The sequence below is a fragment of the Phyllobates terribilis genome, unplaced genomic scaffold (assembly GCF_046119375.1).
Source record: "Phyllobates terribilis strain yellow unplaced genomic scaffold, ASM4611937v1 Scaffold_5__5_contigs__length_657084704, whole genome shotgun sequence".
In the NCBI taxonomy this organism is placed as follows: domain Eukaryota; kingdom Metazoa; phylum Chordata; class Amphibia; order Anura; family Dendrobatidae; genus Phyllobates; species Phyllobates terribilis.
Window position 1 is genome coordinate 20,128,926 of NW_027362765.1, and position 288,358 is coordinate 20,417,283.

The 288,358-nt window shown below is 46.5% G+C and overlaps 2 protein-coding genes across 5 annotated transcripts; both read right to left on the bottom strand.

Annotated features, from left to right (window-relative positions):
- Nucleotides 1-32,734: 32,734 nt before the first annotated feature.
- LOC141270503 (uncharacterized) lies at nucleotides 32,735-154,458 on the bottom strand. Of its 2 annotated transcripts, XM_073680510.1 has the most exons (12): nucleotides 154,384-154,458; nucleotides 146,401-146,550; nucleotides 146,092-146,271; nucleotides 145,886-146,009; nucleotides 145,708-145,802; nucleotides 145,419-145,509; nucleotides 85,248-85,405; nucleotides 84,939-85,118; nucleotides 84,741-84,864; nucleotides 84,560-84,657; nucleotides 82,082-82,172; nucleotides 32,746-40,464 (listed from the first exon to the last, which is right to left on the bottom strand). In XM_073680510.1, exons 2-12 carry the CDS (start codon nucleotides 146,476-146,478, stop codon nucleotides 39,290-39,292), a joined length of 2,394 nt encoding a protein of 797 aa, XP_073536611.1. In that variant the 5' UTR covers nucleotides 146,479-146,550; nucleotides 154,384-154,458; the 3' UTR covers nucleotides 32,746-39,289. The 2 variants fall into 2 exon arrangements, with proteins under 2 accessions (XP_073536613.1, XP_073536611.1); XM_073680512.1 differs by lacking the exons at nucleotides 145,419-145,509; nucleotides 145,708-145,802; nucleotides 145,886-146,009; ... (1 more) ...; nucleotides 146,401-146,550; nucleotides 154,384-154,458 and adding an exon at nucleotides 89,602-89,909 and having other exon boundaries at nucleotides 32,735-40,464.
- A 48,218-nt stretch (nucleotides 154,459-202,676) lies between these two features.
- On the bottom strand, nucleotides 202,677-261,622 carry LOC141270530 (uncharacterized). Of its 3 annotated transcripts, XM_073680568.1 has the most exons (8): nucleotides 254,629-254,695; nucleotides 253,617-253,738; nucleotides 247,529-247,677; nucleotides 247,220-247,399; nucleotides 247,014-247,137; nucleotides 246,833-246,930; nucleotides 246,545-246,635; nucleotides 202,677-206,278 (listed from the first exon to the last, which is right to left on the bottom strand). In XM_073680568.1, the coding sequence occupies exons 3-8, from the start codon at nucleotides 247,604-247,606 to the stop codon at nucleotides 205,050-205,052; spliced, it is 1,800 nt and encodes a 599-aa protein (XP_073536669.1). In that variant the 5' UTR covers nucleotides 247,607-247,677; nucleotides 253,617-253,738; nucleotides 254,629-254,695; the 3' UTR covers nucleotides 202,677-205,049. The 3 variants fall into 3 exon arrangements, with proteins under 3 accessions (XP_073536669.1, XP_073536671.1, XP_073536670.1); XM_073680570.1 differs by lacking the exons at nucleotides 253,617-253,738; nucleotides 254,629-254,695 and adding an exon at nucleotides 261,547-261,622; XM_073680569.1 differs by lacking the exon at nucleotides 253,617-253,738 and having other exon boundaries at nucleotides 254,629-254,703.
- Between the last annotated feature and the right edge of the window lie 26,736 nt (nucleotides 261,623-288,358).

Here is a 288,358-nt window from a genome sequence, read left to right on the forward strand (position 1 = left end):
TCCGTTTGCCCCACTATTCATGTGACCCCCTGATATCTGGCACCGTGCACTTTATACCCCCTGTGATGTGATTTTTGTATATGTCATTATGTAATCTTTATTGAATAAATTCATGCTTTTTATGCCGCAATACTCATTTCTTCTCCTTTTTCTAAATATTTATCATATGAGTAGGCAACAATCGGCCCAGGGTCTGGCATTCCTGACCAAATACCGTGGTCCGTTCAGCATTATAAGGTGGGCTACTGTTTGTTCAACAACTGTTAAGAGGAAACCACTGCTAAGGACAGGCAACAAGCAGAAGAGACTTGTTTGGGCTAAAGAACACAAGGAATGGACATTAGACCAGTGGAAATCTGTGCTTTGGTCTGATGAGTCCAAATTTGAGATCTTTGGTCCCAACCACCGTGTCTTTGTGCGACGCAGAAAAGGTGAATGGATGTACTCTACATGCCTGGTTCCCACCGTGAAGCATGGAGGAGGAGGTGTGATGGTGTGGGGGTGCTTTGCTGGTGACACTATTCGGGATTTATCCAAAATTGAAGGCATACTGAACCAGCATGGCTCCCACAGCATCTTGCAGCAGCATGCTATTCCATCTGGTTTGCGTTTAGTTGGACCATCATTTATTTTTCAACAGGACGATGACCCCAAACACACCTCCAGGCTGTGTAAGGGCTATTTGACCAAGAGGTAGAGTGATGAGGTGCTACGCCAGATGACCTGGCCTCCACAGTCACCAGACCTGAACCCAATCGAGATGGTTTGGGGTGAGCTGGACCGCAGAGTGAAGGCAAAAGGGCCAACAAGTGCTAAGCATCTCTGGGAACTCGTTCAAGATTGTTGGAAGACCATTTCCGGTGACTACCTCTTGAAGCTCATCAAGAGAATGCCAAGAGTGTGCAAAGAAGTCATCAAAGCAAAAGGTGGCTACTTTGAAGAACCTAGAATATAAGACATATTTTCAGTTGTTTCACACTTTTTTGTTAAGTATATAATTCCACATGTGTTAATTCATAGTTTTGATGCCTTCAGTGTGAATGTACAATTTTCAAAGTCATGAAAATACAGAAAAATCTTTAAATGAGAAGGTGTGTCCAAACTTTTGGTCTGTACTGTATCAGACGAACGCCTACCATGGAAACCTTCAAAAGGAATCTGAAGACCTACCTGTTCCGACAAGCCTACAACCTACAGTAACCACCACTCCACCATACCACTGCGCGACCAGCTCTGCCCCCACCTACTGTATCCTCACACATCCCTTGTAGATTGTGAGCCGTCGCGGGCAGGGTCCTCTCTCCTCCTGTACCAGTCAGCGACTTCTATTGTCTAAGATTATTGTACTTTTTTTTATCATGTATACCCCTTTTCACATGTAAAGCGCCATTGAATAGATGGCGCTATAATAATAAATAATAATAATAATACACTGGCAAATGTTGCAATCCCTGCAGGGGAAGGAGCCTTTAAGTGTTCTGCTCCGTTGTAGCCTGTGGGTTAGTCTTGTGAAATGGCTTCTTGCAAGATGGTCCACAGGTCTATCGCCAAGTTTCAGGAGTGGAGATGGTCGCACGCAGTGCGTTTGCGTATGCCAGCATGTTTTTAGGATGGTGGGAAGCAACTGTGGTCCATTCTCTTCAAGCCTACCAAAAGAAAATCTTGCAGTGGTATAGATATATAGATGATATCTTCTTCATCTGGACAGGCACCGAGGAAGATTGTGAATTTTTTTTCTTCTCTGAATCAGAATGCCTATCACATTTTTCTTAAGCATGATGTATCCTCCACTTTCATTCCATTCCTGAATCTGGAGATTTTCATCCATGATAACACATTATGTACAAAATTATATCGTAAACCAACAGCGACAAATAGCTTGCTATAATATTAAAGCTTCTATCCTTTACATACCAGGAGAGGTGTCTTGACTAGTTAATTTTTACATACCAAACGAAACTGTACCTGAGAGGAGGATTTTGTGAAGCAAGCAAGACAGTTGACAAATCGGTTTGAACAACGGGGATATCCCAAGAAGGTTGTATCTACTGCCTTCCAACACGCCAGAAGCTATACACAGCATTCCCTGTTATCATCAAGGGTTTGGAATCAGGATACGAGCCTCTGGTATATTACCGACTACAATAATCAGTGGAATGAGGTAAGGGGCGTGCTCACCAACCATTGGGATATACGAACAATAAATTCCCACACTAAGGCATTTGTGGAAGATCGCCTCCTACTCACCTGCGACGTGGAGTCCTTGTACTCAAACAGCATATGCAAGGATGGTATGAGGGCTATGTCATATTTCTTAGATCTCCAACAACAATCGGATAGAATGCACAACTCTTTCCCCATTGACCTCCTCGACTTTACCTGACAGCACAATTATTTTGTGTTCGACAGGCAGGAGGAACTGCCGTATCGTTCAAGAGATGGATGATATGAGTTGTGTTCTTCACATGAGATGGCAGTTGCTTTACAATAGGCTGCAAAAAGTAAGCAATATAAGTACTCGCTTTTTGGTATATACTACCTATACTAGTCACTATGGGTCGGATAGGTGGTTTCTCCATAATTTTGTGCACTTTAGGCAGCATATAAAAAGTCAGTATTATAGGATGCTCTACCCAGAGAAAGTTATTTTCTTTAGCTAAGATAATATCATAACTGCATACCCTATCTAATAGTGAAAGTAGTTTACTGGAGAAAACACCCGTAGGGTCTGTTGATATTTGGTGGTAAAACTGAGTGCTCAGAGTTGCCGATGAGCTTCTTAAAGCTACATAGGTACATAGATGTAGGCCACAAAACCACACTGCCCCCTTTATCTGCCTCTTTAATCAGAAACAGATAATTTTCCTTGAGTTTATGTAAGGCTTTGTGTCTCCTGCTTGTTTAGATTTTGACCCTGGTATCCTTTAATAGGTAATCTGCACCAAGTTAAGCACATCGCTAAATCAGACACAGGAAGATTCAGATAGAATTTCAGCTCTCTATAACCTACCATTTTCAAGATAATCACAAAAAAACTCACCACAAAAGCCAATATTAATTTATGGTGAAATGACTGGACCATTCAGCCCAAGTTTGCCAACTATACAAATCGGAAGGCACTTTGGAAGATTTTAGACTGGGATTCAGATCTCTAGGATTTACCATTCTCCACATATTCCAACCATAAAAGAACACAAAAGGAAATATAAATTTACAGGCCAACATTTGGACCAATCTGGACCAAATTTGCCACATTGGTAAATCACTTTGGAAGGTTTTCAACTGGGTTTCAGTTGATGTAATACAAAAGCAAATCTTTAAATCTCTTCAGGACACCACTACAGAGACATAAAAGTTCAGGGCATAACTCAGAGCGTAAAATTTCTGCACATAACTCAGGTATGTTAGCTTCATACCAGTTGTAAACTTTTTTAACCACACACTCAAACAAGTTTAGTTCATAATTTGGTATAGTTTAAGAGGGAGTTACCAGAGATTTGTCTCTGGGGGCATATACTTCTTCCACTGCATGAGGTTGACCAATCATAAGCAGGCAACACAAAGGGGAAGAAAAAGAACAAGCCCTCCTGTCCTCCCTGATCTCTTCAGCTATTGTGTAGAGACACAGCGCAGCTAAATTATGCATCTGTTATACACCTGTCCAGAGTCTGCTTTGCTCTCATCGGCACTGTCCACTTAACTCTGTTGTGCTCCGTGTTGGCTTTACAAGTGGCCTGGCGTGCTGCTATGTGATCATCTGCCTAGGCCTATATTGGTCCACTAATACACATACCTGTGTTTTGGTATTAGTACTCTTAGTTCTCCTGTGTCCTGTCTGCCTGCAGCCCCAATGCTTCCAACATCTGCTCCATGTCAGATTCCCGATATCCTGTCCACCTGAGTTCTCCAGTGCTTTCAGTACCTTTTTCCGGAGTGCCTTACTTGCCTGCTGCATTGACGCCTGTGGCCCATGTGTCCACCCGGACCTAGGGCTTGGAGGATCCACCTCATCAGGTGAGATAAAATAGAATACCAAGATCATGGATCCCAAAGGCGCAGCAAAAATAACTCCATTGCTGTGGAATACGGATGACTTTCCGAAACTTGCAGTGCAGCTAGCTCTTAGCCAGCGTGAACCTGTCCAGGCTGTGCAAAACCTCTCAGGACTTAAGAATACACTGCCTCAATCTCCTGTAATCTTACCACCAGCTCATCAACACCTGCTATACCTTAATGTGCAACACTCTGCTTGGGAAACAGCTACACATTTGCCTATACCTGTAGGTTTTAATGGTGATCATAAAGGCTATTGAGGTTTTGTGAATCAATGCACTGTACACTTTGAATTGTGTCCTCTGCATTTTTTTTCTGATAGATCTAAAGTGCCATACATTTTTCTTTATTGTTTGGTGATGCCTTGGTTTAGCCTGCACCATTGTGGGAATAGGATGACCTTATAATGCATTCTTTACCCTCCTTTCTGACTGCATTTCGTGGAGTGTTTTATGAAACAGGTTCACTCAGCTGATGATTCCATACTATGGCTAACACAAGGGATTAATTCAGTGGGACATTATGCCATCCAGTTCCATACCCTTTCTGCTAAATTGGCCTGGAACAAGGAAGCACTCCTAACTGTCTTCTAAGCCAGCCTGTCTAGTCATGTCAAAGATGAACTTGCGGGTAGATATTTGGCTTCTTCATTTGACTATTTAATTTCTCTCACTACTATTGTGTACTTACGTTTTAAAGAACGATCTAGGGAAAAACTCTGGATTCTTGCGTCTCTCCTGCAAGAGAGTCTTCAAAGGCCCCTCCCAGATCGGCCTCACCAGAACTTATGCAAATCGGTCGGAAGAGATTGTCAGCAGCTGAAAAATTCCCGTCTTCTTTAACAAGGACTGTTTATATTGTGGTTAATGGGATCACTTTTGCACTAACTGTTCCAAACTAAAGACCAAACAGGTAGACTTCAACTCCCTATGCGAGGAGGGAAGTATAGCCATGGAAATAATTCTATCCTTCATGATAAATTTTTTGTACCTATGTCTGTTTCCTTTGGTTCCTGTGATGGTGAGTCACTTCTCACGGACAAGCAGTGAGTCGGGATAGTCAAGGAGTCCAAGGTCAAAAGCCAGGAGAGTACGTCATAAACAGAAGGAAGAAACAAGTAGTCAGGTAACGGTCCAAGGTCAAAATACCAGGAAGACAGTGGATCAGAATAAAGGGGTTAAACAGATGGAGGGTCAGAATGAGGTTCAAGGTCAGGCAATGAAAAGACAACAAACAGAACACAAGGCACAGAGAGACAAACCACACCAAAGCTGAAAGTACATCTGGCAGAAGTCTAGTACTAACAGCCCAGTTAAGTAGCCGGGCAATCACCTGGGACAATAAACACCTGGAGATGCCAGTACCTCCCAGTCTCAGTTAGGATGGTCGAGCTGTCAAACAACACACTGACAGCTCAGCACGCCCCTGCAACAGACTGGACACTGAACTGTCAATCAAAGAACTGACAGCTTCAGCATGCCCCTGTGCCAGATTGGACGGCTGAGCCGTCAGTAACTGCATCCCAAACACACTGAGGCTATGTGCCCACGATACAGAAATGCTGCATATTTTTTATGCTTCTCCCTGGCAGGAAAAACGGATGCGTTTTTTACATGCGTTTTTCCTGCCAGGTAGAAGCGTTTGTCAAGCGTTTTTGCATGCATTTCTGCATGCGGATTATCAAGCGCTTTTCTAAGCGATTTTAGCATCACTTGGAAAGTGCTTGACAACTTGTTAACACTATATAAATCCATGCAACCAGCATGGATTTATATAGTGTGACCAAGTAATAGTTAAAAAAAAAAGAATAAGAATGGTAAAAAATAAAGATTATACTTACCTTCCGATGTCCTCCCGGTGTTATCTCTGCCGCGTCCGGTGTCTTGCACTGCTCGCGGTGGTGTGAAGGACCTGCGGTGATGTCATTGAGTCATGTGACAGGTCACATGACTCAATGACGTCATGGCAGGTCCTTCACAACAGCTCGAGCAGTGCAAGACACCAGACGGCGTGGACAAATCACCGGGAGGACACTGGAAGGTAAGTATAATTTTTACTTTTTATTTTAAATTCTTTTTTTTACAGTTTCTATGGTACCTAGGTCTGGATGAGAGTCTCCTCTCCTCCAGACTTGGGTACCATCCGCACATAGAAACGGATATTATCCGTGTGTGCAAATGTGCTGACACGGATAATATGCGTTTCAATGCAAGTCAATGGCGGCGATTACGCTGCGTGTTCGCAAAATTAATGGACATGCTGCGGATTTTTGAGCGCAGCATAAACGCTGCAGAAAAATCCGCAGCATGGGCATTGACATTGCGGCTTGTCATTGGGGACCATGGGGGGCGGATTACCAAGCGTTTCCCAAGCGTTTATGCTGCGGAAATTCCGCAGCATAAACGCTTGGAAAATGCATAGTGGGCACACAGCCTGAGGGGTGGAATAGTGACAGTTCCTCTGTGTTTACAGGACAAGCATTAATTTATGCTGGAGCAGCAGAGAATTTTACGTACTTCTCTTTGGCCAAAAGGCTGAAAATTCCTTTTGCTTCTTTGCAGACGCATCTAAAGATAATCTCCGCAAATGGCTCTGTAATTCCTGGTGGTGGTATCTAACAAAGAAAGGAAACTCTTCAGATTGGTGCACTAGACGTTAAGGACATTTTTTTTTTTCATTTTGCCACTCTCTGATGTATTTTTTCACAGGAGTGGGAGACAAAACCAGGAGTGGGTGATAAATGAAGAGTTGGTGCACTTGTTTCTATTATACCTTTTCTCTGATTGCTCCTCACCTGGTTTTGGCTCCCACTCCTGAGAAAAAATACTGACCGAATACTGACCAAATACTGATAGTTGGGTCGTGGCCTAAGAAAGAGACTGGGCGAAAATGGCATGCATGGCAGAGTTCCAAGATTAAAACCACTGCTGAGCAAAAAAGAACATAAAGGCTCGTCTCGGATTTGACAGAAAACATCTTGATGATCGTCAAGACTTTTGGGAGAATACAGTGTGGACTGACGAGACAAAAGTTTAACTTTTTGGAAGGTGTATGTTACATTACATCTGGCATTGAAGTAACACAGCAATTCAGAAAAGGAAGATCATACCAACAGTAAAATATGGTGATGGTAGTATGATGGTCTAGTGCTGTTTTGCTGCTTCAGGGCCTGGAAACCTTGCTGTCGTAAACGGAACTATGAATTCTGGTGTTTACCAACAAATCCTGAAGGACAATGTCTGGCCCATCTGTTTGTGACCTCAACCAGGGTTATTCAGCAGGACAAAGATCCAAAACACACCAGCAAGTCCACATCTGAATGGCTCAAGAAAAACAAAATTAAAACTTTGGAGTGGCCTAGTCCAAGTCCTGATCTTAATCCAATTAAGATGCTGTGGAATGACCTTAAAAAGGCAGTTCATGCTCGGAAACCCACAAATGTGGCTGAATTACAACAAATTCTGCAAAGATGAGTGGGCCAAAATTCTTCCAGAGCCTTGAAAAAGACTCATTGCCAGTTATTGCAAATGCTTGATAGTAGTTGTTGCTGCTAAATGTGGTCCAACCAGTTCTTAGGTTTAGGGGGCAATCACTTCTTTTACACAGGGCCCTGTAGGTTTGGATTTCTTTTTCCCTTAATAAAGACCTTTATTTCAAAACAGCATTTTTTGTTTACTTGTGTTACCTCTGTCTAATATTTACATTTGTTTTTTGATCTGAAACATTTAAGTTTGAGAATCAAGCAAAAGAATAAGAAATCAGGAAGGGGCAAACACTTTTTCACACCACTGTATAGTTAGGAAACCAGTCCCAAATCAATAATTGTGTATACTATAAGTAAGAAGGAAACCAATCATTATGTGAAAACAAACTAAGTAAAAGTGGAGGACAAGATGAGTAATAAAAAGAAATGGTAAGAAGAGAAGAAAAGGAAGAAGGTGGAAAGAAAGGGAACAGAGGTAAGTTAGGGAATAGGGGGGTATGATAAGACCTCTTATGTAGCATTAAATATTTGGTCGAATTCTGGGGAGTCCAGGAACATAATCCAAGGGCTCCAAATTTGCAAAAACTTTTCGATAGAGCCACTAATCTCAGCCGTTAGGTTTTCCATCTCATGAAGACGGGTCATCTTTGCTTAAACCACTCAGCCAAAGATGGAGGTTGAGTGGATTTCCAGTGTCTCGGAATAACTGAACGTGCTGCAGATAAGCAAAATCTCAATAGCCCCTTTTTCAGATATTTAATAGAACCCGGGAGGATAGACAGTAGGGCCATTTGGGGGGATTTGTCTACTCTATTTTTGTCGACTGATTGTGTGGCGCCCCTGCGGGTTCAGTCGCCACAGAGGTACTGCATCTCACCCAGAGGTGTGGTATCCCACTCTCAGGTAAGGATGGAGTACTGCCCGCGATCCACACACTCGCATCCAACACACTCCACTTCAGTAGGGAAGGGTGAGATTGGTCCTAAGGGAGAGCACAGTCCCTGGTCCCTAGCTGGAGGGTGGAACCATGCAGTGGGTGTGGGTGGAGGAAGTAGTTTAGAGGAGCACTGCAGTGGGAGTATAAAAAGGGAACCATCTTGTAGGAGACAGAGCAGTCAGAGCTCAGTGTTGTGAGCTGGAGCTCCGTAGAAGCTCTGCTCAGAGGAGCGGGCCCAGTCTGAGAAGCCCAGGAGGAAGGACTGAGAGAGAGGACGGGAGCAGAGGGAAGGCTCCAGAGACAGAGGGGATCCCAGGGGCACAGTGAGTGCAGGAAGCCACCCGTGTGCCCGAATCTACACGGACGTGGAGGGATCAGACCGCAAAGGGGACTGGCCCCTAAACTAGTGGAGAATAATCAGGCTCAGTTAGATAACCGGAGGCTACTGTACTTGCAGGGTGCAGCTGCCAATCACCACAATTACATCGCCGAAAAGGTGGCCACAGAGGGTCCAGGGAACTGCACGTCGCCCGACAAGATCCGAGGCTACGTGCTTGGGACACTGATTGTGAGGCGCAGGGCAAAAGGGTGACAGCCAGCGCAGGAAGACGACCGAGAAAGGAACATAGAACGGGGTCCCATTTAAGTACTCCTGAAATACTTGAGAGCTGCTGAACCCTTCCTTGGTGAACACAGGACGACGTGGGTGGTTATAATCCGGAAAGTGTAACCTGAGGAACTTAACAAACTGTGAGTAAACCTTGATGACTGCACCCCACTGTGTCCTGGAATTATTATCTGCGCCATCCCCGGCACAACACTGCACAGCAACATCTACCTCATAACATCATCTTACACTGCCCTGGAGCTAAGTTCTGCCTGTGGAGAGCTGAACCAACTCTGCATGCGTCACCATCAGCTCTAGAGGATCTGCACCGCAGCGGCAGCCCCACATAGCCGCATACCACAGGTGGCGTCACGAACATTAAACTATATTCCCCTTTTTATTGACCGCCCTGGGTCACGGACCGGGTCACCGCCACTGTGACATCCCCCAGCACCGACCGGCCCGGCTGCTGAGTACCCCACGGCCCAGGGGGCGCGTTATACTTGGCGTCACAAACAGGATATGAACCAACCCGTTATAACCGGGTACTGTGCGCCTAGAGACTGTGTTGTATACTGAATGTGGCGCCTGCCCCAGAAGAACGGGCGCCATTATGTGGTTTATCAAGGACGACAAGAAACCACCCATCGTGAGCTGGGCTCCAGAATAGCGGCAAAAGCGGAGCCAGCCCAATGCACCTGTGGCCATATACCTAGACGTGTCAATCAGTCTGAGGAAACCGCCCCTAGGTGTGGCCGACAGCAAGCAGCCATGGAACCGCCCCAGAAAGGGGAGAGGAGAAGAAAAACCTTGGAGACAGGGCGGCGTCTCCAGCAGTGCAGACTGCACCTGGCAGGCATGATGGAGGGAGACCAACCTGTGGCTCCAGCTCGTGGCCTGCAGCCTGCAGCTGCACCCCTCAACCTGGAAGGGGTATTGTCTCAGTTGTCCCTGGAGTATATGAGTTTCCTCTGCGATGAGGTACAGGAGTGGGGTCGGCAGATGGAGGAGGCCCAGCAGGCTGTCGTTACCATCTGGAGAGCCGAACTGATGGACAAGTTGCTGATCCGGCAGAAGTCAGCGCTGCATGCCCCCAGCAGCACCCCAGCCCCGGCGGAGCCTCTCTTGGACCAGGAGATACCAAGCGGTGCTGGAGAAGCGGCAGCAAAAGGTAAAGACGGTGCCCCTGCCCCAGGTGCTGGCAGCGCTGACCTGCTCTTGGGCCCGTTTCCGGTACCCCCTTCCCACAGGCGCTTACTACGCCAACTGGCTCCTGGGCCCTTTTCCGGAACCTCCTTCCCCGGGCGCTTACCACGCCAATCTGCTCCTGGGCCCTGTACAGGAACCCCCTGCCCCGGGCGCCTGCAGCGATAACCAGCTCCTGGGCCCTCTACCGGAGCCTCCTCTTTCTGCACCCGCATGGGTGTACGGGCGCCCTGTGTGGGACTGGTCAGCCAAGTTTGGGGACCAGCAGAGAGCCCCACTAGTGCCCACGCCCGCGGTTGCCTGCCAAGAAGGAGAAGGCTACCGGTGGAACAATCCAGAGGGTAATCTCATGGGGTTCCTGAGGGAGACGGAGACCGAGGCCCTCAGGAGAGAGGAACACTGCAGGCGGGAACTCCTTCAGCTAGAGGCGGAGCGGCGGACTGTTGTGAAGTTCGACCTGGACGCCGGGTGGGGCTTCATCAGAGAACCACAGGACGTAAAGGATCTCTGTCAATAGGAGGGACGTGGAGTCCCACCCTCCAGCAAGGACATCCCGACAGAGATCTGTATCCTGGTGACCATGTCACCTATACCCGGCATAAGGGAGAGCGCGGGTGGTATGCCCTCCATGTACACAGGGTAGTGGAGGAGGAAGAGGACATGCCCCTGCAGTCTGAGGCTGACGACCCGGCTGGGGCAGCCTATGCAGGACAGGTGTTTCCCAGGAGCGAGCACCACTATTGAACTCTCTGGTTGAAAGCTGAACTGTAAATAAATTACCTGGAAGGGTATTGAACCAGTTAGTGTGTTTGAAGAATTTATGTTTACTTATTGTGTGCTTACCTAGTTACCCGGTAAGGGTATAAGAACTGTCAGGCTGAGGACTGTGAGCAGACAGAACTTTTATGTGTATATAGTTTGCACTTCTTAAAGCGCTTCTTTTTGGTTTTATACAGACCACAGAACAAAAACCCGTTTGGCATGGCCGAAGATGTGGTCCAACAGCTGTATCACCTATGCCCTGCAGCCACGCCTAGGGCCTACGTTGAGGGTTTTCGGACGGATCCCTCAAATTGCACCTTCTTCAGTGAGATGGACACCCGGTTATAGATCTCACTGTAGTTTACTGAAAAATGTTTGATATGGAAAAATGTTTTATATATATGAAGAAAGTTTTATTGAAGAAAGTTTTATAATGTCTTGATAAAGAAACATGTAACGTTTAAGAAAATGTGCCTCCCATAAAGGGAAGAAAAGTTGTGTATTATTCTTCTATGTGATGCATCTAAAAATTTTGTATGTCTAAAATACCTTGTTTTACTCTGTTCCAGCCCGCGGACGTGCTGTGTTTTACCAGGGGGGTATGTGGCGCCCCTGCGTGTTCAGTTGCCACAGAGGTACTGCATCTCACCCAGAGGTGTAGTATCCCACTCTCAGGTAAAGATGGAGTACTGCCAGGGACCCACACACTCGCATCCAACACACTCCACTTCAGTAGGGAAGGGCGAGATTGCTCCTAAGGGAGAGCACAGTCCCTGGTCCCTAGCTAGAGGGTGGAACCATGTAGTGGGTGTGGGTGGAGGAAGTAGTTTAGGGGAGCACTTCAGTGGGAGTATAAAAAGGGAACCATCTTGAAGGAGACAGAGCAGTCAGAGGAGAGAGTGTTGGGAGCAGGAGCTCTGCTAAGAGGAGCAGGCCCAGCCTGAGAGGCCCAGGAGGAAGGACTGAGAGAGAGGACGGGAGCAGAGGGAAGGCTACAGAGACAGAGGGGATGCCAGGGGCACGATGAGAGCAGGAAGCCACCCGTGCGCCCGAATCTACACGGACGTGGAAGGATCAGGCAGCAAAGGGGACCGGCCCCTAAACTAGTGGAGAATAATCAGGCTCAGCTAGATAACCGGAGGCTACTGTACTTGCAGGGTGCAGCTGCAAATCACCACAATTACATTGCCGAAAAGGTGGCCACAGAGGGTCCAGGGGACTGCACGTCGCCCGACAAGATCCGAGGCTACCTGCTTGGGACACTGATTGTGAGGCACAGGGCAGAAGGGTGAGAGCCAGCGCAGGAAGACGACCGAGAAAGGAACATAGAACGGGGTCCCGTTTAAGTACTCCAGAAATACTTGAGAGCTGCTGAACCCCTTCCTTGGTGAACACAGGACAACGTGGGTGGTTATAATCCGGAAAGTGTAACCTGAGGAACTTAAACTGTGAGTAAACCTTGATGACTGCACCCCACTGTGTCCTGAATTATTATCTGCGCCATCCCCTGCACTACAATGCACAGCAACATCTACCTCATAACATCATCTTACACTGCCCTGGGGCGAAGCAAAGCCTGTGGAGAGCTGAACCAACTCTGCTGCGTCACCATCAGCTCCAGAGGATCTGCACCGCAGCGGTGGCCCCACATAGCCGCATACCACAGGTGGCGTCACGAATATTAAACTATGAAAACTATAATCCCCTTTTTATTGACCGCCCTCTGTCACGGACCGGGTCACCGCCACTGTGACATCTCCCAGCACCAACCGGCCTGGCTGCTGAGTACCCCACGGCCTAGGGGGCGCGTCAATTGATAAACAGAGAAGATTGGGTCCCAGAATGGCCGTATGTCACTACAGCTCCAACAGATACTGTATATAGCATAGTGCCCATATCTTTACCACAGTGCCAACATCTATCGGACGCTGAGGGGAAAAAGGCATGTAGGTTAGCTGGGCACCGGTACCAGTGTCTCAAGATTTTGTAGTTTTTTTTCCTGAGCTGAGCATTCCATAGAGAATTTATGTGAGAATAGAAAAGCCATTCTCCACTCAGCCTTTGAGATGTCAATCCCCAACTCCTCAATTCACCTCTCCATATATTTTGGTCTGTCCAATTTCTCATTTTGGTTCAGGAAAGCATATAAAAGAAATAGCATGGGCAGGTGGCGACTTTAATAAAAAATAGTATTTCAAATTGGGTAGGGTAGAAATAAGCAACAATTCTCTACCAGAGCAGAGGAAGAAAGATTTCAACTGATAGTATTCCAGCCAGGAGGTATTGCCTTCAAATAACTGGACGGAAGAGAGAGGGGGCAAAGCGGCTCCCTTAAGGATGTGATAAAAGCGGGGGTGGTATGATGCCTTCCAACACATAAAATGTATAGTATTCAAACCCGGAGGAAATTCCGAATTAGAAAAGAGAGGTGTAAGTGGTCAACTGCTGAGAGAGAGAGCCCTTTTTAGTTGTGGGGTACCAAGATCTTAAGGCTATTTTCAAAAAGTCAGCTTCTTGTTCAATTTGACCTCTATTTTTTGGACTAATCCTAGGGAGGTTCCGCAATGGTAAACTTGAGCTATCCTATTTGATATTCACCCATTGTTTATGTGTACAGTGAAACTGTCAGTCAATCAGTCTCGTCAAAAGGGCTGCCCTGTACAATGGCCCTGGAGGAAAGGGTTAATGAAACAGAGGACACTTTAATCCCTATGAAGAAAGATGTGTATCAACAGGGAAAGCTCCTGGAAGCACTAAAACTCAAACAAGACGATATGGAGAAGGGCTTCCGCAGAAATAATATACGTAGTGTGGGGGTCCCAGAAAAAAACTGAAGGAGCTAAAGTTACGAAATTTTTTGAAGCCTGGCTGCTAAAAGTGTATGGAAAAGAGATCCTGAGCCCCCTTTTTGAATATGAAAGGGCGCACATGATATGGTAATTGCTAAATAAGTTGGAAAAGTTGGTGGGGACGCTTTGTCCTCCTCCCCCCCCCCCACTGCAACCATTTGGTGCGGTTGTGGCCCATTATTATACCCTAGTCCCTACGGGAGGAAATATTGGGGTACGGTCGCAGTGACCCAATTGTTAAAGGTTAATTTAAGAATATGTTTAGAGTTAATTAGGTTAACTCCAAAGTTCAATAGAAACAGCTCAATGTTTATTACAATACCTTTACAGTTTATTACCGCTGATAGAAAATGGTTAGGAAATGTAACATAGTATCATGGAATGTTAGAGGAATGAATGACCCTAGTAAGAGGAAAGCAGTGTTTGATGATGTCAAAAAGCGCCAGCCCTCAATAATATGCCTCCAAGAAACCCATGCAACAACACAAACCACAAAATTGTTAACCCCCTCTTGGATAGGATCAAGTTACCACTCAGTGTTCTCTAGATACTCTAGAGGGGTGAGTATTTTGTTCCATTGTTCCACTCCTTTTCACTGCACTGATAAAGATATAGACAAAGAAGGGAGATACATATGCTTATTTGGGAAACTATTTAATACTCTGGTTATTATAACTACGATTTATGTCCCTCCACCGTATATGGGATCGGTTCTCCAAAACATCCTAACATTTTCTAGTAAATACCCCGGTTGCCCTTTAATGATTGTGGGTGACTTTAACAATACAGCACACTACATGCTGGATAGACTCTCGGGGGGTGCAGCTGGATCACGTGATGGGAAAACCCCGTTCGGAAGAGTATTAGAAGAAGTGGCGCTGGTAGACGTATGGAGGGTGAGACACCCGGATGATAAAATATTTTCCTGCTACTCAGCCATGTATAGTTCACTGTCACGAATAGATCTTATAATATGTAATGCCTCTGCTATAGGAATGATTGGTAAAATTGAATATTTGCCCTGAGGGCTTTCGGATCATTCACCACTTGTGGTGGAACTGATCTCCTCTGATTATGGAAACTTACCCAATCAGTCCCGGAGGTTTAATCCTTTCTGGCTGGGGGTCATACCACCCGACAATGATATCCCTAAACTAATGACAGAATTCTTGGAGGTCAACAAGGGGACGGCCTCTGTATTGACAATTTTGGGAGGCCCTAAAGGCATTCTTAAGGGAACTGTTGATCAAAGAGGTTAATGGTTTAAAGCATCCTTCAGAGCACTAGAGAAGAACCTATCGGAGGAGGTGCAAAGGGCAGAAATTCAGCATGTGCAGAACCCTTCCACTTTAACAAATAAAAATTTACAAGACTCTCAGGGTCAACTAAAACAACACTTAATTACAAAAGCGACTAATAAGAAGTTCTTTATGAAACAGGCATTTTACGAAGAGCGGTAGGGGGTGGGGCACATGCTAGCTATGGTTGTCAAGGCACAACAAAAATCATCATATATTGGGGCTATCAAAGATTCGTCAGGAGAAGAGCTTTGCTCTCGTCCGGACATACTCGGAGTGTTTAGAGAGGTTTATGCTTCACTATACACCTCGAAGGTACAACCCACGACGGAAGACCTGCAGGGCTTCCTTTCCCCTCTCTCTCTTCCTACACTGACAAGTACAGAATCCCAACTACTAGACGAACCACTCTCACTTGGGGAATTAGAAGAAGCCTTGAGCTCCTAATCAAATAATAAGTCACCTGGAGAGGATGGTATCCGGTAGAGGTCTACAAAAAATCTAGCAAATATATTCTCCCACAACTGCTGGAGGTTTTCAATGAGGCATTACAGAGTGGGAGGCTTCCACTGTGCATCAACAAGGCTATAATCGTGGTGATTCCAAAGGAGGGAAGGGATTTGCTGCTCCCAGAATCTTACCGTCTTATTTTGTTACTTACTGTAGATAGTAAGATTCTGGCTAAGCTGCTAGCCAATAGGCTTAATAAAGTAATGACATCCATAATTCATCAAGACCAGGCAGGCTTTATGCCAAACATGTCAACAGTGGTTAATATACATAGACTGTACCTGAACATTCAGCTTCCCAACAACCCTAGGTCCTCTCCCAATCATAATAATAGTTACAGAGTCATAGAATCCTTGGATGCAGCTAAAGCCTTTGACAGTATAGAGTGGGCCTTTCTGTTGAGTACACTGTCACATATGGGATTTGGGAACAAATTTACCTCCTGGATTAAGCTTCTTTATTCTCTCCCCCAAACCCAAATTCAGGTTAACAACCTTAAATCTGGTGTGTTTTCCTTGCAAAGGAGCATGAGGTAGGGATGCCCACTTTCTCCATTGTTGTTCGCCATAGCTATAGAGCATGTATTGGGAGTGAGCAACCTAGTGGAGGCTTTGGAAGGAAGAAGATTAAAGAATTATGAGCTAGTGGGAGGAACAATCAGAGGGATACGCAAAATATGGTTTAAAGTTAAAAAGGTGATGGGCATGGTGGGGTACTCACAATACTCACCCATATGGAATAATTCTAAAAAAAACAGAATTTGATAGACTGGAGGGGTTCGGACAGTGGCAAAGATTGGAACTCTCTAAGATTGTACAATTAGTCAAGGACAATGGGTTCAAATCTTTCCAAGAGTTCCAAAATGCGTTTGGGGTCTCAAGTAAGGGATTTTATAAGTACTTGCAGTTAAGGCATGCCCCTAGGATACAAAATTGTCAGGAGCCTATTATCCAAAGCAGAGGAACAGCTTTCTTGAACACAGTGGTGGGGAAGGGGTCGACGAGAGGGGTAATCTCGCTCCACTATAAATGTCTAATGGAACAGGTCCTTAAAAAAAGAGGTCGCAATCTTAAAATTAAATGGGAACAAACCTGGGCCCAATAGAGGAAGATACATGGGAAGATATTCTACAGTCCATACCACTAGTGTCGACAAGTGAGGGGCAAAAGCTTTCGCAATACTATTTGATCCATACAGTATATAACACCCCTTTGCGCCTATATAACTTTGGTTACAAAAATGACTCAAACTGTTATAGGTGTGGCAATCCTGACGCAAACCTATGTCACGTAATGTGGAACTGCCCTAAACTTGGGGGATTTTGGAGAGAGGTTTTGGACTTTGTTTCCAAGGTGTTTGACTGTGAGATTCCCCAAGATCCTATAGTGTGTCTACTGGGATATGTAAATGGTTTACCAACTGAAGAGGCCCATCAGACAGCTATCCTCCAGCTATTATACCAGGCCAGGAAGATAATAGTCTTTCACTGGAAAGATAATGAACCTCCAAATATGAAAGAATATATCCCTAAAATTAATAATATGCTTGGACTAGAGAGATATGTGTTCCAGAGAAGAGGGAACCCTCTTAAATTTGAAAAATTGTGGGCACCATGGCTGGACTCTCCGGGCCTGGCTCCTATGACATTAAATTGGTCAAGAATGCTAGCGACTGCACTGGTTAGATAAATCAGATTTGAATGTAATATAAGTGTAATGACTCGTCAATTGATAATCAGCAGATGGATCTGCTGAATATGTTAATAAATAAAGGAGAGATCGAAAGTGACCAACACATCTGATATGTATTAAAGTAAATCCTTTTATTGCATAAGAAATAAGCTGTTGGGACGGGGGGGGGGGGGGGGGAAGGAAACAGACATTGAAAAGAAGTAACAACATACGCCATAAAGGTCATATGGGCACAATGTGAAAGATCTGGCAATATCTATATACTGTTTCTCTCTTTTGAGGACTGAAGCGCTCGGCGGGAAAGGGTGGGAAGTGGTGGGTGTTGGGGGGAAAAATTCAAATGTGTGATTGTAAACCTACCAGTTCACGTTTTAAAATGTTTTAATAAAAATTATTTGATTTAAAAAAAAAAAAGAGCTGCCCTGTGGTACAAGTTGAAGTTATGAAGACGCACCCCTCCTGCATTTTCATGTCTATATAGGGTGTTAATGCCTATTCTTGGTCTATGGCCTCCCCAAACAAATTTCAAAATGACCGAATTGAGTCTAGAGAAGAAAATATGAGGGAGAACTATGGGAACTGTCTAAAATAAATAAAAAAATCGGGGTAGGACATCCATTTTAAAGGCGTTAATATGTCCAAACCACGAGAGCCTCCTTTTATCATATATAAGTCTTCTGCAGTTCTATCTAAGAGAGATTGATAGTTTAAAGAGTACATTTTAGAAAAGTCTGAAGGAACCGCTAACCCCAGATATTTTAAAGCCATATTCTGCCATTTAAATGGGAAATTTTTTGTTATATGTTTTACTTCATCATTTGGCAGCGTAATATTACGCCCCTCTGACTTAGAATAATTGACCTTGAAGTTGCTAAGGTGGCCAAAGACTTCAAAATCTTTAATTAATGAGAAGATGATCCGAGGCTGTGAGATGAACAAAAGAAGATCAAAAGGAAATAAAGATAATTTACATTGTCCATTTCTTACCAGGATGCCATGAATATTAGGGTTATTTCTGATAGCTACTGCCAGATGCTGTATTATTATTATATAGAGCAGAGGGTACAAGGGGCAACCCTGTCGGGTACCATTGTGCATAGGGATTGGGGAGGATAAGAACTAGTTTACCTTAACTCTGGCCAATGGGCTCCTGTAGAGTGAAGAGACCTTCTCAATAAATTTGTTGCCCAGTCCCAGCTGACATAGAGAGGACAACATGAAACTCCAATTGACCCGGTCAAAGGCCTTCTCTGCGTCTTTAGAGAGCAGGCACATTGGAAAATCTTTGGCCCTAGCCCGGGCCATGAGGAGAAACAGTTTATTAGTTTTGCCTTTGGCCTCACGACCAATAACAAACCCCACTTTGGACCTGGACTCGTCTCTGCTGGGGAATTCTTAATTATGGATATAATCTCTTCCTCTGAGAAGTCTTCATTCACTCTGTCTGCCAACCACGCAGCAATGACTGGAAAAGCAGTCTGTTTTAGATATTCATTAATCTTATAGTTAAAGGACTAAGAAGGCATATAATTAAACTGACCCTTGATATTATATAAGTCCCTATAGTATTTATAGAACGCTCTTGTGATTTGGTTTGGGTCTTGAGTAGAGGAACCCTAGGTTTTCTGATTATGGGGATGTAACTAGGATAATTTCTGGGATGTAGAACCCTGGCTAATGGTCTCCCACACTTGTTCTCATGTTCGTATAGAAATCTACGTAGTCTAGTTTTATGACAAAGGAATTTCTGATCCAAAAGATTTTTAAGGTCTTCCCTAGCTTTGACAAGGTCAATAGAAACAGAAGAGTATAATGCCTTTTTGTGAAATTTTTCAAGGCTGTTTATCTTTTATAATAAAAAGACAACGCCGGCTGCTCTCTCTCTTAAGCTTTGCATCATGTTTGATTAAAAGGCCCCTTATCACACACTTAAGCGCCTCCCACTGCTTCGGGAGAGATGCAAGGTCCTTAGGATGTATTTCCAAAAATTCAGTGACAACTTTTACTGTAACTTTTCATGTACACTTCATCAATAAAATAATTTTCTAAATATGAAATGGTTAATTCCCAGTATAATTTTTCTGACGTGTAAGATAATATAATTTATTTGTTAAACATTTTCCACTTATCTGATTAGATATAGTTGAGGCGCTGGAAAGTTAACTATTAGTCCTGCAGCAAATAAACAACTGCCACAAGTTGTAAAGGGATGAATCTAAATAATAATTCAATTATTTGCGCTGGGTTGATGTGTAAAGTAGGGATATAAAACACAGTAATTCAACATAATTAAAAATATTTTATTTATATATACTAGTACTAAAATGGAGAGGAATTATTGCTAATGTTGGTCCATATAGCCAGATGGACTTGTTAAGTCCTACATAAAATGGACACTTCCAAATCTTGAGGCATAGGTGGCCTGTTATTAATAGTTGATCAGTTAATTTGGCATCTTATAAGGTCATCCCCTATTGTAAAAGAAAGAGGATCAGCTACCTAATAGGGGAGTGTGATGGTGGCTCATAGTACAAGATAATGTGAGGGTACTTGTAATTTCAACAATAAATTTTTATTGAAAGATTTGTCAATTAAGTCAACAAAATACAATTAAAACTTTAAAACCAACTTATATTTAAGTGGCATACAACAAAGAAGACATACATATACAATGCAAGGGGGCAAAGGGAAACAAATGAGAGAGGAGGAGGAGGGTGAAGCCCGAGAAAAGGGGGTATGATGAATTTAATTACGGACTGTCGATACAGGGTGAGTCAGGGGAGTCAGGAGCATGTAAAAGGAAAGAAGGAGTAGCGAAGGGGGTGTGGTTGGCATATTCCGCCCAGGGGAGCCAATTTTTTTTTTAAATTTTTAACTTTGTCCATGAGTATAGCAGATAGCTTTTCATTAGTCATATACCAGGTAAGGCGCCTCTTAACTTCCGATATATCCAATCTAGACTTTTTCCACACTAATGCTATCGTTTGCTTAGCAGCTAGAAATATGAAAAAAATCAGGGCCTGGATGTGTTTAGGAGTGTTAGGGATTATTTTGTTAAGAAGGACCTCCCAGAGGTTTTTCTTAAGACTAATATTTAGAACTGAGAAAATGAGTTGATACACTCTAATCCAGAATCTGTGCACAATAGCAAATAACTACCAAATATGGTACATGTCTCCTGAGGATCTGCAACCCCTGAAGCAATTGAGAGAATAGTTAGGAACCCCCTTGGCTATTCTGGCTGGAGTCAGATACCATCTAGTTAGTACTTTATAATTAGTTTACAGCATTAAAGTATTCAGTAGGCCACCTGTCGAAGAGGACCAAATTTGAGACCAATCAAGGTCAGATTGGCTCTGCTCTATGTCGGATTCCTATGAGAAGTGTAGGTTAAATTACATCTATGTGAGGCATAATTAATGTGAGAGTAAAGGAGGTAGATTGTTCCCGAGGCATGTGGATTTTGACGGCACCTTTGTTCAAAAGGAGTAAAGGTATATGGTTGTAGAATTTCTCAGAAACGACAGAACAAAACCCTTAAGTTGTAGATAACGAAATAATTCTTTTGACTGAAGCTTAGAATTGTCTTGAAGGACCTGGAATGGGATGATACCATCTACATTAAATAAGTGGTGGATTCTTGCAATTCCGGCTATAATACATAGATAAAAATGTGAGAGAGACACGTTACCTGGAGGAAACTGTGGGTTACCCCAAAGTGGGGCTAGAGGCAAGAAGGGAGAAATTAAATTAGAGGAATATTTTACTGAATCTAAAATTTTAAGTGAGTGTGATAGTATTGGGTTTGTGATATGTTTACGATAAGTTGGGAGGAAACATAGTAATGTATCTAAGGTTAGTGGATAACATTCCGGGACCTCCTGAGTGAGCAACAACGTGGGCTCTGAGTAGGCCTGATACAAGGTTAATTGAGCCAGTTGAGCAGCTTGATAATATTTAGACAGGTTAGGGACACATAGACCACCTTTCAGACGGTGCCGGTAAAGGGTAGTTCTGTTAACCCTGGGAAGGCCTCCCCTCCAAATGAAGGAATTCACTAGCCGCTGCATTTGCTTGAGGTAATGAGATGGTACGTGAATAGGCAGGGTACGGAAAAAGAAGTATCTTAGGGAGGAAGGTCATTTTAAGCGCTCGAATACGACCTAGCCAGGAGAGGTGTAGTTTCTCCCAAGTTTGAAGAAGCAAGCGGAGCTTTTGGAATATTTGAGGGTAATTTGCTTAAAAGAGAGAGTCTAAATTGGAAGTCAGTTTCACTCATAAATAGTCAAGATGATTACGGCGCCCATTGAAAGGGGAAATCTTGGTTAAGTTGGGAGATAGTGGCAGCAGGAAGGGAAATATTCATGGCGTATGATTTTGATTGCAGAAATTTCACCAAATTTATTGAAGGAATGAAGTAAGGCAGGTAAAGAGGAAAGAAGGGTGGTTAGAAGTAGCAAAATGTCGTCTGCGAACATAAAGAGTTTATGAGATATCGACGCTATTTCTATTCCTTGTATATCTGGGTGGGAACGGAGATAGATAGCTAATGGTTCTAGAGTTTAGATGTTGGGATAGTATTTTAGCTAAGAGTTTAAGGTCTATATTTATTAAAGAAATTGGCCTGTAATTGGACCACAGAGTGTGGTCTGAGTTTAGTTTAGGAATCATGGAGATTTCTGCTAACAGAGAAGATGCTCCTGGCCTGTGTCCATCTCTTATAGAACTGAAATAATTAGGGTAAATAATTGGGGGATTAGGGTAGGGACATACTTCTTATAATAAAGGCCTGTGAATCCATCTGGACCATGTTTTTTGTTAATCTTTAACTGCTGAATTGCTTTTTCTACTTCAGAAAGGGTAATAGCTTGGTTAAGAAGTTTAATCAAATTAGAGCTAAGGGATGGGAGAGAGATAGAATTTAAGAAAGTTTCTATTTTATTTTCATTATTAGGAGAGGTGTCATTAAATAACTGTTCTAGTTTATGTTGGAATAAGTCAGTAATGCGTTGTGGGTTGGTCGTAAGGACCGAGGGAGTTCGTAAACGCATAGGGGTGCGAGGTATGAGAAGGATTTTTAATAGTCGGGCCAGGTTAGAATTATTTTTGTTATTAAGGGTGTAGAAATGTTGTTGGGACCAACGAATAGCCTGATCTGCATTTTCGGAGAGACAGAGATCCATGGGAGGGTAAGCTTTTCATTTGAGACTCTAAATCTGACACCCTCTTGTTGAGAGTAGCTATCTTAGAGCATCTATCTCTCTTTATTTGGGAAGCTTCTTGAATACAGATACCCCTTAGTACTACTTTATGAGCCTCCCAAAGGGAGACAGGTGAAGAGGCTAAATGGGCGTTGATAGAAAAATATTCATCCAGTTGGCTTTTCAGTCTCTGGGCAATCTCAGGATAAGAAAGTAAGGAGTGGTTTAGAGTCCAATTGAAAGAGCGGGGACGTGGATATAAGGTAGAGCAGGAGAGTATAACTGGGGAGTGGTCAAACCAGGGAGTGGATAGAAAGGAGACGTTTGTGACATTGGGTGTGTACGATGGATGGATAAATATATGATCTATTCTAGAATGTGTTAGATGACGTGGAGAGAAGTAAAATCTTTAACTGAGGGGTGTTGTTCTCTCCATGAGTCCACCCAGTTGTTCTGCAAAAGGAGTTTGTTGAGAGCAACCAAATCTGTTGAGAGAGAGGGTGACGAGGAAGCTGAGAGATGTGGGTTTGAAGATTTATCAAGAGCAATGTTTAGTATACAATTTGAGTCTCCGCAGAGTAATGTAGTGCCTTGAGCGTGCTCGGTGACCAGGCCTAAAAGATTAGAGAAGAAAGTGGATCGATGGGAATTAGGGGCATAATAAGAAGCTATTCTGATCGTCTCATCTGCAATTGAGCCTGTTACTATTAAGTATCTACCCTCCCTGTCAGCCACCAAAGATTTAAAAATAAAAGGGACCGACTTCTTAAAACAAATAGTGACCCCTTTAGTTTTGTTTGAGGCTTTAGCTGTCTAAAAAAGCAGTTAAGTTGGGGACAGAAACTTCGGGCTTGATGTGGTAGAGAAATGCATCTCTTGGAGACAAGCCAGGTTAGCTTGTTGTGATTTGTAGTAGCAGAAAGATTTAGTTTGTTTGTGTGGGGAGTTAAGGCCACGCACATTGTGGGATAAGACCTTTAATGGCATGATGTAATAGGTAATAGGGATGCATGTGAAAACACCACACTAGACCTGTAGATATTTAGGAGGGTGTCACAATGGAAATAGTAAAGAAAAACATTAGTTCTTGGGCAGATAAAATAAATAGGGGTTGAAGTGGGCAAAGATAATAGCAATACATGGGAAGACTGAGGGGAGTTGAGAGGAGGGGGGGCGTGATGAGTGGTGAGATTGGCTACGCACATTGTGCAGAGCAGCAGTGTATAACAACACTAAAGGAACATAAAGGGAGCGGGAGCAACGAGTATAATATACAATACTAAACAGTATTACGTAGTCAAAAAGAGGAGGAAGCAAAGGTGAGCTGGAGGTAATTAACAGGTAAGAAATAAAACAATAGAATCCATAAACAAGTTAGTGTATAATATACAGATGGACCTTAGCATCAGGGGTCCATCAAGTAATTAAAACTATAAGAGGCAAGACTTCCTGTTCCTGCCCTGGCTGCTGCAGTGGTGTAGGAAATCAGCTCCCGCAAACCCTGCCACTAAAGTGACTAATCCAGAGCCGCCGAGCCTGCCCGAGGTCCAGAATACCCACAGGAGCAGAGGGGGAAGTGACCGGCATGGACAGGTACTTGCTGCGGAGTGCGGGGACTGGAGATGGCCCCGGGAACCGTGGAGATGAATCGCTCCATCAGGAGAGTGTCATGGTGCCTGTGGAGAAGACTCCCCGCCCCCCTAGGAGAGATGCTGAGGGAGAACAGAGAGGAGCATGGCAGGAAGGGGGAGAGGCAGACAGCAGGCAAGAGAGACAGAGAGGAGATGAAAAGAAAGTCCTGGATGCAACACAGGAGGCTTATATAACAGCAGGAGACTGCCTAACAGAGGGCACCATGGAAGACTATGAGGGAGATAACAATGTGGCCTTTAGTGCAGAGTGGGGGGAGGAGCAAACTCCTCATGCAGAGAATGCCTGGCAGGGAGAACACAGCCAGAGCACTACTGATTCAGCCTTATCAGCCTGGGCTGAAGGAGGTACAGAGCATAGAATGACCAGCTCTGAGCCCAAAGGGAAACGCAGAGGCACTAGCCACAAGGCCAATATTGGGAACAAACCCCATGAGTGCATCATAGACTATGACAAAATGGCCAGCGAAGTCGCATCATGTATATCACAGGACATTAAACAGGTCATAACCTCAGCAATACAAGCCTCCCTGTCTAAGACGGAGGCAAGATTTGAGATGCAGGACAATAGGATGCAAGAGGCTGAACAGCGAATAGCAGACTCAGAGGATGTAATAACGTCCATGTCAAATCAAATAAGGGCCCTGACTAACCTAACAGACACGCTCAGAACCAAGTTGGATGACCTGGAAAACCGCTCCAGGAGGAGCAACTTAAGAATTGTGGGCCTCCTAGAATCAGTAACGGCATGGCAGCTAGACAACATTTTTGAGGTCGAGCTACCCCATGCACTAGGTATCAAACATAACTGTCGAGTAGAGAGAGCACACCGTGTGGGCCCCCTGAGAGATCAAGAGGGAATAAGAGGCAATATCAACTCTGATAAGAGACAAGTATCACATCCAAGACCCAGACATTGTCAAGTACCTGGATTATAAGCACAAGGAAGAGATTCTAAGAGCATTCAGAGAAAGGCGCCGCACACTACAAATCAATGGACACAAGATTTTGGTCTTTGGAGACTAATCGGCAGAGGTGACGAAGAAGAGAAAGGCATTTAGCAAGGTGTGCACGGCCCTATACCATAAAAAGATACCTTTTCAGCTTCTATATCCCGCTACTCTGAAGATGAAGAGTCCAGATGGTACCTTCAAGTTCTACAAGGACCACATGGAAGCAGAAAGATTATACCTATCAGAGAGAGAGAAAACCGGGGAAACACCGAGAAGAGAGAATGACGTCAGCCCAAGAGAGTCAAGGAACAGATCACAGGCCAAGAGAGGTGCAGACGGAGACAGGCCTGGGGAACAAAGATCACCAGTCGGAGCTCGCAAGATATCAAATAAAGGTCCCTGAAAAAGACTCGGGAAAGATAAAGAAATTGCTACGTGTTGACTAAGCTTCAACAGCAGGAAGAGATCTGGACGAAATATATATATATATATATATATATATATATATATATATATACCGTATATTCCGGCGTATAAGACGACCTGGTGTATAAGACGACCCCCCTACTTTCCTGTTAAAATATAGAGTTTAGGATATATTCACCGTATAAGACTACCCCTTTTCCAACGCATACCAAACACCGGTAAAAATTAAAAAAAAAACAGATTTGAATTTAACATGGTCCTTTTTTAATTTAAATTCTTATGACATGCAGGTATATAGCAGGAAAACTGTCACTCATAAACATATTAAAATAGGGGGGACCCCACGTCATTTTTTGGGGGGGTCCCCCATTCTAATAGCTAGTAAAGGCTAGGTATTCAGCTGGGGGCTGATATTAGTAGCCTGGGAAGCTCCGTGGGTATTACCCCCTTCCCAGACTTCAAACATCTGCCCCAGCCGTCTGCTTAACCTCCGCTAGAGACTATAATGATGGTGGATCCCACGCCAATTTTCTTTTTAAAAAATCCTTTATTTTAACACTAAATGACAATTGAGGGGTTAATAAAGATGCAGTCCCTAAATTATTATTAATTTTGTAATTAATTTTTCCCAAAAATGTTGACGTGGGCTTCGCCATATTTTTGTGTCCAGCCAGGTACAGCAGGCAGGAACGGGCTGCCCCCAACCACCAGCTGCCTATTTGTACCTGGCCGGACACAACAATATAGGGAAGCCCTTTTTTTTTTAATTATTTCATGAAATAATAAAAAAAAAAAGACGTGGGGCTTCGCCCTATTTTTGTGTCCAGCCAGGTACAACTAGGCAGCTGGGGGCTGGAATCTGCAGCGCAGGGAGACCCAAGCTTTCTGGGCCCCCCCCCCGCTGCAAATTGCAGTCCGCAGCCACCCCGGAAAATGGCGCGTTCATAGAAGCGCCATCTTCTGGCGCTGTACCCAACTCATCCAGGGCCCTGGTGCGGTGGCTCACTGGGTAATAAAGGGGTTAGGGCCAGCTTGGCATTATCAGCTGGCCCTAAGCCCGAAATTCATGGGGTCACGCCAATATTAGACATGACCACCATGAATTTCTAGTAAAGTAATTAAAAAAAACACAACACCCAGAATAAAGTCCTTTAATTGAAATAAAGACACAATTTTTTAATGTTCTAAATTAAACCATACTTACCGTCACGCCCATTCCAGCTGAAGCCAACGATCTCCTGCAATAAAAGTAAAATAATAAAGCAACCTCATCCTTACCTTTCCATGGTTCCCAGGACCGGTCCAGCTCTGCTACATTCACATGACAGGCTGCACCGCAGCAGAACGCTGCCGTTCAGCTTGCCATGCGGCAGACACTGAGAAGCGCAGGCATGCTTGTGCTCCTCAGTGTCTGACTGTGACGGCATCCAGATGAGCCGAGATCATGTCCAATGAACTCGGCTCACCTCATGCACGTCACTGACAGCGTGGGAAAATTCTCCTGCTCCCCGCATGCGCAGTAGAAGTTTCCCACGCTGTCAGTGACGGACGTCCAGGAGGTGAGCTGAGTTCATTGTCGGCTCATCTGGATGCCGTCACAGCCAGACACTGCAGAGCGCAAGCATGCCTGCGCTTCTCAGTGTCTGCGGGATGACAGGCTGGATGGCGGCGTTCTGCTGCGGTCCAGCCTGTCATCTCGATGTAGCAGAGCTGAAGCTGTCGTGGGAACCATGGAAAGGTAAGGATGATGTTGGTTTATTATTTTTCTTTTATTGCAGGAGATCGTTGGCTTCAGCTGGAATGGGCGTGATGGTAAGTATGGTTTAATTTAGAACAATAAAGAATTGTGTCTTTATTTCAATTAAAGGACTTTATTCTGGGTGTTTGTGTTTTTTTTAACTTTTACTATGGGGTTAGTAATGGGGGTGTCTTATAGACGCCTCTCCATTACTAACCTGGGCTTGATGTCAGCTGGCATTATAAGCTGACATCAACCCCAACCCTATTACCCCCTGCCACCGCACCAGGGCAGCGTGGAAGAGCGAGGCTAAGTGCCAGAATTGGCGCATCCTATGGATGCGCCATTTCTGGGGCGGCTGACGGCTGGTGTTTCTAGCCTGGGAGGGGGCCAATATTCATGGCTCCCTTCCTGGGCTATTAATATCAGCCCCCAGCTGTCTGCCTAGCCTTTGCTAGCTATTAAATTAGGGGGGACCCCACGTCATTTTTTTTGGGGGGTCCCCCATTTTAATAGCTAGTAAAGGCTAGGTATTCAGCTGGGGGCTGATATTAGTAGCCTGGGAAGCTCCGTGGGTATTATCCCCTTCCCAGGCTTCAAACATCTGCCCCAGCTGTCTGCTTAACCTCCGCTAGAGACTAAAATTAAGGGGAACCCCACGCCAATTTTTTTTTAAATAAATCCTTTATTTTAACACTAGATGACAAGTACAGTAACCAACACCATCACTGTACTTCATATATATGTGACTGACATGTTTCTATCTATCTAATCTATGTGTGAAGCTCTATTCTGTCTGTTATAAATTGTCGGGTACCGCTGCTGAATTGCCGGCCGGCTTTTTTAAAGAGACGGTGCATGAAAACACTATTATTTGTTTTAATAAATCCTTTACACTAAATGACAAGTACAGTAAGCAATACTGTCACTGTACTTCATATATATGTGACTGACATGTTTCTATCTATCTAATCTATGTGTGAAGCTCTATTCTTTCTATTCTAAATTGTCGGGTGCCGGCTTATGCCGCTGCTGAATTGCCGGCTTTTCATATATTGTCACAGAAGCGATGCGAACTTCCCTGCTCCGGACACAGCGCAGCGCTTCTGTGACAAGTGAAAGCTGTCGGCACAGAAGCCCTGCGCTGTGTCCGGAGCTGGGAATACGCAGCGATGTGTCCGTTTCAGCACAGAAGTGCTGACTGTCTGGACCTACCGCCGCCGTATTTTAACTCCCTCCACCTTATATTAACTCCGACATGGCAGGGATACGGCCACGGCAGCTTATTAACACCCCCAGAGTATCCCCACATGTCAATTTCTGAAAGTTCAAAAGCATTACCGGTGTATAAGACGACCCCAGACTAGACAGAAGATTTTTCAGTCTTCAAAAGTCGTCTTATACGCCGGAATATACGGTATATATATTTCTCTTCTCCACCTTTTTTTAATTTTTTTTTATTTTAATTTTTATTTCCTACTATTATTTAACATGATATGTTGCTCTTCGCTGGACAAATCTCGAGAAAGGTCGTATTACCTTTTCTTTCTGAAATTAAAATTTAAGAGATTGGGAGGGGGAGGAAGAGGAGGGGGCTGAAAAGGGTGGAGCTCGGGGAAAGACACAAGAATAAGAATGAAGGGGTTATGGGATGCAAGTAGTGTGGCCAGAATGATGGAAGTCACAAAAAGATATGTAAAATATTATAGATATGTTTATGGGGAAGTTTTTGATATATTTGAGGGAGGGGAAGGAGGGATAAATTGCAGCTCTATCACCAACCAAAGATCAGACATTAGGTTTGTAAAACTCTCGCAGAAATTTCAGGATAAGAACATACCACAAGACTATCGTTAAGATCGTATCATGGAACGTTAAAGGACTCAAGTCCCCGGGAAAGAGAGCAATGGTCCTGAGACACTTGAAGAAACTAAAGACGGACATAGCCTTACTGCAGGAATCACACTTGGGGAGAGGAGACTTTTTCAGGATGCAGAAAACATGGGTGGGTCCGATATATGGATCTCCGGCACAAGGAAGGAAAGCCGGCACATTGATACTTATGAGCAAACACTTTAATCATTCTCTTATTCTACAAGAAGATGACTCGGAGGGAAGGTGGCAACATTTAGTGATAACAGGGCCATCGGGTACTCTGAGCATACATAACGTATATGCACCTAACACAAAACAAGAGGAATTTTTTAGACAATTAGAAACAAACATTGCTAAAGATAATGAAACACACATAATAGTCGGAGGGGACTTTAATGGGGTTCCTAACCACATGGAAGACAGGAAACAAAAACCAGGAAAGACTTTAATGATAGGGGAGAATGACGGACATAAGGACATGCCATGGGAGGGTTGGGGTCTAAAAGACGTATGGAGGTTACAACATCCAAGTGAGCGGGAATTTACCCACTACTCACATCCACATGAGAGTTGGTCGCGTATCGACCAAATCTGGTTGAGTGACCCCCTGATTCATAGAGCATATGAAAGTGTGATTGAAGACCTTGTGATATCTGACCACAGTCCAATCAGCGTTAAGATACAGGATAGATGTCAAAGAGGGACAGACATCTTGTGGCGGTCTCCGACGTTTTTACTTAGAGAGGAGAATTTTCACAGGATACTGAAGGAATGGTAGGTGGAGTTTGCAGAAACTAACAGAGAATATGAATTAAATGTCCAACTATACTGGGAAACAGCTAAAGCAGTTTTGAGAGGGTGCCTAGTGGGATATGCGTCCACGTTCAAAAGAAGAACAACTGAGCAATATACTAAGACCAGCGGACTTTTGAGGGAAGCATACACAGCATTTTTGGCGGACCACTCCACCCTGACAAAAGAAAGATGGACAACAGCAAAAAAAGAATTTGAGCTTTGGGAGGAGAGAAAAGAACAAATGACACGAGCACAACAAGAGGTAGATCTAAATAGGTTCGGTGGCAAGGCAGGGAAAATGCTAATCTGGCAAGGGGACATAGACCCCTGACATTAATCCCTAGCCTGAATAAGAGAACAGGAGGCACCACCTCGGATCCTGGGGAAATAAACAAGATTCTGGGCGATTACTATAGAAATCTATATGATACAAAACAAGAGAAAGGGGGAGGGGGAGGGGAATGGTTAAAGAAGACTCACAGGCAAAGTTTTACTGAACAGGAACTAGAATGCAGAGATCTCGGTGGAAGAGGTTAAGACGGTGATTGGGGGATTGAGAAATGGCAAGGCCCCGGGACCTGACTGGTTTGTAGGAGAGTTTTATAAGGCCCTAGGAGAACAAGCATCGCCGGTGCTGACGGCTTGGTTTAATGCAATAGTGGGAGGAGAGGCGTTACCTCAGTATGCCAATTTGGCCTACATCAAATTACTGCCAAAAAATGCCAAAGACTTAGGTGATCCCTCCAATTACCGACCGATATCGCTTATTAACCAAGACCTAAAAATGCTGTCAAAGATCATGGCTGATCGGTTAGCAGTGGTTTTGCCTAGAATAATTATGCCCCACCAAATCGGCTTCATGAAGGGACGGTCCGCCATAACGAATATTAGGAAGGCCATGTTGATTATGGATATGGTGAGAGGGGGACAGATAGGGGGTCTTCCAGCCATGGTCACACTAGATGCTGAAAAAGCATTTGACAACATACAGTGGCCATGGCTGGAACAGGTACTGGATGGAATAGGTTTGAGAGGTGCAATGCGCACCTTCATTCAGGGTCTCTACTCCAACCCCCAGGCGAGAATATATACACTGGGGTTTCTATCGGCCATCTTCCCTCTGAAGAAAGGGACACGTCAGGGATGCCCGCTATCGCCTCTGCTATTCAACCTGGCTATAGAACCGCTATCGAGAGTTCTAAATGGTGGGGACAGTTTTGAAGGTATACCGATAGGGGGTAGGGAGATAAAGTCGGCACTGTTTGCCGACGATATTATCTTATTCATAAAAGATCCAAGAAAAGATCTAGGGAATACGCTATCTTTGATAGAGAAATTTGGAGATTTTGCAGGTTTTAAAATTAATAAAAAGAAATGTGAAATTCTACTAGTTAATGATGAAGGGAAAAAGAAGAGGCGAGCCGACATGTGTGGGATCCCAATAGCGAAAACATCCATTAAATATCTAGGGGTTCATCTGGGCCGCACAGCAGATACATTATACAACCTAAACTATTCGCCTCTAATATCCAAAATGGAGAAGCAATTGCAGGGCTGGAGTGGTCTGCCACTACCCTTGTTAGCAAGAAATCACTTAATTAAAATGATGTGCTTTCTAAGATTGCTATACCCCTTACAGACAATTCCTTTACTGCTTAAACGCAAAGATATTCGTAGATTACATAAAGCATTCTCATCTTTCTTGTGGAAGGGAAAAAAAGTTAGGATTAGTTTGAACACTCTAATGCAAGCTCCTGAGCGGGGAGGACTAAACACTCCTAATGTCAGAGCATACAATTTAGCTTGCCTCACCAGACACGTAAAAGATTGGCTTAGGGGATCGGAGAGACATTCGGATATTAAACTAGAGGGCGAATTTTGTAGTCCTTGGGCCTGGCCTCGCCGCTACATTCCCCTATGTCATGTATTAGCCCGAAAATTAGAAACTCCATAATATGTCGCGACACGCTGTTAACTTGGAAAGCGGTACGGAAAAAGCTGGGGCTTTCGTGGAAAGTGTCTAAATACTTGGAACATTGGGCATATCCAAATTTTAAGCTGGGAAAGGAAAATAAACTCTTTAAGGAATGGAAGGAAAAAGGGGTGAGACGGATGAAAGATATCATGCATGTGACAGAAAAGAGATGGATGACTGAGAAGGAAGTGGTGGAACGATTTAACCTCAGTCCCTTTCAAAGTATACAATACTCACAGCTTAAAGGCTGGATTATGAAAGATTTGTGTTCGATTGAGAGGGAGTTATGTAAAAATGTTATAGACAAATTACTAGAGGGTGATCTGTATGCTCTGAATGTATCAAGAATCTACGGTGCGTTGAGAGAAACTCTATCCCCGACAGGTGAGCAAACAATTTTCAAGGGCTGGGCGAAACAGCTTAATGACTCGGACATAGCTGATAAGATCCTACAAGGATGGGCAACAATGAAAAAAAACGTGATTAATGAGGCATGGAGAGATACCCAATTTAGGATTATTCATAGGGCCATTTATGGGTTCAATGTCCCGATTCGGGGGGAGGGTGGAATCCGACGGAGGCCCTGCCCGAAATGTCAAGAAGATAATGACATGTTTCACGGGTTATGGAGTTGTAAAACAATTAAAATTTTTTGGAAGAGTATTAGGAGTCTGGTTAAGAGGATCTGGGGGGGGGGAATTGGGCATTAGATCCATACTTCTGGATTTTTCACTACAGAGGCGAAGGGTTTGAAGGGGAGGATATAGGTCAACGGGGATGCAGACACACCCTAATACACAGTATCATGATCTTGGAAAAAAAATGCATTCTATGAAATTGGATATCGGAGAAGGCTCCCTCCGTGAAGGAAGTGGTGTCCAACCTAAAACAGCTGATGCTTTTAGAAAAATTGGAGGCAGAAAGGCATAAGACCAAACTGACCGGGAAATTCTTTGAAAAGTGGAGACAATTCCTAGAAAGGAAATGCTCACAAGAAGAAATCGTGGGAGTGGTTCAGCCATTTGCTCATTCCGAGTGGTACTTATTAAACGACATTCAAGGCACTTTGGGGATCTTGAAGGTCTAGTCAGGTGGTTCCGGGACACTTGTAACCATGTAACATGGACAATAGGGCGGACAAAAATTAAAATGAAACAGAGTTGCTTGGTTAGATGAGAGTTTTATTTCAGGTATGGAGGACGTTATACATTACATAAATTGCTGCATTTTGGGAGGGGAGAAGGGTAGGGGGGATTTTCTATCTTTGAGTATTCATGTAAAGCTTTGATGTGAAATGTTTGTACTCATGCTTTATCCAAATGTTAAAACCTTTAATAAAAATGATTGTTCAAAAAAAAAAAAAAAAACTATAAGAGGCTGTACGGACATTGGGTCTGGGTAAGAGGAGAGTGCGGACTTAACAAGAAAAGTTATATATAACAACTTGAGAACCCAAAAAAATCAGAATGTTGACCAACGAGCATTAAATGCATAAACAAGAACTTAAGGAGCATGTCAGAGCGAAACAGTAAGCAGTTTGTAAAGCATTAGAGTTCTATACAAGGTACTGAATGAAGAACCGCAAAGTCTTAATTGAGTAGTATAGTTGTGAAAAGTCACTTATCGTTCTCCAGTGTAGGACGAGAATGTGAAGAGTAAGGTTGCAAAACTGAGAAGAGCAGATTAGTCGTCCATGGTGTATGAAGTTTAGACCAAAATATTAGAAGAACTTCTGGAAATGAGGCAAAGCTGCATAACAGTGTTCCAGAATCTGAAGAGATAAAACAACTTCTGAAAACTGAAGAGTAATTCAGCTAAGTTAAACAGGTTACATTGACAAACTAACGGTAATCAAAGTGTAGTTTGAGGACCATTAAATGAATCCATAGTTTTAATGGAATATATTAATGAGCTGTTGACATCTGAGATAAGTAAGCAAAGAAACAATGAACGGACGTGAGGGCCATCGTGAAAGTAAATAAGTATTCACTAGGAGCAGGACCCAATATTCACAGAGGAGTAGAAGGGTCTCGTGACCTAGAATGATGTTCTTTGGCCTGCTGAAGAGAAGCGGTTGAAGGTGAAAGTTCTTGATCCAGGAGCCGCAGTTTAGTGAGGCAGCGCTTTGCCCCCTCAAGACAGAGGACTGTGTGAACCATGTTGAGGTGGGTGAAAGAAAGCTTGAAGGGGTACCCCCAGCGGTATCTGATGTTTTTGGCGCGCAGAACTTCTAGGTATAGTTTCATGGCTCTTCTTTAAGAAATTGTGGAAGGAGCCAGATCAAGGAAAAGTTCATAGGCATGACCCTGAAATTTCAGGGGTGAAGAGTTTCTGGTAGCTTGTAAGATTTGCTCCTTCGTTTTGTAGAAGTGCATTTTGAGAATAATATCCCAAGGTGGGCCATTAGGTCTGCTTTTAGTAAGGGCTCTGTGTATGCAGTCCATCTCCAAGCGCTCTAAAGATATTCCAGGAAGGAGTTCTTGAAAGAGGGCTGTAGCAGTGGATTGAAGATCTTTGATAGTCTCAGGCAGGCCTCTAATACGTATGCTACTTCTATGGGCGCGGTCTTCCAATCTGTTATTTAGAGAATGAATTTCTTAATGGAGTATTTCAAGTTCTTTCTCGTGAGCAGCGAGACCTGCAGAGTTGGAGCCCATTCTATCCTTCAGGTCCGAGGTTCTAGAGCCCAGCTCTCTAATTTCCTTGGAAAGTTTCCTTGTCAGTTTTTCAGACATTTTAGAGAGTTCTGAATGGAGGATTAATTAGAATTGAGAGAGAAGGGCTGTTTGATATGCAGAAGCGCACATTGCTCTGGTAGTGGAAGCTGGTAATGATTCTGCGTCAGCGCCATCTGGTGAGGAGGAGCAATGTGATTCAGCCGGAGATTGTGGACCAGAGGACATATTGTCATCTAGGTCCGTTAAAGATGGGTTCTTTTGGATGGAACGCGCTGAGATAGTTCTACTTGTCCTCATCATAAGAACGTTGGAAATATGTGAGGCAACCTGGTATGATATATCCAGCTATAGAAAAATTGAGTTAGGGGGGAGGCATATTACGCGTTGAACACCGCGGGGTATGGATAGGCGGTAGTTAAATCATCATGGAAGTCCAAGTGTGTAATAATTAGTGCAATTAGGCAGCCTTAATAACAACTCGGGATAACATATAGAATTATGTAGGCATAAAGCAGTATGAATTGAAGCAAAATCCCTTGTGTTCGCATACAGTTCACTGGGTAACCTCTAGATATCAGTAGGGTGCAAATGTCTCTGAAGGTGAAAATAGTCAATGCCTTTAGGGCTTTATGAAGTTGTTAGGGGGCCTCCTGATTTAATACTGTGGGGGGGGGCCGAGGGGCTGTGGGACCCCTCCACTACAGTGGTTCAACAGTTTTTAATAAAGAGACCTGGGCTTAAGGTGGGAGCCTCACCGTTAGCCAAGCCCACAGCATGTGAAATGGGGAGTGTGCAGGGGGAACCCCTCCAGGTCAAGCGGAGCCGAGGCAGGTATCGATCCCTGAGCGGAAAAGTGAGAGGGGGCGCCGCTGCTGCTTGCGCACATGTCGCCGCATACTTCGGCTCAGGCCCACACACACTCGTGCGAACGATCAACCCTTCGCACTGTGAGGGCCAGGGAGACCCCACTGGTGGCTAAACCTCACCTCTGCGTCCCTAGCCGAGATCCCGAGCCCCACTGACGACGACGCCACCGTTGCTGGCCGAGGGGCAGGCTGCTGACAGTCAGGGGTGACCGTGGCCACGTGCAGGCGCAGGCACTCATGTGGATTCCTCAGGATCCGAAGGCACGCGCCACGAGCGAGGACAAGAACTCCACGAGGGCCCCATTCGTCTCGGCGTCTCGTGCCGCGGTCTCAAGTTCGCCTGCCGATGGGGCGAACCGGTGTCTGCTGGAAAATGCCCTCTGGAAAGGCCGCGGTCTTGGGGCAGCAGCAAGCCTCAAGCCTGATCTTCACCTAGGTAAGGCCAATACGGTCCAAAAAGGTTTGAGGTGGGAGTTTGTAACTAGGAGAGGAGCAAGCGGGGGTCTTGGATGGCTATAAATACGTGAGGATTGCTTTAGATGAAATATCTGGAGCACAGAGCTTGGACAAACAAGTCTCGTCTCCTAGACTTCCGGTCACGCCCCTCTAGGGTACCTGTAATTTCAAGGTATAGATGGTAGCAGTGGAGCGGATTATGGTCAATAATATTCGACCAGCGTGGTTCAATAGTTATAAGGCAAGGCTGGCTCAATAGCACTATAATTGAGGGATACATGACTTTACTAACTCTCCCCTTCCACTCTCTGACCATAATCTTCTTTCATTCTCTGTCAAGAACTGTGACTCTACTCAAGACACTCCCACCGTCCACACTTATAGAAATTTACGCGCCATTAACACCCAGAAATTTATAAAAAGGTTGCAATCATCATTGGCCCCAATCTCCTCCCTCTCATGTCCCGAATCTGCATTGAAGCATTATAACAAAATAATGCTATGTGCCCTGGATGAAGCCGCACCTCCTACACAAAGAACAATTCGGCATAGACGGCGACAACCCTGGCACACGCCTCAAACACGTCTTCTCCAGAGGTACTCCAGGTGCGCTGAACGGCTGTGGAGAAAATCAAATCTGCCCGAAGATTTCCTCCACTATAAATTTATGCTGAAAACATATAACTCTGCCCTTCACCTCTCCAAACAAACCTACTTTAACAACCTCATCATCTCACTTTCCAATAATCCTAAACGACTCTTTGACACGTTTCATTCTCTCCTCAATCAAACAGCACAGGCCCCGACCACCGACCTCAGCGCTGACGATCTGGCTAACTATTTCAAAGAAAAAATTGACCATATCCGACAGGAAATTTTCTCCCAATCCCCAAATGTTATGCATGCTCCCCCCCGCCACATTGTATCTTGCTCATTTTCTGACTTCGAACCAGTCACGGAAGATGAAGTGATCAGGCTCCTTGCATCTTCTCGCCCTACCACCTGCACCAGCGACCCTATTCCCTCACATCTCCTCCAGTCCCTTGCTCCAGCTGTCACCTCTCACCTAACTAAAATTTTCAACCTTTCCCTCTCATCTGGTATCTTTCCCTCTTCTTTTAAACACGCCAGCATACAACCATTACTTAAAAAACCATCCCTCGACCAGAACTGCACGGCCAACTACAGACCTGTTTCCAATCTTCCCTTTATCTCTAAACTCCTGGAACGCCTGGTCCACTCCCGTCTAATCCGCTATCTCTCAGACAACTCTCTTCTTGACCCTTTACAATCTGGTTTCCGCTCTTTACATTCTACTGAAACTGTCCTCACTAAAGTCTCTAATGATCTACTAACAGCTAAATCTAATGGTCACTACTCCCTGCTGATTCTCCTGGATCTCTCTGCAGCATTTGACACTGTGGATCACCAGCTCCTCCTCACTATGCTCCGCACTATTGGCCTCAAGGACATGGTTCTCTCCTGGTTCTCCTCTTATCTCTCTGACCGCTCCTTCTCTGTGTCTTTTGCCGGCTCCTCCTCCTCCCTACTTCCTCTTACTGTCGGGGTTCCTCAAGGATCAGTCCTAGGCCCCCTTCTTTTCTCCTTATACACCGCTCCTATTGGACAAACAATCAGTAGATTCGGTTTTCAGTACCATCTCTATGCTGATGACACCCAATTATACACCTCTGCTCCGGACATCACCCCTGCATTACTACAAAAGACCAGTGATTGTCTTTCTGCTGTGTCTAACATTATGTCCTCCCTCTACCTAAAACTGAATCTGTCAAAAACTGAACTACTCGTCTTTCCTCCCTCCATTAATCTACCTGTGCCCGATATTGCCATCTCCGTTTGTGCCTCAACCATTACTCCCCAGCTACAAGCCCGCTGTCTTGGGGTCATTTTTGATTCAGATCTTTCTTTCACTCCTCACATCAAATCACTCGCTCGTTCATGTCATCTACACCTCAAAAACATCTCAAGAATCAGGACTTTTCTCACCTTGGACTCGGCAAAAACTCTTACTGTCGCTCTTATTCATTCTCGTCTTGACTATTGCAACGCTCTACTAATCGGTCTCCCTCTTACTAAACTCTCCCCTCTCCAATCCGTCCTGAACGCAGCAGCCAGGATCATATTCCTCGCCAACCGCTACTCAGATGCCTCTTCCCTGTGCCAGTCATTGCATTGGTTGCCCATCCAATATAGAGTTCGTTTTAAACTTATCACGCTTACCCACAAAGCGCTCCATGCTTCAGTACCCCCCTACATCTCCTCCCTTGTCTCAGTCTACCACCCTACACGTGCCCTCCGTTCTGCAAATGACTTGAAACTAAAATCCTCCATAATCCGAACTTCCCACTCCCGTCTCCAAGATTTCTCGCGTGCTGCGCCAATTCTCTGGAATGCACTACCCAGGACAGTTCGATTAATTCCCAATACCCACAGTTTCAAGCGAACCCTAAAAACACATTTCTTTAGACTGGCGTATCACCTAAACACACTCTGTCCATCCCAGCTTTCCCCCATATTAAAATCTTCTTCAACTTCGGGTTCAAACCAACCATGCACATAAAAGCCTCTGTCAGGACTGCACACATACTGGCTGGCGACCAGTCCATGTATTATTATTTATCCTATTCAGTATATCAAGGCTGCATTATACAATATATGTACTTTTTACCTTTTGTGTCTCCCCCACTTCCTCATAGACTGTAAGCTCGCGAGCAGGGCCCTCACTCCGTTCGATATGAGATATGCTTATTCTGTATTGTCTGTATAAGTCCCCCCTAAAATTTGTAAAGTGCTGCGGAATATGTTGGCGCTATAAAAATAAACTATTATTATTATATATTATTATGATGAACAAAATGATAAAAATAATTAATATAGAGATTAATGGACAGGCACCTAAAAAAGGAGGGTATAGGTGGCACCTGATAGTAGGTGCTACAGAGGTACCTGTAGCTCTACACATTAGCCCAGCACAAATAATTGATTATCTAGATTTTCCAATTCTCAATATGAAAAAGGCTTCTCTGTGTGTATTCTTTGATTCATAACAATAGTCGATTTACAGGAACATCAATTCCCACATTCCGAACATGAAAATGGCTTCTCCCCTGAGTGAGTTCTCTGATGTACAGTAAGACTTTCTTTCCTGGTAAAAAAAATTCCTACATTCTGAACATGAAAATGGCTTCTCTCCTGTGTGCATGCTTTTATGTTTAACAAGATCTCCTTTGGAAGTAAAACATTTCCCACATTCTGAACATCAAAATGGATTCTCGCCCACGTGAGTGCTTTTATGTTTAACAAGATCTCCTTTGGATGTAAAACATTTCCTACATTCATGACATGAAAATGGCTTCTCTCCTGTGTGAATTCTCTGATGTATAGTAAGATTTTCTTTCTTGGTAAAACATTTCCCACATTCTGCACATGAAAATGGCTTCTCCCCTGTGTGAGTTCTTAAATGTTTAACAAGATCTCCTTTTGAAGAAAAACATTTCCTACATTCATGACATGAAAATGGCTTCTCTCCTGTGTGAATTCTCTGATGTACAGTAAGATTTTCTTTCATGGTAAAACATTTCCCACATTCTGAACATGAAAATGGTTTCTCCCCGGTGTGACTTCTCTTATGTCTAACAAGATTTGTTTTATAGGTAAAACATTTCCCACATTCTGGACATGAAAATGCCTTCTCTCCTGTGTGAGTTCTCTGATGTCTAACAAGATTTGTTTTAACGGTAAAACATTTCCCACATTCTGAACAAGAAAACGGCTTCTCCCCTGTGTGAATTTTCTGATGTTTAACAAGATGTGTTTTGGTAGTAAAATTTTTCCCACATTCTGCACATGAAAATGGCTTCACCCCCGTGTGACTTCTCTGATGTACAGTAAGACATGATTTCTTGGTAAAACATTTTCCACATTCTGAACATGAAAATGGATTCTCCCCTGTGTGAGTGGTTTTATGTTTAACAAGATCTCCTTTCCAAGTAAAACATTTCCCACATAATGGACATGAAAATGGCTTCTCTCCAGTGTGACTTCTCTGATGTACATTAAGACTTGATTTCCAGGTAAAACATTTCCCACATTCGTAACATGAAAATGGTTTCTCCCCTGTGTGAATTCTCTCATGTACGCTAAGCCTTGTTTTGTTGGTAAAACATTTCCCACATTCTGAACATGAAAATGGCTTCTCCCCTGTATGAGCTTTTTGATGTTCAGCATCCCGTTTGTTATTGTCATTTTGCTTAATAGTCTGTAATGAATTAGAAGATGGAACCTGTTGATAAGTAATAGATGACAGTTCTTTGCTGTGAAGGGCTGGCGGTATATCTGGAATAATGTCATGCTCTTCATATATATATGGTGTGATACCATAATCAGCTGCTTCAAAATCAGTAATAGGCAGATGTCCATCTGACGCACAGTTATCTGCCAAGAAAAAAAATATTTATTTTTTCATAACTACGTCGTTTGGAAGAAAATTGTATTACAATTCAATTACTAGCTGACAAAGACAGGGGTACAAACTGTAGACTTGCAAGGACTAATAGATTATGATATTAAGCCAAAAGGTTGTACAATTTTTAATTTCTATTCTAATGCTAGATTTTTTTTATAGCTTTATGTTTCACTGTGCTTGTCACCAAATTTTTCTAATGAAATGTTCAGTAGAGAATCATAAAGAGTAAATCCTATAAAAAGAAGCAAATACCAAGGAAATCAACACAATAAATATACCCAGAATACCTAACAAAACCAGAATAAAACAAATGAAAAGGTATAATAAGGGACCACAAAGGTAATGATTGTGAAAAATAATTCAATATATTTTATTAACTTAATCCATTAAAAACAACAACAGACAAGGACAATTTAATTTATGAGAAGGTTCTATTATGTATGTATATTTTCCTGGGGGCATACCTTTCCCCCTCCTGATATGTTTAGTTTTTAATGTTTTTAAAATTGTCCCTGTCTATTGTTGTTTTTAGTGGATTAAGTTAATAAAATATATTGAATTATTTTTAACAAACATTACCTTTGTGTTCCCTTATTATACCTTTTCGTTGGTTTTATTCGAGAATCATAAAGAGGCCTGTAAGTCAGTGCTATTAGGTGGTGTCTGTCTCATACACTCCCTGACAGCTACATGAACTATAGCACAGAACAAGGCAAAAGGGAGGAGTAGGATGGTCGTGTACAAAGAAGCCATGACTTTAGAGCAGGTGTAAGGTTGGAGTAATACGGGTATTTTTGTATGTATTTTCATTAGCAATAATTAAGGTGCAAAGAGAAATAAAAGGAGGAAAAGTGAAATATTGGCTTATACACATACAGTTGAAACCAGAAATTTACATACACTATATAAAAAGACACGTATACATGTTTTTCTCAATATCTGATGTAGCATCGGCGTCTCTGCCCCCTGACAGGCAGAGACGCTGTCCCCCTTACCGCCGCGCTCCAGCCCCGGCGTCTTCCTGCTCTCCTGCTGCCGGCGCGCACAGCTTCCTGGGCACTGTGCTTAGGGCACGCGCGCGCTCCCCCTCTTAAAGGGGCCACACGCGCCATCCTAAGTAGTCCCCGGCCAATGGCCGGAGGACCTCTCATATAAAAGACACCTCCTCCAAAATGGAGGGGCCCGTGCAAGGTTGTTGCTCTGTGTACCAAACTCCGCTTCAGCCCTCAGGTCCCGCTACCAGTCCTGCCCGTCAGTCTGACTACCAGTCCAGTCCGCCAGCCTGACTACCAGTCCAGCCCGACAGTCTGCTTGCTGCCCAGTCCGCCAGTCTGTCTATGGGCTTGGCCTGTCCGCCTATCCGGAGCTTCTACCTACCACCTATCTGTCTCCGCCAGCCAGTATACTCTCCAGCCCGACGGTCTGCCTACGGTACAACCCGCCAGTCTGTCTATGGGCTAGGCCAAATCTGCCTACCCCGAGAACTTACCTGTAACCTGCCTGTTACCTGCCGTGTTTAACAGCCTACCTACCTGGAGGCTCCTGCCTGTTACCTGCCAGCTACCCGTGGTGTCTGCCAGTCCGTCTAGTCGGATCACCCGTCAGCCTGCCTGCCGTGCTCATCTGCTGTACCGGTCAGTCCCTGCCATCTGACCCGTGGGAGTCACCTGCTCTCATACAAGGTCGGTCCCAGAGTGACACCTGGTCCCTCTGCTCGGTCCCTCCCTGGTTCACGGAGTCGATTGAGCCGCCGTGAAACCTTGGTCGGTCCGAGTTGATACTTAGTTACGCCCCTCTGGCCCCTCCTTGCATCGTAGCACAGAGGTTCCACCACCTGGATCCGTAACAGTTTGCACGGGCCATGGAACCCGGTGGCCCCCAGGCTCCTTCGCTTGCTGACGTGTACCAGGAGGTTTCTCGTCAGAGATCCCAACAGGAAACCATCCTGACCTACCTGCGAAATGTCAACTCCCGCCTGGACACGCTGTCCATCCCACCTGTGTCCGACTCGAGCCGAGCGGCACCTGCTCCGGCGGCGCCTCAGCCTACCAGTGCCATGGCAACCAGCTCTGGACCACGGCTCTCTGCTCCTCCTCGTTTTGGGGGTGACTCTGTCTTATGTCGGGGTTTTCTGAACCAGTGCATTCTGCACTTTGAACTCCTGGAACATCAGTTTCCCTCCGACCGGGCCAAGGTGGCGTTCATCATGTCTCACCTCACCGGGGAAGCATTGGCATGGCTAAACCCTCTATGGGAGAGAGGGGATCCCCTGGTGTCCGACCTTCCGGCTTTCCTCACTGCCTTCCGGAAAGTCTTCGATGAGCCCGGATGAAGGACTTCTACTGCCTCCTCACTGCTCCGTCTCAGCCAAGGGAGTCTCACCGTGGGCCAGTATGCCATACAGTTCCGTACTCTCGCCTCTGAGCTTGCCTGGAACGAGGCCCTGGCGTCCACCTTCTGAGAGGGTCTTTCCGGACGGATCAAGGACGAATAAGCCGGCCGGGACATTCCTACCACCCAGGATGACCTGGTGTCACTAGCTACCCGGATTGATATCCGTTTCTTGGAACGAGCTAAAGAGACTACCCGGTAGAGAAGATTTCCCCGTCTTGCTCCTGTTTTCCAGAAACCTGCCTCCCAACCGGCAACTCCCCGCGCACGCTCGCTCGAACCCATGCAGATTGACAAGACCAAGATGGTCAAGTCTTGCCAAGAGACACGCCGAGCCGAGGGGAGCTGTTTCTACTATGGTAGTAAGGAGTAACTGATCCGCTCCTGTCCGGTGAAGCCGGGAAACTCCAGGGTCTAGGACCGCTTGGAGGGGTCGTCCTAGACAAGAGTAAAACCTCTCCGTCATTGACTCTATCTGTTTGCATTTCCAGTGGCAAGACACGCGTCTTTGAGACAGCCGTCCTGGATTCTGGATCTGCCGGGAATCTCATCTCACAGGCGGTAGTGGAGCAGTATCAGATTCCTACTACACGTCTGGCTGAACCGTTGTCGGTCACCTCTGTGGACGGGAGACTTCTTCCAGTAAACATCCTGCTCGTCACAGAGCCTGTAACCCTTCAGGTGGGAATGCTGCACTCGGAGAAGATCTCCTTTCACGTGCTGTCCAGTCTCTCTCACGCTCTTCTCCTTGGTCTGCCCTGGCTTCAGAAACATGGGCTCGTCCTGAATTGGAGATTCGGTGAAGTGCTTCGTTGGGGTCAGAAATGCCATGAGTCCTGCTTTGTTCCTCCGTCTAACCCCGGCTAATCTACCTGGTCTACCGGCACCTTACTGGTCCTATGCAGACGTCTTCGACAAGAAGGAAGCAGAGACACTGCCACCTCATAGACCATATGATTGCCCTATCGACCTGGTACCCGGTGCCTCTCCACCCCGTGGGCGTATCTACCCTTTGTCGCTGGCCGAAACTCGGGCCATGTCGGAGTACATCGAAGAAAATCTTGCTAGAGGATTCATCTAGAAATCTACCTACCCGGCTGGAGTAGGATTTTTCTTCGTAAAGAAAAACGATGGATCACTGCGTCATTGTATCGATTATAGGGGACTCAACCAGATTACCATCAAAAATAAGTACCCCCTGCCGCTCATCTCTGAACTGTTCGACCACCTTAAAGGCACGAAGATCTTCACCAACCTCGATCTTCGCGGGGCGTACAACTTCGTTCGGATCCGCCAGGGAGACGAGTGGAAGACGGCATTCAATACCCGGGACGGCCACTACGAATACTGTGTGATGCCCTTCGGTCTCTGTAACGCTCCAGCCATCTTCCAAGAGCTAGTTAATGACATCTTCCGTGATCTCTTATACTCATGCGTGGTGGTATACCTGGACGACATCTTGGTCTTCTCTCCAGACCTACTCACACACCGGAGGGATGTTTGTCAGGTTCTGCTTAGGCTCAGGCAGAACCACTTACATGCAAAATTTGAGAAATGCCTCTTCGAGCAAACCTCTCTTCAGGTCCTGGGTTATATTATCTCTAAGACTGGTCTACGGATGGACCCCGAGAAGGTCTCTGCCGTCTTGAAGTGGCCCCGACCGGAGGGGTTGAAGGCGATTCAGCGATTCCTGGGCTTCGTTAACTATTACCGCCTCTTCATCCCACATTTCTCTTCCCGGACTGCTCCCATGTCTGCGCTCACCCGTAAGGGAGCAAATCCTAAGGAATGGACGTCCGAAGCGGAGGAGGCCTTCCTCTCCTTCAAACAAGCCTTCTCTTCTGCCCTAGTGCTGCACTGTCCGGATTGCAACAAACAGCTCTTTCTGGAGGTTGATGCTTCCTCTTCCGGAGCCGGAGCGGTGCTCACCCAGAAGTCTCTGTCCGGGAGAATGGTAACCTGCGGCTTCTTCTCCAAGCTCTTCTCTTGGTCCGAGCGCAACTACTCCATAGGAGACCAAGTACTGCTGGCCATCAAATTGGCGCTGAAGGAGTGGCGTTACCTGCTAGAGGGGGCTCTGCACCCGGAGGTCATCTACACGGACCACAAAAACCTGGTATATCTACAAAATGCCCAAAAGACTAAATCCGCGTCAGGCCCGGTGGTCTTTGTTCTTCGCCTGTTTCAACTTCACTCTACATTATCGCCCTGTGGACAAGAACATTAAAGCCGACGCTTTGTCCCCATCCTTCCTGTCCTCCGACCAAGAGGAGGAGCATATGCATATCATCGATCCCTCCAAAGAGATGAATGTGGCTCCGTTGGACCTGTCTCGTCTCCCACCAGGTAAGACATTTGTAGCGGTTCCAGGTCGTAAGAAGGTTCTTCACTGGGGTCATTCATCTAAACTAACCAGCCACTTTGGCCAGAGGAAGACCTTCCTGCTCATTACCCGGCATTACTGGCGGCCTTCCCTACGCAAGGATGTTGTAGACTTCGTCACGGCCTGTTCATCCAGTGCCCCCCAACAAGGTTCCCAGACATCTTCCAGCCGGCCGTCTCCTGCCTCTGCCTGTACCTGCTGCCCCGTGGCAACACATTGCTATGGACTTTACTACTGATCTCCCTGTTTCTGCTGGTTGTACTGTCATTTGGGTGGTCGCTGACTGCTTCTCTAAAATGGCCCACTTTATCCCTCTGCCTAGTCTCCCGTCTGCATCTGTGCTGGCTAAGGAATTCATCCATCACATCTTTCGTCTCCACGACCTACCCCTCCACATTGTGTCTGATCGAGGGGTCCAGTTCACTACGCACTTCTGGAGAGCTACGTGTAAGCTGCTGGATGCCTCCCTGGATTTCTCCTCCGCTTATCATCCTCATCCTGCCGCGGAGTCTCTGGTCAGCGAATTTTCCACCATCTGGAAGGACACTAGATCTGTACTTCTTCAATCCTCCGAGCGGATGAAGAAACATGCCGATAAGAGACGTCTGGATCCGCCTCAATTCCGCTCGGGAGACAGGGTCTGGCTCTCCTCCAAACATGTTCGTCTCAAAATACTCTCCTATAAGTTGGGTCCACGGTTCATCGGCCCATTTGAAGTCCTCAAGCAAATCAATCCAGTGGCCTACAAGTTAAAACTCCCGGCCTCCTTACGGATTCCCAACTCCTTCCACGTATCTCTCCTCAAACCTGTTGTTCTTAATTCTTTTTCTGACGATCCAGGTACCACCCCTGCTCCGGTTTCCGCTGAGGACGTCTATGAGGTAGAGAACATTCTGGCCACCAAAAGGGTAAGAGGAAAAACCTTTTTTCTGGTGGATTGGAAGGGGTTTGGCCAAGGCAGAACATCCACACCCCGCTTCTTCTTAAAAAATTTCTTACAGGCCTAAAAGAGAGGGGGCGTAAAGGGGGGGGTACTGTAGCATCGGCGTCTCTGCCTCCTGACAGGCAGAGACGCTGTCCCCCTTACCGTCGCGCTCCAGCCCTGGCATCTTTCTGTTCTCGTGCTGCCGGCGCGCACAGATTTCCAGTCACTGTACTTAGGGCGCGCGCTCCCCCCCTCTTAAAGGGGCCGCGCGCGCAGTCCTAAGGAGTCCACGGCCAATGGCCGGAGGACCTCTCATATAAAAGGCACCTCCTCCAAAATGGAGGTGCCCATGCAAGGTTGTTGCTCTGTGTACCAAACTCCGCTTCTGCCCTCAGGTCACGCTACCAGTCCAGTCCGCCGGCCTGACTACCAGTCCAGTCCGCCAGCCTGACTACCAGTCCAGCCCGCCAGCCTGACTACCAGTCCAGTCCACCAGTCTCCTTGCTGCCCAGTCCGCCAGTCTGTCTATGGGCTTGGCCTGTCCGCCTATCTGGAGATTCTACCTGCTACCTGTCTCTGCCAGCCAGTATACTCTCCAGCCCGACGGTCTGCCTACGTTCCAACCCGCCAGTCTGTCTATGGGCTAGGCCAAATCTGCCTACCCGGAGAACTTACCTGTAACCTGCCTGTTACCTGCCGTGTTTACCAGCCAACCTACCTGGAGGCTCCTGCCTGTTACCTGCCAGCTACCTGTGGTGTCTGCCAGTCCGTCTACCCGGATCACCCGTCAGCCTGCCTGCCGTGCTCATCTGCTGTACCGGTCAGTCCCTGCCATCTGACCCGTGGGAGTCACCTGCTCTCATACAAGGTCGGTCCCAGAGTGACACCTGGTCCCTCTGCTCGAGCCCTCCCTGGTTCACGGAGTCGATTGAGCTGCCGTGCGACCTTGGTCGGTTCGAGTTGATACTTAGTTACGCCTCTCTGGCCCCTCCTTGCACCGTAGCACAGAGGTTCCACCACCCGGATCCGTAACATCTGACATGAAATCAAAATAAACCTTTCTTGTTTTAGGTCAATTAGGATTACCATCATTTTTCATATTTGTCAAATGTCAGAATAATGAGAGACAGAGAATGTTTTAAGGCATTTTTATTACTTGCTACAAAGTCAAAAGTTTACATACACTAGGCCTCAATCCCCCGATGACGCCAGTATAGCTGGTGAAACATGTTGGGGAGGCTTACGGTTGTTGTTTTAAATGCGTCAGTCAGTAAAATATGGTGATACATATATAGGATAGTGTACGTAGCGGCCGCACCGAACAATCCTAACACCACAGTATAAAGTGCTATTGGGACAAGTAATGAAATGATGGAATAATGTGATAGGATAAAAGAGGCGATATAGGTTGGTTGTACCAATATATGAATGGATTCACGCCAATTTTAATTTTATTTTGTTCTTTAATAATCAATGAAAAGTTACATTTTAAAAGGTCTTTAGTTAGGGATGATTTGCCTTTGGCAATTTGCAATCAAACCCACCTCCGTCACAGTGACATCCGTGAGAATTAGTGTGTTAGAAGAAGAAAATAGATTTTAAGCGATTTTCCAGGGTCAACATGAATTTTTGCAGTCACTGTGTCAGGATATGCCTATTTCCATCTCAAGTAGGCGACAATTTGTCATTGGAATTTACATTGTGCTTAAAAGTGCACCCTTGGTTTACAGCTATGGTGATGATGATAAACCACAACAATGAGGCCAGGTGATAGTGATATCTCCATGGTTGGGCATGTCTGTTTCTAACAGGCAGCACTTATCTTTTCCACATGCAGTCGCTCACAATTTCTCTGCGTGGCACAAATCATGGATTTCGTGGTGCAACTTTTTTTTTATTTTTTTTTTAACTCCTTGGCATCACAGCCAGTTTTCAACTTTATGACTGAATATTTTGTCTTTTTTTACTTTCCTGTTATCACGTTCTAGGAGCTTTAACTATTTTAAGTGACAGTCACATGAAGGCCCCTTTTTCAAGATGAGTTGTTTGTATCAGTGGCATAATTTTTGTGTAAGAATAACTTATTAACACACTTTATATTAACTCTAAGATGCAGAATATTTTGTTATGCCAATTTTCTGATATTTATTTAAAGGAAACTTACCAACAACTCAAATAACTAAAACACGTCTAAACACTATTGTGAATTAAAATAAACAGTTACATAAATTGTGATGCAAAATCTGGTTCTCATTCAGTGACAACGCTTTTTTGCTTGTCTCTTGTACTCCTGCATCAGATCATCTCTTACAATTGTCCAACAGTAATCTGCAAGCATTGATGGATTCTACTTTCCTTGATACCTTTTCTCCATAGTCGCAAAATCTTTCACCGTGCTCGTCGCTCACTGCTACGCAGTTTGGCGGAAAAGAGTCTAGATATGAATGTGAGAAATTAATCTTTAAGGACATGTTTGGAGGAGATTTTCCACCAACAATTCATAGTTGTCTATTCTTGAGTTTCCCAAAAATCAGTTACCAAAAATGTGAATGCTACCCATGCAGCCTTTTCCTTGCCCTGCGACACATGGAAAAACTCCTCATCTTGAAGAAGCTTACGAATCTGAGGTCCAGTAAAGACTACTTCCTTTATATTTGCTTCACTCAACCCTGGAAATTCATCAATGAGATACTTGAATGATTTTGCATTTTTATCTATTGTCTTTACAAAGTTCTTCATTAGGCCCAACTTCATATACAATGGTGGTAACAAAATCTTATGTGGGTCAACAAGTGCTGGATTCAGGACATTTTTATTCTTTCCAGGCTGATGTGAGTGTCGGAGAGGTCAGTCTCTTTTACTGTAGGGATATTCTCTTGCATGACTATTCCACTCATACAGAAAGTAGCAGTATTATTATTTATTATTATAGCGCCATTAATTCCATGGCGCTTTACATGTGAAAAAGGGGTATACGTAGCAGTAGTTTGAACAAAAACAAGTCACCGACTGGTACAAGAGGAGAGAGGACCCTGCCCGCGAGGGCTCACAATCTAGAAGGGGGGGTGAGTACTTTGTGTATCCACCCTGGAGACCAAGTAAGAGGGCAACCAACTTTAAGTCACCACAGAGAGGACACAAATGTTGGTCACAGTTTAGGCACATCAACAGCTTTTTCATGTTGTCAAAGGTTTCATTCATGTGGACTGCATAACCATCTGGAACTGAAAGTAATGCATTGCCATTATGCAGCAAGACAGCCTTTAGGCTTGTTTTGAACGAATCGATGAAGAGCCACCACTCCTTTGGACTATAACTTATCTTCAGAGCTTCCATTAAACTGTTGTTACATGCCATGAAGAAGTATTGGACAAGATATTTATCACTATTGCGGAACAAAGAAATCTGTACATTGGTTGCTAAGAGATTCCACTGCTGTAGCCTGGAACCTAAGAGATGAGCCTTACTCTTGGCAGATCCAAATCTCTAACAAGATCATTCAGTTCACTTTGTTTTATAAGGTGTGGTTCAGTCGAGGTTGCTGACAAAGTCTGGGCCATGAGAGGAAAATGCTTCCTGACAATAAGCGCCCTCTTCTTACTCACTTGACTCAACTGAAAATGTTTCTGGTCCTTTTGGAACCAGCAGTTCTTCTGTATGTGGTACTGGGCGTATTGCAGATGGAATGTTTGGATACTGTGAAGTTCATTTCTTCCTTTCGGGGGGGCACCATGCAGAAAAAGCAATTGGTAGTGTGACCGGTCAGCTCTCTCCAGATTATTGGGACTGCAAAAGGCATAGATTGCCTCTTCCCATGCAACCACTGGGTAAGATGTGATGCACATATATTGCAGCATATAAGTGAAGGCCAACTCTTGTCCCGATCTCCTATTCTGCAGGAAAAATATAGGTTGTAGACTTTCCTTATCATGGTAGTCAAGTTTCGCCTTTGAGACGCAAAAGTGACTTCTCCGCATATGTAGCAAAAGCTATCCGCTTTGCTAATGCAAGAACGAGGTATATCTGACAAAACATATTGAGAGATGTAAATGTTTTTGCGTGGCTTGCCTCCGAGTTCTCCAGCTTGCTCCCGTACTCCAAAGGACATGCTGGTAGTAAATTTAGATTGTGCGCCCCAATGGGGACAATGCCAACAATGTCTGTAAAGTGCAGTGGAATTAATGGCACTATACAAGTAAAATAATAAAAAATAAATATGCTAAGAAATTGTAAAACTGTATACCTTACACAGAGAGCATTTATAAAAGTAGGTGATGCAACTGTAATTAGAATTACATCATCAGAGCTGACTTGGTGTTTTTTTTTGGTCACCCTAAGATGATCGAATACTGAAGGCTCAATAGACTAAATAGAAAAAGTAATGAACTAGCTACTAACAATGCAATAATGATGATGAAATAATAAAGACGCAATTTTCTATAAACCTGCATGAAAGGTGTGAAAATTAATTACAACCAGGGATGTGGAGTCGGTAAGCCAAACCTCCGACTCCTCAATTTCCATGACACCGACTCCGACTCCCTCATACATGGCTCATGTTTAAGTGATAAATTTACTGTAGCACAGATTCATCTCAGCTAAAAGTCTAGACCCTTAGATCAGGAATAGGACAAACATTTATAGGACATTTCATAACTTTCCCAAATTCTTATGAAAAAATATTCCCCCCAAACTGCATTGAATTACTGAAACCAATTTTAGGAGAAAGAGCATTTCAGGAGTATAACGATCTAAATAAGAAATGTAAAAAAGAAATCAAGCTAGCAAAATTATCTACAGAGAAACAAAATTGCCAGCGACATTAAAATAAATGCCAACATTTTTTATAAATACATCAATGCCAAAAAGAAAAAAACAGATGGTATCGGCCCCTTAAAAGACAATAATATCAAGATAATTATAGAGGACAAAGAAAAGGCTGAGATATTAAACAGGCACTTTTTTGGGGATGGGATTGAGAGTAAAGTGTCAGTCTTTGCTGATGACACCAAACTATGTTGGATATTAAAATCTGATCTTCATTAGTGTTGAGCCACCCCCGTAGTGTTCGGCTTCGGTTCGTCGAACATCGGCATGTTCGCCGAACGGTTCGTCGAACACCGTTAAAACCAATGGCAGGCAAACAAAAACACAAAGAAACACATAGAAAATACCTTCAAAGGTGTCCAAAAGCTGACAAACTGCTCAGAAGACACAACTAACACATGGAAAAGTGACAAGTACATATAGTCATGCGAAAAGAAAAGAGGTGGAGGAGTAAAATGAGGAGGAGACACAGATATAGGCATGTCATGCCCTTCTAAAATCAAGAAAGGTTGGAGTAAAAATCTAAAATCAGCCTACCAGACGTCGTGACAAGAAAATTAAAAAAAGAAATATCTTTAGATAGAATGGCGGTTCCATTCAGAACACTTTCCTTACAAGACGTAGTGGTATCCCCGTTGGGAGTCATGCCAAAAACGTAACCCAATACATTCGGACTAATCCACCATTTGTCATATCCAAGGGGCAGGTCAGTAAACGACAACATCGACGCAGAACCAAGTACAGTAGTACAGTATATACTGTACCTCCTTTGACAAGGTAATCAGGCGGGTCAAGAAGTTGGGAAGGGGCACCCTAATGGCCAAAACAGATATTGAGGGGGTGTTCCGGTTACTTACTACCTATGCCTCCGAATAGTCTTCGCCTATTGGGCTGCTTCTGGGAAGGATCATACTATATAGATCGCTGTTTGCCCATGGGGTGCTCCATATACTGCTCACTATTTCAGGCGTTTAGTCGTTTCCTCGAATGGGTCGTCATGGACGTTTCTAAGGGAGCACATATTATCCATTACCTCGATGACTTCTTATGCCTGGGCCCAAAAGATTCGCCACAGTGTGAATACACGCGGTAGTCCACCTGTGAAAAGGAGAGAGCTGGAGGGAGAGCGGACACCACAGAGCCGAGGGGTTAGATGGATAACGGAAGAAGGAAAGAGGGCGTGGGAGGTAAGGGAGTACGGTGGAAGGCCGACCTGAGCTCCCCCACGTTCCTGCTGGGCGGGGAACAGCCCTGGGAAGAAAAGCAGCTTGCGCATCCCTTTGAGGTTACGGGCGCGAGCGGGCAGAGGGACTACGCTGGAGTGCGAAGCCGACACGGCCAGGCTGTTTCCTGCCCATGTGACCTCCGTGTCGCCGGGTTTGTGCCAGAGCCGTGGTGGACCCTGACGGCCAGCCCCCCTCTCCCAATACTGGTGCCTGTCCGCTGGTGGGTAGAGACCCCCCGCGGTGGAGGCAGGTCTAAGCTCTGTAATTTAAATTGACTCTGTAATTTGAATGAGTACACTTTAAATCCTTTTACAAGGATCTATTGGATGGCAAGTCTGCTGCCAGCAGCCATGGTAGCAGGGAGAGGCGGAGCCTGCCGTGTGCTGCTGTGTTTGGGGTGTGGAGAGAGCTCCTGGGAAGGGAGGTTTGTTTTTCCATCTGGGACTTTTTGTCTGCCCCCTTCCCAGGAAAGCAGGCTTGCTCTTGGATTGGCCTCCGGGGCTGGGCCCCTGGCTCCTGCCCCCCGGTCCAAGCCGGCAGGGGGCGGGAGGAATACCATCCCGGCTACCATCCCGACCGGGACCAGGTCCGGAAAAGGCAAGGGGTCGAGCATGAAGACCAGAGGGACCCCCGAGGCCACAGCCGCGGCGGCTCCTCCCCCCGGAGGTAGGTCGAGTACGAGCAGGGGTGCTGCAGCGGTGCCCCTTGATTGGGGCACCAAGGTGGCGAAGGAGTCCACGGTCAGCTATGGCTCCCGCATCCATGCGCACCACTGCGAGTATGAGGACGCCTCTAGAAAGCTAAAATCCCTCTGGGGGGAGTTGAGGGTAGCTCAGGAGAGGTCCGAAAGGGCCTCTAGCAGCAAAAAGCCTGAGCTATCCGCCGTGGTCAGGAAGATCAAGGAAATCATTCAGGAGGTGAAGAGCCGGCGGTGTACCATTCTGGCCGGCAGCGGGCCATTCCGGGAAAAACTTGAGAATGATGACCGGTTTAGAGCAATGGCCGGTGGATCTCTGGAGGGGTCACGGAGCTCCAGCCAGGTGGCGGTGGTGGAGGATGAGGAGGAGGAAGAGGACTGTGAGGAGGAGGTCACGCCCTACCCGCCATCTGGTGGCCAGGCATCGCATAGCGGGATAGCCCCTGAGCAGATGGATCTCCCGTCTGATTCTGGTCCTTCAAAGGGCAGCGGGAGCGAAGGGGAGGATGAGGAGGGCGGTAGTAGCAGCAGTCATGAAGCCTCGTCATGAAGCAGATCAGGCAGATCGAGTCCCCGGTACGTTTTAACCAGCTGATGTTCGGGGACGAGATCTGCGAGGACGAGGCAACCGGGAGGGGGACGAAGAGGAAGAAAGTAAAGAAAAAGCAAAAAACATCTGTGGCACATAAGTTTGTGTATGTCCCCCTCTCTGGGGCCGCCCGGTCCCGTTGTGCGGCACCCGCTACCCACCCCGGCTCGGGCTCTGTTGTGGGTCCGCAGCGAGGGAGCGGGGAGAATGTAGGCCATGGCACGCAGAGCGCCACCTCTGTTTGTAGTAATGAAGGTGGTGTGTCGGATGTGTCTGACATGAAGCATGGCACGGAGGGCGGCCCGGCGGCGGGCAAAACCTGTGGTGGTGCTCGGGCTGGGTCCCATGTGAGGGAGGGGACTGGCCTGGCACCTGGTGTGCCTGCTGGCGTGCGGGGGGCAGCGAGCGTAACTGCCGCTGCCACCTGCACTGCTGGCGGCACACCAGCAGCCGGGGCCGCATCTCCGGCGGCGTGTGCTGGGAAGGTGTCTGGGCCCCCAACTCACAGATCCGTTAAAAAAACTGGATCACCTTTGGGAACCCAGGCACCCGGTAAGGCATCTGGCAAGGCAAAAGGTGCGGGGCCGGTGACGCAGGCAGAGCAGGCTCATAAAAAGAAGGTGGTGGGGCCTGCTCCCCTGGCGGGGTCCGTGGCAAATTCGGGGCCCCGTAATGGGTCGGCGCCGGTGGACGCCGAAAGGGAGTGGCCTAGCCTAGGGCCGGCCGCCGGAGTTGCTGTGGCCAAGCTCTTTGTGGCCAAGGGAGTGATGGTGGGGGGGTGCTGTGCCTCCGGGAACTGGTGCCGCTGGACCGGGGACCCCTGAGAGTAAACCCAGCTCCGGGTCGGCTTTGGGGGTCCCGTCGCGGCCGTTTTTTGGGGGCGTGGCCTCCCCCGCCCATGTAGGAGTGGCCTCAGAGGGCCGCACTGTGCTGCCAGGTGCAGGGGGCGTGACTTTGCGGGCGGGGCCCGCCCATGAAGGAAAAGCTCAAGAGAGCTGTGCTGCCGGGCGCTGGGGGCGTGGCTTCCCGTCCAGGTCCGCCCATGTGGGCGTGGCCACGCCCGGGGCGGTGCTTAGCGACAGCCGCTCCGGGAGCCATACGGACCACAGCTGCGGTCAGCACCAATGTGGGGGCTGCTGCTGGTGCCTGTGTGTCGGGGTCCCCTGTGTCTGGGGGCTTACCTGGGGCAGGGACTCCAGCAGTGCAGGTGTCCAGGAAAGCTGCAGCAGGGCTGGAAGGTGCAGGGGGAGGAGCTACGCCTGGCTCTCTTCCTGCCAGTAAAGCAGCAAGCTCCAGGAATACTGAGAGCAGTGGTGCTGCACTGCTTAAGGCATGCAGTGTGGTCCTTAAAGGGCCAACAGCACACTGTGTACAGAACCCCCCCGGCAGGGAAGACGCCACGTGCAGGTGGCAATACCAACAACACTGGTAACGTGGAAGGTGGAAATAAAGCAGTGCATAGTAAGTGTGCCCAGAAAACAAAACACATCGACCCCAGTGTGCATTGTAGTGGGAGCGGCGCGAGTGGGGTGATTGTGTATGCAAATGGGGATAGTGTGGGTATGGACGTGCTGGTGGCTGAGGATGCAAATGGGGGTGTGTCTACGGTAGGGTGTGTGAATGGTGTGTCTGTTGGTAGCGGGGAGCACGGGGATGGGACTGGTCCATCTGCCCCCCCCACCGGCCGCAGGCCCCCCGGAGTTTTGCGGGGGTAGTGGCCGGGGCCTCGGGGTCCTCTCGGGGGGGTTTCCTCGCCTCTGGACCTCAGGGACGGTGATTTGCGATGCCGTTTTCTGGAGGCCCTCAAGAAGGGAGAACGGACGATCACGGTAGAGGGAAGAGAGGTGGACCTGGCCTTTTGGCTGGACAGGCACGGCCAGGCCGCCTTCCAATATAAAAGGGAGGGGGAAACAGTGTGGTCCCTCCCGACAGCTGGGCAGGGGGTGGACAGGAGGAATGTGGTCCATCTTCGGTGGAGGGGCAGTGAAGCGTGCCCGCCTAGAGCGAAGGATGTGGAGCTCCTCCTGAAGATGGACTTCAGGGCGATTGACATCTTTCCCCTGATCCATCCTTTTGGTACCTCCATCTTTGACATCAGTTTTGTTCGGCCAGAGGGCTTAGAGCTTTTCTGGTCGAAATTTGAACTGGTGAAGGGGGAGCCCGGCTGGCGAGACTTTGCCGTACAGGCGGTGTCTCACCAAAATGGCGTAAAGAGGGTGACCGTTCTAACAAATAACGAGTCACTCTCTGGGATTGATATTATGACGTGGCTTTCTCGCTATGGGGAAGTCACGGAGGTCCCAAAAAAGAAAAGGACGAGTTTGGCATTTGGTCAGGGGGCTGGACCTTCATGATGAAGTTGAAGGTTTCAGGTGGTACTGTCACCCACATCCCCTCCTCGGCATTCCTGGGGAGGGACAGGATCCTGATCTTCTACCAGAGGCAACCGAAGGTCTGCCACAGGTGCGGTGACCCCTGCCACTTCAGCGCGGGCTGCAAGGTGCAGAAATGTGCCTTGTGTGACGGAGTAGGTCATCTGGCCGCGGCCTGTGGTGACATTAGGTGTCACCTGTGTGGTGATCTAGGTCACCCATATAGCCGCTGCCCCCGTTCCTTTTCCAACACCATCTCTGGTCAGGCGGGGGAGAGCCGTGGGGGGGTCCCCAGTGGTTCATCCTCTGCTGGAACTGGAGGTGGGGGCGGGAGGGGAGCTGAGGGCTCAGTGAGGAAAGGCGAGGCGAATACATCTGCCCGCCAGTGGCAACAGGTAGGGTGCCGAAGGGACAGGGGGCAGGATAAGCCTCAGGCGACTGGGGTGATGACTGTCCCCTACCTTGAGGCTGCAGCCGGTGCCTCTGAGGCCCTGGGGGAGAAGGCGGTGAGCGAGGAGATCAGGAGGATGGAGAGGGAGGAGGCGGCTGCTTTCGATAACTCTACCCAGTATGAAAGTCTGGATGAGGAGGTGGTGGATCAGGTCGGGTGACAAAAGTACCAGTAGCCGGAGGAAAAAGAACAGGAAAAGGGTAAAAAAAATGTAAAGCCCCCCCCTGACCGCTACGGTGCCTACGGAAGGGCTTACCGGCTCCCCTTTGATCCCCCTCTCCAATCGGTTCCAAGCCCTCGATGACTCTGCTGTGTCGGAGGTCGGGGGTAAGGAGCCGGAGACAACATCTGAGGTGCCTTCAGAGGGCGGCTGGTGGGAGGACTGTCCCGGGGGCCAGAGGCGAGGAAACCTGTGCTGGGAATGAGGTGTACGATGCTGGAGGGGCGGGCATGGACACCTCGGTATCCCTAAAGAGGAGGGGTGACTCGGGCTCCTCCTCAGACAGCGAGAGGAAGAAGGGGAGTACGGTGAAAAAGAAGGCCATCTAACTCAATCACCCATGATGGCGGAACCTACCCCGTTGACTCTGGCATCGATTAATGTCGCCAGTATAAAGTCAGATGCGGCCTTTGATTTTTTCACCCGAGTTGAGGCTGATATTTTATTTTTGCAGGAGACCAGACTAACGGACATGGGGGCCATTTATAAAGCAAAGAGGAAGTGGAGGTGTGGGCCCTCATACTGGTCTCTTGCGGCCGAGCCGTATAGCGGGGTAGCGGTCCTTTTTAAGGCCGCTTCGGTGGAATGTAGACGGGTGTTTGAGGTAGAAATGGGGAGGTGCTTGGTTCTTGACATCTTCATGAGGGGACAGGAGGTCCGGCTCATTGATATCTACGGCCCGCAGTCTAAGGGGGACCGTAAATGTCTCTTCCTGAAGGTCAAGCCCTATCTTTTTACGAGCCGGCAGGTGGTCTTCGGTGGGAATTTTAACACTATAACTAGATCCCGTGATAGGGGAGGCCCCGGAGACTGGCTGGCTTATGATAGCATAGCCCTGAATAGCATAGCAAGTGAAGCTCGCCTGGTGGATGTCCACATCCGGCACACCCCAGGTCACGGGGGTTTCACCTTTCATAGGGGTAGCAGTAGGTCTAGGATAGATAGGTTTTTTTTAAAGGAGGAGGCCGTCTCTTCTGCAGTGTTCGCTGTTGAGGTGGAATTCTCCGACCACTGTTTTATTTTCTTTTCCTTGAATGTTACAGAGACCCCCCGGATGGGGAGAGGCCTATGGAAGCTGAATTCGTCCCTGTTGGAAGAAGCGGATGTAAGACAATCCTTTGAGGAATTTCTTCAGAGCCAGGTACCTCTCTTGGGTCTCTGTAGTACTAAGTCTGAGTGGTGGGAGATCTTCAAAAGAAGGGTTGCAAGGTTCTTCCGTCAGCTCTCGAGCCTCAGGGGCCTGAATAGGTACCGCCTGTATCGGGATCTGGGGAAGAAACTCGAGCAGCTCGTCTCGACTGGAGGGGACCGCGAGGAGATCTCCAGGGTGAAGACCTTGCTCAAGGGGTGCCAGTATGATAGCCACACATCCTTGGTTTTTGAGAGGGATTTCGGGAGGTACCGCTCGCCCGACCCTTACAGGAACTGCAGGATGTCAGTGAGTTGTAAGGTGGTAACAGGACTGATCGACAGTACGGGGTCCCTGAACAGATCCAAATCAGGGATCCTGGAGGTGGTCAAATCCTTCTACTCGCACCTCTTGGGGAGGAGGGAACCTGATCGGGATGAGATGTCGGCTTTCCTGGCTGAAACCATCCCTGAGCCAGGGGATGACCCCTCTCTTCATGTTTTGGCAGAAGCAATCAGGGAAGAGGAAGTTAGACGGGCGATTGATGGGCTTCGGCCCAAAAAGTCGCCTGGTCCGGATGGCTTAACATCCGAGTTTTCCAAGACCTTTAGGGACTCTTTGGTCCCCCTCTTGACTGAGGTGTTTAATGAGTGTCTCTCCTCGGACATCAGTTCAATGAGGAAGTCAGCCTTGATTATTCTGTCAAAGGGTAAAGACTCGTCCCGTATTGAGAATTGGCGTCCCATAGCGCTTCTCAATACGGACCGAAAGGTTCTGGCAAAGGTGCTTTTTAATCGGTTGGTGAAATTTGCACCCCGACTCCTTTCGGGGGCCCAGCACTGCTCTGTTCCAGGCCACAGTACATTTAGTGCTGTGCTCGGTGTCCGGGAGGCAGTGGAGCAGAGCAGGGCAGGTCACTGGAAGGGGTACTTGCTGTCCTTAGACCAGGCGAAAGCCTTTGACCGGGTTAACCATGAATACCTCTGGTCCGTCCTTCTGAGGTACGGTCTGCCTGGGAGGTTTGTTGATTGGTTGAGAGTGTTATACAATGGGGCAGAGACTTTTCCGCTCGTGAACGGTTGGGTCGGGGACCCTTTTGAGGTGAATTCTGGTGTCCGCCAGGGCTGTCCTCTGAGCCCACTGTTATACGTGTTCGCGATCGACCTCCTTCTAAGGAGGGTGGAGCGTGGACCGTTGGTGGGAGTCAGGATGGACCAGGCGGAGCCAGAGGCCACCTTGAGGGTAGTGGCATATGCAGACGATGTTTCCCTTTTTGTATCCACGAGAGGGGAGGCAGATTGGGTCATGTCTGAGGTTGAGCGCTACTCGGTGGTATCCGGGTCCATGATCAACCGGGATAAGTGTGAGAGTCTCTGGCTGGGAGGGGGAGATCCTAGTTTTGATCTCCCGGACACCCTTCCAGGGCATCAGGCCACAGCAAAATTTTTAGGCATCAGTTTCGGCCCGGGGGACTAACCCCAGCAAAACTGGGAGGGCAGACTTAAGATCGCCGCCCAGAAGGTGGATGAGTGGAAGGGTTGGTCCTTGACCCTGAGGGAAAGAGTTAGCTTGGCCAAAGGTTATTTGCTCTCTTTATGAATATACCTGGGCAGCGTCTGCATCTTGCCAGAGCCTCTTTGGACACGGGTCTACAGCCTGTTCTTCCAACTATTATGGGGGAATAGGCTGAACCTAATCAAGAGGGAGGTCACGTACCGCACGAGGAGACTAGGAGGGTTGGGTATGGTCAACCCAGTGGTGTTCCTTGTAAACACCTTTATTAAGGCAAACATCGCCAACCTCTGGTTAGAGAGGGCTCCTCTGTGGGTATTCTCCTGTAGGGGGTGGTTTCGGCCTTTCTTCCAGGAATGGGAGACAGGAAGGCAGGTGAAGCACCTTCGAACGCCTCATGGGCATCTTCCGGCTTATGCTACCCCGGTTTTGAAGGTGATCCGCCGGTGGGGTCTGGGAGTGTGGGAAATCAGGACCTTGTCAAGGAGGTTACTTGACAATAGGGTCCTGTTGATCCACTTCAGAAGCCCCTGGCGCTCAAGGATTGCCCAAGCTGGGATCTGGAGGTAGGACTTGGGTTATTGAACTCTAAGCGGATCCCCTTGAAGTTTTGGGACTTGGCTTGGCGCTGCTTCCATGGGAGACTGTATGTGAGGGACAACCTGAAGTACAGGAACTCTGATGACCGGGATTGTTCCCGCGAGGAGTATGGCGGCATGCTTGAAAGCATGGAGCACTTCCTGCTTCGGTGTCCCTTTAATACAGAGGTCTACAGTAGGGTGGGTGCTTCCATTGGCTGGCCCAGGCTGGCAGGTCTTTCCTATGCGGAGTGGGCCTATGGGGCATTCAGGTCCCTTGGTGGCCGAGATCGGGGCACTGTTTTCTTAGTTAGCTTAGTGACTAGGTTCTACACGTGGAACGCACGGTGTTTAGTGTCCACCCAGCAGAAAGCCCTACTCCAGGAAGAAGTGATTAGGAACATCCTGGGTGACCTGGCAAAAGTGCGCTCGCTGGAGTATGAGAGGCTGGGGGCAGGGAGGGCTTCACTTCTATGGAGGGGGTTCTCATTTACTGTGCCCTAGGGAGAGTTAGGTTACGTGTGTCTGTGATAGGGAGGGTTTAGTCTCTTTCTATATTTTATATTTATTTGTAGGGTCAGATAGGTGTGTAGGGTCAGGGATGGACAGGCAGGGACAGTCTTCAGGGATAGGTAGTTAGTATTAGGTTGCTAGTGAGGGTCAGTGAGGGACAGGTAGGGAAAGATTGGTAGGGCGGTAGGGACAGATTTTTATTTTTCTTTAATAGGGAGGGACAGGGTGTTGTGTGTTAGATTAGGGTGAGAGCCTACGTGGGGGGGTTTAGTGTAGGTTGGGTGGGAGGTTTCAGGGGGAAGGGGGGAGGGGTTTTGAGAATATGGACTTCCTACGGGATGCGGGAAAAAGGACCCTTTGTGTGTGGAAAAAGGCCACAAACCTTCGTGGGACCTTGAAAAGCATGTTGAGGCCACAGACTATTGTGGGACCTTGGTTGTTCAAAAAATAGTGGTGGGGAATTTTTTTTTTTTTTTTCGTGTGCATAGTAATATAAGTATTAAGTTTTTGGCCAGGTGTCCTATCTTTATTTGTTTGTGCGATGGGCCAGTCTTTTGGTTTTCTTAGGGGGTCAGGTGTGAATGTGCAGGTATGAATGTGGCGAATAGTAGAGGTTGTTGTAAAGAGAGGCAAGTTAAGATCTTCCCTAGCCGGGGGGTCTCCTGGAGAGTGAGAGTCTTTTCCATGTTATATGTTATTTTAACTGGACTCTGGGCTTTAGGATTTGGGCTATGTCTTGTTGGGGTTTTTTGTTTTTCTGTATGATGTTTGTATCGGCGGTTATATTTGTGTTTTGTATTTTTCTAAATAAAAAAAAGAGTTCCAGCTCCAGTAGCATCCACTAAAGCTCCTGCAGTTAAAAAGCTTTTATAAGGATCGAGCTTGGCGGTCCGCCGCAAGGCGTGCTACCGCCAGTCCCAGCCCCTTTGCCTTGGGGCGCCTCCCCGATGCTCTTGACTGAGTGTCCCGGGGGCCCAAAGCGTTTCCTTTGAAAAAATTAAGTGTCCAAAGCACAGGTGGTGTAGCTTGCTTAACAGCTGGGCTACTCCGCTGACTAGCAGACACTGTTACTAGGCCCAAAGTATTGCCTGGGCTAGATGCAGTTAAAAATTTGTAATTAGATCTACAGGCGGTGTAGCTTGCTTAACAGCTGGGCTACTCCGCTGACTAGCAGACACTCCTACTAGGCCCAAAGTATTGCCTGGGCTAGATACAGTTAAAAATTTGTAATTAGATCTACAGGCGGTGTAGCTTGCAAAACAGCTGGGCTACTCCGCTGACTAGCAGACACTGCTATTAGGCCCAAAGTATTGCCTAGGCTAGATGCAGTTAAAAATAGTTATTAGATACAAAGACGGTGTAGCTTGCTTCAGATGGGTTACTCCGCTGACTACGAGACACTGCTACTAGCCCAAAAGGATTTCCTGGGTTAGATGCAGTAAAAAATTGTTATTAGATACACAGGAGGTGTAGCTTGCTTCACAGCTGGGCTACTACGCTGATTAGCAGACACTAAAGCTTTGGAGCAGACCTCTGATTCCCAGGCTATAGTATGAGTAAACAGCTCTTCAGACTCAACCATCTGTGTTACCCCAAGCCATAGTGTATGTAGCTTCCTACGGTTAAAAGGGGGGGGAGCGACCCGACCCACCTGGAATTGACGATGCCAACGTCATGTAAAACACATCAAGGGGACTCCAAAAAGAGTCTCCATTTTTCCAAAAATTGTGGCACAGACACCACTTAAGTGGCATCAATTGCCCCAGAGTTGCTTAAAATGGTTGGTGAGGTGATTTTCCAAAATCCTCAAGCTTTTAGTCTCCCCAGGATGACACAGGGGTAGAAAAGTCCTTGCGGATCCATGATTTGTTCATCTTTATGAACGTGAGTCTGTCTACATTCTCAGTGGACAGCCGCGTGCGCTTATCTGTCTGCACACCACCAGAAGCACTGAACACACGTTCAGAGAGAACGCTGGCTGCGATGCACGACAAGATCTCCAAGGCGTGAGTGGCGAGCTCAGGCCATTTTTCCAGACTGGAAGCCCAAAATGAGCAAGGGTCCAGTGACACAGTCATGGCTTCGATGTTCACTTGGAGATACTCCTGTACCATCCTCTCTAGGCATTGACTATGTGTCAGACTTCTTGTCTCCTGTGGCCTTGCAAAGGATGGTCTAAAAAATTGGTGAAACGATTCCACAAAATTGCTGTTACCAGCAGATACGGTGTTACTGTTACGGTTTGAGTGATGAAGACTCGACAGTCCCACGGTTGGCAAGTTAGAACTGTGAGATTCACTACGTGCACCACTGGTGTTTTGTGGAAAAGCAGATGTAAGGATCTGTAACAGCCTCTGCTGATACTCCTACATGCGTGAATCCCTTTCTATGGTAGGAATTATTTCGGCAAATTTACTTTTGTACCGGGGATCTAAGAGTGTGGCAACCCAGTAGTCGAGATTACTTTGCATTCTGACAATCCGAGGGTCATGTTGCAGGTAGTTCAGCAAGAAGGCACTCATGTGTCTTGCGCATCCAGGAGGACCAAGTCCTTGTTGTGTTGGTTGCGAGGTAAGAATCATGCTTCCTTCCTCTGCCCTCTCCCCCCAACCTCGCACAACAGAAATGTGATCAAGGTCTCCCTCATCTGATGAGTCTTCCATGCCCATCGCCAGTTCGTCCTCCACTTCTTCCTCGGCTCCTGCACCTTTCTCAACAGTTTGGCTGCTGCCATGCGCCCTCGTTAATCCCTCTCCCCCACCATCCCATGCCTGCCGCCTTGGAGATGTTATCCATTCCGCATACGACTCCTCCTGTACTTCCTCCCCCTCCTCTTGTCCCACCACCTGACTCCGAATACCGTTTAAAGTGTGCTCCAGCATGTAAATGACCGGAATAGTCATGCTGATAATGGCATCGTTGGCACTAAACATCTTAGTCGGCATTTCAAAACTGTGCAGAAGGGTGCATAGGTCCCTGATCTGAGACCACTCCTGCAGCATGATTTGCCCCACCACTGGATCTCGTTGGCCCAGGCTATACGTCATAACGTATTGCACCAGGGCTCGTCGGTGCAACCACAGTCGCTGCAACATGTGCAGAGTTGAATTCCATCGTGTCGGCACATCGCATTTCAGCCGGTGAACTGGCAGGCCCAACGACTTCTGTAGAGATGTAAGTCGCTGAGCTGTGGGATGCGAACGGCGGTAGTGAGCACACAGCGACCGTACCCTCTGCAGAAGGCCATCTAGTCCGGGATAGTGGGCTAAAAATTACTGGACAACCAGGTTCAACACGTGAGCCATACAAGGCACGTGTGTGACATTGCCCTGGCGAAGGGCCGCACCAAGGTTTGCAGCATTGTCGCACACGGCCTTCCCTGGCTGCAGGTTCAGTGGAGACAACCATTCATGAAACTAGGTCTCCAGAGCTGACCACAACTCCTCAGCTGCGTGACTCACATTTCCCAGACATTCCAAAGTAAACACCACCTGATGCCGTTGAGCCCTGCGGCCAGCATAGTAAGGAGGTGTGCAGGATTCCTTCTGCGCAGTTAGAACGCGGGTGGCATTTTCAGACAGGCTTTGGGGGCAGGTGGAGGACCGAGAGGAGGTTGAGGCGGCAGAAGCAATGGAGGAACTTTTAGATAAAGAGGATTGACGCACAACTCGTGGAGACGGCAAGACTTGGACAGCAGCCCCTTGTCCTGCTGTCACCATAGTTACCCAGTGCCCAGTCAGCGACATGTAACGCCCCTGTCCATGCCTACTCGTCCAAGTGTCTGTGGTGAAATGCATCCTGTCACACACAGAGTTTCTCAAGGAAGCAGAGATGTTGTGTGCGACATGCTGGTGTAGCGCAGGCACAGCTTTCTTTGAGAAGTAGTGGTGACTGGCCATCTGGTACTGGGGCACTGCGACAGGCATAAGGTCTCGAAAATCCTCTGTGTCCACAAGGTGGAAAGGCAGCATTTCTGTAGCTAACAGCTTGCAGATGGTGAAATTCAACCTCTTAGCTTTGTCATGGCTAGGAGGAAATGGTCTTTTACTTGTCCACATCTGAGGGACCGAGGGCTGGCTGTTGTGCTTAGACGGGGTTGAGTAGGGTGTCCCCGGCAAACTGCCGGTCTGTGAGGAAGATGCAGGCGGACATGTTATGTTGCCTTGATCCAAAGGTGGTGCTCTCGATGTCGGAGAGCGCTCAACACCAGCAGGTGTTTCCACTTCCAAATGAACTGACGACCTGCCAATCACACTGGCTGTTGCGGGTAAAGAGGTGGCTGGTCTGCGTCCAAAAACATGTGTGACTGCTGTCCCCCCAGTCACAGAGGATGAAGAGGCCGCGGATGCACAAGATGGGGCAGACGGTGGTTGGCCCGGCCCGCTAGGCTGCATTGTAACACAGTGAGCTTCCCACTGCAACTTATGCTTCATATCCATGTGACGGCTCATGCATGAAGTACTCAAACTATGGATTTTTTGGACTCTACTTAGCTTTTGGTGACAAATGTTACAGATAAAATGAGTTGGGTCATCCTTTGCGATCTCAAAAAATGCCCAGGCTATGCAAGGCTTAGAGCCCATGCGACCTGAAGAGCCACCATGACTTGTGGTCAGAGGCAGAGTTGTGGTTAAGGATGCAGTTGTTGACATGCTTCCAGTACTCCGTCTCTGTCCAGGAAGGCGCAACCTAACCTCGTCATCACTAGCATCCTCCTCCACCTCCTCTGCTGACCTCATCGACTGGCTGATTGTGGGTTGACAGTGAGTGGGATCTCCAACCTCGTCATCATCACCCTGTGTGTTCTCACACCCATTGTCCTCAGAGCCAACCTCTTCCTGCCCTGACTGAAAAGTCAAGTTGTCGCTCCAATCAGGTATCTGAGTCTCATCATCGTCTTCCTCATTGTCTCCACCAACAGGAGTTACAGTTTGGGAACGAGGGTCTAAATTATGCTCAGAACCTTCTTCATCTGGGCCTGGATCTGACTCAAACATTCTGGGCATCAGTGCAGATCATTTCCTCGTCTGGATTCACAGAAGCTCTGGAGCAGACCTCTGATTCCCAGGCTATAGTATGAGTAAACAGCTCTGCAGACTCAACCATCTGTGTTACCCCATACTCAGACAGGCAGCTGGAGACTTGGGTGCTGTGAGGAAGCAAGTGCGATTGGGGTGACACCTCTGAGGACTGGAGTATTTGTGATGTTGAAGTTGAGGTGGAGGAGAGCCCACTTGAAGGAGCACTTGATATCCGTTGAAGCACCTGCTGTTTTTGTGCCTCATCTGGAATTTGTAGGGATGGGCGTGTCCATAAGGAAGGGATCATATCACATTGTCCACGAAAAGAAGTAGACATCTTAGTTTGGCTGGAAGATGGTCTTTCTTCTGCAGATGTTACTGTTGCTTTACCACCTACCCCATGGACACAACCTTTTTTTCCCTTTCCAACACGCCTATTCCCCTTTCCACAAGCAGCAGGCCTTTTGCCATTCATATTGGTGGTTAACTAATTGGCAACTCTGTAGTTGTTTGCACAAAAAACGATGGATGGAAACTGAGCAGAGCTGAGTGGCCAAACTGTGGTACTAGCCCAAAAGGATTGGCTGGGTTAGATGCAGTAAAACAATTTAATTAGATACACAGGCAGTGTAGCTTGCTTCACAGCTGGGCTACTCCAATGACTATGAGACACTGCTACTAGGCCCAAAAGGATTTCCTGGGTTAGATGCAGTAAAAAATTTGAATTAGATACACAGGTGGTGTAGCTTCCTTCACAGGTGGGGTACTCCGCTGACTACCAGACACTGCTACTAGGCCCAAAAAAGATTTCCTGGGTTAGATGCAGAAAAAAAGTAGAATTAGATACACAGGCAGTGTAGCTTCCTTCACAGGTAGGCTACTCCGCTGACTACGAGACACTGCTACTATGCCCAAAAGGATTTACTGGGTTAGATGCAGTGAAAAATTGTTATTAGACACAAAAGTGGTGTAGCTTGCTTCAGATGGGCTACTCCACTGACTACCAGACACTGCTACTAGGCCCAAAAGGATTTCCTGGGTTAGATGCAGTAAAAAATTAGAATTAGATACACAGGCGGTGTAGCTTCCTTCACAGGTGGGCTACTCCGCTGACTACAAGACACTGCTACTAGGCCCAAAAAGATTTCCTGGGTTAGATGCAGTAAAAAGACGGATTTTGGTAAGACCTTACCTGTAAAATCCTTTTCAGCGAAGGAAGGAAGGGAGACACAGAATCATTACTAGTGGGTAGGCGGAGCCCCACAGGATAGTTCACCTCAGATTTATAAAAAGTGACGAGCAGCCCCTCCAGCCTAGGCTCCTCCTACTCCCAAGATTCTCCAGTCCGTACAGAAGCTAAGGAAGAGCAGATAACACCAGCGGAGCAACACAACCTCTTCTGAAAACTCAGAAAAAACGAGAGAACAGGTTATGCATATAACAGAAGAAACCACACAGTCCCAGGTACTACTCACTGGACCTGACAACTGCAATGAGCTGGCAATGCTGGAACAGAGCCTTTGCGCGCCAACCCCAACCCAGATAACCGCCATCAGAGAGGGGTCGCGCCGCATCTGAAAACAATAATAAACTTCTGCCATGGGAGGGTGCTGTGTCTCCCTTCCTTCCTTCGCTGAAAAGGATTTTACAGGTAAGGTCTTACCAAAATCCGTCTTTCAGCAGCAGAAGGGAAGGAAGGGAGACACAGAATCATTACTAGTGGGACGTCCCAAAGCAGTCCAGAATTTAAGGGTGGGAAACAGTGGCAGAATCGCCAACACCCCAACAACTTAGATAAACGCGCAACCAGCGCTAAACTCAAGTTAAAGAGATAACCTAAACCACCGCAGCCTGCAGGACCCAACGTCCTAGGGCCGCATCAGCGGAAGCACTGACGTCCACCTTATAAAATTTTGTAAAAGTGTGAACGGAACTCCAGGTAGCTGCCGAGGCCCCTTGGTGAAAGGCCCACGACGACCCCACAGCTCTAGTGGAGTGAGCTTGAACCTTAATAGGGCAAGGCTCGCCTCTGAGCCGGTAAGCCTCTAGGATAGCCGACCGTATCCACCGAGCTATAGTGTCTTTGGACGCCAACGACTAGCAGGAATCACAAAAAGAGAGTCCGACTTCCGAAACCCTTGCGTGATTGAAAGATAAAACTTCAAAGCCCGCACTAAATCCAACGAGTGCAAGGCCCGCTCCTTTGAATTCCTCGGTTCTGGACAGAGTGAGGGCAACACGATGTCCTGATTAACATGGAAACGTGACACCACTTTAGGCAGAAAGTCACAACGGGTGCGAAGCACCACACGATCCGAGTGGAATTCCAGAAAAGGGGGCGAGCAAGAAAGTGCCGCCAATTCAGAAACCCTTCTCAAAGAGGTGACCGCCACCAGAAAGGCCACCTTCCAAGAAAGCAAAAAAAGCGTAGCAGAATCCATAGGCTCAAAAGGTCTGTGTTGAAGAGCCTCCAAGACTAGATTAAGCCGCCAAGGAGCCACAAATTTCTTCCGAGGCGGAAACGGACGTGTTACCCCGCGAAAAAAGGAAAGCACATCCCTGCGCGAGGCAATAGCTTTCCGAAAAAGCAAGGATAGAGCAGATACCTGACCCCGCAAGGTACTGACTGACCCTTGTCCAATCCATATTGCAGGAAAGCCAATAAGTTGGTCATGGAAAAAACCCTCGGGTTTCTTGAAGATCCAGAACACCACGAAAAGAAGGCCTCCCAAGTTTTGTGATAAACCCTAGTCGTAGCAGGCCCTCTGGCCGCTCGCAGAGTGGCAATGACCTCAGCTGAAAACCCTTGACGGGTCAAGATTTCGGTCTCAAGAGCCACGCCGTCAAACGAAGAGACTTCAGGTCCGGATGACGAATGGGTCCCTGGGTTAACAAGTCCGGGCGAAGAGGTAGTGGAAACGGAGGTGCTGCCAGAAGCGACACCAGCGTTGAAAACCACGCCCTCCTCGGCCAATCTGGCGCCACCAAAATTGCCGAGATTCGCTCGAGTTTGATCCGTCTGATCACCAGAGGTAGTAAAGATACCGGTGGAAATACGTAGATCAGCTCGAACTGGTCCCACGGGGCTACTAGAGCATCCACCGCCACGACCTCTGGGTCCTTGTACCTGGACATGAACGTCGGAATCCTGGCGTTCAGCCTGGATGCCATCAAATCCACTTGGGGAGTTCCCCAACGGGAGCACAGCAGTGCAAACACTTCCGGATGAAGACTCCATTCTCCCGGATCCACTTGCTCGCGACTGAGAAAATCCGCTGTGATATTCCGCACTCTTGGAATGTGAATCGCGGAGATGACTGGAACCCTGGACTCGGCCCATAACATGATCCGAGAGACCTCCATCATGAGTCTGGAACTCCTCGTTCCGCCTTGATGGTTGATATATGTGACCGCTGTCGCATAGTCCGTCTGAACTCGGACTGGCAGACCGCTCAAAGGGACCGTCCAATGGCGGAGGCAGAGAAAAATCGCCCTCAACTTCAGGATATTGATCGGCAGAGAAGACTCTTCTGACGATCAGACTCCCTGAATCCAGAGATCGTTCCGTCAGGCTGGCATCGGTGGTTATGACCGACCACCGTGGAAGGAGGAAAGATTTCCCCAGGGATAACACCTCCGGACGTAACCACCATCCGAGAGACTCTCGCACCCTGCGGGAGATAATGACACTGCGATCCAGCGAAGCCGGCGATCGATCCCAACGGGTCAGAATGAGATCTTGTAGACCCCTGGAATGAAATTGAGCAAAAGGTACCGCCTCCATTGTCGCCACCATCAGACCCAGAAGGCGGATACACCTTCGAATGGAGATTGCCGTCGTCGACCTCATGGCTTGAACCTGGTGACGAAGGTTCGCTTGTTTGTCCGGAGGCAGGGACACCACTGCCCGTACCGTGTCGAAATGCATTCCCAGGAACAGGATTGACTGTGACGGCTCCAGAGATGACTTCTTCCAATTGACCAGCCACCCGAAGTCTTCCAGGTGCTGAAGGGATAGATCGCGAGCTGTCACCGCCTCCTACGCTGTGGATGACACTATCAACAGGTCGTCCAGGTAGGGAAGAATTGTAACCCCTTGTCTTCGGAGAATCGCCATAAGTGGCGCCAGAATTTTTGTAAAAACCCTGGGCGCCGAGGCCAACCCGAACGGCAGGGCCACAAACTGATAATGGGCCTGACCTATGGCAAAACGCAGGAAGCGCTGGTGGGCCCTTCCAATGGGGACATGCAAATAGGCGTCGCGGATGTCGATTGACACCAAAAAATCGCACTGTGACAGGGCCGCCACAACAGAGCGAAGAGATTCCATGCGGAACTTCCGGGTCCGGACATGAAGATTCAACTCTTTGAGATCCAGAATGGGGCGAAACTTGTCCTCCTTTTTGGGAACCACAAAGAGGTTGGAGTAAAACCCCCTTCCCCGGTCCTCCGGTGGAACCGTAACCACTACGCCGTTCTGCAGAAGAGAATCGACCTCCCGCAGCAGAGCAGCTGCCAGCTTGGGCTCGGACGGGATGCGAGACTGGCAAAACCTGTCTGGGGGTCGAGAGTGAAACTCTATGAAATAGCCTGCCGACATAACCCGCGTCACCCAGGCGTCCGATACGTGGGATGCCCAAGTCGACTTGAATTGGAGCAGACGACCCCCCACCCGGGAACCCTCGGGTGAGCACCTGGCGTCAGTCCGCCTTAGCGGGCTTTTTGTCAGCTTCCCGTTTGTCTTGACGGAAATTCTGTTTCCAGGGAGTACGGGATTTTTGAGAGGTCTTCTTTCCGGAAGACGAGGGACGACCCGACCCCCAAGAGGGCTGACCGAACCGTCCCCTGGGCCGAAAGGACCGACGACCACCACCGACACTAGACTTGCCAGACGTAGACGCCGCTGCTCTCCGCTGCGGCAAAGCCGTATCCTTTGCTTTGGCCTTCGCAATCAGCTCCGTGAGGTCAGAACCAAAAAGCTGACCGCCCTTGTACGCCAGACTCAGCAAACCTTGCTTGGATACAGCGTCTCCAGTCCACTGCTTAAGCCACAGCACTCTTCTGACTGTGACGGCCGAGGATTGCGCTCTGGACAGAACCGAAGGAGTATCCAGAACTGCGTCTCTGCCATATCGGGCTGCCTCTTCCAACAACTGGATGAGCCTTTCTACCTCAGATAACGGGGTCCCATCTTGCCACGCCGTCCGTAGCTGATCCAACCACCTTAGAGACGCCTCACCAGCACACATGGCTCCTAAGGACGCTCGGAATCCATGACCCGCGGCCTCGTAGATGGATTTCGCCGCTAACTCTGTCTTTCTGTCTAGCGGATCCTGCAGACTCGCCTTCCCTTTAACAGGAAGCAGAGAAGATTTGCTCAGCTGAGATAAAGGAACGTCCACCTCAGGAGAGGGAACCCAATTAGCGACCGTCTCCGTGGAACAGGGGTACAGAGCATCAAAAATCCGTGTCCCCTGAAAACGCTTATCCGGACACAGGCGTTCTTTCTCCACCGCCTCGCTAAGCTCATCGAGCGATGGCAGAGTCGACCGAGTCCGACGCGACTCCTGAAACAGCCGGGCCGACTTACCAGGGTGTCTCGATACCTCATCAGGCAACTGTAACGCCTCTCTCATAGCCACCATAAAGGCATCCACGCGGCCCACAAGCGAAGCAGAGCGACCCTGCCGATCCTCTTCGTCAGAATCGGAGATCTCCCCAGCAGAGCTTGTCGGAGTTTCTGAGGCCTCCGTCTCGCTGTGCGGAGAGGACAGTACCGGCCTGTGGCGCTTCTTGCCATGGGAAGTCTGTTGGGATTTAGCTGATACCCAATGACCTAGAAGGCCAGACAGGCTATCAATGGAGCGAGTGAGCGCCTCCACTTTAACATCACTGAGCCCCCCGACCAGCGTTAAACTTGACGCCGTCGAGGACTCCTGCGTATCAGATACGCGAGACAGATCCTGAAGCGGACCTGGGAGGCAGTCCGCGCCTTCTGGACCCTGATCCGACATGCCCTCACACAGAATTTTGTAAGGCCGAATAACCCCTTAAAGGTGTGGTCAGTAACTAGGACAGAGTGATCCCGTACCACAGCCTGTTCTTCCCAGGGGGAATCAAACGCTGAAGGGTTACAGCTCCTCTAGGAGAGAAAGCTACCCCAGCAGCCCGACAGAGCAGGATTTAAGGGTTAACTGCCTTTGAGGGGTTAATGCTGCAGACTGCGGACAACCTCTGCTTTTTTTTAAAAGAGGTGTGCGAGCCCCAGAAAAACCTCAGCTGAGAGGTAACAACGGCAGGTACAGCACAGTCTGACTACCTTAACAGGGTTGCAGAGAGGTGCCCCGCGCTGCGGAGGTGAGAGAGGAACCTTCTGCCTTAAAGACAGAAGCGACTCACCCAGCTGGCCGCTGTGACTGCTCTTCCCGGTCTTTTTTTGAAGTGGACCGTCCGGAATGATGAGAGACGAGAGACGAGCTAGGAGCAGGAGGACACCGCTTGGTATGGCCACCGCGCATGAAGAAGCCGGAAGAGGAAGGGGCGGGAACCGCTCCGGCGCGCGCTTAGAGCTCTTCCTGCCCGCGAAAGACAGGCAGCCGAGGGGAAGCGAGGCCACGCCCCCCGCCGCCGTTCAAAAAAGCGCGCGGCTTCTCCGTCCTCCGCTCCCGCTCGTCTGACACATCACTGCAGGGATTCCACCTGCGGATAAAAAAAAAAACAGCAGTCACCGCATTGATTAAAGTAACAGCGGCTGCCGCAGCAGCCGCTAAAGAACTCATACATACTGAGTACTCACCCAGCTGAGCACCACAGGGACCCCCAGGGATGTGTGGCGCCGTGGCCCTTAGCTTCCCCCACAGCGGAGCGCGCAGGGACCCCCCAGGCGCGGTTTGCGTCTCCGCCAGGAAGCGCCCTGTATCCCCCGGGACCGGTAAGGTTCTGCGGGGACCACCTTAGGGGTACGCAGATCCGCCAGGGGAGGGGTGGGGGTCTCAGCAGCGCTGAGACCCCATGAGACCTCTAGACCACGGGGGGGGCCAGGTCTCCGGGACAAAAAATAAAAAAATCTTCTGAGGAGCTGCAAAGGCAGCGACTATCCTCAGCGACCTCAAATTTTAGACTGGAGAATCATGGGAGTAGGAGGAGCCTAGGCTGGAGGGGCCGGTCGTCACTTTTTATAAATCTGAGGTGAACTATCCTGTGGGGCTCCGCCTACCCACTAGTAATGATTCTGTGTCTCCCTTCCTTCCCTTCTGCTGCTGAAAAATTAGAATTAGATACACAGGCGGTGTAGCTTCCTTCACAGGTGGGCTACTCTGCTGACTACCAGACACTGCTACTAGGTCCAAAAAGATTTCCTGGGTTAGACGCAGTAAAAAATTAGAATTAGATACACAGGCGGTGTAGCTTCCCTCACAGGTGGGCTACTCCGCTGACTACCAGACACTGCTACTAGGCCCAAAAAGATTTCTTGGGTTAGATGCAGTAAAAAATTAGAATTAGATACACAGGCGGTGTAGCTTCCTTCACAGGTGGGCTACTCCGCTGACTACAAGACACTGCTACTATGCCCAAAAGGATTTACTGGGTTAGATGCAGTAAAAAATTGTTATTAGATACACAGGTGGTGTAGCTTGCTTCAGATGGGCTACTCCACTGACTACCAGACACTGCTACAGGCCCAAAAGGATTGGCTGGCTTAGATGCAGTAAAAAATTGGTATTAGATACACAGGTGGTGTAGCTTGCAACACAGATAGGCTACTCCAAAGACTAACAGACCAATTTCTTCGACCTCCCTTGCGTTTATTTTTTTAAAAATAAAAGTGAGAAAGGATTCGCACGGACTATATGCTGTGCTCAGAAGGAAAGGATATAATATGTGAAATATATACCTTCGGCACAATAAGAGAAAAATTATTTGATACCAAAATTTTTTTATTAAGAGCGACCCAAAGGAACAAGAATTTCCAAAGTTTTAGTTAGTGCCTTTATCAAGGTTATATTTAGATAACCTTGATAGAGGCACTAGAAGAAACGTTGGAAATTCTTGTTCCTTTGGGTCCCTCTTAACAAAAATATTTTTGGCATCAAATAATTTTTCTCTTATTGTGCCGAAGGTATATATTTCACTTTTTTTTAAAAAAAAAAAAAGAAGAAAATTTGGCAAATTTCGCAATTTTCAAACTTTGAATTTTCATACCCTTAAATCAGAGAGATATGTCACACAAAATAGTTAATAAATAACATTGCCTACATGTCTACTTTACATCAGCACAGTTTTGGAACCAAAATTTTTTTTTTCGTTAGTAACATAGTAACATAGTTTTTAAGGTTGAAGGAAGACTAAGTCCATCTAGTCCAACCCATAGCCTAACTTGTTGATCCAGAGGAAGGCAAAAAAAAACCATGTGGCAAACACTAAGCTCCACATTGGGGAAAAAAATTCCTTCCCGACTCCATACGACAATCAGACTAGTTCCCTGGATCAACGCCCTATCAAGGAATCTAGTATTTATAACCTGTAATATTATACTTTTCAAGAAAGGCATCCATGCCCTTCTTAAATTTTAACAGTGAATCACTCATTACAACATCATGCGGCAGAGAGTTCCATAGTCTCACTGCTCTTACAGTAAAGAATCCCCGTCTGTGATTATGTTTAAACCTTCTTTCCTCCAGACGTAGAAGATGCCCCCTTGTCCCAGTCTCAGGCCTCAGAGTAAAAAGATCAGTAGAAAGGTCTTTGTACTGTCCCCTCATATACTTGTTCATAGTAATAAGATCACCCCTAAGCCTTCTTTTTCCACAGTAAATAACCCCAAGTGTAATAACCTGTCTTGGTATTGCAGACCCCCCAGTCCTCTAATAACCTTGGTCGCTCTTCTCTGCACCCTCTCTAGTTCAGCTATGTCTTTCTTATACACCGGAGACCAGAACTGTACACAGTATTCTAAGTGTGGTCGCACTAGTGACTTGTATAGAGGTAAAATTATGTTCTCCTCATGAGCATCTATGCCTCTTTTAATGCATCCCATTATTTTATTTGCCTTTGCAGCAGCAGCCTGAAACTGGCCACTAAACGTGAGCTTGTCGTCCACCAATACACCCAGGTCTTTTTCAGTGACAGTTTTGCCCAGTGTTTTACAATTAAGCATATAATTATACATTTTATTTTCTCTGCCCAAGTGCATTACCTTACATTTATCCCCATTAAAGCTCATTTGCCATTTATCAGCCCAAGTTTCTAGTTTACATAGATCCTTCTGTAATATAAAATTGTCCTCCTCTGTATTGATTACCCTGCAGAGTTTAGTGTCATCTGCAAATATTGAAATATTACTCTGTATGCCCCCTACAAGGTCATTAATAAATATGTTAAAAAGAAGGGGGCCCAATACTGACCCCTGTGGTACCCCACTGTTAACTGAGACCCAGTCTGAGTCTTTTCCATTAATAACCACCCTTTGTTTCCTATCACTGAGCCAATTCTTAACCCACATACATATATTTTACCCTATCCCCATTGTTCTCATTTTATGTATCAACCTTTTGTGTGGAACCGTATCAAAAGCTTTTGAAAAGTCCATATACACAACATCCACTGCATTTCCTTGGTCGAGTCCAGAACTTGCCTCCTCATAAAAACTGATCAGATTAGTTTGACAGGAACGGTCCCTCGTAAACCCATGTTGATATTGGGTCATGAGGTTATTCTTCTTCAGATACTCTAGTATAGCATCTCTTAGGAAACCCTCCAGGATTTTACCCACAGTAGAGGTTAAGCTTACCAGCCTATAATTTCCAAGTTCAGTTTTTGTCCCCTTTTTGAATATTGGCACCACATTTGCTATACGCCAGTCCTGTGGTACAGACCCAGTTATTATGGAATCTTTAAAGATTAAAAATAATGGTCTATCTATGACGTTACTTAATTCCTGCAGTACTCGCGGGTGTATCCCATCCGGGCCCGGGGATTTGTCAACTTTAGTGATTTTTAGACGCCGCCGTACTTCCTGCTGGGTTAAGCAAGTGACATTTACTGGAGAATTTTTATCACTAATCATGTTTACTGTCATGCGATTTTCTTGTGTAAATACGGTTGAAAAAAAATCATTGAGCATATTGGCTTTTTCCTCATCCTCATCCACCATTTCACCCAGACTATTTTTAAGGGGGCCAACACTATCATTTTTTACTTTCTCTGGCAATGATTCTCTCTGCCTCAATCTTTGCTGCCTTGATTTGGTTTTTACATAATTTATTTAATTTTCTATATTTATTTAATGCCTCATCACTACCTACTTGCTTTAGTTCTCTAAATGCTTTCTTTTTGTCACTTATTGCACCCCTTACAGCTCTATTTAGCCATAGTGGTTTCCTCCTATTTCTAGCATGTTTATTCCCATAGGGTATATATTGTACACAGGTCCTATTCAGGATGTTAATAAATGTCTCCCATTTGCTTTGTGTAGTTTTATGTCTCAGGATATCGTCCCAGTTTATTGCACTAAGATCCTCTCTTAACCGTTGGAAATTTGCCTTCCTGAAGTTTAGTGTCCTTGTAACCCCTCTACTACACATCTTATTAAAGGTTACATGAAAACGTATTATTTTGTGATCACTATTACCCAAGTGACCCCCAACTCGTATATTTGATATGCGGTCTGGCCTATTGGTTAATATTAGGTCTAGCAGTGCCCCCCTTCTTGTTGGGTCCTGAACCAGTTGTGAAAGGTAATTGTCTCTCATAGTAGCCAAAAACCTATTTCCTTTGCTTGAACTACATGTTTCTGTCCCCCAATGTATTTCAGGGTAGTTGAAGTCTCCCATAATAATGACTTCTCCTTGAGTCGCTGCTTCATCTATTTGCTTTACGAGGATATTCTCCGCTACTTCCATTATTTTTGGAGACTTATAACAAACTCCTATCAGTATTTTATTATTTTTTCCCCCTCCCCTTATCTCCACCCACAGGGACTCTACATTTTCATTAGATTCACATATATCCTCCCGCAAGACAGGTTTTAAGGATGATTTTACATATAAACACACACCCCCCCTCGCTTGTTTGTACAGTCATTTCTGAACAGACTATAGCCCTGTAAATTAACTGCCCAGTCATGGCTCTCGCCCAGCCACGTCTCAGATATCCCTACCATGTCATAATTATTTTCCAACAAAATTAATTCTAATTCCTCCATTTTGTTGGTGAGGCTTCTGGCATTAGTGTACATGCATTTTATGTATCTCTCTGTACCTCTATTCCTTCTTACTTTATTGACTGTTCTAACCCCATCCCCAATTTCTTTATTTATGCCCAGGTCACTATCTGCACTATCTTCACCACCTATAAAATGAATACCCTCCCCCCAATCCCTAGTTTAAACACTCCTCCAACCTTCTAGCCATTTTCTCCCCAAGCACAGCTGCACCCACCCCATTAAGGTGCAGCCGGTCCCTAGCGTAGAGTCTGTAGCCAACTGAGAAGTCGGCCCAGTTCTCCAGGAACCCAAATCCCTCCTTCCTACACCAGTTCTTGAGCCACTTATTTATCTCCCTAATCTCCCGTTGCCTCTCTGGCGTGGCACGTGGTACCGGTAGTATTTCAGAGAATACCACCTTGGAGGTCCTTGCTTTCAGCTTGCAGCCTAATTCCCTGAAATCATCTGTAAGGACCTTCCACCTACCTCTAACTTTGTCATTTGTGCCAATGTGCACAATGACCGCTGGGTCCTCACCAGCCCCTCCCAGTAATCTGTCAACCCGATCAGCGATGTTGCGGACTCGAGCGCCAGGTAGGCAGCACACTGTTCGACGATCCCTGTCTTTGTGACAGATTGCCCTATCTGTTCCTCTAATAATTGAGTCCCCCACTACCAGCACCTGCCTGGCCTGCCCTACTCTCCTATTTCCCTCTTTACTGGAGCTGACACTCCTCCGGCTTTCAGGGGACATGCCTTGCTGCAGTAGTGCTACCCCTGTACCGTCACTCTCCTCATCTCCCAACTTTGCAAACTTATTGGGGTGTGCCAGATCAGGACTAGCCTCCCTGGCACTCTTCCCTCTACCACCCCTTCTAACTGTCACCCAACTAGCGACCTCACTGTCCTGCAGCTCCCGACTACCACCCTCCCCCACATCTACCCCAGTGAGCTGCTGCTCAGTGAGCAGCAGACTCCTTTCCATGTTGTCAATGGATCTCAGTATTGCCAGCTGCTCATTTAGATCCAGTATCTGGGCTTCCAAACGCACAAAGTGCACACATCTCGCGCAGCAGTAAGCAACCTCGACCGGCTGTTCAAGGAATACATACATGTGGCAAGATGTACACTGGATAGCATTGTCAATAATGGAGCTCATTTCCTAATGGGGATTGCAATATACAGAATGTTAAGTAAAAAGTAAAGTAAAAAATTAATGAAATACAGTCAGCAATTCAGTCCAAAGTCCTCCCTTCCAAACTCCCTGAATACAAAGTCACTGAAAAACAAGTCACACACTTACTTTCGTTCGCACTTACGCTCCGGACACACGCAGCTCGTTCACACTCGCAAACTAAGAGATTTAAAGAGTTTTTTTTGTTGTTTTTTTTTTCCCTTTTCCAGCAATGCACCCTTCACCTCAATGCACTTCCAAAGGGAGCTATAAGGGTTAAAAATTGACCAGCGATTTCTCATTTTTACAACAAAATTTACAAAACCATTTTTTTTAGAGACCACATCACATTTGAAGTGACTTTGAGGCTATGTGCCCACGATGCAGAAATGAAGCAGAAAATTTCTGCAGCATTTCAGCATCTCCCTGGCAGATAAAAACGCATGCGGATTGTACATGCGTTTTTCCTGCGGATTCACATGTGTTTCCGCATGCGGGTTGACAAGCGCTTTCAAAGCGATTTTAGCATCACTTGAAAGTGATTGACAACTAGGTCACACTAAATAAATCCATGCAAACGGCATGGATTTATATAGTGTGACCATTAGAATGGTTAAAAATAAAAAAAATAAACCTTAATACTTACCTTCTGATGGCCCGGGGTGTGCTGCTGCGCTCCTTCCTGGCTGCCGGGATATCGCGATGCCCTGTACTGAAGGACCTACCGTCACATGACTGTGACGTCACCGCAGGTCCTACAGTCCAATGCGATGTGCCGGCAAAGGAGAAGGAGCGCAGCGCGGGCCGCCAGAAGGTGAATATAATCTTTATTTTTTATTTGATTCTTTTTTTTTACAGTTTCTATGGTACCTGGGTGTGGAGGACCGCACATTAGAATGCGCCAATTACGCAAGTACAGATGCAGTCTTGCGGAATTGGCGCGTTCTAATGCAAGTCAATGGCGGCGAAAACGCAGCGCTTCCGCAAAATTAATGGACATGCTGCGGATTTTTGAGCGCAGCATAAACGCTGCGGAAAAATCCGCAGCATGGGCATTGAAAGTGCGGAATTGCATAGGGGACCATGGCAGAAGGCTTACCATGCGTTTATGCTGCGGAAATTTCCGCACCAAATACGCATGAAATACGCATCATGGGCACACAGCCTGAGGGGCCTTTATGACAGAAAATACCCCAAAGTGACACCATTCTAAAAACTGCACCCCTCAAGGTGCTCAAAACCGCATTCAAGAAGTTTATTAACCCTTCAGGTGCTTCAAAGGAAATTTTGGAATGTGGAAGAAAAAAATGAACATTTATTTTTTTTCACAAAAATGTTACTTTAGACCCCAATTTTTTTTTATTTTTGCAAGGGCATCATTATAAAATTAACCCCCAAATTTGTTGTGCAATTCCTCCTGAGCACGCTGATACCCCATATGTGGGGGAAAACCACTGTTTGGGCGCACAGCAGGGTTGGGAATGGAAGGAACGCCATTTTACTTTTTGAATGTAAAAGTTGCTTGAATAATTAGCGGATGCCATGTTGCGTTTGGGGAGCCCCTGATGTGCCTAAACAGTGGAAACTTCCCACAAGTGACCCCATTTTGGAAACTAGACCCCCCAGGGAACTTATATAGGTGTGTTGTGAGCACCTTGCACCCCCAGGTGCTTCACAGAAGTTTATAACATTGAGCCGTAAAAATAGAATTTTCACATTTTTCCAACAAAAATGTTTTTCAGCCTCCAATTTTGCATTTTCATAAGGGTAACAGGAGAAATTGCACCATTCAATTTGCTGTGCAATTTCTCCTGAGTAAGCTGATACCCCATGTGTGAGGGAAAACCACTGTTTGGGTGCACGGCTGCGTTCGGAAGGGAAGGAGCACCATTTGACTTTTTGAATGTAAAATTTGCTTGAATAATTAGCGGACGCCATGTTGCGTTTGAGGAGTCCCTTATGTGTCTAAACAGTGGACTCCCCCACCCCCCAAGGATTTTATCAAGGGGTATAGTGAACATTTTGAACCCAGAGGTACGACACAGAATTTGATAACATTAGGTCATCATATTGAATAAGTTGTTATTAGTCTTGAGTGCAAGTGCTCGCTACTTGAGTTTGCATCAGGTACTCGGTTATGCACCAAGTATCGCGGGTGCTCAAGTGACGTGCTCGAGTCCCCGCCCGCATGTTTCACGGTTATTAGACACCCAAAAAAATCATGCGGGGATCGCTCGTGCATGGCAGGCAATCCCCGTGAGGTTTTTTGGCTGTGTTACAGCTGCAAAACATTTGGGGCGGAGACTCGAGCAGGTCACTTGAGCACCCGCTATACTTGGTGCATACCCGAGCACCCAATGCAAACTCAAGTCGCGATCACTTGCGCTCAACACTAGTCGCTATTTCGTCATCATTTTTTTTCTTTACTTCTGAAAAAATCCCAACCCCAACACAAGCCTAACCCAAACTCTAATACAACTCCAACCCTAACCTTAGCCCAAACTTAACCCTAGCAAAACCCTAACCCTAGCACAACCCTAACCCTAGCTCAACCCTAACCCTAGCACAACCCTAACCCTAGCACAACCCTAACCCTAGCACAACCCTAGCACAACCCCAACCCTAGCTCAACCCTAACCCTAGCTCAACCCTACCACTAGTCCAACCCTAACCCTAGCACAACCCTACCTCAACCCTAACCCTAGGTCAACCCTACCCCTAGTCCAACCCTAACCCTAGCACAATCCTAACCCTAACCCTAGCACAACCCTAACCCTAGCACAACCCTAACCCTAGCACAACCCTAACCCTAACACAACCCTAACCCTAACACAACCCTAACCCTAACACAACCCTAACCCTAGAGTTTATTTTTTACACCGTTCCTCGTGCGGTATAAGTGATTAGACGACTTTATTCTTCGGGTCCGTGCAATTACAGCGATACTAGATTCATATTGGGTTTTTATGATTGACAGCTGTCACACACTAAAAAAAAACTTTTTTTTGTTGCAATGACTAGTTTTTGCATCGCCATATTTTGAGAGCTATAATTTTTACATATTTCGGCTTGTTTTTTGAAGGACAAGTTGACGTTTTTATTGGTACCATTTTCGGGCACGTTACATTTTTCAGGAACTGTTTTTTTTTTTTTTTTTTTTTTATGCCGTTCTGCGTGTGGTAAAATTGATAAGGCAGCTTTATTCTTCGGGTTAGTACGTTTACAGCAGTACCACATTTATATTGTTTTTGTTATGTTTTGCTGCTTTTACACAATAAAAACTATTTTATAGAAAAAAGCATTGTTTTTGCATCGCTTTATTCTGAAAGCTATAACTTTTTTATTTTTCGGCCGTTGGAGCTGTATGGTGGCATGTTTTTTGTGGGACAAGATTACATTTTCAGCGGTACCATTTTTATTTACATTCGTTTTTTTTATCGCGTTTTATTCCATTTTATTTTTGGCGGTATGATGATAAAGCATCGTGTTAGGTTTCGTTTTTTGTTTTTTTTACCGTGTTCACTAAAGGGGTTAACTAGTGGGACAGTTTTATAGGTCAGGTCGTTCCGGACACGGCGATACCAAATATGTGTACTTTTATTGGTTTATTTACTTTTTTTTTCATAAAATTATTTATTTATGGGTACAATATATATCTTTTTTCTTTTTTGATTATCATTATTATTTTTTATAATTATTATTTTTTTTTTCACTTTCTGACATTTTTATCACTTTTGCACATTGTCCCACTATGGGACTTTCACTTTTTGCAGCCTGATCGCCTGCATGGCATAGAGAACAGCAGCTCCCTATGCCATGCAGCCTGTCAGTGCTGCACAGGGAGAAGTTACTTTGGTCGTGCACTGCGCATGACCAAAGTAACTTTCTGCCTCCTGGTGACCCGGATGTTGTCATGATGACATCGGGTCACCATGACAACATCCGGGACCGGACTCAGAGGCTGCGGTATGCCGGCAGAGAAGGTAAGTATCGCGCTTACCTCCTCTTGCCACCGGAATGCTGCGATCGATTTTGATCACAGCATTTCGGGGGTTAATGTGCAGGGAGCGCTGTGACAATCAGCTGACCCCTGGCGGCGATGTCGCCCGCACCGCTTGTGTGCGGGCAAAATCGCCAAGGCGTACTAATACGTATCTGGCCCATAAGGCGCAGGGCACAGATACGTAGTACGCCTTGGGCTGGAAAGGGGTTACACAGATGCCCCCAAAACATTCATTTCTCTCAGCTAAAATTAGGCAATGCATTTAATTTGGATTTGGCATACATAGCGGTAGAGTACATAGCACAAATTAAAAAAAAACCCACAAATTTGTACCAACCAGTGAATAAACAAAATATAGGAGCCAATACTCACCTGCGCTGTCAACTGAAAGAATCTCCTCTTTACACCGCTCATCACCCCTTACATCTGTCTCTGTAGTATTAATATGGGTCAGATCTTCACCCTGAAACAAATATTGTAAAAGTCACAGACAGATGGAGAAGTCACATCTATGATCAGCTCTAATCCAGTCATTTCCACTGTTCTCATTACACAAGTATCTATAATATAACCGGGGATTCGTGCCTCTGTCTGAAGCCTTGATAGACTGCGCATGCATGACGCGCAGTCTGGCTCCAGACAGAATCACGCATCCAGCCGTTACAGGTAAGAGGAGGTGTATGGCGCCATACATACATACTTACCTGACTGGGAGGAGCATTGCTGCGGCGCCTCTCTTCGCCGGAGACCGGGGCAGGAGCGAGGTGTCGGATCGGCGCGTGCGCATAGCGCTATCCGGCGCCATTTTACTGAAGACACATTTACAGTGTGTCTTCAGCAAAATGGCGCCAGACAGCGCGGTGCTCTGGCGCCGCACTCCTCCCCCGGCCTCCGGCAGAAAAGGACGCAGCAGCGCTGGAGTACAAAGAAGAAAGGTGAGTATAACTGTTTATTTTTTAGTATGTGTGTACAGTGTGAAAGGGATGAGGGGGCCACACATACCAGGGTTGGGGGGTGAGGGGACCATGCATATACCAGGATTGTGGGGTGAGGGGTACCACACATATCAGGATTGTGGGGTGAGGGGTACCACACATACCAGGACTGTGGGGTGAGGGGACCATGCATATATCAGGATTGTGGGGTGAGGGGTACCACGCATACCAGGATTGGGGGGTGAGGGGTACCACACATACCAGAATTGGGGGGTGAATGGTACCACACATACCAGGATTGGGGGGTGAGGGGTACCACACATATCAGGATTGGGGGGTGAGGGGTACCACACATACCAGGATTGGGGGGTGAGGGGTACCACGCATACCAGAATTGGGGGGTGAAGGGTACCACACATACCAGGACTGGGGGGTGAGGGGTACCACACATACCAGGATTGGGAGGTGAGGGGTACCACGCATACCAAGATTGGGAGGTGAGGGGACCACGCATACCAAGATTGGGGGGTGAGGGGTACCAAGCATACCAGGATTGGGGGGTGAGGGGTACCACGCATACCAGGATTGGGGAGTGAGGGGTACCACGCACACCAGGATTGGTGGGTGAGGGGACCATGCATACAAGGATTGGGGGGTGAGGGGACCATGCATACCAGGATTGGGGGTGAGGGGACAATGCATACCAGGATTGGGGGGTGAGGGGACCATGCATACCAGGATTGGGGGGTGAGGGGACCATGCATACCAGGACTGGGGGGTGAGGGGACCATGCATACCAGGATTGGGGGGTGAGGGGACCATGCATACCAGGATAGGAATGCGGGGCACCATGAATACCAGGATGAGGGATGGGATGCCATGCATACCAGAATGAGGGGCATCATGCATAATGCATACCAGGATAGGATGAGGGGAGCCATGTATACTAGGATGAGGGATTGGGTGCCATGCATACTAGGATGAGGGATTGGGTGCCATGCATACCAGGTTTCTGGGATGAGGAAGCCATACATACCAGAATTGGGATGAGGGGTGCCATACATACCAGGATAGGGATGAGGAGTGCCATACATACCAGGATAGGGGTGAGGAAGCCATGCATATCAGGATTGGGGATGAGGTGTGCCATGCATACCAGGATTGGGGATGAGGGGTGCCATGCATACCTGGATTGGCGATGAGGGGTGCCATGCATACCGGGATTGGAGATGAGGGGTGCCATGCATACCGGGATTGGCGATGAGGGGTGCCATGCATACCGGGATTGGGGATGAGGGGTGCCATGCATATCGGGATTGGGGATGAGGGGTGCCATGCATACCGGGATTGGGGATGAGGGGTGCCATGCATACCGGGATTGGGGATGAGGGGTGCCATGCATACCAGGATGAGGGATACCATACATACATACAGGATAGGGATGAGGGATGGGGTACCATGCATATCAGGATTGGGGGTGAGGGGTGCCACGCATACCAGGATTGGGGGTGAGGGGTGCCACGCATACCAGGATTGGGGGTGAGGGGTGCCACGCATACCAGGATTGGGGGTGAGGGGTGCCACGCATACCAGGATTGGGGGTGAGGGGTGCCACGCATACCAGGATTGGGGATGAAGGGTGCCATGCATACCAGGATTGGGGATGAGGGGTGCCATGCATACCAGGATAGGATGGTGGGGACAGGATGGGGGCAGCACAAATACCAGGAGGGGGGCAGCACATACCAGCATGGGAGACCATATAACAATAAAAATGCTCACCACCCGGGCGTAGAACGGGTTCAATAGCTAGTAAAACATATAATACTGGCGGATAAAACAAGACTGAGCACAAGACCTTCACAGCCGTCTACACATCATAAGGGAGATCTCATGACACCTTCTCTCCATCTACCTGATGATCCTGAGGAACATTGGGATCTTCTTGCTTACAGTCCTGTGGAAGAAGAGGATGGGGACATCTCTCTGGTGTTGTCCTCTTACTGGATAGATCTGGAGGAAACACATACAAGGACTGAATTCATTCTTTACATACAGATAATTATAGGCCGTGTGTATTTAGTCCTGTCTATTACCTGGTGATGTGAGGGTCTGGGGAACCTCCATCATGACATCCTTGTGCAGATCTTTGTGTCCTTCTAAATACTCCCACTCCTCCATCGAGAAATAGACGGCGACATCCTGACACCTTATAGGAACCTGACACATACAATGATACAGTCATCCCCCCGATCCCTTTATAGCATTACTGAATAATGTCCCAGCAGTGTCACCTCTCCAGTCAGCAGCTCAATGATCTTGTAGGTGAGTTCTAGGATCTTCTGGTCATTGATGTCCTCATGTATCAGGGGGTGAGGTGGAGGCCCCGTGATTGGGCTCAGGGGTCTTCCCCATCCCTCAGACACAGGGGCCTGACAGAGCTCTCTAGAGGTCTTCTTCACTACTGTGTAATCCTGGTTATGGAGAGACACATTAATAAATCTCACTACAGACATTTCCAGAGTCCTCACCTCTCCAGTTCTGTCCATCTGTTATCCCCATAGATAAGAATGATGTAATGTGACGTCATCAGAATCTCTCACCTCTCCAGTAAGCCGGAAGAGGATCTCTAGGGTGAGGTGTAATAGCTTCTCCGCCATCTTGTCTTTGTCCATATCCATTCTTGATTGGTCAATCAGTAATATTCTCTGATATAGAAGATCTCCATTGAAAGGATATAATATTATAATATTGTGGATACCTGAATGGGAAAACGATATGCTGATAAGTAACATCATAAAGAATTCCTTGTAATAACACAATTACTGGAGACTTTATATTCAATCACTGGCAGCAAAAATTATGCTGATATGTATGGCATCCAAGTCCAAGAGTTACCCTCAGGCCCATAGCAATCTAGTTATGCTCTGTTCACATTAAAAAGAGTAAGAAATGTTCTACACTAGGTCAGATTGCAGACCAAACTCGGTCATTCAAATAAATGGATTTGACCCAAAAATTTTTTTAAAGCACCTCTGTGTTTTTATCCCCTTGGCAATATATAAGGCAGTTCTACATACAGGGCCTTGAAAAATAATTCGTACCCAGTGAAATTTTTCATATTTTTTCATGTTACACCAACAAACTTAAATGGATTTTATGTGATACCTACACAAAGTAGCAAGTATTTGTGAAGTGTAAAGGAAATGTTTTTTTATTATTTTAAGAGTATAAATTTAAAAATTGTGACATGCATTTATCTTCAGCCCTCCCCCGTAGTCTGATACTCCTAAACAAAATCCTGATTGACTAATTGCCTCCAGAAGTCACATAATTAATAAATTAGTAAATTAAGTCCACTTCTGTGTAATTTCTTTCAAGTATAACTACATCTGTTCTATGAAGGCCTCGGAGATTTGTTTGAGAACTTTAGGGATCAAACAGCATCATAAAAACCAAGGAACACACCAGACAGGTCAGGAATAAAGTTGGAGAAGAGTAAACCAGAGTTAGAAGAGATCCAAGATGGCCGCCGAAGAAACCATACACATGTGAGGGAGCTCATGGTTGACTGTATTTAATCTGAGCCATCCTGCTACATTGAAGCTCCATTCATAGTCCTAAGCCATCCCAGCAACTTTAATGTGTCTAGAAGACCAGCTACATCCAACTCTGGTCATACCCGTTGGCACTGCTGGAGTGGACACCTCCCCCTGCTATGCACCAGAGTCAAAGTAAGGACTGCAGGGTGAAGATAGCTGGGCTCTGCGCAATCCTTGGCTTAATCTGGAGCAGGTGTCCCCATCAGAACTAGAGGCCCTAGACTGTGGCACAACCAAATGCCATCTTGCAAACAGGAGAGGACTCCCTCCCTATGCTATGGACCCGACAGCTGACATGAGACTCCACTGTTTTAGGCTATGTTCACACATCATGGTTTTTTCAGTGTTCATTTTCTGCAGAAAAACATGATCTCTTGCCAGGAGGTTGTTCAAGACTTTTGTTGTTTTTTTTTTTGGTGCATTTTTTCAGCGTTTTTCTCACTGTCCTTTTGTCTCTGTTATGCATGTACATAAAATTCAGTGGAAAAAAAAAATCTCATTCTGGTTTAGGCACAAAAACCGATGAAAAAACATGATGTGTGAACATAGCCAAAGTTAAGCTTTGCTTCCACCACAGAAGCATGAACACGGGTCACCAATGTAAGACATATGTGAAACCATATTAACCAGAATTTCAAATGTACAGTGGGGGGAGGTGAATTGTTCAGGAATAGTTTACCTAAGACAATGGCAGTGCATTGAGTTTGTGTGACACTATTTACCTTCACACTATGGGGTCTGCCATTGAGTTGCTCAGGGCATTGTTCAATTTCACACCTACCTGGGCCACAGGTATTGTTCAATCTGACATGCAGCTCAGCCATTGTTTATATTGTACACATCACTAATTTTTTTTTTTTCAAAATTAAATTTTTATTGAAAGGCTACATAATTTTCAATTACAAAAATACAAAAAAAAGAACAAACAGGACAATATCAGCATCCATAGATCATAGAATATATATAGTATAACGTCCAATAAAACATCAAGTTATAGGAAGAAAAAGGAGGGAAGGGAACATTTTAAGCCATCAGTATTACAATTATTGTAGCATCGGCGTCTCTGCCTTCTTCCAGGCAGAGACGCCGTCCCTCTCACCTCCTCGCTCCCTGCTCTCCTTCCCAGCCTGCTGTCGGCGCGCGCAGCCCTGTAGCTTCGGCGTCTCTGCCTCCTGCCGGGCAGAGACGCCGTCCCTCTCACCACGCTGCCCGCTCTCCTTCTCAGCCTGCTGTCTGCGTGTGCAGTCCCCCGGGCACTGTGCTTAGGGTGCACACGCGTCCCCCCCTCTTAAAGGGGCCGCGCGGCCATCCTAAGGAGTCCCTGGCCAATAGCCGAGGGTCCTCCCATATATAGGGCACCTCCTCCAAAATGGATGTGCCCGAGCAAAGTTGTTGCACAGTTTCTGATCTCTGCTTCAGCCCTCAGGTCCCGCTGCTAGCCTGACTCCTCGTCCTGCCTGCCAGCCTGTTATCTGCCCGTTACCTGCCGAGCCTGCCAGCCTGCTCTCCTGGAGCGCTCACCTTTTACCTGCCTGTTACCTGCCCTGTCTGTCTGTTCGCTCACCTGGGAGCATCCGTCTGTTACCTGCAGAGTCCGTCTGCCCGCTCACCTGGGAGCGCTCACTTGTTACCTGCTGTGTCTGTCATACCGCTCACCTGGGAGCACCCGCCTGTTACCTGCTGTGTCCGTCAGCCCGCTCACCTGGGAGCGCCCACCTGTTACCTGCCTTGTCGGTCTGCCCGCTCACCTGGGAGCGCCCGCCTGTTTCCTGCCAGCCTGCCTGGAGGCTCTGCCGTCACTTGCTGTGACCACCTGCCTGGTAAACCTAGAGACTACTACCTGCTCTGCTGTCACGTACCGTGACCACCTGTCAGCTACCAGAGACTTCTGCCTGCTTGCCGTGTCCATCCGTCATACCGGTCAGTCCCAGCCATCTGACCAGTGGGAGCCACCTGCTCTCTTACAAGGTCGTTCCCAGAGTAGCACCAGGTCCCTCAGCCCGGATCCTCCCTGGTCACGGTGTCGTTTGCCGCCGTCCGACCAGGGTCGGTTCGGGTTGATACTTAGTCACGCCCCTCTGGGTCCCTCCTTGCACCTCGGCACAGAGGTTCCACCACCCGGACCCGTAACAATTATGAAGATACTAAAATCTAATGGAAACCATACTTAGTGCAGCCAGGCGCGAACCAACATAATCAGTACAGAGAAGAAAAGCACTGGAGAAAAAGGTGGGTGACATCAGTCTGATGAAAGAAAGTAGGCATCGGATTCCATTCAATTCAATCCAGTCTCTCCAAGTCTCACAGTATCTATCACAGTCAGTGGGGGATTGGGCAATCAAATGTTCCATCCTATTTAGAAGGGCTATTTCACAGAACCACTCCTCTAGAGTAGGTGGAGAAGTACTTTTCCAGTGACGAGGAATGATATTCTTAGCAGCCTGTATAAGGTAGCTTATTAAAGATCTTTTGTATCTGGTGAAACTAGTTGGGATCATAAAGAGCAAAAGAGATTCAGGAGAGTCGGGCACAGAGAGACTATCATTTTTTGAATAGTCTGAATTACCCGAGTTCAGAAACCTCTTATTATGGGACAACTCCACCAAATGTGTCATCGTTCCCTGTTCCACACCACATCTCCAGCATCTATCTGATACTGCGGGAAACCACTTATGAAGTAATACAGGAACCCGGTACCATCTGGAGATTATCTTAAAGGAGGTCTTTTGAGCTTTGGTTGCAATTGAAGTTTTGTGAGCAAATTGAAAACATTTAGCCCATTGTGAGTCTTCAAAAGATTTGCCCAGTTCTCTTTCCCATGCAGCGCAATAGGGTGGTCTGACAGTTGTAGTATGGGCCATTAGGTGTTTATAGAGCAATGAGATGGAGTGCGAGGGTGGAGACGATGAAAGGCACAGTTTTTCAAAATTTGTAAGATCCCTATTGAGCCGTCTATCTTTTCCAACATGGAAATAGAAATGTTGCAATTGTCTATAGTCATAGTCGGCTCTGGAGGGATAAAGCAGTCTTGAAATATCTAATTGAGGGGTATTAAAGATGCGTTAGATAGTACATGAGCAAAGTGAAGAGGGCGATTTTTACTTCTTGCCAGAAATCGATTGGAAGATAGTCCCGGTAAAAAGGTGGAATTGTCTGAGATTGAGTATAATGGGCACTGTGGATTGTTGAGAGGGTTTAAGAACTGAGGGATGTGGGTTCCAAGGGAGTGTAGTTAATGCCCTTGGACATATAGTTGTACACTTCACTAATTTAATTACACTGTACTAATACAAACTACCATCTCAGTGACCAAGACAAGATGGTAAAATCACAAAAATAAATGAGTTTCACATACTGCTTGTGGTAGGACGACTCGCTCGGCCACTTCCGGAAGTAGACTCAGGAACCCGGGTTTTCTTTGCAGGCTTTATTAACAGCATAAAGCTCTGCATTCCAGCAAAATAATCACAGCCTTACTTGGCTAAACAACAAAACAAAAGATAAACTATAGCACAGTCCATACATGTGAGTGCGGGTCGCTCACACAGGTTATGTCCAGCCTTCAGCTCCCTCCTGAGCTATGGCTGTCCAGTCTGGAGACCTTGCCTCTCCAAACACAACACAGAGAAAAAAAAACATGACTGAACACCCTGAGGTGGAGGTATGGGGAATGACGTCCCTCCCATCTCAATGTCATTCCCCTAAAACCACGCCCTTTAAGTGAGTTAACCCACCAACATATAACATGCTGGCAGCAAGTCCATCGGTTTCAGTTCACACAGGCTAGCAACCTCCCCTCATAAATCATACCAGTGACTTTGTCACATGCTGTGCTTGCTTATTTTCACTAAAAATGCAGCAAAAGCTGATAGCTGTGCTTACACTAGGCGTTTTTTCACTACCCATTACTTCCAATGGGTAAAAAATGCTGAAAAAATGCCGAAAAAGTGACATGCTCTATTGTGCAAAAAACCATATAAGCACAAAATCCTGATAAAAAAAAACAAGATGTGTGCATGAGATTTCTGCAAATTTGCATAAAAAAAATGCTACGCATCAAAAAACACTGAAAAAACCAAGATGTGTGAACATAGCCTAGTGTACTCTCCCCATTAATTTCAACACACCTGCCGAACAGCAGCCTGCTACGTGTTGGTGGGGTGGGGGTGGAAGAGAGAACATAGAGACCCGCGCTACAATTCTCCCTTGTCCAGGCACATACATCAGGATCCTCAGCTGCTACATCGGGAGCAAACGCTTCACCCCAGCTGTGCATGAGTGACAGATCTGCCTGCAGTAAAGAGTCCAGAGGAAGGGGGAGGGGAGAACCCCTGGATGAGACAGCAGAGGAATCTCTTCTTCTATCGTGCATGCAGAAACGCAGACACACAAGCTTTGAGAGGACAATGTACAAGGCTTTAAGCTCGGCTGCTCATAACTCCAGCACTGAAAACCAGCCTCCTCCTCATACCTAATAAAGAGAAACCCCTGCTGGATCCCAAATAGTTACACGTTTAGGGTCTACAGAAACTAACCATCTCCCTGCTGGTAAACCTAAAATAAAATAATAAATTCTTAACCCTCCGTCACATACAATAGGCCTGACAGGCACATCTCTTTTACTTTCATTTCTCCTTCCTCACCAGATTGTGAGGAAATCCCCTCCCTCCAGGTAGTCTCCGGTCTCTAGCAGCTCTGTGAAACCTCATACCACAGTTGGATTGCAGAGCTTCAGGAGGACAGATATAACTGCGCTAATCTCTCAGGCCCATTTTATGTGAACACGTCACACTCAATAAAGTTGGTATTTTATGTTTTTATTCATCACAATTGTTTATTTAGCTTATTTTATGAATGTATAGCACAAAGTGTGAGGATATTTCATAGAAATAAGGCAGATTAAAAAAGAAAGTGTGCTGCTCAGGCATATACAGTAGTTCCCTAACACATATTCCTTCTCTTGCTTCAGATTATCTGCTGAAATGGAGAGGCAAATGTACAATTTATCAAAAAACCTTGATGTTGAGGAAGTAACAAACATGCTGTTAGATGATGCAGACCCCACACTGAATGAGGATTTAGGAGAGGAAAGGGAGATTGATTCTCATGATGAGGTGGAAGTATGTGAAGTGGATTCTGAAACAGAGCAAGATGGTGACAGTGATGAGGATGAAGATGTAGAATCTTATTATATGGGAAAAGATACAAAAAAAACAATGGAACAAGAAGCCACTCCAGAAAAAACGTAGGGAACCTCAAAACATTATTACTCATCTTCCTGCAGTTATAGGAACTGCAAGTAATGCAAAAACTGCAGTTGAATGCTGGAATAGTTTATTCACAGATGACATTCTGTACTCTATTGTCACATATACCAACCAATATATAGACATTATAAAGGACAAGTTCATCTGCAACAGAACCATCAAGGCCACAGATGAAATAGAACTGCGTGCTTTTTTTGGATTATTATACCTTGCAGGAGCTTATAGGGCAAATAGACAAAGTTTGGAGGAACTTTGGAGTAAAGATGGGGATGGAGTTGAAAAATTTGGCCTGGTTATGTCCATAAACAGATTCAAGCTTCTAATTCGTTGCCTTCGTTTTGACGACAGAACTACCCGAACCGAACGTAAAACACATGACCGACTTGCTCCAATTCGTGATATATTCCAAAAATTTGTTGAAAAGAATTCTATTGACGAAATGCTCCCTGGTTTTCGTGGTAAATGTGCCTTTCGTCAATATATTCCATCAAAGCCTAACAAATATGGAATAAAAATGTAAGCCCTTGTTGATGCCAGTAAGACCTACACTTACAACCTGGAAGTTTATGCAGGAAAACAACCAGAAGGTCCTTACTGTGTCAGCAACAAACCCAGTGATGTTGTAAAAAGACTGGCTGAGCCCTTATTTGGATCGGGTCGCAATATAACAGCTGACAATTGGTTTTCAAATTGTGATCTGATTATCTGAAAATGCAGAAGCTTTCATATGTTGGAACTGTAAGAAAAAATAAAAAAGAATTGCCTACACAGTTTGTAAGTGTGAAAGGGAGACAACAGTACAGCAGTATGTTTGCATTCCATAATGGAAAGGTTTTGGTTTCCTATGTACCACAAGCAAAAAAAATTGTACTTCTTCTATCAACACTTCATGATGATGATGCCATCGATCCTGGGACTGAGGCACAAAAAATACCGGAGATAATTACATTTTATAATGCAACCAAAGGGGGTGTTGATACAGCTGATCAGATGTGCTCAACTTTCAACGTCAGCAGAAACACCAAACGCTGGCCAATGGTCATATTTTTTGCTATGTTGAATTTGGGTGGTATAAATTCACAAGTCATTTACCTTGAAAACAAGCTTGAACCACTCCGTAGACAATTCTATCTGAAAAAATTGGCCCATGAACTAGTGCTTGGAGAGCTACGCAGGAGAAGTATGAAAAACAATCGGTATCCCCTCTCGCCTTCAAGTTCAGCTCAAAAGATTCCGCCCAGAAGATGATAGTGAAAATTCACCACCTGCACCACCTCCCAAAAGAAGGAGATGCACCACCTGCACCACGGAAAGCGGAATCAGAAGGCTTTCTAATTATGAATGTCACAAATGTCATAATGCAATCTGCCTGACACATGCAAAAATGATGTGTAATTCTTGCTCTTTGCTCTGCAAGTGTAATTTTTCTGGGGAAACCTCAGGATCTAATTCTGATTGAATATGTGTTTAATAGTACTTAAGGTACCTTAAAATTAAGTTTGTTTCCATAAATTTTCTTTGTAGAGTTTTTTGACAGAGTCGAACTGGGGACTATTTGGCGGGAGTTTTGAAATGTTTGTATTTCAGAGTTATTAGTTTTATGTTAAGTAAATGGTTTTTTTTTTGCACCTGATTATGTGTAGTCTCTTTTATTACATCCCTATGAAAGTCACTGATCACTTTTAGAGCACTGAAATTGCAAACATTAGATATTATAGGCATTTTTCTAGCCTGCGCCTGACAGTCACATTGTATGTGAACTCGTTAGAACCGATATTGTATGTGACGGAGGGTTAATGATACTACAACACTGAGAGGGTCAATCTCATCAGGCTTACCACAAACTTAACTTTATTATACTCTACTACCATCTAGTGGCCATCTAACAAACGATAGCGATCATAACAAACTGCTGGCCCTCTCTAAACATAATGTCATATTAATGGGCCGCATTGAAGATCTTGAAAATCGGTATTGTAGGAGCAACTTAACCTTTGTGGGTCTTCCAGAAACTATTCAACAGAGAGATTTAAAAGCTCTATGTGAGAATGACCTTCCTAAAATTCTGAATTTACCAGATGGCAAAAAAGTAAAGAGAGTCCACAGAGTAGGGCCCCCCCATGACAGCCTCTGATAAACATGATACACGACGGCCACGTCAAGTCATCATGAAATATCTGGACTTCAATGACAAGCCTGACATTATACAGGCACACCAGAAACAGAGCCAACCTCTGGTGCTATGTGGCCACAAAATCCTTCTTTTCGAAGATTTCTCTGCAGGGGTGACCAAGAAGCGTAAGGCCTTCAGCCCCATCTGTACCAAGCTGTACAAAGGCACTGTCCACTTGCAACTGAAATATCCTGCCATTCTGACTATAAAAGAAACCAATGGCTCATTTCACACCTTCACATCACAGGAAAAGGTGGACACCTTAGTGAACAATCTCCTACACCAGAGGGAAACAGGTAACAAATTAAACCCCTCTCAGGAAAACCTTGTCCACCACTGCTTACGCAGTCCAACGGATCTATCAAGTCGAGGATCCCCAAAAGAGTGAAGGCCAGCTACTCACCAAAAAAAGGGTCTTCAGTGACTTATACTTTCATATTCTCATGTATTTAGGTTTAGTTAACTTACTCAATGTAAATCTACAGTTTAAAATCCTCACGGTTTCTTAATTTACTGAGCTACATCTTCCTTAGTTAAGGTCGAGAGGTAAGAGGAACTTTCTCTCGCAGAACAGGTAAAGGTGAAACCCATAATATTTTTTCCCCGAGAGTCAGAGGCTTCAACTCCTGCTAAATGATTTATTACCGATTGTTACTCTTAAGCTCTTTTTTTTCTTTTAATAGCCATCTCGCTTCCAGTCATATGATGCCATTCAAATCATATTGTCTCTCGTCAGCCTCATATGTCAAAACGGGCAATTAGAGCTCCTCTCTCAATACTTGATTATGATTACTGTTTCATGGAATGTTAAGGGGTTGAGCTCCCCCCAAAATCAATAAAAATCCTAAAGACACTTGAAACGTTTTAGGCCGGACATTGGCCTTTTACAAGGGACTCATCTTCTCGAGGCTGATTTTGTCTCTTAGGCTTCTGGCTCTTAGGAGGGAAGGCGTTATAATCCTAATTAGTAAACATCAATCAGACAGTGAAGGCAGGTTGATACAACTAACTATCTACACCGAGCAGAGATATTTCTTTATACAATGTGTACACCCCCAATGTGGGTAACAAGTCTTTTTTTAAGCAACTAGAAACTACTAGAGACTACTTCTTGACCCTACCCCTAAAAAGATAGTGGGAGAGGATTTTAATTCTGTGGTTTCTGTCCCTGAGGATAGAAAAGGCTTATCAGCCCATACTCAATTGGTCAAGGCGCATGAGAAGGTCCTTCCCCCTTTACTGTCCTCATGTGGTCTGACTGACTACTGGAGATTTCTTCATCCAAGTGATAGAGATTATACGTGCTACACACACGGTAATAACTCCTCGAATTATATAGATTGCATGTTAATTTCCCCGTCTATGCTCCCCAAACTAATAAACACTAGTATAGACAGTATTGTTAGCTCAGATCACTCCTCAATAACAATGGAAATAGGTAACTTGCATCCTAAGGGCCTCGGATTTTCTCTGGAATTTTCCTAACTATTTTTGAAAAGATGATTCATTTACATTTTCTCTTAAATTATGGTGACAGGAATTTATAACGGATAATGAAATGCACCAGGACAACCCCTCTCTATTGTGGGAAACAGCTAAAGCAGTTCTCCGTGGGAAAATTATGGCACATGTTTTTTTTCCACAAGAATAATGCCCTGAAAAGGAAAAACGAGTTGTTTGGTGTACTCAAGCAGGCCTATAACAATTTCCTGCTTGATCCTTCGCCTATGAATAAAGAAACCTGGGTTCTCAAGCAGTCCGAATTGAACCTCTATGCCAATAGACGAGATAAATTTCTTTCATGTCTAAGAATGAAGTATATTTTTAAAGATGTGGAAATAAGGAGGGGCGGATGATGGCCAATCTGTCCAAGCTTATGAGAAAACCACACGCCATTTTTAAATTAGGAAACTCAAACGAGGATGTTCATACAAATCCTCAGACAATTAATAACATTCTAGGAGCATTTTATAGGGACTTCTATAAAGATCCAAATAAATCCACCACTCCTACCACTACCCTCCTAGATAAAGTCCACATGCCCATTTTTTCAGAATAAAAAACCTTCTTAACCCCTTAGTGACGGAGTCAGTTAAGTCCTTAATGACCAAGCCAAATTTTACAATTCTGACCACTGTCACTTTATGAGGTAATAACTAGAACGCTTCAAGGGATCCCACTAATTCTGAGATTGTTTTTTGTGACATATTGTACTTAATGATAGTGGTAAAATTTCTTCGATATGACTTGCATTTATTTGTAAAAAAAATGGAAATTTGGGAAAAATTTTGCAATCTTCAAACTTTGAATTTTTATGCCCTTAAATCAGAGAGATATGTCACACAAAATAGTTAATAAATAACATTTCCCACATGTCTACTTTACATCAGCACAATTTCTGCAACAATTTTTTTTTTTTTGTTATAAGGGTTAAAAGTTGACCAGCGATTTCTAATTTTTCCAACATAATTTACAAAACCATTTTTTTAGGGACCATATTACATTTGAAGTGACTTTGAGGGGTCTATATGACAGAAAATCCCCAAAAGTGACACCGTTATAAAAACTGAACACCTCAAGGTGCTCAAAACCACATGCAAGAAGTTTATTAACCCTTCATGTGCGTCACAGGAACTGAAGCAACGTGGAAAGAAAAAATAAACGTATAACTTTTTTCGCACAATTTTTACTTCAGACCCCAATTTTTTTTTCCAGCAAAGGTAACAAGAGAAAATGGACCACAAAATTTGTTGTGCAATCTCTCCTGAGTAAGCTAATACCAAATATGTGAGGGAAAACCATGGTTTGGGCACACGGCAGGGCTCGGAAAGGAAGGAGCGCCATTTGACTTTTTGAACGCAAAATTGGCTGGAATCTGGAGTGGACGTCACGTCGCGTTTGGAGAGCCCCTGATGTGCCTAAACAGTGGAAACCCCCCCAAAAGTGAACCCATTTCGGAAACTTCACCCCTCAAGGATTTTATCAAAGGGTATAGTGAGCATTTTTAACCCAGAGGTAAGACACGGAATTTGATAACATTAGGTCGTCATATTGAATATCTTGTCATTAGTGTTGAGCACAAGTGCCCGCTGCTTGGGTATGCACTGAGTATCGCGGGTGCTCGAGTGAGATGCTCGAGTCCCCGCCCCACATGTTTCGCAGCTGTTAGACACCCAATAAAAACATGCGGGGATTGCCGTGTATGGTAGGCAATCCCTGCATTTTTTATTTTTTGCTGTATAACAGCCGTGAAACATGTGCGGCAGAGACTCAAGCATGTCACTTGAGCACCCGCAATACTCGGCGCATACCCAAGCACCCGATGCAAACTCAAGTAGCGAGCTAACCCTAATCTAACCCTAACCATAATCCTAATACAATCCTAACCCTAACACAACCCTAATCCTAACACAACCCTAATCCTAACACAACCCTGATCCTAACACAACCCTGATCTTAACACAACCCTAATCCTAACACAACCCTAATCCTAACACAACCCTAATCCTAACACAACCCTAATCCTAACACAACCCTAATCCTAACACAACCCTAATCCTAACTGCAAAGAATGGAAAAAAATATTTATTTTATCATTTTTATCTAACTAAGGGGGGGGTAAAGGGGGATTTTATTTATTTACTTTTTTTGATCACTGTGATAGGATTTATCACAGTGATTAAAAAGAACCAATAGGGAAAATGCCTTATTGGTGCTGGGCACCAGCCGGCCATTTTTATTTTTTACAGAAAGATGACGGAGGGCCGGGGGACGGATCAGGAGAAAGAGGGGACAGCGGAGGTACCGGGTGGGCTTCATTTCTCTCTCCTCTGACATGTATATCATGTCAGATGAGAGAGAAAAGATTGCAACGACACTTTTCTTTTTGTGATCCCCGCTATTCACTGAATAGCAGTGATCACATGATCGGGGACCGGAAAAACTGTCCCTGATCGTATTCTCCAGGGTCTCACCTACCCCCGGTAGCTTTGACCCCAGAGAATTTCCTACTCTGGGGGTCGCTACAGCCTTATTCTCCAGTGACGCATTTTCACGGCGCTGAGAAATAAGTAGCCTTAACTGCTGCCGTAAAAATGTGTTACGGAGGTCGTTAAGGGGTTAAATAGGCACATATCTAGTGAAGAGATTACAAAAACAATCAAAAATTGAATGTCATGTAAGGCCACGGACCCTGACGGCTTCACCAACCAATTTTTCAAAATACTCGTGTCCGAAATTTCCCGTTTGCTGGACTCACTATTTAACAAAGTCTTACTTGGTGAGCCGCTTTTCCCATCAGCCAACATGGCTTACATAAGGCTAATACCGAAACTTGTAAAAGATCCTTTATCTCCTAGCTCTTACAGGCCAATTTCCCTAATTAATTCTGATGTCAAAATTATTTCTAAAACTAGCTGTACCCGGCCACGCATTACTGTGGCTCAGTGTGGTTAAATGGAAAAGAAAGAAAAGAGAAAGCGTACGTTTCTAAAATATTTAATTTTATAATGCTTGTGGGTATACAATATTTTTTGTTATTCCATTGTCTGTGTAGCGTCGGCGTCCCTGCCTCCTGCTAGGCAGGGACGCTGTTCTCCTCACCTCTCCGCTCCGTGCCCGGCGTCCTCCTCCCGCTCTGCTGGCAGCGCGCGCTGCTTCCCGGCCACTGTGCTTAGGGCGCGCGCGCGCTCCCCCTCTCTTAAAGGGGCCGCGCGCGCCGTCCTAAGGAGTCCCCGGCCAATGGCCGGAGGACCTCACCATATATAAGGCACCTCCTCCAAAATGGAGGTGCCCGAGCAATGTTGTTGCATAGCCTATCACTCTGCTTCAGCCCTCAGGTCCCGTTACCAGATACCTGCCAGTTACCTGCCAGATTCCTGCTTGATACCTGCCTGATACTTGTCTATCTACTTGCATTCCTGCGGTCCGACAGTCTGCCTACCAGCCCTGCCAGTCTGTGTCTATGGATCTGATTGCCCGCTCACCTGGGAGCGCTCATCTGCTACCTGCCTGCTAGCCTACCTGGAGGCCCTGCCGTCACGTGCTGTGACCACCTCCCTGTCCAGAGACTCTTACCCGCTCACCTGGGAGCGATCATCTGCTACCTGCCTGCTAGCCTAGCTGGAGGCTCTGTCGTCACGTGCTGTGACCACCTGCCTGTCCAGAGACTCTTACCCGCTCACCTGGGAGCGTCCGCCTGCTACCTGCCTGCTAGCCTACCTGGAGGCTCTGCCGTCACGTGCTGTGACCACCTGCCTGTCCAGAGACTCTTACCCGCTCACCTGGGAGCGTCCGCCTGCTACCTGCCTGCTAGCCTACCTGGAGGCTCTGCCGTCACGTGCTGTGACCACCTGCCTGTCCAGAGACTCTTACCCGCTCACCTGGGAGGGTCCGCCTGCTACCTGCCTGCTAGCCTACCTGGAGGCTCTGCCGTCACCTGCTGTGACCACCTGCCTGTCCAGTGACTCTTGCCCGCTCACCTGGGAGCGTCCACCTGCTACCTGCCTGCTAGCCTACCTGGAGGCTTAGCCATCACTTGCTGTGACCACCTGCCTGTCCAGAGACTCTTGCCCGCTCACCTGGGAGCGTCCACCTGCTACCCGCCTGCTAGCCTATCTGGAGGCTTAGCCCTCACTTGCCGTGACCACCCGCCTGTCAAGAGACTGTTCCCGTCACTTGCCGTGACCTCCTGCCCTTCTACCCAGAGACTGTCCCCGTCACTTGCCGTGACCTCCTGCCCTTCTACCCAGAGACTGTCCCCGTCACTTGACGTGACCTCCTGCCCTTCTACCCAGAGACTGTCCCCGTCACTTGCCGTGACTACCTGCCCGCCTACCCTGGGAGCCACCCGCTTCCTTACAAGGACTGCCCCTTTGTATCGTTGCTCAGAGGTTCCACCTCCCAGACCCGTTACAGTTTGCTCGGGCCATGGAACCCGGTGGCACCCAAGCTCCCCCGCTCTCGGACCTATGTCATGAACTGTCCCGTCAGAGGTCCCAACAGGAGTCCATCCTGAGTCATCTGCGGAATGTCAACTCTCGCCTGGACACTCTGACTGCTCCATCAGCAACCACCGCTAGTGTCATAGCTCGCAGCCCGCCAGCGCCGCTGCCCACCAGTACCATGGCATCCTGCCCCGGACCCCGGCAATCTGCACCTCCTCGCTTCGGAGGCGACCCCGCTCAAGCTCGGGGCTTCATAAACCAGTGCACCCTGCACTTTGAACTCCTGTCCCACCAGTTTATCTCCGACCGGGCCAAAGTAGCCTTCATCATGTCCCATCTCACGGGGGAGGCACTGGCTTGGCTAAATCCTCTATGGCAGAGAGGAGACCCCCTGGTGTCCAACCTGCCAGCCTTTCCCATGGCTTTCCGGAAAGTCTTCGACGAACCCGGACGGAAGACCTCATCCGCATCATCTCTGCTACGCCTCCATCAAGGAAATCTCACCGTGGGCCAATATGCCATACGGTTCCGTACCCTTGCTTCGGAGCTGGCCTGGGATAATGATGCCCTGGTGTCTGTCTTTTGGGAGAGTCTATCCGGCCGTATTAAAGATGAACTCGCCGGTCGGGACATTCCTACCACTCTCGACGACTTAATAACTCTTGCCACCCGGATTGACATCCGGTTCCAGGAACGCACCAAAGAGGTCACCCATGAGAGGAGGTTTCTACGTCTAGCCCCTACCTTTCAGAAACCCGTCACTTCTCCCGCTACTCCCCAGGCGCACTCACCCGAGCCTATGCAGGTCGAGCAGACCAAGATGGTCAAGACCCGTCAAGAGTTACGCCGAGCCGAGGGGAGCTGCTTCTACTGTGGCAGTAAGGAGCACCGGATCCGTTCCTGCCCGGAGAGGTCGGGAAACGCCTGTGTCTAGGATTGCTCAGAGAGGTCGTCCTAGACAAGAGTAAACCCTCTCCATCTCTGTTGCTGTCGGTCTCTATCATCTGCGGGGAGAACCGTTATTTTGAACTAGCCCAACTTGACTCTGGAGCTGCCGGAAATCTCATTTCTCAGTCCCTGGCAGAGAAATACAGCATTCCCACCAAACCTCTGGCTGTACCCTTATCTGTCGCTGCCGTGGATGGGGGCCTCTTACCACATCCCATCCAACTCATCACCGAATCCATAACCCTGCAGGTGGGAATGCTGCACTCAGAGAGCATCTTTTTTCATGTTCTGCCTGGACTCTCTCACGCCCTCTTGCTAGGCCTACCTTGGCTTCAGAAACATTCACCCGTGCTTGATTGGCAGACCGGAGAAGTCCTTCGCTGGGGACAGGACTGCCATAAGACTTGTTTAGTTCCCGTCCATCCTTCTCCTACCCCAGTCAATATACCTGGTCTTCCGGTTCCCTATTGGTCTTATGCGGACGTCTTTAATAAAAAGGAGGCAGAGACATTACCCCCTCATAGACCATACGACTGCCCAATCGACCTGATGCCCGGCGCTACTCCTCCCCGTGGGCGTATTTACCCTTTGTCCGCTGCTGAGACCCGGTCCATGTCTGAATATATTGAGGAGAATCTGGCCCGGGGATTTATCCGGAAATCGACCTCCCCGGCGGGAGCAGGCTTCTTCTTCGTCAAAAAGAAGGACGGCTCACTCCATCCCTGCATAGACTATAGAGGCCTTAACCAGATCACGGTGAAGAATAAATACCCCCTTCCGCTCATTCCGGAATTATTTGACCATCTGAGGGGGGCTAGAATCTTCACCAAGCTGGACCTCCGTGGGGCGTATAACCTGGTCCGTATCCGTCAGGGGGATGAATGGAAGACGGCATTCAACACCCGGGACAGCCACTATGAATATCTGGTAATGCCCTTCGGTCTCTGTAACGCTCCCGCCGTCTTTCAAGAGTTGGTCAATGACATCTTCCGGGACCTTCTCTACTCCTGCGTAGTGGTGTACCTAGACGACATCTTGGTCTTCTCTCCGGATCTTCTCACTCACTGGAGGGATGTTCGTCAGGTCCTGCTCAGGCTCAGGCAGAACCACCTCTACGCTAAATATGAGAAGTGCCTCTTTGAGCAGACCTCGCTTCCGTTCTTGGGCTACATAATCTCTCAGACCGGCCTACGAATGGATCCTGAGAAACTGTCTGCCATCCAGAAGTGGCCCCGACCAGAGGGGTTGAAGGCTATTCAGCGGTTCCTGGGCTTCGCCAACTACTACCGCCTCTTCATACCGCACTTCTCTTCCCGGACTGCCCCAATCTCTGCGCTCACCCGTAAGGGCACTAATCCCAGAGAATGGCCGCCCGAAGCAGAGGAAGCCTTTCTTTCCTTAAAACAGGCTTTCTCTTCCGCCCCGGTGTTGCATCGTCCGGACAGCAACAAACAATTCTTCCTGGAAGTGGACGCCTCCTCCTCTGGAGCCGGAGCTGTACTTACCCAAAAGTCGTCTTCCGGAAGAATGGTAACTTGCGGCTTCTTCTCCAAACTCTTCTCCCCTTCTGAACGCAATTATTCTATAGAAGACCGAGAGTTATTGGCTATTAAGCTGGCACTGGAGGAGTGGCGTTACCTGCTCGAGGGGACTCTTCACCCGGTAATTATTTACACGGACCACAAGAACTTGGCTTACCTCCAGAGCGCCCAGAGACTTAACCCGCGCCAAGCCCGGTGGTCCTTGTTTTTTGCCCGCTTTGATTTCGTTCTTCATTTTCGCCTGGCAGACAAAAACATCAAAGCTGACGCCTTGTCCCGATCCTTCCTGGTGTCTGATCTAGAGGAGGAGCCTAAGCACATCATTGATCCCGCCAGAGTAATGCAGGTGGTCCCCGTGAATCTAAATCGTCTCCCTCCCGGTAAGACGTTCGCAACAGTACCTGATCGGAAGAAGATCCTACACTAGGGTCACTCGTCTAAGCTAGCTGGCCACGCCGGTCAGAAAAAGACCCTCCAGCTTATTACCCGGCATTACTGGTGGCCTACCCTGCACAAGGACGTAATACACTTTGTTTCAGCCTGTGTGTCCTGCGCCCGCAACAAGGTTCCGAGACATCTGCCAGCCGGTCGCCTCCTTCCTCTTCCAGTACCTGCTGCCCCGTGGCAGCATATAGCTATGGACTTTATAACGGATCTCCCTGTCTCTGCCGGTTGTATGGTCATTTGGGTGGTCGCTGACCGCTTTTCCAAGATGGCTCACTTCATTCCCCTGCCGGGCCTCCCGTCTGCACCCGAGCTGGCTTAAGACTTTATCCGCCACATCTTCCGTCTCCATGGCCTGCCCCTCCACATCGTGTCGGATCGTGGGGTTCAGTTCACCTCACGCTTCTGGAGAGCCACATGTAAGCTGCTGGACGTCACCCTGGACTTCTCCTCCGCTTACCACCCACAGTCCAATGGTCAAGTGGAGCGGATCAATCAGATCCTGACCAGTTACCTCCGGCACTTCGTTAATGCCCACCATTCGGACTGGGTGGATCTCCTACCATGGGCCGAGTTCTCTTACAATAATCACGAGAGCGAATCTTCCGCCAAATCCCCGTTTTTTGTATTCTTCGGTCAGCATCCTCGGATTCCATTTCCCGTCTCCACCTCGGTGGACAATCCGGCTGCGGAATCTCTCGTTAGCGAATTCTCCTCCATTTGGGAGAGTACCCGATCCGCACTCCTTCAGTCGTCCGAGCGGATGAAAAGACACGCTGACAAAAAACGCCTGGATCCTCCACAATTCCATCCTGGAGATAAAGTCTGGCTCTCGTCCAAGTATGTCCGGCTCAAGATTCCTTCCTACAAGTTAGGGCCTCGGTTCATCGGCCCACTGGAAGTTATCAAACAAATCAACCCAGTGGCCTATAAATTGAAACTCCTGGCCAATTTGCGGATTTCTAACTCCTTTCATGTATCTCTACTCAAACCCGTGGTACTTAACTCTTTTTCCAAGTCTACAGGTACGCCTCCTGCTCCGGTTTCCGCTGAAAACGAGTTTGAGGTAGAGAACATTCTGGCCACCAAAAGGGTAAGAGGAAAGACCTTTTTTCTAGTGGATTGGAAGGGGTTTGGTCCTGAGGAGAGAACATGGGAGCCCGAGAGAACATCCATGCCCCTCTCATCCTTGATAAATTTCTGTCTGGCCTAAAAAAGGGGGGGCCTAAAGGGGGGGGTACTGTAGAATCGGCGTCCCTGCCTCCTGCTAGGCAGGGACGCTGTTCCCCTCACCTCTCCGCTCCGTGCCCGGCGTCCTCCTCCCGCTCTGCTGGCAGCGCGCACTGCTTCCCGGCCACTGTGCTTAGGGCGCGTGCGCTCCCCCTCTCTTAAAGGGGCCGCGCGCGCCGTCCTAAGGAGTCCCCGGCCAATGGCCGGAGGACCTCACCATATATAAGGCACCTCCTCCAAAATGGAGGTGCCCGAGCAATGTTGTTGCATAGCCTATCACTCTGCTTCAGCCCTCAGGTCCCGTTACCAGATACCTGCCAGATTCCTGCAAGATTCCTGCTTGATACCTGCCTGATACTTGTCTATCTACTTGCATTCCTGTGGTCCGACAGTCTGCCTACCAGCCCTGCCAGTCTGTCTATGGATCTGATTGCCCGCTCACCTGGGAGCGCTCATCTGCTACCTGCCTGCTAGCCTACTTGGAGGCTCTGCCGTCACGTGCTGTGACCACCTGCCTGTCCAGAGACTCTTACCCGCTCACCTGGGAGCGCTCATCTGCTACCTGCCTGCTAGCCTACCTGGAGGCTCTGCCGTCACGTGCTGTGACCATCTACCTGTCCAGAGACTCTTACCCGCTCACCTGGGAGAGTCCGCCTGCTACCTGCCTGCTAGCCTACCTGGAGGCTCTGCCGTCACGTGCTGTGACCACCTGCCTGTCCAGAGACTCTTACCCGCTCACCTGGGAGCGTCCGCCCGCTACCTGCCTGCTAGCCTACCAGGAGGCTCTGCCGTCACCTGCTGTGACCACCTGCCTGTCCAGAGACTCTTGCCCGCTCACCTGGGAGCGTCCACGTGCTACCTGCCTGCTAGCCTACCTGGAGGCTTAGCCGTCACTTGCTGTGACCACCTGCCTGTCCAGAGACTCTTGCCTGCTCACCTGGGAGCGTCCACCTGCTACCCGCCTGCTAGCCTATCTGGAGGCTTAGCCGTCACTTGCCGTGACCACCCGCCTGTCAAGAGACTGTTCCCGTCTCTTGCCGTGACCTCCTGCCCTTCTACCCAGAGACTGTCCCCGTCACTTGCCGTGACCTCCTGCCCTTCTACCCAGAGACTGTCCCCGTCACTTGCCGTGACCTCCTGCCCTTCTACCCAGAGACTGTCCCCGTCACTTGCCGTGACTACCTGCCCGCCTACCCTGGGAGCCACCCGCTTCCTTACAAGGACTGCCCCTTTGTATCGTTGCTCAGAGGTTCCACCTCCCAGACCCGTTACAGTCTGTGTAGATATAGAGATTGTCTGGTTTGCCGACTGTAGAACACGCAACATATAATTGTCCATGTGAGAAGCAATCCGTGTCTAGATTTCAACCGCACAATTCTAAAAATTGGCCCTGAGCTTTGTTGATGGTGATTGCAAACGCCAATCGGATTGGGAAGTTCAATCTCTTAAATTGAAATGGCATATTTGTTGGAATCATAGGAATGCGAGGAATGTGGACATCTTCACCTTTGAAAGGTCCTGTCAAGATTGTTGGTTCAACGACGTTACTTATTCATTGTTTTACTGCAAGCCGCGTGCCGTTGCAAAGCTTTGGCTGGTTGATATTTCGCAATATGATAATTGGCACGCCGAATCTAATTAGGAAGGTTTAACCAGTTCCTCCTGGCGCATCCAAGAAGAAGAAGTCTCCAACTCAGTTATTGATAGTCTGCATTATTTGATCATAAATGCCTTTTTGCTCAAGCGGTAGCTTAGGAATATTTGATTGCACATACGACAAAAGATCACCCATGTTGTAATTTTGTTCACGATGCAATTCTACATCGAACGAAGCAGCAGATCGATTTGGTGATGCCATTCCAAATTGATTGAGAACTTTGTTTGCGATTTCTAAGCACAAATCTTCAATCATTATCAATGCTTCATTGTAGATTTCTGCTGTAAAATCCATGTTCATATTTGAATTTTCCTTGCACACTCTACGGAAAATATCTTCAGTCATGTACGATTTATATTTCTCCTATAACTCTGTTGGAGATGAAGGAAAGCAGGAGGTCAATATGATTGGAAACAATGCACGAATTTGATTTGGATGTGACGTATTGCACGCGTCATTAATGCATACATCCCAGAGTCAGTCGTTCTCCAATAAATTCAGAGCTTGACATGCACTGTGGAAAGTGGCATGTGTAACACTGTTGACAATTCTCAATTGCTGGAAAGAGGTTGGACTGGCCACATTTACCAACAGCATGCGAAGAAAGAAGCATTTTTGCTTTTACGTCCAACAGCTGGTATATAAAAACATAGTAGGTACAGTATATAAAAACATGGGTGTATCCGAATGCAACGTTGTGTCAAAATTTCAAAGCAATCTGTGAAGTAACTTTCAGAGATTTAAGATTTTGAACAAACGAACAGTTACATTTTTATTTATAGAGATAATGGCTGACAGAGTGGCCTGTGTCCTCCCTAACCTTATCTGACCTTCGCAGGCAGGATTTATTAAAGGCCGATCAGCGACTCTTAATATTAGGAAAGTATTGCTAGTATTAGACCAAATATAGTCTTCTAAAGATAAGAGTAGTAATAAAGAGGTAACAGCTATAGTAACTATTGATGTAGAAAAAAACTTTGACGATATTAATTGGGATGATTGGATATATACGATACTCTATCTAACATGACTTTGTTGGGCCACTTCTTCAATTATTTACACAACTTATATTCCTCCCCAAAGATGCAAATGTATACCTCAGGCTTCTTGTCAAAGACGTTCCCTTTGGAAAAGGGAATGAGACAAGGTTGTTGTTATCTCATCTTCTCTTTAACCTAGCCATAGAACTACTATCCTATCTATCAAACCCAAACACTTTTTCAGGTATCAAGATTAACCCCTTTACAGCCCATGACGTATTAATACGCGTCAGTGCCCTGGGCTTTAAGAGCCTGACCCGTATTAGTACGTCATCGCGATCGCGCGCGCACACAGGCTGTGCGGGCGCGATCGCCGCCGGGTGTCAGCTGATTGTCACAGCTGACACCCGGTACTATGTCCTGCACCGCTCCCAGCACATTAACCCCCGCAATGCTGTGATCGAAGTCGATCGCAGCATTGCGGTGGCAAGGGGAGGTGATCGGTATACTCACCTCCTCTTCCGGCCTCCAGCGCTGTCTGCCGCGGCTTCCCGGGTGTTGCCGGGTCACCAGACAGCAGTAAGATTGTTTGGACATGCGCAGTGCATCTCCAAACTATCTTCTCCCTGTCCAGCGCTGACTGCCTGCATGGCACAGGGATGGTGCTGCATTCCTGTGCCATGCAGGCGATCAGAATAAAAAAAGTGAAAGTCCCATAGTGAGACAAAGTAAAAAAGTAAAAAAACTCCCAGAAAGTGAAAAAAAAAAAAAAATTGTAAAAATATAAAAAAAAAATAAAAATAATAATCCACTAAAAATAAAAATATAATGTACCCATCAATAAATATTATTAAGGAAAAAAAAACAAACAAACAATAAAAGTACACATATTTGGTATCGCCGCGTCCATAACGACCTGGCCTATAAAACTGTTCTACTAGTTAACCCCTTCAGTGAACACGGTAAAAAATAAAAATAAAAAACAAAGCAAAAAACAATGCTTTATCATCATACAGCCAAACAAAAAATGAAATAACACGCGATCAAAAAGACGAACATAAATAAAAATGGTATCGCTGAAAACGTCATCTCATCCCGCAAAAAACAAGCCGTCATACAGCTCCATCATCCGAAAAATCAAAAAGTTACAGCTCTCAGAATAAAGCGATGCAAAAAAATTTTTTTTTCTATAAAATAGCTTTTATTGTGTAAAAGCGCCAAAACATAAAAAACTTAATTAATGTGGTACCACTGTAAAGGTACTGACCCGAAGAATAAAGCTACCTTATCAATTTTACCACACCCGGAGCAGAATAAAAATGTAAAAAAAACACAATTCCTGAATTGTTGGTTTTTGTTTATTCTGCCTCCCAAAAGCTGGAATAGAAAGCGATCAAAAAATGTCACATGCCTGAAAATGGCACCAATAAAAACGTCAACTCATCCCGCAAAAAACAAGCCATCACATGACTCTGTCGGCCAAAATATGGCGATGCAAAAACAAGATTTTACAAAATATGTGTCTTTTAGTGTGTGACAGCTGTAAATCATAAAAACCCGATATGATTCTGGTATCGCTGTAATCGCACCGACCCGAAGAATAAAGTAATCTCATCACTTATACCGCACGAGGAACGGTGTAAAAAATAAACGCTAGGGCTGGGGTTGGGGTTGTGCTAATGTTAGGGATGGGGTTGTTTTTTTTTCAAAAGTAAAAAAAAAAAAAAAAAAAAAGATGACGATATGGCAACTAGTGTTGAATGCAAGTGCTCGCTACTTGAGTTTGCATCGGGTGCTCGGGTATGCACTGAGTATCGCGGGTGCTCGAGTCTCCGCCCCATATGCTTCGCGGCCAAAAAAACCTTGCGGGGATTGCCTGCCATGCACGAGCGATCCCCGCATGTTTTTTTTGGGGTATCTAATAACCGTGAAACATGCGGGCGGGGACTCGAGCATTTCACTTGAGCACCCGTGATACATGGTGAATACCTGAGTACCCGATGCAAACTCAAGTAGCGAGCACTTGCGCTCAAGACTAATGACAGCTTATTCAATATGATGACCTAATGTTATCAATTCTGTGTCGTACCTCCGGGTTCAAAATGTTCACTATACCCCTTAATAAAATCCTTGAGGGGTATAGTTTTCAAAATGGGGTCACTTGTGGGGGAGCTCCACTGTTTAGGCACATCAGAGGCTCTCCAAACGCGACATGGTGTCCACTAACAAATTGAACGGAAAATCGGCTCAAATTGTTAGCGGACACCATGTTGCGTTTGGAGAGCCCCTGTGTGCCTAAACATTGGAGCTCCCCCACAAGTGACCCCATTTTGGAAACTAGACCCCCCAAGGCACCTATCTAGATGCATAGTGAGCACTTGGAACCCCCAGGTGCTTCACAAATTGATTTGTAAAAATGAAAAAGTGGAAAAAAAAAACACTTTTTCATTTTTACGAATCAATTTGTGAAGCACCTAGGGGTTCCAAGTTCTCACTATGCATCTAGATAGGTGCCTTGGGTGGTCTAGTTTCCAAAATGGGGTCACTTGTGGGGGGTTTCCACTGTTTAGGCACATCAGTGGCTCTCCAAACGCAACATGGCGTCCGCTAATTATTCAAGAAAATTTTCCAATCAAAAAGTCAAATGGCACTCCTTCCCTTCCGAGCCCTGCCGTGCGCCCAAACAGTGGTTTTTCCCCACATATGGGGTATCCGCGTGCCCAGGGGAAATTGCACAACAAATTTTGGGGTCCATTTTTTCTTGTTACCCCTGCGAAAATAAAAAAAAAATTGGGTCTAAAGTAACATTTTTGTGAATAAAGTTAAATGTTCATTTTTTTCTTCCACATTCCAAAAATTCCTGTGAAGCACCTGAAGGGTTAATAAAGTTCTTGAATGTGGTTTTGAGCACCTTGAGGGGTGCAGTTTTTAGAATGGTGTCACTTTTGGGTATTTTCTGTCATAAAGACCTCTCAAAGTTACTTCAAATGTGATGTGGTCCCTAAAAAAATGGTTTTGTAAATTTTGTTGGAAAAATGAGAAATCGCTGGTCAACTTTTAACCCTTATAGCTCCATAACAAAAAAAAATTTTGGTTCCAAAATTGTGCTGATGTAAAGTAGACATATGGGAAATGTTATTTATTAACTATTTTGTGTGACATATCTCTCTGATTTAAGGGCATAAAAATTCAAATTTTGAAAATTGCAAAATTTTCTAAATTTTTGCCAAATTTCCGTTTTTTTTTACAAATAAACGCAAGTGATATCGAAGAAATTTTACCAAAATCATGAAGTACAATATGTCACGAAAAAACAATCTCAGAATCAGGGGGATCCGTTGAAGCGTTCCAGAGTAATTACCTCATAAAGTGACAGTGGTCAGAATTGTAAAAATTGGCCTGGTCATTAACGTGCAAACCACCCTCGGGGGTAAAGGGGTTAATAAGAAGATGATACAAGCAGCTTTCTTTGCAGATGATATCATTCTGTTTCTAGCTAAAGCCCAATTACCAATACTTATCAGCCTTCTCAAGGACTTTAGCTCATATTCAGGATTTAAAATTAAATGTTGGTAAGTGTGAACTACTCTCCTTAACTGAAAGAGGGAAAACTATCCTCCAAAATACTCTTTTCGAGGGCATTGCCCTTGTTCAGTAATAGATAGATACCTGCGGATTAGAATTGGACGACTGTCATCATCATTATATTCTCTCAATTACCCTCCCCTACTAAATAAAATTATTGCTCAACTAAAATCCTGGCAAGACATTCTGTGGTCATTTATGGGAAGAGTCCACCTTATTAAAATGATAACCATGGCCAAGTTGATGTACCAACTGCAAACCCTTCCATTGCTACTCAAACACACTGATATTAATTCACTCAATAAAGCCTTTAGACACTTCCTTTGGAGGGGGAAACATCTCATAATTAGTCTGCCTAAACTTATGGCTTCTTGGGATGATGGGTGTATAAATCTTCCTAGCGCTAGAAATTACAATTTAGCCTGTCTTACATGGTATATAGTGGATTAGATTCACAACACACACACTTACTCTGACTCTACCCTAGAATCAGATTTCACCTACCCCCTTAATCTTAGAGCAATTCTCTAGTCACAGCTTGCCGCCCTATCCTCAGCAATAAAACACTCAGTAATTTCCAGGGATACGATATCAGCCAGGAAGACAGTCCGAAAAAAAAAGTACAACCTTTCCTTTGGGATATCAAAAAATCTCCCTTTGTTGAACAATCCAGAATCTCCCCAGGGCATGGACATTAAGCTCTATTCCACGTGGCATAAGGCAGGTATCTTTAGGCTATGTTCACACTAGGCGTTTTTTCAGCTTTCTTTCTGCAGCAAAACCTGATCTCTTGTCAGGAAAAAAGCTGCGCCAAAAAAGCAGGTTTTGGTGTGGTTTTTCGTGCTTTTTTCAGGATCCCAAAGTTCAGCTTTGCTTCCACCACAGAAGCATGAACACAGGTCACTAATGCACGAAATACACACATGGTCAAAATTGTTGGTACCCCTTGTTTAATGAAAGAAAAACGCACAATGGTAACAGAAATAAGTTGAATCTGACAAAAGTAGTAATGAATTAAAAATCTATGGAAATGAACAAATGAAAGTCAGACATTGCTTTTCAGCCCTGCTTCCACTGAATTTTTAAAAAAAATTTAACTCATGAAATAGGCCTGGACAGAAATGATGGTACCCCTGAAAATAATGTGACAAAAGGGACATGTTAAATCAAGTTGTGTCCACTAATTAGCATCACAGGTGTCTACAATCTTGTAATCAGTCAGTGGGCCTATATATAGGGCTACAGATACTCACTGTGCTGTTTGGTGACATGGTGTGTACCACACTCAACATGGATCAGAGAAAGCAAAGGATAGAGTTGTCTCAGGAGATTAGAAAGAAAATTATAGACAAGCATGTTAAAGATAAAGGTTATAAGACCATCTCCAAGCAGCTTGATGTTCCTGAGACTACAGTTGCACATATTATTCAGAAATTTAAGATCCATGGGACTGTAGCCAACCTCCCTGGATATGGAAGCAGGAGGAAAGTTGATGACAAATCAAAGAGACGGGTAATACGAATGGTAGCAAAAGAGCCCAGGAAAACTTCTAGAGAGATTAAAGGTGAACGTCAAGCTTAAGGAACATCAGTGTCAGATCGCACCATCAATCGTTGTTTGATCCAAAGTGGACTTCAAGGGAGATGACCAAGGAGAACACCATTGTTGAAAAAAAAAATCATAAAAAAAGCCAGACTGGAATTTGCCAAACTACATGTTGACAAGCCACAAAGCTTCTGGGAGAATGTCCTACGGACAGATGAGACAAACATGGACGTTTTTGGCAAGGCACATCAGCTCTATGTTCACAGACGGAAAAATTAAGCATATCAAGAAAAAAACACTGTCCCTACTGTGAAACATGGAGGAGGCTCTGTTATGTTCTGGGACTGCTTTGCTGCATCTGGCACAAGGTGTCTTGAATCTGTGCAGGGTACAATGAAATCTCAAGACTATTAAGGGATTCTAGAGAGAAATGTGCTGCCCAGTGTCAGAAAGCTTGGTCTCAGTCACAGGTCATGGGTATTGCAACAGGATAATGACCTAAAACACACAGCTAAAACATCCAAGAATGGCTAAGAGGAAAACATTGGACTATTCTTAAGTGGCCTTCTATGAGCCCTGACCTAAATCCTATTGAGCATCTTTGTAAACAGCTGAAAGATGCCATCTGGAAAAGGCAACCTTCAAACACGAGACAACTGGAGCAGTTTGCTCATGACGAGTGGGCCAAAATACCTGTCGAGAGGTGCAGAAGTCTCACTGACAGTTACAGGAATCGTTTGATTGCAGTGATTTCCTCAAAAGGTTGTTCAACAAAATATTAAGAGTACCATCATTTCTGTCCAGGCCTATTTCATGAGTTTAATTTTTTTTTAAATTCTGTGGAAGCAGGGTTGAAAAGCAATGTCTGACTTTCATTTGTTCATTTTCAAAGATTTTTAATTTATTATTACTTTTGTTAGATTCAAGCTATTTCTGTGACCATTGTGGGTTTTCTTTCATTAAACAAGGGGTACCAACAATTTTGACCACGTGTGTATTTGAAACCATATTAACCAGAATTACAAATGTAACAGTTGGGGGAGGTGAATTGTTCAGTAATAGTTTTTCTAAGACATTGGCAGTGCATTGAGTTTGTAGGACACTAGTTATTTTCATACTTTGGTCTGCTATTGAGTTACTCAGAGATTGTTCACACTTCCGTAGGCCACAGGTATTGTTCAGTCTCACACCTAGGTGAGCCAATGTTTACACTTTACATATAACTAATTTAATTAAACTCCCAATCCAAACTACCATCTCAGGTAACAAAGACAAGATGGTAAAATCACAAAAATAAATGAGTTTCACATACTGCTGTACTTGCTTTTTTCACTAAAAACGCAGCAAAACTTGATATCTATATTCACACTATGCGTTTTTTCACCACCAACTACTTTCAATGGGTGAAAAACGCTGAAAGAAGTGACATGCTCTATTGTGCAAAAAAAGATGTAAAGCACAAAATACTAATGACACAAAAACCAATGTGTGTGCATGAGATTTCTGAAAGCTCATAGGCTTTGTTGGTACTGTAAAATTTGCATAAAAACGCTGAAAAAAAGCCCAGTGTGAACATAGCATTAATGTTTCTCATCTTCTCCACAAAACGGAATGTAGATTGCTGACAAACGTAATGTGCCTTGAAAAATACAACCTCCTTCCCTCCCATTGCTTTAAGTATGAACAAGTTAGACTGTCAATTATGTCCAATTTACGTGATGTTACTTTTGAATCGAAACAAAATGACCTTGATAAACATTCTTCCTTACCCAATGGATACCCCATCAATATCACTATTCTATTCCATGATGAAACCTAATCTACTGGGAGTTCATCCCGACGTCTACTATAAATACTGGAAGCTACAACTGAACGATGTTGATATCCCAGCTTAAATTATAGCGTGGTGGTCTGCATTCCGAAAGAACATTATCAATTAAACTTGGAGGGAAACTCAATTCAAGCTTATGCATGGGGCTATTGTTGCGTTCAATATTCCTAAAACGCACGCAACAGCAGATAGGTTAACTGCTTGCCCCAAATGCCAACTGCCTAATTCTGATCTTTATCATGGCATTTGGCAGTGCCCTGATACTGCTTCTTTCTGGAAATTAGTCTCAACTTTAGCAAGCACACTTTATAGCTCATTACACCCCCTATCTCCTCAAATAGCACTCCTACACTACTGGGAGGACTCAGTTATACAATAGTGTCTGCAAAGGTTCTCCAAAACGTTTACATACCATAGTATAAGGCTATGTTCACATATCATGTTTTTTTTTGCGTCACAAATCTGCACCAAAACTTTATCTTCAGGGGCATTTTGTTCAGTATTTTTCTTGCAGTTTTGGCGCTTTTTTATGCGTTTCTGGTGTGTTTTTTAATGTTTTTTCACTGTCCTTCTTTCTTTATGCATGTACATAAAGTTCTGTGAAAAAAAAGAACCCAATTCTATTTTGCCGTCAAAAACGCTGATGCAAATTTTGGTGCGTTTTTTTCACCACTCCTTCCTATGGGTGAAAAAAAGCTGAAAAAAACGCTGAAAGAAGTGTCATGCTCTATTTTAAAAAGAAACATGCAAGGCACAAAATACGCAACAACAAAAAAACCATGATGTGTGAACAGAGAATTCTGGTTTCTCATAGACTTTGCTGGTACTGCAAAAGGCAGCTGAAAATTTGCATAAAAATCTGCAGCAAAAAACGATGAAAAAACCATGATGTGTGAACCTAGCATTACTATCTAAGAAATGAATTATTAAACACTGGTTCAAACCCTCCTCCCCCTCTATACCTGAGCTAATAAGCCAACCTAAGCATTATATGGAGATTGAACAGGGAGAAGCCATTACAAATGAATCACAAGCAGGTAAATTTCTACTAAAATGGAAACAGTTTATTGGAAATTACTGCAATAAGGAGAAAAAGAAAATTACAGAACCTTTTGTATCGACTGCGTGGTATATTCTGGAAGATCTGAAAAACAATTTGGGCCTGCCCTAAATTGATAGCCGACTGAGAATGTGAGAAACTATGGAAGATGACAATTGATGGAATTAATATTACTATTCCTCTTTTTAAAGATGGCTTTTATCATGATTTATTTAGTTGTTTAACCCTTTTTTACTTCTATTTATGTTTTCCTTATGTTCTTCCAACTAAGACTTTTGGTACCAATGGACTGAATGATTTATCATAAGTATCCCGAAATAATGCCCTACACCAAACTCTTGTTTACCCAGTCTGCGTACTGGACGAAAGTGTTATCATTCTAATATGTTGGATTTGTTGAAGTTATTGTTATAAAAGTTTGTAATAAAAATTATATATTTAAAAAAAGCAGGTTAGATTTTAAAAACAAAATAGCCCAAACTCTGAACATCTCACACAACACTCTTCAATCCATCATCCAAAAATGACCTGCAGAGTTATATCGCAGAGAATAATATAATAAATGATAATCAGCAAGGATTTATGAAAAATAGGTCGTGTCTAACCAACATGTTGGGGTTCTATGAGGAGGTAAGTGCAAATCTGGATGTTGGTAATGCAGCTGATGGTTTTCAACCAAGTACTAGAAATTAACATTTTATTTACAATTATTTAATCTGTCCAATTACTTTTGGTCCCTTTAAAAACAGGGTAGCACATGTTAAGGAGCTGAAACTCCTAAACCCTTCATCCAATTTTAATGTGGATACCCTCAAATGAAAGCTGAAAGTCTGAACTTCAACTGCATCTGAATTGTTTTGTTTAAAATTCATTCTGGTAATGTCTAGAACCAAAATTAGAAAAATGTTGTCTCTGTCCAATATATGGACCTAACTGTACATTAAATGGGAGTATACTCGGGACAACAGAACAGAAGAAGGATTTGGGTATTCTAGTTACAAGTAAGCTGAGCATCAGTACTCAATGTCAAGCAGCAGCCGCAAAAGCAAACAAGATTTTGGATGTATAGAAAGAGAAATAGAATCCTGCGATCCCAACGTACTATTACTCCTTTATAAATCACTTGTGAGGCCACATCTAGAATATGGAATCCAGTTTTGGGCTCCACATTATAAAAAGGATATTCAAAAGTTAGAATCAGTTCAAAGGCAGGCAACTAGAATATTACAAGGGATGGAAGGCCTCTCATATGATGAGAGGTTGAAAAAGTTGAGCTTGTTTAGCTTAGAAAAACGACACCTCAGAGGGGATCTCATTTACAAGTATAAATATATGTGTGGTCAGTATAAAGGACTGGCACATGACTTATTCCTTCCAAAGACAATACTAAGGACCAGGGGGACACTCATTATTGGTGGAAGAAAGTCAGAGCTGTCAGACTGTGGAATGCCTTACCACAAGAGGTAGTAACGGCAGACACTATAACAGCTTTCAAAAAAGGGCTGGATGATTTCCTTGATACACATAACATTGTGGGTTACAGTTAAATTAGACAAAAAGTACAATAGGGGAGGAAGGTTGAACTTGATGGACCTAGGTCTTTATTTAACTTACAATACTATGTCTTGTGGACAGATTAGACTAAGATAGAGCTTTTTGGTAAAGAACATCATTCTTTGAGGCCTACAAAGAAAAAACACAGTACCTACAGTCAAATATGGTGGAGGTTCAAAGATGTTTTGGGGTTGTACTGGCGCCTCTGGCACTGGGTACCTTGACTGTGTACAAGGCATGAAATCTGAAAATTATCAAAGGATTTTGGGTCGCAATGTAGTGCCCAGTGTCATAAAGCTGGGTTTGTGATCTTAGGTCATGGGTCTCCAAGAAGGACAATGACCCCAAACATACTTCAAAAAGCACCCAGAAATGGATGGAAACAAAGTGCTGGAGAGCTCTGAAGTGGCCAACAATGAGTCCAGATCTATATCCCATTGAAAACCTTTGGAGAGATCTTAAAATTGCAGCTGGGAGAAGGCACCCTTCAAATATGAGAGACCTAGAGCAGTTTGCAAAAGAAGAGTGGTCAAAAATTCCAGACAAGAAGTGCAAGAAGCGAATGATTGCAGTCATTTATTCCAAAGGCTGTGCAACCAAATATTGAGTTGAGGACGCCAACTATTTTGTCCGGCATATTTTGGGGGTTTTGTGTGAAATTTTGCCAAATTTGCTTTTTTTTCTCTGTTTTATTTTGTGTTATTCCAATAGACACAAAGGAAATAAACATGTGTATAACAAAATCTAATTGCAATAATTTTCTGGAAGAATTACTTAATTTTCTGGAACAATTTCAAGGGTGCCAACACTTTCAGTCATGACTGTATTTAATTAATACCATATGACTAGAAAACCCTGATAAAAGGTCATTTGTAATAATATTAATGTATACCCTATCCATTGTATAGAGAATAATGTCTTCTCCATTCACTGTGTATGGGACTGACAGAGAAAGCCGAGTAGAGGGCTCATATAATTCCTGCCGTCCCATAGACAATGAATAATTCCCAAGCCAGAGACTTACCCATCTACTGTGCCCCAGCTAGGAAATGCCTCAACATACTGTGACCTATCAATACTGTTCCCACATACAGTGCCCTCTGTGCATTATCTGTACTCTAAGAGTTATCACTGTGTTATCTGTGATGTTACATAGGACTACAGGTGACATCTACTACATTATCTGTACTAGGAGTGTTATCTATGGTGTTACATAGGACTGCAGGTGACATCGACTACATTATCTGAACTAGGTGAGTTATCACAGTGTTATCGGTGGTGTTACATAAGACTGCAGGTGACATCTACTACATTATCTGTACTAGGAGTGTTATCTATGGTGTTACATAGGACTGCAGGTGACATTGACTACATTATCTGAACTAGGAGAGTTATCACAGTGTTATCGGTGGTGTTACATAAGACTGCATGTAACATCTACTACATTATCAGTACTAGAAGTGTTATCTATGGTGTTACATAGGACTGCAGGTGACATTGACTACATTATCTGTACTAGGAGTCTTATCTGTGGTGTTACATAGGACTGCAGGTGACATCGACTACATTATCTGAACTAGGAGAGTTATCACAGTGTTATCTGTGATGTTACATAAGGCTGCATGTAACATCTACTACATTATCTGTACTAGGAGTGCTATCTATGGTGTTACATGGGACTGCAGGTGACATCTAGTACATTATCTGTACTTACAAAGTTATCACTGTATTATCTGTGTTGTTACATGGGACTGCATGTGACATCTACTACATTATCTGTACTCACACAGTTATCACAGTGTTATCTGTGGTGTTGCATAGGACTGCAGGTAACATCTACTACATTATCTGTACTAGGAGTGTTATCTATGGTTTTACATAGGACTTCAGGTGACACTGACTACATTATCTGAACTAGGAGAGTTATCACAGTGTTATCGGTGGTGTTACATAAGACTGCAGGTGACATCTACTACATTATCTGTACTAGGAGTGTTATCTATGGTGTTACATAGGACTGCAGGTGACAACGACTACATTATCTGAACTAGGAGAGTTATCACAGTGTTATCTGTGATGTTACATAAGACTACATGTAACATCTACTACATTATCTGTACTAGGAGTGCTATCTATGGTGTTACATAGGACGGCAGGTGACATCTAGTACATTATCTGTACTTACAGAGTTATCACTGTATTATCTGTGTTGTTACATGGGACTGCAGGTGACATCTACTACATTATCTGTACTCACACAGTTATCACAGTGTTATCTGTGGTGTTGCATAGGACTGCAGGTGACATCTACTACATTATCTGTACTCTGAGACTTACCATCGTTAGCAGAACACATACATAAACGATGTGTCATCACACTGTGATTAATAAATACATTAACTCCATTATTACTACAAACATTAAAATCAGGGCTGTGGAGTCGGAGCCCATTTTGGTGGAGTCGGTGTAAAATGGACCGACTCCTAAAATATGTAATAAATTGGCTACAGTAATTCAATGCAGTTTGTGGGGAATATTTTTTCATAAGAATTTGGGAAAGTTATGAAATGTCCTATGAAGAAAGCTTCACTTCCGCATGTACCTGGCAGGAAAACGCATGTACAATCCGCATGCGTTTTTTTCTGCCAGGGACATGCAGAAACGCTCAGGAAAAATCCACAGCATTTCTGCATCGTGAGCACATAGCCTAAATGTCCGTCCTATTCCTGATCTAAAGGCCCCGTCACACATAACGAGATCGCTAACGAGATCGCTATTGAAGCCAAGCCCTCCCTCCCTGAAGAGCAATGATAGCAGATAATTGGTAGATGTCCTATAAATGAATTAAAAATGGAAACTCATTTGAGACCCCAAACAATACCTACTCCGCTAAAGATGTCTGATTTGTTCAAAGTGGAGTCACAGCCGGAGAACGCTGGTGGGATCTGAAAAAACAAGGACGCAGTAGCGACCACCAATCGGGACGATGAACGCAGAAAAGTCCAATTTATGCACCTCAATGTGTCTCAGTTCTGAATCGCTTGCGAGGTCGTTGACAAGGTGTCAAATACAGCGATGCACACTGCCCAGCGGGAGCGCAACGACCCAGGAATGGTCCAGGAAGCTTTGTAACGGTCAGCGATCTCACAGCAGGGGCCTGATCGTTGCTACCTGTCAGACATAACGAGATCGCTAGCGAGATCGCTATTGCGTCACCAAACCGTGACTCATCAGCGATCTCGCTAGCGATCTCATTATGTGTGACGGGGCCTTAAGGGTCTAGACTTTTAGCTGAGATTAATCTGTGCTACAGTAAATTTATCATTTAAACATGAGCCATGTGTGAGGGAGTCGGAGTCATGGAAATTGAGGAGTCGGAGGTGGAGGTTTGGCTTACCGACTCCACAGCCCTGATTAAAAATGTAAGGTATTTAACTAGTATTGTTTGATGCAGCATTTTTGTACTGAAAAAAGTGACATGCTGCATTTTGCAAAATCGCAACAGTTTGCTAAATCAGTCAGGAAAAAAACTCAATGTGTGTGCATGAGATTTCTGTAACGTCATAGCCTTTGCTGATACTGTAAAACGCAGCTTAAAATTTGCATAAAAAAAGCAGCAAAAATGCAACATGTGAACATAGCTTTACACAGTACATAGCAGCAGCTCATTCACAAGATTATCTCAGCACAGGAACATTTTATTTAAACATCCAATTATGGAAGTTATCGTTATTCCAAGATCTATTGATTAAAATCATCTTTGTTTGTGGGAAAATCCCTTTAATATTTCCAGCAATATTCATGTCGTCATTAGTTGCAGTGTGCTGTGTAGTGGAGGGAGCAGCAACATATAAGTCTCCTGGACACAGGTCAGACCCCAGCGACCAGCAACTGGGGGAGGGGAGGACGGGTTTATTCAGGGAGGAAACAGGGAAAATGATGGAAAACTAAACATCACAAAGACGATAAAGGACATTTATTATATAGTGAGGAAAATGGCCGAGTGTGAATAACGGCTAATCCTGATAGAGAATAACGGGGTCTCCACATACCTCCACCTGCAGAGCCGCCACCACATATATGGCTGCTCTGTGCGCACAGGACCTGTGATGAGGTCACAGGAGGGGAGGAGTCAGGGGTCACATGATCAGGGGCCTCAGTGGATGCAGGACTCTGCTGTGCTGGTTGTCATGGTGCTGGATGAGGTGAAGTTTATGTGTGGGGTCAGGAGGGGTTTACAGTGTGGATGTAGCAGAGCCGCGTGTGTACGAGGTGTACGGAGCAGAGCCGCGTGTGTACGAGGTGTACGGAGCGGAGCCGTGTGTACGAGGCGTACGGAGCGGAGCCGCGCGTGTACGAGGTGTACGGAGCGGAGCCGCGTGTGTACGAGGTGTACGGAGCGGAGCCGCGCGTGTACGAGGCGTACGGAGCAGAGCCGCGTGTGTACGAGGTGTACGGAGCGGAGCCGCGTGTGTACGAGGTGTACGGAGCGGAGCCGTGTGTACGAGGAGTACGGAGCCGTGTGTGTACGAGGTGTACGGAGCAGAGCCGCGTGTACGAGGTGTACGGAGCGGAGCTGTGTGTGTACGAGGTGTACGGAGCGGAGCCGCGCGTGTACGAGGTGTACGGAGCGGAGCCGTGTGTGTACGAGGTGTACGGAGCGGAGCCGCGTGTGTACGAGGCGTACGGAGCAGAGCCGCGCGTGTACGAGGCGTACGGAGCGGAGCCGCGTGTGTACGAGGCGTACGGAGCGGAGCCACGTGTGTACGAGGCGTACGGAGCGGAGCCGCGTTTGTACGAGGCGTACGGAGCGGAGCCGCGTGTGTACGAGGCGTACGGAGCGGAGCCGCGTGTGTACGAGGCGTACGGAGCGGAGCCGCGTGTGTACGAGGCGTACGGAGCGGAGCCGCGTGTGTACGAGGCGTACGGAGCGGAGCCGCGTGTGTACGAGGCGTACGGAGCGGAGCCGCGTGTGTACGAGGCGTACGGAGCGGAGCCGCGTGTGTACGAGGCGTACGGAGCGGAGCCGCGTGTGTACGAGGCGTACGGAGCGGAGCCGCGTGTGTACGAGGCGTACGGAGCGGAGCCGCGTGTGTACGAGGCGTACGGAGCGGAGCCGCGTGTGTACGAGGTGTACGGAGCGGAGCCGCGTGTGTACGAGGTGTACGGAGCGGAGCCACGTGTGTACGAGGTGTACGGAGCGGAGCCGCGCGTGTACGAGGCGTACGGAGCGGAGCCATGTGTACGAGGTGTACGGAGCAGAGCCGCTCGTGTACGAGGTGTACGGAGCAGAGCCGCGTGTGTACGAGGTGTACGGAGCAGAGCCGCGTGTGTACGAGGTGTACGGAGCAGAGCCGCGTGTGTACGAGGTGTACGGAGCAGAGCCGCGTGTGTACGAGGTGTACGGAGCAGAGCCGCGTGTGTACGAGGTGTACGGAGCAGAGCCGCGTGTGTACGAGGTGTACGGAGCAGAGCCGCGTGTGTACGAGGTGTACGGAGCAGAGCCGCGCGTGTACGAGGTGTACGGAGCAGAGCCGCGCGTGTACGGAGCAGAGCCCCGTGTGTACGAGGTGTATAGATCATATAAGGAATAAATGCGCATACAGAACTAATAAAAAGATATACGAATTTTATTGATAACATCAACAATAAAAACACTAGAAACAATGGTTTAAAATAGGTGGGCAGGTAACTGGTGGCAATAAGCCAAAAGGTGGCACCAGAGAACAGCCAGGTATACAAAAAGGCTATACCGCATGCAATACAATTAATATAGAGGCTGAAGTATAGCATAAATTCATTAAGTACTTAGCATAATAGTGTGAACAACATTCATAAATAATTAGCCATATAATGACATAATACAATATAGGAAGCTGCTACAATCATCATGATGTCCAGTCCAAACACACATGCCCATGTGACTGGTCAAAAGATAAATAATTATAAATATATAAAAACGCTGTAGCAAGGTGCCCAGGCTCTAACCCAAGCACGCTGACTTAGAGGATAGCTAAATGATGCATGCACACAAAGGGTGATCAAATAACCTTGTATCTGGCTGAAACAGAGGTGCCACTTCCCCTACGCGCGTTTCGGCTGTCATGCCTTCTTCTGGTGATTTGGTTGCTTTTACCGCTATGGGTACGCAAATCCTTCTTAACTGTCTGCTGCCAAAATAGTTATAAAATGTATGGGCATGCACAGAGAATAACAGACACTCGAGTCTAGCTAGACTAAATGAAAAAGTTCTTCTAATTTATTGAGGAAGTACATAACATTTATAGCAAATCTCTTGGAGTATTTCCAAGGGTGTGCAATCTGTAATAGAATTGGTTACCTGCAATTAATGCCTTCTATGATCAGAAGCAGAATATAAAGTAAGTTCCTTAAAAGTCACATAGCATAGGTGTGGTGCTGGAAGCCAGCGCCATTTTGGATATCTCTATATAATATTGATATCCATAATACTTCTTCCCTCAGAAATATACAGTACAGACCAAAAGTTTGGACACACCTCATTTAAAGATTTTTCTGTATTTTCATAACTATGAAAATTGTACATTCACACTGAAGGCATCAAAACTATGAATTAACACATGTGGAATTATATGCATAACAAAAAAGTGTGAAACAACTGAAAATATGTCTTATATTCTAGGTTCTTCAAATTAGCCACCTTTTGCTTTGATGACTGCTTTTCACACTCTTGGTATTCTCTTGATGAGCTTCAAGAGGTAGTCACCGTAAATGGTTTTCACTTCACAGGTGTGCCCTGTCAGGTTTAATAAGTGGGATTTCTTGCCTTATAAATGGGGTTGGGACCATCCGTTGTGTTGTGCAGAAGTCTGGTGGATACACAGCTGATACTCCTACTGAATAGACTGTTAGAATTTGTATTATGGCAAGAAAAAAGCAGCTAAGTAAAGAAAAAGGAGTGCCAATCATTACTTTAAGAAATAAAGGTCAGTCAGTCCGAAAAATTGGGCAAACTTTGAAAGTGTCCCCAAGTGCAGTTGCAAAAACCATCAAGCGCTACAAAGAAACTGGCTCACATGAGGACCGCCCCAGGAAAGGAAGACCAAGAGTCCCCTCTGCTTCTGAGGATAAGTTTATCCGAGTCACCAGCCTCAGAAATCGTAGGTTAACAGCAGCTCAGCTTAGAGACCAGGTCAATGCCACACAGAGTTCTAGCAGCAGACACATCTCTGCAACAACTGTTAAGAGGAGACTTTGTGCAGCAGGCCTTCATGGTAAAATAGCTGCTAGGAAACCACTCCTAAGGACAGGCAACAAGCAGAAGAGACTTGTTTGGGCTAAAGAACACAAGGAATGGACATTAGACCAGTGGAAATCTGTGCTTTGGTCTGATGAGTCCAAATTTGAGATCCTTGGTTCCAACCACCGTGTCTTTGTGCGACGCAGAAAAGGTGAACGGATGGACTCTACATGCCTGGTTCCCACCGTGAAGCATGGAGGAGGAGGTGTGATGGTGTGGGGGTGCTTTGCTGGTGACACTGTTGGGGATTTATTCAAAATTGAAGGCATACTGAACCAGCATGGCTACCACAGCATCTTGCAGAGGCATGCTATTCCATCCGGTTTGCGTTTAGTTGGACCATCATTTATTTTTCAACAGGACAATGACCCCAAACACACCTCCAGGCTGTGTAAGGGCTATCTGACCAAGAAGGAGAGTGATGGGGTGCTACGCCAGATGACCTGGCCTCCACAGTCACCAGACCTGAACCGAATCGAGATGGTTTGCGGTGAGCTGGACCGCAGAGTGAAGGCAAAAGGGCCCACAAGTGCTAAGCATCTCTGGGAACTCCTTCAAGATTGTTGGAAGACCATTTCCGGTGACTACCTCTTGAAGCTCATCAAGAGAATGCCAAGAGTGTGCAAAACAGTCATCAAAGCAAAAGGTGGCTACTTTGTTTTCCAATAATTTTATTAATTTTAAACAATTTTATACAAAGGGAGGAAAGGGAGAACTAGGGAAAATTAAGGGAAACAAGGGAAGGAAAGAAAAGGAATGAGGGGGAGGAGAATAGAGGTACTCAATAATATTATGCAATACAACCAAATGTAGCATATGGACAAAAAGATTAAATAGGGTAACCAACAATATATATTACAGTAAAATTACATTAAAAAAAAGAAAAATATTATGATAAATCAATTGGAACTTGAATTGAACTAATAACCAGAAATATAATTCACCTGAGTTGTGGTTGAATTTATTAGGGAAACAATTCAGACCATTTTAGCCATTTTTTAGAAAATTTATGAAATTGATTATTTGAAATGGCAAATTTATGTTCATAGATTTTATGGAGTTTGATTCTTTCAATTAGGTCTGGAAAGGTAGGGGGATCAGCTTTCTTCCAATGAAACGCAATGGCATTTTTTATAACAAGGAATATATGTATAATAATAGATCTGATTGAATCATTGATATTTTCCATGCCAATCGATAATAATGCCATTTGAGGGGTTATATTCATTTTACTTTTAGAAATGTTATAAATGAGTTCAAAAGTTTGTGACCATAAAGGCTTAATCTTTGGACAATTCCAAAAAATATTAAATAAATCCCCCCTGGAGCCACAATTCCTCCAACATAGCGGTTGGATATTAGGATCTATAAATGATAATTTTGTAGGAGTATAGTACCACCTAGTAAGTACTTTATAATGTGCCTCATGGAGGGGCATAGAAATATTTGATGAATAAGAAAAGCTTAGAGCATTTTCCCAATTTCCTGGAAGAGTGGAAAAATTTAGAATTGATTCCCACTTAAATATATAGGAATTCTTAACCAATTTGGTGTCTTTATTGAACCAACTATAAATATTTTTAAGGTTCCAAAAAATTTTATGATTAAAATTATTAAACAAGGTTGAAGTGGCTTCAGAACATAAAGGTTTGTTACTAATACATTTTTGAATAAGATCTTTTGCTATTAAGTAGTGAAAGAAATCTGTTGAGGGTAGATTAAATTTATTTTTGAAGTAAAAAAAAAAGAGAGAAAATTATCTCCCTCATAAAAATCTTTTAATTTTTTTATTCCAGAGTCTGCCCAACAAGAGGGAATATAAGAGTCATCCAAAGAAGCAATGCATGTTAGTGGAAGGAGTTTTACATATTGGAGTTTATCAGAACCTCTTATTGGTTTAGATAATTGTTGCCAAGCATATATGATAGCTTGAAAAATAGGATGGGATGGGAGACTAGAAGGTTTTATGAATAGGTGTTTAAAAAATAAAACACGGGGATGTGTGTTGTTATTTAGAGTGATTTCCAAGTCTAGCCAAGCCAGGGCAACTAAATTTTGTAGCCAACATGAGCTTTGCTTGATTAAACATGCAAGATAATATGGCGTAACATTTGGAAGACCAAGTCCCCCGTGTAGTTTTGTTCTGTAAAGGATATCTTTAGCAATTCTGGCTTTTTTATTTCCCCAAATAAATGAGTTAAGAAGGGATTGGAGGGTAGTTAAATATGTTGTTGATATTTTCAATGGAAGTGATCTAAAAATATAGAGTATTTTTGGGAGAATAAAGGTTTTTATTGTTAAATTCTTACCTATCCAGGATAAATCTTGGTTACGATATATTGCCAAGTCTTTTGATATTGTATTAATTAGTTGGTCGATGTTAGAAGATATTGTAGACTTGACATCTTTTGTTATTATAATGCCTAAATAAATAAGTTTCTTTTCCGCCCAACCAAAAGAAGAGAGCTTTTTGATGTTATTAATTAATTCACTTTTTAAATTAAAGGAGAGTATTTTTGATTTGTCATTATTTATTTTAAAATAGGATATCTCTGAAAATATTTTAAGGAGATCAATTAACTCTTTTATTGAATTTAATGGATTTGAAAGGGTTAAAAGAATATCATCTGCATATAAACTAATCTTAAAGTGGCCCAAAGGAGTATGTATGCCAACTATATTTTGGTTTTCTCTAATCTTTTGAGCCAGCGGCTCCATGGCAATTGCGAACAACAAAGGGGAGAGGGGACATCCTTGCCTGGAGCCGTTAGAAATTAAAAAGGAATTAGAAAGGTGGTTATTAACATATATTTTTGCACTCGGATTTGAATATAATGCTATGACATTGGTCAAGAATTGGCTATCAAAGCCGAATTTCAATAAGGTATGTTTCAAAAAATTCCAGTTCAGTCTGTCAAACGCTTTTTCAGCGTCCAAAGCTATTAAAACAGATGGGATTTTAGAGGAATTAATTAATTTAATGGTGTTAATTAGTCTTCTTGTGCCATCTATAGATTGCCTACCTTTAATAAATCCTATTTGGTCATTATTAATTAAATTGGGCGATATCTCATTTAATCTATTTGCTAAAATTTTTGAATATATTTTAATATCTACATTTATTAAAGAAATAGGCCTATAATTTTTGACTTCCTCTAAATCACTATTTGGTTTCGGGATTAAAACGATTGTTGCTTCCAACATCTCAGACGGAAAGGAACCTTGAGAAGATGCTACGTTAAACATTTGGATTAGGTGTGGAGTTAAAATTTCACTAAAATTTTTTAAATATTCACCACAAAAAACATCCGGACGGGGGGATTTAGCGTTTTTAAGATTGTGAATTACTTCAGCTGTTTCTTTAAGAGTGAAAGGGGCATTTAATAGGGCTAATTCATTACTATTAAGTTTAGGTAATTCAATAGAAGAGAGGAATGTTTCAATACTACTTTCCTTTGGTTGTAGGGTATGAGACTGGAGGTTAATATTATATGAATTTTGATAAAAGTTGGCAAATAATTCTGCAATATCTTTGGGATGTGATCTAAAGGAGCCATCAACCGATTTAATTCTGTTGATTCTGTTATGAATTCTTCTTTGTTTAATGCGATTCATCATGAATCTAGTTGGTTTATTAACAGACGAGTAAGATTTGAATTTTAATGTTTTTATCATGGATTCATATGAAGAAAAAATTTCTGCCTTTAATTCCTGTCTAAGGTCAAGAATTTCACTTTGCAGTACAGAAGAGGGAGATGAAAGATTAATTTGTTGAAATCCTTTATCTCTAATTTTGGATTGGAGTTTCGAAATTTTGGCTCTATTGTTTTTTTTATGTCTCGAAGAAATTTGCATTAAAATTCCTCTTATGAAAGCTTTATGGGCATTCCATCTTACAATAGGGTTTATAGAGTCTGAATTATTGTCAATAAAAAAAAATTTTAATGGCTAATTCTATTTCAGATTTATAGTTAGGGTGTGTGATAAGATATGAATTGCACTTCCACAAAAACTCATTTTTTATTGGAGTACCCAAATTAATTGTTCCAATAACAGGGGAATGGTCTGATATAGACTTTGCATTAATAGTGATTTTTTTAAACTTGGAAAGAGCAAAGATCTCAGTGACGATTAAATCTATACGCGAGGCAGACTGATGGGCATCTGAAAAATGTGTATATTCTTTGGAAGAAGTATTTATACATCTAAAAACGTCGAATAATTCGTTCTTGAATAACCAACTATTGAGAGTAGAAGAAAGGTGACGTGTTGGTGAAGAAGAATCCATAAAACCATCCGGTACGATATTAAAATCACCTAACATAAGCAAATTTCCTTTTTTTATTAATGATATTTTTTCCAATAACTTGTTAAGGAAATCAATTTGACCTTTGTTGGGGGCATATAAGTTGACAATGGTGCAAGGTTGGTCATTAAGGCAACATACTAGAATATGAAATCTACCTTTGCTATCTTTATATTCTTCAATAAATTTGAAAGGGGTAGAATTTTTAATTATGGTAATTACGCCTGCTTTTTTCTTAATATTTAGAGATTCGAAAATGTGTGTGAAATTTTTGTGGTAAAAACTTGGATGACTATTAATTGAGAATTTTGCTTCTTGGATACAAATTATATCCGCTTGAAGTTTAGAAATTTCTTTCCAGAAAGAAAACCTTTTATTAGGACTATTCAATCCCCTAACATTATATGTCAGGAGATTGAAACTCATCCTAGGGAGTCACAAGATACAATAAAGGGTTATTATGTATTTATTGACCCAAAGACAAGACTCCAAAGATATTCAGGTAAAATATGTATATAACAATTCAAGTTCAAATTGTAACAACAACAGGAAAAAAAAAAAAAGAAAACAGAAAAACTTAAAACTTCAAAACAGAGTCCTCTTGAAGGAATCCAACTTCCTGATGGATTCTGCTTCTTATTTCTGGGACAGTTCGTGAAGAGCCCGTAGAAACTATTCCAGTTTGATAGAGGAAATTACAAAAATTCAATAGATCATCTAAGGATACTTTGAAGAAGTAAAATCAGAATGTAAAATACACCACCAAACCCCTCAATGGGTATCTTTTAGCGGAGATCTAGACTTAGCGGGAGAGTTATTTTTAATTTTGTCTATAAAATTCCTATCTTCTAGCGGGGAATAGATAGGTACAGATTTCCCTTTGTAAAAGACGATTAGTTTTAAAGGAAAACCCCATTTATATTGAATTCCTTTGTCCCGAAGATAAGTCATTGTATCATTGAAGCTTTTCCTGCCATCCATTGTGGCTTTTGATAGGTCTGAAAAAAATTTAAGCTGATTAAATGGGGCTGGAAAATACTTTTTTTCTTTGATAAAACCAAAAATTCTCTCTTTTGTATTATAGTAATGAATTCGGAGCAATACATCTCTGGGTATGTCTGATGAAATGAAACTGGGACGAGGAAGCCTATGGATTCTGTCAATGATCAAGTCCATATTGGACAATGAGGGAACAGCCTTTTTGAAAACTGATTGAACAAATTCGGATAACTCTCCTGAAGGAACATTTTCCGAAATCCCTCTTATTTTAATATTATTCATTCTATTCCTATCTTCAATATCTGCCACTTTTATTTTAAGTTTTCCGATTTCTTGAACTAGATTTTGATTAGTTTTAGTAAGTTGAATGTTTTTTTCCTCAACATCTGTTATTCTTTTTTCTTGTTCTTCCAACCTTTTATTGAAAAGATCAAATGTCGACTGGAATATCCCCGCTTGCTTTTCAAAGGCAGTCTTCATATTAAGATTAAATTTTTCTGCCAGGTTCGTCATAAATAATTCTATTTCATTTCTCATAGGTAAGGATAGATCATCTTTATTAGCGGGAATTTTACCCATACTGTTTGGGGAAGAAGAATCCGGGTATTTCTTAAAATGGATTCTTTCCGGACTTAAACTAGGGGAAGTATCATCAGGATCATTTTCTAGATTCTCATGTGAGGATCTATAGCCCCAACTACCAGGACCCTTCCTTTTTGATGATATTGAAAGATCCATATTGTCTATTGGTGCTGAGTCAGGATTCAAAAGTATAGGATTGTCTTTTCCCAATATTTTCCCTGACGGATCTTTAGGTTTTGTCAAATTCTTATTATTCCCCTCATGTCTAACAGCTTTAATGTACGATAAAGATGTATTAGATTTGTTTGGTTCAATTTTATCCATAACCCTTTTTAATGGGGACCTGGATTTAGTGGGACTTAGAAGATTAGGAGTAACAACTGCAGGGTCAATACAAGAATGGAGCTGTTTGGGTAAACCTTTTTTGGGGGACTCCTTAGAAGTCGGGACATTAGATTTGGGGATAGCCCCTAATTTACTCATTTTCTATAAGGGGATCGGACTAATTAGTTTAATTTATAAGAAATCCAATAAGTCACTACTTATAATTTAAATAGATGTAATAACGTTATAGAATAATCCTATATTGGAGCTAGAGAAAATAATAAAATTTCAAAGAAAACAATGGTGTTTAAAAAAAAAAATTAGAAAAAACAATGTTTTACAAGACAATATTCATCAGAATAAACTGTTTTCTTTTGACATCAGTATTTCAATGGGTTAAATAACAAATCCTTACAGATATAAGTTATATCATATCCAGAATTAAACCATAAAATGAAATCTTGCTTAATAGGGTTCTAGCATATAGGAATGGATTCATTTCGTTATCACTATAAATTCAATCAATAACTGAACCCAGAGTTGTATATATAAAAGCAATATCTATAACTTTAAAAGGGAGGATCTTCTTGTAAGGATCAATTGGAACCTAAAATATGCAAGAACCAATAAGACCCAGCTTTGTAAAATACATAAATTCCTTTTAACAGATGAGCTGTGCTGGGAATTCCTCCCAGATCACAAATGCCGGTATTCTGCTGTACCGCCGGCTTTCTTCTTTAATATATCGGCTGTGCCACTTTTAAAATTAAAGTTTAGGATATCCAAAAGTTCAGGAGGGTCCACTGGATCTATTCCTCAATGAAACTTGACTGACCACAGCTTTATATTGTAAAGGACAGTAATTTAACGATGTCCAGCGTCAGATTAAACAGAGCATCACTTTCATTTATGAAGAATGACACCGCTGGCTTTCTTCTTCTGTTTTTCCTTTGTATCCTTTAAATGGTTATATATGAAGGTGTACAGACAGTCAGGAGGGACCATTAAGTTTAATAAATAATTAGTTGATCGAAACCACAGTTAAGGATTAATAAAAGTGACAGCAGATCAAGATATGTCCTTTAGATTGCAAAAAGCCGGTATTTGCGGTACCACCGGCTTTCTTCTTTTATATAGCTGTTGTGCCACTTTTAAAATTGAAACTAAGGATGTCCAAGTGTTCAGGAGGGTCCTCTGGATCTTTCCTTTAGTAAAACTTAACTGACCACAGCTTTATATTGCTAAGGACAGTAAATTAATGATGACCAGCGCTAGATTGAACAAAGAGTCACTTTTACTTATGAAGAATGACACCACTGGCTTTCTTCTATTTCTCCTTTGTGTCTTTTTTAAGGAAATATTTGGAGATGGACAAATAGTCAGGAGGGGCCACCAAGTTTAATAAAAGGTTGATTTACCAGAACCAGTGTCAGGGACTCTAACAGACACCAGCTAATCAAATTATGTTCTTTAGATTGCAAAAAGCCGGTATTTGCGATATCGCTAGCCTTCTCTTTATATATCACTGGTGTGCCACTTCAAAAACTTGAATTCAAGGTGTAGAATCAATCAATGGGGTCCACTCAACCCCTTCTTCAACTAATTATAACTGACCCAGGACCAGAAGAGGTGTAAATTACTATAATTCAGTGATACTACAGATGGAGAAGCGCTGACATTGAACAGCTGAATATAAGCGCACCTGTAAGCTGAGGGGATGAGAGACATCAGCTATGCTGGCAATCACAGACAGCTAAGATTTTATCTTTATCTTAGGATATCTTCTTTTAATGGTCTCAATGGTCCAACAAATTCAGCCCTCCACCTTATCTAGATCGCAACTATTAACTCTGACTTGGGGCCAGAGTCAGGAGAATATAAGGTGCCAGCACCATTTGCTATTAATGACAGATTTCTCCCTTGAATCAGCTGTGAGACTCTGAGATCGCCACGCTGAAGGAACAGCTGATCACGCCTCTAATGAAAACACTGGAGGGATGACGAGCGCCCAGACTGAGGAGGCTCCAGCGCATTGAACAGCGCTATTCAGCTCTAAGTACCAATGTGAAGAAGGACAATGGCATAGAAGTATATGTAAAAAAATAAAATCTAATATAATATATAGTCCCTTTATCCAGTATTCCTCAATATCTTTGGTGTATGAGGTATTTAATAAGGAAATTTCTGATGAACCATTTTCCTCAGACTGAGGAGATGCGCTGAGGTAAATTCACCTGCTCACTGACCAGACAGATAAAGTCTCGTGCCGATAACCGTTACCCCGCCAATTATAGGGACATATATCTCCGGGAATATAACTCAGAAAAACCTGATTAATGTCTTAAATTGATCCCATATATAATCAGATGATGATCAATAGGGTTATAAAGGCAGTGATCTTCTTGATTTATCTGTACGTTGAAAAAGGCAGATGGAGTCACGCGCCCGCAGCCGTTAACCCCGCCAAGTATAGGGGCAGATAACTCCGGGAATATAGTACATAAAAACCTGGTTGATGTCTTAAAATGATCCCACATAAGTCCAGAAGATGATCTTTATGATTAAAAGAATGTTAATCCTCTAATTGTCGCTGTCATGTTGATTTAGTTGGTAGTTACCACGGAGCTCCAGACTCCAGCTACCTACATCGCCGACGTCCAAGCCACGCCCCCAAGGTGGCTACTTTGAAGAACCTAGAATATAAGACCTATTTTCAGTTGTTTCACACTTTTTTGTATATAATTCCACATGTGTTAATTCATAGCTTTGATGCCTTCAGTGTGAATGTACAATTTTCATAGTCATGAAAATACAGAAAAATCTTTAAATGAGAAGGTGTGTACTGTACATATAAATGTACATATATAAATATTTTTCAGCCCTTGCATTTTGTGCATAGGCTTTAACAGTCTTGGCGTCTCACTCCATAAAAATGGGGAAAAAAAATGTTTTCTGAGGCCCTCTTCTACATGTCTTCCAGTCCCTCCTTCTAATTTTTGACAGCCCTTGCACTTATCGATCGAGCTGCTTGAAGGAAATCGCCAAACCAGGAATTGAAGCTTGATTAAGCGCTGGGCATCATGTATCATTGCACCGCATCACAGCCCCGAGACCGCAAGTGCCGACACCGCTAAAAAGGAGCCGGCACGGGAGGGGAGTATAGGTTTGTTTATTTTATTGGGTCAGAACATTTAGTTTATGAAGGGGTTGTCCTGGTAGTGGACAACCCCTTTAATGAGATCTTTTGTGATGTCCTGCATCTATGTGTCTTAGTCTATCTGTACAACATCCTAATCTTCTCCAGAGACTTTGACTCTCGTCGTCTTCATGTTCTTTCCATCCTAATGAGACTACGACAAAACCTCCTCCATGCCAAGTTAAAGAAATGTCTGAGAGACAATAATTGCCATTCCTCGGTTACATCATCTATTTTGGTGGTCTTCAAATTAACCCAGAGAAAGTTTCTGTCATACTGGATTGGCCAAAGCCAGTCAATCTCAAGGCTTCGCAAAGATTCCTTGACTTTGCTAATTATTACCGCCAGTTTATTGCTAATTATTACTGCCAGTTTATTAAAAACTAACCCTAATTGGTTGCACCGCTGACTATCCTAACTTGGAAGGGCACTAATTCTCGGAACTGGTAGGAATCTGTTCAAGCCTTTCTAAAACTCAAGACTGGCTTCTCAACTGGTTCTGTGCTGTGCAAACCTGATGTGGACAGACCTTTCTTCCTTGAAGTGGATGCCTCTGCTATTGGGGTAGGAGCAGTTCTCTCGCAAAATACTTTTAGAAAAAGAAATCAGACCTGTGGATTCTTCTCCAGGAAATTTTCACCAGTAGAACAGAATTATTCCATTGGTGACCTCTTAGTTATAAAATTGGGCACAGAGAATTGACGACATCTTCTTGAAGGAGCTAAGTTTCCAGTGACTATCTATATTGACCACAAAAACCTGGTGTATCTTCAGTATGATAGTAGGCTGAATCCCCATCAAACTCGATGGTGCCTTTTTCTCTCACAATTTGATTTCATCATCTTTCGGCTGTTATAGACTGATTTGTTAGGAGCCAAAAAGGGGGGGGGGGGGTCGGGTACTGTTACACACCTGTCTTGGGTCCGGAATCTGCTCCTTTCACCCTGGTTTGCTCAACACTGTTGTGCATCGTGTCAGGCTTTGCAAGTGGCCCGACATGCTCCCATGTGATCATCTGCTTAGTCCTATATAAAGGCCACCAAGACTCACACCTGTGTCTTGTATTAAGACTCTTAGTTCTCCTATGTCCTCCAGTGCTTCCAGTATCTGCTCCATTTCTCCATTTTCTGATTCCCGATGTATTGTCTGCTTCCAGTGCTTCCGGCATCCAGTCTGCCTGCAGTCTCTAGTGCTTCCAGTATCTGTTTCCCTCATGCCTTACATACCTGCTGCACCGATGCCTGTGTGCTCAATCGGTCTTAGGGCTTGGAGGATCCACCTCACCACGTGAGACGACTCAGTATCATTACAAACGCTTCCAGATCTCACATTGCTCTCAGTTCTGATCCTCCCTCCACACTAACTGCCATTCGATGATTTCTGGTAGGGTTTGTATAGCTGCAGACATCAATGATGGAATGAGAGTGTATTCTTTTTTTCCCCTGCATAATGCTGCCTACTTATAATTGTCAACCCCATTCAGGGGAAGAAGTACATGCCCCCAGAGACAAATCTCTGGTAACACCCAGTCTTTTCTGCCTGCGGTCTCCAGTGCTTCCAGTATCTGTTACCTGCATGCCTTACATGCCTGCTGCACCGACACCCGTGTGCTCACCCGGTCCTAGGGTTTGGAAGATCCACCTCACCATGTCAGGTCTGGTAGGGTTTGTAATGATACATAGCTCTGCGGCATCTCTATAAAGTAACTGAAGACATCACTGATGAAAGGAGGTTGTACTCTTTCTTTCCTCTGCATGATGTTGCTTGCTTATGATTGTCAACCCCATTCAAGGAAAGAAGGACATGCCCCAAGAGACAAATCTCTAGTAACACCCTGTTGAACTATAACATAAATAATAGCCTAAACTTTACAAGCTAATATCTCTGCAACGGAGAAGAAAAATGATAAAATAAAAGCCAAGTTTTACTCAGCCCTGCAACCACTATTTCATGATGTGGCCAGTTAAAAATCTTCAAACTGGTGAAAAGTCCTCTGAAAATCTTATAGAGCAATGCAAAGCTGGGTTAATTTAAAAGTCTCCTATAAAAGGACAATTTCAAAAACTGAAAAGTGTCTTAACAAACCTGAGATCCTTAATGTAATTCTTCCTTCAATATTTCTATACAAACCATGCCAGCTCTCCCTCAACTACACAGGTCCTACGGCAATATCTTAACATATAGAAAAATATAGAAAATACAAACAATATATACAAATAGTTGGATATTAGTATTAAAGTTGTTTATTAATCCTTAGTTACAAATTGTAAAGGGGTGGCCTCGCCTCTCTTCTATGTGGTCTGGTATTAGGTGCTGGTAGATGCTGTTGAACGTGACTAGGACGGTGGAAAAGGGAACCATCCAGTCCACAGTTGGTCTCATCTGATTACTAAGACACCATAATTATTAGATGCGACATGTTTGGTGTCTGACGTTTGCCTTAGCAACTGTCCCGATCATGTATACCAGAGAAGGGCTGGTCAACCCCTTTAAGATGCAGTTATAGTGTTCACATAACGGTAAAGTATTCTATATATATGGTGAAATATTTAGGATTGTTATTTGCATTCCACTTGCTGATATTTATTGGTCATTGCATACAGTACATTTCCTAATCATTGTCATTTAGTATTCTAAATTGCTTTCCCTTTTAGACTGACTTAAATTTTACTGTAGCTTTTCTTGTATAATTCATGAATAAAAAAAATATGAAATGAAATGACTACTTCTCCCTGTCAATTCTCTGATGTGTAAGAAAATATAATTTCTTTTGTTAAACATTTTCCAATTCTCAATATGAAAATGGCTTCTCCTCAGTGTGTATTCTTTGATTCATAAAAAGAGCGGATTCACAGGAACAATTACCACATTCTGGACATGAAAATGGCTTCTCTCCTGTGTGAATTCTAAGATGTGCAGCAAGAATTGATTTATTGATAAAACATTTCCCACATTATGAACATGAAAATGGCTTCTCCCCTGTGTGGCTTCTGCTATGTCTAACAAGATTTGTTTTGTCAGTAAAACATTTCCCACATTCTGAACATGAAAATGGCTTCTCCCCTGTGTGAGTTCTCTGATGTGCAGAAAAATTAGCTTTCTTGTTAAAACATTTCCCACATTCCGAACAAGAAAACGGCTTCTCCCCTGTGTGAATTTTGTTATGTGCAACAAGATTTGGTTTGGTGTTAAAATATTTCCCACATTCTGCACATGAAAATGGCTTCTCCCCTGTGTGAATTCTCTGATGTACAGTAATACTTGCTTTCTTGGTAAAACATTTCCCACATTCTGGACATGAAAATGGCTTCTCCCCTGTGTGAATGCTTTTATGTTTAATGAGATCCCCTTTGCAAGTAAAACATTTCCCACATTCTTGACATAAAAATGGCTTCTCCCCTGTGTGAATTCTCTGATGTACAGTAAGACTTGATTTCTTGGTAAAATATTTTCCACATTCTGCACATGAAAATGGTTTTTCGCCAGTGTGAATTCTTTGATGTGCAGTAAGACTTTCTTTCCTGTTAAAACATTTCCCACATAATGAACATGAAAATGGCTTTTCCCCTGTGTGAATTATCTCATGTACAGTAAGCCTTGTTTTCTTCGTAAAACATTTCCCACATTCTGAACATGAAAATTGCTTCTTCCCAGTGTGAGTTCTTTTATGTTTACTGAGATCTCCTATGGTAGTAAAACATTTCCCACATTCTTGACATGAAAATGGCTTCTCCCCTGTGTGAGCTTTTTGATGTTCAGCATCCCTATTGTTATTTTTATTTTGCTTAACAGTCTGTAATGAATCAGAAGATAGGACCTGTTGATAAGGAATAGATGATAGATTTTGGCTGTGAAGGGCTGGCGGTATATCTGGAATAATGTCATGCTCTTCATACTTATATGGGGTGATACCATAATTAGCAGCTTCAAAATCAGTAACTGTCAGATGTCCCTCTGACACACAGTCATCTGCCAAGAAAAAAAAATGTTTTTTCATAAATGCTGCCTTCGGAAATTGTATTAAAATTCAAGTACCATCTTACAGACAGGGGAAAAGCTGTAAATTTCAATGCAAGGACTATTAGATTATGATATTAAGCCAACAGGTTGTACAATTTTTAATTTACCTTCTAATCTTACCTTTTTTAAAGCTATATGTTTCATTGTACTTGTCACCAGATTTTTCTAATTAAATGTTCAGTGAAAAATCATAGAAGCCTGTAAGTCAGTGCTATTAGGTGGTGTCTGTCTCATACACTCCCTGACAGCTACATGAACTATAGCACAGAACAAAACAAAAAGGGAGGAGCAGGATGGTCGTGTACATAGAAACCATGACTTTAGAGCAGGTGTAAGATTGGTGTAGTACGTGTATTTTTATATGTATTTTCATTGGCAAAATTAAGGAGCAAAGAGAAAGAAATAAAATGAGGACAAGTGAAACATTGTCTTATAGACGTATATAGGAGCACTGGGACACCTAAAAATGTATTTGAAGCAGTGTCGTTAGCTGTCATGGTTGCCAGTCTCTGGTCCCTTGGTGATCACTCAGCTTATGCTACATAAAATGTTTTTGTATATTCCTTATGAAAAAGTTTGACCATTTCTGCATCAATACAAGTTCAGTTTCTTTTTCTTAAGTACTGAAGCTTATTCAAAATATATTAACCCCTTCACCCTGAGCCTGTTTTCACCTTCCTGACCAAGCCATATTTTATAATTCTGACCAGTGTCACTTTATGAGGTTATAACTCTGGTGCTTCAGTGGATCATAGTAATTCTGAGATTGTTTTTTTGCGACACGTTGTACTTTATGTTAATGATAAATTTAGGTCGATATTTTTTGCATTTATTTGTGAAAATATATGAATTTTGGCTAAATATTTTCAAAATTTCACTATTTTAAACTTTTAATTTTTATGCCCTGTGACAAAGTCACTGGCAGTGTGTTGGAAGAGCGATATGTTTCATTGAGCCTGTTAGCCTCAGTAATGTGAAACATGGAAGTTTCTCCTGCAAATTACAAGGTTTACAAGGGCATGTTTTTAGTGGATGATGAAGTGCAGGGCGGGACGTCATCCACCATATCTTCAAGTTCAGGGAGTGGTCTGGGCTTTAACCCTTTCTCAACCTTGGGATTTTTCATTTTTTGCATTTTCGTTTTTTGCTCCCCTTGTTCCCAGAGCCATAGCGTTTTTATTTTTTGGTCAATATGGCCATGTGAGGGCTTATTTTTTGCGGGATGAGTTGTACTTTTCAACGCCATTACTAGTTTTACCATATCGTGTACGCGAAAAAAAATTCCAAGTGCGGTGAAATTGCAAAAAAAGTGCAATACCACAGTTGTTTTTTATTTGTATTTTTTACCACGTTCACTGAATGCTAAAACTGACCTGCCATTCTTATTCTCCAGGTCATTACGAGTTTGTAGACATGTATAGGTTATTTTTTACTTATTTAAGTGGTGAAAAAAAAAATCCAAAATTTGGTAAAAAAAAAAAAAAAAATAGCGTCATTTTCTAAGACCCGTAGCGTCTCCATTTTTCGGGATCTGGGGCTAGGTGAGCTCTTATTTTTTGCGCACCGGGCTGACGTTTATATTGATAACATTTTGGGGTAGATCCGATGTTTTGATCGCCCGTTATTGCATTTTATTGCAATTTTGCAGCGACCAAAAAACGTAATTCTGGCGTTTAGAATTTTTTTCTCGTTACGCCGTTTACCGATCGGATTAATTATTTTTTTATATTGATAGATCGGGCGATTCTGAACGCGGCGATACCAAATATGTCTATGTAGTTTTTTTTTTTATCATTTTATTTTGAATGGGGCGAAAGGGGGGTGATTTAAACTTTTATATTTTTTTTATATTTTTAAAAACTTTTTTTTTCACTTTTTGCATGCTTCTATAGTCTCCATAGGCGACTAGAAGCAGCAACTGTCCGATTGCCTCTGCTACATACAGGGGATCAGCAGATCCGCTGTATGCAGCGATACCACCCGCGGCTGTTGCGGGCACATGTCAGCTGTAATAATCAGCTGACATGTGCTCGGTTCAGTGCGGGCTCACCGCCGGATCCCTCACTGAACCGGGGGATTACTGCCTGTGCGTACTAATACGTCACAGGCTGTAAAGGGGTTAAATAGCCAGCCTTTACACTCAGGTGTGTTCAGTATCTGGGGAAACCTGCTACAGAAAGGAGCTAGCACGTGCTGTGCTGAACCGTGTGTGCCTAATCCTGAGTGGCCAGACCTTGGCCGATGTACAGACTGTGCTGCAATTTTGTATTTTGTTTTGCCACTTTAGCCGAACAGGATGTTTTTCTTTATGGACTCCGAGGTAGTTTATGACGCTGAATAAACTAACCCGAAATTTAAAGAGACAGTGTCCTGTGTCTACCTCCACATACAGCTGAGCTTGTTGCTTTACCACAGCCCTTAAACCAGAGAGTTATGTCACACAAAAAAAGATAATAAATAACTATTCCCACATGTCTACTTTACATCAGCATAATTTTTTAAACATAATATTTTTTTTGTTAGGAAGTTAGAAGGGTTAAAAGTTGATCAGCAATTTCTCAATTTTCCAACAAAATTTACAAAACCAAATTTTGTAAAGACCACATCACATTTGAAATCAATTTGAGAGGCCTATATGTCAGAAAATACCAAAATATGACACCATTTTAGAAACTGCACCCCTCAAAGCGCTCAAAACCACATTCAATAAGTTTATTAACCCTTTAAGGGCTTCACAGAAATTAAAGCAATGTGGAAGGAAAAAATGTTTTTAATTTTTCCCTAAAAAATGTTGATTTAGACCAAAATATTGCATTTTTAGAAGCATAACAGGAGAAAATGGACCATACAATTTGTTGTGCAAATTTTCCTGAGTTCACAGATACTCTATATGTGGTAGAAAACTATAGTGCTCGGAAGGGAAGGAGCGGCATTTGAATTTTAGAGTGCAAAATTAGCTAGGATAGATAGCGGACGCTATGTCGCATTTACAGAGCCTCTGATGTGCCTAAACAGTGGAAAACCCCCACAAGTGACCCATTTTGGAAAATACTCCCCATGGAACTTATCTAGAGGTGTGGTGAGCACCATAATCCCACAGGTGCGTCACAGAATTTTATCATCTTGAGCCGTGAAAATGAAAAAAAATATTTTTCCAGCAAAAATGTTGGTATTACCCCACATTTTTCTTTTTCACAAGGGTGACAGGAAAAAATGGACCCTACAATTTGTTATGCAATTTCTCTGAAGTATGCAGATACCCCATATGTGGTGGAAAACTACTGTTTGAGTGCATGGCAGGGCCGGAAGGGAAGGAGCACCAACTGAATTCTGTAGCTCAATTTTGGTTAAAATAGAGTGCAAATGCCATGTCACATTTGAAGATTCCTTGACATGCCAAAATAGCAGAAATCACCACAAATGACTCCATTTTGGAAACTTGAGGCATTCATCTAGCGTGTAGTGAACATTTTTAGCCTTCAGGCGATTCACAGAGTTGTAAAACATTAGGCCATTAGGCTGAGGAAATGGAAAATTACCATCTTTTTCCACTAAAATGTTGCTTTGGCCCCAAGTTTTTAATTATCAAAAGGGATAATAGAAGAAAATGAACAGTACAATTTGTTACGCAGTTCCGCCTCAGTACACTTATACCACCTGTTATGCCAGCCCTGACCTCGTAATTTCTGACAGCGTATCTGTATTCATCTTATGTGCTTCATTTTGTGCCTTTCACCCATAAGTTAGCTTCTGCAGATCTAGGCACTGCCCCGGAGTCGCAAATAATGACCCAAGGTTATTTTTATCATCAGAGGCTCTAACGAAGACCAGATAGTCACTAGTGTGACTATCACAATTAGTGTATGAGAAGTAGACAGCAGATTTTAAGAAATTTTCAAGGATTAACATAAATTTCTACAGTCACTCTATAACAAGATATGCATATTTCCATCTTGTGTAGGTGATAATTTGTCATCGTCATTAGAATTTACATTGTGCAGAACAGTGCTCCCTTGAATTACACCCATTGGTCAGTGACGAAGATAAACCACAATGAGGCCAGATGATAATGAAATCGCCACGGTTGGACAGGTGTGGTCCTAACAGGCAGCCCTTCTCCACATTCAGTCTATCACAATTTCTCTGCGTGGCACATATCATGGATTTCGTGGTGCAATTTTTTTTTTAACTCTTTGGCATCACAGTCAGTTTTGACCATTATAACTGATTATTTCTTCTTTTTTACCTTCCTTTTATCATGTTCTAGGAGATATAACTATTTTAAGTGACAGTGACAGGAGGGCCATTTTTTCAGGATGAAAAATCATTCATCAAACAGGTGGATTTGGATGCTGACATTGAGTTGTCCCAGGCTCATGCAGATGATGTGGCTAACGCTCATTGTGAATTTGATAATGGTAAGAATGAAGACACTGACTAGGATGACCAAATGTAGTATACTGGGGAGGTGAGTGAATTCACATGGTCTTTAGTCACACAGGTGACCATAGCAAGCTGACTTCTTTGTTGCTTGCAGGCTGACAGGAGTAACTTTAGCATCAAGAAGAGTGAGGACTATTGGTTAGCCATGCTTTTAGACCCTCACTATAAAAGCAAAATGTGAGAATTTTTAGTGGTTTTGAAATTAAAGCAATACAAAGTATTACCAGGATAAGCTCTATACTGAGTCTGCGGTAGCTTTCGCCTAGCAGATACCCGTTCTCTTTATGTCTGACCTGAAGGTCCCTCTCCACTTCTCACAAAGTCAATGCGCCACCACTTCGGCCAGAGACACAGGTAGCCAAAGCAGCAGAAGCGAAGATAATTTATAGGACATGATACACCAGATATCTTATTATCAGCTGAGCCAACCTGACACATATTAGTAAAAGCAAATGCACGACCTCAACAACGAGGATCAGTCATACCTGGACTGTGTCCTTTCTTGAGAAGATATCCTGAGTTCTGACCCAATGAACTACTATGTAAAAAAATTGGAACAGTAGCAGGATTTGGCCCAGTTTGCCATTAGTCTACTTACTGCCCTGTCCAGCCTCAGAGAGGGTAATAAGTGAAGCAGACGGCAATGTCACATTGAAGCGGACTAGATTGTCCTCCATAGGTGTGGAAAATCTTACATTCATTAAACTGAATCGAGCATACTGTATGTAGATCTATGTTCACACACCTTGTTCCACTCACTTACTGAGGAGGATTCATGAAGTTGCAGGTTAAGGTGGGCAAACAGACCAAAGGTGTTGGCGCAGTCGACTGGAAGGCACAGGGTAGCCAACAGGGCCAGAACAGAGGGAAATGACTAGTCCAAACTAGCACACAGGGAGGCAGAAAAACCACCAGCATTTTGCAAGGATAAATGCACAATATGAACAATGACAGTTCATATGCTTAATGCAACCAATGCATTAATCCAGGTGGCCTGTACAGTGTTAACTGTCAGGACTGAGAGGCTGTAGGAATCGCAGTAGAGTTGAAAAATAACTACACAATCTGAACAGTCCAATAACACTTTATTATTCTTACTGCAACCAATGCGTTGGTCCAGAAACTGGGTAGCAGAGAATTAACCAACAGGACTGAGGGGTCTGCAGGAAGGAGGTGTAGGAGAACGTATAGGAGACAAAGTGTTGCAAAGCCTTGCGGCCTCCAGACTTGAACAAAACCCTGCAGAACTATTCCCAAGAAGAAGAGTTGCAGAGGGTAAAGAATTAGGCAGGACCCCAGATCAGGTGACAGTGACAAAACCAGCCTTTGATATAAAAGGGCAGCGCGCCAGAACGGGAAGGATTTTGGTGCCAAGAGAGGTGACAGACATTCTCACTCCAGCTCCAGCAGCCAAGATAGCAGGCCACAGCCACGGGTACCAGCCAGGCCTGGACCTAGACGATGACAATCAAGCACCAAAGACCAGAGCTACGCCGGTCGCAGTCTAGAGTAATAAATTGTTATTTTCATTTGGTCCCTCCGCGGGCAGCGGTCATATAAGTAGACAAGCCTGGCCAAAACAGGTGCTTAACACAGCAATCTTCAATTATTAGATTTACCAGAGGGGACAGGGGAAACTGGTTCTTTTTCAACAACGCAATGATACAACTGCCACTGCCTGCCTATTCATCATGATCCAACTTGTACTGAATAAGCAGCAAGTGCTAAAGACATCTCCTGCCTGTCCATTATGTTTCAAACTGTACTAGAGTTGATGCTAATGTCCTTAAACAGCCAGAAATCATTTGTCTGTCTATTATGTTCCATACTATGCTGCCCCCGAGATGGAACTTTGCCCTGCATAGGATACATCTAACAAAAAACTCCCAAAAGGGATAATTTTTGGACAATTAAAAGGAGTCAATGCTTCACAGCTCCCAAATGTCCTTCTGTTGGAAGGGATGTCTACCCAGCACAGAATAAACATTTAGCAAGACATTAAACAGATGCCCCCAAAAATGTAATTTCTCATAACTAAAATTAGACATTGCTTTTCATTTCACATACATAGCGTTGCAGAACATAGTACGAATTCAACAGAATCAAACACATACACCATTCACAAAAAGTTAGGGATATTTGGCTTTCGGTAGAAATTTATGGAAAACTTAAAAAGTGCACTCTATATTGATATTTTATTATGAAAGTATGGCATTTAAGTAATAGCATTCAATGGTGATTTCCTCATCTCAAACAATTTATTGAAACAAAAGCCAACAACAGTGGTGGGTATACCCCAACAAAAAATGGCAATGCCTCAATAATTTGTTATGTGGCCTTGAGCATCAATTACAGCTTGACAACAACGTCTCATGCTGTTCAAAAGTAGAGTTATTGTCTGCTGAGGCATGGCATCCCATTCTTCTTGAAGGGCGGCCCTCAGGTTATTTAGGTTCTGGGGAACAAGCCTCTCCATGGAAACCTGGCTGATACCATAGGTTTGCTATGGGATTCAGGAGTGAGCAAAGTGCAGGCCACCCCATTTGAAGTACCCCAGCCTCCAGCAGCCGTTCCCTAATGATGTGTCCTCGATGAGCTTGAGCATTGTCATCCATGAAGATGAAACTAGGCCTCTGGTGTTCATGCAGAGGCACAATGACAGAATTAATGATGTTATTCAAGTAGTAGGGGCTTGTCACTGTACCATTCACAAAGTGTAGGACAGTTCTGTATTGACTAGACACAGCTGCCCACACTGTAACACCATCAACAAAGGCTCATCTGGTAACAACAGTGGTAGATGCATAGAGCTCTCCTTGGTGTCTCCAACATCATTGTCGGCTATCATTTCTGCTCAGCGTGAATCGACTTTGATCAGTGAACAGCACTGAGGCCCACTGGTCCCTCGCTCCCTAGACCATGCAAAACGATGACGCCTATGCCTGGTGGTGTGGTAAGGTACCAATGCAGGTCGCCTAGCACACAGACTACACTGATGTAAACGGTTTTGATTGGTCTTATATGACACTTGGGTGCCACTCACCTCTCTTAAATATGCCTGGAGTTGTGTGGCATTCATCATCTGGTTCAGAAGGGCATTGTTCACAATAAAGCGGTTATCAGTGTGGGATGTGGCCAAAGGAAGTCCACTTCTCTGCCTTTCTGTGACGCTTCCAGTCCCTCTGTATCTCTGCTGTAACCTGCTGATGACACTCTAAGCTCAGTGGCCACTTCCATCTGAGAACATCCTGCTTAAAGCGCACATGTCAGCAGGATTGTGATCAGTAAACTACATACACTATCAGGGGGCCGACATTACATTGATTAAAATGATACCTTGGTTGACAAAATCTGTCCTGTGGTTCTTGTGTAATCTTTACTTTCAGTTTGGAGATAATGATATGCTCGTGCTTCGGGGCGGGACTGTGGGTGGGCTCTATCTGGTGCTTTGCTTACATATTCATCTGTATGCTCTTATGACAGCTCACTCTGCCTTCACTGACCTGCCTCCTATTTTACATAATGCATCTAGTAGTGCGGGCTAGGTAAAATAGGAGGCAGGTCAGTGAAGATTAAACAAGAACCACAGGATGGATTTCATCAACCAAGGTATCATATTAATCAGTGTAATGTCGCCCACCTGACAGTGTACGTATTTTACTGAGCACAATCCTGCTGACAGGCGCGCTTTAAAACCTCATACTGTTGATCAATTGTTTGGTGTCGTCTTGGTCTCATGATGTCGAAATGTGAACAGCATGATGTGGAGGACTGTTTAAATACCAATTCTAATTGAACCCCAAAATGTATTGGCTGATTCATGGATCAAACACCTGTTGTGAATTTTGCCATTAAGCTCTTTGTTTGAGACTAGCAAAAGTACTGAAACATTGAACAGTTGGTCATTAGTGTCGCTGCGGCTGCATGTGTCGCGGCTTTTACAAAAAGGCAATCCCTGCATATGTCACAGCTGTCTAATAGCTGCGACGCATGCAGCTGCGGTGACTCTAACATAAATGCAGAGCACCACGCAAATACTCGACGAGCACCAGAGCGTGCTCGCCGAAAGTGTTAACAATACAAGCTCGCTCATCACTATTGGACATGTGTATTCAAAAGTTTAGAAGTCACATTAAGTTCAAGTGAAAATGTTAGAGAGCATTTTATGTTCATCCTGAAATTTCACCCGACAGCCCTAACTTTTTGTGAGTAGTGTATTTAAACCAAGCAGTGAATAAGTAAAATTTAAAAGCCACTACTCACCAGTCATGTCATCTGAAAGAATCTCCTCTTTACACTGCTCATCACCCTTCACATATGTCTCTATAGTATTATAATGCGTCAGGTCCTCACCCTGAAATAAATGTTGTAAAAGTCACAGACAGACGGAGAAGTCACATCTATGATCAGCTCTAATCCTGCCATCTCCATCGTTCTCATTACACAAGTACAAAACATATAACACTTGTGGATAAAACAAGACTGAACACAAGACCTTCACAGCCATCTACACATCATAGGAGAGATCTCTTGACACCTTCTCTCTATCTACCTGATGATCCTGAGGAACATCGGAATCTTCTTGTTTACAGTCCTGTGGAAGAGGACGGGGACATCTCTCTGGTTTTGTCCTCTTACTGGAAAGAACTGGAAGAAACACGTACAGGGTCTGAAGTAATTCTTTACATACAGATAATCATAGGCCGTGTGTATTTAGTCCTGTCTATTACCTGGTGATGTGAGGGGCTGGGGAACCTCCATCATGACGTCCTTGTACAGATCTTTGTGACCTTCTAAATACTCCCACTCCTCCATGGAGAAATAGACAGCGACATCCTGACACCTTATAGGAACCTGACACATACAACGATACTGTCATTCCCCGATCCCTTCATAGCATAACTGTATAATGTCCCAGCATTTCCAACAGTGTCACCTCTCCAGTCAGCAGCTCAATCATGTTGTAGGTGAGTTCTAGGATCTTCTGGTCATTGATGTCCTCATGTATCAGGGGGTGAGGTGGAGGCCCTGTGATTGGGCTTAAAGGTCTTCGCCATCCCTCAGACACAGAGTCCTGGCAGCGCTCACTAGAGGTCTTCTTCACTACTGTGTAGTCCTGGTTATGGAGAGACACATTAATAAATCTCGCTACAGACATTTCCAGAGTCCTCACCTCTCCAGTTCTGTCCATCTGTTATTCCCATAGATAAGAATGATGTAATGTGACGTCATCAGAATCTCTCACCTCTCCAGTAAGCCGAAAGAGGATCTCTAGGGTGAGGTACAATATCCTCTCCGCCATTTTGTCACTGTTCCTTTCCATGCTTGACTGGTCAACCAGGTAAATTATCTTATATAGAAAATCTCCACTGAGAGGATCTGATATTGTAGGGACCTGAATGGGAAGAAGATGAGCTGATGTAACCTCCTAAAGAATTCAGTGTAATAATACAATTACGTTACTGGAGACTTCATATCCAAAAACTGGCAGCAGAAATGACGCTGACATTTATGGCACCCATATCCAAAAGTTACCCTGAGGCCCACAGCAATCCAGTTATGCCCTGTTCACATAAAAAAAGTAAGAAATGTTCTACTCTGGGCCAGTTTGCAGACTAAACTTGGCCATTCAAATAAATGGATTTGAGAATAAAAAATGTGGGCAGCATATAGATGGCATCTGTGTGCTACTCATGTTTTACAGACTGCTTGCTGGGAATTGCTTGGGAAACCGCCTAAAGAACCTCTGTGTTTTTATTCCCTTGGCAATATATAAGGCAGCACTACATATAAGGTATTGAAAAAGAATTCGCATCTCATGAAATTTTTCACATTTTTTCATTTTACACCCACAAACTTAAATTGATTTTATTGGAACTGTATGTGATACCAACACAAAGGTGCACGTTTTAGTGAAGTGTAAAGTAAATGATACAAGGTTTTTAAATTATTTTAAAATTATAAATCTAAAAATTGTGGCATGCTTTTGGATTCAGCCCCCTGTACTCTGATACTCCTAAATAAAATCCTGATTGACTAACTGCCTCCAGAAGTCACATAATTAGTAAATTAAGTCCACCTGTGTGTAATTTCTTCTAATTATAACTACAGCTGTTCTGTGAAGGCCTCAGAGATTTGTTTGAGAACTTTAGGGATCAAACAGTATCATGAAAACCAAGGAACACACCAGACAGGTCAGGGATAAAGTTGGAAAAAAGTAAAGCAGGGTTAAGTCATGAAAAAAATAGCCCAAGCTTTGAACATCTCACGGAGCATTGTTCAATCCATCATCCAAAAGAGGATGGAGTATGGCACAACTGCAAACACACATCCCAAGCAAGGAGAGCACTAATTAGAGAAGCAGCCAAGAAGGGCATGGTCATGCTGGAGGAGCTGCAGAGATGCACAGAGCATGAAGGAGAAACTGTCCACAGGACAACTATTAGGCCTCGCTCACTCGAGCGTAGAACAAGTGTGGGGCAATGCAGACCTGCAATTTTTTTCTCAAGCCAATTCAACATGAGAAAACAATCACAGCATACTGCAAATGCATCCGATAATCGGATCATACACACCAATACAAGTCTATGGCTGCATGTGAAACATTGGACTGCGCTTGGATATCCCAGAAAAGACCCTATTTACGCTTTGTCTTCTTCCAGCTTTTTCCTTCTCATAGAGTTTGATTTGAATGACATTAGCATAATCTTCTTGATTCTCTCGCATGAGAAAATCGGTCGCAGTGTGACCCCAGCCTTAGTCGTATACTCTACAAATCTGGCCATCATGAAAAAGTGGCAAGAGGAAATCCATTTCTGAAAGCAAGCCAGAAAAAAGTCCTATTTGCAGTTTGCAAAAAGCCATGTAGGGGATACAACTAGCATAAGGCAAATGACCAAAGCAGATTTTTTGGGGCTAAATAAGCATGGTGAAAAAGGAATACTGCACCTCATTCTGAAAACACCCTCCCCACCATCACACATAGTTGTGCCAGCATCATGCTGTGTAGATGATGTTCTTCAGCAGGAACAGAGAAACTGGTCAAAGTTCATAGGAAGATGAAGCTAAATATTGGGCAATACTTGAGGAAAACCTGTTAGAGGCTGCAAAATGACCCTAAACATACTGCCAGAGTTACAAATTACAAGTTCATCTCCAACATAATCAAGAAGTTTACATCCCATGGCACTGTAGCTAATCTCCCTGGAAGTGGACGGCAGAGAAAAATTGATGAAAGGTTGCAACGCAGGATTGTCCGGATGGTGGATAAGCAGCCCCAATCAAGTTCCAAAGAAAGTCAAGCTGTCCTGCAGGCTCAGGGTGCTCATATAATTCCTGCAATCCCATAGACAAATAATAATGCCCAAGCCAGAGACTTACTCATCAACTGTGCCTCAACATACTTTAACCTATCAATACTGTTCCCACATACAGAGCCCTCTGTGCATTATCTGTACTCTAAGAGTTATCACTGTGTTATCTGTGGTGTTACATAGGAATGCAGGTGACATGTACTGCATTATCTGTAGTGTGAGGCAGTGACTGGGATCATATACGAGGGACGTTATATATCCCCCAGAATGTGTACAGAGACCTATTAAACCCATTGGAGTGCATTGCAGTCACAGACACAGCTGCGGCTGCAAAGCAGGAATGAAGGTAAGCATTGACCTGGTCGGGCTATCTGGCTAAGGCAGATTAAGTAAAACCCAGCAGGGCCTTCATTTCTTGGAGGAGGCTACAGGAAGGCAGTGGGGCGGCCTCCTCCCTCCAACCCCGGTTTTCCAGAGGCTCTTGCCACAGGTCCTTTAAAAACCCTACATTAAGGATTAGTGTTGTTCAGTGTTGGGACCTGCTAGGAGGATAGCAGGAAAGCTCGGCAGATCTGTGAGTAGCTGAACCCACGCCTGGGAAGGCTCTGCACCCATCAGGCTCTGAGCGGCCCGGCGCGACCGTTGTCCCCGGCAACCGTTGTTACGGACTTGTGTTAACCCGGCTGCAAACCGGAGGACTTTCTGTTTACCTGTGAGTTTTGCTGAATAAAAGCTGTTTATGTTGGACTTGCTTGGGTCACTGCCTCAGTTACTGCACGGTGTGAACACCGCCGCCTTACAGTACCCAAAGTTATCTGTGGTGTTACATGGTGTTTTGCTAAGTATTTAAAGGGCTCGGATACGGCTTTAAAGAAGGCGATTCATTTTTATTATAATTAAATGACTTCAGAAAATAGGAAATAGTGTGATATTGCACATTTTTGCATCATATAAATTACAAAGGTAAAGTACTTACACTGCACAGGAAGAAAGAAAACTTCACCAGGAACCGTACACATCATCTGTCCGGAAACATCAGCTGTGAGAAGCAAACAGCGAAGACAGAGAGATTCCTGGGATATCCACACTGTAGACCCACATGGGCGTCCCCTCCAGTCCACAGGTTAACAGGCTTCTGTCTTAGCTGAAGTCTTCCCCAACTGATATATTGTTTAGAAACAAATGCTTGCGCAACCAAGTGTTACACAAACTCTAACAAATTCTATTTGTCCAATATAGTATCTCTCCTCTGAGTGGCCAGCTCTTCAGATGTCAATCTACACCAGACAAATACGTCACCGGATGAAACATACCAAAAACTCCTGGTACCGAATGTTTTACCATACTATAAACATATAATTTCTCACCAAACATGGATACCGAAACTATGCAGTAATTGGATGATAATATAAACATGCACTTTCTCACTAAAAAGCTATGTGATAATATAAACATACACCGTTCTCATTAAATATTGCAGCCTCCAGGTGTTAGAAATATTACAGAAGATACAAAGTTAAATTATTACTGTTTAATATCTTAAAAGGGTCTTCAAAGACAGGCTATGAATATGGGTTCCTGATGGCCATTAACATCTTAGCACTACACGTGGGACTGCAGTTAACATCCATTACATTATCTGTACTCACAGAATAATCACAGTGTTTTCTGTGGTGTTGTATAGGACTGCAGGCAACACCTACTACATTATCTGTGGTGTTAGCAAACAGACAAAAGCCCTATGTAAATACATAGAAACATAGCTGATAAACCGTGTGCAATAATATACGGTCAGCATAAATTCCACTCCAAACACAATATAACAACAAAAGAGGAAAAAGAGTGATTCATATCAAAGAGTATTATTTTATTACATATCGAAACTTTACATGATTATGTCAAAGTAATCATAGCAATTAATAGCACTAGAAAATGGGGAACACACAAAGAATCCAGGGGATAGTAGCACTAGATAATATGCAGAGACACAATAATGACCCCACATGGGGATGTCAGGTATCAAAATAATGCAGTGGGGACCTTTAAGGCAAGAGGCTGACTCAAGGAACAGTTGTAGCAGAACAGACAGTATGTAGAATCACATCATCATAGACAATAAGACCACCCAAATGTTCCCTTCGCTCAATATTATAAGAGGAGCCATCTTACCAAGGATGCAGAGGTTTAAAGTGCTCAGTGCCAAATGCCCATGTGGACAAAAAACGCCTTGACGCGCGTTTCGCCCTCAACCGTAAGGCTTTCTCAAGAGGCGGATCACTGGATGTGCATGAGGACCTTAAATATGGAGAACTGGAGGATCACGTGACGTGTCACGTGATCGTCCCGATAACACGACTTCCGCATGTTGGCGCATGCGCCGTGGGCCACCTGTCGTGAGCGCGTGACCAGGCCGTCACGCCCCCTAGCACGTGTGGACAACACAATGCCGGAGACGACAGATAGCGGGGCACGCGCTCCAGAGGGAAGCCACACGGCGCGCATTAGCGCAGCGTATATCGATGTTACAAAAGACCAGCCCTATAAGCGGGATTAGGAATGGCTCACAGATATCATTATGGCCACAGATAAATCACCATTATACAAGACAATCAAATCCCTTTTATGTCAATCGCCCATCACATGGTAGATATAACAATATGAATCACCACATATGATATTAAGGGATAACAATAATACCCCCAGAGGGCTACATAGTAAATATGTGCGTAAAGCAAAGGAAAAAGATATGTATATAATGCCTGGTAAAATACAAAGTATACCACATCATCCATATAATTATTCATAATCCAGTGCTCATGGGAGGTTATGATGTTGCATTTTCATACAGATGTCCAGATGGTGACAATTGTTGGAAACAGCGGAAGTGGTCCCCAGAAAAAGGGGGATATTCAACGGTTGTACGGCACATCAATACTAAATAAGAGGACAATAAAAAAATATTAAAAATGAGCAATATAAACAAAGTTAAAAGAAGGAGACTCACACATGGGAACAAGATTCCAGAGATAACCAGAAAAACAGGAGAATAGAGCCAAGGAACATAAAAAAATATAATAATAGTATAATATATATGCCTTCTTATTTAAAGAAACGCAGCAAAAGTTAAGGCCTCATTCAGACCATGTGGGCTCACGGTGTCCAGATTCACGATCCATCGCGCCTCCCTCTGAGCCAGGCGCTGTTTCATGTTACCACCCCGAGAGCCAAGGCGCACCGCCTCAATGCCGCGTATCTGCAATGTTTTCGGATCGCATCCATGGGCGGCCTTGAAGTGTCTAGGAAGCGTCTTCAGCTCCCGGGGGTCGGCCACTGTCTTGGCCGCGCCAATGTCCCGCACGTGCTCACGTACCCTGACCCGAAGCTCGCGGGAGGTCAAACCAATATAAATCAAACTGCATCCACAAGTGGCATAGTATATACTATGCCACTTGTGGATGCAGTTTGATTTATATTGGTTTGACCTCCCGGGAGCTGAAGACGCTTCCTAGACACTTCAAGGCCGCCCATGGATGCGATCCGAAAACATTGCAGATACGCGGCATTGAGGCGGTGCGCCTTGGCTCTCGGGGTGGTAACATGAAACAGCGCCTGGCTCAGAGGGAGGCGCGATGGATCGTGAATCTGGACACCGTGAGCCCACATGGTCTGAATGAGGCCTTAACTTTTGCTGCGTTTCTTTAAATAAGAAGGCATATATATTATACTATTATTATATTTTTTTATGTTCCTTGGCTCTATTCTCCTGTTTTTCTGGTTATCTCTGGAATCTTGTTCCCATGTGTGAGTCTCCTTCTTTTAACTTTGTTTATATTGCTCATTTTTAATATTTTTTTATTGTCCTCTTATTTAGTATTGATGTGCCGTACAACCGTTGAATATCCCCCTTTTTCTGGGGACCACTTCCGCTGTTTCCAACAATTGTCACCATCTGGACATCTGTATGAAAATGCAACATCATTACCTCCCTTGAGCACTGGATTATGAATAATTATATGGATGATGTGGTATACTTTGTATTTTACCAGGCATTATATACATATCTTTTTCCTTTGCTTTACGCACATATTTACTATGTAGCCCTCTGGGGGTATTATTGTTATCCCTTAATATCATATGTGGTGATTCATATTGTTATATCTACCATGTGATGGGCGATTGACATAAAAGGGATTTGATTGTCTTGTATAATGGTGATTTATCTGTGGCCATAATGATATCTGTGAGCCATTCCTAATCCCGCTTATAGGGCTGGTCTTTTGTAACATCGATATACGCTGCGCGCATGCGCGCCGTGTGGCTTCCCTCTGGAGCGCGTGCCCCGCTATCTGTCGTCTCCGGCATTGTGTTGTCCACACGTGCTAGGGGGCGTGACGGCCTGGTCACGCGCTCACGACAGGTGGCCCACGGCGCATGCGCCAACATGCGGAAGTCGTGTTATCGGGACGATCACGTGACACGTCACGTGATCCTCCAGTTCTCCATATTTAAGGTCCTCATGCACATCCAGTGATCCGCCTCTTGAGAAAGCCTTACGATTGAGGGCGAAACGCGCGTCGAGGCGTTTTTTGTCCACATGGGCATTTGGCACTGAGCACTTTAAACCTCTGCATCCTTGGTAAGATGGCTCCTCTTATAATATTGAGCGAAGGGAACATTTGGGTGGTCTTATTGTCTATGATGATGTGATTCTACATACTGTCTGTTCTGCTACAACTGTTCCTTGAGTCAGCCTCTTGCCTTAAAGGTCCCCACTGCATTATTTTGATACCTGACATCCCCATGTGGGGTCATTATTGTGTCTCTGCATATTATCTAGTGCTACTATCCCCTGGATTCTTTGTGTGTTCCCCATTTTCTAGTGCTATTAATTGCTATGATTACTTTGACATAATCATGTAAAGTTTCGATATGTAATAAAATAATACTCTTTGATATGAATCACTCTTTTTCCTCTTTTGTTATTATCTGTGGTGTTGTATAGGACTGCAGGTAACATCTCCTACATTATCCGTGGTGTTGCATAGGACTGCAGGTGACATCTACTACATTATCTGTTCTTGGAGACTTACCATCGTTAGCAGAACACATACATACAAGATGTGTCATCACACTGTGATTAATGAATACATGAATTCGTATTCACAAGGTAATTAACACTTTGTATGGGAAAGATACTAAGTACCTGAGCTCATGTCGTCATTAGTCGCAGTGTGCGGATGCATCGTGTATGTACAGGGGCTTGTGAAAGTATTATCACCCTCCCCTTTCCCATTGGCTTTTTACTTATGTATATAAAGTGTAGAATTTTATGTCCGTAAGGGGTATTCCCATCTCCAAGATCCTGTCCCAATATGTAGTAGGTATCCACGGTTATGACCACTGATTTAGTGACAATTAGTTAGCTAGTTTCTAGTGGTCATAACCGTGGATACCTAAGGTCATGCACATGAGGAAAGAGACATAGCGAATCAGAAGAACTATACTACATTTCTCACTGGAGATATTTGCTAATATTATTATTATTACACCTACTACATATTGGGACAGGATCTTGGAGATGGGAATACCCCTTTAATGGTGCAGCCCCGGAGAATCCTGCAGCACTCGGCCGTTCCCTGCAGTCCCATAATGAATGGAGCGGAGGCCGAGCACAAACCTCCCATCCATCCAGGACTGCAGAGCCCGATCTCAGGATCTCTGGGGGTCCACAGGTCAGACCCCAGCGACCAGCACCTGGGGGAGGGGAGGACGGGTTTATTCAGGGAGGAAACAGGGAAAATGATGGAAAACTAAACATCACAAAGACGATAAAGGACATTTATTATATACTGAGGAAAATGGCCGAGTGTGAATAACGGCTAATCCTGATAGAGAATAACGGGGTCTCCACATACCTCCACCTGCAGAGCCGCCACCACATATATGGCTGTTCTGTGCGCACAGGACCTGTGATGAGGTCACAGGAGGGGAGGAGTCAGGGGTCACATGATCAGGGGCCTCAGTGGATGCAGGACTCTGCTGTGCTGGTTGTCATGGTGCTGGATGAGCTGAAGTTTATGTGTGGGGTCAGGAGGGGTTTACAGTGTGGATGTAGCAGAGCCGCGTGTGTACGAGGTGTACGGAGCGGAGCCGTGTGTGTACGAGGTGTACGGAGCAGAGCCGCGCGTGAGAGGTGTACGGAGCGGAGCCGCGTGTATACGAGGCGTACGGAGCAGAGCCGTGTGTGTACGAGGTGTACGGAGCGGAGCCGCGCGTGTACGAGGTGTACGGAGCAGAGCCGCGTGTGTACGAGGCGTACGGAGCGGAGCCGCGTGTGTACGAGGTGTACGGAGCAGAGCCGTGTGTGTACGAGGTGTACGGAGCGGAGCCGCGTGTGTACGAGGTGTACGGAGCGGAGCCGCGTGTGTACGAGGTGTACGGAGCGGAGCCGCGTGTGTACGAGGTGTACGGAGCAGAGCCGCGTGAGAGGTGTACGGAGCGGAGCCGCGTGTGTACAAGGTGTACGGAGCGGAGCCGCGTGTGTACGAGGCGTACGGAGCAGAGCCGCGTGTGTACGAGGTGTACGGAGCAGAGCCGCGTGAGAGGTGTACGGAGCAGAGCCGTGTGTGTGCGAGGCGTACGGAGCGGAGCCGTGTGTGTACGAGGCGTACGGAGCGAAGCCGTGTGTGTACGAGGTGTACGGAGCGGAGCCGTGTGTGTACGAGGTGTACGGAGCGGAGCCGCGCGTGTACGAGGTGTACGGAGCAGAGCCGTGTGTGTGCGAGGCGTACGGAGCGGAGCCGTGTGTGTGCGAGGCGTACGGAGCGGAGCTGTGTGTGTACGAGGTGTACGGAGCAGAGCCGTGTGTGTACGAGGTGTACGGAGCAGAGCCGCGCGTGTACGAGGTGTACGGAGCGGAGCCGCGCGTGTACGAGGTGTACGGAGCAGAGCCGCGCGTGTATGAGGTGTATGGAGCGGAGCCGTGTGTGTGCGAGGCGTACGGAGCGGAGCCGTGTGTGTACGGAGCGGAGCCGCGTGTGTACGAGGTGTACGGAGCGGAGCCGTGTGTGTGCGAGGCGTACGGAGCGGAGCCGTGTGTGTACGAGGTGTACGGAGCGGAGCCGTGTGTGTACGAGGTGTACGGAGCAGAGCCGCGTGTGTACGAGGTGTACGGAGCAGAGCCGCGTGAGAGGTGTACGGAGCGGAGCCGTGTGTGTGCGAGGCGTACGGAGCGGAGCCGTGTGTGTACGAGGTGTACGGAGCGGAGCCGTGTGTGTACGAGGTGTACGGAGCAGAGCCGCGTGTGTACGAGGCGTACGGAGCGGAGCCGCGCGTGTACGAGGTGTACGGAGCCGCGCGTGTACGAGGTGTACGGAGCGGAGCCGCGCGTGTACGGAGCAGAGCCGCGTGTGTGCGAGGCGTACGGAGCGGAGCCGTGTGTGTACAAGGTGTATGGAGCGGAGCCGTGTGTGTACGAGGTGTACGGAGCAGAGCCGCGTGTGTGCGAGGCGTACGGAGCGGAGCCGTGTGTGTACGAGGTGTACGGAGCGGAGCCGCGCGTGTACGAGGTGTACGGAGCGGAGCCGCGCGTGTACGAGGCGTACGGAGCAGAGCAGCGCGTGTACGAGGAGTACGGAGCGGAGCCGCGCGTGTACGAGGCGTACAGAGCAGAGCAGCGCGTGTACGAGGAGTACGGAGCGGAGCCGCGCGTGTACGAGGCGTACGGAGCAGAGCAGCGCGTGTACGAGGAGTACGGAGCGGAGCCGCGCGTGTACGAGGCGTACAGAGCAGAGCAGCGCGTGTACGAGGAGTACGGAGCGGAGCCGTGTGTAAGAGTTGTACGCAGCGGAACCGCGCATGTACGAGGTGTACGGAGTGGAGCTGCGCGTGTACGGAGCGGAGACGCGTGTGTACGAGGTATATGGAGTGGAGCCGCGTATGTACGAAGTACGCTGCTGGAGGGGAGGATACGGCTGCTCAGCTCCTGGCTCCGCTGATGACTGTAGGCTGGGGTGAGAGGTCATACCCTATTTCTGGACTGCTCCTGAGCAGCCTGCACTGCAGCACTGATTGCTGTCTCTCGGGGCGGCACAGTGCTCCTGCTGCAGGGGGATAACTGTGCAGGAGGATTGTGCCGCACCCTGAGAGACAGCAATCAGCGCAGATGCCGACTTAAAAAAAAACACAACTTCAGTTCCCTGTGACCCGGTGAGCAGAAGCTGAACCAAGGGGGGCCCCAGTGCAGGACCCTCTGCTCACGGGGCCCCATACGTCAGTAAGGGCAGTAATGCCCTGATGGCAGCCCTGACCACACGTCTCCACATACTGAGTGATGGGTCTGCCCCATTTAACTTCTGGGATGCCAAATTGGACACATGGCCTGAGTTTGCCCTTCACGCCCTGGAGGTACAGGCCTGCCCTGCGGAAAGTGTACTGTCGGAACCTGTGTTTAGTAGGGCAGGAGGTGTAGTCACAGAGAGGGGCATGTGTGTGGCCACAACGTGTGCAAGGTCACATTCATTAAAGGGAATCTGTCACCCCCTGGGACCTATCAGATCTCTAATATGGGCATACAGGTGATAGAAATGTGAATCTACTGGTAAGGCAGAGTGACTCACCGGCGCCTGCGCACAAGTTCCCTGCTCCACAACACTACACTGACGACAGGGAGAAGAGCGCCGTCCGTACAGAGGAAACAGCGCAGGTGCGGGATCCAGCCGGGAACTGCACTTCACAGAGTCCATTGACGTGCAGGGAAGGTGGGGTGAGTCCATGTGGCAGCTGACTCACTAGGTAACTTTACCTTTATTACAGTACAGGCTTTTTTTTATAGCTACCACCTATCTAGGGCCTTTCCTGCTACCGACCATAGTGTTTCAAATGTTCCCATTACCACTGTGCCTATAGTATTATGGACTTGCAATTTAACTTAAAACCTTGAGATGGTATATGTTAGAACCTTGCTCTTAGGTTTTTTCCTTTGCTGGTCACATGACCTTGTTGGCCTATTTAATCCTGCTCCGCCCTTCTGGCTTTGCTGGACTTCATTGTATAACTACTTTCTAGCTAGCCTGTGCTCTGTATCTAACTCTGTTAGTTTGCTTGGTCTACGGACCTCAGTGTTCTATATATTTTGTTTGTTTGTCTGTCTGCTACTATTTCTGTTAGGAGGTGTCCCATTTTCCTCCCAGTCCTTAGTACTTGTAGGGATTCCTTCCCCACATCTATAGGTCTCCGTACAGACTAGCTTAGGACTTTAGCAGGTCTGATCGCAGGATCAGGTTCCCTGTTACATCGTAGGGATTCAGCTGAGTTCTATCGTAGGGACAGATTTCCTCTCTTTCCTTAGCTCTGGTAGCAGAACATAACAGTATAAGTATACTGGTGACAGGGGGACTTGCTTATCATTTGATACTGAAGTGTCATGTTACATTAGATGTTGTATAGCACTCCAATTAATACTTGTGTCTCTCCCTTGTTGAAGTTATCTCCTGTCTGTTTTTAAAGTAGTTTTAATTTGTATGAAATAAAATATATATCCTTTTAATATATTCACTGGTATCGCTTCTTTAACCTGACTGCTAACTAACAGCAGATCTGGTCAGTGGGTGAATTTAAGGTAATTTCAATGTCAGGTAGAGTTAGGTTAGTAGAGGGAAGAAACACAAGAAGTTCAGTTTTGGAGAGATTCAGTTTAAGATAGAGGGAGGACATTATGTTAGACACAGCAGACAAACAATCCTTGGTATTTTGTATTAGAGTGGGGGTGATGTCGGGGGAAGAGGTGTATAATTTGGTGTCGTCAGCGTAGAGATGATACTGGAACCCAAATCTATTGATTGTTTGTCCAATAGGGGTTGTGTATAGAGAGAAGAGGAGGGGGCCTAGGACTGAGCCCTGCGGAACTCCGATAGGGGACGAGGAGAGGAAGAGGAGCCGGCAAAAGATACAGTGAAGGAGCGGTCAGAGAGGTAGGAGGAGAACCAGGAGAGAATGGTGTCCTTGAGGTCGATAGAGCAGAGCATAGTGAGTAGGAGCTGGTGATCCACAGTGTCAAATGCAGCAGAGAGATCCAGGAGAATCAGCAGGGAGCAGTGACCTTTGGATTTAGCTGTTAATAGATCGTTAGAGACTTTAGTAAGGGCAGTTTCAGTAGAGTGTAAAGAGCGGAAACCAGGTTGTATAAGCTCGAGAAGAGAGTTATCTGAGAGATAGCGGATTTAAAGGGAGTGGACCAAGCGTTCCACGAGTTTAGAGATGAATGAAAGATTAGAGACAGGTCTGTAGTTAGCAAAGCAGTTCTGATTGAGGGATAGTTTTTTAAGTAAAGGAGTTATGATGGATTGTTTAAATGGGGAGGGAAAGATACCTGAAGAAATAGAGAGGTTAAATATATTAGTCAGGTGAGTGGTGACCACCAGTGAGAGAGATTGCAGGAGATGTGAGGGAATAGGGTCACTGTTGCAGGTTGTTGGCAGACAAGAAGCGAGGAGCTGGGCAACTTCTTCTTCTGTAACAGGCTCAAGGATGGCAAGTGAGCTTGAAGTGCAGCAGGGAAGGGGATCCAGGCACTGAGGAGATTGGGATGAGATGTCCTGATGGATGTGGTTGATTTTTTCTAGGAAATGAGGGTCCAGATCCTCACCGCTGAGTTGGTGATGGGGGCCTGTGCTTTAGGGCTCAGGAGGGAGTGTAAGGTGTGAAAAAGTCATTTTGGGTAGTTAGCTAGTGAAGTGATGAGGGTGGTGAGGATTGTTTGGCCAGATGAAGGACAGAGCTATAGGTTTTGAGCATAAACTTATAGTGGATGAAATCTTCTGCTAAAAGAGATTTTTGTTAGAACTCTCCTGTTAGGTTTTTTCTATCTTGCTGGTCACATGACCTTGTTTGCCTATTTAATCCTGCTCCGCCCTCCTGGCCTTGCTGGACTTCATTGTAATTTCTACTCTTAAGTTAGCCTGGTGCTTAGTTACCTTTCTCAGTCTGTTTAGCTTGGTCTTCGGACCTTTATGTTCTATGTTGTGTGTTTGTCTTTTACTGCTACAATTTCTGCTAGGAGGTGTCCAACTTTATCCCAGTCCCTAGTTCTTGTAGGGATCCCTCCCTTGCATCTATAGGTCTTCGTACAGACTAGCCGAGGACTTTAGCGGGTCTGATCGCAGGATCAGGTTCCCTGTTACATCGTAGGGATCTAGCTTAGTTCTATTGTAGGGACAGATCTCCTTTCTTTCCTTAGTGCTTGCAGCAGATCATAACAGTAAGTCCAGCCCAAAAATATCTCTAAGGAAAGACTTCCAGTTTCCATCATGGTGTCGGTTCAGGATTTGGCTCAACACCTGCAGGGACTCTCTCTGGAGGTGGCCGAGCTCCAACAACACGTGAGTAGCTGTTCTGGAGCACATTTTGTGGAGCCAAAGGTACGTTTGCCTGATTTATTCTTTGGTGATCAACAGGAATTTTTTTCCTTTAAAAATGCTTGTTTATTGTATTTTCGTTTGAGACCCAGAGCCTCTGGTGATGAATCACAGCGCATAGGGTTCATAATGTCACTTTTGCGCAAAGAACCTCAGGGATGGGCCTTTTCTCTCCAACCTAGTGATCCATGCTTTAGATCAGTGGATATTTTTTTTTCTGCTTTGGGTTTGTTGTATGATGATCCTGATCGTGTCTCATCAGCTGAGACTGAATTAAGACATTTGAGGCAGGGACCAGGTAATGTGGAAAAATATTGTTCTCACTTCCGTCGGTGGTCTGCCCAGGTGGGGCGGAACGATTCAGCTTTGAAAAGTTTGTTTCTTGTGGGGCTAGGTGAAAGGGTTAAGGATTTGCTGATTGCTTATCTCACACCTGGAAACTTGCAGGAGGCTATGCAATTAGCTATACGGTTGGACAAGAGACTGCGTGCAAGGGTTAATGAAAGTAAATCCTCTGCTATGTCAGCTCCGAGTCTTGAGAGGGTCTGTACTGATATTGGAGAGCCGATGGAGATTGGGGCGATGGCACCCCGCTCTCAGGAAAAAGACCGCAGATCTTCTGAAGGTTTGTGCTTTTATTGCGGGAAATCTGCCCATTTTATTAAGAACTGTGTGCTTCGTATGAACAAAGAAAAAAAAAAGGTCAGTTACACCCGTATTGCCTGTTTAAATTCTAAGGGGGTATTTCTTTCTGCTACTACTGCTGCTCAGGAAGAATTAATTGAATTTCGGATATTTGTGGATTGTGGTTCTACTCTGAATGTGATTGATGGGGGATTCTTGGAAAAACTTAAATTAAAACCCAAACCTTTGTCATCCCCTATTGCTGTGGTTTCTGTCGATGGCTCCCCCTTGAAGAGTGTTACTCACAAGGTCTGTGAATTTCCCCTCACTATTAATGGTATTCACCAAGAAAATTTGGATTTGGTGGTACTAAATAATTTGCCTTCTCCAGTAATTTTGGGGTTACCCTTGCTAAAATTGCACAATCCTGTACTGGATTGGTCTACCAATGAAATTAAGTCCTGGAGTCCTAAGCGTTATGACAAGTGTTGTAACGGATGTATTGCTGCGGTGGAAAAAGGGGAATTACCTGTACCTATTCAGGATTTTTGGAGAGTTTTTTCTGAGGAGGAGTCACAAATATTGCCTCCCCATAGAGACTATGATTGTACCATTGAATTTGTCCCTGGAGTGACTCTTCCTAAAAGTCGTTTATTTAATCTTACTATTCCTGAGAGAAAGGCTTTGGAGGAATACATACAGACAAGCTTGGCCGCCGGTCACATTAGGCCTTCCAAGTCTCCTGTGGCTGTTGGATTTTTTTTTGTTAAAAAAAAGGACGGCGGTTTACGTCCTTGTCTGGATTTTCGTGAGATTAATAAAATTACTGTACGTAATCCCTACCCACTGCCATTGATTCCTGATTTGTTTAACCAGTTAGTGGGGGCCAAGTGGTTCTCTAAAATTGATCTCCGGGGGGCATACAATTTGTTGCGCATGAAGGAGGGTGATGAGTGGAAGACTGCTTTTAACACTCCTGTGGGTCATTTTGAGAATCTGGTTTTGCTTTTTGGTCTTACCAATGCTCCAGCATTTTTTCAGAATCTTATTAATGACATCCTTAGACCTTTGATCGGCAAAAGTGTGGTTGTGTATTTGGATGACATTTTGATTTATGCGCCTGATCTGGAGTCTCATTGGCGGAGCGTACGTGAGGTATTACAGTTATTAATGGACAATTCGCTTTTTGCTAAGCTGGAGAAATGTAAGTTTGCTGTACAGAGAATTAGTTTTTTGGGCTACATTATCTCCAGCGAAGGCTTTGAGATGGACCCTGTGAAGGTTCAGGCGGTTCAGGAATGGCCTAGGCCTATTGGTTTGAAATCGATACAGAGGTTTTTGGGTTTCGCCAATTATTACAGAAAATTCATTAAAATTTTTTCTATTATTGTCAAACCACTGACCGATCTCACCAGGAAAGGTGCTAATGCGGTTCAGTGGACTACTGAGGCCATTGAAGCTTTTGTGTTTCTAAAGGAGAGGTTCAGCTCTGCCCCCATCCTTATGCAACCTGATGTGACTAAGACGGTTTTGGTTGAGGTTGATGCTTCTTTGGTGGGGGTCGGTGCGGTGTTGTCTCAGAAAAACAAGGATGGAGTACATCCCTGTGATTTTTTTTCAAAAAAATTTTCTGAGACTGAACTTAATTACGATATTGGTAATCGGGAATTGCTGGCTATTAAACTCGCATTTGAACACTGGCGTCATTTCTTGGAAGGTGCTGAATTTCCCATTCAGGTTTTCACTGATCATAAAAATCTGATCTATCTTGATGCTGCCAAGCGCTTGAATGCCCGTCAGGCTAGGTGGGCACTTTTTTTTTCGCGGTTTAATTTTTCCGTTACTTACATCCCGGGTACCAAGAATGTTAAAGCTGATGCTTTGTCTCGCAGCTTTTCTCCCATGGTCGGTGCTGAGGAGGAGGGGAGCATTTTACAAGAAGGTGTTGTGATTGCTGCATTGGACTCCGTTTTGGAAGATGAGATTCTTAAAGCACAGGAGAATGCCCCATCTAACACTCCCCATGGGAGGTTGTTTATGTCTAGGACCTTTAGGAGAGATTTGTTTGTTGAGTGTCATGAGTCTCGGTTGGCAGGTTATCCAGGAATTTCTGAGACCAAGAGACTTGTGGGTCGCAGTTTTTGGTGGCCTGGATGGCAGAAGGAAGTCATTAAGTGGGTGCGTCAATGTACGGTGTGTGCTAGATCTAAGTCTTCACATACTCCTGCAGCGGGGTTGCTTTGCCCTCTGGAGGTTTCTAGTGCACCTTGGACACATCTGGCTATGGACTTTATTACTGACCTTCCCCCCTCTGAGGGTTTCACAGTCATCTGGGTGGTCGTGGACCGTTTTAGCAAGATGTGTCACTTGGTTCCTTTCATCAAACTGCCCTGCACTAAGACACTCGCTAAGGCCTTTGTCAAGGAAATTGACAGACTACATGGCGTTCCTACTGACATTGTTTCGGATAGGGGACCTCAGTTCGTGGCTCGTTTTTGGCGTGCTTTTTATGACAGGTTGGGAGTTCATTTGTCGTTTTCATCCGGATATCATCCTGAGTCTAATGGCCAGACAGAAAGGAAGAATCAGGATGTTGAGCAGTTCTTGCGTTGTTTTGTGGCAGACAATCAGGAGGGGTGGTCTGAGTTTCTGCCACTTGCTGAGTTTGCTCTTAACAACCATACATCCTCTTCTGCTGGTTGTTCGCCTTTTTTTTGTTGTTCTGGGAGACATCCGTCTTTTGGGTCATTCTCCAAATTGGTATCGGCTGTGCCTGAGGAGGAGAGTTTTTCCGGTGACTTGGAGAGAGTTTGGACGGATGTGCGTGGTAATCTTCAGGAGGCTAACAAAAAATCTAAGAGGTACATTGATAGGAAACGGCAAGAGGTTTTGTTTGCTATTGGTGACATGGTTTGGTTGTCCTCTAAGAATCTGCGGTTGAGGATTCCTGCTAAAAAATTGGGTCCCAAGTTTGTAGGGCCCTTTAAGGTGCTTCAGGTAGTTAACCAATCTGCTGTTAGGTTGGAAGTTCCTACCTCCTGGAAGATTAATCCGGTGTTTCATGTTTCTCTGTTGAAAAGAGCTTGTGTGTTGGATGGAGACGTCTCTGCCACTGTTCCTCCGGTGGTGGAGGACGGGGAATACGAAATTTCCTGCATCCTAAATTCTAGACGGTATAGAGGAAGTTTGCAGTATCTCGTCGCTTGGAAAGGTTTCGGACCCGAGGATAACTCATGGGTGAGGGCAGATGATGTTTCTGCTTCCAGACTTGTCAGAGCGTTTCACAAGAGGTTTCCTGATAAGCCTGGGCCTAGGGGATCCGGAGGATCCTCATAGAAGAGGGGATACTGTTAGAACTCTCCTGTTAGGTTTTTTCTATCTTGCTGGTCACATGACCTTGTTTGCCTATTTAATCCTGCTCCGCCCTCCTGGCCTTGCTGGACTTCATTGTAATTTCTACTCTTAAGTTAGCCTGGTGCTTAGTTATCTTTCTCAGTCTGTTTAGCTTGGTCTTCGGACCTTTATGTTCTATGTTGTGTGTTTGTCTTTTACTGCTACAATTTCTGCTAGGAGGTGTCCAACTTTATCCCAGTCCCTAGTTCTTGTAGGGATCCCTCCCTTGCATCTATAGGTCTTCGTACAGACTAGCCGAGGACTTTAGTGGGTCTGATCGCAGGATCAGGTTCCCCGTTACATCGTAGGGATCTAGCTTAGTTCTATTGTAGGGACAGATCTCCTTTCTTTCCTTAGTGCTTGTAGCAGATCATAATAATTTTCTCCACTGACGCTCCGCGCACTTTGAGCAACACTGAAGAAAATGTGTTTGCAGCATGTGCCAGGGCTGCCGTTGTCTGTGTCAGGTATTTCTGCGTGTAGAAGGTGCTGCTTCATCTAGGGCACGCTGCAGTGTATTATTGTAGTGTGACAATGCTGAGTCTGGACAGGCGAGGGAGGAGATGAGAGCTAAAGATGTATATAGATTATCCATAAGCTGCTGGGTATTAATGGTACGTGTATTCCTATAAGTGTGGTAAGTGGGGGTGTCCCGGCTCAGGAGACAGTTCTTGACAGATAAGGAAAGAAGGTTGAGGTCCGAGAGCGGGAGAGGGGAGTTAGTAAAGTCATGCAACGAGCAGAGACAAGTGAACACCAAGTCCAGAGTATTCCCTTCTTCATGCGTAGGAGAGTTAGTAAACTGTGAGAGGCTGAATGAGGAGGTTAGAGAAAGTAGATGAGAGGCAGATTGGGATAAGCAATCATCAATGGGGATATTAAAGTCTCCTAGGTGAGGGTGGGGATGTCACAGGATAAAAAGTGAGGAAGTCAGGTGGCACAGTGATCCAGGAACTAACTGGAGTAGCCTGGAGGGCAATACACAACCACCACTGTCAGAGAGAAGGGTTTAAAGAGTCTGACGGTGTGGACTTCAAAGGAAGGAAACATAAGTGAGGGAATCGGGGGGATGATATGGAAAGCGCATTGTGATGAAAGGAGCAAACCAACACCTCCACCTTGTCTGTTCTCAGGCCTGGTGGTATGTGAAAATTTAAGCCCACCAAACGAGAAAGCAGAAGTGGTTTCAGTGACTGTTGGATTCAGGTTTCTGTAAGAGCCAGAAGGTTAAGGGAATTAGAGAGAAAAAATCGTGAATGTAAGTTAGTTTGTTACACACTGACTGTGCGTTCCAAAGGGCACAATGAAAAGCGATAGGAGAAGGCATGTACTGAATATTAATAAGCAGGGTTTCTATGTACAGCTGGATGAGAGTTACAGGTGTTTTTCACTAAATTAGAATATTATCAAAAAGTTCATTTATTTCAGTTCTTCAATACAAAAACTGAAACTCATATATTATATAGAGTCATTACAAACAGAGTGGTCTATTTCCAGTGTTTATTTTTGTTAATGTTGATGATTATGGCTTACAGCCAATGAAAACACAAAAGTCATTATCTCGGTAAATTAGAATACTTTATAACAACAGCTTGAAAAATGTTTTTAAAATCCGAAATGTTGGCCTACTGAAATGTATGTTCAGTAAATGCACTCAATACTTGGTTGGGGCTCCTTTTGCATCAATTACTGCACCAATGTGGCGTGGCATGGATTTGATCAGCCTGTGGCACTGCTTAGGTGTTATGGAAGCCCAGGTTGCTTTGATAGCAGGCTTCAGCTCATCTGCAATGCTGGGTCTGGTGTCTCTCATTTTCCTCTTGACAATACCCCATAGATTCTCTATCACAGTGATAATGTTATTTTTAAACCAGGTATTGGTACTTTTGGCAGTGTGGACAGGTGTCAAGTCCTGCTGGAGAATTAAATTTCCATCTCCAAAAAGCTTGTCGGCAGAGGGAAGCATGAAGTGCTCTAAAATTTCCTAGTAGATGGCTGCGCTGACTTTGGTCTTGATAAAACACAGTGGACCTGCACCAGCAGATGACATGGCTCCCCAAACCATCACCAATTGTGGAAACTTCACACTAGACCTCAAGCAGTTTGGATTGTGTGCCTCTCCACTCTTCCTCCAGACTCTGGGACCTTGATTTCCAAATGAAATGCAAAATATACTTTCATCTGAAAATAACACCTTGGACCACTGAGCAACAGTCCAGGTCTTTTTCTCCTTGGCCCAGGTAAGACGCTTCTGGCGTTGTCTATTGGTCATGAGTGGCTTGACACAAGGAATGCGACACTTGTAGTCCATGTCCTGGATACGTCTTTGTGTGGTGGCTCTGGAAACAAATGACTCCAGCAGTAGTCCACTCCTTGTGAATCTCCCCCAAATTTTTGAATGGCCTTTTCTTAACAATCCTTTCAAGCCTGCGGTTATCCCAGTTGCTTGTGCACATTTTTCTACCACACTTTTTCCTTCCACTCAACTTTCCATTAATATGCTTGGATACAGCACTCTGTGAACAGCTAGCTCCTTTAGCAATGACCTTTTGTGGTATACCCTCCTTGTGGAGTGTGTTAATCACTGCCTTTTGGACATTTGTCAAGTCAGCAGTCTTACCCATGATTGTGGAGCCTACTGAAACAGACTAAGGGACCTTTTTAAACGCTTCGGAAGCCTTTGCAGGTGTTTTTTGTTAATTATTCTCATTTACTGAAATAATGACTTTTGTGTTTTCATGTAAGCCATAATCATCAACATTAACAGAAATAAACACTTGAAATAGATCACTCTGTTTGCAATGACTCTATATAATATATGAGTTTCATTTTTGTATTGAAAAACTGAATTAAATTCACTTTTTGATGATATTCTAATTTTGTGAGAAGCACCTGTATGTATACTAGTTGTGGGTGGGCCAGGGTTGGGGGAGATGTCGCCAGCGACTAGTAAAAGGAGAAAAAAGAGAAAGAGCGTGTGGTGCAACGATTAGTATGAACGTTTTGAGTGCTGTATGGTGGTAGTGGATGGTACTCCCAGAGACAGGGTTCCAGAGTACACACCGAGGCTTAAAGGCACAGTACTCCCAGAGGCAGGGTTCCAGAGTACACACAGAGGCTTAAAGGCACAGTACTCCCAGAGACAGGGTTGCAGCGTACACACAGAGGCTTAAAAGCACAGCCACAATTTGTACAGATACAGTTATAGTAGAATTATTTTTTAGGCACACTACTCGCAAAAAGAAGACTGCAGAGTAGAATTATTTTTTAGGCATATTACTCATATAGACACAGTGGTAGAGTAAAATTATTTTTTTGGCCCACAAATGGCAAAGAGACAGCTTCAGAGAACAATTACTTTTTAGGCACATTTCTCTTAAGGCCCTGTCACACATAACGAGATCGCTAGCGAGATCGTTGATACGTCACGGGTTTTGTGACGCAATAGCGACATCGCTAGCGATCTCGCTACGTTTGACAGGTAGCAACGATCAGGCCCCTGCTGTGAGATCGTTGATCATTACAAAGCTTCCTGGACCATTCCTGGGTCGTTGCACTCCCGCTGGGCAGTGTGCATCGCTGTATTTGACACCTAGCCAACGACCTCGTCAGCGATTCAGAGCAGAGACACGTAGGCGTGCATAAATTGGACTTTTCCGCGCCCCTCGTCCCCGATTGGTGGTCACTACAGCGTTCTCATTTCCGGCCGCGCATACAGAAGGCAACAGAATAGCGATTCCGTTCTTTGTTTCTGACCTCGTGTTTGATTGCAGATTCTAGCAGAGTTCTCCGGGCTGTTGATTGCAGATCCTAGCAGAGTTCTCCGGGCTGTTAATATCCGTTCATTGGACTAGTGCTGATTTTTGCGGATCATTGTAGCGTTCTCCAGCTGTGACTCCGCTTTGAACAAATCAGGCATCTTTAGCGAGGTAGGTATTGTTTGAGGTCTCAAATACGTTTCCATTTTTGATCCATTTATCGCACATTTACCAATTATCTGCTATCTTTGCTCTTCAAGGAGGGAGGGCTTGGCTTCTATCTCTATATGTATATGCTTTTGCATGGACAGATATTTTAGGGGTCTCATGCATACGCACCTACACAGCACGTTTTCTGTCATGCTCACTAACATAATGGAACATGGTTTTCCATGATATTTTTTATGTACAGTTTCAATACTTGTGTTAATTGTTTTGTTGAAAGTGTTCTCATCTTCTCATGTTATGTTTGCAGTTTGCACATCATGGACGACGGGCAGTGTGCTATTGTGGTTGCTGCATTGCTGGTTGAGGAAGCTCGGCGTCAAGATGAGGCACGAGAGCTACAGAGGCGTTCCAAACGAAAGCGTCGCATGTGGACCAGAGAGTGGCTGCAGAAGAGGTCTGAATTGTCCCACATGCAACTTGTAAGAGAGCTTCAAGAGAAGAATCCTCATGATTTCCGCAACTATCTGAGGATGTCAGAGGAATCTTTTAAAGAGTTACTGGAACGAGTTACGCCACGTATTCAACGGAAGGATACAGCGATGCGTGCTGCCATTCTGGCAGATGAAACATTGGCAGTCACACTGAGATTCCTGGCCACCGGACGCTCACTCCAAGACTTGCATTTTTCTGCAGCCATTTCAAGGCCCATGCTCAGTGTTCTAATCCCGGAGACATGTAATGCAATTTACCACAGTCTACGTAGTTACATACAGTTTCCCAACACGGAGGAGGAATGGAAAAAGATTGCCTCTGATTTTGAGCAGCTGTGGCAGTTCCCTAACTGTGGTGGGGCTTTGGACGGGAAACATGTCCGAATCACTCAGCCACCAAATAGGGGATCCTATTTTTATAATTATAAGGGCTATTTCAGCATCATCATGATGGCCCTTGTTAACGCCAATTACGAATTTATAAATGTAGATGTTGGCATGAATGGCAGGGTTTCTGATGGTGGTGTTTTAGAGCACACACTTTTTGGAGAGCGATTGGACAACTGTGACCTACACTTGCCTCCCAACTCAGAGACTACAGGTAACCTTAAGTTTGTTTTTGTCGGCGATGAAGCCTTCCCACTTCATCCCAATCTTATTAAACCTTTCCCCCAAAAAAGTCTTACCCAGGAAAGAAGAATTTTCAATTATCGTTTGTCAAGGGCACGTCGTGTTGTTGAAAATGCCTTCGGTATCATGACCAACCACTTCAGAGTTTTTCACACGCCAATTAACATGAAGCTTACATCAATAGACTCTGTTGTTTTGGACTGTTGCACGCTTCACAACTTTCTTCGTCAACGTGATGCAATTACGTACTGTCCGCCTGGCTTCGTGGACTCTGTGGACCTAGCCAATGGGGAAGTGGAGCTCGGAGAATGGCTTTCAAACGATCCTGCAATTGTAGGCCTTCAACCAGTGGGATATGGCAGAAACACCCATGATGCGAAGACCAGCCGCGACAACTACTGCCAGTATTTTAACGGTCCTGGTGCTGTTACTTGGCAGCATCAGAACTTATAGTGGGCAACTACTGACAATTATACACTACTTTCAGTTTTGTATTGATTTGTGTAATAAACTGTGTTTAACTTTGCAAAAGCTTTGTTTCTCATTGCTTCAGTAGTAAGGGCCCGTATATACATACGTGTACTACTCCAGGGGCGTACATAGGAATCATGGGACCCCATAGCAGAAGTTATAATTGGGACCCCCCCACAAAAAGAAAAAAAAAAGTAAATAATTGTTGGGGACACAGAAGAGCAGATCTCACAACCTTCCAGCCTTTGCATAGCAACTTTCTTCCTTTCTGAACGCCTAGATTCCTCTTTCATAGCCCCATAAAAATGTGATGCCAACAAAAGTGTCCCCCTTAACACAGTATGATACGCCGATGGTGAATTCCTCCTTTTTAGCCTCCACATGCACAGTGTAATGATCCTAATGTATCACATGAGCCTTGTATGAGGGAGTTGGAGTCGTGGAGTCGGAGTCATGGAAATTGAGGAGTCGGTTTGGCTTGCCGACTCCACAGCCCTGTATAACAGGATGGGAGAGCATATACATATGCATACATATACATAATGCACTCGCTGTGGTCCTCCACACAGTATAATGCAGCCCCCCATAGGGTAAAAGGCAGCCCCAGTCCTCCAGTATTATCAGTACTGACTGATTTACAAAAATATATAAATACATACTTACCACTCCTCATTCCCCGCTGCTTCAGTCTCTGCAGCCTGTCTCTCTCATCACGACAGCAGCTGGCAGCTCCACTGTCTGACACAGCGTGGTGCATCGTGGCAGCGTTGCCGCTGTTTGATTAACCGCCACCCACCGGCACTGTACTCAGTAATGGCTGCGTGTAGTGTGCTGTGCGGCTGTGTCTTGTAGTAATGACATGGATGTGGAGTACACAGAGGCTTTTTGTAATTGCAACCCCGCCTGTGGGAGTACTGAGTACACGCAGAGGCCTACAGGTACAGTAATCTCACATATATGGGTGCAGAGTACACACAGCGGCTTTTTGGCACAATACTCCCACTGAGACACGTGCAGAGTACACAAAGAGGCATTTTTCCACAGTCCACAGTCTAATAATTCTGTTCCTCATTCCAGCTGCATCCTGTCCCTACACTAATCAGAGCAGAATAACGGCAGTACTCGTGATCCAGCAATTATGCAGGCCGGGTCACGTGGTGCACTGGCCAATTACAACCATGCCATTACTTGCATGGCTGTGATGGCTCAGGAAGTGCCCACAGCCTAAAAGCTTGTTGATTGGCTACGCTGCAGCCTTTCAACAAACTTTATTAGGCATCCGAACCCGAACAGTAAACCGCAAAACCGTTAAAGTCTGTGTTAGGTACCGCACACTAGGTGTCCAGTACGAACCCCGAGCTATACAGTTTGGGTTCACTCAATCCTAATTATCACCCATAGTGATATTTAATACACCCATAACTTGGTACTTCAGCACAACACCTACATTAGACATAATATGAAACTATCAAACCTAGCAGCATTGTTGAAATGTAACACAGGAAAAGAGGGAAAAAGGAGTCAACCCGGATTACTGTCCCACCATATCAGAGCAGAAATTATTTCAGGATACTCTATTCCGCAGGCCTTTTTCATTAGTATCCAATAGTGATGAACGAGCACTAGAATTCTCAGGTACTCGTTACTCGGGTCGAGCAAATCGTAAGGCTCGGGTGTTCGACCCGAGCAACGAGCATAATTCAAGTCAAAGGAAAACTTGAGCATTTATCCGGCACCCCCAGCTGCCCCGGAGGTCCGGAGGGGTCTAAAAATTGGTAAAATCGATGGAAACAGCGCTGAACTTGCAAGGAGAACTGTTGCATGGAGAAGACCCCTGGAAGCATCTCTGAATCTCAGGTCGCTGCTGTGAACAATGTTGTCATAGTATTATGCCACTTTTACGGACTAACAATAAAACATACAAAAACGAAGATAAAATAGCGTTTCTTGGAAAAAATGTTAAGAAACATTCTTTCCAGAGTAATGACTTGTATATAAGGAAAAATAAATTTCAGGAAAAAAAAATGCTCCTCCACATCTTGGGCTATGTTCACATGTAGCGTTTTTTCTGCGTTTTTGCACTTTTGCACTGCTGTCAATGGTGAAAAATAATTCACCAGTAAATATAATTTTAATACTTTATCTGGCCATGTGGTGTGAAACATGATCAGACACAACCTGTTTAATCTATGAAAGAGGGACTCTGAAAGACACAAAGCCTATTTTTACAGGGCCATCAGGCAGCCCTCAGTATTTGTAGAGGGCCATCTGGCGGCCCTTACTATTGTTAGAGGGTCAGCAGTCGGCCCTCACTATTGTTAGAGGGCCAGCAGCCGGCTTTGCATAGCAGTATATTGCTACTGCAATATAATTTATTCATCTGTGGTGGAGAAATTTTCTTTTTCGTATTAATACTGTAAAGTTTGAAACATGGAGAGCCAGCAGGCAGCTATTCTTTGCATGGCCATATATTGCTACTGCAATATAACGTATCCCTCTGAGGTGGTCAAATTTTCTTTTTCATATATATTTTGTAACATTTGAAATTTGGAGATCCAGCAGGCGGCCCTCACAATTTACAGAGTGCCAGCAATATGTTTAGAGGGCCAGGAGGCGTCTTGTGGACAAATGAACATAGAAACATAGTAACATAGTTTTTAAGATTGAAGGAAGACTAAGTCCATCTAGTTCAACCCATAGCCTAACATGTTGATCCAGAGGAAGGCAAAAAAAAAACGTGGCAAACACTAAGCTCCACATTGGAGAAAAAAATTCCTTCCCGACTCCATACGACAATCAGACTAGTTCCCTGGATCAACGCCCTATCAAGGAATCTAGTATTTATAACCTGTAATGTTATACTTTTCAAGAAAGGCATCCATGCCCTTCTTAAATTTTAACAGTGAATCACTCATTACAACATCATGCGGCAGAGAGTTCCATAGTCTCACTGCTCTTACAATAAAGAATCCCCGTCTGTGATTATGTTTAAACCTTCTTTCCTCCAGACGTAGAAGATGCCCCCTTGTCCCCGTCTCAGACCTCAGAGTAAAAAGATCAGTAGAAAGGTCTTTGTACTGTCCCCTCATATACTTGTACATAGTAATAAGATCACCCCTAAGCCTTCTTTTTTCCACAGTAAATAACCCCAAGTGTAATAACCTGTCTAGGTATTGCAGACCCCCCAGTCCTCTAATAACCTTGGTCGCTCTTCTCTGCACCCGCTCTAGTTCAGCTATGTCTTTCTTATACACCGGAGACCATAACTGTACACAGTATTCTAAGTGTGGTCGCACTAATGACTTGTATAGAGGTAAAATTATGTTCTCCTCATGAGCATCTATGCCTCTTTTAATGCATCCCATTATTTTATTTGCCTTTGCAGCAGCTGCCTGACACTGGCCACTAAACGTGAGCTTGTCGTCCACCAATACACCCAGGTCTTTTTCAGTTACAGTTTTGCCCAGTGTTTTACAATTAAGCATATAATTATACATTTTATTTCCTCTGCCCAAGTGCATTACCTTACATTTATCCCCATTAAAGCTCATTTGCCATTTATCAGCCCAAGCTTCTAGTTTACATAGATCCTCCTGTAATATAAAATTGTCCTCCTCTGTATTGATTACCCTGCAGAGTTTAGTGTCATCTGCAAATATTGAAATATTACTCTGTATGCCCCCTACAAGGTCATTAATAAATATGTTAAAAAGAAGGGGGCCCAATACTGACCCCTGTGGTACCCCACTGTTAACTGAGACCCAGTCTGAGTGTTTTCCATTAATAACCACCCTTTGTTTCCTATCACTGAGCCAATTCTTAACCCACATACATATATTTTACCCTATCCCCATTGTTCTCATTTTATGTATCAACCTTTTGTGTGGAACCGTATCAAAAGCTTTTGAAAAGTCCATATACACAACATCCACTGTATTTCCTTGGTCCAGTCCGGGACTTGCCTCCTCATAAAAACTGATCAGATTAGTTTGACAGGAACAGTCCCTCGTAAACCCATGTTGATATTGGGTCATGAGGTTATTCTTCTTCAGATACTCTATTATTGCATCTCTTAGGAAACCCTCCAGGATTTTACCTACAGTAGAGGTTAAGCTTACCGGCCTATAATTTTCAAGTTCAGTTTTTGTCCCCTTTTTTAATATTGGCACCACATTTGCTATACGCCAGTCCTGTGGTACAGACCCTGTTATTATGGAATCTTTAAAGATTAAAAATAATGGTCTATCTATGACGTTACTTAATTCCTGCAGTACTCGTGGGTGTATCCCATCCGGGCCCGGGAATTTGTCAACTTTAGTGATTTTTAGACGCCGCCGTACTTCCTGCTGGGTTAAGCAAGTGACATTTAATGGAGAATTTTTGTTATCACTAATCATGTTTTCTGTCATGCGATTTTCTTGTGTAAATACGGTTGAAAAAAAATCATTTAGCATATTGGCTTTTTCCTCATCCTCATCCACCATTTCACCCAGACTATTTTTAAGGGGGCCAACACTATCATTTTTTAGTTTTTTACTAATTATGTAGTTAAAGAATATGTTGGGGTTATTTTTACTTTCTCTGGCAATGATTCTCTCTGCCTCAATCTTTGCTGCCTTGATTTGGTTTTTACATAATTTATTTAATTTTCTATATTTATTTAATGCCTCATCACTACCTACTTGCTTTAGTTCTCTAAATGCTTTCTTTTTGTCACTTATTGCGCCCCTTACAGCTCTATTTAGCCATAGTGGTTTCCTCCTATTTCTAGCATGTTTATTCCTAAAGGGTATATATTGTGCACAGGTCCTATTCAGGATGTTAATAAATGTCTCCCATTTGCTTTGTGTAGCTTTATGTCTCAGGATATCGTCCCAGTTTATTGCACTAGGATCATCTCTCAACCGTTGGAAATTAGCCTTCCTGAAGTTTAGTGTCCTTGTAACCCCTCTACTACACATCTTATTAAAGGTTACATGAAAACGTATTATTTTGTGATCACTATTACCCAAGTGACCCCCAACTCGTATATTTGATATGCGGTCTGGCCTATTGGTTAATATTAGGTCTAGCAGTGCCCCCCTTCTTGTTGGGTCCTGAACCAGTTGTGTAAGGCAATTGTCTCTCATAGTTGTCAAAAACCTATTACCTTTGCTTGAACTACATGTTTCTGTCCCTCAATGTATTTCAGGGTAGTTGAAGTCTCCCATAATAATGACTTCTCCTTGAGTCGCTGCTTCATCTATTTGCTTTACGAGGATATTCTCCGCTACTTCCATTATTTTTGGAGACTTATAACAAACCCCTATCAGTAATTTATTATTTTTCCCCCTCCCCTTATCTCCTCCCACAGGGACTCTACATTTTCATTAGATTCACATATATCCTCCCGCAAGACAGGTTTTAAGGATGATTTTACATATAAACAGACCCCCCCCCCCACTCGCTTGTTTGTACGGTCATTTCTGAACAGACTATAGCCCTGTAAATGAACTGCCCAGTCATGGCTCTCGTCCAGCCACGTCTCAGATATCCCTACCATGTCATAATTATTTTCCAACAAAATTAATTCTAATTCCTCCATTTTGTTGGTGAGGCTTCTGGCATTAGTGTACATGCATTTTATGTATCTCTCTGTACCTCTATTCCTTCTTACTTTATTGACTGTTCTAACCCCACCCCCAATTTCTTTATTTATGCCCAGGTCACTATCTGCACTATCTTCCCCACCTATAAAATGAATACCATCCCCCCCAATCCCTAGTTTAAACACTCCTCCAACCTTCTAGCCATTTTCTCCCCCAGCACAGCTGCACCCTCCCCATTAAGGTGCAGCCGGTCCCTAGCGTAGAGTCTGTAGCCAACTGAGAAGTCGGCCCAGTTCTCCAGGAACCCAAATCCCTAATTCCTACACCAGTTCTTGAGCCACTTATTTATCTCCCTAATCTCCCGTTGCCTCTCTGGCGTGGCACGTGGTACCGGTAGTATTTCAGAGAATACCACCTTGGAGGTCCTTGCTTTCAGCCTGATTCCCTGAAATCATCTTTAAGGACCTTCCACCTACCTTTAACTTTGTCATTTGTGCCAATGTGCACCATGACCGCTGGGTCCTCACCAGCCCCTCCGAGTAATCTGTCAACCCAATGAGACGAAGATAGAGTTTTTTGGTAAAGCACATCATTCAACTGTTTACTGTAAATGGAATGAGGCCTACAAATAATAGAACACAGTACTTACAGTCAAATATGGTGGAGATTCAAAGATATTTAGGGGTTGTTTTTCTGACTTTGGCACTGTGTGCAAGGCATCATGAAATGTGAAGATTTCCAAAGGATTTTGGGTCGCAATGTAGTGCCCAGTGCCATAAAGCTGGATTTGCATCATAGGTTATGGGTCTTCCAGCAGGACAATGACCCCAAACATACTTCAAGAAGCACCCAGAAATGGATGGAAACAAAGCACTGGAGAGTTATCTGAAGTGATAATTTCAGCTCCAGTAGCATCAAATCTCCCAGCACTTCCTCTTAAATACAGAAGCTGAAGTGAAACTGCGAATGACAAATTAAATCAGTACATTTTGTTAAATTTGATTAATTTCTGTCAAATTTGAACATTTTTTCACAACTATAATAAATGTCAGTAAACTTTGATGAATTTCTGAGCACAGATCATTATAAAAGTTATGAATCAGTCAACGAATGTATGGAAAAAAATCAATCAAGTTATGGACTGTGCAAGAGATCTATGTGACCAGAATGAACACTCATTTCCAACAGATGTTACCACCTAGCACCTGTCCCTATTCTAAATGCAGCTAACAGCGGTATTAATAGGGAATAGAATATACATTTTTTTGTTGCAGCAGCACGGAGTATAAGGCAATAATCCCTGACTAAATGCCTGTAATACGCTATTACTAGTGCGATAGCTCACCCGTACATGAATTGCAGATAAAAGAGGTAATATTGTAGAATATAAAATAGATTTTAACCGGCCCCAAACAGGTTTTTTTTTTGGACGTAGCAGCACTAAATTGCGAAGGAACACAAGCAACACTGCCTGCTTTGATGAATTTCAGAGTGCAGATTATATTAACCCTTTTACGACATGGCATGTCTCTCTCCTTTGATGCAGGCTCCTCGATGAGCCAGCACCTTTCTGGGCACATGACAACTGATCTGATCAGCTGTCATGTGCCCCTAACAGCAACGGGTGGAATCGTGATCCACCCGCGGCTGTTAACATGTTAAATGCTGCTGTCAGTCTCTGAGAACGGCATTTAACATCTTCACGCTGGAGGCGTGTCATAAGACCCGCCCATCGGTGCCCATGTCACTTGACCGAGGGTCGGCGATGGGTTGGCATAACAACCTGGGGTCTGCAGAAGAACCCTGTGGTTGTCATAGCTGATCTGATATGAGTGCCACCCAGCAGTCGGCGCTCATAGTAGATGAGCACTTTAGCTACACACAGTAGGCCTGAAGCTCTGCTGTGTGTAGCAGAGGTGATCACACATTCAAATCTTCTAGTCTCTCATTGAGACAATTGAAGCAGGTAAAAAAAGTAGAAAAAAGTTTTTAAAAATATTTAAAAAAATATAAAAGTTCAAATCACCCCCCATTCGCCCCACCCCATTCAAAGTAAATAAAAACAAAAACAAAGTACACATATTTGGGATTGCCGCGTTTAGAATCATCCAATCTATCAATATATAAAAATAATTAATACAATTGGTAAACGGCGTAATGAGAAAAAAATCAAAACGCCAGAATTACGTTTTTTTGTTCGCCGCAACATTGCAATAAAATACAATAACAGGCGATTAAAACATCCTATCTACATCAAAATGGAATCAATAAAAATGTCAGCTCGGCGCGCAAAAAATAAACCCTCAACCGGCCCCAGATCCTGAAAAATGGAGACGTTACGAATCTCAGGAAATGGCGCCATTTTTTTTTTTTAACAAACTTTGGATTTTTTTTCACCACTTAAATAAAAAATAACCTATACATGTTTGGTATCTACAAACTCTTAATGACCTGGAGAATCATAATGGCGGGTCAGTTTCAGCATTTAGTTAACATGGCAAAAAAACAAACAAAAATAATTGTGGAATTGAATTGCACTTTTTTTGCAATTTCACCGCGCTTTGAATTTTTTCCCCATTTTCCAGTACACAATATGGTAAAACCAATTTTGTCGTTCAAAAGTACAACTCGTCCCACAAAAAACAAGCCCTCGCACAGTCATATTGACCAAAAAATAAAAAAGGTATGGCTCTGTGAAGAAGGGGAGCAAAACCTTAGAGCGCAAAAACGGAAAAGGGCAGCTGCATGAAGGGGTTAAAAAATATGAATCTGTCAATGATTTTTTTAAATAAGCAGTCAAGTTATAGAGAGTGTCCCTATTCTAAATGCAGCTAACAGCGGTATCAATAGGGAATAGAATAGATTTTTTTTTTGGTTGCAGCAGCAAGGAGTATAAGGCAATAATCCCTGTCTGGATGCGTGTAATACACTAGCCATAGTGCGATAGCTCACCAGTACACGAATCGCAGATAAGAAGTAATATTGTAGAATATAAAACAGATTTAACCAGCCTCGAAGAGTTATTTTTTTGGACGTGGCAGCACCAAACTGTGAAGGAACGCAAGGTAATATTGAGAGGTAATATTGTAGAATATAGAATAAATTTGAATTGGCCTTCCCATTATTAAAGAGTGGGTCTCCTAGACTGTTAATGCATATGCAGTAAGTGCAAGGGCTGCCAAAAATTAGGACGCACTCCAATACCACTTTGAAGAGACGTAGTGGAGGGCCTCAGTAAATAAAATTGTTCCCATTATTAAGGAGTGGGTCTCCTAGACTGGTAATGCCCATGCACTAATCGCATGGGCTGTAAAGCATTTACCCCTGGGGGTATACATATGTATTTTATAGAATGTTAGAGGTAGGCCTATAAAAATTGTTCCTCTGGGCATCATAAATAGCTTAAAAAAAATTAATGGGGGCGTTGCATGATGGTCACCCTGTTGATACAGTGGTGGGGGATAAGAAGGAGGAGGATGACCTAAAAAAGGAATGACCTAAAAAAAGACGAAATCCTGAAGCATATACCCATGTCTGCGTGTGAAGGGGTGCATGGGAATAGACCAGAAAAAAAAAGACTGGATTTGAGTTTATGTTCTGCTGCTCTCATCCGGTGGTGTTGAGAAGTCTGGGCCAACCCAGCCCTTGTTCATTTTGATAAGTCAGCCTGTCAGCTTTTTCAGTTGACAGGCAGATGCGCCTATCAGTTATAATACCCCCGGCGGCACTAAAAAACTGCTCGTACAAAACCCTAGCGGCAGGGCAGGCCAGGACCTCCAAGGCGTAGAGAAACAGTTCATGCCACATGTCCAACTTGGATACCTAATAGTTGTAAGGCACAGAGGAATCACGGAGCACGCTGGTACGGTCAACAAAGTACTCCTTCAGCATCTTCAAAAACGTTTCCTTCCTCATCAGAGTACCCTGCACATCAGGGCCTGGGAGCTGAAAGGGTCTGAGAAAACTGTCCCAGACATTTGCCAGTGTTCCCCTGCCTCTGCAGCATCTGGTTTGTGTCTCCCTCACCTGTACTTCTTGGTTGTCCAAGAAACTGTGACCTCTGCCGCTAGTGTTGTCGTATGGGAATTTTTTTAATAATTCTGCAACAAAGGCCTTCTGGTACTGCAACATTTTATTAGACCTCTCCGCTATGGGAAGGAGAGATAGAAAGTTCTCCTTGTAGCGTGGGTCTAGAAAGATGACCAACCAGTAATTACTGTTGCCCAAAATGCATACAACGCGAGGGTCTCGGTATAGGCTGTGGAACATAAACTCAGCCATGTGTGCCAAACTGCCAACAACTAAGACTTCCCTGTCCCCACCAAGGGGACAACTGTCCATGTTCTCCTCCTCCTGGTTCTACTCCTCCTCCCTCTTCAGGCCATCCACGCTGGATAGACAGGTTGAAGGTGGTGTGGGTAGTACCGTCTGTAGCACAGGAAACCAGCTCCTGTTCCTCCTCACCAAACAATCCGTGTTGAGAAAATGAGATGAGGCTGGGCTGTGTAGCATCACCCTGTATAGTTCCTTGCTCCATCTCATCGTGCTCCACCTGCAAAGCCTCCTCTTTAATTGTGAGCAGCGAGCATTTCAGAAGACAGAGAAGAGAGATGGTGATGCTGATTATGGCGTTATCGCCGCTCACCATCGTGGTGCAGTCCTCAAAGTTTTGGAGAACCGCACAGATGTCAGATATCCATACCCACTCATCAGCTGTTACGTATGTGCGGAGCTGACCGGAGTACTAACTGGCGTGTTGGAGCTTGTACTCAACAACTGCCCTCTGCTGCTCATAAAGCCTTGCCAACATATGCAATGTTGAGTTCCAAAGCGTGGTGACATCGCACAACGCTGGAAGCTGCAAATGCTGCTGAAGAACTGCCAGGGTGGTGGCCAAGTAGCTGACTTGTAAAAATGGGCACACACGCGGCACACTTTCACAAGCAGCTCAGGCAGATCAGGGTAGGTTTTGAGAAACAGCTGAACCACTAAGTTAAGGACGTGGACCAGGCATGGTACGTGTGCTAGGTTGCCAAGCTTCAGAGCCGCCACACGGCCATTGTCACACACAGCAATGCCTGGTTGTAGGTTCAGGGGTGAGAGCCACAGATCTGTCTGCTCTGGTACAGCTTTCAACAATTCTGCAGCGGTGTGTGGTTTATCACCTAAACATATTAGCTTCAGCAGAGCCTGTTGCCGCTTGGCCGAGGCAGTGCTGCAGTGCTTCCAGCTTGCGGCTGATGTTGATGTTCCGGAGATGGAGGTTGAGGAGGAGGTGCAGGAAGTGCTGTAGAAGGTGGGGGCAACCCTGGTTGAACCAGGGCCCGAAATCTTCGGCATCGGTAGCGCATGTTCCATCCCAGGGTCTGAATAGGTCTCAGCTTCCACAATATTCACCTAGTGTGCCATAAGGGAAATGTAGTGTCCCTGGCCACAAGCACTTGTCCACTTGTCTGTAGTTAGGTGGACTTTCCCAGTAACTGCATTGGTGATGATACGGGTAATGCTATGGGACACGTACTTGTATGCGGGGACGGTACACCGGCAGAAATAGTGGAGGCTGGGAAAAGAGTACCGAGGGACTGACGCAGCCATGAGGTTGTGGAAAGCTTCCATCTCCACAAGCCTAAAAGGCAACATTTCCAGTGCAAACTGTCTGGAAATGTGGCAGTTTAGTATTGTGGCATGTGGGTGGGTGGCTGCGTATTTGCGCTTGCGTTCCAAGCATTGGGGTAGGGGCAAACAAATGCTGCACTGGTACAAGAATGTGGTTGCAAGTGTGCAATGACAGGTACAGATTGGGAGGCATCTTCAATAAAAAAAGAAAAAGGACCAGCTCACCCACACTCTTAGGCGTCCGGAGGCATGGAACACAAGGGAACACTTGCAATAGTAGGAGAAAAAATGTTCTAGCTTCCATAAAGTGCAAAATATTTATTGATACAAAAAGGGTTCAATATAAAATAGCAACGCGTTTCAAACGCAAAACTGCATTCTTTATCCTTTATGGAAGCTGGAACGTTTTTTCTCCTTCTACTATTGGGAGGCATCTTCGCCTGCGTCATAGACAGGGGATTGGTGTGCACGTACAACAGTGTCACCCGCAGACACTGTTTCTGGACCCTGGCGTTTGGCCAAACTAGTCGGGTGCTTTGCTGTCATGTGCCTGAGCAAGCTGGTGGTGGTCCGGCTGGTAGTTTTGCTGCCCCTGCTGATGCTGGCGTGGTAGATTTTGCAAATTACCTTTTTCGGGTTAACTGGGCAGTCTTTAAAAAAATGCCAGACTCGGGAAGACCTAACAGTTGGACTGGCAACTTCCCTCATATTGGTATTCTGGGGAACAGTTGCCCACCTTGTGTCTGTGACCAGCCCACTGACTCTTTCTGTCTGTTGTGGTGCTATGGATCCCTCCCTCTCTGTGCTGCTGCCCTCGCTCTTCATGTCACCTTCCCAGGTTGGGTCTGTGATTGCATCGTCCACTACCTCGTCTTTCACGTCTGCACCCTGGTCCTCCTCCTGACTTTCTGGCAATTGTGTCTCATCATCATCCTCCTCTTGAGACAGTAATTGCATTTTCCCGCCTTCTTGTGACCGTGGCTGCTCAAATATTTGGGCATCGCTAAATGCGATATCCTTGAAGCGAGCAGGGCAAGAGGCCAGAATCTATAAATGGAAATGTGATCTCCTAACGCTGGTCAAGTCATCTGGCCTCAAGCGCTACCAACTCAAGAGCTTGAGGCCAGATGACTTGACCAGCGTTATGAGGTCTGGCTGGGAGCAGAAGCCTCTCGAGCCCTTGCAAAGTCTCCCCTGATGAATCTCTGAATGGGAGGAAACGCGTAGGGAGCAGGTATACCTCTACCACATATTGATACTAGGTGATGGATAAGATGGACACCACACCTATGCTGACTGATGCTAGACTTCACTACAGGATCTGGTGAGACTGTTCCAATTTGATAAATTACAGTGAGATAACTATAAGAGTGAATTGTTGTATCTGTACCCTATATGTTTCTTGGATTTCACTTCTAAGTATTGTTTATGCATTTGTTGAACAGGTGCAGAGAAGCCCTTTTACATTGATTTGTCATCATTGACTTGTAATTTGGGGCTTTCCATTTGTCGTGCATGCACCTATCCGCTCACCTTGGGTATGTTCCATGTGGATTAATGTGAACACTGAATGTTGATTCATCCACATGTTAAACTTGTTATTTATGATTTTTGTCTACTTCTAATAGGGACAGTCATAGACCTAAGTGCTGCCTGTGTGTTTACAGGACTGGTTGGACGAGCTTACCGTGTCAGGTCAAGCATTTTTAATATCTATGGATCACGTATTGTGTGCCTAGTTTCACACGTGTCTTTTCTGTGGGGTTTTGTTGACCCACTATTGGCATTTATTTCCGGGGTAGACTGTGACGAGCATAAGGTGTCGGGTCTTGTATAGACCCGATGACGCTATGTGGTCAGCTAGTCACTGTAATGCCACTACCAACATGGCTATGACATTACAGTGACTGATAATTGGCTGCCTAAAAAGTGCCAAACATGCGGGGTGGGGACTCGAGTTACAGACTGAACGTTAAAAAAATACTCGCCGAGTACCGACCACCTCGAGCACTGTGATGCTCGGGCGAGTAACGAGTCGTAATGACCATGCTCACTCATCACTAGTATCCAACCAAGAGAGGACTTCAGCAGGAGTCTCAAAAAATGCAGTTCTCCTTTTGCCACTACAGAACTTGGCAAGGTAAAGCCATAGCTCCCAACCGTCCCGTATTCTGCGGGAGTGTCCCGATTTCAGGGCTCAGTCCCGCCTCCCGTCATGGCTCAGCTGTTCTCCCGGGCTCTATTTATACTCGCCTCTCCAATGTTGCTCCGTAGCTCCTCCTCGGGGGCAAAGCCGCTCACTGGTCAGTGAATAAATGAAATTTTATTACACTCACCTTGGAACTCAGTGTTCAGAGTCTGCAGCTCTAACCCCTGAGCTATAGCACTCCATGGTGAACATAGGAGAATTTAGTTAACTTGACTCTACAATGCAGACAATGTATTGTAGAATCAAGAAGCACAGACAGTACAGAAGTAATGTGTATAGCAATGTATTTTTATGGTGCCTGTATACTGAGCTGATTTTTTGATCCTATAAATAAAAGTAGTAAATTTGTGAACAAATACAAAAATATATATATTTTTTTCTGTGAGTCCCTGGTCTTGAACCAACAACCTCATGGGTATGTGCACATAGTGCGGATTTGCTGCGGTTTCCGCACCTCATATGGAAATTAGGTTAATTGCGGTTTATGGTGCGGTTTTTACATGCAGTTTTGCCGCATGCATTTTTTATGCATGCGTTTTTCATGTCTTCATGTTGAAATTTGCAGAGTCTCAGAGAATAGGGTTTTTTAAACAAACTTTATTGATCATCATGTAGCATCTTTGTGTGCGTTTCCGCTGCGGAAACGCTATTAAAACGCACATGTGGTTTTTACGCATGCAGATTTTTCTTATCTAATGCAAGTTAACATTACCGACACAGCACACACTTAGGCTATGAGCGCACTGTGCGTATTTGAGGGAGAAATTTCCTGAGCGTTTCTGCATCTCCTTAACAGGAAAAAGGGATGCGTTTTTGGTGCATTTTTGGTGAGGTTTTTAATGCGTTTTTGGCACGTTTTTGATGCGTTTTTGAAGCTTTTTTTAAAGCACTTTTATACATCAATGAATGCTTTTTGGAGCTAAATAAAGTTATTTGGTGGGACATTGCTTAAACCTTGGTTACCATCAGAACTGGGGTGAGTATATTGGTTACTTTGAATGATTAAAGAATGTGTCGGTTGTATTTCAAATAAAGTGTTTAATCTGTGTCTGTGTGTTTATTTAACGCTTTACTTTACTTTAATTAGGTTTGGTCATGAAAAGGTCTGATTGACACCTTGTCATCGCCAAACAAAAGAGCTGGGTGTCAGCTAGTCCCATTCACCCAATCTTCATTAGCATTTCTATTCATGTAATTTATGCGGCTGCTGTGAGCTGGTATTTTTAGCCTGGGAAGGTGCCATTTGCAAACATTTTCCCTGGCCATAATTAACATCAAGTAGCTGATTCATTAGCCGCTATGTCCCCATGAACAGCAACAAGCAGCGCTTTGGACGCAGAATATTTTTGTTGCATCCAAAACACTGTGTTCTAATGCCTCACTTTTGTGAATCCACCAATTCCAATGACACTTCAATCAATCAAAATCTGCAGCGGAGACTAGCGTGTCCGCTACAGAAAGTGACAACTGCGGGTGAGTTTGGGTACGTGGCCATGGTCAGGAGCCGCCGAAGGTTTGACGCTGCATGTTTATACAGCGTCAAACCGGAAGCATCCAGATGTTACAGCATAGTGGATGGGATCTCTAAAAATCCCATGTCCACTATGCGTACATCAGAGGCTGCGAATCACCCGTGGACACTGACATACGGCGCGTCTTTCAGGATCGCAGCATGTCAAATTTTGTTTCGGAGTCGCTAGTCTGCTCAACAGAAGTTTGACCACTAGAATGTATTGAATGCGATAAATCCGCATAGTTCAATGAACACATGTGAATGTACCTGCATTCAATAGAATGCAACATTTTGGACGCAGCAAAAAATATGCGTCCAAAGCGCTGCTACATCCGGATCGTGGGCACAGAGCATAAATTTATTTTAAAAAATGGCGTGGGCTCCCGCGTCATTTTTATAACCAGCAGAGGGAAAACCGACCACTGGGGGCTGGTATTAGTAGCCAGGGAAGTGGCCACTAGCCAACAATGTTCCCTGGCTATTAATATGAGCCCACAGCTGTTTGTTTAGCCTTTACTGGCTAGATTACAGGGGGGGCCCAGAAAAAAATTGATGTGGAGTCCCCCTATAAAATCTAACCAGAAAAGGCTAAACTAGACAGCTGCGGGCTGATATTAATAGCCAGGAAAAGGGCCACGAATACTAGCCCCCTCTGCTCCCTCCATGGCTATTAATATCACCCCTCAGCAGTCCCAGAAATGGCGCATCCATAAGATGCGCCAAATCTGGCGCTTAGCCTCCGCTCTTCCCACTGCCCTGTAGCGGTGGCAAGTGGGGTAATGGGGTTGGGGTTCATATCAGCCTTGTATTGGTGGCTACCATGAAGCCCAGGTTAGTAATGGAGGGCGTCTATAAGACTCCCTCATTACTAAACGCGTAGTAAAATGGTCGCCACCTTTTCAATAAAAGACACGGCCAGAATAAAGTATTTCAATGAAAAAAAAAAACACGGTTCTACAATTTTTTTATTACACTCCGTCCGTGAAGCCATCAATCTTCTGAAAAAAATATAAAATAACAAACAACCATATCCCTCATCTGTCCGCCGTCAACGACGCAGTCCACGATCACTGCCAACGAGTGTCCCACGACGATCTGGGTCACTTCTACAGCAGATAGAAGTCACTATCACTGATATCACTGCTGTAGAAGACAGCATTGTATACTGACAGGGGTGTAAAATCACATGCTGCAGGAGGTCCCTGGGGTTGATCAGCTGATCAGCCCCGGTGAGCTTACAATCAGCTGAGCGGTCACGTGACCATCAGCTGATCGCTGACGTCACCGATCAGCTGAGCGGTCACGTGACCATCAGCTGATCGCTGACGTCACCGATCAGCTGAGCGGTCACGTGACCATCAGCTGATCGCTGACATCACCGATCAGCTGATGGTCACGAGAACGCTCAGCTGATCGGTGATGTCAGCGCAAGTCCTGGAAGAACAGTATACTGCGGGGAGCGAGCAAGCGAGCTAATTCGCGGCCATTGACTTTAATTGAAATGCCGCAAATCCACATATACCTGCGGGTTTGCTGCATTTCAATGGACCTCAATGGGCGCAAATTCGCTTCGGGATAGTAGTAGAAATGGTCCTGCTGCGTTTTTTTAACGCAATGCAAATCCCGAGCTGAAATTTCCGCATCATGTGCACAGCACATCCGGATTAGCATTCCTATGCATGGCAGACCTATTAACAAGCGCATCAAAACGCAAAAACAGCTGGGTACTATATATGTAATTTTATTTTACAAGGAGAATAAGATTTTTTCAGACTATAAAATTGCTAAAAAATAATAAAGAAAAACATTTGATAATGAAAAAAATTGTAATTTTTAATGCGTTTTGTAAAAAATAACATCACAAATCAGCAAATAACATGGACATATTTGGTGTCCCTGTAATCGTAAGCACAACACAGCGATCAGATTATTTATGGGGATCAGTAAATGGCGCAAAAAAATGGCGTGATTGATATTTTTTCTTTATTACACCCATAAAAAATGTAATAAAACTGTAATGCTGACGCAGTGTTCACACGTAGCGTTAATGCCGCGTTCTTTTTGCTCCTTTTTTACTGCAGGTGTTCGCACCAGACAACGCCGTAACAATCTTCTCTGATTATTGCATGTTTGCTGCGTTTCTTTTATGTGTTTTCCTGCTTATTTGATGCGATTTTGGGGCAGATATGAAGCAGAGTTTATAATAGTACAGAAAAGCTTTGATTCTGCGCTTAAAAATGCAACAGCGTTTTTTTTTCTCCATGCGTTTTTTTCAGAAGAAGCCTATAGAGAAAATGCACCAAAGCCGCAGAGTAGTGATGAGCGAGCGTGTATTGTTAACCCTTTCGGTGCGCACGCTCGGGTGTTCGCTGAGTATTTTCGGCGTGTTTGGTATCTATGTTTGAGCCTCCGCGGCTGCATGTGTCGTGGCTGTTAGACAGCTGTGACACATGCAGGATGCCGTGACACATGCAGCCGCGGCAGCACTAACATAAATGCATAGCATGCTTGCCGAACAACACACGCTCACTCATCACTACCGCAGAGTTCAGCAGCGTCTTCAGACGCTTCTATGTGGAGCCTAAAAACAATGCAGATACTTCATTAAGTGCAAAATCAAAGATTTTCTGTACTATAAAAAGCACCTTAACTCCTTTAAAGCCCAAAACGTATTAATACGTATCTGCGCCCTGGGCTTTAAGAGCCTGACACGTATTAATACGTCTTTGCGATCGCACCCGCACACAGGCTGTGGGGTCGCGATCGCCACCGGGTGTCATCTGATTGTCACAGCTGACACCCGGTGCTACATGGTGCATACCTGAGTACCCGATGCAAACTCAAGTAGCGAGCACTTGCGCTCAAGACTAATGACAACTTATTCAATATGATGACCTAATGTAAACAAATTCTGTGTCGTACCTCTGGGTTCAAAATGTTCACTATACACCTTAATAAAATCCTTGAGGGGTCTAGTTTCTAAAATGGTGTTTCCACTGTTTAGGCACATCAGGGGCACATCCGCTAATTATTCAAGCAAATTTTACATTCAAAAAGTCAAATGGCGCTCCTTCCCTTCGAACGCTGCCGTGCACCTAAACAATAGTTTTCCCCCACATATGGAGTATCTGCTTACTCAGGAGAAATTGCACAACAAACTGAATAATTTGTCCCTCTTTCTGTTCTTCAAAAGTTGGGAGGTATGGTAAAGCATGGAGTAAGGCACTTTTTCAGCAGAGAAATCAGGATATATGGAGATTTTCTACCCATCAATCTTTAAGAGTCCTGGCTTTTCTCAAAATGGTGTCTCTGTCCTGAAAATTTAGTAAACGCATAAAGACTGGACGAGGAAGAGTCCCAGCTAGAAGAGGTCTGGTGTGAACCCTATGTACTGGTTCAATTGCAAATAATGAAGAGAGTGCATCTTTTCCTATGGTTTTCAGCAGCCAATTCTCAAAATAGCCCACTGGATCTTTGCCCTCTGTCTTATATCATCCCTGTGCATTCTGTTCTCGAGATTGTCAGTTTTATCCACCATCAGTGAAATATTTTGTGCAGACCTTTTAAAGGTTTCCATCAGTGGCACTTTATCCTGGACACAGTTGATTATTTGTTCCAGTTCCTCCACATTCTCATCTACCTTCTGGAGATCTTGTTTAATGGAATTAATATCTTGTTTTATCCACCCATCTGCTCCCTGTGCGTGGTTAAGGTTGTATTAGACAGAAATACTACAGAAAATACATCTCTTAAAGTTGGTTCAGCCATGGGAACATCAGGTAGTGAGGGTGCACCCAGCTCAGTCTCATCTTCCCCAGCTTGTGGAAACGAAAGTGAAAATAAATTGCCTGCCTTAGGCTATGTGCACACGTTCATAATTTGAAGCAGAAATTTCTGCAGCGTTTCTGCATCTCCTTGGCAGGAAAAACTCTGCGGGAAAAAAAAAGTGAGGTTTTGCCGTGTAATTGACATACTTTTTAAAGCATTTTTTTTAAGCGTTTTTAGAAGCGTCATCAATGAATGCTTTTTGGAGCTAAATAAAGTTATTTTGGTGGGTCATTGCTTTAATCCTTGGATTACCATCAGAACAGGGGTGAGTGTATTGGTTAATTTAAATGATTAAAGAGTTTGCTCTGTGTCTGTGTGCTTATTTAACTCTTTACTTTACTTTAATTAGGTTTGGTGATGAAAGGGTCTGATTGACACCTTGTCATCACCAAATAAAAGAGGTAGGTGTCAGCTAATCCCATTCACCCAATCTTCATTAGCATTTCCATTCATGTAATTTCTGGGCCAGCTGTGAGCTGCTATTTTTAGCCTAGGAAGGTGCCATTAATAATAGCCATGGCAAACATGGTCCCTGGCTATTATTAACAGCTCACAGCTGTTTCGTTAGCCGCTATGTCCCCCCGATCAGCAACAAGCAGCGCTTTGGATGCAGCGTATTTTTGCTGCATCTAAAACACTGTGTTCTAATGCCGCACTTTTGTTGTTGGTACATGTGAATCCACTGCATATAATGACACTTCAATCGGTCAAAATCTGCAGCGGAGACTAGCGTGTCCGCTACAGAAATTGACATGCTGCGGGTGAGTTTGGGTGGGCACGATCAGGAGCCGCTGCAGATTTGACGCTGCGTGTTTATACAGCGTCAATCCCTCAACGTCTAGATGTTACAGCATAGTGGATTGGATTTCTAGAAATCCCATGTCCACTATGCGTGCATCAGAGTGTCACGCAAGGTGTGGGAAAGACTTAGTGCAACACAGAGGGAAGAGGGAAAGGGAGCCCAGACACTAGGGAAAGGGGGGAGTGGAGACCTCCTAGTCTGGTCTAGTGTCACACTGTGTCAACTACCGTCCCTATATTGGCTCTTCACCAATTGCCGCACGCGTGCCTCGCCCTGACTTTCCCTGACATATGGCTAAGTCTAGGGAAGGGAGGAGATGAGCAGTAGTTGATCTCCACTAAACTCTATAGACAACAAGGGTAGACAAACAGGGGGGGATTGCTTAGCTTTAGACGACTCTAGACAAATGCGCACACGGCCTCAAGCTCCAGAGAGGACAAAGTGCTGCTCTTGCTAAAGCCTCACAAGTAGTAATGAATATCGCCGGCACCTCCCTCTCAGACACACCAGGTATTTATTCACCCAGGCCAGGGAGCTAATTAGCCTTAGGGGGGTAGCCGCTGGGTCCTCGAGACAGCCAGCATCTAAGAAGATGTCTGTAATGCCAAATGTAGAGATCTCATGCAACCAACTGCAGGGCGACTGTCTATGACCTCTGACACATCCGTGACACAGAGGCTGCAAATCACCCGTGGACACTGACACGCGGCGTGTCTTTCAGGACCACAGCATGTCAAATTCTCTTGCGGAGTCACTAGTCTCCGCAACAGAAATTTGACCACTAGAATGTATTGAATGAGATAAATCTGCATGGTTCAGTGAACACATGCGTATTTACCAGCGTTCAATAGAATGCAAAGTTTTGCACGCAGCAAAAATATGCGTTCAAAGTGCTGCTACTTCGGTATCGTGGGTACAGAGCCTAAAAATTTTTAAAAAATGGCGTCATTTTTATAACCAGCAGCAGGGCTGATATTAGTAGCTGGGTAAGGGGCCATTAGCGTACAATGTTCCCTGCCTATTAATATCAATTCACAGCTGTTTGTTTAGTCTTTACTGGCTAGATTACTGGGGGACCCCAGAAAAAAAATTGACATAGGGTCCCCCTTTAAAATCTAACCAAAAAAGCCTAAACAGACAGCTGGGGGCTGATATTAATAGCCAGGGAAGGGCTCATGAATACTAGCTCCCTCCATGGCTAATAATATCACCCCTCAGCAGTCCCAGAAATGGTGCATCCATAAGATGCGCCAAATCTGGGACTTAGCCTCCGCTCTTCCCACTGCCCTGTAGCGGTGGCGAGTGAGGTAATGGGGTTGGGGTTCATGTCAGCCTTGTATTGGTGGCTGACGTGAAGCCCAGATTAGTAATGGAGGGCGTCTATAAGACGCCCCCATTACTAACCGCGTAGTAAAGTTGTCGCCGCTTTTTCAATAAATACACGGCCAGAGTAAAGTATTTTAATGAAATAAAAAACACACGGTTTAAAAAAAAAAATTTTCGTACGCGCAGTCCCCGACCATATCCCTCCTATCCGCCGTCACGACGTAGTCCACTATAGCCTCGGCGATCCGGGTCACTTCTACAGCAGTGACATCAGTAATCACTGATGTCACTGCTGTAGAAGACAGCAATGTATACTGACGACAGTAGTGTAAAATCACTCTTGTCAGTGTACATGCTGCTGCAGGAGTGAGGTCACTGGGGTTCATCAGCTGAAGATCAGCCCCGATGATCTCAGCACCAGTACTGGTGGGAACATTCTTCAGTATGTTCCCACGCAGCACCGGTGCCGTAAAGTGAGGTCACGTGAGCTCTCAGCTGACCTTCAGCTGAGAGCTCACGTGACCGCACCGCAGGTCCTGGCAGCACAGTACACTGCTGGGAGCGAGCGCGCTTCCGGTAATGTACCGCCGGCCGCTGGGAGAATGACATCGCTGGGGAACATCGGGAGGACACCGGGGGGCGCCAGACAGGTGAGTATATTGTTTTTTTTTTACTTTTTTTCTTTTTGTTACCACCTCGCACAATCCCGGCTCAGCTGAAGAGACTATTGCTCCCCTCAGCCACGTCGCTCTAGCTGTTATCAGCGGGGGCGGCGGTCGGATGAGGGGAGTAGTAGTCCTCCCCAGCCGAACTGGGTACCACTTGCAGGGTTTCCACGGCCCATTGACTAACTGAACCGCAGCAAATACGCAGGTATAAATGTGCGGACACCTATGGATTTGTTGCGGTTCAATAAAAGTAAATGGGCAGGAAACGCTGCGGGAACGCTGCATACAATGGACATGCTGCGTTTCAAAAAGCGCAATGGCAATCCTGAGCGGAAATTTCCGCATCATGTGCACAGCACATCAGGATTGCCATTGCAATAGCTGGTAGACCGATTACCAAGAGTTTTTGATGCATTTCCGCGCAGAAAAAACACATCAAAAACGCTACATGTGCACTTTACCTTAGACGTTGTAGGCGTCGGCACCATCTTGTGTATGGAAAATTCCTTGTCCGCCTCTGTTATAATCCTACCGTACTCCGCTCCAGGCTGGATGCCAATCTGTAGAGGGGTCACAGAGAGTTTGGCAAAGAGCTCGAGTTTGGTAGCAGCATCCACAGCTCTATCACAAGCTGGAGTGTCAGACTCCGGTACCATCTTAGATACCATGTCCTCCCTCGGCTGTCTCTCCTTCTCCCCCTTTCCTCCGCGAAGAGACCACCGTTTCATAGCACAAGGGTAAGAGAAGCAGGATGAGAGGTTTTAGTCTGAGAATAAGCGTATTTAGCCTAGGTAATATAACACAGGTGACTGAATTCAAACCACAGAGACACAAGGCGGGAAAAGTCAGGGGTTGATATAACCACGTTATATATATAACAACTATTATGCAAGGGGGTTAGTAACAAGGGTAATAAACAACAGCTTGGAATAACAATAAGAAATATCTTTCAGCGAATAACAGTAAAGTTCGTAGCAAAAGTGTGATGCACCCAGTCATGGGAGTCACCACATGAGTTCTCTTTAAATGGCCCTAGCGGGGGTCACCGGTTATTCCCGCTAGGCTGCAAGTCTGTTCCAGATAAAGTCTATCAGATCCCGTTTAGCCTCCCACGCACCAACCAGCCCCCTCCCAACCTGAAATCCTAATCCCAACTGTCCCCGGTACCGAAGGTGAGAGTTGGAAGTGACGGCCCTGTTCACTTGCGCGATTCTTCTGCGGGTACTGTCGCGTCTCTCCTGTTGGAGTTCCCTCTCAACTCTTCTCGGCTTGACTGTCGACAGTAGTCTCTCACGCTTGCGGTAAGAGGATTCAGACCTCGGCTCTTGACAGGTGGCATCGGGTCCCGGGAACTTACTCAGTGTGGGGCACAGGCCTCTGGCTAAGGCCTGTCGTGCCGGGCTCTGCGGTCCCTCTGGAGCACGTCTGCTACACTCTGCAGCCTGGCACCAAGTCTCCCTGTGTCTTGGTGCACACGTCTTTTACATCCAGGAAATCCTTTCTGAAGGTCACCTGATCAGGTCCAGCAACTGAATCTGCTCCCCCTTCAACTCCTCTAGAACTTGGTTCCACTTGATTGCGTTTGGCCAGCAGATGGCAATCTCTTCCCATTCTGCAAGAGTTCTTCTGATGGCTTTTTGCCTTCTACTACAGTACCAAAGAATTTCTCAGGATTTTATACAGGAGCGATGTGAAGTGCGTCTTCCTCACATGCCATGCAGGCCAACCCCAGTTAACTTAGTTTTTAGCCACACACTCAAACAACAAGTTTAGTTCATAATTTGGTATAGTTTAAGTGGGAGTTACCAATGATTTGTCTCTGGGGGCATATACTTTTTCCACTGCATGAGGTTGACCAATCATAAGCAGGCAGCAACACACAGTGGAAACAAAAGAACAAGCCCTCCTCTCCTCACTGATCTCTGCAGCTATTGTGTAAAGATACAGAACAGCTGAATTATGTATCTGTTATACACCTGTTCCTATTCTGCTCTACGCTCATCGCCCTTGTCCCCTCAACTCTGTTGTGCTCCGTGTGGGGCTTTGCAAGTGACCTGGCCTGCTCCTATGTGATCATCTGCCTAGGCCTATAGTGTACATGGCCCACTAAGACACACACCTGTGTCTTGCTATTAATACTCTTAGTTCTCCTCTGTCCTGTCTGCCTGCAGCCACCAGTGCTTCCAGTATCTGCTCCATATCTGCTTCCCAGTGTCCAGTCTTCATGCAGTCTCCAGTACTCCCAGTACCTGTTTCTGGCGTGTCTTACTTGCCTGCAGCATTAATGCCTGTGGCCCGTGTGCCCACCTGGACAGAAGGCTTGGAGGGTTCACCTCACCATGTCAGCTGAATTGGAATAACAAGACCATGGATCCCAAGGGCACAGCAAAAATAACTCCATTGCCCTGGAACATGGACAACTTTCCTGTACTTGTGGTGCAACTGGCTGTCAGCCAGTGTGGACTTGTCCAGGCTGTGGAAAACCTCTCAGCCCATATGAATGCACTGCCTTAGTCTCCTGCAGTCTCACCACCGTCTCCACAGCACCAGTCACACCTTAATGTGCAACACTCTGCTTGGTAAACAGCTCCACATTTGCCTACGCCTGTAGGTTTTAATGGTGATCATAAAGCCTATCGAGGTTTTACAAATCAATGCACTGTTTGAATTAAGTCCTCTGTATTTTTTTCTAACCAGTCTAAAGTGGCATACATTTTTTCTTTATTGTTTGGTGATGCCTTGGCGTAGGCGGCACCACAGTGGGAATGGGATGATGCTATGATGCATTCTTTACCCTCCAAGATGAACTTACAGGTAGAGATTTGCCTTTTTCACTTGACAATTTATTTTCCCTCACTACTTGTGTAGATTTACGTTTTAAAAAAACTGTCCAGGGAAAAACTCTGGATTCACATGTCTCTCCTCCAAGCGCATATTCAAAATCACCTCCCAGAGCGGTCGCACCAGATGAACCGCAAGACTCTGTTTATCTTGTGGTTAATGGAATCACTCTCGCACTGACTGTTCCAAACTAAAGGCCAAATAGGTAAACTTCAGCCCCTAGGCGAGGAGGGAAGTATTGTCATAAGAGTAACTCCTCCTTTGGTTCCTCTTTGTTCACAGGACAAGCATTCATTCATTCTGTAGCAGCAGAGAATTTCATGGACTTCTCTTTGGGCAAAAGGCTGAAAATTCCTTTTGTTCCCTTGCAGATGCATCTAAAGTTAATCTCTGCAAATGGCTCTGTAATTACTGGTTGTAGTGTCTAATTCTGGTTAAAGAGAGGAAACTCTTCAGATTGGTGCATTAGACACTAGACATTAAGGACATTTATGTTTTCATTTTGCGCCACTGTGATGCATGGGTGCTTTTGGGACTTCCGTGGCTATGGCTTCATGCACCGGGTCATTGACTGGTCTACTGACTAAATTACCCAGTAAGGTCCATCCTCTTTTCACAATTGCCTCAAACCTCTACTCAACTTCCAACTGTTAAACTCTGCTGCGCATCTACTGTGATTGCCAGTTCAGTCATCCAGTCTATTGCAGGGGAGTGCTGAGCTGTCTATGTTTGGATTGACAGCTCAGCCGTCCAATTTATGACTGGGAGGTGTTGAACTTCCATCAGGTGCTCCCTTGTTCCCAATTATTACACGGCTACTTAACTTGGCTAGCAGTTCCAAATAGCTTCATTTATAGCTTCATATCAGTGTGGTTTGTTTCACTATGTCTTGTGCTTTTCTTGTAGATCTATTGCTGCCTGACCTTAGACCCCGCTCTGACCATCCATTTGGCTAGCCCCTTTGCTCTGATCTGCTATCTTCCTGGTATTCTGACCTCGGACCATTACCTGATTAAGCCTTTGTCTTTTCTTTATGACGTATTTGACCTCAGACTCCTTGACTACCCTGACTCATGGCTTGTCCGTGAGAAGTGATTCAGCGTTACATACTGCCTCCAAATTGCCTATGGCCTATCAAGACTTCATAGAAGTTTTCTCGAACCAGGGGGCCGAGACACTGCAGCCTCATCAGCCGTATGACTGTGACGCGCCCCCTGGGCCGCGTGAGGAACCCGGAACAAGGCCTTTTTGTAGATGCTGGGGGTTGTAGTCACCGTGGCAGTGACCCGGTCCCGTGGCTCAGGGTGGTCAAACTAAATGGCAGTCTATATACTAATGTCCGACTACGCCACCAGTGGATTGCGGTCAGGATGAACCGCCGCTGCAGGGCAGACAGCCGAGGCTGGTGTTATGGGTGCAGCAGAGTGTAGTATAACTCCCCACAGGAGAAGTATAGCCTCGGGACAGTGAGTGCAGATGATGGGGGATGGTGGTGCGAGGGAATAATGACTCAGAGTCTCTATAAGGCAGTCCAAAGTCTTTACTCACAGTTCTTTATCAAAGTTACTTCAGCTGGTCATAACGTCCCACGTCACACTGTGTTCACCAGGTGAGGGGCTCGGCCAACTCCCAGATAACTTTGGAGCACTTCACAGGACCCCCTCTGTGTGTCTTTTCTCTGGCCGTTCATACCCACCAGTGACCACGCTTCTGTCCAGCTGCCTCGGGCCTTGTCGGGCAAACGTTGGCCTCCGTTTCCCTGACCCTATGTGGTGCCTTCCTAACAGGTATGGCAAGGGGCTGCGCCACATAAAATGTCACAGCCTCCGGTTTCTAGCTGAGGGTAGTTCCCCGTCTCCACTAGTTTCGGGGACCGGTCTCCCCCTTTGGCCTGACCCCTCCACGCGGGTAGATTAGGGCGTATGGTGGCTACCAGCCAGTCCACACCCCTGGGGTCCCTTCGTTCCTTGAGCCTTCTCCGCTCCTCTTCCTTTCTCTTCCTCTCCAGGCTTGGGCCTCAGTTACTAGGCCCGCCTCTGGAGCAGAGCTCATACAGAGCCTCTGCTCCCGGTCACTTCTCCTCAGACTGAGCTGGACTGAACTGAACCTTGATCTAAATTGGTGCCCACCTTTTATACCTCCCTCTAGGTGCACCCAGGAACTGCTTCCTCCCTGCTCCTGCACTACAGGGTCCCCCCCCTTCCTCGGTGTTCCCTCCTCCCACTCCAGCCAGGGACAGGGACTGTCGTGCTCTACTTGGAGCATATCGGTCGCCCTGCCCCCCGGAAATGTGGTGTAATGCATGCAGGTGTCGGGGTCCTGATCCACACTCCATCCTTACCTGAGAGTGAGATATCGCACATCTGGTTGAGATGCAATACCTCTGTAGCAACCGAGCCCTCGGGGTGCTACAACTGCACCATTCCTCTTTTTCCAGGCATGGAACTAGTCAGAGGGAGCATTTATCTTCTATCTCCCCCAGAGACTGAGGCAATGTCTGCTTACGTTAAAGAGAACTTAGAGAAGGCATTCATCCAAAAATCTTCATCTCCAGCTAGTGCAGGTTTTTTCTTTGTTAAAAAGAAAGATATACAGTACAGACCAAAAGTTTGGACACACCTCATTTAAAGATTTTTCTGTATTTTCATGACTATGAAAACTGTACATTCACACTGAAAGCATCAAAACTATGAATTAACATATGTGGAATTATATACTTAACAAAAAAGTGTGAAACAACTGAAAATATGTCTTATATTCTAGGTTCTTCAAACTAGCCACCTTTTGCTTAGATGACTGCTTTGCACAATCTTGGCATTCTCTTGATGAGCTTCAAGAGGTAGTCACCAGAAATGGTTTTCACTTCACAGGTGTGCCCTGTCAGGTTTAATAAGTGGGATTTCTTGCCTTATAAATGGGGTTGGGACCGTCAGTTGTGTTGTGCAGAAGTCTGGTGGATACACAGCTGATAGTCCTACTGAATAGACTGTTAGAATTTGTATTATGGCAAGAAAAAAGCAGCTAAGTAAAGAAAAACGAGTGGCCATCATTACTTTAAGAAATGAAGGTCAGTCAGTGCGAAAAATTGGGCAAATTTTGAAAGTGTCCCCAAGTGCAGTTGCAAAAAAGATCAAGCGCTACAAAGAAACTGGCTCACATGAGGACCGCATCAAGAAAGGAAGACCAAGAGTCACCTCTGCTTCTGAGGATAAGTTTATCCGAGTCACCAGCTTCAGAAATCGCAGGTTAACAGCAGCTCAGATTAGAGACCAGGTCAATGTCACACAGAGTTCTAGCAGCAGACACATCTCCAACAACTGTTAAGAGGAGACTTTGTGCACCAGGCCTTCATGGTAAAATAGCAGGTAGGAAACCACTGCTAAGGACAGGCAACAAGCAGAAGAGACTTGTTTGGGCTAAAGAACACAAGGAATGTGTAACATACCTGGCGGCGTCCTTGCATAGTGGTCCATCTCCCACTGTGCAAGAGCACGCACTTGATCTCCAGTCCAGAATGTCTCTCTGGCTTCCCTCCAGCTGTCTCCAGAACCCTTCGGGGTGCCACCTGGTGGTGAATGGACAGAGACTTTCCTATATCCTGGATCTGATACCTCGCTCGCTTCGCCTAGTGAGTCTAACCTAGTGTACTCCGAAGCAGAGGTTATTCCCGAGTCTCTACACCCCTCCGACCAGGCGGAGGACCTCCAGTTGTCTCCAGAACCCTTCGGGGTGCCACCTGGTGGTGAATGGACAGAGACTTTCCTATACTTGGCACCCGATACCTCGCCTGCTTCGTCCAGTGAGTCCGACCTAGTGTACTCTGAAGCAGATGTTTTCCCCGAGCCTCTTCACTCTTCTGACCCGGCGGAGGACCTCCAGTTGTTTCCTGAATCCTCCGGGGTACCACCAGATAACAAAGAGACAGTGACTTTTCCTCACCCTGTACCTGATAACCCGTCTATTTCTTCCTGTGAGTTTGACAAGATGTACCTCGAAGCAGAGATTACCCCAAGTCTCTGCTCCCCTCCAACCCGGTGGAGGACTTCCAGTTGTCTCCTGTACCCTCTGGGGTGCCAGCTGAAAATATATGGAGAGAGACTTCCTTGTGTGCTGTTTCTGGTACTCCACCCATTTCGTCTGTTGCTGAGGATGGCTGGATAGGAGGTAGCATCCTAGCTACCCAGAGGAGACCAGTTTTTCCGGTGGACAGTGGAAGTGATCTCCTTGAAGTGAAGGATTGGCCCTCGAATTCCCTGCGGAACATTCTGGCAGGCCTGAAGAAGAGGGGGCGTAAGGGGGCGGTACTGTAACATACCTGGCGGCGTCCTTGCATAGTGGTCCATCTCCCACTGTGCAAGAGCGCGCACTTGATCTCCAGTCCAGAATGTCTCTCTGGCTTCCCTCCATGCTGTCTGTTTGTGTGTTTCTGCTGCTTAAGGGCGGCGCCCGATCACTTCCTGCTTTTTGTACCTGCTGCAGGCACACTCCTTGTGCGTCCTCAGCCTATTGCTGTCTGTCAACTGGTATTTAACCCAGCTGCTCCAATCAATCCCTGCCTGAGCATTGTGTTTCATTTAGTGTGCTCTTGCACTCTGAATGTGCCAGGTCCCTTCTGTGTTCTCTTGTCTGCCTATCCTGGAGGCTGTATTTCCAGGCCAGTCTGAACACGCTCCTAGCCTGTTCCTCCCGCCCTCTAGGTGCTGCATTCCTAGACCTGCTCCTGTATCTAGTCTGTCCTGTCTGAACACGCTCCTAGCCTGTTCCTCCCGCCTTCTAGGGGCCGATTACCTAGACCCACTCCTGTATCTTGTCTGTCCTGTCTGAACACGCTCCTAGCCTGTTCCTCCCGCCTTCTAGGGGCTGCTACCTAGATCCGCTCCTGTATCTTGCTACTGTGTCTGTTCTTGTCTGTATACTCTTCTAGCCTGTTTCCCGTGTTTCTCTATGTCCGTACCTTTCCTTTTTCTGCAGAGTCTGAACTCGTACCTAACTCCTGCTCGTTGTCACTGTACTCCCGTTTGTGAGTTTGTGGTCCACTCGCTACTTCACTGCAAGTACCCTGTGGGTATCTGGTTCTGCCTTTCCCTTCCTGTCTGTTCCGTGTGAACAGAGCCCTGTCCCCCCTGCTCTGCCTTTGCTCACCGCTCCGGCGGTTCTAGCCTGCTCTGCCTTTGCTCACCGCTCCGGCGGTTCTAGCCTGCTCTGCCTTTGCTCACCGCTCCGGCGGTTCTAGCCTGCTCTGCCTTTGCTCACCGCTCCGGCGGTTCTAGCCTGCTCTACTCTTGCTCACCGCTCCAGGCGGCCTCGTCCTGCTCTACTCTTGCTCACCGCTCCAGGCGGCCTCGTCCTGCTCTACTCTTGCTCACCGCTCCAGGCAGCCTCGTCCTGCCCTGGTCTCGCTCACCTCTCTGGGCGGCCTCACTCTGCTGTGTTTGTCCGCCACATCTGTGGTTCTGTTCCTGAGTCCCAGTGTGTACTGGGTCCTATCCCGCCTGTGTTCCTACCTGCTTGTGCCTCCCTGTCTGCACTCTAGCCGTGCTTGCCTGTACCCCCCTGCCTGCATACCAGTCGTGCCTGCCTATTCCCACCAGTCTGTGTGCCAGCCTAACCAGTCTGTTCCTGTATTCCCCTGTGTGGGTCAACAGCCGTGTCCGGGGTCTGTCCTGGAGTAGCACCTGGTCCCTCTGCTCGGTTCCTCCTTGGTGCACTGGCGTCGTATGCCGTCGTGCGACCCTGGTCGGATCGGGTGAATACCTAGTTACGCCCCTCCAGGCATTCACTCTCCGGCACGGTCCAATGGAATCACACGCACACGCCGCTCAGCCTGGGCGTGTGCATTACAGAATGGACATTAGACCAGTGGAAATCTGTGCTTTGGTCTGATGAGTCCAAATTTGAGATCTTTGGTTCCAACCACCGTGTCTTTGTGCGACGCAGTAAAGGTGAACGGATGGACTCTACATGCCTGGTTCCCACCGTGAAGCATGGAGGAGGAGGTGTGATGGTGTGGGGGTGCTTTGCTGGTGACACTGTTGGGGATTTATTCAAAACTGAAGGCATACTGAACCAGCATGGCTACCACAGCACCTTGCAGCGGCATGCTATTCCATCCGGTTTGCGTTTAGTTGAACCATCATTTATTTTTCAACAGGACAATGACCCCAAGCACACCTCCAGACTGTGTAAGAGCTATTTGACCAAGAAGGAGAGTGATGGGGTGCTACGCTAGATGACCTGGCCTCCACAGTCACCAGACCTGAACCCAATCGAGATGGTTTGGGGTGAGCTGGACCACAGAGGGAAGGCAAAAGGGCCAACAAGTGCTAAGCAACTCTGGGAACTCCTTCAAGATTGTTGGAAGACCATTTCCGGTGACTACCTCTTGAAGCTCATCAAGAGAATGCCAAGAGTGTGCAAAGCCGTCATCAAAGCAAAAGGTGGCTACTTTGAAGAACCTAGAATATAAGACATATTTTCAGTTGTTTCACACTTTTTGTTAACTATATAATTCCACATGTGTTAATTCATAGTTTTGATGCCTTCAGTATGAATGTACAATTTTCATAGTCATGAAAATACAGAAAAATCTTTAAATGAGAAGGTGCGTCCAAACTTTTGGTCTGTACTGTATCTGTGAGACCGCACTTAGATTATTGGGTCTTGAATAAAATCACTCAAATAGACAGTTATCCATTGCCTCTCATCTCTGAGTTATTTGACAGAATTAAAGGTGCTTCTGCAGTCACTAAGTTAGACCTGTATGGTGCTTATACCTTAATTTGCAATAAAGAGAGTGATGAATGGAGGACAGCATTCAACACCTGCGCTGGTCACTATGAATATCTGGTGATGCCATTCACCGGCTATGGTCCAGCACTTTGTGAATCACATTTTTTGTGATGTCCTGTATCAATATGTCTTAGTCTACCTGTACAACATCCTAATCTCCAGAGAATTGGACTCTCATTGCTTTCATGTACTTTCTATTCTAATAAGACTAAAACTAAACCTCATCTATGCAAAGTTGAAGAAATGTCTGTTTGAGCGACAAGAATTGACATTCCTCGGTTACATCATCTCTTCTGGTGGTCTTCATAAGGACTCAGAGAAAGTTTCTGTCATAATGGATTGGCCACAGCAAGTCGGTTTCAAGGCTTTATAAAGATTCCTTGACTGTGCTAATAATTATTGCCAGTTTATTAAAAACTACTCTCAAGTGGTTGCTCCGCTGACGACCCTAACTCGGAAGGGCACTAATTCCAGTAACTTTGAGGAATCTGCTGTTCAAGCCTTTCTAGGACTCAAGACTGGTTTCTCTACTGCTCCTGTCCTGAACCATCCTGATGTGAACAGACTTTTCTTCGTTGTAGTTGATACCTCTGCTATTAGGGTTGGAGCAGGTCTCTCGCAAAATACCTCTAGAGCAAGAAAACATACCTGTGGATTCTTCTCCAGGAAATCTTCCCTAGAACGGAATTATTCCATTGGTGACCGTGAACTCTTAGTCATGAAATTAAAATTGGGCATTGAGGATTGGTGATATCTTCTTGAAAGAGCTAAGCTCCCAGTGACTATACCTCAAATTCCTGGAGTATCTTCAGTCTGCTTGTAGACTGAATCCCCGTCAAGTTCGATGGTAGCTTTTTTTCTAACAATTTGATTTTATACTCTTTTGGCTGGTATAAACTCATTTGGGAGGAGCCATAAGAGGGGGTACTCTTACACACATATCCCAGATCCGGAATCTGCTCCCCTCACACCGGTCCACTCAGCTCTGTTGTGCTCCGTGTCTGGCTTTGCAAGTGGATCGACTTGCTCCCATGTGATTATCTGCCTAGTCCTATATAAAGCCCACAATGACACACACCTGTGTCATGGCATTAAGACTCTCCACTGCTTCCAGTACCTGTTTCCCGCGTGCCTTACATGCCTGCTGCACCAATGCCTGTGGCACATGTGCTCGCCTGGTCCTAGAGCTTGGAGGATTCAACTCACGCCATGTGACAAATCAGTATCATTACAAACACTTCCAGATCTTATCTCACATAGCTTTCTGTTCTGATCCACTCTCCACACTTACTGCCATTTGATAAGATCTGGAAGGGTTTATAACAAAACATAGCTCTGTGGCATCTCTAAATCGTAGCTGCAGACATCAGTGATAAAAGAAGGGTGTATTCTTTTTTCTACCCTGCACGATGCTGCCTACTTACGACTGTCAACCCCATTCAGGAGAAGAAGTACACGACCCCCAGAGACAAATCTCTGGTAACACCCAGTTGAACTATAACAAAAATAATAGCCTATACTTTACAGGCTAATATCTCCGCAACGGAAAGTAAAAATTAAAAAATAAAAGCTACGTTTTCCTCAGCTCTGCAGTCACTATTCCATGATGTGACCAGATAAAATGCTCAAACTGGTGAAAGGTGCTCTGAAAACCTTATAGAGCAATGCAAAGCTGGGTAATTATACTAGTTTTCTATAAAAGGATAATTTCAAAAAAAGGAAAAGTGTCTTAACAAACCTGAGATCCTTAATGTAATTCTTCCTTCAGTACAAACTATACCACCTCTCTCTCAACAATACAGGTCCTACAGCAATATCTTATCATATAGACAATACAAACAGATGGATCTTAGTATTAAAGACAATTGTTTATTAATCCTTAAGCAAAAAAGAAAATACAGTGGCGCTAAAAGGATATGACCGGCAGGACTGCAGCGAATTGCAAACAATACCACAATTGTCGCAGATTTTAAAAATACTATAATCTTAGATAATTAGATAAAGTGGTGGATTAGTTCTATAGAGCGACCCTGGATGGAGAGGAAAGGTATGTGGGTTAGAGTGGGTTGATGCTCCGAGTTACTGGCCTTTTAGGAGTGGACTGTTGTATTACCTGATTGACTGTGAAATAGAATTCCTGACAATTGGTGCTTAATGCGGCTTTGCCGGGTAGCTAAGTACGCAGAAGGTACCCAGTGCACAAGAGAAACTCAGATAAATACAAAGAAAAGAGGGGCTAAGGGTTATGTAATTTGTAATATTAACCTGCCAATATTTACCTGGTAACGAGGATCGCCAGTAAGGGGCCTGTCACAGCGGGGTGCCTGTGCTCTGTCTTGAGACCGCTGCAGTGATTACCAGGAACTGCTTCATGTGTGTAATACAACAGTCCACTCCTAAAAGGCCAGTAACTCGGAGCATCAACCCACTCTAACCCACATACCTTTCCTCTCCATCCAGGGTTGCTCTATAGAACTAGTCCACCTCTTTGACAATCTCGGGTGGATTCCTCCTATCAAACGGACTCCATTTTCTCCTATCATCAAATCCTGTCCCTAAATCAATTATCTGGTTATTTACTCTTTCAAAACGGATCTGAAGTCATTTTTTACATATTTTAAATCTTATTTAAATAAATTCTTTTTATTCAATTTTATCTCTATTCCTTTTTCTGTCTTATTATCCAGCAGCTCAGCGCAAATTATCTAAGATTATGGTTTATTAATCCTTGGTTACAAGTTTTAAAGGGGTGGTCCGACGCCTCGCTCGTCTATGTGGTCTGATATCAGGTGTGGGTACATGCTATTGAGCTTGATTAGGACAGTTAAAAAGGGAACCAACCAGTCCCCAGTTGGTCTCATCTGATTAATAAAACACCATCAATCATCCTGTAAGCTTGTGTTGTTGTAACGAGACACCTGGCCAGTTTCAAACCAAGGATATACACCTCCACCAGCTAGCTGGTAAGCTCCTACAGGAAGAACCCCTGTGGATCCAAGCAAAGCGGTCCCCTTTGTTCAGACAGATATGAATTTTGAGTTATGGATATTCAATACGTCCTAGCTGTACAGCACATATATTTCCAAGATCCCCAGGACACGGTGAATGTTCACCTCGGTCTCAATCCATTCTAGCAAATAGGGATAGGGAAATACATAGAACATCTATTAGGAATCAGATAGTACAGCTGTGTTTAGTCTCCACGCGTAGCAGTGACCCAGATGGATCCAATGACACCAGAACTGCCTTCCTAGGACTGTCCATAAAGGAGTTATGATCTTTCATAGGTTTTCGGAGATTTAGCTACAAATCTCCTAGGGAGGGGACTTAGGTCCAGCACAGGGGGCAAAAGGGGAGTGACACCAAAGGGGTTAAATGCTTGCGTAAATCAGGGCCTCGCGCTTTTTTCTCTGGGAGGTCGCGATGACATATCGTGTGAGGAAAAGTCACTCAACAGAGGGAACCACAGGCCTCCCATGTGGCAGCCCCTCCCCCGAAAGCCAGGTCTTTCAACTGACTCTTAATATCTGCATACTTTTGTACCACTACTGTTGTATTTGCATCTCTGATCATTATGTATGTTTAACCCTTGTGTATATAGTGTATTGTCTAGTAAGGGGTTTAAATATATAATTTAACCTTGGGCTAATCTCGATCCACGTCCGTTGGTCAATTTAATTCCCATGCTACCGGGGCATGTTTCTGGCCCGATATAATACCCATTAACGGACCGGGGCTTATATCAAATAGGAATTAGTGGCAGCTCTACCAGACTGATAATGTTCTGTTTCACTGGGGCTAGAGAAAGGGGCCTCTCAGCCAGTCAGGGATGTGAGTGAGGGTGGTGCCACGTCAGTGATTGAGTGGGCTACTTCTCACTCTCAGTACCTTTCTGAACCCGTGAGGACAGGGAGTGTTGTGCAGAACTTTACTAATCTGACCTTACATATCCCCGAGGGGTGCGGTACGTCATGTTGGTGCAAAGTGCGGATCCGTATCACGTAATAGTGATGTCAGGCGGGTGTCGAGGTGTAGATCCTTCACAGTAAAGTATTCTATATACATGGTGAAATATTTAGGATTGCTATATGCATTCTACTTGCTGATGTTTATTGGTCATTGCATACAGTACCTTTCCTAATTATTATTGTTTAGTGTTCTAAATTACTTTCCCTTTTAGTCTTGTGACTTCACTTTTACTGTAAGTTTTCTTCTACAATTTGTTAATAAAAAAAACTCAGAAATAAAATATGAAATGGCTACTTCTCTGTGTAATATTTCTGATGCATAAGAAAAAAATAATTTCTTTGTTAAGCATTTTCCAATTTTCAATATGAAAATGGCTTCTCCTCTATGGATATTCTTTGATTCATAAAAAGAGTGGATTTTCAGGAACAACAATTACCACATTCTGGACATGAAAATGGCTTCTCCCTTCTCCTGTGGGAATTCTCAGATGTGCAGCAAGATTTGATTTGTTGGTACAACCTTTCCCACATTTTGCACATGAAAATGGCTTCTCCCCTTGTGAATTTTCTGATGTACAACAAGATTTGATTTCTTGGTAAAACATTTCTCACATTCTGAACATGAAAATGGCTTCTCCCCGGTGTGAGTTCTCTGATGTGCAGAAAAATCAGCTTTCTTGTTAAAACATTTCCTACATTCCGAACAAGAAAACGGCATCTTCCCTGTATGAATTCTCTGATGTACAGTAAGACTTGATTTCTGGGTAAAACATTTCCCACATTCTGAACATGAAAATGGCTTCTCCCCTGTGTGAGTTCTCTGATGTGCAGAAAAATCTGCTTTCTTGTTAAAACATTTCCTACATTCCGAACAAGAAAACGGCATCTTCCCTGTATGAATTCTCTGATGTACAGTAAGACTTGATTTCTGGGTAAAACATTTCCCACATTCTGAACATGAAAATGGCTTCTCCCCTGTGTGAGTGCTTCTATGTGTACAGAGATCTCCTTTCCTAGTAAAACATTTCCCACATTCGTGACATGAAAATGGCTTCTCCCCTGTGTGAATTCTCTGATGTATGGTAAGACTGTTTTTATTGTTAAAACATTTTCCACATTCTAAACATGAAAATGGCTTCTCCCCTGTGTGAGTTCTATTATGTCCAACAAGATCTCCTTTGGAAGTAAAACATTTCCCACATTCTGCACATGAAAATGGCTTCTCCCCTATGTGAATTTTCTTATGTGTAACAAGATTTGATTTTTGGGTAAAATATTTCCCACAATCTGCACATGAAAATGGCTTCTCCCCTGTGTGAATTCTCTGATGTATAGTAAGACTTGCTTTAGTGGTACAACATTTCCCACATTCTGAACATGAAAATGGCTTCTTCCCCATGTGATTGCTTTTATGTTTACTGTGATCTCCTTTGCTACAAAAACATTTCCCATATTCTTGACATGAATATGGCTTCTCCGGTGAATGAGCTGTTTGATGTTTAGCATTGCTATTGTCATTTTCATTTTGCTTAACAGTCTGTAATGAATCAGAAGATGGGACCTGTTGATAAGGAATAGATGATAGATTTGTGCTGTGAAGGGCTGGCGGTATATCTGGAATAATGTCATGCTCTTCATATATATATGGTGTGATACTATAATCAGCTGCTTCAAAATCAGCAACTGTCAGATGTCCCTCTGACGCACAGTCATCTGCCAAGAAAAAAATAATAATTTTTCACAAATAATGCCTCTGGAAACACATTGCATGAAAATTCAATTACTAGTTGACAAAGACAGGGGTTCCAAATGTTTCCTCTTTTATAGCTTTATGTTTCACTGTGTCTGTCACCAAATTTTTCTAATGAACTTTTCAGTGAAAAATCATAATGATTCCTGAAAGTCAGTGCTATTAGGTGGTGTCTGTCTCATATACTCTGACAGCTACATGAACTATAGCAAAGAACAAAACAAAGGGGAGGAGCAGGATGGTCGTGTACAAAGAAGCCATGACTTTAGAGCAGGTGTCAGATTGGACTAGTAAGCAAATTTTTGTACAGATTTTCACTAGCAAAATTAAGGAGCAAAGAGAAATAAAAGGAGGACAAGTGAAACACTGGGTTTTTGTTATGCGCTGTTCAGAGGGACCCAGCAAAATTGGCACCAAACCAGCAAAAGTGCAGCCACAGACACACTTGGCACAAGCTGCCCAGCTAGGTGAGCCCTTGAGGGCTGGGAGTACTCTTTACCCAGCTCTCAGTAAATGGAAGGAGGACTTTGGGCAGATCCCTTCCCAGACCCAGACAGTTGGTGTCTGGTAACGCAGCTGGTACCTAGTCCAAGACCAGATGGGTGCCTCTGCAAGAACCCCAGGAAGTGTAGCCAGACGAGAAAAAGAGAAAACCACTGAAAATATAGTAAAACCTACTGCTCACACCACTCACCACTATAGCATATGGGAACTGCAATAAACAGCAAAGGACTGAGCAGGGAGCAGGATTAAATACCCTGCCTAATTATCAGGTGTTGCATACCTCCCAATCATCCCCAGACAGCCACTTTCTGCTAGTTTGCACAGGAGAATGAAAACAATTCAATCATTGCCTAATGCCAGACACAGCAGCGTGTTATGTCTGTCATGATTTAAAACGGTCACTGAGGACAATATGCAGTAACAGCTGCGTGCCTATGTGTCACCCTACCTGGATGCCACTAGTGTAATAAAGCTGTGTCTGAGAGCAAGGGGGAGGTTCTCTGGTTAGGGGAACATTAGCATGCAATGCCTCCTGTCTCAGGCCAGTAGGGGGAGCAGGCTGCCCCTATAAAAGCTGGTGCTGGGGGCAGGGTTAGAGAGAACTGGATTGCCTGTCTCAGCTTTGAGACGTGTCCCAGAGTGGAGCAGGGACAGAAAGTTGATTGCACCTAAGAGGAAGTGTGGCAGGAGGAGAGCCACAAGCCAGAGGCAAGAGGCGAAGAGAGCCTGTCTTGGCAGAGAAAGACTTAGCTTTACCAGACTTTGGTGTCTGAGGCTGGAAGGATTCCACATCCCCCAGCAGAGAACCAGTCCGCAAGGGACTGTACATTCCTTGGCCTAAGAAGCCTGGAGGCCCTGCCACAACCGAAGGGACCAGTAAAGCAGTACAAGGCTGGGAGCAGAAAGGAACCCACGTCGCAGGCCATACAGGCGAGAATACACGGAAAGCTTGGAAACGTGGGCTGTTACCCTATCAGGAGGAGATAGCCAGAAGGAGCGCAGAAAGCACGGTAGGCCTACACCCTCACCCTGACCAGGGCCAATTTCCCCGTTGCTCTCAGACATCCAGGTCCCCTCCTAGCTGGGACTGTTTGTGGGTCAGTTTTCCTGTTTAGTAAAGACCCCGGACTGCAACCTGTTGTCTGTGTGCTCCTTGCTCCTCCAGCAATATCATCACTGGGACTCTCACTACCATCACTCCCACCATCCACTATACTGCCCTGGGGCCGCACTCTTCCCGTGGGGAGTCACACTACCATAGCTGCACATCTCATCAGCCCCACACTGTCTGCATGCAGCGGCGGTTCCTAATAACCGCAAATCCACGGGTGGCGTAGTCGGACATAAACAACACATAACGGACTACCACTGGCCTGACCACCCTGAGCCACGGAACCGGGTTGCCACTACTACTCCCATCGTTCCCCCTATTGCCCGGATCCGAGTGCCCCACGGCCCAGCTTTGGCGTAGTCGGCAGGATTTCGTGCCCGCAACCACCGGGTACTGCGTGCCTGAAAAAAACTTTTGTAACTTATCTGTGGCGAAGTTTCCCGCCGTCTGGAGTCGTTTCCCGCCATCCGGAGCGGATTCCCTCCATCAGACGCCATCTTGGACCTTTTCCCGCCATCTTCTGCCGTCTTCCCGCCATCTGCAGCTGTTTCCCGCCATCGGACGCCATCTCCAGGACGCCGCGCGGGAAGAAGAGGGGCGTGGACGTCAAAACCGCGCGAGATCCAAAGCTCCGCCCCACGCACCGACGCTGCGCAAGGTCCTGGAAGGGAGAGAGAGCGACGCTGACGTCATCGGAGTGCGACGCCAGGTCCTCGTCCAGAGCAGCAGCGGAGCCGCGGCCTACAGAAGAGGATCGTCGGAAGGTAGGCCACACTTCACTAGGGGGGGGGAGGAAGATGTCGGACACAGAGGCGCCCACTACCACCAACGCAGCTGCAGCAGCGGTGATGCCCTTTTCCTTGCCCTACATCCCTGGAGCGGCCTGGCTGCCCAAATACTCAGGGGAGCCCCATGCCCTAACTGACTTCAAGGAAAGACTGTATAGTTTGTTCCAAGTTTACCCCCTGACAGAGGAACAGAAGGTCAGCATATTGACAGGGCAGTTAACTGGCGCAGCCCAAAGGGAGGTAAAATCATGGCCCATTGAGGAGAAAGGGACTGTGAAGGGTATTCTGGCCCGGCTGCGGGGTACCTTTGATACACGTACCTCCGCTGAAATTAAAATGAGGTTCTATGGATATAAGCAGCGGGCACAGGTCAGTATCAGAGACTATGCCCTAAATCTGCAGGAAGCCTTGAGGGCTATTCAACAAACTGACCCTGGCAGTGTGCAGGAAACCGATAAGCTGCTAACAGAACAATTCATAGAGGGTCTGCTGTCCAGCGCCCACAGGGCCCAGTTGCGCCTCATGTTCTTCCAGAACCCCGACCTGACCTTTGCCCAATTTAAGGACAGGGCCATAAGGGTGCTCCGTGAATCTGCAACCAGTGGCGCTATAAACCCCCGGCGCCCTGCTATCACCTACCACCAGGAGGCGGCGCCCTCCTCTATGGACTCCGTGGAGGCTGATGCACAGGCCCTGAACCAAGCCCCGTCGAAAGGCCTGCACCACCAAGTCCAGGAGCTGACCAGGAGCGTCGCGGCGTTGACCAGGACCGTCCAGGCGTTGCAAGTGGACCCGTCAAGACTCATCAAGCTGGCTTCAAGTCCGGAGGATGTCCCGTGGCGTCGACAGAGGAGGATCCCGTCGTTCCGAGGGAGGCCCACAGACCGCTACGCAGAGGATGGACAGCCCATTTGCCGTCGATGCAACCAGCCCGGACACATTTCCAGGTACTGTAATTTAAACGGGTCCAACCTGGGGCAGAGGGCCGACCCCCAGGCATAAGATCACCAGGCCCTTATAATTGGCGTGATAAGTACGTTGGGGGGCGCCCGGTTTTACCCGTGGTGCTGGATGGTATCCCCATGAGCGCCTTGCTGGATACTGGGTCGCAAGTAACCACAATCCCTTATGTACTTTTTAAGCAGTATTGGACTGATGCTGATATCACACGGTATCCAGACAGTAACTTGAGCATCATCGCCAGTAATGGCTTACCCGTGCCGCAGATGGGGTTCAAGGAGATGACCATTAAAATTGGTAAAGTTGAACTGCCGGCACAGGGAGTGATTATTGTGGACATTGACCGTCATGAAAGTCACCCTAAAATAACTGTGGGTACTAACATAATTGAAAATTGTCTTTCAGAAGTAATTGTAATTCTACAACAGGTGGCGGTGAATGCTAGTTCCAGCCAAAAGAGAGTCCTCAACAAGGAGATAAAAGCCCTGATGAGACGGCAGCAGGTAGAACTGTCTGGTGGTGAGATCGGTAGCGTAAGACTCAGTGATCCATTCCCCATTTCCATGCCTCCCAAAAGTGAAATGATGATCTGGTGTCGGACTGCAATCGGGTTGAGAGGTAGAGACTACCAAGCCATGGTAGAACCCGTGTACTCAGACAGCAGGCCCACCATTTTGACAGCCCGGGGGGTGGTTGATGTCCGTCATGGGAGGGTGCCCGTCCGCATCCTCAACATTGGGGAGAGGGAAGTACACTTACCCAGGTACGCTACACTCGCCAAACTGTTTGTCGTTGAACACCAAGCTATCAGGGCCGTGGAACCCTTGCCTCCATCTCCACAGGCGGAGGGTAATGGCTCCCAGAAACAAAAGGGGGACTGGTGCCAGAAATTCCACGTGGGTGCTGACTCCACTCCCCTGCACCAAAAACAAGGAGTCTACCGGGTGGTACAGGAGTACGAGAGAGTCTTTAGTAAGCACCCGCTAGACTTCGGCAGAGTAAAAGGGATAGAACACCACATCCCCACAGGGAGCCACCCACCAATAAAAGAGAGGCACAGACCTGTACCCCCTGCACATTATCAGAACGCCAAGGGTATGCTGCGGGAAATGAAAGAAGCTGGGGTCATTAGAGACAGCTGTAGCCCCTGGGCAGCCCCCTTGGTTCTGGTCAAAAAGAAAGACGGCACCATGAGAATGTGCGTGGACTATAGACAAATCAACCGTATCACCCACAAAGACGCATATCCGCTGCCTAGAATAGAAGAGTCTTTAGCCGCACTAAAATCTGCTAACTTCTTTTCTACTTTGGACCTTACTAGCGGGTACTGGCAGGTTCCTGTGGCAGAGGCTGACAAGGAGAAGACCGCCTTCACCACCCCGATGGGACTGAGCGAATTCAACTGTATGCCTTTCGGGCTCTGCAACGCACCAGGGACCTTCCAGCGGCTGATGGAATGCTGTCTAGGGCACCGAAACTTCGAGACGGTCCTCCTTTACCTGGACGACGTGATCGTCTATTCGAAGACCTACGAGGACCATCTCAAGCACCTGGCTGAGGTGTTCGAAGCCATGGCAGGCTATGGCCTGAAGGTGAAACCATCGAAGTGCCACCTGCTGAAACCAAAGGTCCAGTACCTAGGGCACGTGGTAAGCGCGGAAGGAGTGGCCCCCGACCCTGACAAGGTCACGGCAATCAAGAGCTGGCCAAGCCCCTCGAACATCAAAGAGGTGAGACAGTTTCTCGGGTTGGTAGGCTACTACCGAAGGTTCATCCCCGGGTTCACTAAGATGGCAGCTCCTATGCAGGACCTCCTGATCGGACAGTCCAAGTCCAGAAGTCAAAAGCCACCTTTCAAGTGGGATAAACCGGAAGAGGAGTCCTTCCGCCAGCTAAAGTTGGCCCTCACTGGGGATGAGATCCTGGCCTACCCTGATTATGGCCAGCCTTTCATTCTCCACACAGATGCCAGTAATGTGGGACTGGGAGCCGTACTGTCCCAAAACCAACTGGGCAGAGAACGGGTGATCGCATACGCCAGCCGGAAGCTGAGGCCCACCGAAAGGAACCCGGAGAATTACAGCTCCTTCAAGCTAGAATTCTTGGCGGTGGTGTGGGCTATGACGGAACGCTTCAAGCATTACCTGGCCTCCGCAAAGTTCACCGTGTACACGGACAACAACCCGTTGACACACCTGGACAATGCAAGACTGGGTGCCCTGGAACAGCGGTGGATGGCCCGTCTCTCCAACTATGACTTCGTGATCAAGTACCGGGCAGGCAAAACCAACGCCAACGCGGACGCCCTATCAAGAATGCCTCACTTACCTGAAGGTGACGAAGACCCAGAAGAGCTGGAGGAGGTAGAACTCCCCGCGTTTCACCGGTATGGAGAAGCTCAACACTCTCACCGCGTGAAGGAGGAGGATCTAACAACTGTGATGATGAATCCCCTACCTCACCACAGCTGGGCCGAGACCCAAGATAGTGACTCTGCAGTCCGCCTGGTGAAAGATCTGCTGACCCGGGAAGACGCCCGCCTAGATCCAGATGCCCCAGAGGAAGCCAAGCAGCTATGGAAGGAGAAGAGCAAGCTGTTCCTCTACGAAGGCAAGTTGTGCAGAAGGATTGTCAACCACCGGACGCACGAGCTGACCTGGCAAGTCGTGGTCCCAAGGCGGGATGCAGCTATGGTCCTGGGGGCTTACCATGACAGAGCGGGACACTTTGGTTGGAAGAAACTGGAGTTCCTGCTAAGAGGAAGATTCTTTTGGGTCGGTATGAGAGGAGCTGTAGAAAAATGGTGCAGAGACTGTGGCCCTTGTCACCTGAGGAGGAAGGACCGCACCAGCCAGAAGACACCCTTGAGGCCCATTGTCACCACGCAGCCTCTTGAGCTGGTAGCTCTGGACCATGTCAAATTGGCTCCCAGCCGGTCAGGATACAGCTATGCCCTGACAATCGTGGACCACTATTCCAGTTTTCTAGTGGTGGTCCCGGTAAAGGACTTGACAGCCCAAACAGCGGCCAGAGCCTTCCAGCAATACTTCTGCCGTCCACACGGGTATCCGGAACAGGTCCTGACAGACCAGGGTCCAGCGTTCGAGGCTGAAATCTTCCAGGAGTTCTGCAACCTCTATGGCTGTAAGAAAATACGGACAACGCCTTACCACCCCCAAACCAACGGGATGTGTGAGAAGATGAACAATATAGTCATTGATCTCCTGAAGACGTTGCCCCTGGAGGAACGCAGCCTGTGGCCAGAAAAATTGCCGGACCTGGTAGACATGTACAACAACATCCCGGTGAACGCTACAAACTGCACCCCTGCTTACCTGATGCGAGCTAGACCAGGTAAGCTGCCCGAAGACCTGGAGATGGGAGTCCTAATACCTGAGGACACCTCCCCGGATGCGGACTGGGATACGGAAAGGCAACTGCAGTACAAGAAGGTACAGGAGAGTGTGGAGAAGAGCCTGGCCCAGGTGAGAGAGAAGCAAGAAAGACTCTTCAATCAACACGCCCCTGCTAGTCCCCTAGAACCTGGTGAGCAAGTCCTAAAGCGAAAAAGAAGGCTACATAAGTTGGACGACCAGTGGGAAAGGGAACCCTACACCGTACTGCAGTCTGACCACGACAACCCAAAGGTGTGTGTGATCACCAAGGACGGAGGAGAAACCACTAGCACCGTCTCCAGAGACCACCTCAAAAGATGCCCCGAACAACTCCGTAGTGCAGAAGAGGATCAGAGTGACCTTGAACCCGCAGAGGACAGGGAAGAAATGATCAGCACCGTTCTCGGAGAGTTCCCTCAGTCCTGGACTCGCATAAATGATGCTATAGTGGTACCCGTCCTGCATTTCCTGCAACCGGCACAGCAACAACCAACACCAGAGCCGGAAGGTGAAGAGGAGCAAGCGGTTCCAGAGGCAGAAGAGCCTGTTCCAGCAGCCCAGGAGAGTCAACCCTCTGCTGACAGTGAGCCTGCCATGCCTGCGGTAAGCCAAAGGACCCGCAGACAGCTGCCTGCCTTACCTGTACACCCAGCTGGTAGCTGTACCCCTAACGCTAGTGGGGAAAGCCAGGTTGGTCCACCACCAGACAGTGGGTTAAGGAGGTCAACCAGGAGCACAAAGGGACAGATACCCGCTCGCTGGAGAATATAGAGTGTACTAAATTGTAAATAACCCTGTTGCCAAATGTTGAATCGTTTGCAAAGTTACATGCATGTTCGGTAATTCTGTGTTTCAGTCTCTTGCAGCAACCGTAAGGACTCACAGGTTATGGACTTTTTATAACCGGGACCTTGTATGGACTGCGTTCGGAGCCTAACCCAGGAATGAACTAAGACTGTAAAGGACTTGGGGTAGGACAGACCCCCACCTGGTTAAGGTTCCCCGTTGTTTTGGTGATATGAACACCCGGTCACAGGCCACACTGTGACCTAAAGAACTCAATTTGTGCGCCGTCTGTCTATTAGTGTTTTATTGTTATGTATATTATCTTTGTTTACTGTCTAGTCCCGGAGTACTAAATTTCACTAGGGGGGAATGTGTCACCCTACCTGGATGCCACTAGTGTAATAAAGCTGTGTCTGAGAGCAAGGGGGAGGTTCTCTGGTTAGGGGAACATTAGCATGCAATGCCTCCTGTCTCAGGCCAGTAGGGGGAGCAGGCTGCCCCTATAAAAGCTGGTGCTGGGGGCAGGGTTAGAGAGAACTGGATTGCCTGTCTCAGCTTTGAGACGTGTCCCAGAGTGGAGCAGGGACAGAAAGTTGATTGCACCTAAGAGGAAGTGTGGCAGGAGGAGAGCCACAAGCCAGAGACAAGAGGCGAAGAGAGCCTGTCTTGGCAGAGAAAGACTTAGCTTTACCAGACTTTGGTGTCTGAGGCTGGAAGGATTCCACATCCCCCAGCAGAGAACCAGTCCGCAAGGGACTGTACATTCCTTGGCCTAAGAAGCCTGGAGGCCCTGCCACAACCGAAGGGACCAGTAAAGCAGTACAAGGCTGGGAGCAGAAAGGAACCCACGTCGCAGGCCATACAGGCGAGAATACACGGAAAGCTTGGAAACGTGGGCTGTTACCCTATCAGGAGGAGATAGCCAGAAGGAGCGCAGAAAGCACGGTAGGCCTACACCCTCACCCTGACCAGGGCCAATTTCCCCGTTGCTCTCAGACATCCAGGTCCCCTCCTAGCTGGGACTGTTTGTGGGTCAGTTTTCCTGTTTAGTAAAGACCCTGGACTGCAACCTGTTGTCTGTGTGCTCCTTGCTCCTCCAGCAATATCATCACTGGGACTCTCACTACCATCACTCCCACCATCCACTATACTGCCCTGGGGCCGCACTCTTCCCGTGGGGAGTCACACTACCATAGCTGCACATCTCATCAGCCCCAGCGGTCTGCATGCAGCGGCGGTTCCTAATAACCGCAAATCCACGGGTGGCGTAGTCGGACATAAACAACACATAACGGACTACCACTGGCCTGACCACCCTGAGCCATGGAACCGGGTTGCCACTACTACTCCCATCGTTCCCCCTATTGCCCGGATCCGAGTGCCCCACGGCCCAGGGGGCGAGTCACCTACATCTGTCACTGACAGCTGAGAGTAACAGGAAGAGGTGTGAAGACCAATGCCAGCGGTCCCCGCAATCAGGGCGCGGTGATAGGTCAGCCAATCAGACTGACCAATCACAGCATGATTGTACGGGAGGTGCTGAAATATCAGCACCTCCTGCACAATCGCCGCAGGAGCTTGGCGCTGCTAAAAGCTGAGCTCCTACAGTCAGAGCCAGGGATGGTGCCAGCACCGCTCCTGGCTCATCAAGCCTTCAGATGCCTCAATCGAGAACGATTGTGACATTTAATAGGTTGTGAGAGAGAGGGTGCTCCCTCTCTCACCCCCATCAGCACCCCTGTGACGAAATCATGGGAAGCCGATGGTTGTCATGGCGCCCAGAGGTCAAACAATGACCTCCTGGTGTGCCATGTACAGTGGCCTGTGGCTGTATGTAACAGGAGATCTGCCTGTGTAATCACCCAGGTCTCATGTATTGCAATGCATGTTGTAAAAACAAAAACAAACACTAAAAGTACACACATTTGGTAACGCCGTCCCAGTACTTATCTGTGAACTTCAGTGGACACCATATTAAAAAAAAAAAGTTGCAAAAAACTATGTTTTTCATCATTTTTTCAGGAAAAAAAGTGGAATAAAACGCGATCAAAAAGATCAATGAAAATAAAAACGGTATAGCTGAAAACATCATCTTGTCCGGCAAGAAACAAGCCACCATACAGCTCTCAGAATAAAGTGATGCAAAAACAATATTTAACTGTTTTTATTGTGTAGAAGAGTCAAAAGATAAAAAAATTATATGAATGTGATATCGCTGCAATCTCACTGACCCGAAGAATAAAGCTGTATTATCACTTTTACCACAAGGTGAATGGTATATAAAAAACAACAAAGAAGAAAAAACTATTTGCCTCCCAAAAATCGGAATAGAAAACAATCAAAAAATGTTATGTGCCTGAAAATAGTACTAATAAAAACGTCAACTTGCCCAGCAAAAAAAAAAAAGCCCTCACATGACTGTCGGCAGAAATCTGTAAAAATTATATAGCTCTCAAAATATAGCGATGCATAAACTTCATTTTGCAAAAAAAAAAGCATTTTTTTTTAGCATGTGACAACAGCCAAACATAAAAAAACCTGGTATAAATCTGGTATTGCTGCAATCGCACCGGCCCGAACAATAAAGTCGTTTAATCACTTATACCGCACGAGGAACGGCATAAAAAATAAATGAAACAAATTCTTCACCTGCTGTTGATTTGTTTGTTGATCACAATAAGGCTCAGCTACAACGTATCCAGCGCTCTACGCTGAGCGCTTACACCGTGTAAATCTCTAAAATACGTGATTCTGACGGAACCCCTGGCGTCGATTCTCTATAATGAAGCAGATCGAGGCACTATGGACGCTGTCTGACCTATGATCTGACAGTGTCCAACTGTCCATCCTTTTCGGCGTGCATAAAAGCGTGGTCGACCACGGTTTTTGGGCACCTCTGAAAAGTCAGATAGCGCCAAACAGAAACCAGACGGAGACCAGAGTAACTCTGCTGCCTCATTATAGTGATTGGATCCCTCAGGGGTTAAATAGAAGCATAGAATGTTAGAGTTCGAAGGGATCTCCAGGGTCATCATGTCCATCCCCCTGCTCAATGCAGGATTCACTAAACCTGCTTAGACAGATGTCTGTCCAGCCTCTGTTTGAAGACTTCCATTGAAGGAGAACGCACCACTTCTCATGGCCGCCTGTTCCATTTATTGATCACTCTCAAAAAGTTTTTCCTAATATCTAATCTGTATCTTCTCCCTTTCAGTTTTATTCCATTGCTTCTCGTGTTTCCATGTGCAAATGAGAATAAGGATGATCTCTTTACACTGTGACATCCCTTCAGATATTTGTGGACAGCTATTAAAGGGAACCTGTCACATTCTAGTAGCTATGTAAACTGCCCCCATTGCTTTGTTAGTGATGCAATGTGCATCACTAACAAGCTGTTTTTATGAAAATTGGTGGTAGTATAATGATGTTATATCGTTTTATACTTTATCTTACCTGCTTGTATTCAGTCATAGGGGTGTGATTCTCACATTCAGTCATGGGCAGCGCCGCGTTCAGTTAGTGCTGGCACCGCCCATGACATTTGAATACTGTTTCCGGTAAGTGCGATGTTTGAGGGGCTCATGCGCATTTGCAAACGTCGGGCTGCTGGTCCGGTGTGTGCTCACTGAGGCTGTGTGATTACCAGCTTCAGTGTGCACGCGCTGTGACCTGTAGGTCCCGGCGCGTGCGCAGTCAATGTATCTTGCGGTCACCGCTGCAGTGTCACTGCGCATGCGGTGATCGCAAGATACAATGACTGCGCACGCAGACAGTATGTCCTGGGCTCCACGCACAGGGGGACTCACCCAGAGCTACACTGCATTTAATTAATCAGCATGTATAACTCACCTGATACAGTTAAACCCTGCGGTACACGATCTGGAGACACGATCTCCCCGCAATACCGCTCTCTGTTCTGTAGACCACAGATCGCTTTGTGCCTGCAGACTACAGGACAACCGAGGCGCCGACACATGCACAGGACATCAGAGTCCTGACTTTGGTGCATGCATCGGCATTATGACAGCGAGTTGCCTTGCTGCTGGACTTGTCAGGATCCAGGGTTAGGTGAGTATATGATTTTTTAGTAAATTGAAACTTGTGGTGTGATGTGGAGACATCATAAACAATGGGGGACCCTTATAAATAGTGTGGGGGAACGTTCATACATTTTTGGGACTAATTCAGCAGCCATTATACAGCTTGTGGACTCATGTGGGGGCCATTATACAGGTTGGGGACTAATGCATGGGCCATTATACAGCTTGTGGACTAATGCAGGGGCCATTATACAGCTTGTGGACTAATGCAGGGGCCATTATACAGCTTGTGGACTAATGCAGGGGCCATTATACAGCTTGTGGACTAAAGCAGAGGCCATTATATAGCTTGGGGACTAATGCAGGGGCCATTATACAGCTTGTGGACTAAAGCAGAGGCCATTATACAGCTTGGGAACTAATGCAGGGTCCATTATACTCCTTGTGAACTAATGCAGGGGGCCATTATACAGCTTTTCCATGAAAGTTGTACATTTTCTGCCCTCAATCCTCTGACTCTGAACAACATGTTAGACTAATTTTTTTTATTAGAAAAGGATTCTCGGATGTGGGCATTCTTTCTGCCTCCAGGGTCTCAAGATTTGTTATGTGTAGAAACCTTTGATGACTGAAACAGAATAACATTACAGAGTCGGAGACTTTTGCTCTTTTTTCTGCACACAGCGGGTTACAAATTCTCAGAGGAATGATCTCGGGATTTGATGTAAATTTCTTCTCAGGGGCTTTAAGGAAATCAATGTAGATGAACAGATATTTCCTTGATTTATCCAAGATTTTGTTGCTATGTTTGTTCAATTTAATTGAATGTTACTAGGATGTTTAAATTGCCTCTGACTTTCTCAGTCAGAGAGATAGACAGACAGACATTATACACAAAATGCACACTACACAGATAGACAGTGTTTGACTGTTATGCCTGTGACTCGCACTGTTGGCAAGCACGGTTCCACTCACTGCATGCACCACACTGCTCCTCCCAGTGTCAAACAATTCCAGCACTGCTACACCCTCCTGTTGCTGGAGAGTCTCCACCCAGTTATAGTGAGGAGCAGCCAGCAGGAATTTAAAATCACTGTTTCCTTCAGAGTTTTTCTTCCCTGGCCTATCTCCTGCCAGCAGTGGATAGATTAGGCAGCTCCTCCCTCCACACCTTGCCTGAGCTTAGGTTCTAGTTGCAGTTTGTCTCTAGTTCCCTGAATAGGTTCTTTATTGTTTTGTCTATCCTGTTACTGACCAGGTTTGTTTACTTGTTACCAGGGATGTGGAGTCGTTAAGCCAAACCTCCGGCTCCTCAATTTCCATGACACCAACTCTACGACACCGACTCCCTCATACATGGCTCATATTTAAGTGATAAATTTACTGTAGCACAGATTAGTCTCAGCTAAAAGTCTAGACCCTTAGATCAGGAATAGGACAGACATTTATAGGACATTTCATAACTTTCCCAAATTCTTGTGAAAAAATATTCCCCACAAACTGAATTGAACTACTGTACCTAATTTATTATATATTTTAGGAGTCGGAGTCGGTCCATTTTATACCGATTCCGACTCCACGACTCCAACTCCACAGCCCTGCTTGCAGGGCCGGCATCAGCACCCGGCGTACCCGGGCAAGTGTCAGGGCCCTGGACCATCAGAGGGGGCCACTCGCTGTCAGGGCCCGGGCCTCTTCCCCAGCGCCTGTTTAGGACCGCCGGAGCTGCTTGATTGCCGGCACTTCAGATATGGCCGCGCGCTGTGCGGCTGTGTCTGGTCGTAATGACGAGACAGGGGCGACACTGCGCCTTTAATTGTGCTTGTGTGTCATTACTACCAGACACAGCGCACTGCGCATGGTCATTTCTGAAGTGCCGGCAATCAAGCAGCGCCAGTGGCCCTGAATAGGTGCCGGGGAAGCGGCACGGGCCCTGCCGGCAAGTGAGCCTCTCTGCACTGCCACATACCTGAGGAGCTGCTGGACAGGACACAGGACCAGGGCAGGTGAGCGAGACTTCCCCAATCCCTATAGTAAAAATATTTCTAATGTGTCTGTGTGTGCATGCGTGTCTGCGTACTGTGCATGTGCGTGCATGTTTGCATATGTGAAGGATGAGGGGGCAGTCTGAGCCCTATGTTATATACCTATATTTCTCCACCGTGTCTGTGCATCATGAATGGTGGTATGTGTTAATCCCTTTACCTCCCAAGGTGGTTTACACGTTAATGACCAGGCCAATTTTTACAATTCTGACCATTGTCACTTTAGGAGGTAAGAACTCTGGAACGCTTCAACGGATCCCACTGATTCTGAGATCAACGGATCTCCCTGATTCGGAGACAGTTTTTTCGTGACATATTGTACTTCATGATAGTGGTAAAATTTCTTCAATATCACTTGCGTTTATTTGTGAAAAAAAGGCAATTTGACCGAATTTATGACAGAAAATACTCAAAAGTGAAACCATGCTAAAAACTGCACCCCTCAAAGTGCTCAAAACCACATTCAAGAAGTTTATTAACCCTTCACGTGCTTCACAGGAATTTTTGGAATGTGGAAGAAAAAAATTAACATTTAACTTTTTTCACAAAAATGTTACTTTAGACCCCAATTTTTTTATTTTCCTAAGGGTAACAGGAAAAAATGGACCCCAAAACTTGTTGTGCAATTTCTCCTGAGCATGCCGCTACCCAATATTTGGGGGAAAACCACTATTTGGGCGCACAGCAGGGTTCGGAAGGTAAGGAGCGCCATTTGACTTTTTGAAATAATTAGCGGGCGCCATGTTGCTTTTGGAGAGCCCCTGATGTGCCTAAACAGTGGTAAGCCCCCACAAGTGACACTATTTTGGAAACAAGACCCCTCCTCCCTCCCACCTTGAACCCCCCAGGTGCTTCACAGAAGTTCATAACATTGAGCCGCAAAAATAAAAGTTTCACATTTTTCACACAAAAATGTTTTTCAGCCCCCAATTCTGCATTTTCATAAGGGTAACAGGAGAAATTTCACCTACCATTTGTTGTGCAATTTTTCCTGAGTAAGCTGATACCCCATATGTGGGAGAAAACGTCTGTTTGGGCGCACGGCAGGGTTCGGAAGGGAAGGAGAGCCATTTTTTGAATGTAAAATTTGCTTGAATAATTAGCGGACGCCATGTTGCGTTTGGAGAGCCCCTGATGTACCTAAACAGTGGAAACCCCCCACAAGTGACACCATTTTGGAAACGAGACCCCTCAGGGAACTTATGTAGATGTGTGGTGAGCACCTTGAACCCCCAGGTGCTTCACAGAAGTTTATAACATGGAGCCGAGAAAATAAAAACAAAAATCAAACTTTTTCCACAAAAATGATGTTTTAGCCCCAAATTTTTTATTTTCACAATGGTAAGAGGAGAAAATGGACCCCAACACTTTTGTGCATTTTCTCCTGAGTAAGCCGATACTCCAAATGTGGTGAAAATACACTGTTTGAGCGCACGGCACGGTTCAGAAGGGAAGGAGCACTGTGTGACTTTTTGAATACAAAATTGGCTGGAATTGAGAGTGGACGCCATATCGCATTTGGAGAGCCCCTGATGCGCCTAAATAGTGGAAACCCCCCACAAGTGACCCCATTTTGGAAACTAGACCCCTCAAGGATTTTATCAAGGGGTATAGTGAACATTTTGAACCCAGAGGTACGACACAGAATTTGGTAACATTAGGTCATCATATTGAATAAGTTGTCATTAGTCTTGAGCGCACATGCTCGCTACTTGAGTTTGCATCGGGTACTCGGGTATGCACCAAGTATTGTGGGTGCTTGAGTGACATGCTCGAGTCCCCACCCCGCATGTTTCACGGTTATTAGACACCAAAAAAAACATGCGGGGATCGCTCGTGCATGGCAGGCAATCCATGCAACTTTTTTTGGCCACAAAGAATATGGGGCGGAGACTCAAGCATGTCACTCGAGCACCCGCGATACTCGGTGCATACCCGAGCCCCCAATGCAAACTCAAATAGCGAGCACATGCGCTCATCACTGGTCGTCATATCGTCATCATTTTTTTTTCTTTACTCTTGACAAAATCCCCACCCCAACCTTAACACAACCCTAATCCTAACACAACCCTAACCCTAGCACAACCCTAACCCTAACACAACCATTACCCTAGCAAACCCTAACCCTAGCACAACCCTAACCCTAACACAACCCTAACACAAGCACAACCCTAACACAAGCACAACCCTAACACAAGCACAACCCTAACCCTAGCACAACCATAACCCTACAGTTATTTTTTTACTCCGTATAAGTGATTAGACGACTTTATTCTTCGGGTTGGTGCGATTACAGCGATTACAGATTCATATCGGGTTTTTATGAATGACAGCTGAAATAGACTAAAAAAACGCTTGTTTTTGCATCGCCATATTTTGAGAGCTATAATTTTTCCATATTTCGGTCGACTGTCATGTGACAGTTTGTTTTTTGTGGGACAAGTTGACGTTTTTATTGGTTCCATTTTCGGGCACGTGACATTTTCTGATCGCTTTCTATTCTGATTTTTGGGAGGCAGAATAAACAAAAACCAACAATTCAGGAATTGTTTTTTTTTTTCAAAAAGCGGTGCAGGACTGCTCCTGGCACATATCACTGGGTGTGTGCGGGCGCGATCGCAACGCGCGTAATAGTACGTAGCTGGCCCATAAGGCCCAGGGCGCAGCTACGTATTATCATTGACAGGGTCGTTAAGGTGTTAAAGAGGCCCATTGAGACTCTTTTGCCCATCCCGACCTATGACTTTCTGACCACGTCTCTGTATTTGCCTTCTGTGTTTCATTTTGTGCCTTTGACCTCTAGATCAACTGCTGCAGGTCCGGGCACTGCCCTGGAGTGGTACCTGGTGACTACCCTAATGACCTAAGCCTATCCTGACCATAGGAGGGGCTAGTTAAGACGAGGTAGTCACTTAGTTACACCCCTCTAGGGTAAACCCCACCAGTGGTACAGGTCTGGTTCTCCATGATTGGGCAGGTCTGGTTCTAACAGGCAGCACTTATCCACTTTCTCCGCATGCAATCTATCACAGTCTCTCTGCATGGCACATATCATGGATTTCGTGGTGCAACATTTTCTTTAATTTCTTGTCATCACAGCCAGTTTTGACCTTTATGACTGATCATTTCTTTTTTTACCTTCCTATTATCACGTTCTAGGAGCTATAACTATTTTAAGTGACAGTCACATGAGGGCTGTTTTCTCAGTATGAGTTGTTTGTGTTGCACTTTTTATTAACTCTTAATGGAAAGGAATCTATATATATATAAAATCGTCTTATCCCGTCTGTCTGTCGGTCTGTCTGTCCAGGAAATCCCGCGTCGCTCATTGGTCCGGCAGCAGCCAATCAGCGACTGGGGATTTCAGAAAAAAGATGGCGGCCGTTAGCGGCTCATCTGCGGGATGGAGATGCAGCCGGGAGATGACCGGCGCGAGGCGCTCATCTCCCGGCCGGTAGCAGCAGAAGGGCCTCGACCGCCGGCGCCGCTGACCTCCATGTGGAAGGGAGGACCGGGAGCGGCGCTGCGGGTTGGGATACTTCTGCTGCGAGCAGCCGCTCATCTCCCGGCTTCTCCCAGCGGAAGTAGCCGAACAGGCAGCGACGCTCCCCGATCCTCACAAATACGATTCCGCTCCCCGGTCCTCACCAATACGATTCGCTGATTGGTCGCGGTCTCCGGCCGCAACCAATCAGTGATCTTGGCGCAAAAGTTAAACACCGCTGTGCTGATTGGTCGCGGCCGCTGCCCGCGACCAATCACCGATTTGGGCGCCACATTTAAATAGCGGCCGCGACCAATCACCGATCTTGGCGCCACATTTAAACACTGCTGTGCTGACTGGTCGCGAACGCTGCCCGCGACCAATCAGCGATTTTGGCGCCCCATTTAAACACTGCTGTGCTGATTGGTCACGGACGCTGCCCGCGACCAATCAGCGAGATTGGCGCCAAATTTAAACACCGCTCTGCTGATTGGTGGCGGCCACGAGCCGCGACAAATCACTGAGATTGGCGCCAAAGCCAAACAACGCTCTGTTGATTGGCCGCGGCCGCCAGCCGCAACTAATCGGCATTATTGGCGCCAAATTTAAACACCGCTTAGCTGATTGGTCGCGGATTGTTCGCGGCCGGCGACCGAGACCAATCAGCGATATTGGCGCCAAATTTAAACACTCCTCCGCTGATTGGTCGCGACCGCCGGTCGCCCGCAACCAATCAGCGAGATTGGCGCCAAATTTAAACAACGCTCTGCTGATTGGTCGAGGCCGCCGGCCACGACCAATTAGCGATTTTGGCGCCAAATTTAAACCCCGCTCTGCTAATTGGTCGCGGATGCCGGCCGCGACCAAGCAGCGATATTGGCGCCAAATTTAAACACCGCTCTGCTGATTGGTCGCGGTTGCCGGCCGTGACTAATCAGCATTATTGGCGCCAAATTTAAACACCACTTTGCTGATTGGTCGCGGTGGCCGGCCGCGACCAAACAGCGATATTAGCGCCAAATTTAAACACCGCTCTGCTGATTGGTCGCGGTTGCCGGCCGCGACTAATCAGCATTATTGGCGCCAAATTTAAACACCGCTTTGCTGATTGGTCGCGGTGGCCGGCCGCGACCAAACAGCGATATTAGCGCCAAATTTAAACACCGCTCTGCTGATTGGTCGCGGTTGTCGGTTGCGACTAATCAGCATTATTGGCACCAAATTTAAACACCGCTCTGCTGATTGGTCACGGTCGCGACCAATCACCATTATTGGCGCCAAATTTAAATACCGCTCTGCTGATTAGTCGCGACCGCCGGCCGTGACCAATCAGCGATATAGGCGCCAAATTTTAACTCCGCTTTGCTGATTGATCACGGTTGCCGGCCGCGACCAATCAGCGATTTTGGTGCCAAATTTAAACACGCTCTCCAGTCCTCACTAACACGGTTTGCTGATTGGTTGCGGCCGCCGCCTGCGACCAATCACTGATATTGCCGCCAAATTTAAACACTGCTTTGCTGATTGGTCGCGGTTGCCGGCCGCGACCAATCAGCGATTTTGGCGCCAGATTTACACACCACTCTGCTGATTGCGCCCTGTCGGCCGCATACATATTCTAGAATACCTGATGCGTTAGAATCGGGCCACCATCTAGTATAAAATAAACACTTCCGCATCATTATTTCTGCACCTATTAAAGGTAAATTAGGTTAGTTGCATTTTTTCATTGCGTTTTCAACTGCTTTTTTTTTACATATCTTTTTAGCATGTTTCTGACATTGCGGTTTTCGTCTCTTTCTGGTATGTTATGTTTAAAATAAAGTTGCTAGGCTTTTGATACTTTCTAGTATTTGGCTTTGACAAAACTTTATGGATACCGTCATGTGCGGATAAAAAGCAAGTGGAAACTCACAAAAAAAAATATGCGTTTCTTACCTCCTGACTCTCCACATTTAATACAATTCTATGGTGAAATTCGCACATAATACTCAGTTAACGCGTAAGGGAAATTTACATTTGCGGATTTGAAACACGCACCGCAGGTCAAATTTTGATGCGTAAAAATAATAACAATAAAAATAAAAAAGCACAGTGGGCATGAGATTTCTATAAATCCCATCCACTTTGCTAGAAATGTAAGACGCTGCATTTCTGCCGCAGCAAAGATACGCAGAATCAAAATATAATTGTGGGAAATAAACCAAAATATGGAATTGTTTTAACACTTTCTTTTTTACAGAGTTTGCAGTATAATTGACATCAGGAACTAAGTGGACAAGGAGTAACAGGTGGACCTGGATACCAACATTGGGTTGTCCCAGGCTCGTGCAGACGTTGCGGCTTACACACATTGCGAATTTGATAATGAGGACAATGAAAACGCTGACTAGGATGACTAAATGTCATATACTGGGGAGGAGAGTGAATTCACAAGGCCTTTAGTCACACTAGAGGGCATGGCAAGCTGACTTCTTTGTGGCTTGCAGGCTGACAGGTGTAACTTTAACATCAAGCAAAGTGATAACCATTAGATAGCCGTGCTGGAAGACCCACGCAATAAAAGCAAAATGTGAGAATTCTTCCTGCTTTTGAAAGGAAGGCAAACCTGAAGTATTACTGAAGTATTACCAGAATAAGCTCTATACTGAAACCTGCGGTAGCTTTCACCCAGCGGATACCTGCTGTCTGTATGTCTGACCTGCAGGTCACTCTCCACTTCCCGCCGAGTCAATGCTCCACCACTTCTGTCAGATCAAATTGCCGAAGAAGTAGCAACAAAAATAATTTATGGCACATGATATACCAGATATTTTATTATCAGCTGAGAAAACCTTACACACATCAGTAAAAGCAGATTAACCACCTCAGCAGCCAGGATCAGTTCTCGAGAAGATATCCTGAGATCTGACCCAATAAACTTCTACGTCAAAAAATTGTACCAGTAACAGGATTTGACCCAGTTTTCCATTAGTCTACTTACTGCCCTGTCCAGCCTCAGAGACAGTATTAAGTGCAGCTTATGGCAATGTCACACTGAAGCGGACAAGATTGTCCTCCACAGGTGTGGAAAACCTTACATTCGTTAAACTGAATCCAACATGTGTGACATGCAGAAGTAGTGCTGTTGCTTCAAAAGCATCCAGCAACTATTAGAAGTAACACAAGTACATGAGACAGGAAGTGTTGTGCTTCAGAAGCATCCAGCAACTAGAGGGGTTAACATAGTCACAGGAGAAGGGGAGTGTTTTAGCAGAGCCCCAGGGGGATTGTGGGAAAGTTGTTAACTGTCTGGCCAGAGCTGAAGAAAAAGGTGGAGTATGATCTGTATCTCACAGAAAGCAAGGGAACAGAATTCAGATCAGGAGGGAAGCTAAACAAAGGTCAGTTAGACCTCCTGAGCTAACAGTGTGGAGTATTATCGGACAGGAAGATGAGCACTGGAAGGAATTGTGTCACAGGGATCATCTCTCTCATCAAACCCTCCCTCCATCTCCATGCAGGATAAAGAATTCTGTGTACTACTGAGTCCTTGTGAAGGAAAAGTCTGTGGTTGTGTAGGCATCAAAACTGTGCTGTACTGTGCTACCGGATAATAAACTGTGTATTGCTGTGCTGCAAAGGAGACTGTACTGTTATTATTGGAGCCTGTTGCTCAAAGAGACATTTGCATTGCACTGGCCATGCCTTATTAAATGTTACTGTTCTACCGTTTATGAAGACAGATGTCAGATGTGTCTGGTCAGCAACTGAATCTATCGTGTGCCTGAGAAAAGCTGCAGCCTATGGTCGCCCTGAGTAACGGTTCCCCCAGGATTCCAGCGAATTCATGTAACCGGTCTCGCCCCTATCTGAACTTAGGCGGCATGCGTGTAACACATGCTATAGATTTATATTCACACACCTACAAATTGTTCTGCTCAGTTACTGAGGGTGATTCATGAAATCGCAGGTTAAGGTGGGTGCACGGACCCAAAGCTGGAGGGGACAGGGTAGCCCATAGGGCCAGAACAGAGGGAAACGGCTAGTCGAAAGTAGCACACAGGGAGGCAGAAGAACCATCAGCATTTTGCAAGGATAAATGAACAATATGAACAATGACAGTTCATATGCTTAATTCAATCAATGTGTTAATAAGGGTGGCTTGTAGAGAGTTAACTGTCAGGACTGGGAGGCAGCAGGAATCACAGTAGAGTTGAAAAATAAGTGCACAATCTGAGCAGTTCAATAATACTTTGATATGCTTGCTGCAACCAATGTGTTAGTCCAGAAACTGGGTAGCAGAGAATTAACCAACCGGACTGAGGGTCTACAGTAGATATGAGCGAATGTTTCAATATTCGGTTTGGTTTATGATAGTCAAATTTGCAATATTCGCCAATTTATTCATCGAATATTCTCCGAAGATTGCCGAACGCCATAGGATTCAATGGGGGGCAAAAACAAACACCTTCAAACGGGTCCAAAAGCTGCCAAAACACATGAAATTAGGGGCAGACACCAGGAAAGTGCCATCAATTGACCCAGAGTACTATAATTATTTATTCTGTGGCACTTTACATGTGAAAAGGGTTCACCCACTGGTACAAAAGGAGAAAGGACTGTGCCCGTGAGGGCGCACAAACAATCTACAAGGGATGGGTGAGGATACAGTAGGTCAGGGTACAGCTGCTCGTGCAATGGTATGCTGGAGCGAGGGTTGCCGCACATTGTACACTTGTAAGAAGTGGGTCTTCAACTTCCTTTTCAAGGTTTCCACGGTGGCGAGAGTCTGATGTGTTGGGGTGCAGAGTTACACTGTAGTGGAGAAGCATGGGAAAAATTTTGTATGCGATTGTTGCAAGAAGAGATAAGAGGGAAGTAGAGAAGGAGATCTTGAAAGGATGGGAGGTAGCGTACAGGTAAGTACAGAGAGACTAGGTCACATATGTATGGAGGAGACAGGTTATCGATGGCTTGGTATGCCAAAGTTAGGCTTTTCAACTGGAGTCTCTGGGCAACAGGGAGCCAGCGCAGGGATTGACAGAGGGGAGAAGCCTGGGAATAGCGGGATGACAGGTGGATTAGTTGGCCAGCACAGTTTATGTTAGATTGGAGGGGTGAAAGGGTGGTAAAAGGGAGACCACAGAGCAGGAGCTTGCAGTAGTTGAGGCGGGAGATGATAAGGGCGTGCACTGGTGTTTTTGTACATTCATAGTTGAGGAATGTGCGGATCCCCGAGATATTTTGGAGTTGGAGTCAGCAGCAAGTGGATTAGGCTTGGATCTGATATTTGAAAGACAGATCAGAGTCAAGCTTGTGGGACTGGGGAGAGTGGGCAGCCATTCACTTTGATGGATAGGTCAGTTGGGGGGGGGGTGAATGAGATGGTGCAAAGATGATGAATTCAATTTTATCCATGTTAAGTTTTACAAATCTAGCAGAGAAGAAAGATGAAATAGAGGACACACATTGTGAGATTCTGCTTAGTAAGGGGGAGATATCAGGTCCAGAGAAATCGATCTGTGTGTCATCAGCATAAACGTGATACTGAAAGCCGTGAGACTCTACGAGCTGTCCCAGGCCAAAGGTGTAGATGGAGAAGAGCAGGGGTCCAAAGAACTGAATCTTGGGAGACACCGACACATGGGGGGTGAGATGAGGAGTTGGTGTGTGAGTGGGAAACACTGAATGTCCTGTCAGTTAGGTATGAAAAGATCCAAGATAGAGCCAAGTCTGTGATGCCGAGAGATGAGAGTCTGTAGTAAGAGGAAATGGTCTACTGTGTCGAAGGCAGATGACAGGTCTAGGAGGAGGAGGACAAAGTAGTCTTTCTGGGATTTGGCAGTTAGTAGGTCGTTGGTGACTTTAGTCAGGGCAGTGTCAATGGATTGGTGCGGTCGGAAGCCAGATTGTAAGTGGTCAAAGAGGGAGCAGGAGGAGAGGTGGGAGGACAGCTCAAAATGGATGTGTTATTCCAGTAGTTTGGAGGCATAGGGGAGAAGTGAGACGGGGCAATAGCTAGACATAGGATGGGTCAAGGAAGGGCTGTTTGAGGATGGGTGTGATCGAGGTATGTTTGAATCATGAGGGGAAGACACCAGTTATTAGTGACAGGTTGAAGAGGAGGATTAGGCTTGGGATGATGACTGCGGTACGGTTTGGAATGAGGTGAGACAGTATTGGGTCAAGTTCACAGGTGGTGAGATGTGATTTGGAGAGTAAAGATGATCTTTTGTGATGGCGGAGAAGCTGGTTTTCAAGGAGGAGTAGTTATGAGGAGGGGCTGTGGAACTTTAAGTAAAAGCTTTGCCCTACGTTGTCAATCTTCTGCTTGAAGAATGAGGCCAAGTCTTCAGCCAAGATGAAAGGAGAGGGAGGGGGAGCTGGTGGACAGAGGGAAGACTTGAAAGTACTGAATAGCTGTTTAGGATTATGAGACATGTATGATATGAGAGAATGGAAGTAGGTTTGTTTTGCTGCAGTGAGCAATTGTGCAGCATTTTGACAACTTCTATTACTGGACTCCACTCCCTTTCTTTGCTAGCTGCACAGTGGTATGCCTTGTAGATGGGGGCCAGGAAGAACATGTGCTCCAGTGGATGACAAGCGCTGCATCAAGTGGTCTCTGCTCCTCTTCCTCCACCTTAACATCACACACAGTACAGTACTCAGAGGTGGCACCCCAATTACCCTTGTTTTCACCTGCGTCACAACTCTCCAACCGCCCAACTGACTGTGGGGAACCACATATGGGCAAGTCTGTAGAGCTGTTCACACATTCTATTCTCGGGTGTCAGAGGTCTGATCCAAAGTTTCACAGACTCAAGAGGAGAAAGGCATGTGTAGCGATCAGTTAATCTAGGCCCGGACGAAGTAGGGTCCGAGCAGAATCCAAACCCTCGTCACCAGACGTTAACCCCTGGGGGTGGTCATGGATGGGTTGGAAAACAAAACAAATACACACCAGAACATGGAGAACTAAACAAATATACAACAGGGGTTGGAAAACTAAATTACTAAACAGCTAGAGTTGGAGAACTAAACTACTACACACCAGGGGATGGAGAACTACATTACTAGACACCATAAGATGGAGAACTAAACTACTAAACAAGGTTGGAGAATGAAACAAATACACACCAGAACAAGGAGAAGTAAACTAATAGAAAACAGGGGATAGAGAACTAAACTACTAGACACCAAGGTGTCACTAGACAGCAAGTGTTGGAATTCCCAAGGCTTGAGGGACAAACCTCTGTATCTAACACCTCCTCCAGTGCTCTGCCTCCCCCACCTCCTCTAGGGCCTCCAGCTGTGCTCTCAATCTCTGCCTTAATGAGACACATGTTCCAACAGTGCAGATAGATCCGCCCCACCTCTGTACTGCTCAGCCAGGGCTCACTGCAATCAGGCAGTGTTAAAATTAATATGCCTTGGAGATCGCAGTCATACAGCTGAAGAGTTGTGGACACCTCTCCAGGCCGAGTTTGAGTAATGGCTGTCTCCACTGAACCTGGAGCAAGGGAAGGCAGTGTGCGATAACGGTGCAAACCTGGTGGCGGCCCTACGCTCGGGCAACCTTACACACGTGCCTTACATGGCTCGCATTCTCAACCTGATAGTACAGAAATTTCTCCGCCACTATCCTGGCCTGGATGCGCTGCTGCAGAAACCACGGTCTCTGTGTGCTCACTTAAAACTATAAAAGCAGCAGGATCTTTAGTATAAAAACCAGACTCGCCAATGTAACCTCTTAATCCTTGCAAGCTTCAACACAATGTTCACAAGGTAGACAGCAGTGGTGGTCGGTCCCCTAGACAACGAGCAAACTCCTTCATGATGATAGAGGCCACCATCTCCTTAGCTTGCTGGTACTTTTCTGTGGGAATGAGCTAGTCTCCAGCCAGCCAGGAATATCCAGTGAATGGCATACCACGGTTTGGTGGTAGCACCCAGTGCCAGAAGCGAAGCCATCCACAATTTCCATACCTCAGGAATTTTATTTGGTAGACTGGCTGCCCAAACATTAGTTTCTCACAAAGGAGCTGAAGACACTAAGTAGGAGTAGGTGCAAGCTTCTCCAGCATGACCTGTTTGTTATTGTTAGGTATCAGAGGGAGAACAGAATTGGGCTTTGCCAAAGTGCCAGATTGCATCTCAAGTCTTATAGACCCCAAATTCTACAGGATGGTGGGGAAGGAGACAGTAGGTTGTAGAATTGCAGTAGCTCTGGTGGCGTTGAGGTGGTAGCGAGGTAATAGCAGGCTGTAGGCTGTCTTGAAGAGATGGGTTTTCAGGTTCCATCTGAAGGATCCGAATGTGGTGGCTAATCGGACGTGTTGAGGCACAGAATTCCAGAGGATGGGGGATATTTGGTAGAAGTCTTGGTGGCAACTGGGTGAGGAACAAATAAGTGTGGAGGTGAGAAGGAGGTCTTGGGAGGACCGGAGATTACGTAAGGGAATATATCGGGAGATTAGTTCAGAGATGTATGGAGGAGAAAGTTTATGGATGGCTTTGTAGGTCAGTGTTAGTAGCTTGAACTGGATACGCTGGGCAAATGGGAGCCAGTGAAGGGATTTTATAGATTGCAATCTCATAGATTGCTGGAGTCAGTCCATAGTTAAAAAAACAGCCATTGAGTGTCCGGGAACCTTCACAAACACTTTTCTTAGCCAGGGCTGCTTCTCGGCAGGGTTAGTCGGGCCCAGCAGAGAACCGGAGACGCCTTTGGTGGACCCTGGCTTCTTCTTCAGGAGAGTTCATTATTCAAACCTTGAGGTTGTGATGATGATAGAGGCCGCCATCTCCTTAGCGTGCTGCTAGTACGTTTCTGTGGGAATGAGCTTGTCTCCAACCAGCCTGGAATATTTCCAGTGAATTATGGTACGCCATGGTATTAGCAGTGCACCCAGTACCAGAAGCAAAGCCATCCACAATTTCCTTCTCAGGAATTTTATTTTGTAGACTGAGTGGCTGCCCAAACATTAGCTTCTCACAAGGGAGCTGAAGATATTGAGTGGCAGTAGGTGCAAGTTTCTTCAGCATGTTAGACTGGAGATTAAGTAAGGGAATATATAGGGAGATTAGTTCACAGATATACGGAGGAGAAAGGTTATGGATGGCTTTGTAAGTGTTATGATCTGCCACAAGTACTAAGGAAAGATAGGGGAAGGCTGTCCCTACAGTAAGACTAAGCTGAATCCCTACGATGTAGAGGGCTGCCTGTTCCTAGCGAACAGACCCGGTTTAGTCCTCTGAACGAAGACCTATAGCGTAAGGGGAGGGGTCCCTAAAAGAACTAAAGACTGGGACAAAAATGGTACATCTCCTAAACAGAGAAGTTGTTGCAGAACACAAAAGACAAACTGACAAAAAGGTACTAGAGGTCCCAGAAGGAGCAAGCGAACTGACAGAGAAAGGCACCGAAGCACCTAGCTAGAGAAACAGTCAAACACTGAAGTCCAGCACAGCCAAAGGGGCGGAGCTGGAATATAAAGGCAGATGGTCACGTGAAAGCAAAACACAAGATGGAAAAAAAAAAAAAAACAGGAGGGTTCTAACAGTACCCCCTCTTTTATGAGGATCCTCCGGATCCTCCAAGCCGCGGCCTATCCGGAAACCTCTTGTGGAAAACTTTAACAAGCCTAGGAGCAGAGACATCATCTGTCTGGGATCGAAACCCTTCCAGGAGACAAGAGACAGTAATCTCCCTCTATGCCATCTAGAATTCAAGATACGCGAAATTTCATATTCGCCGTCTTCCACCACAGGAGGAACTGTGACAGTGGCATCCCTATGTGATACATTAGCCTTTTTCAACAAGGAAGCATGAAACACAGGATTAATCTTCCAGGAAGTAGGAACATCCAACCTAACAGCAGACGGGTTAACAACCTGAAGCACTTTAAATGGACCCATAAACTTAGGACCCAGTTTTTTAGAGGGAATCCTCAACCGCAGGTTCTTTGAGGACAACCAAACCATGTCACCCACAGTAAACAAAACCTCCTTACGTTTCCTGTCAAAATACTTCTTGGACTTCTTGTTAGCCTCCTGAAGGTTGAACGTACATTAGTCCAAACTCTCTCCAAATCACCGGAAAAATTCTCCAAATCCATTGTGAGATGCGTCAAGGAGCACTAGGAACCTCCAGAGGGCAAAGCAACCCAGCAGCAGGAGTATGTGAAGCCTTTGACCTAGCACACACAGTACATTGATGCACCCACTTAATGACTTCCTTCTGCCATCCAGGCCACCAAAAACTGTGACTGATAAGTCTCTTAGTCTCCGAAATTCCTGGATGACCTGCCAACCGAGACTCATGACACGCCACAAACAAATCTCTCCTAAAGGCTCTAGGCACGAACAACCTCCCATGGGGAGTGTTAGATGGAGCATCATCTTGAGCTTTCAGAATCCCATTCTCCAAAACGGAGTCCAATGCCGCCACCACAACTCCTTTCTGTAAAATGCTCTCCTCCTCCTCGGCACCGACCGTAGGAGAGAAGCTGCGAGATAAAGCTTCGGCTTTATCATTCTTAGTACCAGGGATATAGGTAACAGAAAAATAAAACGGAGGAAAAAAAAGTGTCCACCTAGCTTGACGGGCATTTAAGCGCTTGGCAGCATCCAGATAGATCAAATTCTTATGATCTGTGAAAACCTGAATAGGAAATCTAGCGCCTTCCAAAAAATTACGTCAATGTTCAAACGCGAGTTTAATAGACAACAACTCCCGATTTCCAACATCATAATTCAGTTCGGTTTCCGAAATTTTTTTTCGAAAAGAAGGCACAAGGATGTACTCCATCCCTGTTCTCCTGAGACAAAACTGCTCCGACCCCCACCGATGAAGCATCGACCTCAACCAAAAAAGGCTTGGTTTCATCAGGCTGCATAAGGATAGGGGCAGAACTGAACCTCTCTTTGAGATACTCAAACGCTTCAATGCCCTCAGTAGTCCACTGGACCGTATTCGCACCTTTCCTGGTGAGATCAGTCAGAGGCTTAACAATTATAGAAAAATTCTTAATGAATTTTCTGTAATAATTGGCAAAACCCAAAAATATTGGTATAGATTTCAAACCAATAGGCCTAGGCCATTCTTTCACAGCCTGAACTTTCACCGGGTCCATATCAAAGCCCTCGCTGGAGACAATGTAGCCCAAAAAACTAATTTTCTGCACAGCGAACTCACATTTCTCCAGGTTAGCAAAGAGTGAATTATCACTCAATAACTGCAAAACTTCACATACACTCTGCCAATGGGACTCTAGATCTGGTGAATAAATCAAAATGTCATCCAAATACACAACCACATTCCTACCAATCAAAGGTCTCAGGATATCATTAATAAGGTTCTGAAAAAATGCAGGTGGATTGGTAAGACCAAAAGCCATCACCAGATTCTCAAAATGACCTACCGGAGTGTTAAAAGCAGTTTTCCATTCATCACCCTCCTTCACTCGTAACAAATTGTATGCCCCCCGGAGATCAATTTTAGAGAACCACTTGGCCCCCATCAACTGGTTAAACAAGTCAGGAATTAATGGCAATGGGTAGGAATTGCGTACGGTAATCTTATTAATTTCATGAAAATCCAGACATGGACGTAAACCCCCGTCCTTTTTTTAACAAAGAAAAATCCAACTACCACAGGCGACTTAGAAGGTCTAATGCAGGGGTCTCAAACTCGGCTGGGTATATGGGCCGCACATGGAAAAAATTTGAATTTGGGGGGCCGCATTCTTTGTTCAATGTGACATTTTTAGTGATACCATTTTTTTTGTATACACCTTTTGAACATTTTTGCCGTGTTTATTTTTTTATGGCTTGGGTCGTTATGGATATGGCGATAATAAACGTGCACTTTTTTGTGTTTACTTTAGTTTACATATAAAACAGCATTTTTAGTGCCCAATATTTTTTCATGCTTTATTTTATTTTTTATTTTTTTTACAATTTTATTTCCCCCAATTGGCCACATACAGTAATATTGTCTTACAATTAGCATCATATAGTAATAATGGAAAACATCTTGTAGTAATGTTCCCCATCCAAGTCCCCATCTTGTACTAATGTGCCCCATCCAGGTCCCCATCCTGTGGCTATGTGCCCCATCCAGGTCCCCATCCTGTGGCAACGTTCCCCATCCTGGCGCCCATCTTGTACTAATGTGCCTCATCCAGGTCCCCATCTTGGGGCTATGTGCCCCATCCAGGTCCCCATCCTGTGGCAATGTTCCCCATCCAGGTCCCCATCTTGTGGCTCTGGTCCCCATCTTGTGGCTCTGTGCCCCATCCAGGTCCCCATCATGTGGCTCTGTGCCCCATCCAGGTCCCCATCTTGTGGCTATGTGCCCCATCCAGGTCCCCATCCTGTGGCAACGTTCCCCATCCTGGCGCCCATCTTGTACTAATGTGCCTCATCCAGGTCCCCATCTTGGGGCTATGTGCCCCATCCAGGTCCCCATCCTGTGGCAATGTTCCCCATCCAGGTCCCCATCTTGTGGCTATGTGCCCCATCCAGGTTCCCATCTTGAGGCTATGTGCCCCATCCAGGTCCCCATCTTGTGGCTATGTGCCCCATCCAGGTCCCCATGTTGTGGCTCTGTGCCCCATCTTGTGGCTCTGTGCCCCATCCAGGTCCCCATCTTGTGGCTATGTGCCCCATCCAGGTCCACATCTTGAGGCTATGTGCCCCATCCAGGTCCACATCTTGAGGCTCTGTGCCCCATCCAGGTCCCCATCTTGTGGCTATGTGCCCCATCCAGGTCCCCATTCTGTGGCAACGTTCCCCATCCTGGCGCCCATCTTGTACTAATGTGCCTCATCCAGGTCCCCATCTTGGGGCTATGTGCCCCATCCAGGTCCCCATCCTGTGGCAATGTTCCCCATCCAGGTCCCCATCTTGTGGCTATGTGCCCCATCCAGGTCCCCATCTTGTGGCTATGTGCCCCATCCAGGTCCCCATCTTGTGGCTCTGGTCCCCATCTTGTGGCTCTGTGCCCCATCCAGGTCCCTATCTTGTGGCTATGTGCCCCATCCAGGTCCACATCTTGAGGCTATGTGCCCCATCCAGGTCCACACCTTGAGGCTCTGTGCCCCATCCAGGTCCCCATCCTGTGGCTATGTGCCCCATCCAGGTCCCCTTTTGTGGCTATGTGCCCCATCCAGGTCCCCTCTTGTGGCTCTGTGCCCCATCCAGGTCCCCTCTTGTGGCTCTGTGCCCCATCCCGGTCCCCATGTTGTGGCTCTGTGCCCCCTGTGCTGTTCTTCACACACATAAAATAGAAAAAAAAAAAGATGATTCTCACCTGTCCTCCGTTCCCTCGGCGGCCTTCCTGCAGATGTGGCCCGCAGGCACCACAGAGTCCGACCCCTTGACGATCCCGACCTGGTCCAGGAGGAGCCGCCGACAGCAGCGCTGCATTGCCGCACAGAGACTGTCTCCCAGCACAGCATTTTCAATGTCAGCCGCCGGCCAATCAGAGGCCAGCAGCTGACATCTGCATATGGCAATGACGTCATACTCGCTGCGCCGACACGCAGATATCAGCTGCTGGCCTCTGATTGGCCAGCGGCTGGCATTGGAAATGCAGTGCTGGGAAACAGTCTCTGTGTGGCAATTCAGCGCTGCTGTCGGCGGCTCCTCCTGGACCAGGTCGGGATCGTCAAGGGGTCTGTGCCTGCGGGCCGCATAAAGCAGCCTCAGGGGCCGCATGCGGCCCGCGGGCCGCGTGTTTGAGACCCCTGGTCTAATGTGACCAGCAGCCAGGCTAGTCTGTATGTACTCCTCCAAGGCCTTTCTTTCAGGAATAGTCAGATTAAACAAGCGACTCTTGGGAAGAGTAGTTCCAGGAACAAACTCAATAGCGCAATCATAATCCCTATGAGGAGGTAAAACTTGCGACTCCTCCTCCGAAAAAAACCCTCCAAAAATCTTGAATAGGTTCCGGTAATTCCCCTTTTTCCACAGCCGCAATGCGACCATGACAACATTTATCATAGCACTTCGGACTCCAAGACTTAATCACATTAGTAGACCAGTCCAGCAAAGGATTGTGCAGTTTTAACCAAGGCAATCCAAGAACGACTGGAGAGAGTAAATTATCTAATACAACCAAGTCCAAAATATACACATTAAGGCTGTGCGCACACGATGCGTTTTTAATGCGTTTCCGCGGCGTTTTTGCAGCTGCGGAAACGCAGCGGAAAAGCATTAAAAACGCATGGTAGAAGGGCAGCAATGTTCCCCAATGGAAATCCGCATGTGCTGAGCCCATGCTGCGGATTTTTACGCAGCGTTTATGCTGCGCTCAAAAATCCGCAGCATGTCCATTAATTTTGCGGAAACGCAGCGTTTTCGCCGCCATTGACTTGCATTAGAACGCGCCAATACCGCAAGACTGCATTTGTACTTGCGTTATTGGCTCGTTCTAATGTGCGGATGGTACCCGAGTGTGGAGAAGATGAGACTCTCCTCCACACCCAGGTACCATAAAAAAGATGTAAATACAAGAATAAAATAAAAAATAAATGTATACTTACCTTCTGTCGGCCCGCGCACAGCTCCTGTTTGGTTCCCGGCACTTTGCAGTGAGTTGAATGACCTGCGCTGACGTCAGAGTCATGTGACGGGTCACGTGCCGCTGACGTCGGCAAGTGTTGCCGACAAGGGAGAACGGAGTGAGCGGGACACCGGGGGCCATCGGAGGGTAAGTATACATTTATTTTTTTATTTTTACCACTCTCTCGGGTCACATTATATAAATCCATGCTGTTTGCATGGATTTATATAGTGTGACCTAGTTGTCACAAGCACTTTCCAAGTGATGCTAATCGCTTGGGAAGCGCTTGTCAATCTGCATGCGGAAATGTCAGTGGGACCGCTTCATTTCCGCATGTCCCTGGCAGGAAAACGCATGTACAATCCGCATGCGTTTTTTTCTGCCAGGGAGATGCAGAAACGCTCAGGAAATAATCCTGAGCATTTCTGCATCGTGTGCACATAGCCTAATAGTGAGGGGAAATGCAGCAACCTTGTGAGTAATACATTTCAAGGGAGTGTTATCAATTGCAATCACAGAAATAGGTGATGACAAAAGGTTTGGATTTCAATTCAAGGTTTTCCAAAAACCCTTTATCAATCACATTAAGTGTTGAACAACAATCCACAAATACCTGAAATTCAATCAAATTTTCCTGCAAAGTAATACTCCCAGAAAGAAATACTCTTGCAGAGCGTAAACAAGCTATACGGGCGTAACTGACCTTTTTTTTTTCTTTACTTAAACGAAGCTCACAATACTTAATCAAATGGTCAGCTTTACCACAATAAAGACACAGTCCCTCGGCGAACCTTCCTGAGAGCGGAGTGACATCGCCCCAACCTCCATCGGTTCTCCGCCGTCAGAACAGATTTTCTGGGGACTAGGACCTGACATTACAGGAGTCTTTACCTCATTCACCCTGGACCTCAGTCTCCTGTCCACACGAACAGCTTATTGCATGGCATTATGCAGAGTCTCAGGTGCGGGGAATGCAATTAGCAGATCCTTAACCCTTTCACTCAGACGAGCAAGAAATAAACATTTCAGCGCAGGATCATTCCATTTGACTTCTGAAGCCCATCTCCTGAAGTGTGTGCACTAATTTTCAACATCACCTGACCCCTGATTCAAACGCCTGAGTTCTGCCTCAGCAGATGAGATTCTATCAGGATTGTCATATAATAGCCCCATAGCAGAAAAAAATTCTTCTACAGACCTTAAACACGGATCATTAGGTTGGAGAGAAAAGGCCCACCCCTGTGGTTCATTGCACAAAAGTGACATAAAACCAATGCGCTGTGATTCATTTCCAGAGGACCTTGGTCTCAAACGAAAATATAACAAACAGGCATTTTTAAAGGAAAAAAAATCTTGCTGTTTACCATAAAAAACATCAGGCAGTCCTACCTTGGGTTCCACAAAATGCGCTCCAGAACAGCTACTCACGTGTTGCTGTAGCTCGGCCACCTCCAGAGACAATCGCTGCAAGCGTTGAGCCAAATCCTGGACGGAAACCATACTGATCCCTGAATTTCTTTCCTTTTATCTGCAACAAGTACTAAGGAAAGATAGAGGAAGGCTGTCCTTACACTAAGACTAAGCTGAATCTCTACGATGTAGCGGGCTGCCTGTTCCTAGCGAACAGACCCGCTTTAGTCCTCGGCTAGTCTGAACGAAGACCTATAGCATAAGGGGAGGGGTCCCTAAAAGAACTAAGGACTGGGACAAAAATGGGACACCTCCTAAACAGAGAAGTTGTTGTAGAACACAAAAGACAAACCGACAAAAATGCACTAAAGGTCCCAGCAGGACCAAGCGAACTGACAGAGAAAGTCACCGAAGCACCAAGCTAGAGAAACAGTCAAACACTGAAGTCCAGCACAGCCAAAAGGGCGGAGCTGGAATATAAAGGTAGACGGTCACATGACCGCAAAACACAAGATGGAAAAAAACAAACAGGAGGGTTCTAACAGTAAGTCAATGTTAGTAGTTTGAACTGGATACGCTGGGCAATTAGGAGCCAGTGAACGGATCTTATAGATTGCAATCTTATAGATTGCTGGAGCCAGTCCACAGTAAAAAAGCAGCCATAGAGTGTCCAGGAACCTTCACACACACTTTTCTTAGCCAAGGCTTCTTCTCGGCAGGGTTGGACGGGCCCAACAGAGAACCGGAGACTCCTCCGGTGGGCCCTGGCTTCTCCTTCAGGAGAGTTCATAGCGTAAACCTTGCAGCTGCTATGGGGCTCTTGAGTGGAGGAGAACGGTGGTCCCTCCGAATCAAATCCTCTGGTGGGCCCAATGTTCTTCAGTCTGACACTGCTTCTCGGTGACAGTTATATTTCACCTCAGCCATATTCTTTAGCTCCGTGAAAGGACTGGCATAGAGGGAAACTGTATCTACTCTGACTGTAATTTCTTCCAGGAAAGTTTTCTAATGCAGCTTGTTCCATAAGCAATGACAGCCCATCCAACATCAGCTCACACTTCTCGGTGGTGCTTTGACAGACAAAGTTCTTTCTTTGCGCCTTGAATTTCATGACTATAGAGTTGGCAATGGCCTGATCTGCAATGCGTTTTGAGAAATAATGTGCATAAGCAAAGCTACGGTTTAGGCTACTGAAGGTCATCATTAGACAAAACTCATACAGCTTTCCTAAAGACTGAAAGAGGGGTATCAAGACTTCCAAGACAGCCAAGACTTCCTTGTCCTCACCAAGAGGACGAGTGTCCATGCTCTCCACCTCCTCCTCATTATCACCCAATCGGAGATGAGGCTGGGCTGTGTAGTATTACCCTGTATAGTTCCTTACTCCACCTGAAATGCCTCCTCTTTAATTGTGAGCACCGAGCGTTTCAGTAGACAGACAAGCAGGATGGTGACGCTAATTATGGCGTCATCGCTGCTTACCATCTTGGTGGAGTCCTCAAAGTTTCGGAGGATGGCACAGATGTCATACATCCATGCCCACTCATTAGCTCTTATGTGCGGAGGCTGACCTGAATTCCAATGAGCGTGTTGAAGCTGGTACTCAACAACTGCCCTCTGCTGCTCACAAATCCTTCCCAACATCTGCAACGTTGATTTCCAACGTGTGGTGACATCGCACAGCAGTCGGTGAGCTGGAAGCTGCAAACACTGCTTAAGCACTGCCAGGGTGGTGGAAGCTGTAGCTGACTTTCTGAAACAAGCACACGCGAGTTGAACTTTCACAAGCAGCTCTGGGTAGGTTTTGAGAAACCGCAAAACCACTAAGCTAAGCACATTTAGTGCTCTCTCATCACTAATGTGTACCACTGTATAGAGAACAATATCAGCACCAAAGAATTAAAAGATGATATATGGCCTGCTTTATATATCACGATAGTAAGAAAACCAATTTCTATTACATCATGTTTACCCCTGTGACAACAATGTCTGCACCAAAGAATTAATTTCACTAGAGTAGAACTAGTATAATGGGGACCGACAACTCTTCCACTATAGCCAACCCAACAGATGGAAATCCAACTAGGAGTGTTCACAGTTCAAAAAATTAGGGCCTGACACCACTATTTCCATGGCCAACAAATTGGAGATGGTAGAGTTGAATCTCTTAGTTGTGCCATATTTAGGAAGAAACAATCTTTTACATGACTACAACTACGGGACTGAGGGCTGGCTACAGTGCTGAGAGAGGGTGGAGTACAGTGAAATGGACAAACTGCTGGACCGTGAGTGAGGTGCTGGTGGAGATGTTATGACGGATTGATAAATTTGTGGTGTCCTCATTCTCTGAGATCGGTTAAAAACAGCAGGCATGTCAGCTTCCGTTACAGCTGAAGGGCTCTCACTCAACCTGACTGGAGAGGGTAAAGAACCGGAGGTTCTGCGGTCAGAGACCAGCGTGACAATACTTGGCATGGTAACAGAGGAGAAGGAAGAAGCAGCAGATGCGATTGATGGGGCGGCTGATGGTCCGCATTTCATCGCAGTGAGATTGCCAGTGTAAAGCATGTTGATTGCGCATGTGAAAGTTTATGCATGTAGTAGTCAAATTATTGCACTTTTTCCCTCTACTGAGTTTTTTTTTGTAAGGTTTGCAGATAACGTGAGTTGGCTCACTGTTTGCAGTTTCAAAAAAGGCCCAGGCTAGGCAACCCTTGCCGCCCCTGCGAGCTGCAGACCCGCGACCTCTGCTGGCCACAGCCACAGTTGTGGCTAAGGATGCAGTTCTCGTCGCGCTTGCATCACTCCGAGTCTGCACCGTAGAAAGCAAAGTAACCTCGTCTTCCTCCTCCTCCTCAGATGAGCTACTCAGCTGCGTGCCTCTGGGTTCACACCAAGTGGGATACACAACCTCATCATCATTTTCCAATTCTTCGCCCTGACAGTTACTCTCCTCCTCTTCTTGCCCTGACAGCACAGTACAGTCTGTGTGACCCTCAGGTATCTGAGTCTCATCAGGATCACCTGCCCCCCCAGGGGCTTATGTCTGCTGACAAGGGTCAGGAAGCTGCTCAAACCCAATTTTTTTTTTCCCTGTATGGAGAACAGTATTTGCCCCAAAGAATTTTAAGCTGAGATGTAGTCTGCTTTATATACCAATTTTGAGTTTATCATGTCTGTGTACCCCTGCGTGAAGAACAATATCTGCCCCAAAGAATTGAAAGATGAAACATAGATTGTTTTATATTCGACGGTAGAAAGAAAACCAATTTCTATTTTATCATGTGTACCCCTGTGAGAACAATATCGACGCCAAAGAATTAATTTAAATAGAGTATAACTACTATAATAGGGACTGACACCTTTTCCACTACAGCCATCCCAGCAGATGGAGACCCAATCAGGATTGTTCACAATTCCCTAAGTTACGACCTAACACCACCAAAGTGGCATCAATTTCACCAGCGTAGAAGTAGTATAATGGAGACTAAAACCTCTTCCACTACAGCCAAACCAGTAGATGAAGACCCAATCAGTATTCCCCACATTTCCAAAAATTTGTGGCAGACATTAGTAAAGTGTCATCAATTTCAGTACAGTAGAAATTGTAGAATTAGGAACGACACTTCTTACACTACAGCCAACCCAGTAGATGTAGACTCAATCAGGAGTGTTCAAATTTAAAAAAATTAGGGCCTGAAACCACCAAAGTGGCATCAACTTCAATAGAGTAGAAGGAGTATACTGGGGACCGACAATTCTTCTACTACAGCCAACCCAGCAGACGGAGACACAATCAGGACTGTTCACATTTTAAAAAAATTAGGGCGTAAACTATCATTTCTGTGGCCAACAGATTGGAGATGGTGGAGTTCAACCTCTTAGCTTTGTCATGTGTAGAAGTAAACAATCTTTTACGTGACCACAACTGCAGGACCGAGGGCTTGCTGCAGTGCTGAGAGAAGACGGAGTACGGTGAAACGGACAAACTGCTGGACCATGAGTGAGGTGCAGGCGGAGATGTTACGGTGGATTGAGAAACATGTGGTGTGCTCGGTGAAACAAACACAGCAGGTATGTCCGCTTCCGTTACAGCTGACGGGGTCCAGAAAATTAATTTCACTAGAATATAACTATTATAATGGAGATAAAAAACCTCTTTCATTACAGGCAACCCAGCAGATGGAGACCCAACTAGGAGTCTTCACATTAAAAAAATGAGGGCCTCACACCTCCGAAGTGGCATCAGTTTCAGTAATTTAGAAGTAGTGTAACGGGGACAGACACCTCTTCCACTACAGCCAACTCAGTATATGGAGACCCAATCAGGATTCTCCACATTTCCAAAAATTAGTGGCAGACACCAGCAAAGTGGCATCAGTTTCAGTACAGTAGAAATAGTTGAATTAGGAATGACACCTCTTCCACTACAGCCAACCCAGCAGATGGAGACTCAAGCAGGAGTGCACCATCCTCTCTAGTCATTCACCACGTGTCAGACTTGTACTCTGTTGTGCTGGTGCACGAACTGTTCTAAAAAATGTGTGAAAGGACTCACAGAAATTGCTTCTGCCACTTACACTACTGCTGCTGCTAATATTTTGTCGATGACGAATTGACGTGCCGGAGGTTTGAAGTGTAAAGCTGCGATGCACACTGTGTGCCTCACTGCTGTTTTAAGGAAAACCTATCTTAAGGTTGTGTAAAAGTGTGTTTTGATACTCCAGCATTCACAGGTCCCTTTCCATGGCGGGAAGCATCTGGCAAAATTTACTCTTATAACGTGGACCTAACAGGGTGGCAACCCAGTAGTCAGCACTATTTAGAATCATAACTATACGGGGATAATGTTGCAGATAGTGCAGCAAGAAGGCACTCATATGTCGGGTTCTTCCATGAGGTTCAAGCCCATGCTGTGTTGGTGGCTGGGTAACTCTGATGCTGGTTTCCTCCGTCCCCTCCCGCCAAACACAAACAGAGAGGGGATGATTATCCTCTTCATCTTTTGACTGTTGTCACCCATCACCACTTCCTCATCCATTTGTTCCTCGCCTCTTGCATCTTCACTAACAGTTTGTCTGGTATTACCAACCCCCCTTCAATCGCAGTGATCCACCCTCCCTTGGCACCCTGAGATGTCCCCTACTGTATGACGTTAGTAACAGAAGAAAGTATTTATTTAGTGTGGATGAGGCCTGTATAACATAAGAGGTATTCTCCAAACTATTTCAAACTGAGATGTCCCCTACTGTATAACTTTAGGAACAGAAGAAAGTATTTTTTTAGTGTGGATGAGGCCTGTATAACATATAATATATGCTCCAAGATATTTCAAACTCAGATCTAGCCTGCTGTATCACGTTAATCACAGCAAAAAATTGATTTTTTTACTCTGCATAAGCTCTGCATACAGCTGAATTTCACCACCACAAAAGGACTAGGTGGCTTATGGCAGACTGTATCACATTTGCGACAGAAAAAAATATTTTCGTACTCTGGCTAGCAAAAGAAAAAATATACATTTTTTTTACTCTGAAAACTGCTGAATTTCAACTCCACTAAAGGACTAGGTGGCTTATAGCCGACTGTATCACGTTTGCGACAGAAAAAAATATTTTTTGGACTCTGGGTAGCAACAGAAAAAATATTTTTTACTTTTGCTACCCAGAGTCCAAAAAATATTTTTGTACTCTGCATACAGCTGAATTTCAATCCCACAAAATGAAAAGGTGGGCTAGTAGGGCTTGCTTGCTGTATCACATTAGCAAGTGAAAAAATAGATTGAAGGGATACTCGTGCATGGAGCACAATATAAGCAGTGTGCAACAGAGTTCTATGACATGGGCCCTGCTGTTTTTGTCTGGACCTCAGTAATAGCACAAAAAAAAATCTGCTGGAAGGTCGATTTCACAGACACACAGGAAACTAGTTATCTAAACTATCTGAGTTTCAAGCAACTGCCTAACTATCTAGCTAATATCTCTAAATACACAGGAGCAGGGTGGAGCAGCATCGGTGAGCAGTAACATGCATAAAATGGCGCTCAGGAAACATGGCCGCTTTTTATATAGAAAGGACATGTGATTTCAGCAGCCAATTGCACAAACCCTTCTGTCTGGACAGTGTGGATGCTTTCTGAGCTCTGATTGGCTAGCCGCGATTTGCACACAAAGTTAGAGAAAAAAAAAATTAGAAGCACGGTGCTGCTGTCAGCTTGTGTCTGCTCTCCCCCAGCCCTACCCCCTCATCAAACACTTCCCCATCTCATCATACACAAGCCGTATGCTAGGCAAAGCATTAAAAACACTTTAGTTGCACTGCAATAATTTTCTCGCGTTTGTTCGTCAAATGTTACCGATTTTTCCTGATTTTAAGAAAAAATGCTCGCGTTTCTGATCAAGAATCCGAATGTGCCATATTTGCGTCAAATTTAACTTTTGAGATCGGAATTCGGACATATTCACTCAAGACTAGCCTACAGGAATCATACACGAATGCAAAATGACAGCACGATGTAAAAGAATTGTTGGAGCATTCTGAACAACTGAACTCTGAAGTCTCAACACTAAGACAAGGGTGTGACTCTAACTGGCCTATGAACATGATGTCACAGAGACGCATCAGGCAACTTTTAAAACTCAACGCGGAGCACAGCAAAGGGCAGCAGTCAAATGGGAAGGTAGCCATTCTGGCCAGGACAGGTGATTAACATAGCTATCTCCAATAATTAGATCTACCAGTGGTGACATGATGAGCAGGCAGCGGCACTGGCATCATTGGCTTCTTGGTAAAGAGCCAGTGCCGCTGCCTGCTCATCATAATCCAACCTGTACTGAATAAGCAGCCAGTGCTAAAGACATCTCCTGCCTGTGCTGCCCCTGAGATGGAACCCTGTGCTGCACTGTGTACATCTAACAAAAGACTCCCAAAAAGGGATAATTTTTGGACGGTTAAAAGTCAATGCTTCTTCACAGCTCCCAATGTCCTTATATTGGAAGGGATGGCTACCCAGCAAAGAATAAAAATTTAGCAAACATTAAACAGATGTCCCCAAAAATGTAACTTCTCAGAGCTAAAATTAGGCATTGCTTTTCATTTGGCATACATAGCAGTGCAGAACATAGTACGAATTCAAGAGAAGCCACTACTCACCTGCGCTGTCATCTGTAAACAACTCCTCTTTACACCGCTCATCACATCTCACATATGTCTCTGTAGTATTAATATGGGTCAGATCTTTACCCTGAAACAAATATTGTAAAGTAACAGACAGATGGAGAAGTCACATATATGATCAGCTCTAATCCTGCCATCTCCACCGTTCTCATTACACAAGTATAAAACATATAATACTGGTGGATAAAACAAGACCAAGTACAAACCCTTCACAGTTGTCTACATATTATAGGGGAGATCTCATGGCACCTTCTCTCCATCTACCTGATCATCCTGAGGAACATAGGAATCTTCTTGTTTACAGTCCAGTGGAAGAAGAGGACGGGGACATCTCTCTGGTGTTGTCCTCTTACTGGATAGAACTGGAGGAAACACATACAGGGACTGAATTCATTCTTTACATACAGATAATTCTAGGCCATGTGTATTTAGTCCAGTCTATTACCGGGTGATGAGAGGGGCTGGGGAACCTCCATCATGACATCCTTGTACAGATCTTTGTGTCCTTGTAAATACTCCCACTCCTCCATGGAGAAATAGATGGCGATATCCTCACACCTTATAGGAACCTGACACATACAATAATACCGTCATCCCCCGCTCCCTTCATAGCGTTACTGTATAATGTCCCAGCATTCCCAGCAGTGTCACCTCTCCAGTCAGCAGCTCAATCATCTTGTAGGTGAGTTCTAGGATCTTCTGGTCATTGATGTCCTCATGTATCAGGGGGTGAGGTGGAAGCCCCGTGATTGGGCTCAGGGTTCTTCCCCATTCCTCAGGCACAGGGGCCTGACAGCACTCACTAGAGGTCTTCTTCACTACGGTGTAATCCTGGTTATGGAGAGACACATTAATAAATCTCACTACAGACATTTCCAGAGTCCTCACCTCTCCAGTTCTGTCCATCTGTTTTCCCCATAGATAAGAATGATGTAATGTGACGTCATCAGAATCTCTCACCTCTCCAGTAAGCCGGAAGAGAATCTCTAGGGTGAGGTGTAATATCCTCTCTGTCATCTTATCACTGTTCCTTTTCATCCTTGATGGGTCTATCAGAAAAAATCTCTTATATAGAGATTTCCACTGAGAAGATCAGATATTGTAGGGGCCTGAATGGGAAGAAGATGAGATCATAAGTAACATCATACAAAATCCATGTAAAAACACAATCACTGGAGACTTTATATCAAATCACTGGCTGCAGAAATTATGCTGACATGTATGGCACCCAGGTCCAAAAGTTACCCTGAGGCCCATAGCCATCTAATTACACCCTATTCACATTTAAAAGAAAAAAAAGAGTAAGAAATGTTCTACTCTGGGCCAGTTTGCAGACTAAACTTGGTCATTCAAATTAATGGATTTGAGAAAAAAAAAATTTGGGCAGCATATAGATGGCATCTGTGTGCTACTCATTTTTAACAGACTGCTTGCTGGCAATTGCTTGGGAAACCTCCTAAAGAATCTCCTTGTTTTTATCCCCTTGGCAATATATAACGCAGCACTACATACAGGGCCTTGAAAAGGAATTCGTACCACGTAAAATTTGTCACATTTTTTCATATTACACCCACAAACTTAAGTGGATTTTATGTGATATACCAATACAAAGTAGCAAGTATTTGTGATGTGTAAAGGAAATGATACAAGGCTTTTAAAGTGTTTTAAAAATATAAATCTACAAGTTGTGACATGCATTTGTATTCAGCTCCCTGTACTCTTATACTCCTAAATAAAATCCTGAGTGAACAATTGCCTCCAGAAGTCACATAGTTAGTAAACGGAGTCCACATTTGTGTAATTTGACTCTAGTATAACTAAAGTTGTTCTGTGAAGGCCTCAGAGAATTGTTTGAGAACTTTAGAGATCAAACAGCATCATGAAAACCAAGGAACACACTGGACAGACCCCCAAAATAAACATCACCCCCAGTAATAAAGATAAATGCCCACCATTATGTACAAGAACAGATAAACACCTGCCAGCAGCAGGCGCTGTGGGGCACACAATTAACCCCTCAGCTCCCTGAAATAAACGCAACCCAGCCCCCACTAGAAAACAAACAAAGACAAAAGCATAATACACAGTTACCATAAAGTAAATAAAATAAATAAATAAACTGCAAAAGTGCATGAAGGTAATGATAATAATGAAAATAATAAAGGGTATTTAGTGAACATAATTTTGATCAAAATAATGTAAAAGCCATTTTCTGTTCAATGGCGATGTGTGAACATGTACTTACACAGCAAGCACACTAATTTACTTTTTCAGTTCAGAATTTCCGTTTTTTTTCAGCCCAGTGTGCATTAGTGCATATAAGGGAGTGGCCGCCCTTTCTCTGAACCGGAAAATTCATTCTGCTTCCCAGGTCTCTCCTATTACAAGTGGTTCAGTCTCTCATCCTTATTCATATGTACGTCATATGACAAATGGTAAGGTTTTAGTACAGTGTTAGGACTGTCCCACAAGGGTTGCAATGACGGGGCGGGACGGCGTTTACATTATTTTTATCAAAATTAGGTTAATTAAATACCCTTCATTATTTTCATTATTATCATTACCTTCATGCACTTTTTCAGTTTATTTATTTTATTTACTTTAGGGTAACTGTGTATTGTGCTTTTGTCTTTGTTTTTTTCTGTTCAATGGCCATGTGTGAACATGTACTTACACTGCATGCACACTAATTTACTTTTTCAGTTCAGAATTTCCGTTTTTTTCCAGCCCCCACTAGAACAGCCCTACAGCATGACAGCCCAAAATTGGCTACAGTTATTAACCCCCCTCGCCACAATTCCCACATGCCTCGACAGCATAGCTGATAACATAACGGACCCCCCTCATCACAGAGAGAGACACGACACGGCGTACTTGCCACAGCTCATTTGACTCTACTTCCACATCCTCTCAAATACATCATGGACACCGGCGCACACGACGGCGAGGGAAGCGGTCTTCACATTCACGGCAGAAATCGGTATCCCATAGGAGGGGTCATAGATCTTGGTCCTTGAGGTGGCGCTCTCCATCTTCACCATCTGAGATGTCGAGCACATCGGAGAGCTCCGACAAATGGTCACGTCAATCCGGTCCTTCGGGGGACAGAAGTGAGCCAAGGCTTCCAGCCTGCTCGACCCACCAACATCATCCAGGACTTCAAGACGACGCACGCCACACACGTCAATCGATACTGGTGCCGGAGCTCATCCATACCACGGAGTCCCTCCTCCAGCCGCAGGCATGGGTGAGTACAATATAACGGGAATGGGAATTGGTAACACCTACTTGGTCACTGCCCTTAAGGACCAATTATCCGCGCCAGCAAGCACAGTACCACGAAAGTGACACAGCCCTCAGCCGGCGTGCATAAAGATGCATTTTTTTGCGGGTTTAGCCCATTGGGATCTCATATAGCCGAGGAAACCAAAATTAAGATATGGAATAATGAGTACATTGACATATGGTCACTCGTATCCGCTGGCCAGCATACTATCGACAAAAAGAAAAATAGCCGACAGATCATTCGAAAAGCACAGACAAAAGGTCGCAAAAACAATGAACAATTGGTTACAAGCGTTTTCTGTGCTGGGTTGCATAATGGGCCAAAAGCATACGGAACGCTGTTCAGAACTATTCATATACCAAGATATGGTTTACAACTCGTACAAAGCCCACATGGTTCCGCATGGTGGCGCTATGATGAAGAGTTCCGAAGGCGGTTGGCCCTGCAACCTTTATTAGGCTGGGGGGGGTAAAAGCAACCGACGTTTGGCTGCGACTTATGCTGTCGCAAAAGCACCACCCCTTTTCAACAGCGGCTACTGGACAACCGACAACAGCAGGCCAAAATTCAGTGGTGGTATGTAGACCCGGGGCCTGCTGGTTGTATAATGAGGGACACTATCGTTTTTTTGGACTATGCAAATTCAAACACGAATGCTCAGCCTGCGGGGAAGTCCACCCCGCCGCAAGATGTTCTCGTCCGACAAGCAAATTATCAACCAAACTCCCACAGTCAGAATCCAAGGACCCCTGTGAGCGTAACCGCGATGGGCCCCTGGTTAGACCGATATCCTAAAAAATACGTGGCGGGATAGTTACGCTTCAGGGTGTCACTGAACCATTTGCACAGACCGTTGATCTGTGGGTGGTACAGGCTGGTCACCAGATGTTGCACCTGTATTTGCTTACAGAGGGACTCCATCAGCTGCGACATGAACTGGGTCCCCCGGTCGGTGAGCATTTCCTGGGGAAAACCAACTCGAGAGAAAATCTCCAGTAAGGTGGTGGCCACCTTGTCTGCCCGAATGGACGACAAGGCTACCGCTTCCGGGTACCGGGTGGCATAGTCTACCACCGTCAGTATAAAGGGTTTCCCAGAGCTGCTGGGGGTCGCCATCGGGCCAACCAAATCCACAGCCACCCTCCTGAAAGGCTCTTCAATGATGGTCAGAGTTACCAGTGGGGCTTTGGGGCACCGCCCCGCCTTCCCCACCCTCTGACAGGTGTCACACGACCTTAATAGCCAGTAGAAATGCTGGACTAGCCTGGCCTTGGTCTTATGGATCCCTAGATGTCCGTGCGCCATCCGCATCAACTCCACAATGAAAGGATAGGGTACCACTAACAGTCGGTCCCTGGGCCACCCCTCCAGTGAACCTCGCTGGACCGTTAGCCGGTACAGCCATCCTTGATCCCAGACCACCCGCTCGAGGTCTGAGTCCGAGGCAGGCTGTGCCACCTGCTCCTTAAGAGCTTTCAGGCTGTCACTAGTCTCTAATGCCGCCTGAAACCCCTGACTGGACGTGGCCAGAATAGACGAAACTGCCACATCTTCTGTCAGTTCCCCGGGACCTGTCTCCTGGCCTCCTTCTGACCCGGCAGCCACTTGGTCGGAAGGGGAGAAGCCATTGGACTCCCAAGGGGCCCCTGGATTCCGGGTCTCACCACCGCTCGTGACAGTGGCCACGGTCACTGTGACCATGCGTAGCGCCCACTTCTCCTCTGCTTCTGACCAAGTCTACGGTCTAAACGGACTACTATGGCCATCGAACATCCGGGTTGTGGGGGAACCCTGCCATGTGGCCTTATCTGGGAGCCCTAGCTCTCCTGGGACTGCCCCACCATGCAAGGCAGTGCTGGGTATCCAGCCGGGCAAGCTGGACTGTGTTTAAAGCTAGGGTGACATTCCCCATTCCCTCAGGTTCCCCAAAATCCGGTTTGTTTATCACTGAGATGTATCGTCTTCCCATAACTCACTGTTGAATTATAGCAGTTCACACACAGGAGCACATGACATGGAGGAAGGGACAAATCCTGTGCAGCTGCTGTGGGATTTGTCACCCCCCTGCTCCTCTGTCCCCTCCCTTCTGCTTGCTGCAGAAGCATTCAAAAGTGTCAGATTTCACTGTACATGGAGATCTCTGTAACCCTGCCAAACAGTGCACAGTGATTGACATGGGATTACCTTGAATATCTTCACAGCAGGTTTTCAGAGAGCTCCTCCCCAACGCCCATCCGTCGGGCTTCCTCTGCCCCCCCTCCCGTTGGGACATAGTGGCGAACAACTGATGCCATTATTCTGAGCTTCCGTCGCGCCGTCAACATGGTAAGGCATGGGAAGAGTGGCTAGCAGACGAGTGGACAGGTGTGACCAAGCCAGATTAGAAGTCATCATCAAATTTCTCCACCAGCTAGTGAATAGAGGCATATCAGGGGCGTCGGCACAGCAGTGGCTGGCCAGAGTGGCATTTCATTTCCAATTACTGAATCGGGAAGACTTGACAAAAACATTCATCATTAGACAATGCTTAAAAGGGTGGAAAAGGGCTCAGTCAAGCAAGGAATGCAGACACCCCATTTCGATAAAAACACAAGGACACAGTAAAACAAACGTATAAATACTCTGTTGTAAAAAAGTAACAGTAAACAGCAAGTGCTAGTAAAAAGGTGATAAAAAAAACAGGGTATTTGGTTTTTTGCAAAAAATGTATACTAAGCCGCTCTACCAACGTCAAGGTAACCCACATCAGAGCAATCCCTAACTGATGTATTTAAAAACTGATCATGTGTATAGTACCTATATGAGCAGATCAGACAGGTAATGTCTATGTGGACACGCTGCAGAGGATGGCATTTTATGCGTTTTCATGTGTTTGTATTCACCCCATTACGATAAGCCTGCTTACTCGTATCATATCATTAACGGCAGTAACATGCCACTCCCAATTTGAGTCGACACTCCTGTCTGTCGCCTTTGGGATCGCCTTCTTTGCGAAGCTACACATCACGAATTAGTTCCTCGATCAAAGAACAGCGCCAGCGGAGGGTTAATCCACGAAGACGTAGTCATAGCCAATAAAGTTATACGTTTACGCATACACAAATCCAAAGTAGATCCATCCAGCAGGGGCACCTGGCACACGGGACACACTCATTCTGCATAGGCGCAGCAAGAGCAGGATTGCCAGAGACAGAAGTTCAAAGTATAGGCCGATGGTGCTCCGCGTTTTTCGCGAGATACATAAGACCGGACTTGTTAACTTAACAAAGTTTATTTTCTTCCAGGTGTCGCAAAGCCAACAGTTTGGGTATTAAGCCATTAATTCGTATATTGGGCAGACAAACGGGCAAAATGCCGCCCAGGCGGGAGCAATTTGGGTTTTTGTGGGAATCAAATTTAATTGGAGAGGTATAAGAGGCCTACAACTGCCACCGGTGCTCCTGGAGGTGGTCGATATCGCGAGAGAAGCAAGGGGTTCCTGTTATTCTGGTCATACATGCCGGAGAAAACTACCTCTGCCATTACAAGATCGCAGAATTGGTTAAAATGATGAAATTAGATAAGGAGCGTTTCAAAGCATTTTTTCCCAAACTCACAATAGTGTGGTCTGAGATCGTGCCGAGAGCAGTGTGGCAAGGAGCACGAGACAGCACGGCCATCGAACGCACGAGGCGTACAATCAATGCACGGATGTCAAAATTTGTAAGGGACAGAAGCGGAGTGGTGATACGGCACCGTCAACTAGAAGGGGATAATGCAAACCTTCTAAGGCCCGACGGAGTGCACCTCACGGACATTGGACTCCAAGACAGAGTCGAACAAGCATTACAAGCGATGGATGGGGGTCGCAGTCCTGCATACGAATACGCAGGATCCTCCGTGGCCTGGAAATAAAGAAAGGACATGTTGTAAAGTACCGCTCGTTGGCTGACTTGCCTGTGACAAGACAACAGGGCATTTGGCGACGATCATGTTGATAAGTTAAGTGTCTTTCTAACGGAAAAATAAACGGATGATTAATAAAGCTGTGACAGACCTTCACCCATCAAGCTGTACCTCGTGTATTTTTGGCAACGTAAGGGGGTGGTGGGGTATTAAGCACGAGTCGGCGTTTGGTTGGGGTCCCCGCAGTCATGTCCTTAATGGTGCAGCCCCGGAGAATCCTGCAGCACTCGGCCGTTCCCTGCAGTCCCATAATGAATGGAGCGGAGGCCGAGAACAAACCTCCCATCCATCCAGGACTGCAGAGCCCGATCTCAGGATCTCTGGGGGTCCACAGGTCAGACCCCAGCAATCAGCACCTGGGGGAGGGGAGGCCGAGCACAAACCTCCCATCCATCCAGTACTGCAGAGCCCGATCTCAGGATCTCTGGGGGTCCACAGGTCAGACCCCAGCCACCAGCACCTGGGGGAGGGGAGGCCGAGCACAAACCTCCCATCCATCCAGGACTGCAGAGCCCGATCTCAGGATCTCTGGGGGTCCACAGGTCAGACCCCAGCGACCAGCACCTGGGGGAGGGGAGGCCGAGCACAAACCTCCCATTCATCCAGGACTGCAGAGCCCGATCTCAGGATCTCTGGGGGTCCACAGGTCAGACCCCAGCGACCAGCACCTGGGGGAGGGGAGGACGGGTTTATTCAGGGAGGAAACAGGGAAAATGATGGAAAACTAAACATCACAAAGACGATAAAGGACATTTATTATATACTGAGGAAAATGGCCGAGTGTGAATAACGGCTAATCCTGATAGAGAATAACGGGGTCTCCACATACCTCCACCTGCAGAGCCGCCACCACATATATGGCTGCTCTGTGCGCACAGGACCTGTGATGAGGTCACAGGAGGGGAGGAGTCAGGGGTCACATGATCAGGGGCCTCAGTGGATGCAGGACTCTGCTGTGCTGGTTGTCATGGTGCTGGATGAGGGGAAGTTTATGTGTGGGGTCAGGAGGGGTTTACAGTGTGGATGTAGCAGAGCCGCGTGTGTACGAGGCGTACGGAGCAGAGCCGCGTGTGTATGAGGTGTACGGAGCAGAGCCGCATGTGTACGAGGTGTACGGAGCAGAGCCGCGTGTGTATGAGGTGTACGGAGCAGAGCCGCATGTGTACGAGGTGTACGGAGCAGAGCCGCGTGTGTACGAGGTGTACGGAGCGGAGCCGTGTGTGTACGAGGTGTACGGAGCAGAGCCGAGTGTGTACGAGGTGTACGGAGCAGAGCCGAGTGTGTACGAGGCGTACGGAGCAGAGCCGAGTGTGTACGAGGCGTACGGAGCAGAGCCGTGTGTGTACGAGGTGTACGGAGCGGAGCCGTGTGTGTACGAGGTGTACGGAGCAGAGCCGCGTGTGTACGAGGTGTACGGAGCAGAGCCGTGTGTACGAGGCGTACGGAGCAGAGCCGCGTGTGTACGAGGTGTACGGAGCGGAGCCGCGTGTGTACGAGGTGTACGGAGCGGAGCCGCGTGTGTACGAGGTGTACGGAGCGGAGCCGCGTGTGTACGAGGCGTACGGAGCAGAGCCGCGTGTGTACGAGGTGTACGGAGCGGAGCCGCGTGTGTACGAGGTGTACGGAGCAGAGCCGCGTGTGTACGAGGTGTACGGAGCAGAGCCGCGTGTGTACGAGGCGTACGGAGCAGAGCCGCGTGTGTACGGAGCGGAGCCGCGTGTGTACGAGGTGTACGGAGCGGAGCCGCGTGTGTACGAGGTGTACGGAGCAGAGCCGAGTGTGTACGAGGCGTACGGAGCAGAGCCGTGTGTGTACGAGGCGTACGGAGCGGAGCCGTGTGTGTACGAGGTGTACGGAGCAGAGCCGCGTGTGTACGAGGCGTACGGAGCAGAGCCGTGTGTGTACGAGGTGTACGGAGCGGAGCCGTGTGTGTACGAGGTGTACGGAGCAGAGCCGCGTGTGTACGAGGTGTACGGAGCAGAGCCGTGTGTACGAGGCGTACGGAGCAGAGCCGCGTGTGTACGGAGCGGAGCCGCGTGTGTACGAGGTGTACGGAGCGGAGCCGCGTGTGTACGAGGTGTACGGAGCGGAGCCGAGTGTGTACGAGGCGTACGGAGCAGAGCCGTGTGTGTACGAGGCGTACGGAGCGGAGCCGTGTGTGTACGAGGTGTACGGAGCAGAGCCGCGTGTGTACGAGGTGTACGGAGCAGAGCCGCGTGTGTACGAGGCGTACGGAGCAGAGCCGCGTGTGTACGGAGCGGAGCCGCGTGTGTACGAGGTGTACGGAGCGGAGCCGCGTGTGTACGAGGTGTACGGAGCAGAGCCGCGTGTGTACGAGGTGTACGGAGCAGAGCCGCGTGTGTACGAGGTGTACGGAGCAGAGCCGAGTGTGTACGAGGCGTACGGAGCAGAGCCGTGTGTGTACGAGGCGTACGGAGCGGAGCCGTGTGTGTACGAGGTGTACGGAGCAGAGCCGCGTGTGTACGAGGCGTACGGAGCAGAGCCGTGTGTGTACGAGGTGTACGGAGCGGAGCCGTGTGTGTACGAGGTGTACGGAGCAGAGCCGCGTGTGTACGAGGTGTACGGAGCAGAGCCGTGTGTACGAGGCGTATGGAGCAGAGCCGCGTGTGTACGGAGCGGAGCCGCGTGTGTACGAGGTGTACGGAGCGGAGCCGCGTGTGTACGAGGTGTACGGAGCGGAGCCGAGTGTGTACGAGGCGTACGGAGCAGAGCCGTGTGTGTACGAGGCGTACGGAGCGGAGCCGTGTGTGTACGAGGCGTACGGAGCGGAGCCGTGTGTGTACGAGGCGTACGGAGCAGAGCCGCGTGTGTACGAGGTGTACGGAGCAGAGCCGCGTGTGTACGAGGTGTACGGAGCAGAGCCGCGTGTGTACGAGGTGTACGGAGCAGAGCCGTGTGTACGAGGTGTACGGAGCAGAGCCGTGTGTACGAGGTGTACGGAGCAGAGCCGTGTGTACGAGGCGTACGGAGCAGAGCCGCGTGTGTACGGAGCGGAGCCGCGTGTGTACGAGGTGTACGGAGCGGAGCCGGGGGTGTACGAGGCGTACGGAGCGGAGCCGCGGGTGTACGAGGTGTACGGAGCGGAGCCGCGTGTGTACGAGGTGTACGGAGCAGAGCCGTGTGTACGAGGCGTACGGAGCAGAGCCGCGTGTGTACGAGGTGTACGGAGCGGAGCCGCGTGTGTACGAGGTGTACGGAGCGGAGCCGCGTGTGTACGAGGTGTACGGAGCGGAGCCGTGTGTGTACGAGGTGTACGGAGCAGAGCCGAGTGTGTACGAGGCGTACGGAGCGGAGCCGTGTGTGTACGAGGCGTACGGAGCGGAGCCGCGTGTGTACGAGGTGTACGGAGCAGAGCCGCGTGTGTACGAGGTGTACGGAGCAGAGCCGCGTGTGTACGAGGTGTACGGAGCAGAGCCGCGTGTGTACGAGGTGTACGGAGCAGAGCCGCGTGTGTACGAGGTGTACGGAGCAGAGCCGTGTGTACGAGGTGTACGGAGCAGAGCCGTGTGTACGAGGTGTACGGAGCAGAGCCGTGTGTACGAGGCGTACGGAGCAGAGCCGCGTGTGTACGGAGCGGAGCCGCGTGTGTACGAGGTGTACGGAGCGGAGCCGGGGGTGTACGAGGCGTACGGAGCGGAGCCGCGGGTGTACGAGGTGTACGGAGCGGAGCCGCGTGTGTACGAGGTGTACGGAGCAGAGCCGTGTGTACGAGGCGTACGGAGCAGAGCCGCGTGTGTACGGAGCGGAGCCGCGTGTGTACGAGGTGTACGGAGCGGAGCCGCGTGTGTACGAGGTGTACGGAGCGGAGCCGTGTGTGTACGAGGTGTACGGAGCAGAGCCGAGTGTGTACGAGGCGTACGGAGCAGAGCCGTGTGTGTACGAGGTGTACGGAGCGGAGCCGCGTGTGTACGAGGTGTACGGAGCAGAGCCGCGTGTGTACGAGGTGTACGGAGCAGAGCCGTGTGTACGAGGCGTACGGAGCAGAGCCGCGTGTGTACGGAGCGGAGCCGCGTGTGTACGAGGTGTACGGAGCGGAGCCGCGTGTGTACGAGGTGTACGGAGCGGAGCCGCGTGTGTACGAGGTGTACGGAGCAGAGCCGAGTGTGTACGAGGCGTACGGAGCAGAGCCGTGTGTGTACGAGGTGTACGGAGCAGAGCCGCGTGTGTACGAGGTGTACGGAGCAGAGCCGTGTGTACGAGGCGTACGGAGCAGAGCCGCGTGTGTACGGAGCGGAGCCGCGTGTGTACGAGGTGTACGGAGCGGAGTCGCGTGTGTACGAGGCGTACGGAGCGGAGTCGCGTGTGTACGAGGCGTACGGAGCAGAGTCGCGTGTGTACGAGGCGTACGGAGCAGAGTCGCGTGTGTACGAGGCGTACGGAGCAGAGTCGCGTGTGTACGAGGCGTACGGAGCGGAGTCGCGTGTGTACGAGGCGTACGGAGCGGAGTCGCGTGTGTACGAGGCGTACGGAGCGGAGTCGCGTGTGTACGAGGCGTACGGAGCGGAGTCGCGTGTGTACGAGGCGTACGGAGCGGAGTCGCGTGTGTACGAGGCGTACGGAGCGGAGTCGCGTGTGTACGAGGCGTACGGAGCGGAGTCGCGTGTGTACGAGGCGTACGGAGCGGAGTCGCGTGTGTACGAGGCGTACGGAGCGGAGTCGCGTGTGTACGAGGCGTACGGAGCGGAGTCGCGTGTGTACGAGGCGTACGGAGCGGAGTCGCGTGTGTACGAGGCGTACGGAGCGGAGTCGCGTGTGTACGAGGCGTACGGAGCGGAGTCGCGTGTGTACGAGGCGTACGGAGCGGAGTCGCGTGTGTACGAGGCGTACGGAGCGGAGTCGCGTGTGTACGAGGCGTACGGAGCGGAGTCGCGTGTGTACGAGGCGTACGGAGCGGAGTCGCGTGTGTACGAGGCGTACGGAGCGGAGTCGCGTGTGTACGAGGCGTACGGAGCGGAGTCGCGTGTGTACGAGGCGTACGGAGCGGAGTCGCGTGTGTACGAGGCGTACGGAGCGGAGTCGCGTGTGTACGAGGCGTACGGAGCGGAGTCGCGTGTGTACGAGGCGTACGGAGCGGAGTCGCGTGTGTACGAGGCGTACGGAGCGGAGTCGCGTGTGTACGAGGCGTACGGAGCGGAGTCGCGTGTGTACGAGGCGTACGGAGCGGAGTCGCGTGTGTACGAGGCGTACGGAGCGGAGTCGCGTGTGTACGAGGCGTACGGAGCGGAGTCGCGTGTGTACGAGGCGTACGGAGCGGAGTCGCGTGTGTACGAGGCGTACGGAGCGGAGTCGCGTGTGTACGAGGCGTACGGAGCGGAGTCGCGTGTGTACGAGGCGTACGGAGCGGAGTCGCGTGTGTACGAGGCGTACGGAGCGGAGTCGCGTGTGTACGAGGCGTACGGAGCGGAGTCGCGTGTGTACGAGGCGTACGGAGCGGAGTCGCGTGTGTACGAGGCGTACGGAGCGGAGTCGCGTGTGTACGAGGCGTACGGAGCGGAGTCGCGTGTGTACGAGGCGTACGGAGCGGAGTCGCGTGTGTACGAGGCGTACGGAGCGGAGCCGCGTGTGTACGAGGCGTACGGAGCGGAGCCGCGTGTGTACGAGGCGTACGGAGCGGAGCCGCGTGTGTACGAGGCGTACGGAGCGGAGCCGCGTGTGTACGAGGCGTACGGAGCGGAGCCGCGTGTGTACGAGGCGTACGGAGCGGAGCCGCGTGTGTACGAGGCGTACGGAGCGGAGCCGCGTGTGTACGAGGCGTACGGAGCGGAGCCGCGTGTGTACGAGGCGTACGGAGCGGAGCCGCGTGTGTACGAGGCGTACGGAGCGGAGCCGCGTGTGTACGAGGCGTACGGAGCGGAGCCGCGTGTGTACGAGGCGTACGGAGCGGAGCCGCGTGTGTACGAGGCGTACGGAGCGGAGCCGCGTGTGTACGAGGCGTACGGAGCGGAGCCGCGTGTGTACGAGGCGTACGGAGCGGAGCCGCGTGTGTACGAGGCGTACGGAGCGGAGCCGCGTGTGTACGAGGCGTACGGAGCGGAGCCGCGTGTGTACGAGGCGTACGGAGCGGAGCCGCGTGTGTACGAGGCGTACGGAGCGGAGCCGCGTGTGTACGAGGCGTACGGAGCGGAGCCGCGTGTGTACGAGGCGTACGGAGCGGAGCCGCGTGTGTACGAGGCGTACGGAGCGGAGCCGCGTGTGTACGAGGCGTACGGAGCGGAGCCGCGTGTGTACGAGGCGTACGGAGCGGAGCCGCGTGTGTACGAGGCGTACGGAGCGGAGCCGCGTGTGTACGAGGCGTACGGAGCGGAGCCGCGTGTGTACGAGGCGTACGGAGCGGAGCCGCGTGTGTACGAGGCGTACGGAGCGGAGTCGCGTGTGTACGAGGCGTACGGAGCGGAGTCGCGTGTGTACGAGGCGTACGGAGCGGAGTCGCGTGTGTACGAGGCGTACGGAGCGGAGTCGCGTGTGTACGAGGCGTACGGAGCGGAGTCGCGTGTGTACGAGGCGTACGGAGCGGAGTCGCGTGTGTACGAGGCGTACGGAGCGGAGTCGCGTGTGTACGAGGCGTACGGAGCGGAGCCGCGTGTGTACGAGGCGTACGGAGCGGAGCCGCGTGTGTACGAGGTGTACGGAGCGGAGCCGTGTGTGTGTGATGTATACTAACCCAGACAAAAGGTGTATCTCCTGTGGCTCGGCAGAAAGAGAGGCCGACCACAGAACACAAGCTCAAGGTATCAAATTCATGAGCATAACAGCTTTCAACAACATGATGGAAGAGTAGATGACCACACGTCTCCACATACTGAGTGATGGGTCTGGCCTATTTAACTTCTGGGTCTCCAAGTTGGACGCATGGCCTGAGTTTGCCCTTTACGCCTTGGAGGTGCTGTCCTGCCCTGTGGCAAGGGTACTGTCAGAATATGTGCTTAGCACAGCAGGAGGTGTAATCACAGAGAGGGGCATCTGCCTATCCACAGCCAACGTGAGCAAGCTTACATTCATTAAAATGAACCAGCCGTGGATCCCACAGGAATTGTCCGGACTTTTGGCTGAATAGAGAAGTATATCAGCCGCACCCAGCCATTGTTAGACTCCACTGCAGTTGGTTTGTTCTCTTTTCCGTTCACAATGTTTTGGGGCCTGCCCAAATTTAAAAAAAATGTGTTTTGCAGAGTAAACCCACAGATGCCTTTTTCAAAGTAGAAAAATTAGTTTTTACACACAGTACTCCTACAGACACAGGTGTAGAGCATAACTATTTTTTAGGCCCACAAGTCGTATAGACACAGTGGTAGAGTATAGTTATTTTTTAGGCACACTACTCATACAGACACGACTGCAGAGTACACAGAGGCTTAATTCCTAAACAACTGCCATAACGCATTTTTACAGCGGCGGTTAAGGGTACTTATTCCTCAGCGTCGTGAAAATTTGTAGCTGAAGAATAACGCTGTATCGCCCCCCAGAGTTGGAAATTCTCCGGGGTCTCAGGTACCGAGGGTAGCTGAGACCATGGAGAATATGATCAGGGTCGGTTTTTACGGTCTCCTGTCACGTGATAAAAAAAAAAGTGTGCATGCGGTTACAATCATTTCTTTCTCCTCTGACATGTATATGTCAGAGAAATGAAGCCACCTGAGCCCACCCAGTATCTCCGCTGTCCCCTGATCTCTCGTGGATCGTCCCCATGCCCTCCGGCATCTTCCTGCAGAAAGACGTAGTTACTTACCGGTAACGGGATTTCTCTGAGCCCATGACAGCACCATGAGAGAGAGGGGAACCGCCCTTTAAGGACAGGAAACCTACAGATAAAAAGGGCGGTACCTCTCCCCGCATCAGTTGTTTACAGAGCAAGAGAGGACCTCCAGATTATTACAACAAAAAACATCATCATTGTCATGCTTATCAGGAACACCCTGTGACTAAAACAAAATTAACAAATAAGTGTGCTCACCACGCATGCAGGTAGAGAATATACGGGTGCTGTCATCGGCTCAGAGAAATCCCGTTACCGGTAAGTAACTACGTCTTTCTCCCTCCCAATAACAGCACCATGGAGAGAATTGTATACTAGGGAGGGACAACTGATTCCAGAACCCTTCTTCCAAAGGTGAGATCAGAGGAAGAGGTTAAATCTAGATGGTAATGCTTGTAAAAGGTAGAGGGGGAAGATCATGTAGCCGCCTTACATATTTGCTCTATGCAGACATCGGATCTTTGCACCCAGGAAGTTGCCACCGCTCTGGTTGAGTGAGCTCTTACACCTCCTGAGGAGTTCCACCACTTGAGGAGTATGCCAGAGAGATAGCGTCCCTTATCCACATCACCAGAGTGCCTCTTGAGGCTTTTAGTTCCTTTCAAGCACCCTGAAAACAAACAAAAAGGGCCCTATCCCTCCTACACTCTCTGGTGGCTGATAATGTAACAAACACCTGCTAACTAGTGATGAGCGAATGTGCTTGCCACTGCTCGGTACTCTCTGAGCATCTCACTGCTCGAGATGCTCGGCGGTCTGCGAGTATTTCCTCGTGCGGGAGCTCGTGTCCCCTCCCTGCATGTTTTGTGCTTTTTAGAACATGCAGGGATTGCCTGCCACACACTGTAATGCCGTAGCCGTGTTGGTTGTAGCATTACAGTGATTGGCTGGCCGCACAGCGTCATCAGGTCTATATAAGACCTGGCGCCGCCATGCTCGTCACAGTCTACCCCGGAAACGGGCAGTGTAAGGAGAGATGCTGCTGAGCTAGGGAGAGATTTACTTGTTTATTAGTTAGTGTAGGTATACCACAACATCTATATATATCTATCTGAACTAACAGTCCTTCTGAGGACTAAACCACCTGCATCTATTCCAGTGGTGACAGCAGGAGTTAGGCAGGCAGGCAGTGTATGTGGCAGACTGCAGTGCATACACCACAAGAGGCTCCATTCCAGTTCTGTCTGCTGCTGTTACAGATATTTCTAGAAATAGCCCCAGGTATCAAAGACCAGTGATAATTTTTTTTTATCTTAATCCTGATTATTTGCGTAAAAAGTAATTCAGAGAACACTGTTTTTCTGCTCCATTTGCTTGTTGCCACTGCAGAATACAGCCAGGTCCTTTTCATATTACAGCAATAAAAATCCAGAAATTTGTAGTGAACGTGGAAAATATTGGCCTCCATTTAAATTTTGTTGCAGTGTGTTAGTGAAGGTATTGGCACCAGGTCGCTGTAAAAAATAGTAACCTACAGGCCAGCTATTTAAAACTGTGGTTTTCCCTCATAAGTATCAGATATAAGTGTGTCAGTGAAGTTATTGACACCAGGTCGCTGTGAAATATAGTAACCTACAGGCCAGCTATTTAAAACTGCGGTTTTCCATCACACGTATCACATATACAGTACAGACCAAAAGTTTGGACACACCTCATTTAAAGATTTTTCTGTATTTTCATGACTATGAAAATTGTACATTCACACTGAAGGCATCAAAACTATGAATTAACACATGTGGAATTATATACTTAACAAAAAAGTGTGAAACAACTGAAAATATGTCATATTCTAGGTTCTTCAAAGTAGCCACCTTTTGCTTTGATGACTGCTTTGCACACTCTTGGCATTCTCTTGATAAGCTTCAAGAGGTAGTCACCGGAAATGGTTTTCACTTCACAGGTGTGCCCTGTCAGGTTTAATAAGTGGGATTTCTTGCCTTATAAATGGAGTTGGGACCATTTTGTGGTCCCAACAAATTGTGTTGTGCAGAAGTCAGGTGGATACACAGCTGATAGTCCTACTGAATAGACTGTTAGAATTTGTATTATGGCAAGAAAAAAGCAGCTAAATAAAGAAAAACGAGTGGCCATCATTACTTTAAGAAATGAAGGTCAGTCAGTCCGAAAAATTGGGCAAACTTTGAAAGTGTCCCCAAGTGCAGTTGCAAAAACCATCAAGCGCTACAAAGAAACTGGCTCACATGAGGACCGCCCCAGAAAAGGAAGACCAAGAGTCACCTCTGCTTCTGAGGATAAGTTTATCCGAGTCACCAGCCTCAGAAATCGCAGGTTAACAGCAGCTCAGATTAGAGACAAGGTCAATGCCACACAGAGTTCTAGCAGCAGACACATCTCTACAACAACTGTTAAGAGGAGACTTTGTGCAGCAGGCCTTCATGGTAAAATAGCTGCTAGGAAACCACTGCTAAGGACAGGCAACAAGCAGAAGAGACTTGTTTGGGCTAAAGAACACAAGGAATGGACATTAGACCAGTGGAAATCTGTGCTTTGGTCTGATGAGTCCAAATTTGAGATCTTTGGTTCCAACCACCTTTTCTGTGCGACGCAGGAAAGGTGAACGGATGGACTCTACATGCCTGGTTCCCACCGTGAAGCATGGAGGGGGAGGTGTGATGGTGTGGGGGTGCTTTGCTGGTGACACTGTTGGGGATTTATTCAAAATTGAAGGCATACTGAACCAGCATGGCTACCACAGCATCTTGCAGCGGCATGTTATTCCATCCAGTTTGCGTTTAGTTGGAACATCATTCATTTTTCAACAGGACAATGACCCCAAACACACCTCCAGGCTGTGTAAGGGCTATCTGACCAAGAAGGAGAGTGATGGGGTGCTACGCCAGATGACCTGGCCTCCACAGTCACCAGACCTGAACCCAATCGAGTTGGTTTGGGGTGAGCTGGACCGCAGAGTGAAGGCAAAAGGGCCAACAAGTGCTAAGCATCTCTGGGAACTCCTTCAAGATTGTTGGAAGACCATTTCCAGTGACTACCTCTTGAAGCTCATCAAGAGAATGCCAAGAGTGTGCAAAGCAGTCATCAAAGCAAAAGGTGACTACTTTGAAGAACCTAGAATAAAAGACAGATTTTCAGTTGTTTCACACTTTTTTGTTAAGTATATAATTCCACATGTGTTAATTCATAGTTTTGATGCCTTCAGTGTGAATGTACAATTTTCATAGTCATGAAAATACAGAAAAATCTTTAAATGAGAAGGTGTCCAAACTTTTGGTCTGTACTGTAAGTTCGCTCCAAATTCAGCCATTTCTGGCCTCCATTTAATATTGTTGCAGTGTGTTAGTGAAGTTATTGACACCAGGTCGCTGTGAAAAATAGTAACCTACAGGCCAGCTATTTAAAACTGTGGTTTTCCCTCACACATATCACATATAAGTTCACTCCAAATTCAGCCATTTCTGGCCTCCATTTAAATTTTGTTTCAGTGTGTTAGTGAAGTTATTGACACCAGATCGCTGTGAAAAATAGTAAACCTACAGGCCAGCTATTTAAAACTGTGGTTTTCCGTCACACATATCACATATCACTGTGGTTCAAATCCAGCCATTTGTAGTGAACGTGGAAAATATTGTCCTCCATTTAAAATGGGCAAGGCGCTTGGCAAGGGACTGGGAACTGGACGTGATGGTGCATGCAGAGTCCGAGGCCGTGGGCAAGCTGAAATTGTGCCACAACAAACACCCACATCTTGTCGCTCGACCTTCCTGTCCCAATTAATAGGGGACCGCAGAACACCACTATTGAACACAGAGCAGTGTGAAAAGGTTATTGGGTGGATAGAAGATAATGCTTCCAGTCACTTAGCCACCACCACCCTGTCTTCCACACGGTCAAGTCTCAGTAGCCGTGAGTCTTGACTGCATATTCCTCACCCTGATCCTCCTTCCTCTCACCATGCCGGGTGCCCGGAGACAACTGACCCCACACTTGGACACTCCGAAGAGCTGTTCACTTTTCCATTTATAGATTCAGGCCTCACGCCCGGTCCACTTGAAGTGGGGCAAGAGGAGATCACATGTAGCGATTCTCAAATATTTGAGCAGTCATGGTCACACAAAGGCGATGGTGGGAAACTGTCACAAGAGGTGGATGATGATGAGACACAATTGCCAAAAAGTCAAGAGGAGGACCAGGGTGCGGAAGAGGAAGATGGGGTGGTGGACGATGAAGTCACTGACCCAACCTGACAAGGTGACCTGCATAGCGAGAACATCAGCACACAGGGGAAGGGAGGTGTAGCACCATGACAGGCAAGATCAAGCAGTGTGGTGGCCACAGACAGAAGGCGGGCAACCGTTCCTCGTAACATCAACACGACGGAAGTTGCCAGTACAACTGTTAGGTCTTCCCAAGTCTGGTTGTTTTTTAAAGAGTCTCATGGAGACAGAAGCTTTCTGCAACCTGATGGTGGCGGCCGTCCCTGGTACTCTGTCCCCAGCCGCCACTATTTCTCCCAGTGTGATGTCCACGCATTACACAAGCACGTGTCCCACAACATTAGCCGTGCCCTCAACAATGCAGTTACTGGAAAAGTCCACCTAACCATGGACACGTGGACAAGTGCTTATGGGCCAGAACGGTACATCTCGCTGACGGCACACGGGGTTAACATAGTGGAAGCAGGGACCCAGTCGGATCTTGGGACGGAACACGTCCTCCCAACGCCGAGGATTGCGGGCCCTGGGTCAATCAGGGTTGCCCCCACATTCTACAGCTCCTGCACCTCCTCATCCATCTCTGAAATGACCACATCAGTGGCAAGTTGGAAGCACTACACCAATGCCTCGGCCAAGCAGCAACAGGCTGTGCTGAAGCTAAAATGCTTAGGTGACAAACCACACAATGCTGAAGAGTTGTGGACAGCTCTGAAAGAGCAGTCAGATCTGTGGCTGACACCGCAGACCCTACAGCCAGGAATGGTCGTGTGTGACAATGGCCGGAATCTGGTGGCGGCTCTGAGGCGAGGTGAGCTCACACACGTACCATGCCTAGCCCATGTGCTTAACCTCGTGGTTCAGCGGTTTCTCAAAACCTACCCGGATCTGTCGGATCTGCTTGTGAAAGTACTCCACCTGTGTGCCCATTTTAGAAAGTCAGCTACAGCTTCCGCCACATTTGCAGCTTCCGGCTCACCGACTGGTGTGTGATGTCCCCAAGCGTTGGAACTCTACATTGTATATGTTGGGAAGGATATGTGAGCAGAAGAGGGCAGTTGTTGACTACCTGCATCAACAAGGCCGTTGGTATTCAGGTCAGACGCCACACATAAAACCTCAGGAGTGGACATGGATGTCAGACATCTGTACCATCCTCCAAAACTTTGAGGACTCCACCAAGATGGTGAGCGTTGATGACGCCATAATTAGCATCACCATCCCGCTTCTCTGTCTTCTGAAACACTCTCTGCTCTCAATTAAAGAGGATGTATTGCAGGCGGAGCACAATGAGATTGAGCAAGGAACAATACAGGGTGATTATACACAGCCCAGCCTCATCTCATCCCAACATGGATTGGGTGACAATGAGGAGGAGGAAGAACAGGAGCTAGTTTCCTGCGCTATAGACGGTACTACCTGCACAACTGTCATACCGTCTGTTCAGCATGGATGGCCTGAGGACTGGGAGGAGGAGGATGAGAGCATGGTCAGTCGTCCTCTTGGTGAGGACACGGAAGTCTTGCCTCTTTGCAGTCTGGCACACATGGCTGAGTATGTTACGCTGTCTTTTCCGTGACCCTCGCGTTGTCCAAATTTTGGGTGACAGTCGTTACTGGTTGGTGACGCTTCTAGACCCACGCTACAGGGAGAACTTTCTGTCTCTTATTCCCTTGCAGGACTGGCCTAATAAAATAGTGCAGTATGAGAAGGCCCTTGTTGCGGAATTATTAAAAAAATTCCCATCTGAAAAAGCTGGCGGCAGAGGTCACAGTTCATTGGACAACCAAGGAGTACAGGTGAGAGAGCCACCAATGCAATCCAGCTGAGGCAGGAGAACACTGTCAAAGTTCTGGGAGAGTTTTCTCAGACCCTCCCATTGCACAGGCCCTGAGGCGAAGGGTACTCTCACAAGGAGTGCAAAGTTTTGGAAGATGGTGAGGGAGTACCTTGCCGACCATACCAACATCCTCTGTGATTCCTCTGTGTCTTATAATTATTGGGTATCAAAACTGTACACGTGGCATGAACTGGTCTCTACGCCTTGGAGGTCCTGGACTGCCCTGCCGTTAGCGTTTTGTCAGAGTGGGTTTCTAGTGCCGCCGGTGGAATTATAACCGATAGGCGCAACCACCTGTCAACTGAAAATGCTGACTCTTATAAAAATGTACAAGAGCTGGATTGGGCAAGACTTCTCAACACCACCGAATGATATCAGTGTAACATAAACTCATATACAGTGTCTTTTTTTGGGGAGGTCTAACTCTAGTCTATTCCCATGCACCTCTGTCTTCACACCCAGACATGGATATACGCTTCCTGATTTTGTCTATTTTCTCTTATCCTGCTCCTTCTCCGCATCCTCATCCTCCACCACCATATCACCACCATATGTACCATATCAGCATATCTACGTCTCTTGCAAGGGGCATTGGAGTGCCTCCAAATTTTTGGCAGCCGTTGCTTCACTGCATAGGCAAACACTATGGGAGACCCACTTCCTAATAATGGGAACATTGTTTTTAGGAGGCTCTCTGACCTCCACGTCTCTTGCAAGGGGCATTGGAGTGTCTGCAAATTTTTGGCAGCCGTTGCTTCACTACATAGGCAAACAGTATGGGAAACCCACTACCTAATAATGGGAACATTGTTTTTAGGAGGCTCTCTGACATCTACGTCTCTTGCAAGGCTGGAGTGCCTCCAAATTTTTGGCAGCCGTTGCTTCACTGCATAGGCAAACACTATAGGAGACCCACTTCCTAATAATGGGAACATTGTTTTCAGGAGGCCCTCCGACCTCTACGTCTCTTGCAAGGGGCATTGGAGTTTCTCCAAATTTGTGGCAGCCATTGCAGTCACTTCATATGCAATAACAGTATAGGAGACCCACTCGTTAATAATGGAAACAACAAAGCATAGCCGTCTGATGAATCTCTAATAATAGCGAGGGTCGACTGTTGGCCCTTTAAGAATAGTAAGGGCCGCCTGATAGCCCTATAAAAATAGTCTCTGTGACTTTCAGAGTCCCTCCATCATAAATGAAACAGGATGTGTTTGATTATGTGTCACACACCACATGGCCAGATAAGGTAGTAAAATGTTAACATGACATTTCCTGGTGAATGCATTTGTCTTGGTTGAAAGCAATGCAAAAGTGCAAAAACGCTACGTGTGAACATAGCCCGAGGGGTGGAGGAGCATTTTTGTTTTTGGTTATTTATTTTGCCTTATATACAAGTAATTACCCTGTAAATGATGTTCCTTAACATATTGCCCAGTAAAATCCATTTTAGTTTCGTTTTTGTATGTTTTATTGTGAGTCCGTAAAAGTGGCGTAATAACCCGGACAACGTTGTTGACAGCAGTGACCTGGGAGTCAGAAATGCTTCCAGGGGTCTTCCCCTTGCTGTTCCCATGTCATTTGAGCACTGTTCCCATCGATTTGGGCAATTTTTAGGTGTTCTGCAGACCGCCGGGGGGAGCCGCCGGAAAAATGCTCGACTTTCCCATAGACTTACATTGGGCTTGTTACTCGGACCGAGCAGTTGAGCATTCCAATTTGCTTGACTCGAACAACGAGTACCCAAGCATTTTAGTGCTCGCTCATTACTACTAGCTTATGGAGGTCTTGTTCCCTTTATTTTTGGGATTAGGGCAAAAATATGGTAAAATAACCTCCTGGGACCTGTGGAATCGTGACTTCACCTTAGGAAAATAGGCTGGGTCTGGTCTAAGAAAAACTTTATCCTCCAGGATCTGTGTAAAAGGAGGGCCAGCGGATAGGGCCTGGATTAATGGGTCTAGATCTAGCGTAAGCTGTTATGAATCTAGCTACGCAGCGATCTGCAGCTAAATTATAATTGTACAGGGCACCTAATGCAGCAACGTGGACTTTCAGGGTACTTGTGGCTAAACCTTGTTCTAAACCCCTTTGGAGAAACTCTAAGATTGCTGGGATAGGAATCTCTCCTTTGGGATTGGCCCCTGAAGTGGAAAGGAATTTTCTCCAGGTTTTCCCATAGGCTCTAGTGGTGACAGGTTTTCTGCTCTGGAGGAGAGCAGAGACTAGATTCTGGGAAAAACCTCTATCCCTCAGGAGTGCTCCCTGAAATTCTAGGCCGTCAGGTGCAGATTTGATATCTGGGGATGACATACTGGACCCTGGGAGAGAAGATCCGGAAGCACCCAAGGATCTGTAATAGACTTCTCTCTTATCCAATAAAACCATGTTCTTTTCTGTCAAAAGGGAGAGATCAGGATTACCCCGGGCCTGTCTTCCCTGATCTTCCTCAGAACGGCAGGTAATAGGACAACCAGAGGAAAGGCGTAAGCTAGGCTGTGATTCCACGGAATCATGAAGGCATCCAGAGCTAAAGGGTTCCACACTGGGTCTATCGAGCAGAACTGATCTACTTTCGTTTTTAGACTGTTGACGAAGAGATCTATTACAGGAAGACCCCACATCTCCGTAATCTGGTGAAAGATGAACTGATTCAGCACCCATTCACCTTGCTTTAACTGAGTCCTGCTTAATAAATCTGCCTTCTGGTTCTCCATGCCCCTTATGTGGAGTGCTGAAAGGAACATGAGATTTCCTTCTGCTAAATGGAGAATGAAGTCTGTTACCTCCATCAAAGGGTTCCCCCCTGGTGATTCAGATAAGCTACCACCACCCGGTTGTCTGAAAACACTCTCACCTGATGGCCCCGAAGAGTGTCTAGAAATACTATGAGGGCGAACTTCACTACCAGTAGCTCCTTCATATTCGAGGATACCAATCCTAGCTCCTTTGATCAGATCTCCTGAGTTATTTTGTCCCCCAAATGAGCTCCCCATCCACTGGGACTTGCATCCGTAGTGAGGGTCTGAGTAATTCTGCTCACCCATGGAACACCTCTGGATAATCTGTCTGTCTCCAACCACCAACCCAGAGAGAGAACAGCCTTGCGGGATAGGGTTAACTGCCCTTCTAAATGCCCTCTGTAACGGGTCTGGGAGGTGGAACCTCTGAGCAACGATACAAAGGGGCAGTCCTTGTAAGGAAGCGGGTGGCTCCCAGGGTAGGTGGGCAGGTAGTCACGGCAAGTGACGGGGACAGTCTCTGAGTAGAAGGGCAGGAGGTCACGGCAAGTGACGGGGACAGTCTCTGGGTAGAAGGGCAGGAGGTCACGGCAAGTGACGGGAACAGTCTCTTGACAGGCGGGTGGTCACGGCAAGTGACCGCTAAGCCTCCAGATAGGCTAGCAGGCGGGTAGCAGGTGGACGCTCCCAGGTGAGCGAGCAAGAATCTCTGGACAGGCAGGTGGTCACAGCAAGTGATGGCTAAGCCTCCAGGAAGACTAGCAGGCAGGTAGCAGGTGGACGCTCCCAGGTGAGCGGGCCAGAGTCTCTGGACAGGCAGGTGGTCACAGCAGGTGACGGCAGAGCCTCCAGGTAGGCTAGCAGGCAGGTAGCAGGCGGAGGCTCCCAGGTGAGCGGGTAAGAGTCTCTGGACAGGCAGGTGGTCACAGCACGTGACGGCAGAGCCTCCAGGTAGGCTAGCAGGCAAGTAGCAGGCGGACGCTCCCAGGTGAGCGGGTAAGAGTCTCTGGACAGGCAGGTGGTCACAGCACGTGACGGCAGAGCCTCCAGGTAGGCTAGCAGGCAGGTAGCAGATGAGCGCTCCCAGGTGAGCGGGTAAGAGTCTCTGGACAGGCAGGTGGTCACAGCATGTGACGGCAGAGCCTCCAGGTAGGCTAGCAGGCAGGTAGCAGATGAGCGCTCCCAGGTGAGCGGGCAATCAGATCCATAGACAGACTGGCAGGGCTGGTAGGCAGACTGTCGGACCGCAGGAATGCAAGTAGATAGACAAGTATCAGGCAGGTATCAAGCAGGAATCTGGCAGGTAACTGGCAGGTATCTGGTAGCAGGACTTGAGGGCTGAAGCAGAGTGATAGGCTATGCAACAACATTGCTTGGGCACCTCCATTTTGGAGGAGGTGCCTTATATATGGTGAGGTCCTCCGGCCATTGGCCGGGGACTCCTTAGGACGGCGCGCGCGGCCCCTTTAAGAGAGGGGGAGCGCGCGCGCCCTAAGCACAGTGGCCAGGAAGCAGCGCGCGCTGCCAGCAGAGCGGGAGGAGGACGCAGGGCACGGAGCGGAGAGGTGAGGGGAACAGCGTCCCTGCCTAGCAGGGACGCCGACGCTACAGTACCCCCCCTTTAGGCCCCCCCTTTTTTAGGCCAGACAGAAATTTAGCAAGGATGAGAGGGGCATGGATGTTCTCCCGGGGCTCCCACGTTCTCTCCTCAGGACCAAACCCCTTCCAATCTACTAGAAAAAAAGGTTTTTCCTCTTACCCTTTTGGTGGCCAGAATGTTCTCTACCTCAAACTCGTTTTCAGCGGAAACCGGAGCAGGAGGCGTACCTGTAGACTTGGAGAAAGAGTTAAGTACCACGGGTTTGAGGAGAGATACATGGAAGGAGTTAGGGATCCGCAAGTTGGCCGGGAGTTTCAATTTATAGGCCACCGGATTGATTTGTTTGATGACTTCCAGTGGGCCGATGAACCGAGACCCTAACTTGTAGGAAGGAATCTTGAACCGTACATACTTGGACGAGAGCCAGACTTTATCTCCAGGACGGAATTGTGGAGGATCCAGGCGTTTTTTGTCAGCGTGCTTTTTCATCCGCTCGGACGACTGAAGGAGTGCGGATCGGGTACTCTCCCAAATGGAGGAGAATTCGCTAACGAGAGATTCCACAGCCGGATTGTTCACTGAGGTGGAGATGGGAAATGGGATCCGAGGATGCTGACCGAAGACTACAAAAAACGGGGATTTGGAGGAAGATTCGCTCTCGTGATTATTGTAAGAGAACTCGGCCCATGGTAGGAGATCCACCCAGTCCGAATGGTGGGCATAAACGAAGTGCCGGAGGTAACTGGTCAGGATTTGATTGATCCGCTCTACTTGACCATTGGACTGTGGGTGGTAAGCGGAGGAGAAGTCCAGGGTGACGTTAAGCAGCTTACATGTGTCTCTCTAGAAGCGTGAGGTGAACTGAACCCCACGATCCGACACGATGTGGAGGGGCAGGCCATGGAGACGGAAGATGTGGCGGATAAAGTCTTTAGCCAGCTCGGGTGCAGACGGGAGGCCCGGCAGGGGAATGAAGTGAGCCATCTTGGAAAAGCAGTCAGCGACCTCCCAAATGACCGTACAACCGGCAGAGACAGGGAGATCCGTTATAAAGTCCATAGCTATATGCTGCCATGGGGCAGCAGGTACTGGAAGAGGAAGGAGGCGACCGGCTGGCAGGTGTCTCGAAACCTTGTTGCGGGCGCAGGACACACAGGCTGAAACAAAGTCTATTACGTCCTTGTGCAGGGTAGGCCACCAGTAATGCCGAGTAATAAGCTGGAGGGTCTTTTTCTGACCGGCGTGGCCAGCTAGCTTAGACGAGTGACCCCAGTGTAGGACCTTCTTCCGATCTGGTACTGTTACGAACGTCTTACCGGGAGGGAGACGATTTAGATTCACGGGGGCCACCTGCATTACTCTGGCGGGATCAATGATGTGCTTAGGCTCCTCCTCTAGATCAGACACCAGGAAGGATCGGGACAAGGCATCAACTTTGATGTTTTTGTCTGCCGGGCGAAAATGAAGAACGAAATCAAAGCGGGCAAAAAACAAGGACCACCGGGCTTGGCGCGGGTTAAGTCTCTGGGTGCTCTGGAGGTAAGCCAAGTTCTTGTGGTCCGTGTAAATAATTACCGGGTGAAGAGCCCCCTCGAGCAGGTAACGCCACTCCTCCAGTGCCAGCTTAATGGCCAATAACTCTCTGTCTCCTATAGAATAATTGCGCTCAGAAGGGAAGAAGAGTTTGGAGAAGAAGCCGCAAGTTACCATTCTTCCGGAAGACGACTTTTGGGTAAGTACCGCTCCGGCTCCAGAGGAGGAGGCGTCCACTTCCAGGAAGAATTGTTTGTTGCCATCCGGACGATGCAGCGCCGGGGGGAAGAGAAAGCCTGTTTTAGGAAAAGAAAGACTTCCGCTTCGGGCGGCCATTCTCTGGGATTAGTGCCCTTACGGGTGAGGGCAGAGATTGGGGCAGTCCGGGAAGAGAAGTGCGGTATGAAGAGGCGGTAGTAGTTGGCGAAGCCCAGGAACCGCTGAATAGCCTTCAACCCCTCTGGTCGGGGCCACTTCTGGATGGCAGACAGTCTCTCAGGATCCATTCGTAGGCCGGTCTGAGAGATTATGTAGCCCAAAAACGGAAGCGAGGTCTGCTCAAAGAGGCACTTCTCATATTTAGCGTAGAGGTGGTTCTGCCTGAGCCTGAGCAGGACCTGACGAACATCCCTCCGGTGAGTGAGAAGATCAGGAGAGAAGACCAAGATGTCGTCCAGGTACACCACTACGCAGGAGTAGAGAAGGTCCCGGAAGATGTCATTGACCAACTCTTGAAAGACGGCGGGAGCGTTACAGAGACCGAAGGGCATTACCAGATATTCATAGTGGCCGTCCCGGGTGTTGAATGCCGTCTTCCATTCATCCCCATGACGGATACGGACCAGGTTATACGCCCCACGAAGGTCCAGCTTGGTGAAGTTTCTAGCCCCCCTCAGACGGTCAAATAATTCCGGAATGAGCAGAAGGGGGTATTTATTCTTCACCGTGATTTGGTTAAGGCCTCTATAGTCTATACAGGGACGGAGTGAGCCGTCCTTCTTTTTGACGAAGAAGAAGCCTGCTCCCGCCGGGGAGGTCGATTTCCGGATAAATCCCCGGGCCAGATTCTCCTCAATATATTCAGACATGGACCGGGTCTCAGCAGCGGACAAAGGGTAAATACGCCCATGGGGAGGAGTAGCACCGGGCATCAGGTCGATTGGGCAGTCGTATGGTCTATGAGGGGGTAATGTCTCTGCCTCCAATTTATTAAAGACGTCCGCATAAGACCAATAGGGAACCGGAAGACCAGGTAGATTGGCTGGGGTAGGAGAAGGACGAGCAGGATGAACGGGAACTAAACAAGTCTTATGGCAGTCCTGTCCCCAGCGAAGGACTTCTCCGGTCTGCCAATCAAGCACGGGTGCATGTTTCTGAAGCCAAGGTAGGCCTAGCAAGAGGGCGTGAGAGAGTCCAGGCAGAACATGAAAGAAGATGCTCTCTGAGTGCAGCATTCCCACCTGCAGGGTTATGGATTCAGTGATGAGTTGGATGGGATGTGGTAAGAGGCCCCCATCTACGGCAGCGACAGATAAGGGTACAGCTAGAGGTTTGGTGGGAATGCGGTATTTCTCTACCAGGGACTGAGAAATGAGATTTCCGGCAGCTCCAGAGTCAAGTTGGGCTAGTTCAAAATAACCGTTCTCCCCGCAGATGATAGAGACCAACAGCAACAGAGATGGAGAGGGTTTACTCTTATCTAGGACGACCTCTCTGAGCGATCCTAGACACAGGCGTTTCCCAACCTCTCCGGGCAAGAACGGATCCGGTGCTCCTTACTGCCACAGTAGAAGCAGCTCCCCTCGGCTCGGCGTAACTCTTGACGGGTCTTGACCATCTTGGTCTGGTCGACCTGCATAGGCTCGGGTGAGTGCGCCTGGGGAGTAACGGGAGAAGTGACGGGTTTCTGGAAGGTAGGGGCTAGACGTGGAAACCTTCTCTCACGGGTGACCTCTTTGGCGCGTTCCTGGAACCGGATGTCAATCCGGGTGGCAAGAGTTATTAAGTCGTCGAGAGTGGTAGGAATGTCCCGACCGGCGAGTTCATCTTTAATACGGCCGGACAGACCCTCCCAAAAGACAGACACCAGGGCGTCGTTATCCCAGGCCAGCTCCGAAGCAAAGGTACGGAACCGTATGGCATATTGGCCCACGGTGAGATTTCCTTGACGAAGGCGTAGCAGAGATGATGCGTGTAGCGTCGGCGTCCCTGCCCCCTGCTAGGCAGGGACGCCGTTCCCCTCACCTCTCCGCTCCGTGCCCGGCGGCTTCCTCCCGCTCTGCTGGCAGCGCGCGCTGCTTCCCTGCCTCTGTGCTTAGGGCGCGCGCGAACGCGCTCCCCCTCTCTTAAAGGGGCCGCGCGCGCCGTCCTAAGGAGTCCCCGGCCAATGGCCGGAGGACCTCTCCATATATAAGGCACCTCCTCCAAAATGGAGGTGCCCGAGCAATGTTGTTGCAAAGCCTTCACTCTGCTTCAGTCCTCAGGTCCCGTTACCAGTTACCTGCCAGTCACCTGCCAGATTCCTGCTTGTTACCTGCCAGTCACCTGCCAGATTCCTGCCTGTTACCTGCCAGTCACCTGCCAGATTCCTGCTTGATACCTGCCTGATATCCGCTTACCTGCTTGCAAGCCTGTGGTCCGATGGTCTGCCTTCCGACACCTGTCAGTCTGTCTATGGACCAGCCTGCTCGCTCACCTGGGAGCGCTCACCTGCTACCTGCCTGCTAGCCTACCTGGAGGCTCTGCCTTCACTTGCCGTGAGCATCTGCCTGTCCAGAGACTCTTGCCCGCTCTCCTGGGAGCGCTCACCTGCTACCTGCCTGCTAGCCTACCTGGAGGCTCTGCCGTCACTTGCCGTGACCACCTGCCTGTCCAGAGACTCTTGCCCGCTCACCTGGGAGCGCTCACCTGCTACCTGCCTGCTAGCCTACCTGGAGGCTCTGCCGTCACTTGCCGAGACCACCTGCCTGTCCAAAAGACTCTTGCCCGCTCACCTGGGAGTGTCCACCTGCTACCTGTCTGCTAGTCTACCTGGAGGTTCTGCCGTCACTTGCCGTGACCACCTGCCTGTCCAGAGACTCTCGCCCGCTCACCTGGGAGCGCTCACCAGCCACCTGCCTGCTGTCCCTCTACCCAGAGACTGTCCCTGTCACTTGCCGTGATTACCTGCCCTTCAACCCAGAGACTGTCCCTGTCTCTTGCCGTGACTACCTGCCCTTCTACCCAGAGACTGTCCCTGTCACTTGCCGTGACTACCTGCCCTTCTACCCAGAGACTGTCCCTGTCACTTGCCGTGACTACCTGCCCGTCTTCCCTGGGAGCCACCCGCTTCCTTACAAGGACCGCCCCCTTGTATAGTTGCTCAGAGGTTCCACCTCCCAGACCCGTTACAGTTTGCTCGGGCCATGGAACCCGGTGGCACCCAAACTCCCTCGCTCTCGGACCTATGCCATGAACTGTCCCATCAGAGGTCCCAACAGGAGTCCATCCTGAGTCACCTGCGGAATGTCATCTCTCGCCTGGACACTCTGACTGCTCCACCAGCAACCACCGCTAGTGTCATGACTCGCAACCCGGCAGCCCACCAATACCATGGCATCCTGCCCCGGTCCCCGGCTTTCTGCACCTCCTCGCTTCGGAGGCGACCCCGCTCAAGCTTGGGGCTTCATAAACCAGTGCACCCTGCACTTTGAACTCCTGGCCCACCAGTTTATCTCCGACCGAGCCAAAGTGGCATTCATCATGTCCCATCTCACTGGGGAGGCACTGGCATGGCTTAACCCTCTGTGGGAGAGAGGGGATCCCCTGGTGTCCGACCTGTCGTCTTTCCTCACTGCTTTCTGAGGGGTCTTCGATGAACCGGGACGAAAGACCTCATCTGCCTCCTCTTTGCTACGTCTCCGCCAAGGGAGTCTCACCGTGGGCCAATATGCAATACGGTTCTGCACCATCGCTTCTGAGCTTGCCTGGGATAATGAGGCCCTGGTGTCCGTCTTCTGGGAGGGCCTTTCCGGTCGGATTAAAGATGAGCTCGCCGGTCGGGACATTCCTACCACCCTGAATGACCTGGTGTCTCTGGCTACCTGGATTGACATCCGGTTTCAAGAACGTACCAAAGAGACCACCCGTGAGAGAAGGTTTCCCCGCCTAGCTCCTACTTTCTAGAAACCTGTCTCCTCTTCTGTCACTCCCCGGGCGCACTCACCCGAGTCCATGCAGATCGACCAGACCAAGTTGGTCAAATCTCGCCAAGAGTCACGCCGAGCCGAGGGGAGCTACTTCTATTGTGGCAGTAAGGAGCACCTGATTCGTTCCTGCCCGGAGAGGCCGGGAAACTCCAGTGTCTAGGACCGCTCGGAGAGGTCGCCCTAGACAAAAATAAGTCCTCTCCAACCCTGACTTTGTCTGTATCTATCTCCTGGGGAGAGAACCGTCACTTTGAACTCGCCCACCTGGACTCTGGATCCGCTGGAAACCTCATCTCTCAGTCCCTGGTTGAGAAAAACCGTATTCCCACCAAGTCTCTGGCTGAACCTTTGTCAGTCGCCTCCATGGATGGAAGACTCCTTCCGGTGACCATCCTGCTCGTCACGGAACCCATAACCCTGCAGGTGGGAATGCTGCACTCTGAGGTAATCTCGTTCCATGTGTTGTCCGGACTCTCCCACTCCCTATTGCTAGGTCTACCTTGGCTCCAGACACATGAACCCCTGTTGAACTGGCATTCCGGTGAAGTACTCCGGTGGGGGCCGGCCTGCCATAAGACCTGCCTGGTTCCGGTTCGTCCGGTTCGTCCTCCACCTATCCCAGCTAATTTACCCAGTCTTCCGGCTCCTTACTGGCCCTATGCTGACGTCTTCGGTAAGAAGGAAGCAGAGACATTGCCTCCTCATAGGCCATATGATTGCCCGATCGACCTGGTACCCGGTGCCACTCCACCCCGTGGGCGTATTTATCCGTTGTCTGCAGCAGAAACCCGGGCCATGTCTGAGTACATAGAGGAGAATCTGGCCAGGGGATTCATCCGGAAGTCTACTTCCCCGGCTGGAGCCGGATTCTTCTTTGTCAAAAAAAGAGATGGCTCGCTTCGCCCCTGTATTGACTATAGAGGACTCAATCAGATCACGGTTAAAAATAAATACCCCCTTCCGCTCATCTCTGAGTTATTTGATCGTCTTAAAGGCGCCAGGATCTTCTCCAAGCTGGATCTACGCGGAGCATATAACCTGGTCCGTATCCGTCAGGGAGACGAGTGGAAAACAGCATTTAATACCCAGGACGGACACTATGAGTACCGTGTGAAGCCCTTCGGTCTCTGCAATGCTCCCGCCGTCTTCCAAGAACTGGTCAACGACATCTTCCGTGACCTTCTTTACTCCTGCGTGGTGGTATACCTGGACGACATCTTGGTCTTCTCTCCGGATCTTCCCACACACCGGAGGGATGTTCGTCAGGTCCTGCTTAGGCTCAGGCAGAACCACCTCTATGCTAAATATGAGAAGTGCCTTTTTGAGCAGACCTCTCTTCCTTTCCTGGGCTATGTTATCTCCCAGACAGGCTTGCGAATGGATCCCGAGAAGCTCTCTGCTGTCCTAAAGTGGCCCCGTCCGGAGGGCTTGAAGGCGATACAGCGATTCCTGGGCTTCGCTAATTACTATCGTCTCTTCATTCCTCACTTCTCGTCACGGACTGCGCCCATATCTGCGCTCACCCGTAAGGGAGCAAATCCCAAGGTATGGTCATCCGAAGCTTAGGAGGCCTTCCTTTCCCTGAAACAAGCCTTCTCCTCTGCCCCTGTGCTGCACCGTCCGGACTGCAACAAACAGTTCTACCTGGAGGTTGATGCCTCCTCCTCTGGAGCCGGAGCAGTGCTCACCCAAAAGTCTTCCTCCGGGAGAATGGTAACCTGCGGCTTTTTCTCTAAAATCTTCTCCTCCTCTGAGCGCAATTACTCCATAGGAGACCGAGAACTGCTTGCCGTTAAATTGGCGCTAGAGGAATGGCGTTACCTGCTTGAAGGGGCTCTATACCCGGTGATCATCTACACGGATCACAAGAACCTGGCATATCTCCAAAATGCCCAGAGACTTAATCCACGTCAGGCCCGGTGGTCTTTGTTTTTTGCCCGCTTCAATTTCATCCTTCATTTACGCCCGGCGGACAAAAATGTCAAAGCTGATGCCTTGTCCCGATCCTTCCTGTCCTCCGACCAAGAGGAGGAGCCTATGCACATTATCGACCCCTCCAAGGTGATGAATGTGGCCCCCTTGGATTTGACTCGTCTTCCACCCGGCAAGACGTTCGTGGCGCCTCCAGACCGTGAGAGGGTTCTTCGCTGGGGTCATTCTTCTAAACTAGCTGGCCATGCCGGCCAAAAGAAGACCTTCCTACTCATTTCCCGGCATTACTGGTGGTCTACCCTGCGTAAGGATGTGGTAGACTTCGTCTCTGCCTGTTCATCTTGTGGCCGCAACAAAGTTCCCAGACACTTACCAGCAGGTCATCTCCTGCCGCTTCCCATACCTGTTGCCCCGTGGCAACACATCGCTATGGACTTCATTACCGATCTTCCTGTCTCTGCCAGGTGTACTGTCATTTGGGTGGTCGCAGACCGCTTCTCTAAAATGGCCCACTTCATTCCCCTGCCTGGTCTTCCGTCTGCACCTGAGCTGGCTAAGGACTTTATTCGCCATATCTTCCGTCTCCATGGCCTACCCCTCCACATCGTGTCGGATCGAGGGGTTCAGTTTACCTCACGCTTCTGGAGAGCCACATGTAAACTGCTGGACGTCACCCTGGACTTCTCCTCCGCTTACCACCCTCAGTCCAATGGTCAAGTGGAGCGGATCAATCAGATCCTTACCAGCTATCTCTGGCACTTTGTTAATGCCCACCATTCTGATTGGGTGGACCTCCTTCCTTGGGCTGAGTTCTCTTATAATAACCACGAGAGCGAATCCTCTTCCAAGTCCCCGTTCTTTATTGTCTATGGCCAGCACCCCAGGATTCCGTTTCCCGTCTCCGCCTCTGTGGACAACCCTGCCGCGCAGTCTCTTGTCAGCGAGTTTTCTACCATTTGGGAGAGTACTAGGTCTGCACTTCTTCAGTCCTCCGAGCGGATGAAGCGATATGCTGATAAGAGACGTCTGGATCCGCCTCAATTCCGTCCGGGAGACAAGGTTTGGCTCTCTTCCAAACATGTATGGCTCAAGATACCCTCCTACAAGTTAGGTCCTCGCTTCATCGGTCCTTTCAAAATCCTCAGGCAAATTAATCCAGTGGCCTACAAATTAAAACTCCCGGCCACCTTACAGATTCCCAACTCCTTCCACGTATCTCTCCTCAAACCCGTTGTCTTTAACTCTTTTTCCAACAATCCAGGTACTCCTCCTGCTCCGGTTTCCGCTGAAGACGTCTTTGAGGTAGAGAGTATTCTGGCCACCAAGAGGGTAAGAGGAAAGACTTTTTTTTTGGTAGATTGGAAGGGGTTTGGTCCTGAGGAGAGAACATGGGAGCCCCGGGAGAACATCCATGCCCCTCTCATCCTTGCTAAATTTCTCTCTGGCCTAAAAAAGGTGGGGCCTAAAGGGGGGGGGTACTGTAGCGTCGGCGTCCCTGCCCCCTGCTAGGCAGGGACGCCGTTCCCCTCACCTCTCCGCTCCGTGCCCGGCGGCTTCCTCCCGCTCTGCTGGCAGCGCGCGCTGCTTCCTGGCCTCTGTGCTCAGGGCGCGCGCGCTCCCCCTCTCTTAAAGGGGCGGCGCGCGCCGTCCTAAGGAGTCCCCGGCCAATGGCCGGAGGACCTCTCCATATATAAGGCACCTCCTCCAAAATGGAGGTGCCCGAGCAATGTTGTTGCAAAGCCTTCACTCTGCTTCAGCCCTCAGGTCCCGTTACCAGTTACCTGCCAGTCACCTGCCAGATTCCTGCTTGTTACCTGCCAGTCACCTGCCAGATTCCTGCCTGTTACCTGCCAGTCACCTGCCAGATTCCTGCTTGATACCTGCCTGATATCCGCTTACCTGCTTGCAAGCCTGTGGTCCGACGGTCTGCCTTCCGACACCTGGCAGTCTGTCTATGGACCAGCCTGCTCGTTCACCTGGGAGCGCTCACCTGCTACCTGCCTGCTAGCCTACCTGGAGGCTCTGCCATCACTTGCCGTGACCATCTGCCTGTCCAGAGACTCTTGCCCACTCTCCTGGGAGCGCTCACCTGCTACCTGCCTGCTAGCCTACCTGGAGGCTCTGCCGTCACTTGCCGTGACCATCTGCCTGTCCAGAGACTCTTGCCCGCTCTCCTGGGAGCGCTCACCTGCTACCTGCCTGCTAGCCTACCTGGAGGCTCTGCCGTCACTTGCCGTGACCACCTGCCTGTCCAGAGACTCTTGCCCGCTCACCTGGGAGCGCTCACCTGCTACCTGCCTGCTAGCCTACCTTGAGGTTCTGCCGTCACTTGCCGTGACCACCTGCCTGTCCAGAGACTCTCGCACGCTCACCTGGGAGCGCTCACCAGCCACCTGCCTGCTGTCCCTCTACCCAGAGACTGTCCCTGTCACTTGCCGTGACTACCTGCCCTTCTACCCAGAGACTGTCCCTGTCTCTTGCCGTGACTACCTGCCCTTCTACCCAGAGACTGTCCCTGTCACTTGCCGTGACTACCTGCCCTTCTACCCAGAGACTGTCCCTGTCACTTGCCGTGACTACCTGCCCGTCTTCCCTGGGAGCCACCCGCTTCCTTACAAGGACCGCCCCCTTGTATAGTTGCTCAGAGGTTCCACCTCCCAGACCCGTTACAATGCGGATGAGGTCTTCCGTCCTGGTTCGTCGAAGACTTTCCGGAAAGCCGTGAGAAAGGCTGGCAGGTTGGACACCAGGGGGTCTCCTCTCTCCCATAGAGGATTTAGCCAAGCCAGTGCCTCTCCCGTGAGATGGGACATGATGAAGGCTACTTTGGCTCGGTCGGTGGAAAACTGGTGTGCCAACAGTTCGAAGTGCAGAGTGCACTGGTTAATGAAGCCCCGTGCCTGGCTGGGATCTCCGCCAAAACGAGGAGGAGCGGAGAGGCGGGGACCGGGAAGAGATGCCATGGTGTTGATGGGCTGCAGCGGTGCCGGGGTAGTAAGTGTGCGTGTGGAGGCAGCTCCCGAAGAGGTAGACAATGTGTCCAGGCGGGAGTTAACACTACGCAGGTGACTCAGGATGGACTCCTGTTGGGACCTCTGACTGGAAAGTTCATGACATAAGTCCGAAAGTGAGGAAGATTGGGTGCCACCGGGTTCCATGGCCCGAGCAAACTGTAACGGGTCTGGGAGGTGGAACCTCTGAGCAACGATACAAAGGGGCAGTCCTTGTAAGGAAGCGGGTGGCTCCCAGGGTAGGCGGGCAGGTAGTCACGGCAAGTGACGGGGACAGTCTCTGGGTAGAAGGGCAGGAGGTCACGGCAAGTGACGGGAACAGTCTCTTGACAGGCGGGTGGTCACGGCAAGTGACGGCTAAGCCTCCAGATAGGCTAGCAGGCGGGTAGCAGGTGGACGCTCCCAGGTGAGCGGGCAAGAGTCTCTGGACAGGCAGGTGGTCACAGCAAGTGATGGCTAAGCCTCCAGGTAGACTAGCCGGCAGGTAGCAGGTGGACGCTCCCAGGTGAGCGGGCAAGAGTCTCTGGACAGGCAGGTGGTCACAGCAGGTGACGGCAGAGCCTCCAGGTAGGCTAGCAGGCAGGTAGCAAGCGGACGCTCCCACGTGAGCGGGTAAGAGTCTCTGGACAGGCAGGTGGTCACAGCACATGACGGCAGAGCCTCCAGGTAGGCTAGCAGGCAGGTAGCAGGCGGACGCTCCCAGGTGAGAGGGTAAGAGTCTCTGGACAGGCAGGTGGTCACAGCACGTGACGGCAGAGCCTCCAGGTAGGCTAGCAGGCAGGTAGCAGATGAGCGCTCCCAGGTGAGCGGGCCATCAGATCCATAGACAGACTGGCAGGGCTGGTAGGCAGACTGTCGGACCGCAGGAATGCAAGTAGATAGACAAGTATCAGGCAGGTATCAAGCAGGTAACTGGCAGGTAACTGGCAGGTATCTGGTAACGGGACCTGAGGGCTGAAGCAGAGTGATAGGCTATGCAACAACATTGCTCGGGCACCTCCATTTTGGAGGAGGTGCCTTATATATGGTGAGGTCCTCCGGCCATTGGCGCGCGCGGCCCCTTTAAGAGAGGGGGAGCGCGCGCTCCCTAAGCACAGTGGCCGGGAAGCAGCGCGCGCTGCCAGCAGAGCGGGAGGAGGACGCCGGGCACGGAGCGGAGAGGTGAGGGGAACAGCGTCCCTGCCTAGCAGGAGGCAGGGACGCCGACGATACACCCTCCTAGGGAAATCTCTGCATCCAAAACTTCCCACTGTAACCCCCTGGTGTGGATTTGGGCCCATTGAACTGCCGGTATGCAGGAGGACATGGAGCCCAGAAGGGACATCGCCTTTCTCAGAGTCATCGAGGGGAGATCTATCGCTCGGGACATCTGGCTCATAATCTTTAGTTTTTTCTCATCTGGAAGGTGGCATTCTTGTTTCTCCGAGTCCAGTAAGAAACCCAAGAACTCCTGCACTTTTTTTTGGCTCGGGTCTTGATTTTTCCAGGTTTAAAAGCCAACCTAACCCTACTAAGGACTTCATGACCTCCTTTAGCTATTCCGTGTACTGCTGTATGGAGTTGCCCACAATCAAAAAATCATCCAGGTATGGGACAATCAGGATGTGTCGCTCCCTTAGGTGTGCCATGACTTCTGATATCAACTTAGTAAATACTCTGGGGGCAACAGCTAGACTGAACGGTAGAGCTGTATACTGATAGTGCCTTATTCTCCCATGTACGGAGACCGCTACTCTGAGGAATCTCTGAAAGTCTTTGTGTATGGGGACATGATAGTAAGCGTCCCTCAAGTCCAGGACGGCCATAAAACAATCTGGAAACAAGATTTTTATAGCTGTCTTTATTGTCTCCATTTTGAAAGTTTGAGATTCCAGTGACTTGTTCAGTTTCTTTAAGTTTATAATCGTCCTGAATGTCCCGTCTGGTTTCTTCACCAGGAACATTGGAGAGTAGAAACCTTTTCCTCTTTCCAGGAGGGGAACTTCCTGCAGGAGTGCTTTGTCTATGAGACCTAACACCTCCTGTTCTAGGGCTAACTGCTCCTTTACTGCGATCCGTAAGCGAGTTACTGAAAAGTTTTGCCTGGGGACTGTTGTGAAATGTAATTTTAGACCTGATTTTATCAGGCCCAAACTCCAGGCACTGCTGCAGATCCTTTCCCAGGCCGGAAGGGCATCCTATTATCATTGAAGGGACCCTCAGACATGAACCCTCTGTACTTTTTCCTCCTATCTTCCCACTTATCCTGCTCTTTAGGGGGCTTCCTATGGATAAACTTCCTACTCCGAAAAGATGTTTTATACGATGGGACGGAGAGGGTGGGAAAAAGCTTTTTATTATCCCCTGCTTTATCCAGAACGTCATCTAGAGTGGGGCCGAACAAGAACTCACCCTCACAGGGAATAGAACATAACTTGGACTTCGTCTGAAGGTCTCCGGCCAGCACATAAGCCACAGTGCTCGCTGGGCAGCGTTGGAAAATGCTGTGGATCTGGATGCCAACCTGACGGAGTCAGCTGAAGCATCAGCCAGAAAGGCAGCCGTACCACGCATTAAGGGGATGATATCCAAAATCTTATCCCTAGACTCTTTTTCCCGGAGCTGGGACTCCAACTGACTAAGCCACACCATAAGGGACCTAGCCGTGCAGGTGGCGGCAATAGCATAGCAGGTTTGAACTCCATCCCCCCTCCCGAGGCTTCCCAAGATCCCTTGAAGTAGGAGTCAGCCTTCTTATCTAGGGGATCCTTCAGTACCCCCATATCCTCGAAGGGAAGGCAAATTTCTTAGAGGCCTTAGCAATGGCCACGTCTAATTTCGGGTCTTTTTCCCAAAAGGAACAGACGGGGTCATCAAATGGATATTTCCTTTTAGGGGTAGAAAGATTCTTTCTTTCTGGTCTGTACCATTCCTTTTTAATTAGGGACCGGACTTTCTCATTTAATGGAAAAGCTCTACGTTTCCTCTGATCCAGCCCACCAAACATTGATGTCTTCAATGGATTTCTCCGGACATGAATCTATCAGCCCCATAGTGGGTCTTACTGCTTTAACCGGACTATCAGTTTCATCTATGGGGAAACAATTCCACCCACCCCTATCTTCCTGAGACGAGGAAGTATGCGAGGAAGAGCTGGAAGATTCTGACCCCCATCGTTCTCTGAACTACTGGATGCAGTAACGGGGGAAGTGGCTCTACTCTTTTTATGCTTCCTATTTTTACCCCCTTGAAAAGATCTAAAGGTACTCTCCAACTTTGATTTCACTGTAGATCTAATCTCAGACGTAAATCTTGGGGTTTCTCCCAAGATCGTCTGCTCTATGCAAGAACTGCAGAGCCTTTTTACGTATGAAGCGGGCAGTTCTTCAGGGTAAAGAGCACAAATCCTGTGCTTAGTCTTGCCTATGCTTTTTAATCCTGGGGTAGGTGGAGGAACCAGGCCTGCCGAAGGATCTCCTCTGGATGTTGAAGCTGTGCTAGAACCTTTGCTGTGCTGGGTAGACCTTCCAGATCTTCCGCTCCCGCTGCCACAACCACGGTGATGGGAAGGGTCCTTGCCTGGTTGCTGTAGGGGAACCTGTAAGGTTTCCTGCTCCGCAGTTGCCTCCATTGTGATGAGGGCCTCTGTTGCATGTAGAGCCTCTTCCAAGCCCTCCATGCTCTCTTTTAAAGACTCCACATCATTTAAAAAAAAAATATAATTTTTTTTTACCTGGCTCCGTGCCAGGACACTTCCGGTCACGCCCCCATTTGCAGCGTCATGAGAAAATGACTTCCTGCGTGTCCCTGCGCGTGCGCAGAGGGAACGCCCGGAAGCCCAGCACCAACAGCGTGGTGCCGCTGCTGTGCTCCTTCGCTCACCCTGTAGGCCTGCCGGACCCAGCTGTGGCACTGCAGGTCACTGCGCCGACCGTGGCAGGGAACCCTCGCTGCCTGGATCGGACCAGCCAGGCCTGGATCTTTTTTACCAGGTAACTTCTTTCTTCATTCTTGCAGGTATCGCGCACTGCAGGTCCCCCATCAAGGACAGGAAACCAACTGATGCGTGGAGAGGTACCGCCCTTTTTATCTTTAGGTTTCCTGCCTTTGAAGGGCGAATCCCCTCTCTCCGTGGTGCTGTCATGGGGGAAGGAGAAAAAAAATGGCGCATGCGCAGTGCGCCCGCTGAAATCTGCCAGCCAGGACCCTGCAACAACAGGGAATTTTCCCTATTGGTTCCTTTTGATCACTGTGATTAACCCTATAACAGTGATCAAAGTAAAAAAATAATAAATCAAACCACCCTTTCTCCCCCCCTTAGTTAGATAAAAATTCTAAAATATATAAAAATAATTTTTTCCATTCTTTGTGGTTAAGGTTAGGGTTGTGTTAAGGTTAGGGTTAGGTTAGGGTTGTGTTAGGGTTAGGATGTTTTCAACAGTAAAGAAAAAAATATGATGACGATATGGCGACTAGGGTTGAACGCAAGTGCTTGCTACTTTAGTTTGCATTGGGTGCTCGGGTATGCACCGAGTATCGCAGGTATTCGAGTGACTTGCTTGAGTCCTCGCCCCGCATGTTTCGCGACTGTTATATAGCCAAAAAAACACATGGGGATTGTCTGCCATATACGAGCAATCTTCGTTTGTTTTTTTTGGGTGTCTAACAACCGTGAAACATGTAGTATGGGGATTCGAGCATGTCACTCGAGCACCCACGATACTTGGTGCATACCCGAGTACCCGATGCAAACTCAAGTAACGAGCACTTGCGCTCAACACTAATGACAACATATTCAATTTGATGACCTAATGTTATCAAATTCTGTGTCGTACCTCTGGGTTCAAAATGTTCACTATATCCCTTGATAAAATCCTTGAGGGGTGTAGTTTCCAAAATGGGGTACAGAGGCAGGGGTGCAGAGTACATACAGAGGCTTAAAAGGCACAGTACTCCCACAGGCAGGAGTGAAGAGTAGACACAGAGGCTTAAAGACGCAGCCACAACTCGTACAGATACAGCAGTAGAGTAGAATTAATTTTTAGGCACACTATGTGTATAGACACAGCGGTACAGTAAAAAAAAATTTGGTCTACAAATGGCAAAGAGATTCGAATTATTTTTAGGCACACTAGTTGTGACGATACAGTGTAAAATCTTAATTATGCCAGACATACTTTCTGATGGCAAGAGCAGCATACCTTTATTTTTATGTTAACTCTTTAATCTGTGTTCTTCTTTAGTTGATTAACACAGACTATTACAACCCCTGGCAAAAATTATGGAATCACCGGGCTCGGAGGATGTTCATTCAGTTGTTTAATGTTGTTGAAAAAAAGCAGATCACAGACATGGCACAAAACTAAAGTCATTTCAAATGGCAACTTTAGGGCTTTAAGAAACACTAAAAGAAATCAAGATAAAAAATGTGGTACTCATCTTGATTTCTTGTAGTGTTTCTTAAAGCCCTAACGCGGCTCTGCTCCGGCGTCCTCTGCTCCTCTGGCTGTGTGTGCCCGGGGTGCGTGCAATGTGCGCAGATCCCCAGGCACTGTGCTTCTTAAAGGGGACGCGCGCGCCGTCCTAATATGTCCCTGGCCAGAGAACAGCCAATATTTTAGGCACCTCCTCCAAGATGGAGGTGCCTGTGCAATGTTGTAGTTTGTGTGCTAACACTCTCTCCAGCCCTCAGGTCCCAGTGCTGTTTATCAGCCGTGCCCGCCAGCCTGCCTATCTGCCGTGCCCGCCAGCCTGCCTATCTGCCGTGCCAGT

Coding starts and splice junctions, on each gene's coding strand:
- LOC141270503 (XM_073680510.1), bottom strand. CDS start 146,478: ATGGAAAGGAACAGTGACAAAATGGCGGAGAGGATATTGTACCTCACC. Junction 145,510..145,707: donor ATGTTCCTCAGGATCATCAG/GTAGATAGAGAG, acceptor CATTTATTTCAG/GGTGAGGACCTGACGCATTA. Junction 85,119..85,247: donor TCTTCCGGCTTACTGGAGAG/GTGAGAGATTCT, acceptor CTCCATAACCAG/GATTACACAGTAGTGAAGAA.
- LOC141270530 (XM_073680570.1), bottom strand. CDS start 247,606: ATGAAAAGGAACAGTGATAAGATGACAGAGAGGATATTACACCTCACC. Junction 247,400..247,528: donor TCTTCCGGCTTACTGGAGAG/GTGAGAGATTCT, acceptor CTCCATAACCAG/GATTACACCGTAGTGAAGAA. Junction 206,279..246,544: donor GTTTACAGATGACAGCGCAG/GTGAGTAGTGGC, acceptor TTTTCTTGGCAG/ATGACTGTGCGTCAGAGGGA.